The 223,839-nt window shown below is 49.5% G+C and overlaps 3 protein-coding genes, 1 non-coding gene and 1 pseudogene across 13 annotated transcripts; 3 read left to right on the forward strand and 2 right to left on the reverse strand.

The window, feature by feature from the left end:
- Window positions 1-61,538: 61,538 nt before the first annotated feature.
- On the reverse strand, window positions 61,539-139,069 carry PTPRU (protein tyrosine phosphatase receptor type U). 7 transcript variants are annotated; one of them, XM_036448008.2, is made up of 32 exons: window positions 138,876-139,069; window positions 121,177-121,308; window positions 117,918-118,189; window positions 117,405-117,486; window positions 117,181-117,296; window positions 116,691-116,865; window positions 115,841-116,134; window positions 106,137-106,445; window positions 102,132-102,241; window positions 101,586-101,787; window positions 100,956-101,058; window positions 97,670-97,943; window positions 96,655-96,691; window positions 95,776-95,914; window positions 91,459-91,488; window positions 89,551-89,708; window positions 80,049-80,239; window positions 79,267-79,342; window positions 78,663-78,739; window positions 77,005-77,022; window positions 72,745-72,781; window positions 72,024-72,121; window positions 71,825-71,941; window positions 70,702-70,856; window positions 68,512-68,647; window positions 67,894-68,043; window positions 67,223-67,396; window positions 65,843-65,983; window positions 64,374-64,499; window positions 64,085-64,242; window positions 62,916-63,051; window positions 61,539-62,717 (listed from the first exon to the last, which is right to left on the reverse strand). In XM_036448008.2, exons 1-32 carry the CDS (start codon window positions 138,946-138,948, stop codon window positions 62,655-62,657), a joined length of 4,359 nt encoding a protein of 1,452 aa, XP_036303901.1. In that variant the 5' UTR covers window positions 138,949-139,069; the 3' UTR covers window positions 61,539-62,654. The 7 variants fall into 7 exon arrangements, with proteins under 7 accessions (XP_036303901.1, XP_036303907.1, XP_036303905.1 ...); XM_036448014.2 differs by having other exon boundaries at window positions 138,805-138,926; XM_036448012.2 differs by lacking the exon at window positions 91,459-91,488 and having other exon boundaries at window positions 64,085-64,236.
- Window positions 139,070-146,864: 7,795 nt separating this feature from the next.
- Window positions 146,865-176,063, forward strand: MECR (mitochondrial trans-2-enoyl-CoA reductase). Of its 3 annotated transcripts, XM_036448020.1 has the most exons (11): window positions 146,949-147,090; window positions 157,565-157,613; window positions 160,761-160,858; window positions 161,349-161,480; window positions 167,393-167,536; window positions 169,715-169,817; window positions 171,065-171,167; window positions 172,271-172,344; window positions 174,128-174,188; window positions 174,302-174,374; window positions 175,673-176,063. In XM_036448020.1, the coding sequence occupies exons 3-11, from the start codon at window positions 160,813-160,815 to the stop codon at window positions 175,876-175,878; spliced, it is 942 nt and encodes a 313-aa protein (XP_036303913.1). In that variant the 5' UTR covers window positions 146,949-147,090; window positions 157,565-157,613; window positions 160,761-160,812; the 3' UTR covers window positions 175,879-176,063. The 3 variants fall into 3 exon arrangements, with proteins under 3 accessions (XP_036303911.1, XP_036303912.1, XP_036303913.1); XM_036448018.2 differs by lacking the exon at window positions 157,565-157,613 and having other exon boundaries at window positions 146,865-147,090; XM_036448019.2 differs by lacking the exon at window positions 157,565-157,613 and having other exon boundaries at window positions 146,867-147,090; window positions 175,721-176,063.
- On the forward strand, window positions 148,375-148,481 carry LOC118725007. Its single transcript, XR_004989774.1, has one exon. It is a non-coding gene; the product is annotated as a U6 spliceosomal RNA (small nuclear RNA).
- Window positions 176,064-182,591: 6,528 nt separating the features above from the next.
- SRSF4 (serine and arginine rich splicing factor 4) lies at window positions 182,592-209,216 on the forward strand. 2 transcript variants are annotated; one of them, XM_036448016.2, is made up of 6 exons: window positions 182,601-182,916; window positions 199,752-199,894; window positions 200,773-200,885; window positions 204,001-204,215; window positions 207,417-207,506; window positions 207,754-209,216. In XM_036448016.2, the coding sequence occupies exons 1-6, from the start codon at window positions 182,810-182,812 to the stop codon at window positions 208,562-208,564; spliced, it is 1,479 nt and encodes a 492-aa protein (XP_036303909.1). In that variant the 5' UTR covers window positions 182,601-182,809; the 3' UTR covers window positions 208,565-209,216. The 2 variants fall into 2 exon arrangements, with proteins under 2 accessions (XP_036303910.1, XP_036303909.1); XM_036448017.2 differs by lacking the exon at window positions 207,417-207,506 and having other exon boundaries at window positions 182,592-182,916.
- An 11,374-nt stretch (window positions 209,217-220,590) lies between these two features.
- On the reverse strand, window positions 220,591-222,587 carry LOC123652629 (annotated as a pseudogene).
- Between the last annotated feature and the right edge of the window lie 1,252 nt (window positions 222,588-223,839).

The raw sequence follows: 223,839 nt of genomic DNA on the forward strand, positions 1-223,839 counted from the left end.
CGGGGTTCTGAGGAACCTGAGGGCCTGGCAAAGCTCAGAGCTTCCAGAGGCAGGAGCAGATCTTGCTCAGCCCGCAGGGAGGACGGCACACAGTGGGAGGGATATTGATAAAGACAACTCAGTCATAGTCTTCACCTGCTCGCCTGCTGGGGGCTTTGGCTCAGGAAAAGCAGCGCTGGGGGAGGAAAGAGGAGCTTCTCGCTGTGCCCTGGGATTGTTCGAGCACAGAAAGGTGCCCGCGGTGACACTGATACCCACAGGCTCTCATTAATCCCTCTCGGCTCTCAGGTTTGTAAAGTGTGTTCTTTTTCTTTTTTTTCTTTAATATATTTTATTGATTTTTTACAGAGAGGAAGGGAGAGAGATAGAGAGCTAGAAACGTCGATGAGAGAGAAACATCGACCAGCTGCCTCTTGCACACCCCCTATTGGGGATGTGCCCGCAACCAACGGACATGTCCCTGACCGGAATCGAACCCGGGACCTTTCAGTCCGCAGACCGACGCTCTACCACTGAGCCAAACCGGTTTCGGCTGTAAAGTGTGTTCTTATCCATTTGAATTTCTCTCTCACACCAGGCAGGACGCAAAGCCCAGGGAGAAAGGACAACCCGGAGAGGTGAACTGGCTGGCCCAAGGTCACACAGCCCGCACAGGGTTAAGCTGTGGCTTGAACCCACCTCCAAATGCTCTATCTTCAATCTTTCCGGACAGCTCTGCTGCCCCCGACTCGAGGCGTCCAGTGTGGCTAAGCTAATGGTGGATGCTTATTGGTGACCATGCACAGCTGCTGGATGGAATCTTCCTGCTGTCACTACATGACCTATCAGGGCCTGGATGGTAGGAGGAGAGTGGGCAGAGGTTGAGAGGGGGTGGCTAAAAATGCAGGTGATAGAGCTTCACAGCCTGGTCTAGTCCTGGCTCTACCATTCAGAACGGTGGGACCTGAGACCAGTGACTCAGCCTCTCTGTACCTCAGTCTCTCGCCTGTAAGTGGACATTTTAGTAAGAGTCCCTACCTCATGGGTCTGATGGGAGGCTGTCCAAACACTAGCTTTGAGTTCGCTGAGCCAGACACAATCTGAGATCTGACTGATGCCACCAAAATTATTATAATATATTTTTGTTCTGTTAAAATAGCAAATGTAGCCCTGACTGGGTTGTTCAGTGGTTAGAGCATCGGCCCTCAGACTAATTGTAGGTTTGATCCTCAGCCCAGTCAGGGCATGTTGAGAGGTGGCCAGTTTATGTCTCTCTCCCTCTCTCTCTCCTTCTTTCTTCCTTCCTCTTCTCTCCCTTCCACTCTCTCTCTTAAAATCAATGAAAAATATATTTGAGAGGATTTTTTTTTTAATTAAGGACAAATGTATAGTGTAAAAAAGCCAAACAATACTAAATATTACCAAAAATAATAATATTAATAAGTTCAATATTTGGTGAATCTGATTCTAAGTATTTCTCTATGCACATATTTGGATAGAAGGAAAGATAGATGAAGAAAAAATATATACATCCTATTTTTCATAAAAGCATATTAAATATAATTTAACTTAAATTTAACAGAAAAAAACTAATTGAAGTTAAACTGAATAAATATTAACTTTAGATAAATGTTGTTTCACAAGAGATTTTTTTTCTACAACACTTTTATAGTTAAGAAGAAAAGCTTGTAAAATTTTAAGATATTGTGGTCATGCTTTAAAATAAAACACTTTATGTTTTGATTCTAGACTGAATGTATTGACTCGCAGGTAATAAAGTTTAGGAAATTAGCACATTTACACTGTTCCTTAAAACATTATTATTACCTTGTCAGGGTTTATCACATTTCATGCTGGTTTGGAAGCACAATTCTCCTGGCAATTTAGAGTGAGCTTTGCATTTAAATAGTCTGTTCTCAGCCCCAGTCCCTCCTGCCTACCTGCCTGCCTTTCTCCTGTTTTATTTTAACTTTTAACCACATCTTTGCTTTTTCTTTGTTCTTTTTTCATTTCAAATTTTTTAACAGAATAATTTTTCCAGAAAGAATCAGAATGTTGTTTTCTAAGTTCTGCACACTGGAGAATGTGTTGCACCAGGCAGGAAGCAACAGCTCTCACAAGGATAAGCCAAAAGACAACTTAGTTGGGTATAAAATTTGCAGAGTATATTTTCTTTCCCTCAGAACTTTATAGACATCATCGTCCCACTCTGTTTTGCAGCATTATTACAGAAATATTCATGCAAACCTGATTTCTTTCTCCATTGTAATTTGACCTTTTTACCAGATAAATCTTTCCTTTTTGGAGTGCAGTCATTTCATTCAGATTGCCTTAGAGCTGATATTTCTTCAGCAATTTTTCCTGGGTGGTCGTGTGCAATTTGGATCAGCATATTCATGACATTTAGACTTTTATTTTTGTGTAATTTAATATTTTATACCATTTGTTCCATACAAGGTTGATTTGTTGAATAACCTCTGTATGTCTTTTAAGACTCTTATCACTCTAACCTTTGACCCCCCCCCAAAAAAGGCTCTTCTTCTCTATTTAATGTTGTATCACTTTCTATAGCTTATTCACAATGTTCCTTATTGTACAGTAGCTTAGCACACGCATTTTATTCATTGGTATTTCTAATGTGGTTTTAATCTCTTCCGTTTCTTTCTCTCTCTTTCATTCCTGAGAACAGCCAGCTTGATTTTCATCACAGGCTGTTACTTTATAATCAGTTCTTTCAATTCTCATATTTCTTACTTAAGTCTCTTTAAAGAAACATTGTGTCACTTGAAATTGATGGTGACTGGGACCAACAACTGTTTTCCCCCTTTTCTTTGGGCAATTCCTCTGGTGTATATGTCTCATCTGCCTTTGTTTATGTTTTCTTTCTCCTTTTTCTGCAGCATCTAGGCACAGTTCCTGTGTTGGTTTCTTTTTAACTCTTGTTTGAAGGGGGCCAGCTGTTTGTGGGAGGGCAGTGTGGGAAGGAGTAGGAGGAATGGCCCTGGGCAGATGACAGCTTCCATTGGGGTTTATCCTCTCAGCCTCTCTCGCCACATCAATGGTTTCCTTTGCTGTGGGAGCACAGCTCAGTGTTTGACACTCAGCGGTCAGTGTGGCCCCAGCCAAGACTCCAGGGAGACTGTGTCTGGGTCTCAGTGCTCTAAGCCAAGGATTTTTAGACAAAGTGTTCAGATTCGGGGCATATCCCACACAGCTTCAGGTTTCCTATCCACAAAGCATACTCAGAACGTTGGATGTAGCCAGTTTCTTCTGTGTCCTGGTCTAGATGTAACAGTATTGGGGCAGAAAGATTTCAGAGTTTGTGGTTTGAGTCTTTGGTCATTTCTTTCTTTTTTTTTTTTTTAATAAATCTTTATTGTTCAGATTATTACAAATGTGTTCCTCTTCTCCCCCTCAATTGTTCCCCTCCACCAGGTTCCCACCTCACCCTCTGCCCTTTCCCCACTCCCCATTGTCCTCATCCATAGGTACACAGTTTATGTTCAGTCTCTTCCCGCACCCCCCTCTCCTCTTTTCCCCGAGAATCGTCAGTCCACTCCCCTTCCATACCTCTGATTCTATTATATTCACCAGTTAATACTGTTCATCAGATTTTTTAATTCCCTTGGTTTTTAGATTCACTTGTTGATAGTTACATATTTGTTGTTCATAATTTTTATCTTTATCTTCTTCCTCTTCCTAAATAACCCCCTTCAGCAATTCATATAATTCTCGTTTGGCAGTGATGAACTCTTTTTAGCTTTTTTTTATTTGTGAAGCTCTTTATCTGTCCTTCCATTCTGAGTGATAGCTTTGCTGGGTAGAGTATTTTTGGCTGTAAGTTCTTGCTATTCATCACCTTGAATACTTCTTGCCATTCCCGTCTGGCCTGCATGGTTTCTGTTGAGAAATCAGCTGACAATCGTATGGGTGCTCCTTTATAGGTAAATACCTGCTTTTCTCTTGCTGCTTTTAATATTCTCTCTTTGTCTTTTGCTCTTGGAATTTTAATTATGATGTGTCTTGCTGTGTTCCTCCTTGGATTCCTTTTGTTTGGGGTTCTTTGGGCTTCCTGGACTTGTAAGTCTATTTCTTTCCCCAGGTGGGGGAAGTTTTCTGTCACTATTTCTTCCAGTATTCTTTCAGTATCTTGTTCTCTTTCTTCTTCTGGAATCCCCATAATTCTGATGTTGGTTCGCTTGAAATTGTCCCAGAGGTTTCTTACACTATCTTCAACTTTCTGGATTCTCTTATCTTCTCCCTTCTGCAGAGGAATGTCCTCTGGCTCTGTGTGTTCTAAATCTTTGTCTTGATTCTTGCAATCTTCCAGTCTGTTTTTAGGACTTTGTATAATATTTTTTATTTCAAATAATGTTTTCTTCATTTCTAGTTGCTCCCTTTTCATATCCTCATAGGTCTCATTTATTTTATCGGCCTTTTTAGGATATTATTGAATAACCTTATAACTTTAGTTTTGAACTCAATGTCCAATCTTTTCTTTTCCTCCATTTCCTTCCTTTGTGTCCTTCCTCTTATCTGCATTTTAGTTGTTTCCCTGATTTGATGGAATAGCTTTGTGTGCTAGGTGTTCTGGTAGAGCCCAGTAGCACAGCCTTCCCAGTTACCTGTGGTGGACAGTCCTGGTGTAGCCCTTTGTGGGCTGTGTGTGCAGTCTTGTTGATAAGTCTTGCTTATTGTTGGTATCACTGGGAAGCGTTGATCTCCAAGCCAATTGGCTATGAGGATCAGCAGTGTCTCAGCTAGGAGGGCTTCTGTACTCCACTTGGATAGGGCAGAGTCTTGGGGTGGCGCAGACAATCTTTGGTTCCCTGTCAGTCTCACCTTAGAAAAGTCTTGTTCGCAGAGAGTTTTGGAAGATTGGTTACAGGCACGCGCACCTCTTTGGTAAAGGTACAGACAAGCTTTGGATTCAGGCCAGTCCCTCCTTAGAGAAAGCCAGCCTCTGGGAGAGCTTCTGTGCTCAGCCACAGATGGGGCGGAGTCTCAGGTTGGTGCAGACAAACTTTGTTTTCCCTTCGGCTCCTCCTCAAGTCTCACAGTAATGGCCTCTGGCTTCACACACCTCAGATAGATCTCTGACTACTGTCTGACAGTCTGGTCTCTCCCTGTCTGGGGCCGTCTAGCGCCAGGAATAAGCCAGCAGCAATCTCGATCCGGCCCTTCCTCTCCTCGCTCCGGGAGTAAGCCAGCACCTTTTCGCGCACACAGTTCTCCATACCTTCACAGTTCCTGAGGTTCAGCGTGCCTTCTCTCTCCTTCCCAAATGGCAGAGCCTCCTCTCAGTTAGCCGTCTGGTGTTTCAGGGCAATGCCTCCCCTGTTTTCCAGTTCTAAATTCAAATTTGTTGTGGTAGGCTGCATTCGGGTGTCTACCGTATGCCACCATCTTGGTTTCTCTTTTGAGTCTTTGGTCATTTCTGAATTCAATAAAAACTCAGGGATGAGGCGGGGAGGTGAACAATTTCTCCTACATTCCATTTTTTATTGTTACTGTCCTTAGTTGATTTGGGAATAGGAGTGGGATTCAAATGTCCTTATGTCATCATTTTCACCTGGAAATTAAATGCTTTAATTTATCGCCCATTATCTCTTAATCCTAACACCAACCCTAAGAGGTGAACAATGCTATGTCACCTTGAACCAGACAGCAGAGGCAGCAAGGCTGACAACTATAGGACCCAGCATCTGTACGTGAAGCAAGAGCATATGGTCATCTTAGGAAGAGCAGGTAGCACTCACAAACACCCTCCTCTGCCTCAGTGATAAATCCTGATACGTCCGCCAAAATTCACTCATACTTTGGGTTTGGGTATCCACAAAACTTCCAGGGCAAATGTACGGCACTCACCCTGCTGCTTCTGCGTTCACCACCCCTGGCAGACATCACTAATCAACCACAGGCCTCTTATTTTCCCGGCATCTTTTCAACACTACATCACAGGCAGTCATTACTAATTAACTGACATCGGCAAATGAAATAAAACCCGCTTGCCGCTTCAGTATTAGAGACTCTTCAGCTACATCAAACACTGACAAAGGAGTCAGAAAAACCTGGGTTGGATTTTTGCTCTGTGATTACTATCAGGATGACCTCAAACAAGTCTTCACTTCTCGGAGCCTCAACTTTCCCATCTGTAAAATGAGGGTCATTGTTATCACATACAATTATTGAAGGAAATCCATGAGGTAGTGCATGTTAGTTTTGGCTGCATTAGAAAGGAATTCAAAACCTATTGTCTTAAAACAACGAGCATTTGTATAGTTCCTTGAGTGTGCAGTGTAGCTGGGGGATACTTTTGTATGGGCAGGATTGGCTGACTCCACTTGCACCTACTTACCTGTCTGCGGTAGGCTGTCCGGTCAGGGGGAGCCGGTTGGTCTTTGGTAGCCTTACTCAAATGGTTGACAGCTCTCTGGCTGTCATTTGAGGTAATGGGGATGATTAAGCCATGGGGTCTCTCATCTTCCATCAAGCTAACCCAGGCTTGTTCCCTTGAGAGCAGTAGGATTCCAAGATATTGGGTGGCAGAATGCAGAGTCTCTTGGGGCCCAGGCTCTGAACCGTCTATACCATAATTTCCATTCTATTCTATCAAGCAAAGGGAGGCCCAAGGCCATCCCAAGTACAAGAAGCAGGAAAATCAACTCCTGTATCTGGCTGAAGAAGCTGCGAAGTTGTATCGCAAAAGGCTTCATTACAGGGAGGAATGGGGAACCAGGGCCATTCTCGCAATCATTCTACCCTAGCATTTCACACAGTTATGGCCATGGTTGATGCTCAATAGTGGGTTTTAGGGTGGAAATAGAAAGTCACAAATTGTGCACTTTTTCTCTTGGTTGATGGAGCTTATAAAGACCGAGTAGAGCAAACAGCTTTCATTTCATGAGTTAACGCCAGTTATTGGAAAAGACTGCAAGGTCCACACTTAGTGGGGGCGGTGCTGACATTAATCTACACCGCCTGCCGTAAGTGTGCAATGGGAGGCGGCGGTGAGGGTGCCAGTGTGTGTGCCAGGCAGTGAGACCAGGGCTTAGAGGAGCCAGGCCCTGCTCCATCCTGCCCTCCCCATGGTTGCTTATGGATCACACGGGGGCATGAACAGCAAAATCTTCTTTTGACAACATGGTATTTTCTACTGACCTGAAGACAGCCTGGTAGCACAGACATTTTTCACCAAAGCGGACAGGGACCAGGACTAATGGGGAGGTCACTGGACGTAGCAAAGCCTGTATTTTGGTCCAGGTCCCCATGGGCCAGCTGTGTAATGGCAGGCAAGTCTCTTCTGGGGATGGACAGTAGTAAAGAAGGGATTGTGGAAGAATGCTCTCTGGCCTAGAAAATGGGGTTAGCCCAGATGAAAATTGAGATGCAGAATGAGTCCATTTATTAAAGACCAGATGCCTGAAGCATGCAATTCATGCAAGGTCATGGCAGCCTTGGCCCTCGCAGCCCCGGTTGTGTCCAAAGGTCCTCTGGATGGTCGTTCTGCTGTTTGGTCTAATTAGCATATTAGCTCTTTATTATATAGGATAAGATACTATCAAATCACTACAGTCTACCCCTACCCCAACTCCTCCCCCACTTCCCTGAGCAAACCCTACAAGGTCTGCGTTGGTCCCCATGGAGTTAATGGGCTCGGACCAGCCTCCTAATTGAATGCAAATCCCAGCCTGCCTTAGCGCCTTAGCCTGCGGAAGTTCCGCTCATCAGTACTTTCTTGGTGACACAATCTGTCCCCGTCTCCAGTGGAGTCTCTAATCCCTGCAATTTCCATGGTGCTAGTAATTACGGAGAAGCGTCTGAGGCACAGCAGTGCTGCACCCCGTCTATGAGACCGCACGCTCTGGTGGAATCTAGTGAGTTTATTTTGCTGTTACTGTGGAGATTAAACTCACGGAGCGGCTCCAGGGGCAACACAAGGCGCAGTGCGAAGCTCCAGGAGGCAGGCTAGAGCTCAGGGGGAAGGAGCACTTCCTGAGGGAGGGAGCTGGCTTCTGAGGGTGGGAGCCGGTTGCTGAGGGCGAGACCAGCAGGTGCAAGCCTGGTGCGGTCACTGTGGAGGCGGCGAAGGGCAGGAGCATGGGTGACACCTGGGCCCATTTCCTGAGCCGCACTGCCCCGGGGGCTGGATGAGGGGGTGGGTTTTTTTAAGCCTCTGATGCTTGGGCACAGAGCGGTGCTCAGAGAGTCCTCACGCTATTATTTGTTAGTTCAAGTTGGGGGAGGCTTCCTTCAACTGCTCGTGTCCCCGGGAAGGGGTATTCCAAGACACCGGGGCCTCCCCCTCCCACAGAGCTGGGTGGGTGTGAGGAGGAGAAGCAGGACCTGGGCCCCGGCCTTTTCACACTCTCCTGGGGTGGCTGCCCTACTCTCCCGCATGCCAGGGGGATATACCAACCACCTGAGCACCTGGCCTTGGGGAGGCCTGTGGGAGGCCAGTGCTGCCCCTGAGGCTGGAATTGCCGATCTAATCCTGAAGTGTGCAGTGGGGGCCACAGGCCCGCAGGTGTGAGCCCCGCCTCCAGCAGCTTCATTGGGGATAACAGGCAGGCACCTTCTCTCTCCGCCACATCCTGGAGCCTCTGGTTGGTTCAGAAGCATTATTATCCGCGAGCTCAGGGCGTCACCAGCCAAGCAGCAGACTTGAGACTCTTCAGCTACATCTGTGTCTGGATCCATGACACACATCTTCACCGCTGTAACTCTGGCCCCAGCACATAGTAGATGCTCAGTAAATAACGATGAGCAAGTTTGTTTTACCACCGAGCCTGGAACGTGAAAAGGGCCCTGGGAACACAGAGAAGAGGCACATAACTCATAAATGGGGACGGGGGAGGTCTGGGACGGTTCCCAGGGAGGCCAGCTCCTGAGCAGAATCGTCAAAGAGATTCAGGAAAAGTTGGTCCAGTCAGAGGTGACAGTGAGACCAGGTGTTTCGGGAACCAGAGGGCGGCTTCAAGGTCAAGTGTAACTTCAGAAGTAAGAGGAATGAATGAAGCTGGAGAGTCTGCAGGAGCCACGTGATGAGGAACCAGGAAAGAGTCTGGCATGTTCCTGAGGCCAACAGAGAATATCCCCCTAATGTTTCTGGGACATCTACTCTGCACCAGGCACAGTCCCGGCACTGGCCTACCGGAATTCACTCAACAAGAAGCCGTGCTACTATCCAGCCCTGGGCTTCAGGGTCCTGCCCATCCACGCCCTATTGGTGGGTGCCACTGGTCTACTAGTTGTTAAATATTTTCAATCTGACCCCTGCCCAGGTGGCTATTTTCACCTAATTGAAACCTATTCCCTGTTTCTCTAGAATACTGTCTCCTCTAGTTTCCTTTAGGGACCACTATCACCACCCAATGTGCTTGGGTTCCTGGGTGTGGGCACATAACCTCAGCCTGGCCAATTAGTAATTGGAAATATTGCACATAACCTCTGGCCATAGCCATTGGCTTAGGGATGTATACATACCTCAGGACTGACCAATGAAATTCTACCCTGAGACTTTTTCTGGAATTATTGGGCAAGTGAAGATCTCCCTTCTGCTGGAACTTCTGGGAGCCCCCGGGAAGAGGGGGGTTGTGAAAAGGTATAGAAGCGAAAAGGAGAAAAACAACAGCCGAGTTACAGTGAGAAATGGATTCTTGGAGACTTCATCTGATCATCTGGATCCAGCCATACTCGAAATTATCCTGGACCTCTAATTTAATAAGCCTATAGTTTCTCTTTTTCATTTCTTCCCCTCACAATAAAAAGCATCTTGACTGACATAGTTATTATTCCCATGAAATATTGTCCCCATGAAGTAATTTATCTACAGTCACACACCTGATCACACACAACGATTCAAGCCCAAATCCAGCTGTCTCTAGCAATGGTGGTCTTTGAGGGAAGCTATGAGAGTTAGGGCCAAGGGAAGCAAAGTAGCCTACTTGCAATTTGCAGCATCCGCAATCCTTCAGCAGGGGAGTCTAATTTAAGGTGGCCCAAATTGCAGGCAATCTCCACAATTTCCTAGAATCCTCTGCTCAACTCCCAGGGCCAGATTGTCCACAGATCCTGACAGTTCTGTTATCAGGCTTGGCGGGACATAAGCTGTTGCTGCAACTGCCAAGCCAAACAGGTGGTAGAGTATAAGGTAATTTTCCTCCCTCTCACTTCCTGGGAAGAGCTCCTCAGCCACTATCAAGACTGTCTGGTGGAGGAAGGCGGGAGACTAAGGACTCAGGTGAGCCTTGACAGATAATGCCTTTTCAGAGTAATAGGTGAGAGTGGTGATCAATGCTCCTCCCCTGCTAGAGGAGGAAGTGGCCTTGTGTCCACCATCCCCAAACAACTTCAGCCTGGAAGTTGTTTGAACCAGCACAGGTGAAGTGACACCTCTAGGTGCTATGAGATTTTCCTGTTACAGTCCAGGATCCACCACAAAAAGTCCCTTCCGGGTTGGTCTCTGCTCATGAATTGAGGGTTAAAGGTCAAAGTGAAGCTGAGACCAAGATCTCTGAACAGTTCCATTATGTGTCTCTCCTTCTATGGGGTGATCCTCTTAAAGATGGGAAGTATCTCATTCCAGTGTTGGCTCTTCATGGCCTAGACAGTGCTGGAATCTAGGAGTGTTTTGTTATATATCCGGTGGATGATTGAATAAGTGGGGAGTGAGGGGAGACTGAACTTCCAGAGAATTCAGCTTTTTATTGTGAAGGGGGGGGGGGGGGGAGAAATACAAAAGAAAGTAAGGCCTAAAGAGCATTCATAGATTATTTGAATCCACCACCAGCTATACAACAAATGGATAGAGAAACATATGTCTCACTTTGCCCAAGACAGTTCAGTTTAAATTGCCTACTGCTTTGGCATAATCATTAATATCACTTCCTCTCACTCTCAAAAGTTTCCTCATTTTAATATTTTTTTCAAGGTCCCTGAGGGGGTGGTCTCAGGAGGAGCGAACCACCATTGACTGCTCACCAACAAATACCTCTGGTGCATCTTCCTTCATTTAGTCAGGATGACCACCTTTGATTCTCTATGGCTCTCTCACACATTGGCCTTTCAAGTATTACTTGATGCTCCATGACAAAGATGTTCCATGGCCAAGTAAGTTTTAGAAAGACTGAGTTAAACAGCAATAAACTGGGTTCCTCACCACCAAGTTTCTCAGAGCTCTCACCATACTAATATGAATGGCAGGAAGGAAAAGAAGACACTCCCCCAACACTGTAACTCTATAAAAGAATTGGTATGAGATAAATCTTTGTACTATTTTCCTTAAGTTTATTCCATTACCCAGACAGGTAGTTTACTGTTCCTCAGAACGTTGTTGAGTAAACAGAAAGAAAAAAGACACAAGCATTTTATTTTTTTTTTTAATATATTTTATTGACTTTTTACAGAGAGGAAGGGAGAGGGGTAGAGAGTTAGAAACATTGATGAGAGAGAAACATCAATCAGCTGCATCCTGCACACCCCCTAACTGGGGATGTGCCCACAACCAAAGCACGTGCCCTTGACCAGAATTGAACCTAGGACTCCTCAGTCCACAGGCTGACGCTCTATCCACTGACCCAATGCACATTAGGGCCGAATACACATTTTATGATGCTAAAAAGCTCAGAATAGATGGCTTTTTACTCAGTCAAGCAAAGCAAAGGTTTTGGATTATGCAAACATAAGACAGAAGTTTGGTGTGAGGTAGAAGTGGAAAACAGACACAGGAAGGAAATGGGTAAGATTTAGAAAAGAAAACCAGAGGAAGCCGTAACCAGGAGACCCTAAGCCCCAAGGAATCTGTAAACCTCTTAGGGAGTCCCCTGGACATGCACAGAATATGAGATGGGGCTCAAGTGTTACAATGATTGGTTAGATTTTTGTTTCCAACCCTTCACTCCCTTCCTGCCTTTGCCAGGTAACCTTGCAGAGCACTGAAACAAGCAATGTATGGCTGCCTGACTCACTGATCTTGGACTTGGCCATATGATTTGCTTTGGCCAATAGAATGTGAGTGCATTTAAATTGCCAGTGTATGGGCTCAACAGAGTAATGAGTATAACAGCGGAATGAATCGGTTAACCTCAGGAGAGATCAGTAGAAGTTGTCTGGTCTGATCAACATAAATGAAAGCAGAGACTTCACTATTAGACCCCCAAACATCAACATGAGAATAAACAGATACTATGCAACAATTCTATGCCCATATCTCCGAGGACTTCGATAAAATGGACCAATCCCTTATACCAACTACCAAAGCTCACTCAAGAAGAAATTGACAACCTGAGTGGACCTATATCCATTAAGAAATTAAATTTGTAGTTAGAAAATCTTCCAAAAAAGAAAATTCCAGGAACATATGGTTTCAATGGCAAATTCTACCAACATTTAAGATACATAAGTCTACAAAATCTCTTTGGGAATGTAGATAAGAAGGGAACATTCCACAACACACTTTATGAGGTCAGCATTGCCATGATAGCAAAACCAGTCAAAAACCATGTAAGAAAACTAAAGATTATGTTTCTTATGAACATAGATGCAAAAATCCTTCAACAAAATATTAGCAAATCAAATCCAAGAATATATAATAAGTATAATACATCATGGCCAATCTTGTTTATTCCAGGGATGTAAGACTGATTGAAATTAGAGAAACAATCATTATAATCCATCGTATCAACAAAGAAGAAAAATGCATCATATCAGTTGAAGCAGAAAAGGCATTAGACAAAAATTAATACCTTCTTTGGTTAAAAAAAAAAAGAAATACTCTCAACAAACTAGGAATAGAAAGGCAACTTTTGAGCTTTAGTGGAATTTGCCTCCAAGTCTTGGCCTTTCAATTAGAAACCCAACCAGGACTCTCTTCACTCGCCCAGAGATTGCTAATCAACAGCCTCGAGCAGAATCGTGCTCTCAGATGGAATCTGTTTGGCACCAACCTATCTATATATACAAAAAGCCAGCATCTAGAAGGATCAGAGACCAGAACACCAAGGCCTCTGGCCCAGGCTGGCCCTGCCCCACAGGAAGCAGTTGGGGGGGGGGGGGGGGAGGGGGCCCTAGGAAAAGCGATAGGGTGCGAGTTTGATGAGGGAAAGTCGAAGAAATAGGGGGGAAGGTCTTAAGGGTCTGCAGGGTTGGGGTGACATGAGTGCGCTTGGGACCCGCAAGTTCATGGCAGCAGCAGTCCTCCCGAAACTTCACTGATTCCAAATAGCTATCAACGTCAAAGAACAGACAATCCTCTCCCACTAGAGACCCTGGACTTGTCAGCACAATGGAAGAAAACACCAGTTAAGGAGGAGCTTGAAAAGCCGAAAGTGTGGGACCAGAGGATTGTGGGATTGTAGAGGAGCCTGTTATTGCGCATGTGCAGAGTCAGCCTACAGTCCTCAGTCTCGCGGTATTTGGAGGTGATTTCTGGCGGGAAATTGTTTCCATTAAGGTTCGCTATTCCCTTTTGACGAGGAAGATTAGAATCAAAGGTTTCGTTTGTTACTTTGGTTTGAAGCGGAGGAAAATGGGATAGTGATGAATAAAAAACTTGGGAGATAGTGAAGCTCTCAGACTGAGAGCTCAGAATTAGAGTTTAATTGGAATAGAAATCTAATAGCTCCTGATGCCTGAAATCTGAACACTCGACTTTTAGCTGTTCCAGTTCAAGTTTTTGGAGACTGCCTATGAAAACATTCCTGGTAGGAAAATATTTATAGAAGCCCATAGTATTAAGTACTTGCTGTGTTTACCATGCTTAGCTCTCTGGAAGGAATATGGAATAATGTTAAATGCCTCATGTTCTCAAGAAGTTTGAATTTTAAAATAAAAAATGAAGAAGAAATATAAATATTAAAATTTTTAAAAAGAAGAAGCTTAAGTTTTAGGGGCGAAATCAGGCTGGCAGGCAGGTGAGCCCTTAAGAGCCAGTGGTCCTGGATTGTGAGAGGGATGTCTGAAAGGTCCCGGATTGCAAGAGGGTGTAGGCCGGGTTGAGGGATCCCCCAACACACCTGTGCACAAATTTTGTGCACCAGGCCTCTAGTAATGTAATAAAAATCTGCAAATTTCACAGGGGGAAAAAAACCACATAGGATCTCTGATTCCTCTTGAAACGGTAAGGAAATAAGGACACTGCATTCTAAAAGTCCCATATGGCAACCATTATCCAGAGCCAAGCTCATCTTCAAGAGCAGCACAGGCTTTGGGGTCAGATGCCTGGGTGACCTTGGACAAATGACATACCCCTTAAGCCCCAGTTACAGCATCTGTATGATGGGTTATCTCTAGCTCCTACCTTGCAGGTCCTCAAGAGCAATAAATGAACTTAACATATGTAAACACAGGTAGATTTACAGTAAGAACTATTGCTGTGTTCACTCTGGTCCTCCTCTGATGGGACCTGCCCTCTCCTGCTGCCCACAGCTCCCTCCTCTGCCTACTATCCCCACTGTCTTCACCCCAACACTAATTAACATGACTGACCTGTCCACCTTCCCCCAATCATTAGAGCTGGTGACCTCTGCACTCCAAGTTTTGGACTGAAAAGGTACAGGACTCAGATATGGATCAGAAGTATCCGGGACAGAAAGTTCTCAATGTGAGTTCAAACTGGATTCTACCCTTGGTCTGTGCCTGCCTGCCTCCAGGGCACCTTCACCAGCCCACACACGTATCCACAGGTGGCATGGGGGCCCCTAGGGCCCTGGGATAGAGAGAATGGGCTGAAAGTGAGAAAGGCCCTGGAGGACCCGTCAGTATCTTGGGGTGACATGACATGACCATGAGGATATCATCTTTCTGGTCCTCAGACCCAGGGCCTCTCGGGCTCCTGGATGCTCCCCCTATGTATGCCAGGCCATCTCTGGTCTCCCACCAGGATCTCCAGGCCAGGAGGAGAAGAGGATCCACTATCTTAGAAACATCTGTCACCACCAACAGAACGGTGTGAAAGGTACATCAGTTCCTATGGATGGTCAATGGAGCCAAGCAAGGGGCCTGGGTGAACTTGGAGAAAGATTGATTTTCAGGTTATTTCCCAATCCATAGCTGTCAAGGAAGAAAAAAGACCTAAACAATCGTGAAATTAAATCAAATGAGTTTCTGGATGCAGAATTGTTTCTTTCCATCTACTCATCCCTGGGGAGGGAATGATGAAGAGGCCTGCCATGTGTTTGTTCCCCCACTGGTCCCTCTGGCCATCCATGCATCTCCACAGTCACCAAGGATTTATTGTGCTCCTACTGTGTGCCTGGCTCAGAGCTTGGTGTCAAAAGTCTGGCAACAAATGGTCAGGCGCCACCTCATAATCCTCTGACCAAAGGCTGCTCAGACCTTCAGCAGCTACCACCCAGGACTAAGTGCCATGCTGGGGTGGCGAGGAGAGTACTGGGCTCTATCCGACGGAACATCCCAAAAAGGCAGGGGTAGGGGTGGGCAGAGAGGCAAGAAGGACTTCCTGGAAGAGCTTTACTCAGCATTTTGAGCAGCAGTGAGCTGGGCTGCGGCTGGGCCAGGCAATGGGGGAGCTCTGAGTAGCAAGTTATCAAAACTTTGGACTTTTTTCTGGAACTTAATGGAGAATTATGGTAGATTTTAATCAGTAAAGTGGTTGGATTCCTGTGGAATCTGCACTCTAGCTCCTGGAGGGAGAATGGATTGGAGGGGAGGAAAGAGGGGGTGGGTAGGACAGACAGGAGCTGAGAGGAGAGGGAGGCCTGAATTCAGATGCATGAAACTTCCAGCACAGTGTGCATGTGCTGAGCTAGCATCACAGCAAACACCTGCCACACAGCCAGGACAGCTCCCTGCCTCCTGCAAGTCTTCCCTCAGTCTCCTCAATAAGCCACCCTATATATCAATAGTCCCCTTAAAATGCAGCCCTTCCCCAGCTCTTCCAATCCCCCTCATCCTGCTCTCATCATGTTTGGAAGTATGTATAATTTACTTTTTGTGTTTATTGTTTGATGTCTGTAACACACACACACACACACACACACACACACACACGAATGGAAGTCCCACGGCTGCAATGATACTTCAAGAATCATTGATCTGCTGTATCATAAGGCCAAAGGGGTAGAGCAGTTTGCCTGTTAGCCTGGACTTACTGCCAAGACCTCCTAGGTTCCCACTCAAAACCAGCAGCTTTCTGGAGGATTCTGCTGTTGGGTGGAAGTGGACCAGTGTGGCATGTCGTGGAATATCAAGATATCCAACACTCATCATGGACAATAGCAGGAGTCTTGCCATAAACCCTAGGCATGATTCATACAGGGCACTGTTGGCCCTGCCAAGTCAAAGAAAACTGCCTCTTGTGGTCCCTTCAAAACTGGTATAGAGGAAAAGGCATAAGCCAGGTCTGTAATTGCACTTCAATTCCAGGGGCCATGTTGATTTGCTTCAGCAAAAATAGTACATCTGGGAAAACAGCTGCAATTGGAGTAGCCACCTAACTGTGCTTACGATAACCCTCAGCCATATGTGAAGACCCATTGAACTTCTGAATGATTTCATCAGATTAGGTAACAGGCCTATTTAGAAGCACCCCTGCTTCCTTCAAGTTGTGAAGGTGGCATGAATCTTTGCAAGCTGCTCCTCCGGGCCCTGAAAGCATAATCACCAAGGGTTTACTATCTTCCTAGGAAGAGGAAGTTCTGGGACTCCTACTAAAGCCTTTCCTGGCCAGAGGGCCAAAGTGGGGATTCTTCCAATTGCTTTGTATGTCTACTTCTTTCCTTTTTTTAATATATATTTATTTCAGAGAGGAAAGGAGGAGGAGAGAGAAAGAGAGAGAGAGAAACATCAATGATGACAGAGACCCATTGATCACCCGCCTCCTTCATGCCCCCCACTGGAGATCAAGCCTGACACCTGGGCATGTGCCCCAACTGGGAATCGAACTGTGACCTCCTGCTTCGTAGGTCAATGCTCAGCCACTGAGCCAAGCTGGCGGGCTGTATGTCTATTTCAATGACACTTTCAGAAATTAGGGAAATAACTGGCTCGGCCCATTGTGAAACGAACTTGAAATAAGACACCTTGGATGGTGGCCCATGGTGGCATGTTGGGACCCAGAATGTAGCATCACCTTATAGTCAGTCCCTAGAAATCCCTGAAAGGTCTGGGTCTTTCCTACCCTTCAGTGGGCAGTCTCTCCAGTTCAGGGATTGACAAACCCTGCCTGTGTGCAAGTCTAATCCGTGCTCTATCTTTGTCTGGCCCGTGACCTAAAAATCGGTTTTACATTTTTACAGGGGAATATGTACATATTTATGTCATATATATGTCATCTTTGCTGATCTATATACTGGGACCAGTTCCAGTACCAATTCTATATCAGTCAGGATATATAGTCAGTAACGATTTCATCAGGGCAAGTTTAACATAAAGAATTATCAGCTAGTAATGGGATTAACTACAGAGAAGCAAGTAGAACTCTAAACTCAATAGAAATGATCAGTACATGGAGTGTACTTGAGGAGGAAACAAAATTGCCGGAACCTCTCCCCGAAATACTGGGATTCAGTCCTCATTGGAGAGGGTGTGGCTGGAGCCACGGAGGACCAGACTGCTGAGGCCCCAGAGGCTCAGGCTGAGAACACTGTGGGGCCAACAAACCTGCCAAGAGTCTGTTGTCTGAGGGCCACGGGAGCTCGCTGGGAGCCCTCCTCCCCCCGGAAGAGGGAGGAGGTGACAGAACCCACAATGCTGTTGCGAGGATTCAACAATTCAGTGCATGTGAAAGGCTAGAGCAGATGGTGTTTTTCTAGTGCGCTGAAGTGTAGGTAAACCCTCAATGAACATTAGCTGTCACCGTTATTCTTATCATCATCATCATCCTTGTCGTCGTCACCTCTCTCACTAGCATCCTCGTGGGGAGAAAACCGGGGCTTAGCAAAGTGACCTTCCTATGGCCCCAGCAACGCTGGATCCCCAGCCCAGTCCACCTGCCAAAAACAATGTTCTTTTCACCTGGATCAAGCAAGAAGCCCCGAGCCCAGTCTCTGCATTAGATAAATGAGGAAATTGAGGTTCGGAGCATGGCTGAGACTGGACTTACACAGTGAGAGGGGCCAGGCCCCCCTCAGCCTTCCTGGGCAGAGGCCTAGAGACAACAGTGATCTGGTCGCCTCTGCAAATGCGAGCCCACTCAGCTAACGTTTCCCCGAAGCTCCTGTCCTGTCTCCCCCTCCTTCTCCTGATCTAGTGTTGATTTAACCTGTGGTTTTTATGGTTAATCATCTTGTAGTAAATCTCTGCTTTAATCTCCCCTGGGCCACCCGGGCTGTCTTTTTATTAGAAATAAATAGCGTGGGCACTTTGTGCCTCGCTGCAGCCGGCACGGGAGCTTGCAGTGGGGGGAGAGGCTGCAGAGGCTGGAGGAGCCTGGCGGCCCTGGAGACAAAGTGCGTTGAGAATATCTCAAGGTGATGGCTGTAGGGGCAAGGATTGTGCAGGACACAAAAAAATTGTAATAAAATCGGCTTTTGTTCCAAAGCTCTGGGTGAGATTTTAAATGAAAATATCAGATCAGGGTACAGGCTGGGCTTGGGAACAAGAGCCCTTGACTTGCGTCCCTGCACTGTGGCTTACAGGCTGTGCCCCCCCCACACCCTTACCCCCGAGGCCAGCCACCTGTCACTCAGGGGTGACCCGCCCACCAGCTGTGATGAGAGCTGAGGAGGTCCAGCTCAGCAGGAAACTCTACCCATAGACCCCTTGGCCAATGGCCTTTGAGGGGCTCTGGGGGTCAGCCCTGCCCTGCTCAGCTTCCTCTCCTCTCTCCCTGCTTCTCTGAAGGGCAAGAGCACTGGACAGGGAGTCAGGAAACCTGGGACCTCCACCCAGCCTGGACAGCAATTTGCTGTGTGACCTTGGGCAATGGTCTCCCTCTCTTGGGGCCTGAGATATTGTGATTTATAACATAGATTTGGTCTTCCTCCACTGTTTTTGGCACAGAGCTCCTAAAACCCTTGGAATTTCCTAAGTGTTGAGTGGTGTCTTGTGTGATATTAATGAGGTGACTTTTGGTAAGCTCCTAGGTTAGCCTAAGGGTGGGGGCTGGTTGCCAGGAGAACCAACCATGTGATAGGAGGGTTAGAATTTTCAGCCCCTTGACCTTCATTCAAAGAGAGATAAGGGGCTGGAAAGTCAGTTCAATTGCCAATAGCCAATGATTTAATCAACCATGCTTATGTAATGAAGGGCCCTAGTGTGAACATCTCACACACACACACACACACACACACACACACACACGGCAGGGGTTCTGGGAGCTGCTGGATTGGTCAACATGTGGAGACTTGGCGAGGCGTGGTGTGCTCACAGAGGGCACAGTAGCCCCTCCCCAGACCTGCCCTGTGTGTCTCTCTCGCCTGGCTATTCCTGAGTTCTAGTCCTTTATCATAAATCAGTAAGCTATACGTATTTCCCTGAGCTCTGTGAGCTGCCCTAGCAAGTGAACCGCATGCAAGGGGGGAGGTCATGGGGGCCTCTGATCTATAGCTGGTCAGTAAGAAACACGGTGGCAGCCTGGACTTGGAATTGGTATCTGAACTGAACTTCAGTCTTGCAGACCGAGTCCCTAACCTATGGGATCTGACACCATCTCCAGGTAAATAGTGTCCAAACTGAGTTCATTGCTTGGTGGTGTGGGAAGCCCATACATCAGAGGGCCTTGCATGGAGAGAGATATACACTGGACACCAATGCTTTTTTCTGAGTCCTGGGTTCTGGCATCTGCCACAAGTGCTCCATTGGATGGGAGGAAGGTGTGGAGGCCTGGATCGGGGGGCCTCTCCGCCCAGCCACCTGCCACCTCACCCTTGCACCTCCTTCCCTGTCTCTAGGCCCTCAGATGGCACCGTCCTCTTTCCTGCTCTCCAGATGCCAATAGAAATATTTCGGTGCATCACAGTCAGATCCAGAGAGCAGAGACTGTCCCTCCAGATGGCGAGTCCCCTCCTGTTCCAGGCCCTGAGATTCAATGTGTTCAAGGTGAAAACCGGAAGCTCTAACTTCTCCTTCCCGTAGCTGTCACCCTGCAGCCTGTGCCTCTAAGGCGGTGCCACAGAAGAACTGCGAGCAAAGTCTGGGTGAGATCTCTGCACACGCAAGTTCCCAGCAGCATTGTGCATGAGTGCCAAAACATGGAAGCAACCCATGTGTCCATCAAGGGGTGATGGACAAGCAAAACGAGATCTGTACATGCAGAGGAGCCCTCGGCACTGGCGAGTCTGGTGGATGCTGGGCTCATCCACGCGTGTGAAAGTAGGCTCCACAGCAGGTGGGGCTGGACCAGGAGCAGCCTGGCCCTGAGAAGGGAAGTCACTGAGAGGTCCAGAGAGTTCCTGCTGGTGGGACAGGGAGCTGCCAAGCTCTCTGGACAAGAGGAAGTTCCAGGGTATATCACCCTCCGGAAGCTGCAGACAGCTCTAGCTGCACCCAGGGAAGTTAGATGTCAACTTCTTATCTTGCCTCTCATTTTCAGGGGGGGTCATCAACCCAATGCTGGTCACCACCACGTTCAGGAAGTGATGACAGCGGGGACTGGCTTCCTTCCCTTTACCTGCTCATTCCCCTGGGACCTTCTCAACTTCCTCAAAGATAATGACTGTCTTTCAAAAAAATAAAAAATAAATTAAAAACAGTTGATTTCAGAGTTGTCATGGGCTGGAGGGGGAAGAAGGGGGGCTGGGGTCAGGCAAGTCCAGGTCTCTGTCTTGGGAATGTACTTGTGGCCTCAAACAATTCACATCCACCTCTGAGCCTTGGTTGTCTTGGCTGTTGATGGGAACAATGACCAGCGTCACAGGCCGTGGGAGGATTAAGCGTGATCACGTAGGTGGGGTTTGACACTTACAACCACTCAGTCACCTCTTTGCTCCTGATGGAATGTCTTTTTTTTCTCTTGATGGAATGTCCTTTCCTGAGCTGGGAAGGGAGGGAGGTACCAGCCAGTGAGAAGGAACAAGAAAACATTTAAAAGGAAAACATTCAGCCTGCCTAAGCTTTGAAACCCAAACCTTCCCCTCTAGGTTCAGGCCGGGATCCTTCTGCGGGGTCCTGGCTCTCTGCCCGGTCCTCCCCACCACTCAGGGGCTCCTGCCTCACTCTGTGCTGGGGCCAAGCGAAACAGACACCTGGAGCCCGGCCAGCACAGAGCTGCTGCCCGGAGCCTGGCTGCCGTCCCAGGCAGCGGGAAGGAGCCGGGAGAGGGGCCAGAGCCAGCGCAGCGGGGAAGATAGTGTACCTGAGAGGGTGTGTGTGTGTGTGTGTGTGTGTGTGTGTGTGTGTGTGTGAGAGAGAGAGAGAGAGAGAGAGAGAAAGAGAGAGAGAGAGAGAGAGAGAGAGAGAGAGAGAGAGAGAGAGAGAGTTTGAAAGAGAGTTTGAGAGGGGGGGGGGGGCACTTAACTGTGAATCATCCCTGGTCTTTTGCCTGGGTCCTTCCTCCTCCCCATCCCCTTTCTGTCCTCATTCCACCCCCTCACCTCACCCCGGCTCCTGGCCAGTAGGTGTTCCCTGCTCTCTGTCTGTGACCTGAAGGATTGTGCCCAGAGGGCCTGAGAGAAACAACCAGAGAAATCTGTTTGATACTTCTGTCACCTCATCCAGAAAACCAGGACTGCCTTCGGTGCTGGGTCTCTTGTAAACATTGTGATGTTTCACTCATGAAATGCAGTTTTCCTGAGGATGTCCTGGAAGGGCACTAAGGATGCTGCTCCCAGAGCAGGACTCCCTATGTCCCGGCCCTTCAGGTCACAGACAGGGAGGCAAGGACAGACCTCGCTGTGGCGAGGGAGCAGCAGTCATGGACCCCTTGTACAGGGAGGCAACGTGGAGTCACCTCAACATATATAAACACGCCACAGCTGGATGGGGATGACAGCTCAGACTTTCAAAGGACAGAGAAGGTGCACAATGAAGATTTATCGAATGGATGAAAGACATCCTATTTGTAAATATGACTTTGTTCCCAGAATGCCCCTGTGAATTGGGGAGGATAGGTGCCATGATCTCATCTTTTTAGACAAAGAAGCAAAGACTCGGAAAGTTTAAGGAATAAGCCTAAGGACACACAGCGGGAGCTGCTACTCCCGACTCCTGGGAAGCACTGAGCCCAACTCCCCTTGGACTGACAACAGAGCTCAGGCTCAGGGAGTGGCAGTGATGAGCCCAAGGGCACCAGCCAGGGTGTTTCAGGACTCACACCCAGGACTTCTCTGACTCAGCACAGGTCTGGATCCCTGGATGCAGACCTTCTCTCAAACCCCTCTGCCCTCCCTCCAGGTTCCTATTCCACCCCAGAGGCTGTGATGGCCCTTGTCACAACTCCATCCTGACCTCAGCCTTGGGAGGTCAAATGCCCAGAGATCTCCAGGCCAATAGAACTGTGTGATCCCTTCAGCTCTCTGCACCCTCCAGCGAGATGTCCTCCTGTGCCCTGCCCCCATCAGAGAGTCGGGGGAACATGGACCCCCTCCCACGATATTCTTTATCATCCCGCCTGAAACCAAGACTCCAGATTGCCAAGCCCAGGTCTGATACACCTCCTGGGCAGTCACAGGCCTCACTACCAGGCTTACACACATCTTGTGATAGGGCGCTTACTTCCCCAAATTATCCAACACACCAAGACAGCCCTGACTGGCCCCACCAACTGAAGGGTCTAGGGTCTGATTCGTGGTAAAGGGAACATACCTGGGTTGCAGGTTCTGCGTGCAGGAGGCAGGCAATTGATGTATCTCTCTATATGAATATTTTTCTCTCTCTTTCTCACTGTCTCCCCTCTCTCCCTCTCTTTCACTCTCTCTAAACATCAGTGGAAAAATAGCCTTAAGTAAGGATTAACAAAAGACAAACAAACCAAGCCAAAAAACGACATCCCTGTTAGAAAGGCTTTCCTTAGACCATCGGTCGCCAACCGGTGGTCCGCTTTGCCTTAGACTAAACTAAAAGCTGTCCATGTGGCCTTACTGTTCTGTCCTAGACACAACTCCTGGGGCACGCAAGCTGAATCGCTTTTTCCCATGGCAGCTCTTTAAACATGGGAAGGAATGATCTTAGCCACTCATTCATTCATAAAATATTTACTTAAAGGCAGCCATTGTAACTTTTTCATCCATTCGTTCATTCCCTCTCTTACTGAGCGGCAGGCACTGCCAGCTTTCCCCGGGATCCTTAAGGAACTGTCCTCACACCATTCTGCCAGACGGAACCATTATTCGCCTGATGGGGGAGCTCGTGTGGCACGTTCAGTCACATTCAGGCACTTTCAGGCAATCCTGTGGGGAGGGGACTCCTGGCCCTGTGTGGGCACTCAGTGGCTTGTCCAGCTCACACAGGTCTCTGACCTCAGAGCTCATCACTGTTTGGGCCTCCACTGGGGCAGTGCACCAGAAGCTAAGACAGGAGTGACTAGATGACCCAGACCAGCAGAAGGCTCTGGTGGGCCAGACAAGGGCCCCCTTTGGCTCAGCCTTGGGCTCAGATTCTGGCCCTGCCTGGCCCTACCCTGCCCTTGCTCCCAAAGGGGTCACTGGGGTTAAGGGTTCAGCCCAGGTCAGACAGGCCCAGGTTCCAGTCTTGCCTCCAGGACTCACTGGTTGCTCTCTACCAGCCTGTGGTCACCTGGGGGCTGGGGTGGGCGGGGTTATTGCTGAAGGCGTGGAGGCATTGGAGGGCACTGGGATCAAGATGCCCTTCAAATATTGACTCTGGCCCTGAGCAGCTGTGCCCTGGGCAAGCCATGTAAGCTCTTGAGCCTCATCTGCAAGTGGAATAATAACAGCACCCACCAGAGGAGGGTTGTGAGGGGCAGTGACCCAGGGAGCAGGCACGGCAGAGCATTCAGCATGGAGCCTGAGCCCCATCAACATCAGAGGTCATTCCCGGGCGGCATGAGGATGTTGTCCGTGAAGAGAGCCCTGCGGTGATGAACGTAGGTCCCAAGCTCGGCAATCACTCTCCTCCACACTGATTCCCCCTGAACCTCTCACTCTTTATCTGGGTGATACCCATGTCACGGGACCCCATGAGGGATAAATGACAACGTGAGCACCCCTCCCCTCCTGGAACCAATCAGGACCCCGTGAATGTGGTTCCCGCCCCTAACTTATTGGACTCACCCCAGGCTCTGCACCACAGGGGTTTCTGGTCCCTCTTCGCTGTGGGGGGCCTGGAGCCAGGCCCAGTTGGAAGGCATTGGTGGTTGGGCTGGTTAATAACCCTCTGAGCTCATACTTGTTATGTGTACGGTGATGAACAAAGCACTTTACATAACTATTATCTCCCTGGATCCTTCCAATGGCACCAACCAGGCAGGTACAGACTCCACCGGCCCCGTTTTACAGGTTGGATGTAAGCAGGGACTTGCCCACGGCCTCACAGGTGGCAAATTGTGGAGCCCAATTAGAACCCAGCCAGCCTTCCCCAGGAGCCCGCTCTCGCAGCGCTCACCTGCCCTGCCAGCAGGAACTGTGACGAAGAATAGCCAGGAGGTGGGAGGCCCTGCTGGGAGGACAGTGCAGAACCCTCTGCTTCCCTTTCAGGAAGTGCAGTGACTCAGCAGGACGGGGCTGGCTCTCTGGCCCCTCTCACTGTCACACTTTCTAGGGCAGATCTGTCCACGACACCACAGCATCCCACTGTTTTATTTTCTCTGTGGAGCTCAGCAAGCCTGCAGGACAGAGGTAAGCTTAGCTGTGACCTTGCTAACATTCCTGTGAGATGGGGTGAGGAGGATGGAGAGGAACCTACTCCTCCACAGTCAACGCGGGACCCTTCCACACCCTCCTCCTCTAGTGACCTCCCCACTCCTTGGCAACTAGTGACCTACTCTGCACCCAGGACTGGGTCCACCCTCAGCCTGAATGTGAACAGAGGAAAGAGGGCCATTGTGAGGGGACACAGAAGGTTCCTGTACCTCATAAGAAGGGGCTGGCGGTGAGAAAGGGGACAAGCTTTGGGGTGTTTTGGTGTCAAGACACTTAACCTATCTGGGGTCAGTTTTTTCATCTATAAAATGGGGTGGTAAGGCATGCCTTGGGAGGAAGAAGTGGATAATAATGTGTGTGGAGAGCTTGGTGCAGGGCAAGCCTACAGCAAATGTTCAGTAAGTGCCAGCTGTTACTGGTGTTTTGAAAATAAAGACCAGAAGGAAGGCCAGGTCCTGGATTCCTGGCCTGGGTGCTCTCAGCCCCACTGGGGATCCTCTGGGCATCCTCAGAAGAACCAGCTTAAAGGGTAATTTTCTAAGAGTGGAAACACTCCTTGTCTTTTGTGTTAGACCCAAACCATGTCAGTGCCTTAAAGGGGCCTGTGGGATGGGAAGGGGTCCAGGGAGAGAGCCCAGAGCCCCATTGCTCAATAGGAGCTTTGCAGACATCCAGTTAGGGGCCCAAACCCCCCACTTAGCACCCACTGCATGCCAGGCATGATGTTAGTCACTTTAAGTTGGACAAGGTCAGATCCCAGCTCTGCTGCTGACTTGCTATGGCCTTGGCTCTCAGTTTTCTCGTCTGTGAAATGGGAATATAATATCCCCATTATGGCAGGGCTGTGAGGGATAAATGTAATCATTTATATGGGGTGTCTGGTATATAATGGGAGCCCACACACTCTAGTTCTCTTCCCCTCAGTCTTGACTAGCCTGGTAACCTGGACGAACCCTCTCTCCCTGGCTCCATCTCCTTCTCCGAGGAAACTGGCCTCAGGTCTTCCACTCTCCTCCTTTGCCCAGCAGCTTGGAGTCCAAAACTTTACATTTTCTCTGTCTGATCCTTATAGATCAACAAAGGCTCATCCTGAGGGCCAGGCTAAGGGTATGGTATGTGTGGGTGGGTACCACAGTAAGGAAGAGAGAGGGGTTGCTCTTTGAGAAACAGGCAGAGGAGGGGTGACAAATGGGGAATGGGGACAAAGAGAACCTACCCTTCCCTGATTCAACACAGGATGATGGTGGTGATGACAGTGGTGAGAATGATGATGGTAATAGTGGTGTGGTGGTGAGGAGGACATGGATGGTAAGATGATGATGGTGAAAATGATGATGAGGTGATTACTGTGGTAAAGATAATGGTGAGGGTGACTGTATTAGGCAATTGGATGTGTCAGGCAGTGTTTCAAGCGCTTTATACATTTTAGTGCGTTTATTCTTCCCAATGTCTCTAAAAAGTTGGTATCAATAGTATACCCATTTTGTAGGCGAGAAACAGATATGGAGAGGCTAAGTAACTTGCCCAGTGTCATGCAGTTGTTAAATGACAGTGCTGGGATTCAAACCATTTGGTTCCAGAGTCTGCATGTTTAACCATAATCCTATGATAATAGTGACAGTAAAATAATGTTTTTTTTAAGTTCTGGCATTTAGTAGATAACCAATCGACACTGGCTTTCTCTCATTGAGAAATTCTGGAAAATATAGAGAGAAAAGCAGAAAGTTAGGCAGAGCCAACAAGAGTTAGGGGATTCTAGGAAGGGAAAGGTCATTCTATTGATAGTTGGCTCAGGGAAGACTTTGGTGGCATTTGAACCAGGCCTTGCTTTATAGAGAATATTTAAAAGTAAGACAGATATGGGTGATGGGGCATCCTTGGCAGAAGGAATGGCATGAGCAAAGGTAGGGAGGCAGGGATTCTTTCCAGAGTAGAGGCCCACCCAGTTTGGCTTGAGTGCAGGACATATGCGGGGCAGGATAGGTACCACCTAGTATAGGGGTGTCGAACTCAATCAGAGAAGGGGCCAAAATCTAAAATCCAGCCTAAATCGCGGGCCGAATGGTTTACTGAACAGTCATAAACTGTCATTGTGATGGAAACGCAGCGGAGTGCAGTGATGACAGCTTGGTGCGGGCCACATTGCAAGGCCTGGCGGGACGGATTTGGCCCGCGGGCCTTGTGTTTGACACATGTGACCTAGTACAATACTCACATTTCATGGGGAAAGTGAGGCCTATCGATGTGTGACTTGTCCAGGCTGACACAGCTGGCCAGTGGCAGACCTAGCATTTGACTTCAGGGCTGGGAGGCTTGGGGATTCTCTCCTTTGGCATCTGCAGGTCAGATCCTTGCAGGAGAAAGCAGAGACTCAAGCTGAAGGAAGCTCAGGTCTTCAGTGTGGAGAGCAGCTACCGTGTTTGGAAAGGTTCAAGCCTCGGAACTAATGAAAGGACACTATCCTCTCCTAGCAAAGCCACATGTAAGTTCCAGCATAATTATAGCCAAACTTGTCCTTATGGTTCGAACCTGTGGTCCCACGTGGCTGAGTGACATGGGCTGCAGGAGGTGCAGCAAGTAAACAAAGCTTGATCAGGTGCATGTAGTTGAGTAGATCCAAAACCCGTGAGAACATTGTAAACATCTTGACCAGGCCCTTAACTCTGCCTCGAGGAATCTGGCTATTAAAAAAAAAGACTTGCAGGCCGTGGCGCTGTCTCTCCATCAGAAAGCAGCATCCCACCTAGCCCCAGCTTTGTTCTCTTGTCTGTCTTTTCTAATCCTTCATCACACCCTCCTCCCCCACCTCACGTTCACCTATGGCTGTGCTGGCACGGCACACTTCAGAAACCTGGTGTTCTTCTAACAGCTAAAGTCCCAGAAACCCAGCATCAGGTAGGGGCCACAAGCATCAATGTCTGCGGGAGAAGCATGTAGAGGGCCATCTAGCCAAGCTGACACTTGTGCTCCAGATGCCACTGGAGTGGGTAAGAGGGTCCCATGAGGCCACTCTTCAAAGGTGAGGCTCAGCCTCTGATTGTGACATCCTCACAGTGACCCACATAAGACACATGTGAAGTCCTGAAGAATTTCCCATGAGCCACTGGGAATAGTCTGGCCTTAAGAGAGACCTGGGATATTAATCTGAGTTTTTGAATGAGAGGATGAGATTCAAGGAGAACAAGGTCCCCTGATATTTGATCAAGTTTAAGAGCAAATAAATACACATACAATTCCTAATTATTTAACTTTATGCTCCCGTACACGTTCTAAGGAGGATGAGTGTGGGCGATAAACAAGGCCCTTGATTCTCCCGACTGCCAGGATGGGTGTGGACCTACACAGGCAGAGTAGAAGCAGAGAACTGGATTGCCCTGTATGAGTAAGAGAGAAGGACTTGAAGCTCCCAAAGGTCATCAATGAAGGGGAGCAGGAAAGAGAGCAGTAATAGGAAGGGAATGCCATCATTGTCACAAATCAGAGAGTATAAAATGGGCAGTAATTTAAGGCTGTAATTCTTAGAGCTGAGGTAAATGAAGGGATCCCAGGAAGATACCCCAAAATTTATGGTTATATACAAGTGCACATTTTCCTAGGGAGAAGACCCATAGTTTTTACCAGATTAGTCAAAACAGGCTAGCATGATGCTTAGTGACAAATAGCCCCAAATGTCACTGGCTAAGAGTTTACTTCTTATCTCTAATCAACTCTACTGTGGGCCAGGTGACCCTTCAGGCCTGCTGTCCTCTGCGTGCTGACCCAGCAATCCAGGCTGTGCTGATGTCTCACCATCTCCTCATGCTGCCTCCAGGAAGAGCTGGAACGTCCTGCAAGGGCTTTTCGCTGCCCAGTAGTGACACATATCACTTCCACTCACTACTCATTAGCCTAGCTAGTCATAGAGCTCATCAGGGGAAGCTGGACTCCATGCACACCAGAAGGGGAGAATAATAGGATATTGATAATAGGGTACTGATGATGTCTGGAACACCCTCCCAACATTTATGAACATTAGAAATAGAGCAGTGAGTCCCAAACTGTGATTTAGAGACTACCTTTATCAGATCGGATCCTGAAAGCTTTGGGGAAAAGCAGATCCCAGGCTATATAGTCTTGGAGAGTTATATTCCAAGGTCCAGGAGTCTGTATTTTTAACAAGTTCACATGTAAATCTGCAGGATAAGTTTGTCAACCCCCAGAGTGGTGAGTCCTCTGCCTGTGAAGCTGGCAGTTGTCCCGTGTTGATGGGATAACTGAGGCACAGAATGTTGAACTGGGCCTGGGACTGCTGACCCCTGTCAATGTCTAACATTAGAAAAAGCCAAATGTCCCACCCCCCAAATGACCCAACTCCATCCCCAGTAGCTCTGGTTGTCCAGTATTTTCCAGGGCAGTGGGCCCTTAAGACACAGAGTGGTTGAAAGTACGCAAACACCACTATTGGGTCTAGTAATAATTAATGTCGTTTTCTAATACTTTTTTTAAATTGAATTTGTTTAAACAATACAACAAAATTTAATCAACAATATAGTTGCCGTTGTTTTCTACTACTTGTGCCCAACGCTCTGGAAGCATTTTAATCCCTCTGTTGTAAAATTCTTGTGATTTTGATGCAAAAAATTCGGTCAATGCATTTTTGAGGCATTCTTCATTATTAAATTTTTTTCCAAGAAGAAAGTTTTGCAAAGAACGAAACAAATGGTAATCAGAAGGGGCAATATCAGGAGAATATGCAGGTTGAGGGAGAACTTCCCATTCCAACTGGCGCAGTTTTTCAGCAGTGATTCTTGCAGTATGCGGTCGTGCGTTATCGTGGTGAAGAATTACGCCCTTCCGATTAATCAGCGCGGGTTCTTTTTCTCTTAAAGCTTGGGCTAACCTTTCCAATTGGGCACTATACACTGCACTTGTAATGGTTTGGTTAGATGGTAAAAGTTCATAATGAAGAATTCCTTTAAAATTCCACCAAACACACAACATCACTTTTTTCACATGCAAGTCAGGTTTTGGCGTGGGCTGCGGAGCCTCATTTTTGTCCAACCATTGAGGCCGCCTTTTCAAATTAACATCCAGCACCCATTCTTCACCTCCGGTAACAATTTGCTCTAAAAACGGCAAACGGTTTTGACGAGAGAGGAGCGAACTGCAAATTGTGACTCTTTGATTACGGTTGTTGTCGGTCAACTCATGAGGAACCCATTTTCCAAACTTTTGGACTTTGCCAAGTGCACGCAATTGGTTGGAAATTGTTTTTTGTGAACAATTTAAAGTTGTCGCAAGCTCTTGTTGGGTAATTTGAGGATTTTGCACCAAAAGAGCTTGAAGAGCTTCTTGATCAAAATTGGACACACGGCCTCGACCACTCTTGTCATCTAACGAAAAATTTCCCTCGCGAAATTTCTCAAACCAACGCTGGCATTTTCTGGCGCTAACTGCATCTTGACCAAGAGCACTACTGATGTTTTTTGCAGCCTCACTTGCTTTTCTTCCTAATTGGAACTCGTAAAGCATGCAGTGACGAATATGCTCTTCATCCGCCATCTTCTTAGCCCTAGTTTTGCAACAAAAACCAAACCAAACACAAACTTTTTCAAGCAAAACTTGTTAATTGCACTTCACACGTTCTGTAGATACCACGTGTTTGAAGGTTATGTCAATACAAGTCAACGCCAAGCAAGATTTTAAACGAATGTTTGAAAACGACATTAATTATTACTAGACCCGATATTATGGCCAGTTCTCTCCTTGCCACTGTGGTTAAATTCCTCCTGGAGAACAAGATTGGAAAGACAGTGCTAATTTAATTTGCCAGAATGAATAAAGATAAGACAGTAATAGTGGGTGATGAAGTGCTGGGAACACATAATTCACATCCCCGATAGCCAGCTCCTTCCATCACCACAGCCTTCCCCACGCTGGGGCTGATTAAGCCAGAACGATTGCAGTTAATTATCTTCCTCTGTCGCTGGGCCCGGCTGCGGGCGTGAGGGGGTTGTCAATGGGCAAATGGTATTAAAGAGAGGAAGGAGGGAACAAGGACTTGTGGGCCTCTCTGGGGCTCGCAGGTCACCTTTGGGGGCAGAAGGGGGCACTTAGAAAAAATGTTCATGAGTTAGACGTTCATGAATAACCCCCCCAGGGCTTGGAGTCCAGGACTTCTGGAAGCTGTTGATGGATCTGCCTACAAGTGGGTTCATCACTGATCCCAGCAACAAGCAGTTGGGCCCAGCCAGACCCAGACTGGCAGCAGCAGCCCCTGTGTTCACAGGGCAGCATCGCCAGAGCACACAGGGGCATTCACTGCCCCCCACACAGGAGGCTTTTCATCAGCATTGCCCACCAGCAAGGCAACCAGCATTTTCAGGGTAGGAGTTTGGTTACGCATTAATGTGAGGGCACGTGAGTGTCCTTGGGGGCTGGCCCAGTACTGACCACTTGGGTGGGATGTAGTTAGAAGCACCTGTATTCAGACAGCCTGGGGAAATGGGGTCATTTCCCTGCCCTACTGCTAACTCATTGCATGACCTCAGCTCAGTTTCTTCTCTAGGCCTCAGTGACTTCCTATGAGGAACAGGGACAGTAAGAGCACCCACTTTACAGAGTTCCGGTGAGGGCTGAGAGGTAGTGCCTGGAAGGAGCCCGGCTTAGTGCCCAGCCCCAGGAAGGGCTCCGTGATCATGGTTACCGTCCATGTCATTACTGTGAGGACCGCATGGCTCCATCCTGGGTGAACGTGGGAAGTAGGCCCACTGCACGGGTTCATGCATTTCCTGGGCAGTGGCACTGATGGCCATAGGAGAGACCTTTCTGTCACCTCCAGGTGCCATTCCACCTTCAACAGTGGCTCAGACACAAGGATGTGGTGCCTGGCTGGGCGGGAGGGAAAGCAGGTGGAGAGCCATCCTCCAGGCCATAGTTTGGACTTTACTGGAGAAAGCTGGAGACCACTTTGCTGGAACTGAAAACAATTTCAGCAGCACAAAAGGAGACATTAGAGAGAGAGCCAGGGACCTCAGCAACAAAACGGGGAGCTGACTGTGGAAGAGCAATTTCTGAGCAACTTGAGCCTGAGCACATCCGCTGGGGCCCAAGGTTCTGTTCACGTGAATGAAGGGTCCACTGGCAGGTGTTTGCCCGCTGGTGGGAGGGGGAAGCAAACCCCCTACAGTTGTGAAGACTCATGGGCTGGGTTTTAATACGTCCTTTTGTATGGAGTCTGACATGAAGACAGCTGGTATGGGGGCTTGGGCTAGGAAGACTCTGGGGTCCAGGTCAGAATGGGCTGAAATTTTTCTGAGTGTGATGGAGAAGGTGGAGTCACATCAAAGATGAGAGGGATTTGGAGCTGGGGAGGCTGTAAAAGGCACAGGCTCAGGGAGTGAATGTGGCTGTGAGTGAGACATGTCAGGGAGCAGGAGCAGGTGGGATTGAGGGGAGAGGGTGGGTCAGAGCAAAAGGCTCCGGATAAGGGGAGGAGCATGGGGACTGGCACCCGGAGTGAGGGGCCCAGCAGCTTAAAGGAACAGGAGCCTGGTCCTTAGCCCCCACCCTCCCCAGCTCACTGTTGGGCCTTATGACTCCTCAGGATGTAATGAAACCCCATTGTCTCAGGGTCAGAGAATCATAGAGAGGGGGTGGGGAAGCTCTTGAAATAAGAACATAAGGAATTACACGGTCTAGAAATAGGGTGTGAATTACCCAAAGTATCTGAAATAGTTTGGAGTCTTTTAAGCAAATACTCACGGCCCTCCTCGAAACAGTGTATTCCTCCACCCTAGAGATGTAGAGCTTGACCAGGGGACTCGGTGTGGCCTAGAGAAATGGTCGGCAAACTCATTAGTCCACAGAGCCAAATATCAACAGAACAACGACTGAAATTTCTTTTGAGAGCCAAGTTTTTTAAACTTAAACTCCTTCTAACGCCATTTCTTCAAAATAGACTCGCCCAGGCCGTGGTATTTTGTGGAAGAGCCACACTCAAGGGGCCAAAGAGCCGCATGTGGCTCGCGGGCCACAGTTTGCCGACCACTGGCCTAGAGGCTGTGAATGGATAACAGTTGCCAATTCTGAGCCAAGTCCTTAAGAAGCATCTTGCATCTCTGCTCACCCTCTTGTAACATTTTTGATGAGCAGAACCTGTCACCAGGATCCACAGAGGATGAGACTACGTGGAGCACACCAAAACGCAAGCCAAACCCTGGGGCCAACCCCACCCCACCCATATCCTGGACGGACTGCCCCCGGCAGTCCACAGGCCCAAAATAGATGGCCACTTTAGGTGGCTTTTGTACAGCATCATGATGGCAACAGCTGTGTGGCATTGTGATTTATGAGGGACATGCAGAAGGCACCCAATCAATGATTCTCTCTCATCATTTATGTTTCTATCTCTCTCTCTCTCTCCCTCTCCCTTCCTTTTTGAAATCAATAAAAAATATTTTTAAAAAATGTATATTTAGTCTTCCTTCTATTCCTAGCACAGAGCTCCTAAAACTCCTTGATAGGAGTCATAAAGGGGTCTTCTGAAAATAAGGTAACTTTTGGACCCCACCTGAGGATGGAGCCTTTTGCCAAGAGAACTAACCATGTGATTAGAGGGACTTTCAGTTCCATACCCCTGACCTTTGGGCAGGGGAGAGGAGTTGAATCAATAACCAGGACCATTATGTTAAAAGCAGTTTTCTCTCCACTAGCTGTTACCTTTTTGTCTTTCTTTTTTAAATGAGATCAACCCTGTTCATTGCCAAAGACTGAATAATAGACCCTCAAAATCCATATGTTGAAGTTTAATTCCCAAAGTGATGGTATTTGGAGATGGGGCCTTTGGAGGATAATTAAAATTAGATGAGGGTGGGGGTCCCAGGATGAGGGTAGACCCCCATGATGAGGTTAGTGCCTTTATAATGAGACATCAGAAACTGATATCTCTCTCTCTCTCTCTCTCTCTCTCTCTCTCTCTCTCTCTCTCTCTCTCTCTCTCTCTCTCTCTCTCATTTACACAGTGAGTAGGTGTTTGTTTGCAAACCAGGAAGTGATTTCTCACTAGAACCCAATCATGCTGGCATGCCAATCTCAGACTTCCAGCCTCCAGAACTGTGAGAAAATAAATTTCTGTTGTTTGAGTCACCCAGTCTACGGTATTAGCCTGAGTTGACTAAGACATTCTTTCTTGTGAATGATCTGTTAAGGGAGATGAGTCTAGGAAATTCATGGACTCCTGCAAAGGCATTGCTCTTTTAAAAGGCATTCATTTGTGGCATAAAATGCAGCTGAGTGAGAGTGTGTAAACCACGCAAGGTCAATGGGATGCTGCCATGCAGGCTGAATGGTTTTGCTGTGGAGCTCTCTGTAATTGCCTGCTTCTAACGGGTGCTCACGGCTTTTGTTTCCAGTCGTGACCTGCAAGGAAACAGTAGAGGTTGGATCAGTCAGCCCTGCCACAGTCCTATAAAGCCCACCTGCACCCTCTCATCTGTATGCTCCCTGGGTCCCAGACCCCTTCTCTAAGCCCTAAGTCTGGTCCTGCCTCTGGACCTTTGTCCATAGCCTTGGCCTTGGCATGGATCTGTGACTTTCCCTAAAGGCTTGCTCCAGCCTCTTAGGTCCTTCTCTCTGCAGAACCAGGCAGATGGCCTAGCAAATGAACTGGGGCTGGATCTGATACCATCCTCAGACCTGGGCAAGAGCCCCCCCTAGACCCCTGCCCTGTCCCTCCTCTAGTCATGCTTCTTCTCATGGTGTGGCCAAAGCGATGTGCCCACTGGAAACTAGCCCACAACTTAGACAATGGTTTAGATACCTGGGACCCCAAAACTCCCCACCCAACTGTCCCAAGGCCCACTTCCTGAGCTGAGTGGGCCTCTTCCCTGGGCCTAGTCTCCCGACGATGGAGTGAGCATGCGCATTGGGCGTCCACATGCAGGTGAGGCCTTGGTGATGTCAGACAAGCCTGGGAATGGGAAGCGAAGGGGTTGGCCCAGGAGGGACCAAGGCAGGTTTTCCCCACACCTCCATATCTTGGGTGGAACCCCGAGGGCCTGAGAACATTCAAATCAAACCTGGTCTCCCAGATTGTTATAAAGTTGCATTTGTCGAGGTAGCAAAAAGATATATACACTGAGTGGCCAGATTATTATGATCTCTGAATGCATAATAATCTGGCCACTCAGTATATATATTCTGAGGCCCAGTGCATGAATTTGTGGATGGGTGGGGTCCAGCCAGCCTGGCCAGGAGGAGGGGACATAGGTGGTTGGTGGGCCTGCCTGCTGGTTAAACTCCTGGCAGAGAGGACAATTTGCATATTAGCCTTTTATTATATAGGATATACACTTAGTGGCCAGATTATTATGCATTCAGAGATCATAATAATCTGACCACTCAGTGTATATATTAATCATTTACCAGTTAGCTAGTTTATCATTTTAAATATTTAGGAAAGTGGGCATCCATTAGCGTGGCCTCCCTCCTGGGGCCCCTCAAATATCAGGGACAGCCTAGAGCGCCTACTATGAGTGGACAATGTGCTCGCTCATCCCTGGAGTCAGCAATGAAGGAACCAATCTCCAGTAGGGAGCATGGGCCACTCCTCCTTGAAGTGTCCGGAGCGGAGGAGTCAGAGAGGCCTCGCTGATCTGATCTAGAGGCAAACGGAGTCCTCAGGAGATGCCAGCTTTGCCACGGGACCAGCATGGCTGAGGGATCAGCATGGTGCCTGTGGAGATTGCTCCATCTGTGGAGATCGCTCACTCCCGCTGTGAGGGAACAGGCCCCACCTCTGTATGCCCTCAGTGCTGTTCTGAAGCAAAGTGGGGCCCTGTAAGGAGCTGTGGCTGCAGAAGGTGGCAGGAGCTCATCCGCTTCCCACACTCTCTCATTTATTCCTCACAAGCACCCTGTGAGGGCGATGCTACCATCCTCCCCATTTTCAGGTGAAGGCATTATCTCAGGCCACCTGTTGGGTATATGCACCCCCATCTTCCGGTGCACATGCCCAATGGGGGCATGCAGGAGGGCCCCTTCAGGTGTCAAGAGCAAGGGCCAACCAAGAGTGCAGTCAGAGGCTGGGGGTGGGGAGAACTGAGAGAGGTCTCAGTCACCTGTCTACACCCCAGGATCTTCAGTGCCCAGCACAGGGTGTGGCACAGAGAACATCCCTTGAACACGTGGTTGGTGAAGGGATGACACAGCTGCAGGAACAGGGTGGACTCCTCTGGAGCCCCCAAAGCCTGTCCCTCCTGTGTCCCAGGCTTCCTTCAGTCACTGGCTATTCTATTCTCTTCCCTCTGCCTTCCGGCATCCAGGGCCTTCTCTCAATCTCCCAGAATGCCCCAGGCTCCCACCCACTGCAGGGCCTTCACCTGCTCTTATCACTGCCTAGATCACCCTCCTGGTCCCTGTGGCTCTCCTTGGCCTCGGGCTGGTCTAACCTACATACGGCGTGTGTTTCCGAGCCTGAAAGCCGCCTCCCAGGAGGCACTGCCCCGGGAGTGATGGATTTCTCCTGTGGCAGTGATTGGTTTGGCAGCTCCTCCACTGGCTGCCAACTCCATGGGGGCAGCCACCAGGTCCCAGTCACCTGTCTCTCCAGCATCACAATCAGTGTGCAAGAGATATGGTGTGGGTGCTGAACAGATGAACAAATGATGGGGTGAGATCCGACTGCAGCTTGGAACTTCCTCCAACACCCCCTGCCCCCGCCCCCCACCAACCATCTCTGATCCCCAGACTCAACCTGGCATCGGCTCCCAGGCTCCTTTGTTCACCACCTCACTGAGCCTTTGTCCTTCTGCTTTGTAGGTGGTCTGTGTCTCCACCTGCCTCCCTGTCCAGACCAGGAACTCTGAAGGAGGGGTTCCTCTAGGCCCCAGGGCCCACCCCAGGGCAGGACCAGGGCAGGGACATGGAGGGTTTGTTGAATTAATGACATTCAAGATCAGCATTCAAGAGAAGGAAAGCACCTGGCTCTCCTCGGGGGTAAAGGTGATGGCCTTTTGCTCTCTAGGCAGGGCCCTGATTACCCTACACACACACACACACACACACACACACACACACCACGGCCCACAGCACATCCTGTGCTGGATATGGCTGTGGCCCCCGGGGGTCCTGTGGGTGATACAGAAAACAAGCGGGGCCCCTGGAGCTGAGAGTCTGGGAGTGGGGCTTTTGGGACAAGAGCCTCAGTCTCTCCTCTGAGACTGCAGTCCAGAGTTGGGCTCCTCTCATGGCTCTGGAGTTGGTGAGTATGTGAGAGGCGCACTGGTCGGGGGAGGGCTTTAGCTCATCCGCTTCCCCTCGAGGCCTGACATCTTAAAATTCATGGAATCGCAGCATCTCCGCCTGCAGGGACGTCCCCAGGCACTTAGTGATAACCTGCACGGCGGGAATGGGATTTACTATCGTGTGGGTGTTTGCAACCATTTACACACACACACACACACACACACACACACACACACGGGAATTTTATCTCCACCCACCCAGCGGCTCCCCTTCCCCTGCCCTCTAAAGGAAAATATTATCTTTGCAAGATGTTTTCTAATGTGTGTGTACCCGCACGTGATGCCGAGCCAGGAGGACCCGCAATGGAGGGGGAAACAAAGGAGAAACCAGAAGACTAGGATGGCCGTTCTGTATATAATGAAACGGGGAGGCAAGGACCAGGGAGGCAGAGAGGACAGCTCTGTGAACGTGTGATCAGGGAGACTTCGGAGTGTGGGCTGTGAGAGGCTCTGGGTTCCCCACGCCAGGAATGGGCTTGACAACATGTTCTGGGTGTAGAAATTATATCCCTTTCATTTCCTTCAGGAAGTGGAAATAGGAATATTATTGATTTCAGAGAGGAAGGAGAGGGAGAGAAATTGAAACAACAACAATGAAGGAGAATCATTGATTGGCAACCTCCTTCATGCCCCCCATTGGGGATCAGGCCCACAACCTGGGCATATGCCCTCAAACCTAGGACCTTGCCGAGACCGGTTTGGCTCAATGGATAGAGCGTCGGCTTGGGGACTGAAGGGTCCCGGGTTCGATTCCGGTCAAGGGCATGTACCTTGGTTGCGGGCATATCCCCAGTAGGGGGTGTGCAAGAGGCAGCTGATCGATGACACTCTCTCATCGATGTTTCTAACTCTCTATCTTTCTCCCTTCCTCTCTGTACAAAATCAATAAAGTATATTTTTTAATAAAAATAAATAAATAAATAAATAAATAAATAAATAAATAAAAGCCTGGGACCTTTAGGTGTGAAGGCTGGTACTCTAACCACTGAGCCAAACCAGCTAGGGTAGGAATTCCCAGAAGAAGGGGTGTGCCATACTCTTACAAGCCAGGGTCAGAAGGATGAGTGGGGGCAGCCAGGCCACGGGAGGGGAAGAGGCTCCTGGTGGGGCCACCAGCCGTGCAAAGGCTGGGAGGACAGAGGAGGTGAGAGGGTCCAGCAGAGTCAGAGTCAAAGAAAATGCCAGGAATGGAGCTGCCAGGGGCAGGGAACAGCCAGAGCTGTTTTTCCCAGAAGGAAGCCAAGGCTCAAAGAGGTTCCCAGCCTGCCCGAGTCACGGGAGCCAGAGATGGGGTGGCTGGGCGGGAAGCCCATTGCCCAGGCCCTGACCGGCCTCCCTGATCGCGCGTTTCTCTTTGCCTCCAGTCAGCCCCAGCCTCTGTCCAGCCGATCACTCTCCCTCTTCCCCAGCAATTCCTCTTTCACCTTCCACCTTGGTGGCTGAGACCATTTCTCAATGTCCAGCCTAAGGGGTAATACTTACTGGATGTGATTTAAGTAATAAAACACTTGCTGGTTGAGCCGGTCGGGTCAGGGGGAGCTGGGAACAGCAGGGCCCGGCTGCAGACACGGGCATCAATCTCGCTGCCTTCCCGAAATGAGACCTCAGACGGGCTGACTGGGGGCTGCGGGGCCGGGCGGCCCTGGGCACGGATCTGCCGTTTCCGATCTGTGGGAGCTGAGAGCGTCACCTCACCGCTGGGAGCCTCAGTGTGCTCCCCGGTAAAGCGGGGCACCACGGTGTACCCCGCAGGGGTCGTTGTGAGGAGTGAAGATGCTGGGTGCAAACTGGCGTGACTCAAGATGGTTCTGTGTGAAGTCAGCACACCTGCCCAAGTCTCCAGACCCTGGACAGGCCCTGCCCATCCCCTGAACCCTGAACCTGCACGTGGGGACGGGAAGGGACCGGGGGTGCTAGGTGGAGGCTCAGGTTCAAGTCCTGGCCCTGCATTCCTTTGGAGCTGCTTCCACCTCAGGTCTCTCATCTCGTCTGAGCAATGGAGTCATTGTCCCAGTGTCCCAGGCATGGTAGGGACTCAGACACATCAAGGATAGCTGAGCTCTTCCTAAGCCCCAACACTGTGGCCCCCATGCTTCTGTGACTGCTGTTATCCTGCTCATCTTCCCTCCGTCTCCTCTGCGGGTACTCTCGGATCAGGAGCTCATCCTCAGGGAGCTGGTCCCTGCTCCATATCCTCCCTCTTCTGGACCTTGAGTCCCCAAAACGAGGCTCAAACCACCTTTTCCAGTCTGAGGTCATTCTTTTCTATTGGTTAGTCAACCTGGAGCAGCATTTACCTTAGTGGTCATCTGGTCCAACCCCTCCATGGTCAGATGGAGAAACAGAGTCCAGGAGGTCACCAGAATTTGGGCCTGGCTAATGCCTGTGCCTCTGGAGCCTGGGAAGGTTTCCAGCAAGGAGAGATCCTGGCAGCTCTGAGCTGCTGAGGGCAGCTCTGAGACTCAGTGGAGGGTGGGCTGCAGGGCAGAGAAGCTGTCAGTGCATGGCGCTGGGGCTCAGTGGAGGGTGGGCTCTAGGACCAGAGAGAGACCAGTGCTGAGGACAGGCCCCAGGAAGAAGCATGCAGCCCGAAGGGCTAGCCATGGAAATGTCTGAACTGCAGAGTGAGTCTCCCCACCAGGCAGAGCTGGGCTGGCAGGTAGGGTTTGGAGACTGTGGGGTCGGAGAGCTGAAGAGGGTCAATCAGGGCATCATCCTCACAGAACCCAGGGGTGTCAGGAAGGAACACACTGTCAACCAGAACCAGCCCCGGGAAAACAGGACAGGCCAGACGAAAACACATTTGTTTTCTTGGCACATCTGTGTTTTTCCTGAGACCGGGTGATTGCTTTGCACTGGAAAGCCCGCGTGGAAAATTCCACCTGCCTCCTCCAGACACGAAAGGATAGAGGCAGCTCTGTCCCCAGGTTCCCGATGCTTCGTTCCTATGGCTTGAAGTTTTATTCTTTGTTCAAATACAAACATCTTCACCGAAGCAGTGTTTTCCGCGAAGACTTATTTTCATTGTCAACAAACATGTATTGACTTCTCTGTAACAGACAGTGCTTAGATGCTGGGAATAAAGAGATTAATTAAGACTTGTCCAGGCTCATATCTTTGTTTTTAAAATGATGAAAGAAGACAATTTAGGTGATACAAGCGGGCCTACTTAACACTTTGTGAAGCAGGGACTTCCCAAGGATTCTGGGAGTCGCAAAATGGGGCAGAAGTCAGGAAGCTTTTATGGGCAGAAGAATGCGGAACAAGAAAGGCAAAAACAGAAAGTGAATAAGGAACCAGGAAAAACAGAAACTAAATAGGAAGACGGAAGTCAGCCTGGAGCCCGGAGTCGGCAGGACATTGGGGGCTGGCTGGTTAGACACCTTGCATTTCTGGTCAAGGAGAGCATTGACAAAGGCGTGAAAGTTGTCTGAGTTTGGGTTTGCCAATGTGGCCCCCTGGGCAGGAGTAGCTCCATCTTGGGCCTAGAAATGTATTTCAACCCCTTCAGGAAGCTGGCAAGCTGTGTGTGTGTGTGTGGGTGCACGGCAGGGGGACTATCTGAACTCTGACCGTTATGGTGCAGCAGATGGTGGTGGGAGAAGGTGCTGTGGGGGGGTGGTCCAGCAAAAGTTTCGTAGCTGCAAAAGGTGAAGTTGGAGCTACAGCCCAAATGGTACAAGGGAGTAGGGGGAGGGGTGGTAGAGAATGCAGATGGAGGGCACAGCCTGGGCAAGTGAATGGAGCTAGTATGGTGGGGCACAGGGGACTTCATGCCACTCAGAAGAAGACTAGGGCATAAGGCAGGACATGGGAGGTGGGGCCAGAGCTGCAGGGAAGATTTATAACTAATGGTTGTGAATCACCTCAGGTGATGGCATCTTTCATAGTTCTTTGCTGTCTCTCCCCAGCTCCCATCCCACCTCCTACCACCAAGCCCAATGAACTCTCCTTTAGAGGACTGTTCTGTGCCCCCTCTCTGTCACATGGTCTGAATGGCCCACCCTCAGCTCCAGATTGGCTTAAGCTGGCAGCCTACCTCATCCTGTTATTGGTTCAGGGAAGAGCACATGACCCAGCTCAAGACAATGAAAGGCAAGATGTCTGCTAGGGTTTCTGGGAAAGAAGACCCATCCCCTTTTTCCCAGGAAACTTCCAGGAGGGAGCCACACTTTTCTTCCAGCTCCTTGGAGTGAGGATATGGAGGCTAGAGAAGAAGATAACACTAGGGGAGAGCAGAGAGGAGAGGAGGTCAGAGAGATGCAGCCTAGCTAGACCTGCCTCTGCAGTTCTCAGCTGAGCCAGCAGATTCCCATGTTTATCTAGCCTGTTTGCTGTTGTTTTCAAGGAAAAAGTTCTCAACTGACGCAGCGCATTTCTAGAGGACAGAACCTCATAGAGCTTCTAAAGTAGCAGCCAGTGAGTGCCTGGGCCTAGCATGGGGTGGGGTATACAGTTCTTAGGAGAAGATCTTTCCCCATAAAACATCCCCTTACCCCTTACACTGCCCTGGCACCTGAATGGCAAGTCCTGGTTGGGCAGCCTGTGATTCAGAAGGTCTGGGTTTTATCCTAACCCAACTCTTTGCCTGATTGTGGGACCCAATGGAGTCCCACACCCTCTATGGTGGTGTGGTTCATCCACCAGCCCCCAGAATGAGCTCCCCAAGGGCAAGGTTGATGCCCAAGCTACCCCTGCAGTCACAGAGCCCAGGACAGACTGGCCCAGAGCAGGTAGCTGTGGGGCTGTTGCTCAATCCGTGCAGGTGCTTCCCCTTCACCTCCCAGGTTCAGGGCCATGTGTGATGTGGGGGTACTGGCTGCTGATTTTCTGTCCATCCTGAGAGCCTCCTGGAGACCCAGCCCATGTGAGAGCAACAGGAAGAAATTTCCCTGGAAGAGTTTTAGCATGCAGGCTGTGTGGAGGAAGCCTCAGCCCCCACAGAACTTGTAATGCTGTGGACGTCTCCCTGAGTCACAATTAAACTATAGCAGGGAGGGGGGACTCAAACCTCAGGCATTTCCTTTCCAGCTGCAGCTGATCTGGACAGTCGAGTTACTGGAACCTCTCCTCAGTCTGCTCATTGTGGGCAATGTGGAACAGCCCTTGCCAGGGGACAAGCCTCAAAGAGTGAAAGTAATCTGTGGCGGGCCGCCCAGGCTTATTCCTTAAAAACAGCAGAGCCACTGCCTTGCCCTGCTGGGCTGCATCTCAGGACACATGTCTATATTCACGGGCAGGAGCAGAGACGGTAAGGGGGGAGGAACCCACCTTCTCCCATAGAGAAAGGGTAAAACCTAAAAAACACTACCGGTGAGTCTGGACTCAAAGGGATCTATGGGGGTGGGGGCTGTAGTTGTTGTGTGAGATGTGAAGGTGGGACAGAGGTGAAAGTGGGGGAGGAATAGAAGGGAGTGGTTGGTGATGATATGAATTCCAAGCTAAGGATGTTGAATTTTGTCCTGTATGCAGTGTCTCCCACCACACACACACACACACACACACACACACACACACACACTGGAGGAAGTCATAGGATAAGCATAGAGCATCCTCCCTCTGTGTCAGTTTTAATATAAAAATTTTATATTAAAACTAGAGGCCCAGCCCTAACTGGTTTGGCTCAGTTGATAGAGCTTCGGCCTGTGGACTGAAGGGTCCCAGATTCGATTCCAGACAAGGGTATATACCTTGGTTGCAGGCACATCCCCAGTAGGGGGTGTGCAGGAGGCAGCTGATAGATGTTTCTCTCTCTCATCGATGTTTCTAACTCTCTAACCCTCTCCTTTCCTCTATGTAAAAAAAAAAAAAAATCAATAAAATATATTTTTAAAATTAAAAAATAATAAAATTTGAGGCCCAGTGCATGAAATTCAGGCATGGTGGGAACAGTCCCCTCAGCCTAGCCTGCACCCTCTCCAATCCAGGGATAAGGCCTAAACTAGCAATTTGGACATTCCTCTCACAATCCTGGACTGCTGGCTCCTAACCGCTCATCTGTCTGCTGGCCTGGTTGTCCCCAACCACCTCTGCCTGCCAGCCTAATCACCCATAACTGCTTCTGCCTGCCTGCCTGATCACCCCTAACTGCCCCCCCTGCTGGCCTGGTTACCCCTAACTTCCTCCCCCCCTGCCCCCGCCAGCCTGGTCACCCCCAACTGGCCCCCTGCCAGGCTGGTCACCCCCAACTGGCCTCCTTGCTGGCCTGGTTGCCCCTCACTCCCCTCCCCCGCCACCACCAGCCTGGTCACTCACATGGCCTGCTATTCAGTCAACTGATTGTTTCAGTCATTATGGTCACTGCATTTTTATATATATAGACAATTGTGGATATATCAGAGAGGGCAAAATTTGCAGGCATTTGAAATATTAAATTGGAGACTTAAAAGAGCTGTGAGCTTTGTGGCTGGGGTCTCAGTGAAGCATTGTCTTCAGACTTTTTGGTAACCTGGTTGTCCCCATGTCCTGACACCATAGCAAGAAGCTCCCAGTTTCTCCTTCCTAAATTTAGTTTGTCAAAATCCAACCTCTCAGCTTCCTCCTAGTGAATGAAGTTGTCTGTGGTTCTGAAACAGGTTTGAACCATTTTAACAGGTGAGTTTAGACCTAAGAATTTCTACTCTGTGTCCATCTCTTGGGGAGGCTCACAGAAGATCCCACAAGGTTGAGCAACTCTGATGGCCAGGAATTGAATATTCCTTAGTTCAGGGGAGAGAATCCTCAGGGCAAGGTAGAGCTGGAGGGTAATCCTCAGGGCAAGGTAGAGCTGGAAGGTAAGAAGGGGAGCTACTAGTAGATTATGAAAATTATTACATGTGGCATTCACCAGGAAAAAATATTTTCTTGAGTTTGGATACTTTTTTATGCTTCCAAAGAACCATTCAACATTCTTGAAGATAGAAAATTGTGTGTATGTGTGTGTGTGTGTGTGTGTGTGTGTGCGCGCACTTACATCTCACTGACAATGCATGTAATAAATTATCTATGGGATGATATGTCTCTTACATTTAAACAACTATCATCTCATAATTCAATTATTCAAGAGGGAAAATTAGTGAAAAATACTAAGCTGGCATTTCAGCACAATTCAAAGGTGTGCATTCTGGATGTTTTCATCTCCACCATAGCTTCGTTGTGCTCATGGCTACCCAAGAGAGTTGCTAAGAAGAGAGAGTTTGGCACCATGGTGGGGTATGTGCCTCTCTTAGATGCTGAAAGGAAAATCCTGCAAGGATTTCATAATCCCAAGAGCTGGAAAGCCCTCAGCTTGGCACATCCATCCTTCTGGACTTGCAGATATGGTCTTTGCTAGATCCACACCATCAGGACTGTAGGGAAGGTCTCCTCACACTATCTGTCCAGACCCCACAGTCTCTGATGCTCTGTCCCCCTATCTTGCTGGGCCTGGCATACCTGAAAGTCCAGCCTGAATGCATGTGTTGGCCAATCTGATGAGCAGTCAGACCCTCAGCGTCAGTTGGCTGGGTCGGAGTCCAGGCTCCACTGGTCCACTGTGGGATTTGGGAGATGTTGTTTCACTTGCTGTGCCTCATTGATATCAAATGCTGACTCAGTGAGTGCCCAGTCACTCCCTCTCCTGTCTCTCTAACATCAGGCCCACTGTTTATACGTGTAACAGTCATTTGGTCATGGTTTTCATTGATATGTCTCCATGATTGATCTAATGACATGAAATTAGCTTTCTTATTTTTTAAATCAATTTAACCGCCATTAGTACATGAATTATCCTCGCTAATACAATTTCTGCTAGCCAGATAAGAATAATTCCTGCTGTAATCAATACAATAAAAATGTGTTAATTGTATTTCGTGGCAAGTGTGATCTGGGTTTCTGCACCTCCTCAAGCTTCTCTCAACTTAAACAAACCTACCTGTTCCTCTTGTCGGTGGATGCATTCTGACCACCGCCTGCCCAGAGCACACTAGTTTGTAGACCTATGTTGACTTTTCATGCTTCTTTTGCCACGCTAGCTAATATGTATTGAGAACTTCCTCTGGCCCAGGTATGGTGCTAAGCACTTTGACAAGATTATCCCTAAAAAAAGGGCACTCTTCTTATCCCTATTTTATAGATGTGGAAACTGAGGCTGACTGATTAACCCAAAGTCCCCCACAGGCTGAGAAGTGGAGCAGCCTTTGATCTCAGGTCTTTCTAATCTTAGAGCCTACACTTCCTGCTTGCATACTTCACCAGAGGGTGAAGATCGTCATCCCTCTCCAGATGTTCCCTCTCTTCTTTGTCCTCCTTGTTCTTCTCCTCTTCTTCCTCTCACCTCCTTTTCTTCTCCCCACCCCTCTGTGAATCACCCTTTTCCTTTCCCTTCCTCAGCTCTTGCCCACAGCTTGGCACTTCCAAGAATCCTTGGGAAAGGCAGCCTGAGATAAGGCATTCCATGTCACCTGCTGGTGCAGCAAGAGAGATAGGACTTCAGAGACCATGGCCTTATGGGGAGGATGTCCAGGGCTTCCAACTTACCCTACAGCTCTTCCCTTGGTTCCAGAGCCACTTGGATGGGCAATGACATATTGGAGTTCCCTTCACTCCAGAAGCTCAGATATGGACCTAGCTCTACCCTCAGTGTCCCCTTGCTTTCACACACTTGTGCCACGGAGCTTCTTCTGGACCTCAGGTGATCCTCCCAGCATCCCAGAAAGTAAAGCAGTGTGCCCCTTGAATGGAGAAACTGGGGCTCACTGTGTGTGACCTTGGGCAGCCACTCCTTCGCCTCTACAGGCCTCGGTTTCTCGCATGTAAACTCATCTTTCACAAGACCAGGGCACTGAGTTTGGAGTCCCTGGCATCCTGGGTGTGCTCAAAGCACCGCCCCCTCCGAGGGTCTCAAGGCTGGATGTGGTCTACATGATGGTTCCTCTTGGCAGCAGCTGCTTCATATTCCCAGCAACAATTCCACTTCCTCCTGCCGGAAACTCAGCTCCGTGTATTTGGGCTGAATAAGTTGATTTGTAGATATTACCATTTCCTGGGGCTGCTCACATCAGAAGCAGCAGGAGTTGTTCCGAGTGCTTCTGAATGAGCCCAGAGTCCAGCTGGGACAAATCCATCCCTCCAAAACATCTGCCGGAAGGTGGCATTGAATTATGTCATATTAGAAGAACATTTTATTTGGTTCCTGTAACCTATATTTAGTCAGAGTCGAATGACCCACTTCCCTGACTGGGGACTTTTCCTATCAAGAGGAGTCCTAGGCACTGACGGAGTTATAGAGGGAAGAATGAAGGGTGCCAATGACAGAGGGAGGGGTATCTGGGCCTGGGTGGGGGCAGGAGAGGAGAATCTGGGGTTGAGAGGGTCACACCAATGGGATAATTGGATTCATGGGGTCTGTCACCTGGCATAGGTGCCCCAAAGATTCATTTCATCACTCATCCATCCACCTCTCACTCACTCAGCCAACACTCCTTGGCCATTGGTGTGCAGGGGCAAGGTGCCAGGCAAAAGGGACACAGGGGGATTAACAGGTTGCCTTTACCCTTAAGAGACTCAGAGTCTGGCACAAGAGACAGAAACTCTGCCCCTAAGAAGAGCAAAAATAGACACCAGGGCCTTGGCTGGTTTGGCTCAGTGGACAGAGCATCAATCTGTGGACTAAAGGGTCCTGGGTTTGACGGTCCAGGGCACATGCCTGGATTGTGGCCTTGACCCCCAGTAGGGAGCATTTAGGAGGCAGCCAATCAATGGTTCTCTCTCATCATTGATGTTTCTATATCTCTCTCTCCTTCTCCCTTCCTCTCTGAAGTCAATAAAAATATATATATTTTTTTTAAATAGACACCAAGGAGAAGAAAAAGGGAACATAAATTACCTCATGAATTACCTCAAGGGGAAGATTGGGCAAGTGTAGGTCTGAGGGTGGGTGCCCCAAAAGCAGATGGTGAGACAGGGTTCTGATGCCAGTGGTTTATGTGGGAGGTGACTCCATGTGAGGACATGGAGAGACTGAGCAGGGAAAGGGTAAGCCAACAGAGCATGTACGAACGATGGGTTACAGCGGTGGGCAAGCTCAGTCCTGCTGGGAACCTCTAAGGACCAGGAGAAGCGATCTCAGGGCCATCCTCCTGGTGGACACTCTGCCCACTGACTCTCAGAACATCAATGCCTCCTGCCCCTGTACTTCCAGTTGGCACCTGCCACACACAACTGCCTCAAAGACAAGCAAGTTCTCCAGGTGCCAGAGAGAACAGGGGGAAATACATGCATTTAGGGTGGAAGCTGTCAGCATGCCCAGAACTGTCTACAGTTTCAGGAGCTCAGAAAGCCAAGGGGAGATGAGGCGGGACATCCACAGCACCTGCTACAGCTTCTTTGGAGATCTGATGTCTGAGCTGAGTTTGGGGCGTGAGTATGAGTTTTACCACTGTGATGGTCATGGAGGTGGCTAATCCAGGCAGCTGGAATAGTGTGTGGATGGGAGGGGAAGAAATGGAACTGGCTCCAAAAGCCAGAGGCTTTCAAGAAAATAACTTATGCCCTGACCTGTTTGGCTCAGTGGATAGAGCATCGGCCTGCAGACTCAAGGGTCCCAGGTTCAATTCCAGTCAAGGGCATGTACCTCGGTTGCAGGCACATCCCCAGTGGGGGATATGCAGGAGGCAGCTGATCGATGTTTCTAACTCTCTATCCCTCTCCCTTCCTCTCTGTAAAATATCAATAAAATTTATTTTTTAAAGAATTCCACAAAGGTGGAATTGGAGAGAGAGAGAGAGAGAGAGAGAGAGAGAGAGAGAGAGAGAGAGAGAGAGAGAGAGGGGGGGGGGGGGAACTTTATATGGACAGCCCCCTCCAAAGATAGAAAGGAATGGACCCAGAGGATGGGAAGAGGCTTGCCTTCTACCAGGAGGGGGATTCTGTCCCTGAGAATGGGTAAGAACTGTCCTAAGCTGGCTGAGTGTGGGTTAGCTGTCAGACAGAAGGGGGTGCTTGGAGGAGTCCGTAACCTATTGGGAGCGAGGAGTTGATGGTTGGGGAAGGGAGAGAGCTTGAGAAGGATGGAGGACTTGAACTGTGAAGGTTGCCTGTCCTTGAAGGTAAGGGGACTGGGAGCAGACTGCGGGAAGGTCAGAGGAAGGCTGGGCGATGCTGGAGGCAGCTGACATTGGCACGCACGCCTTGGCAATGTTGCCAGGACTCACCAAATGCATTTTTCTCGTGGCTTCCCGGCATCTCAGAACAGGACTTGAAGAGCAGATGGTTGCCTTGAGAAATGGCTAGGTTTGGCAGGGCAGGGAAGCGAGAGAGAATGCCAGCCTGCAGGAACCATATTCCCGGAGGCAGGCCTCACTGGCTTCCTATCTCCTTCCCAATCCTTGTTTCAGGGAGAAGAACGGGTGAGGGTGAGAGCTGAAGAGACTCCCACGGGGAGTTAGGGGGCCTGGCTGCCATCCAGATCCTGCTGCCCACTTTGTGTGTGACCCTGGACAAGTCCCTTCCCCTCCTTTCTACTCCTGTTAATTCAGAACTTCTCCGACTCGGCACTGAGGACACTTTGGGCCGGGTAACTCCTTGTTGTGGGCACTGTCCTGTGCCATGTAGGACTTTTAGCAGCATCCCTGGTTACTGGCCAGTAAATGCGACAGCATACACACACCTCCATTGTGAGCCTCCTGTTGAAAATAGTACTCTTTTGAAGACCACTGTATAAGAGAGGAGGAGGAGGAGGAGGAGGAGGAGGAGGAGGAGGAGGAGGAGGAAGAGGAGGAGGAGGAAGAAAAGGAGAAAGAGGAGGAGGAGGAAGAAGAGGAGGAGAAAGGAAACAGAAGGAGGGGGAGAAGGAGGAAGGGGAGAAGGAGTAAGAGGAGGCGGGAAGGAGGAGCAGGAGGAGGGGAAGGAAGAGCAGGAGGTGGGGGAAGGGGAGGAGGAGGAGGGGGGAGGAGGAAGAGAATACTAGCTATCCAGCCAACCCATGCACAAAAGGGTTCTCGTGAGGACCACATTTTAAAAATGGGCACTGAACTGGTGGGGGGAGCCTCTGGCAGCTGATTAGAGCAACTTGGCTCTGAGCAGGTGTTTATCACAACTTCCCCATCTCCCCACCTGTGAAATACATGGGTCAGAGGTAGAGCTGGGTCTAGAATCCAGGCTTCCAGGGTCCAGGCTCTTCCCACACTACCAGCTTTGTGAAAGCCCGCCTTTCTGCAAAGCATTCTGGGACGATGCCACATCCTTGTCTTTGCACAGTCTCTGGATGCTCCCAAGTTGGATCTTAAAGAGCAGAGTGGGGCGAAAGGCCAAGATAAAAGAACAGGAGGGAGCCCAGGAGGGAGATGGAGGCAGCAAAGGAGACCAGATGCTGGGATGGGGACTGTTTGAGTCAGGGTCCATTCAGGAGGCAGAGAGCATGCCAGGCATTTGAATAGGGAAAATTAAATGTAAAAGTGTTATCTAGTAAAAGGGTTAAAAGAAGACCCTGGCCTAGCTGGTTTGGCTCAGTGGTGAGAGTACCAAAGGTCAAGGGTTCAATTTCTGGTCAAGGGCACGTATCTCGGTGGCAGGCTCAATCCCCAGCTGGGGATAGAGTGCATGTTGGAGGCAACCAATCAATGTGTCTCTCTCACATCAATGTTCCTCCCTCTCTCCTTCCTCCCTTCTACTCTCTCTAAAAATCAATGGGAAAATATCGTTGGGTGAGCATTTAAAAAAGAGAGAGAGAGGACTCTGAGAGACACAGGAATATTAAATGTAGGAAAATGTACTGCCTCTAGCGATGACTACGGGTGTGACTGAAGCCAGCCTGTACCAGTGGCTGCCAAGTTAGGAGAGCACAGCTCAAGGGTGCAATGGAGGTGGGCCCTGGTGGCTGCTGAGCTGGCCACTGAAGAGCCCCACACCGAATGAAAGGAAACGAGATCCCACACGAGAAACGAGGTGCCTTCTGATGTAATCATCTTGCGATGTCCCTCTCTGCCCTGGGTGACAGACGTTAACATTGCACCAGCTGGCAGAGAGGACATGTTTCCGGGGTCCAACCTCAGCATCACAAAGCAGGGCCACAAGGGGTAGACTGGAACTGAGGGACAATGAAGTGACAACGGCCACAGTCCTTGCCTTTGGCTAATCAGCTCCCACTTACACCTTCCACATGCTTTCCAACTCCCTTCACAACAAAGCAACTAACTCTGCTTCCACCTAATAAGGCAGCTATCCTCTGTACAAATACAACTCAGACTCTTGCCTCAAAATGAGGAGTTGATAGTTCCAGTGTCACTGGGTCCATCCCTGGCTGTGTGAATGACTCCTCAAATTCAGTACAGTCATGCTGGCTATTCTGTTTCCTAAAAACGGAATGATAAAATTAACCTCTAGTAACCTATATGTACATATTAATAGGAATGAGGAAATAAAACAAAATGGCTACCATCTTGCTATAATTACAAGCATAACAAGCAAAGCTACTATGGCCCTCCTTTCTGTAATGGATCATAAAGCCATAACTTACATCTATCACTCCCTTCTTCCACTACCCATCCCACTTTCCCTCCATCCTCCACCAGAACTTCAGCTACTTGTGGTTTTTACCAGGAAAAATGAGCCAAAACATCATTCCTGACTGGTGAGAGCCCTCAGTTATCCTGCTTTGGGGGTTGACAAGGTTTTCTATTAGCCTTTACAATTGGACAAGGAAGTACTCAGAGATGCTCCAGAGAAGCCCTCAGTTCCAGACATAGTCCTCTGTGCCCCCATATGTAGCAGCAGCTCCATTTCACCTCAGTAATCAGGCTCAATCCATCATTCCATCCAGTAGAGGAACCCTTTTATGTGGTTAAGCAAAAAAAAAAACAAAACAAAAAAACTTTTTGCTTCAGTGTTTATTCAGTGACAAGGATCTCAAATGGCAGTCTCATCCTCCCATTAATTAAGACCATCATTGTATCCTCCCATGTGGTCTCTTGGGAACAAAGATCTCCAAGCCAGCACAGCTCAGTTTTTCTGAGAAGCAAAAATTCTGCAAGTGGTCCTAACCGGTTTGGCTTAGTGAATAGTGTCAGCCTGCGGACTCAAGGGTCCCAGATTCTATTCCAGTCAAGGCCATGTACCTTGGTTGCAGGCACATACCCAGTAGAGAGTGTGCAAGAGACAGCTGATCCAGGTTTCTCTCTCTCATCAATGTTTCTAACTCTCTATCTCTCTCCCTTCCTCTCTATAAAAAAAAATCAATAAAATATATATATTTTTTTTAATTTTGCAAGTATGATAGTGAGAGGGGGCTGTGTCCCTTGTCATGTTGCTTCTCAGTTTCAGACCCCCCTGGTGGGCCTGCTTGTGGGACTAGGACGTCCTCCCTTGCAGGCATGGTGTTAATTTTTGTCAATAGACGGCAAGGGCAGGACATGGGACTCTGTCTGAGTCCAGGTACTTTGCTTCTTCTCAGTGTGCAGGACACGATCCCAGCGGTATCAGCAGCACCCCTGCAGCTGGCTTCCCAAAGGCAAGATGGATGGAGCTCCAGCTCACTTCCCAGCATCTTCCCAATGGTGGCTCCTATTCCCTGCCAGTATGCCTCCTCCCCCCTCCCCCACCCCCACGTCCCCCCATCCCACTCTGTGGGAAACTTCTGGCAGCCATTGCCCCAGCTGGCTTTCCTGCACATTCAACAGCAACCCCACAGCAGCTTCCCGATTTCATCAGCACCCCAGCAAGTAGTCCTCTGCCCACTCACCTCGGCCCACCACAGACCACCTCCCGCCCGGACAATCCAGTGAATTTTCCCACCATCCCTCAGGCTGCAACCCCAGCCTCTCCAGTGATCTGAATCCCAGCCACAAGGAGGATCCTTGCTCCCTTCCAAGTCTTTTTTTTTTAATTCTTTATTGTTGAAAGTATTATATGAGTCTCCTTTTTTCCCCATTGATCTCTCCCCGCCCACTCCCACCTGCCAGCACATGCCCTCACCCCCCTACTGTCTGTCCATGGCTATGCTTGTATGTGTGCATACAAGTCCTTTGGTTGATCTCTTACCCTCCCACTCCCCTCCCCTGCCTTTCCTCTGAGGTTTGATGGTCTGTTCGATGCTTCCATGTCTCTGTATCTATTTTTGTTCATTGGTTTATATTCCTTATATTCCACAAATGAGTGAGGATATGTGATATTTATCTTTCTCCAACTGGCTTATTTCACTTAGCATAATACTCTCCAGGTCCATCCCCCTTCCAAGTTTTATTCCTTGAACTCTTTCCTCCCATTTCCATGGTATTCTTTAGAGTTCCCTTATTCATCTTTGGTTCATTCGATGTGGTTTCTGTCCCCTGATTGAACCTTGACTGACCAGAACCACTTGCACTTCCACACCTTGATTGATGGACCCCTTTGTCTCAGTGATGAGGGAGAGACAGCACTACACAATGCTGTCGGAATCAAAGCATATATTACCTCCTTTCAAGGTTTGTGTCCCAGCTGGCACCATACTTGAGCCTTCAGTAAGCCATTCTACCTTCAATTAAGCCATCTACTTTCAGGTGATGAGTTATATGGTAAGACCAGTTAATTCCATGGGAATGAGCCTACTGCAGCTCTTCCTTTATAATGAAATGAGTTCCTTGAGAAGAGGCAATTCTAGGTAGAATACCATGATGGTGGCTGAGGCATTCTGTAAATCATGGGGGTGATATAGACAAAAGCATTACAGGCAGGGACAACAAATCTTATCCAGAAAATTGTTCTATTCCAGGAAAGAAGAATCGCTTCCCCCTGCATGATGGAAGGGGTACAATGAAATCCACCTGCCACCAGGTGGATGGTTGGTCCATCCAGGGATTGGTACCATCTTGTAGGCTCATGTTGGTGCCATATGGCAAGTTTATGAGCACCCAGCAGGGATGGTATCCAAGGCAGCCCTTAGTAAGGGGACGTACAGGCTTTCAGGCCTGTGCATATCCCCTATCCCTGCCGCTACAGCAACTTTATTCAGGGGCCAATTAGACAAGCGCGGGGACTGCTGGGTAAAGAGGCTGATAACCACGACACGTCATAATGTTCACCTGATTACCAGAAGCCTCCCTTGTAGTGGATTCCCTTTATAAACATTCAGGTAGGACACAAATCGGTCTATGCCTACTCTGAAGAGTCCATCCACATACCTCTTCCCCAGAAGTCTTTGCCACCAATTTTTCAATCCTGTTCCTCTGATCACCAAGCCAAACTATACCATCAACAACTGCTCATAAGTCACTGGACACCCATACTTCCGGCCAGCTCTAATTCCAAGATGGCAATCAAATATACTAGTTAAGGTTCTACCCACTGGGGGGAAAAAAAACAAACAAACAGTTCTTTAGCACTGTCCCCCAGGGCCACTCCTCATGGGGTGGCAGTCTTCTGTTTTGGATGGGAGTAGCCTATTGTATAACACCAGCTGTAAACCAGACCTGAGTTTTTATTCCTCAGTCAACTGGTCATAAGGAACTCCCCCAGGAAGCCATAGGTATGTTTGAGAAATAGGAAGCAATGAAGCAGGAGTCAGAATCATTGGCTCATATAACTTCATAACTTCCGGAGTTGCCCACGTGTAGTCTCTTTCTCATCACTCCCGTCTGATGGTAGATTGCTGCTTCACAAAGCTCCACGTATAGCTAGTTGTGTCATGAGGATCCTAAATGGGAATCTCAGGCTGAGGACCCCTGATGTCCCACAGTTAGGCACCCAGTCTCTGCCACTGTCCAGGAGCAAGCTAGAAGCTATTTCTCAGAAGAATGAATGTTAGCTACAGAAGAAGGAACGGATACTCAAATCCTAGAGGTCTGTTTTGTCATCTCTCTTTGGGGACTTGCCTGAGACTCCATATAGCATCCATACTTACTATAAAATTTCCGAAAATCACTGGGTCTCCTGGATTGCAGCATGAGCTGGTAGAACGACTTTTATGGAAGCCTTTACTTGCTACAGAGCCTTCGAAGTTGGCAGTTCACTGAGGATTTTTATCAATGGGTCAGAGCAGCTCACCCAAATGTGATATATGTTTCTTCTAAAATCCAAAAGCCTGCCAAGCCCACCCTCATTTTTTAAGGTTGGTAGTATAAGGTGCAGCAATTTGACTTTCACCTTGGAGGGAATGTCTCAACATGTTTCATACCATTGAACCCTCAGAAACCTCACTAAGATAACAAACCTCTGAAATGTTGTGGTCCTTCCCTCCATATGGTACTTCCTGTTCATCAGATGCAATCAGCTTGTCATCAATGTAGTGCAATGTTTTTGCATAATGTCAAGATGGCCACATTATGCCAAAACCGGTTTGGCTCAGTGGATAGAGCATCGGTCTGCGGACTGAAAGGTCCCAGGTTCGATTCTGGTCAAGAGCATGTACCTTGGTTGTGGACATATCCCCAGTAGGGGTTGTGTGGAGGCAGCTGGTCAATGTTTCTCTCTCATCAATGTATCTAACTCTCTATCTCTCTCCCTTCCTCTCTGTAAAAAATCAATAAAAATAAATTTAAATAAAAAAGACTGTGAGGGTGTACTGTTGGCCCCTTCAGGTAAAAGCAAACTGTTTTTGGTAGTCCTCACAAATTCATATGGCAGTAGCTATGTCAGTGGTTATATACCAAGTGTTATACTGAGTGGCTCCAGGAAAGACCATTTCTGGGACAGAAGCTGCAGTTGGAGTCACCACCTGATGAAGGACACAAATCTCTATATTCTAGTCATTTTCCAAAACCTATCCAACCTCTGCACAGGCCAGCAGGCAAGTTAAATGGTGACAAAATAGGAATGATCACCTCTGTATAGTCTAGGCTTCACCAATCCCTAAAATTTCTCCCGGGATAGAGAAAGTGCTCCCAGTGACCTATCATGGTAGAGAAAGGAAGTTTCAGAAACTTGCTTTTTTTTTTTTTTTCCAGAATTCCTTTCGTAATTGCCCTCACCTCCTGAGTCAGAGGCCCAATACAGGAGTTCTTTCCTAAGTTATACCCAATCTCTCATGTGAACGACTTGGCAGTGCTGTAAATGTAACTGGTGCTTTCCTCCTGTGACCCACACAAGTAAATACCTTATTTTCATCAATATCAGCTCCATTGCTACAGGAAATAAGAGATTTTTTTTTTTTTTCATGGAAGCTCTGTGGTTTTTCAAACCAGGATTTGAGCTAATTAGCCTGAACTCCTTTTGTTTTTTCTTGAGTGCTTCAGTGCGTTCAAGAATCAGTCCCACATCACAGTTCTTGCCGTCGTAATCACTAATGTGATGGTCAGGTGGAGTGGTCATTTTGGCTCCCAAGACACTGTCTTCAGCGGGCATCACATCAAAATCCATCGCCGATGATAGCATAGTTACGATGCTACTGTGCTGTGGATTGCTAGCATCCCAGGCCCCACTGGCAGGGAGCTCGGCACTGCGCTCGAGTCCACGGGCAACAAAACCAATCAAAATTGCACTTTCGAGGGTCTGTTTCCTGGGACCACCCCTGCTCCTGACTCCATACCAATCCAATCCAGACAGGAGACAGAGCTCATAGCCCGTCATTTTAATATGAAAATTGTGATATAAAGAATTAACTAGCAAAGGGTAGTTAATTACTAACGGAGGTAAAAGAGGATGCTAAGAGACCCAGAAGTAGCAGGAAAAAAGCATCCAGAAGAAAAGGTGTTCTGCAAATAAAAAATAAAAGAAATTACTATGTCCATGCTGAGGGAGAGTGAATAGTGAAGGAGCTAAGGACTGAGGAGAAGGTCCTCCCTGAGGACTGATTCAGACCTCCTCAATGAGGGTGGGATGGCCACAAGAACATGCAGCCCCCAGTGGCTAAGAAACTTGCCCGGGAGTGTGGGCTAGCACTGGTCTGTAGAAGGGGCCTTCAGGAAAGTGAGGCCTGATGGTACATCTGGAGCTGGTTTACAAGAGTCACTGAGGTTTTGGCTCCTGTACAGGGTTGTTTTTGATTCAATCGAGGGAGGACCAGAATCTGGAAAATTGCCTTCCTGCTGCTATCACCTTACAGTGTCTCTCTTGCGCCCTCTACTGGCAAAGCCTATCATTGCTCCAGCAGGCAAAAGAACTCTTACAGGGTCCGGCTCCAGTATCACCAAGCAGGGCAAAGAAGGGTGTGTTTGGAGCTCAGAGACAATAAATCAATAACCGGCATTGGGGAGAGGCAGGTATGGAAAGAGCGAAGGGCTCACTAGGGAAAGAAGCTCTGCCTTTTGGGGCGAGGGGCAGGCATGGGCTGGAGCCCCGGGGAGAGAACTGTTTCCCAGCCCTCTCCAAAAAGAGAATGCAGTCACATAATAAGCATGGCTCAAGAAAGCCACATTGTTCTGCTTTCAAAAGAACATAAAATAAAACTCCTGGGCAGGCTCCCGCTCCCACCCCTGGGAGCCAGTAGGAAGTGAGTTGAGATGCATTTTATTTTTCTTGAAGCGGCTTTCTCAGTTCCTTGGCTCCTGCTCACTCACCACCCCACCCCCCTCGCCCCACACCCCACCATCTGCAGTTTCACCTGATATTCAGACACTCATTCAACAGCATTTCCGGCAGGGCTTCTAGACCGGGTCTGGGAAGCTGCCTGCCTGTGGGCCTCCGCTAAGTCTGTCTCCGCTGCCTGTGCTGAGCCTGGCGGAGCCGGTGTTGAGAGGGCAGACTGAGTCACGGACAAGAAAGATTGCAAGAAGTTAACGGGTTCAGGTTCAGACGTCTCAGCACGTCTGTGATGACTCCAAGAGCAAAGGCTTTGGAGCCAAGGGACATGGCTTCTAATCCTGCTTTGGTTCTTTTCTCGCTGTAGAACCTTAAGTAATTAGCCTCGCCTCCCTGAACCTGTTTCCTTGTCTATCAAGTGGTTTTGGTAATACGTACCTCTCAGGATTTCTGGACAATTAGGGACAATGACTGCATTAAGTATGATGTAGGGACCTACCAGGGTGAGTGCCCAGGCCCATCAGACCACAGCCCAGGCCACACCCACGGTCTCACCAGACTCAGGAAGCAGATCTCAGGCCAGTGGCCTGCCACCACTGAGCCACATCAGCCCTGTTAATGTGGGCTTATTATATATTTGTTTGTTTGTTCATTCTTTTTTCCAATTACAGTTGACATACAATATTCTATTGGTTTCAAGTATTAGACATTAAATAACTTATAAAGCAATCACCCCCAGTAAGTCTAGTACCCAGCTGGCACCATATATAGTTATGATTATGACAATATTATTGTCATCACAATAGTTGCATGATATTGTCAAAATTATAGTTATGACAATATTATTGATTACATTCCCTGCCAGTGTCACTGATGTTGAACCAGTGGCACCTCCTTGGAACGGGCTCCTAAAGAGCACCTCGTCCCACCTCCTCCCTGGGCAGAGCGGGAGACTGAGCTCCAAAGACAGCAGATGTTTGCTCAAGGCCACCCAGCATGGTGGTGGCTGCGCCAGCCCTGGAACCCAGCTCATGGCATCCAGCCATGGGACCATCTGGAAGACCAAAAATAATGCGCTTAAAGGTGGGCTTTAAGGAAGGCAGACGGTTTGGATTCTGGCCTTGCACCTTTCATTCACTCAACAAATATTCACTGAGTCTGTGCTAGGCACCATGCTCAGTGCAGGGGGCACAGAGGGCCAGGCCCACAGGGCCCAGCTCTCTCACCGTCTGGTGGGAGAGGCAGGGAACAGCCAACCAATGAATAGCAAGCTGAGTGCCCACTGTGAGAAGGCAGCTAGGGTCAGAGGGGGCAGGGCCCTGAGAGGGACAGGGACAGTGGGGCAGGGAGGCACTTCGGGCCATCAGAAAGGACCTCTGAAGGAGGGGCCATCTGAACTGAGGCCTGGATCCTAAGAAGGAGACTAGTGAAGGGCATCCAGGCAAGGAGTGTGAAGTGAAGAGAAGAAATGTGGCCAGGGGGGCACGGTCAGAGAAAGGGCAAAGGTAGCCCAGCTAGTGTGGCTCAGTGAGTGAGCGTCAACCTAGGCACCAGGAGGTCATGGTTCGATTCCTAGTCAGGGCACATGCCCGGGCTGAATAACCCCCGTAGGAGGCGTGCAGGAGGCAGCCAACCAATGATTCTCATCGCTGATGTTTTATCTCCCTCTCCCTTCCTTTTTGAAATCAACAAAAATGAAAAAGACAGAGAGAGGTAAAGAGAGAAAGAGAGAGAGAGAGAGAGAGAGAGAGAGAGAGAGAGAGAGCGAGCCGTATCAGACAAGGCCTCCAAAGTCAGGGCCAGGAGCTCAGCTTTTACTCAGAGCAGTAGGAGGTCACTGGAGGGTGAGAGCAGGCAAGTGATGTGACCTGGCTTATTTTTTATTTTTTTTCAAAATATCACTGGCTGCTGCCGTGTGTTGGACATTTGGTGGTTGTGTGACCTTGGGCAAGATGCTTACAGCCTCTGAGCCTATCTCCTCTCTAAAATGGGGGTAACCGACCCTCCCTCCCAGGTTTCACTGGAAGCTGGCATGACAACACACACAGAGCACTTACCACCACGCCCCATGCGTTGTCCGCACCAAGTAATGCTTTGCTGTTTTACATCACTGTGTCCAAAGCCCTCGTCCTGCACCAGCGCGGCCTGCACCTGCTGAAACCATAGGTCCTTCCAATCCAATCCACACAGCCCAGCCTCCCACTGCCTCAGGGCACCTCAGCCTGTGGTTTCTTCTTCTTTCATTTCTCGGAGGAGGCACCGAGGCCCACTGAGAGTCGGAACCTGCCTCAGTGTTCCCCTGGAAAGGAGGCCCTCAGACTAAGGGCCCCAGACACAGGGTCCCTGCTCTCTCCACACATGGCAAGGTAGGTTCTTGTTGGTTCTGGAGCCCATGCGATGACACCCTTATTTCTGCACAGCCCTCAGCCATGGGGCTGTCCATTAAACCCTTGTCCATCAGGAGACAGCCATGGGTGGTCAGCAGGATCCCAGAGACAGGGGGGCCGCCAGGGCCTGCTCTCAATTAAGGCCTTGCAAATGGCCTGAGCATCTATCAAAGTCACGGCTCCACCTCCTGGGTGCCCAGGATATATAACATGTCCCCATCGGAGGCCAGCAGAGAGGCCATGAGAAGTAATAATTGCCTTGGCAGGTTCCTACAGGAGATTTATTATGACATAAAGAAACAAATTTAGCTGCTGGCAGCGCCAGGCAGCTGGCCCATCCACACTTAGAGGAATCCTATTTGCCGGGGTTGGGTGGGTAGGGCTTCTACCCCACGCTGGCTGGGCCCGTGGACCATTCGTCTTCTTGTGCTCTAGGCCGCCTTGTCCAAGAGGCCACCACCGCTGACACATTTCACAGCCTCTGGGAATCAGTGCCCAGTTCACACATGACTCATGTGGTGTCGCACCAAGTGATCCCCTGGCTTTTGACACCACCCAGATCGTCCGTGGAGCAAGGTGATTGAAGGCCCAGGCTGTAGTCAGCTTCAATGTGGGTTCAAGTTCAACTCCGGACTCTGTCATGGACTGACTGTGACTCTGGGTGAGTAAACTGCCTCTCTGAGACTCCATTCCCTCGTCTTTCAAAGAAAGGAGAGGGATGCCTACTCCAAAGAGCTGTTGTATGAATTAAGAGAAAAAGGCACAAGGCATCTAACATCTAACAGTGCTAAACAGAAAGTGATGGTGGCCATCTTTATTAGCCAAGGCCTTCAACAGTATCATATGAAATGGCATTTATGGAGGGGCAGTAACTTGGCTAGTTTTAGGGTGCTTATTTTTATTTTATTTTATTTTATTTTATTTTATTTTATTTTATTTTACTATGCTAGCTCTTTTTAAGCATTTTATCTCTACACTCCACTACCAATCCTGCAAGTAGGGATTGTTATGTTGATTTTCTAGATTAGGAAGCAGAGTGGTTAAGGCATTTGATCAAGGTCACCAGCTGGAGGAATGCGGAGCTAGTGTGTTGGTTCTGGAGCTAGTGCTCCTCCTAACACACAGCCTACCTTCCCAGCTCCTCTGAAAGGCCATGGAAGGCCACTAGTCATACAGATTGGCACAACCACATTTCTGCCTTCCTTCCCTCCCTCCTGTTCTCCCTCATGCCATCATTTCTCGAGCAACCAGCTCCAAGATCAGCCCTTTGCTGGCCAATGAGCACAATAAAATGAACAAAGAAATACTCCTTGCCCTTGAGAAGGTCAATACCTGATGGGCAAAGGGTAAAGCTGTATCCACATTGCCTGGAACGCATGTATCAGTTAGCTTTTGCTGCATAACAAACAATCCCAAAAATGTATATTGTTTTAAAAGAAAGAACAATTTATTACCTCTCCCAGTTCTGTCTGATTAGACAGTTTTTGCTAAGTTTAATCACGCAGCTACGACTCACCTGACAGGCCGGCGAGTCTAGAAGTTCCAAGATGGTCTCATTCGCAGGTCTGACAGCTGGTGTCTGCCACTCATAGGTTGCATCAGTGCTTCTCCATGTGCCCTCAGTCTTCAGGTGGGCTGTCCAGGCTTCCTTACCGAGCAGAGTTCCAGAAGGGCATGACAAAAGCTGCAGTGCCCCTGGAGGTTTAGGATCCAGAATCTGACGCCACTTACGCCACATTCTATCGGTCAGAGCACGTCACGTTCTGTTGCTTAGCAAGTATCGGACACATACATTTGTGACCTACCACGTAAGGCTCAGCAGTCAGTGCAGAATGAGTGTGAGCAGGCCAGTCTAGCTAAGCGAGACCCTAACTAATGCATTTTTAATTCAGATTAAAGGAGGTTGAATTGTGTGGCTAGAATAGGCCCTTCCCTTTAACCAATAGAAAAACTGAGGCACAGAGAGGCAGCCAGAATCAGTACATCAGAGAGCCAGTCTCCACATGAAGAAACTAAGGCCCAGAAACAAGGGGGGGGGGGGGGGGGAGATGGGATCTTGCCCAAGGTCATATAGCAAGTTTGTGAGAACCAGGAGCAACTCGGGTCCCTACCAGCCAATCCATGCCTTCTCCCCTCCAGCCCCTGAGGAAGCCTCGGGCTGGGCCTGGGCTGACCGTGGGCAGTAGGACAACCATCCCCAGATGGGTGACTCCTCTGTCTCCTCTTGTCTCCTCTCTCTTTTCTCCTCTCTGCTGAGTGCGCACAAGTAGCCCTTTCCGCCCATCTGGCACCGGGCAAGAACCTCAACCACGATGTCTTCTGCTCCTAACAGGACTGTCCCCATTTCACAGGTGGGAAAGCAAGGCCTGGGGAGGACAGCTGACTTGCCACCCAGAGCCTCACAGCTGGCGAGGCCCGTCTGCCTGACACCAAAGCCTGAGCCTCCCAAACTGTCCCCTAAAAGAGCTCAACCAGGCCCAGGCCCCAGCGGGAGAGGCAGCTCTGGGCCCCTCAGAGGTCTCAGGATAGAGCCCACTCCCTGCCTGGTGAAGAGGCCTGGGAGGAGGCAGCAATGAGCCAGAGGCCCTTGGAACCGCCTCTGCAAATGCAAGGACCCTGAGGGATGCTCTGGTCCACACCTCCACCATTTTACAGGAAAACGGATGCCAGACCAGCACGCAGGCCCCTGACCCCCAGTCCAGGGCCCTCCCTCTGCGCTGGGAAGCGGGGGGCCGGCGAGCAAGCCCCGGGCGGGCCAGTCAGACACACACAAGGCCGCTCGGTGGCATTCAGAGAGCACGTTTATTTACAAAGCACTTTACAAACATCAGCATTTGCCTCCCCACAGCCCCCTGCGAGGTAGGTCAGTAGTCATATCTACAGTTTCCAGGTGGGGAATCTGAGGCACGGAATGGGGGTGTGGCCTGCCCCGTCTGAGAGAGATCCTCCCACCCACCCATCAAAAAACAGACAGAAAAGCACTGATCCTCCTCCCCGAACACCCCTCCTTCTTCCTCCGAACCTCCCTCCGGCGGGGAGCACCCCTCGTCTAACAGCGCTCTCTCCCCAGCTGGCATCCTGATCGGGAGCCACAGGCACCTCAACCCCATGGGCTGCTGTCCGGCCTTCCCGTTCAGACTGCCACCGGCCAGGCCGAGCAGGACCCGGCCAGGGAGGCCGGAGGTATGGGCAGAGGAGCCTGAGTTGTCTCATTCTGCAGACATTGGGTCAGGCAGGGGAGGGGCTTCACATCGGCAGGGGAGGGGCGGGCAGATCCTGGATCGGGAAACTCAGAGCACAAGTCAGGGAAGCAAAAGTGGGAAGGATCATGAGCAACATTTCCCAGCGGTGGAGGAGGGGCTGCGGTTCCCCCTGGGGGACCTCCGTCGGATGTGCCCACTGGCGAATCGGGGCAGAGCCCAGTCTCCCCAGGGCCGCAGGGACTCGGCCAGATGGCTTTCTAGATGCCAAAGCCCAATGCACTCACTGCCCGTGTGGAGCCATGCTGGGTGAGACCTGGGCCTGGCACACGTTCGTTCCACCAAGGGCTGGGGTACAGTCAAGGGCTTGAGCCTGGTCCCCCAGAGCAAGCAGTTCTGAGCTCCTGCCACTCTGCCAGGCGGTGCCAGGCCTCTCTGCGCAGGCCAGCAGGACCCCCTGCGCAGGTGGGCGGGGCTGCAGCCTGGCTCAGCTCCTCCCTGGCCCCCCGGCTGCCCACGGGACATCTGGCGAAAGGCCCTGCCCACAGTGAAGGCAGCACCAAGAAGGCCCATCGCCGACTCCGGTGCCTTCCCCGGGGGTTGTGGTGGAGCAGGGTTGGGGACACAGCTCTTCCTCTCGGTCGGGACGGCGGGCCTGGCCCTGAGTGCGCAGTGGGTGCTCCAGACCAGGGGCCCCCGCTATCTGGACTCCAGCCCCTCCAGGTACTCCAGGGCCATATCATAGCAAAAGTGGTACTGATCCTGGGGAGAGGAGAGAAGGAGCCATGAGCCCAGGGTGGAGAGGGCAAGCATGAGACCCGGCCCGTCTTGGAAAGAAGGGGAAATGGGGACCCCTTTTAAGACTAGTTGTGGGGGACCCAAGGCCCAATTGTGGGGACTGGTGTTGAGGGGGCTGGCTGGGCATGGAACTGGCTGGGCACAGGGGACATGGCACCTCACCAGGGTCTCCACCATATTGGGCTTGTAGTTCCTAAGCGTTTTGGCAGCAAAGAAAACGTCCACCAGGTTATGGCAGCGAATCATCTCCAGGACCGTGGCGCAGGCGCAGAAGGTGCCGCTGCGGCCACCCCCATTTCTAAAGGAGACACAAAAGGTTTGGGGTAAGGCTTTGGGGAGCCGGGTAAACTCCAAGGTAAAGAGCAGGGCCAGGGTCTGGGAACCCAGAGGGGAGGGGCTGGGAGCCCAGAGGTGAGAGGAGGAGAAGGGAAAGGAGGGGAGGGGAGGGGAGGGGAGGGGAGGGGAGGGGAGGGGAGGGGAGGGGAGGGGAGGGGGAAGGAAATCCCAGAGGTGAGCAGGAGGTTAAGGGGCGGAGTCTGGGTTAAGAGGGACATCCAAAGCTGAAGGTATCTAGGAAGACAGCCCCCAGGAGACACAGCTGATTCTGACAAAGGAGAGAGGCACATGACCAGAGAACAAATGAGACAGCCACAGAGGAGGGCAACGGAGCAGCAAGCAAAGCCAGTGAGCAGGATGGGAAATGACTACCGAGAATGCCGGTCACCCCAGCAATGCAGACATGGCTACAAACGCAAAGTCCTCTCGGGAGATGAGGGGCTGGGCAGGCCTCAGCCCCATCTCTAGAGCCTCTCCCACTAGAACTAAAAGCCCCTGAGAGGCAGGCCTGGCCCAACCCGGCTCCGTCCCTGCATCCAGCACACCCAGCCCGGTGCCGGGAAGGGCTGGCAAGTCTGAAAGCAGCGAAGGAGTGGCTGCGGCAAAAAAGAGTGCACCAATGAACCGTGGATGGGAGCATGAGTTAATTAGTTAGCTAATTAACTAATTAACGAATGAAAAGGTGGAAAAAGTTTTATGTGAGCATTCATGAACAAAAGACCAGAAACCCATTGGCTTAAAAAGTGTACTCCAGGATCCCAGGGCACCGGCGGGGCCCTAATTACATGGGCAAAGGCCAGCATCTCACACGGAGAGCTGGGCAGTTCTGCAGGGTCAGAGCTGGCCGGGATCCTCCAGGGAAGGCAGGGCCAGGCGACCGGGAGCCAGGAGCTCTGGTGCCAGCTTGAGGCCGGCCTCTCACGCTGGATCTTTCCCTCCCGCCCCCTCCCACCCCGTCCCATCACCCCCCTCCCCCCAGGCAGGCCCGCACTCACAGGCAGTGCACGACGGTGCGCCCGTCCCCGCTCTCCGCCTGCCACCTGTCCACCTCGGCCAGCAGGCGCAGGAAGGCCTTCTTGGAGTCCGGCGTGTCCCGGTAGGCGGACCAGCGCAGGAACTGGAAGTGCCGCACCAGCAGGTGCCCCTCCTGCAGCTGGGGGTGTGGGCAGCCAGCCAGGGGGACGTGAGCCCCGGGGTTACGGGCCCCGGTGACCTCCAGGAGGTCCTTACAGGCCACACCTCCCGCCACCCCCGTTCTCACCCTGGGGCTCCCGGATCACTCACCCTGGAGATGTTCTGCACCCGGAAGACACGGGCCACCAGGTCTTCGTCCGCCGTGCCCGACACGAACTCCACCTCCATGAGGCCGTACTGCTGCCGGCCCGGCTCCGGCCAGTACTGCAGGCACGGCTGGCGGCACGGGCAGAGACGGGCGCTGAGCAGAGCCTCCGGGCAGCTGCCACTCACCCTCCCCAACCTCCACACTGGCGCTGGGACTCCCAGGCACCCTGGCCCACCCACTCACCCCAGACTCGTCTTCAGAGTCCATCCACCCTCCACCACTCACCACAGACGGCAGTGCACACCTGCCGGTGTGTTTGCAGACACCCCCGGGACAACAGAGACAAACCCTTCCAAGGGGGTGCCCTGGTGCTCCACAGCCACCCCTCAGGCACCGACACAGGCTGCCTCTCCCCGGGGCAGCCTCGTCAGCCCTCCCATCCCCCACCCCCCCTTCTCTCTCACTGCTCTGCCCTCCAGCATCAGCTCAGAGGTAGGGTGTCCTTGATGCTGGGACACCACTCAGCACCTGCCCAAGACACACCATGGAGTCAGGGACCTAAATGTCCCCCCTCCAGGCCACAGGCTGGGGACAGCAGGGGGACAGAGGCGGCAGGGCCCCCACAACAGACGCACAAGTGCTCTGGGCTAGATGGTCCCAGGCCCCAGCTTCTAATCTCAGCTCCTCCTTATTCTGGGCCCATTTTTCCGCCAGTGAGATGGCCCCATGCTCCTCCCTTTCCGACTATACCCAGGCTCCCCTGCTCCCCTCTCCGACCACACCCAGAAGGAGAGGGCACTGCCTTCCTCTTTCAGCTGGGGGGGGGGGGGGGGTCCCCGGCAAGTCCTCGCCCTCAGGCCTGTGCACATGCCGCTCCCTCCATGGGTCACTCATCCTCCAACTCTCACCCTCACCTTCATCCCTGCCACGTACGGAGAGCCTCCCGGGCACTAGACATGGCCCATGCTAAGCATCCTACCTCTGTCTGACATGGTCCTGACAATAACCCCATGATCCCGGGCGCTCTGAGGGTGCCCATTTCACGAGAAGGAAACTAAGGCCCAAACTATGTCCTAGACTGAACAGTCAGAAAGTAAGGAGTCTGGAACTTTTTCTGCCTCAAACCCCCATGATGGGCGGTTTAGTTCAGCAACTAATCGGCTCTGGAAGGCGGCAACACAGAGTAGGGGCACAGCTCCGTGCTTCCCAGCTGTGACCTTGGGTCTTCACCTTCTCACCTGAAGCCCAAGAATGCAAAGCAGAGTCCCTGGCACAGCAGGGACTTAATAAAAAGCAGCTCTTTTCCTCCAGTCTGACAATCTCATTTACAGACAAGGAAAAGGAGGCCCCAGAAGGGAGCATGACCTGTCTAAGGCCACTCAGCCAATAGGTGGCAGAGCTGGGATCCAACCCCTGACTTCCGGGATGTGCCCCTGAGCGCACAGCAGAGGCGTGGGTAGCAGGCCCTCACCCAGGCGGAGTTGGACTGGTGCAGCTGGTTGAGCATGACGATGGAGGTGCAGCCGTAGTCGTAGACCAGCCTCCAGAAGTCGGGCGTGGTGCTCTGCAGCGGGTGCAGGGTCACGATGAAGGCTGCGCTCCGCGTGTAGCTCTGCAGGGAAGCCGGGACTCAGCAGGGCCGCTCACGGCCATGGCACAGCCGATCCTCTGCCGAAGGCTCTCCCTCTCCAGCCTCTCCCTCAGTGGCTGGGGCTACTCCTCCCCTTGCCTTCAGCTCACACCAAGAAGCCCTTGGGAAGCAAGCAGGGGGGGAGAGGGGGGCTTTCCCTCTTTAGAGAAACTCCCCTGTCCCCTGCTCTTCCCTGCCAAGGCCCTCTGCCAGGAGCCAGGCCCTCTCGCTCATGCCTGCTCTGAAAAAGCCTCCCTCTCCACGTCCCTCATCTTCACACGGAGGGACAGCAGTAGTCGGCAAGCCTGTCACGGGCCCACCTTCCTGCACGCCTCCCATGGCAAGTCTGGGACAAGGACTGAGCACGCTCAGCTCAGCCCCCTCCTCCCTTTTCCCAGGCCCGCCCGTCCTCAGAGTGTGCGATCAACTGCTCCTGCTCCTGCTCCTGCTCCTGCCACATGTAAAGGCCAGTCCCTGGTGGCAGGGGTGGCCTGAGGCTGCGCCGCTGTCTCCAGGACAAATCTGCCTGACTCGGGAGCGAAGGAGGGCCAGTCCTCAGCCACATGTCGGAAGTCACATTCTCCGGGTTGATCCAGTCTGTCTCCTGCACCCACCTCTCCACTGGTTCCATTTGGGGGAGGAAAGAGGCGATGCTCACAGACTCTTCCCCCCTCAGACGGCAGCATCTCGGGGTTACTCCTTGGGGACTAAAGCCCCCGTTCTCCTTGCAATGCGGGAGGTGGCGCCCCCGAGCTGGAGCAGGGGATGAGGCTTCTAAATGGCTCCTAAGCCCTCAGACCAAGCAAGTCACAGCCTGGGCCATGTCCTGAGACCGGCTCCCCCTCGATCACCCCAGCACAAGCTCTTCTGGCTCCAATTCCAGGTCTCAAACCCCAACCCCAAACCCTCCTGTCCTCCCAGCCAGAGCCCCCAAATCACTCCTACCCTGGGCTCTGCTTGGTCCAAACCTGCAGCCCTCCCTGGACTCAGCCACCCAACCCCGACTCAGGCCAAGGGTATACTGAGGGGGAGACTGCCTGGGGTGTCCTGAACAGAGCTCACTGGGGACAGGAGAGTCACTCCTGAAGGGACAAAGGGTCCCATAACCAGAGCCCTCAGTGCTACTCTCTGGCTCCTGGCCATGCAGGGGTAGGGGGACACACACACACACACACACACACACACGCAGTCCCAGAGCCCACCCCACGCCCGGGCCCTCACGTCGGTCAGGGCCGCGTTGATGTAGTTGTTGGGGTCCCCGTCGGTGGAGATGAGGAAGGGCAGGCAGCGGTCGGGCGGCAGGACGTCCATGCTGCGGTTCTTGTCTCGGTTGCGGGGCAGCAGGGCGATGCTGCACTCCTCCACGTCCAGCGTCGGCGTGACCGAGTTCAGCGTCTACAGGAAGTGGGAAGAGGAACGGCGGTGGCATCCGGCACTTCCTGGGCCTACTCACAGCCCCGGGAGGGAAACTGAGTTATTCATCCCATCTCTGACTCCTACGGCACTGAGGACCTCCAACACACACACACACACACACACACACACACACACGCACACTCACACTCACACACACATACACACACACTCACACTCACACACACACATACACACTCACACACTCACGCACACACTCACACACTCTCACACACACACTCACATACACTCACATACACACACACACTCATGTACACTCACGCACACTCACACACTCACACACACTCACACACACACACTCACACACACTCACATACACACACACATACACACACACTCACACTCTCACACACACACACACACACTCACACACACTCACATACACTCACACACTCACACACACACACTCACACACCTACATACCTACAGACACCCATACGTACACATTCCTGCCCCACCTGGAACTCTTCCCGCAGCTGGGAGGAATTACTCTGAGGGTCAATACGGATCATCTCCTTGTAGGTAGCCTTGAATTCACTGACCGGGATGGTGGTCTCCCCACACAGGCAGGCCTCCAGGATTGCATCATGGATGAAGATGTACTGCTCCTAGCACAGGAGAAAAAGACTATGAAGAACCAGGAGGGGAAGAGAAATGTGGGGTGGATGCAGGAGGAAGCAAGCTCAGGATTGAGGCACGGGTGTGCTGATGTGGAGTCCAGCCACGTGTTACTACAGCTTGGACCTACCCTACTTAAAACAACCTTCATGGGCACACTCCCTTATATGTCATCCCCATAACAACCCGGTGAGCAGCTCTGATGGTACAGGGACAGCCCAGAGTCACAGCTAGCCAGGGTACAGACAGGTCAGATCTTAACTGTGGAACCTATGACCTTGGCCCCTGCTACTTGACCTCACCCAGCAACACACAGTGGAGCTGAGTTTGGGAGACCCCGAGAGGTTGGCAGGGATTGGAAAGAACAAAGGGGCACCTAGGAAGGGGGAGAGTGTGAGGACACCCTCTGATGCCAGCACCCAGGACTCGAATCCCGGAGAGGGGGCCGCATCCCCTACCTCCGTCTGGATCATGTTGACGCGCCGGGAGCAGAGGGTCTTCACGCAGTTGTAAATGTCCACGACGCCCTCACACTCGGCCATGTCCAGCATCACATCCAGGACGATGTAGCAGCCTGTGCGGCCGGTGCCGGCACTGGGAGAGAACGGCCCGGGCCGGGTCAGGGCCTTGGGAAGGGAGCCCAGGTCCAGGGGGCAGAAAAGAGAGGTCCCGGACACCTGGCCATGTCTCCACCACCCAGGGGATGGGGACACAGAGAGACCCCCTCCCTGGGCAAGGACGAGGCAGGGAGAAAACCTCTGAAAGAGTTCTGATGAGCGGAGGTAAGGACAGAGCTGGGGATGGGCCTTGGGGAAAGAGAGAGGGAAAAGGGTAGGGAGAAGGCAACTTCGATCGGAGGGAGAAACAAAGGTGATGCTCAGAGCTTATCCAAGGCTGTTCTTGCTCCTGGACAGGCCTCCAATCTCCTGCACATCCCTCAAAGCCCCACCACTCACAGCCCTCCAGCACCCTTCCTGCTATGTGGTCATTGGTTTTGACTGTCTCCCTAACCTGACTGGGAGCTCACCGGGAGCTCAGCTGAGTCTCATCTGTCCCTGGAATCTTCGTGCTGAGCACCAGGTTAGAGCAAAGTTAAGGACAGAAAGGGAGTAAAGGGCAGGGCGGGGGGGGGAGAGACTAAACAAAGATGACAACAAGATTTCAAGCTTGAAAATAGTAGTATCCAAGTGTTGTCGAGGACATATAGCAACTGGGTCCCCCGTACACTGCTGGTGGGAGCTTAAATTAGAACCACCACTTCAGAAAACCAGAGGGATCTACGAAAGCTGAGTGTTTGCAGACAGCGATTCCACTCCTACGCACATAACCCACAGAAACGCGTATGTATGTTGGCCACAAAACTTGCAATAGAATGTCCTTAGCAGCACTATTCCTATAGCTCAAAACTGGAAACCCCCCGAACGCCTATCAGCTGCAGAACCGATAAACACATTGTGGTTTATTCATCCAGGCGAGTAACATACCACCTTGGGGAACATAAGGTTGAGAGAAAGAATTCAGACACCAAAGCGTACGATTCCATTCACACCAAGTTCAAAAACACCGCACCACCAACCTATGGTTCGGAAGTCAGGGCGGTGATTGGTCAGGACGGTGATTGGTCAGGATGGTGATTGGTCAGGACAGTGACTGGTCACAACAGTGATTGCTCAGAGAGGGAGGAGGGGGCTCAGGGGCCTTCTAGGTGCTGGTAATGTTGTTTCTTGATCTGAGTAGTGCTGGTTATTTCATGGGTGTGTGCAACTTATGAAAATTCATAATGCCATATATACGCTTATTTGTGCATGTTGTTTCAAGTATATTATTCATGGATGAAGTTTTATTCTAAGAAGACGGTACCAAAGAGAAGCTGGTGTGCGGTGGCAGCGCAGGCAGTGGCATGAGCCTGCTTTGTGGCCTGCGGGGAGCGGATAAGAAGCCAAGGAGAGGAGCCAGGACAAGACACAGAGGCCCGGGGCCTCGGGCCAGCGGCGAAGCTCTCCAATGGGGAGGTGGGGGAGGGAACAGTTGGGCGAGGGACAGGCCTGGGCGCTGGGCTTCCGCTTAAGAGGAAGAAGGAAGATGAGCAGAGGAGGAAGCAGAGCAGAGAGAGAAAGGGCAGTAGGGGTCACAGGACCCAACCAAGGCAGGAGTCAGGAGAGCTGCGGAAGGTGAGAGGGCCAAGGGGTGAGGAAAGTCCCTGGGTTTGGAGAAAAAAGAGAGAAGGCAACGTCCTTCCCAGCACCTGGGCCACACCTAGCACGCAGGCGTAGGTGACACCTGCTGGACGGAAGCCAACAGAACTTGGTCGTGCCTGGTGCCGCCAAGCTCAACAACTCCTCTCTGTCTCTGGTGTCTCCTTGGTGACTGGGCCAAGGGCCTCTCGGGTTTGGGGAAGGACATGAGGGTGCCAACCTTGGAGCCAGAGTTCAAAGAGCGCTCGCGCTCTCTCTCTCTCTCTCTCTCTCTCTCTCTCTCTCTTTCTCTTTCTCTCTCTCTCTCTCTCTCCTTCTCTCTTCTCTCTCTCTCTCTCTCTCTCTCCTCTCTCTCTCTCTCTCTCTCTCTCTCTCTCGTTAGGAAGAACGCCCAGGGTCCTGAGGGACCTGGAACCAGCCCGCTCCGGGCCTCTCCGCCTGACCCGCGCCCACCTGCAGTGGATGACGATGGGCCCGGCGTCGGGCGGGGTGGAGGCCTTCACGCGTCGGATGAAGGCCAGCAGCCCGGTGGCGTGGTAGGGGACGCCGTGCTCCGGCCACGCCGTGAAGTGGAACTGGCGGACCTCGTGCCGGGCGGAGTAGCCTCTCTGCGGAGACAGCAGGAACTGCAGTTAGTCCCGGCGGGCCGCTATTGGACGCTTGCTGTATGCCAGGCCCTGCGGCGAGCAGGATCTCAGTTATCCCCAATAATACACGTAGGGCAGGGGAGGGGGCGTGCTGACGTCCCTTGTACAAGCGGGAAAACCTGGGCTCAGGGAGGAGAAAGCCGTTGCCCCAGACTAGCTACCCAGGACTGGGGCAGAGCCTGCCTGATGCCTGCCCTGCACCGCTGAGCACCCACCGCCCACACCAGGCTGTTGTTCTGACTCTGCTCTCAGCCTAAGACAGTGGTCAGCAAACTCATAGTCCACAGAGCCAAATATCAACAGTACGATTGAAATTTCTTCTGAGAGCCAAATTTTTTAAACGTAAACTTCTTCTAACGCCACTACTTCAAAACAGACTCGCCCAGGCCGTGGTATTTTGTGGAAGAGCCACGCTCAAGGGGCCCAAGAGCTGCATGTGGCTCGCGAGCCACCGTTTGCCGACCACGGGTCTAAGACTAAGAACAGAGGGGCTTACAGAGGATCCAAAGGGATCATGTGTGGGAGGACTCGTCCACTGGCCCTGTGGCCTCTCATGGGTGATGTAACCACCCTGAGCCTCACTTTCCTTGTCTGTGACAAGGGGCTGATGGGAAACGCCAAGCCTAGAGAGCCTCCGGGGCTGGAACAGCACAGGTAACACGCTCGGCCGCGTCCAGCACAGAGCAAGACCAACTACCAGCAGCCATCACGTCATCTTCAGCACCTCGGCTTCCTTTTGGAGTCGCCAGCAAAGACAGCTTCGCACCCAGTCTCGGTGCTCCCAGCAGGTACCAAGCAGCTGAGGGTGGTGACGCCCTCCTCCCCCCTCCTGCTCCTGGGATGGGGAAGATGGGGAGGTGGGCTCTGCCCTCCCCCCTCCCCCCTCCCCCCGTCAGGCACCCCAAGTCCCCAGGCGACAGGAGACTCACCCGCTCCAGGGCAAAGGTGCGCACAACATACTCTGCGAGCGTCTCCGTCTTCACCAGCGTGATCTTGATGTCCCCGTACATGTCCGAGTCTTCCGGCCAGTACCGCGAGCACTTCACCTGGAGTCCCCACGGGGCAGGCTCAGCGGGCTCCCCGCTGCCCCCGGGCCTGCCAGGCCCCCTCGCCCCACAGCCCGCTTACCCGGCCCACTTCCACCAGCTTGGTGATCATGACGATGCTCGAACAGTGCTCCTGCCACACCAGGCGCCAGAAGTCGTAGACCATCTCGGGCTTCGGCCCTGGAGGCACAGAGGGTGCTTGTCCCCGAGGCAAGGTCTCCGTCCAGGGTCAGCACCCCCTCAGCCCGGCATCAGCATTCCCGGCCAGGAGGCTCCCGAGTCCCCAGGGGGGCTTCATGCACACACTACCCACACCCCCACCAGCTGCCAGCTCAGGCCTGGAGGGCCCTGGGGCCGCGCAGAATCAGGGAGGGCCTGGCTGGGGACCTCGGACATCTTGAATGGAACCCAGCAAGCAGAGCCATGGCCCCAGTCTTCAGAAAGGATGGACAAATGGACACTCGGAAGGAAAAGACACAGCCAGAGGGACCCAGGCGGCCCCAGACTGAGACACAACCCACAGCTCGGAAGACTGAGTCTGGCTAGCCCCTTTGCATGCACCGCCTTGGGGACAGACGGAGGGACAGGGAGCTACAGATGGACTGGGCATATCAGGGAGACACAGGCACAGGCAGGTACAGACTGACAGCCAGATTCCAGAAGCTACAGCCAGATTGGGGCTTGGACAGACAGGCACAGAAGAGAGACAGAGTCAAGCAGCTTGGTAGGGAAGCAGAGAGGTGGCTGAAGGCGTTCCGCATACGCGGGGCACACGGGGGCACAAGGGCAGACGTGCCGGGTACCTTGAGTGGCTATGAAGTGGTTTGACCTGTGGTAACCCTGGAACGAAGAAGAGGGAGCAGTGAGACCTCGGGGTCTCCTCCTCCCTTCTCTCCACAACAAGCACACCCCACGCCCAGCACGGCCCCACCCTTTCCCCAGGACTTCCTGGCCCTCCGGTCCCCAAGCAAGAAGGGAAAAGAAGCAGAAACCGGTTTGGCTCAGTGGGTAGAGCATCGGCCTGTGGACTGAAAGGTCCTGGGTTCAATTCCGGTGAAGGGCATGTACATTGGTTGCGGGCACCCAGGAGGGGGTATGCAGGAGGCAGCTGGTTGATGTTTCTCTCTCATTGATGTTTCTAGGTCTCTATCCCTCTCTCTTCCTCTGTTAAAAATCAATAAAATATATTTTTTTAGAAGAAGAAGAAGAGGAGGAGGAGGAGGAGGAGGAGGAGGAGGAGGAGAAGGAGGGGGGGGGAGAAAAACAGCTGAGATACCAGTGTCTTAGGTCTAGACCCATCTTTGCTGTGTGATCCCAGGGAGGACACACTCCTTTTATGGGCCTAGAGGGTCTCCCCATCCATAAATTGGGAACAGTTACCCACAATCTGCTGACAACCCAGCTGTTGTTTGGAGAAAAATAAAACCCAGGGTGATCCTGCCCTGTCCCCCAAAGCCCCAGAGGCCCTCAGCAACCCCAGACCCGGGGCTGGGTCTTGTCAGCTCTCCCAGCGCATGTGAGGCAGCCAGAAGGGACAGCCCCCCATCTGCTTCAGTCCCCCAGAGCCTGGGGCCCAGAGGAGGGCTTCAGGTTGGGAGCAAATAAACACGGTTACTCATGGGTCTTGGATAAATATTTTTAAATCCTTAAAGTCAATAATAAATGTTGAGACCCTACTAAGGCCACAGACTGTGCTAAGCACTTTACCTGAATTACCTCCCACTGAAGAGATGCCAAGAGCTACTTCATCCTCCACGCCCAGGGCCCTTGGGCAGCGAAGAGGCACTGGCCAGACCCCACCCCTGCCTCGCCCCTGCCTAATCCCTGCTCCAGGGCCACAGCTGCCCAGGAGGCCCTGCCCAATGAGATACCTAGGGTATCACAAGGGCATGGGGGTTACATATAAGAAGTACTGAAGGGCTGGAGCAAGAGCAAACAAGGTCACCTGTCTCAAGTTCATGTCCTCCCTGAACTCCTCCACCCCAGACCCAAGGAGCCCTGGAGTCAGACCACCGGGGGTTCAAACCCCAGCTCTGCGGAGCCCTTGCTAACAGGTGTGCCCTTAGGCAAATCGCTTCCCCTCTCTGTGCCTCCAAGTTCCCGTCTATACCACGGGAAAGACTCCACTAGGACTTCCTCGGGCTGTTGTGAAGAGTGAAGTAATATATGCCAAGAGGTTGGCACCAAGGCAAGCTCAGTGCCAGCACTTCATCAGCCTAACTATTATTATTACCACTACTTCAAAGGTCAAAGAGTATCTTTCAAGATCCAAATAGTGTGGATGTCAAGAATTTCCAGGGCAAAAGGTGGTTTGCAGTGAGCTTAACCATCTGATCCTTGGAGTCAAGTTGACCTGGTTCATGTCACAGCTCTGCCAAGTGGTAGCTGTGTGGCCCTGAGACCAAAGGGCACTTCTCAGCATCTCGTGTGCACCCGAATCTCCTGCCGCAGAAGGTCTGGTGTGGGGTATTTCCAGCCACCTCCCAGGTGGTGCTGGTGCTGGGCCTCTAAACCCTTTGTGTAGTCAGACTCTCAGCCTCTCTAGGCCTCTGTTCTCCTCTGTTCTCCTCGGCATAACAGGAGACATGCACCCTGAGTCCATACCTTAGTCAAAGATGCCAATAATGAGAAGCTGCCCAGACTCGCTCAGCCCTCACTACTGGAATCCTCCCGGTCTAGCTTAATTCCCTGCTGGGGTCTCCCAAGCCACTGCCTCTGTCTGAGGCCTCAACAGAGTAACTGGGGTAATAGGGGAGGGCCCAGTAAGGGTGCCCCAGTGCTGCCTCCTCCCCAGTGCAGGTCAAGCTGGGAAAAGGCTACTCCACCTAAAAGAAAATCCACTTGCATGAGAGCAAGAGCCTCTTCAGATTCATCCGTGTCTCTCTCCTCTCTCTCTCTCTCTCTCTCTCTCTCTCTCTCTCTCTCTCTGTAGGACCCAGCCCTCCCCTCCCCACCACCAACACACACACACATACTAGTCAGCAAATTCAAGTTTTTAAACAGACAACCCTCAATATGTGCACATTACCTTTTTAATTGTATACATGCAATATTGCATAATTTTATTACATAGAGGACCGTGAAGCAGAAAGTTTAAAACAATCAGATTTAAAGGAAGAGAAGGGATCCATCTTGAGCAAACCCACTTTAGAGATAAGCACGAGAGAGCTCTGGTCCTCACACTCTAGGGCCGTGGTCAGCAAACTCATCAGTCAACAGAGCCAAATATCAGCAGTACAACGATTGAAATTTCTTCTGAGAGCCAAGTTTTTTAAATTGAAACTTCTTCTAACGCCACTTCTTCAAAAGAAACTCGCCCAGGCCGTGGTATTTTGTGGAAGAGTCACACTCAGGGGCCAAAGAGCCTTACGTGGCTCGCGAGCCATGGTTTGCTGACCACTGCTCTAGGGCATTAGCGTGTCCTAGGAGCCTGACCCCATCCCCACCCCTCCCTGCCCCTCCCTGCAGCCTCCAAGTGGGTGGACTGGGAGACTGACCACTTGCATCGTGGGTGAGACCCCAGGGCATCCTGGTGCTCCCCAAAGGGAAAGAACCAGCGTCCAGTGTGAGGACTGAGGTCAGGCTGGGGTGGAGACCCAGCTCCATGCAGTGTGAACAAGTCACCTAACTTTCCTAAGTCTCTAACGTGGGTCCCCAGCTCGCAGAGTGCAGTAAGGATGACGGGACAGCACAGGACAGCAGCACTCAGGCGGACTGCTGTGTGAACACTCTAAGCCACGGCTTCGGAGGGTGTCTCTTAAAGGTCTGACAACCGAGAGCCGAGAGGGCGGGGCTGTGTGCTGTGTGGAAACGGGGCATACAGAGTATAACCATCAGCATTCACCACCACCTAGTGGAGGCGCAAGGGCCAAGTGCAGCCACTGCATTTCGTGGGTCTAACACCCCGTTTAAATTCGGGGAGCTCGGAGAATGAGCACGCCCGAAATAAGGGGGTATCTGGGAGCACCTCTGCAGCCACCGGGCACCTCCAGCTGATGCGACTGCAGGAGACTTTCACTTTACATTAGGCGTGTCCGTGTTGTATGATAATGAACCATGTCTTTGCAAAAGCAAGAAGAATATTTTTTAAAGAAATGAGGAAATTAAAATAGAAAAGGTGGCCCTGGGTGATTTGGTTCAGTGGCTAGAGTGTCAGCCTGTGGACTAAAGGGTCCCAGGTTTGATTCCAGCCAAGGACACAAGTCAGGGTTGCAGGCTCGATCTCTACCACCACCCCCAGTGGGGGGATGGACAGGAGGCAGCCAATCAATGATTCTCCCTCATCATTGATGTTTCTATCTCTCTATTCCTCTCCCTTACTCCCTGAAATCAATAAAAATACTTTTAAAAAAAATAGAAAAGGTATACACAAAATAGCAAACAATCCCATCAAGCATCCAGTATTATGAACATTATATATCTATAAATCCAATCAGAGGACCGCTAGATGAATTTGGGGTCTTTTATGGTCCTAAAAGACCCAAAGATGACACAGTTTCTTAAAAATAGAATAGCCAAACTGCTCCCCCAAAATAAAACATTCAAATTAGGGCTAAACTGAGGGCAAAGTGGTTGGGGTTGAGTTCAAGCAAACTCATCACTAAGGGAACACCAGGGAAACAAGTTTTAAGGGGACTGGCCGTGGCTGTCCTTCCTTCCTTGAAAAACGATCCTGACCCACAAGCAGCAGAGACAGGGCACCCAGGCAGTGCCCCCTGCCCATCCTTCCCAGAGCCCCCCAAGGTGTGGCTAGTGAGAGGACGTGGAGCACAGAACGGGCTGGAGGACAAAGATGACAGAAGGCGGCAGCTGGTGCCTAACGGGCCCGGGGAGCACCCAGCCCTGCTGCCCACCGCAGGGCAGTGAGGGTGGCAGGGGCTGCTTACAACAGGGACGGTGTGACATCAGCAGCCCTGGCGGCCCCCCGCCGGGCTGCTGAAATGGACGGTTGGCGTGGGGCACACAAGTGACAGGAAAGAGGACAGAGACCGAGAGAGAATCTGAGATACAGCTGGTCGGACAGACAGGAGGAAGAGGAAGCGGGGAGGGGGAGATATACTTACTTCACGGTTTATCCGAATCTTAATGATTCCAGTGAGGGAACAGTACAAAGCAAAAGAGACAGATGTTAGGCCAGAGGCAGATGGAGGTGGACGGAGCACAGAAGTGGCCAGAATGGGCGATGCGAGCAGGGGAAGCAGAGCAGGGGGGAGGGGAGTTTGCGGGACAGGGAGGGTAGTGGCAGGGGCCCAAGAAGAAGCCAAACTGGGACGTTGAGGAGACCAAGGAGAGGCCTCAGTCATCAAAGGTGCTTCAGTCTGAGAAGCCAGGCCCCGCCCATGTCCCAGCCAGGAGAGAGGATGGGAGGTGGGGGAGAAGGCAAGGCATTCTGGGAAATAGAGCTTAGCGTGCCCGGCCCCCAGGAGGGGGTGAAGAACAGGGAGAAGAAGGTCATCCCCAGAATCACCAACGACCCCACTTCCCCGATGCACCCCTCCCTCCTCCTTCACACCTCAGGCCTTCGCTCACGCCCCTCCCTCCCTGGGGCGCCCTTCCCTCCCCTCTCCCTCCCTGGGGCGCCCTTCCCTCTCCAAAGCCAGCGCAAGCCCTCCTCCTCCAGGCAGCCTCCCGGGGCTGACCGTGGCCCTGCCGCTAACCTGCTGAGCGGGCCTGGGAAAGGCCTTCCATTTTCCGGCCTTTGCTTTCCCCGCTGACCTGACATTTAACTTGTGTCTATAGTTTTGTGTCTCCCCAGCTAGGATGTACATGCTTCAGGAAAGCAGGCCCCGTGTCTGTCTTGTTCACCGCCAATCCCTGGTGCCCGGCACAAAGCCTGGTACATGGTAGGTGCTCAGATTATATCTGCCAAATGAATCAGTGATGCTCCCCCAAACCTGGCGGCATCCTCCATGTGGGAGCAGACTCACCACCCCTTCTTCACACCCACCCCCAGCCCTGTCTCTGGCCCCTCCCTCCCATCCAGCCAGACCCAGCTGCCATAGTGAAGGCAGGAGGGCCTCCCGGTCTGCGGCCAAGGCTTTGGAGACACAGACTGAGATCTGAGTCCCTTCTCGGCCGAGGCACTGGCTGTGTGACCCGGGAGGAGGAGCCTCACCTCCCTGGGCCCCGGATTCCGCTCCTGCTGACTACGCCCAGGGTGGCAGCAGGGATTATGTAAAGTTACATATTTGGTGTAAAGTGCTTAGCACAGCGCTTGGCATCCTGTACGTGCTGAGTAAACACAGATTATTATCCTGAAGTTCCACTCTGATCACCGTCAAAACCCTTAACAGCTCCCTGGTGCCCCTGGGGGAAGCCCCAGTTCCTTCGCCTGTCATTGGAGGCCTTCCCACTCCAGCCCCTGCCTCCCTGCAGCCTCACTGGGTCTCATGGCAACCCCAGCTCCAAGCCTCTTGGCCCCTCGCCGCGGAGAGCGGATCCTTCCTCACAGCTGGGCCTCGCGGTCTGCCCTCTTCCCTCTACTCTGCGTCTCCGACCCGTCCGCTCTCAGGCCGAGCCCCAGGTGCAGGAAGCCATCCTGATGCCTGCACCTGCTCTGTCCCCGCTGCGGAGCTCCCGGGCACTGATGTAGGAGACGGGGCCCTCAGAACCCAGCCATCTGCATCCCCACACAGCCCCTGACAGGTCGTGCCCTGTGGGGACGGGGAGCCCGGAGCAGGCAGGGCGCGGTCGGCAGAGGTGGCTGGGGAGAGGCACTCACGTCTATATAGTTGGCGTTAATGTAGTCGGCATCGGGGTCTCCCAGCATCGGGTGGAGCTTCACACGGTGCCGGTCATCTGGAAGCACAGAGCGGGGCCGGGGGTGGGCGGGGGCTGACCTGGGAGCCGGGGGTGGGCGGGGGCTGACCTGGGAGCCGGGGGTGGGCGGGGGCTGACCTGGGAGCCGGGGAAAGGCTGAGGGGAAAGGCTTCCTGGAAGCCACCTGTGGGGCACAGGCAGGGCGGCCAGGAAACGGACCAATAGGCTCTGTAGGCCACAAGGGGCAGGGCAGGCCAGTGGTTAGCGTCTGGGCTACCGCACCATGGGGGCCAGAGATCCTGTGCTACCCAGACAAGGGTTAGCTTTGTTGGCCTTGGGCAAGGACCTTAACTTCCCAAGCCTCGGTTTTCTTACCTGTAAAGCGGGGTTATAATATGTCCCCCTTGTCAGAGTTATTGAGAAGGATGAGTGAGATAATGGGTGTGATGCTGAGCACCCGGCTGGGCACATGGTAGACACCCAATACAAGGCTCGCTCTGGCTGTCCTCCCCTCCCGACCCCCTCCACCCACCGCCCCAGACCCCAGGCCCCTCCCCAGGACTCACAGGCAGGCAAGGGCTCCTGCCGGCTGCCCTTGACCTTGTCTTTCTTCTTTGTGGCATCCCAGCCTTCAAAGAAGCTCTGCCGGAAGGGAAAGTGGAAGTCAGTGGGGAGAGAAACCCTCCACTCCTAAGAACTCTATCCGACCGAGATAAGGGCCAGGTTCGTGGTTAAACTTGGAGCCTAAGATAAAGTCGCTGCAAATCCCTTTATCAGCTTGGTTCCAGACCAAGCAGTGGTGGGAGAGGAGAGAGTGAGAAAAGGGGAGGGGGGGGGGGGGAGAATTCAGAGACATTTGAAGATTAGAATCAAATTTAGGTTAAATCCAGGTGTGAGTTGGGAAATGAGGTCAACGTGAGGGTCAAATTAAGATTAGGATAAGGGTGGTGTCAGAGTCTAGGAGGATGGGATTCAAATTAGAGTTAAATGGAGCTCAGGATGACAGTCAGGGTCCAAGGCAGATGGGGAGGGAGAGGGGGTAGGTTTGAGGCCAGGGTCAGGGTTGGTGGTCAGGTTAATGTTAGGATTAGGATGAGGGGCTCGATCAGAATCCAGATGGAAATGAAGATAAGACTTAAGGTCAGATCTCCAGTCAGGGTTAGGATACAAGTGAGAAATCAGATTAATTCTGAAATTAGGATCAGGGTCAAGTAAATGACATTAAATGAAGTTGGGGACTGAGAGAGAATCCCTTGGGAGGGGGCTGAGGTTCGGCAAGGGCGGGGTGCACAGGGAGGAAGCAGGCGAGGCCCTGGTGAGGGGCCCTGGCTGGCCTGGGGCCCTGCACCTCGTACTCCTGCTTGAAGCCATAGCCCTCGGCCGTCTTCATCTGGTTGATGTGCTGCAGGAGGTCGGCCACACGCACCGCAGGGTGCAGCTGCCCCGTGTGATACGGGGAGCCCTTCCGGCCGCACGGACGCCTCGGGGAGCCCCCCAGAAGGCTGCTGGCCTCAGTGACGCCATTGCCACGCTGGTCCCCTGCAGTTGGAGAAAGGGAAAGGGGTTCCTCACACACACAGGCCCAGCCTGGGGAGCCCCGGATGGATAGAGGAGCCAGGGAAGGAGGAGGAGCATGGGCAACGTGGAGGAAGGCTGGGTGGCTCACTGGAGCCAGCGGCCTAGCTGGGCCCTCCCAGGTGACCCTGGGCAAGTGCCTTCCCTATTGCATCTGGGGTTTCCCATCTGTAAAATGAGCAGGTCAGGTCACGTGACCTTGGAGGGCCCTTCCGGCCCAGCCCTGTCTGCTGCGATCCTGTGGTCCCCTCACTGCATCCCTCCGCTCCCTCCCAGGACCAGAGCTCTGTGGCTTCTCCAGGCTCCCCGAAGGGGACAGCACTCAGCAGAGCCTGTGACAGCCTCCTCATCCCTCCCTCTTCCAGGGGACAAATGTGGAACACTGGCAACTCCCAGCAATTACCCCCATTCAAAGGCAAGCAAATCCCAAAACTCAAAGATAAGCAAATCCCAAAATTAGCGGCTGAGGCCACCCCCTCTGCAGATTAACGCAAGGCACCTGAATAGAGACGTTTTCCCTGTGCCAGCATTTCCATTGTCAGTCTGTGCAGCAGCCTCAGCCAATCAGGGAGCAGGAGGAGAGGTTCACCGTGCACCCCAATAAAATGGTACCCTCCCCCCTGACCAGCCTACTCGCTGGCTCCTCCAGTGAGTCCCTCCAAGGATGTCCCACCTGGCCCCTGAGAGCAGGTCCTGGGATTGAGAGAACAGCCCACTCAGTCCTCCCACCTTCAGACACTCCCGCACACTTACTTAACACTCCTTCCCCTCCTGGCCTGGGTAAGGGGTGGGGGACTCTAGGGCAGCGCCCCGAATTTCTCACAGCTGCTCTCTGCCCAGGTCTGAGCCGGCAGGGGAGAGTGAGGAACTCTCAGTGGGGCCTACGTGCCAGCCCCCACCCCTCACTCTGCCTTCACACATGCTGTCCCCTCTGCCTCCGCCACCCTTCCCCTCCTGTCTTTGCCCAGCAAACTCACACTCCTCCTTCAGACCTCAGCCACATGGTGCCTGGCCTCTAAGTTAAGGTGACCAGATGTCCCGCTTTTGGTGGGATAGTCCCGATTTTTACCAATTTGTCCCACCAAAAGCGGGACGTCTGGTCACCTTACTCGTCTAAGTCCTACTCAGGACTCACTGATAGAATGAATGAATGGCCACCAGACACACCCTGCACATCTCGACTTTCCCAAACACTAGGCCCTGTCCCTTCAAACCCAAAGACCGCCGGGCCCTGCTGGGGCCCCCCTTCCTGTGCTGGGTTTGAAGACTGGCTTTAGGGGCTCCCAGCAGAAAGGCCATTCCAAGACACGGGTCTCTTCTCTCACGAATCAAAGTCCTGAGCGGCTGTCATTCAATGTCTGAAAATAATTACTTCACATCTTTCGTCCAGATTTCTATCGATAGTTGCTTACAGCTGGAGGGCACGTCGAGTGTCAGTAAAGCCTTCGCGGCCAGATGCCCCAAACCCTTAATTTTACAGATGAGGAAACTAGAGTCCAAAGATGAGAGACTTGCCTAACGCAGCAGTTGCCAAAGTATGTTCCGGAAAATACTAGTCATGTCACATGACTAAGTGGTATTTATTCCATTAGAAGGTATTCCAAGAGAAGGAGGTATTCCAAGAGAAGGAGGAGGAGGAGGACAAAGACGGGTTCTATGTTTTTAGGAAATCTTTGAAATTCTGGTTTAAAAATAATAAGCAGGCCCTAACCAGACTGGCTCAGTGGATAGAGGGTCAGCCTTCAGACTGAAGGGTCCCAGGTTCGATTCCAGTCAAGGGCATGTACCTTGGTTGTGGGCACATCCCCAATAGGGGATGTGCAGGAGGCAGCTGGTCGATATTTCTAACTCTCTATCACTCTCCTTTCCTCTATGAAAAAAAAATTGATGAAATATATTTTTAAATATTGAATAATAAGCAGGGTTTTTTTCCTGTAAGACCTGTTAGGGCTTCCAACATGGTAGTGTGCATTTAAATCTCCAAGAGATGGCAGAAATAGCATGGTGAGAGCTTTTTTGTTTGTTTCAGGAAACACAGCGTAATGTGGCGATTAAGAGACAGGCTCTGGAGTCAGGCCCCAGATGGAACCCCAGCTCTGCAGCTGACCTTGGGGATGTTGCTTACTCTCTCTCTAAATGGTCATTTTCATGTGTCAAATGAAAAACAGAACCCTGCTCCTCTCCAGCCTGAGGGTGTAAATATTAAATAAGAGAATGTGCACAAAGCACACGGCCCCGTGCCGGGCACACAGTGAGCACCTGCTGGTGGCAGCCATTGACACAGGAGTCGTTTCCAGAAAAGGGAGGGACCCTTGAGTCTCCGGGAGCCGCAGCAGCTGGCGGACAAGAGGAGGTCTTCCTGTCTTAGTCCCTCTCCACTGCGGCATCTCCGTCCAGGACCTGACAATTCTAAACTGCGCTACAGCAGACACACAATGCAAAGCTTTCCAAACACAGGGTTTCTGCTGGCTCGAAGAACTCCAAGATGGGGCGGGTGGGGGGTGCGGGGGGGCGGGGGGTGGGGGGGAGAAGGAGAGGGGAGTGGTTCCTAGTGCTCTTTGTGAAAACCATGCCCACAGCTCTATGGAGGGCCCTCCAGGTAGAGAAAGGGGTAACGGAGGTGATGGGGAATCCAGCAGCTCATCCCAGAGACCCTGAAAGTCTGGCAGCCTGACGCAGCCTCACAAGGAGCATGGAGGAGGAGTGCGGATGGCCAGGGCCCAGAGGCTCTGAGGGGTTTCACAGGCGGATTTCAGAGACCACAGGGACACATCCCAATACTCTGGGAACATTCACAGCCAGGACAAAATGGGGGGATGAGGACAAATATGTGATACCTTAATCAATAAAGAAATTTAAAAAAAAAATTCACAGCCAGCCTGCCACTATTTGCTCAGAACGTTAAATCCCGATTTTAAAATGTGCATACTAAGGTTGCATCCAAATCAACATGGCTTTCTGTTCTAAACCCCCCCCCAAAAAAAATAAATAAATAAATAAATAAATAAATAAAAATCTGGCCTATACCGTGTGGGAGAGAAAAGAAGAAAGCAGAGGGAAGAGAGTGTGGGGCCGGGAGAAACAGAGAAGGCACTGAGACTCAACTCCGGTCTCCAGAAAACTCACTGAGTTCCCCTGCTGTCACCTCTTCACCCAGGTCCTGCATCCCACCATCAGTCCAATCTTACCCATCTCAACCGAAAACCTGGCCACCCCTGCCCAAAGGTGCATCTTCCCAAAACCCTGGCAGCACCCATAGTCCCCACCACCCACCTGGCGACTAGCCTGGTGCTGACTTCCCTGGCTCGATCCTGTCTCCCCAGCCCATCAATGAGTTTCCAGGGAGCAGAGCCCGGGTTTCCTACCTCTGTGGCTCTCAGCAGGACACAGCAGCAAGATGGGCACCCTATTACCCTACCCTTCCACTCTCCCCAATACCCACTGGAGTTTTCAGCCCGATCACACCTCTTGTGTTTTCCATAAAGATCATATGCCCGCCCCTGGGCATTTGCACATGCTGTTTCTCATCCACAAACACCCTTTCTTTCCCCTCTCTGCCTGGCTGAATCATACCCATTGCTCAAGGCCTAGCATGATACAGTAGAAACAGCAATTTGCAACTCAGAGAGACCTGCACTTAAATCCTGGCTAAGCCACTTCCTGGCTCTTTGGCCTGGACGAGTGACTGTGTCTCTTTGAGCTTCTGTTTCCTTGTTTGTAACACGAAGGGTTGATAACAGCTACCACGCACTGCGGTGGAAATGTAAGGAGGGAGACCACTAAGAGAACATGATGAAGAACTACATGTCAATGAATCTGAAAACCTGAATAAAATGGACAAATTGCCAGAAAAAATTTAACTTACTAAAAGTGGCTCGAAAAAGAAATAGAGAGCTTCAATAATACATTACTCCTTTAACTATGTTGAATTAAAAGTTTGTATTTTTCATAGAGAAAAGAACAGAAAGAGATTGTTTTACAGATGAATTCCATCAGACTTTCAAGGAGACCGTTATTCCGTTCTTCCATGAAAAGGAAAAAAGAAAAGAAACTTCAATGCATTTTATAAGACTAACAGAATTTTGATATCAGAAACCAAACAAAGGTAGTGTAATCCCATTCGGGAATACAGCTTTAAAATCCTGAATGCATTATAATGATACTGAGTCCAACAATACATACAGAATCTAATGCAGCATAGCCAGGTTGAACTTATCTCAAGACTCGAAGGTTACCTTAACGCTAGAAAAACTAAATGTCACTTGCCTCATTAACAATGTAAGGGGAAAAAATATGACAATAAGGCAGAAAAAGGATTTGGTTAGGTTTAATGCCCATTTAAAATAAAATGTCCTAGCAAACTAAAACTGAAGGAACTTTGTTAATCTGACACAACATTTCTACCAAAACCTATGGTCAGCGTCATTCTCGGTGTTTAATGTTAAAAGCACTCCTTTTAAAATCAGGAAAATGTGACAAGAATTCCAACTATTACTACTTCCATTTAACACAGTACGAGAGTTAAATGCCATTCAGAAAGACAAGGGGGAAAGGGGTGAGAAATAAAGAACAAATAGAACTGTCAATATTTACAGTTCTTATGATTGTACTCAGAAAAATCTTAGAATTAATGAAAAATTTTATCAAAAAATATGCATATAAGCCCTATTTATATACAGAAATCAACTACATTATCTATACAAGCAACAATCAGACATGCAATATTTTAAAAGTATACCGTTTGTACCGGGAAAACTGGGTAACCACAAACATAAGAATGAAGTTGGATCCTTATCTAACACCATATACAAAACTTCAGTCAAAATGGATCAAAGAACTAAATGTAAGACCTAAAACTTTATTATAAAACTCTTAAAAGAAAATATAGGGTGGTAATGATTTCTTGGCTGTGACACCAAAAAGCACAGGCAACAAAAGAAAAAGAAAAAAAAAAGGCAAATTGCACTTCATGAGAATTTAAAATGTTTGTGCATCAAAAGATACTATTCACAAAATAAAAAGGCAGCCCACAGAATGGGAGAAAACATATGCAAATCAGATATCTGGGAAGGAATTAATATCCAGACTATAGAGAGAGAATGTCTAAAACTCAACAACAACAACAAAACCTGATTCAAAATGGGCAAAGGGCTTGAACAGTCATTTCTCCAAAGAAGACGTACAAACGGCACATGCGCAACATCCGACATTAGGGACATGCAAATCAAAAGTGTGCAATCCTACACACTCTCCTTAGATGGTATTTATCTTTAAAAAAAAAAAAAAAAAAAAAAAAAAAAAAAGGAGAAAATACAAGTGCTGGTGAGAATGTGGAGAAACTAGAACCCTTGTACACTGTTAGTGGGAATATAAAATGGTACAGCCGCGTGGAAAATATGGCGGTTTCTCAAAAAAAAATTTAAACATAGAATTACTTTATGATCCAGCAATTCCACTTCTGGGTATAGATTTAAACAAACACACACACACACACACACACACACACACACACACACACACAAACTGAAAGCAAGGTCTCACAGATATCAATGTTCATAACAGTATTATTCACAATAGTTCAAATATGGAGGCAACCCAAGTGTCTACTGACTGAAAAATGGATTTTTAAAATGTGATTTCTATATACAATAGAATATTATTCAGCCTTTAAAAAGGGGGGTGGATTTTGAAAGATGCTACATGATGGAGAAACCTTGAGGACATTATGCTAAGTGAAAGAAGCCAGTCACAAAAACACAAACACTTATATGAGATAATAGAATAGTCAAAATCATAGAAAGAGGGTAGAATGGTGGCTGCTAGGGGCTGAGAAGAGAGGAGAAGGAGGAGTTATTATTGAAGGAGCACAGAATTTCAGTCTATAAGTGAAGAGAGCTATGAAGATGGATCATGGGATATTGCACAATACTGTGAATGAATTTAATACACTGCACTGTATACTTAAAAATGGCTAAGATGGTAAATTCAATGTTATGTGTGTTTTACTACACATGCACACAAAAAATGTATCATTTAAAATATAAAAAATATACGGGGTCTGGGGGTATACCTAACAAAAATGTATAAGATTTTATGGAGATAATATTGAAAGACATTCAGGACCTAAATAAATAGGGTGATATCCTATATAATAAAAGCCTAATATGCTAAGTGTCCAGTCGTCTGGTTGGCCATTCAACCAATCAAAATAAATATGCTAAGGCCACTCAACCACTCACTATGATGTGCACCAACCCCAGGGGGCAGACAGCTGACCTGTAAACCAGTCACTATGACATGCATTGACTACCCGGGGACAGACAGTTGACCTGTAGACCAGTCTCTATGACCTGCACTGACCACCAAGGGACAGATGCTTCAACCGGTAGGTTAGCTTGCTGCCGGGGTCTGGTGGATCAGGACTGAGCAAGATGGGCTGGTCACACTCTGGAGCCCTCCTGGGTCCCTCCCCAGCTGGCCAACCTCCTGCCTCCCTCCCAGGCCCCAATCGTGCACTGGTGGGGTCCCTCAGACTGGCCTGCATCCTCTCTGAAATCTGGCCTGAGAGACCCCCTGAGTGTATGAATTTTGTGCACCAGGCCTCTAGTATATCATATTCATAAATGAAAAGAATGTCATGTCAGTTTCCCCACACATTTATCTATAGATTCCATATAAATTCATCTAACAAAGTTTTCCAAAGAACTTGAAAAGATAATTATAAAATTTATAAGACAGAACGAGCACAAATATAGCCAAGACATTCCTGCTGAAGAACAAAGTCAGGAGGGCTTGATGTTTCAGATATCAAGATATATAACTACAGAAGTTAGAAAATGTGGTATTGGCACAGGAATCACCAAATTGGCCAATGGAAGAGAATAGGGAGCCAAAAAACAATCCACATATATATGGAAACGTGATATATGATAAGGGTGACATTGCAAATCAGTAGTGAAAGTATGAACTATAATACCTGATGCTGCAACAGTTGGTTCTCACCAATTAAAAAAAAAATCCATATTGCACACAAAAATCAATCACAAATAGATAAAGCTTTAAATGTGAAATGCAAATTATTAAATGTTTTAGCCTTGGTCAGTTTGGCTCAGTGGATGGAGTGTCAGCCCATGGACCAAAGGGTCTCGGGTTCAATTCTGGTCAAGGGCACATGGCTCCACTGCAAGCTCAATCCCCGGATCTCTGGGGCATGGGCAGGAGGCATCCAATCCATCTCTCTCTCACATCGATGTTCCTATCTCTCTGTCTCTCCCCATCCCTTCCACTCTCTCTAAAAATCAATGGGAAAATATATTTAAGTGAGGATTAACAACAATGAAAAAAAGTTATAGAAATAGTAAAAAAAAAAAAAAAAAAAAAAAAAAAAATGTCATGACCCTACATAAGGAAGAAATCTTTAAGATCTCCAAAAAGTAGAACTCTAAAAAGATGGATGAACTTGACTAAACTGAAATAAAAAGCTATTCATCCCAAGATACTATAAATAACCTGCAAAGATGAGTCACAGATTTAGAGAAGATATTTGCAATTCATAAGTCACAAATGATTATCATCCCAAATATATAAAGAACTTTTAAAAACCACTAAGAAAGTGACAGCAAATTAGGTAAAAGACATGAACAGGCATTTCATGGCATAAGGAACCTGAATGGCCAGTAATGATGTGAAAATATCTTCAACCTCATTAGTAATCAGAGAAATGCAAATTAAGCCTATAGAGAATCACCATGTTATAAGAGCCAGTTTGGCAAAAGTGAAGAAGGCTGGCAAATGTTGATCTTGATGTAAAAGCAAAGCAAACTCTCATGCACTGCTGCTGCCGGGAGCGAACACAGGCAGAGCCACTTTGGAAAACAATTTGGCGCTGTCTTATCGAGTGGAACGAGCACACACTCCATAACCCAGCAGTTCCAGCATCTCCCGTGCAGGTGCATCTGCAGATTCATCTCCGAGTGCTCACAGCAGCCTCGTTTGTAATAACAGGAAACTGGGAACAAAGCAAATGTCCACGGATGGCAGAATAGAGAAATAAATTGCAGTAGACTCAAACAATAGAAAACTACACATCAGAGAAAATAAATGAACGATAGCGAAACTTCCATCTGGGTCAATGTTAGAAACATGATGTGAAGTTGAAAAATAGAATGTATTTTTACGAAGCTCCAAAACAAGCATAATTCTACCATGCTCTGCTTGGGGATGCTTGCACATGAGATAAAACTACCCCCCAAATGGCAAGAAAGCTGTAAACACAAATTTCAAGGGAATAGTTACATGGAAGAGGGAGGTATGGGATGGGGGAGGGGCACCTATCTGATATTCTAATTCACCAGTGGTGTTCACTGGTGTTTGTCGTACTGTTATGACTTTAGGATCTTCATAAACATCACATATTTTCACATATTTCCTTTTGTACAGATCAGCACTGAACAGAATAAAGAGGTGTGCGATGAAGTGAGTTATGACAAGCCCCTAAGACAGTCTACTTGCATGCCAGGTGCAGCACTAATGATGTAAACACATCATCTCCTTTACAGCCCTACCAGCAGAGCATATGGGGAAGCAGACACCCAGAGAGGTTAAGCAAGTTGCCCAAGATCACACAGCTTCTGGGATCTGAGATGCAAACCCAGGTCTGTCTGACTTCAGAGTAATCCCTCTTCGCCACTGGTCTCCAGCTGCTCACACGGCAGGTGCTCCATGACACCAGGAGCCTGCTCTGGTCCTCTCTGGTCACACAGCTTCACTCACTCACTCACTCCTGAGTCCCTGAGGCACGTCCCACGATTAACCCATGACCTCACATTCCTCCTCTATGAGTCTGTGTATAAGACCATTTTCCCACCGAAACCAGTTTGGCTCAGTGGATAGAGCGTCGGTCTGCGGACTGGAAGGTCCCAGGTTCGATTCCGGTCAGGGGCATGTACATTGGTTGCGAACACATCCCCAGTGGGGAGTGTGCAGGAGGCAGCTGGTCGATGATTCTCACTCATCGATGTTTCTAACTCTCTATCCCTCTCCCTTCCTCTCTGTAAAAAGTCAATAAAATATATTTTATTTTAAAAAAAAAGACCATTTTTCCTAAAGCTCTTCCAGTGCAAAGGTCACACCTGTGCCTTCTCTGCATTTCCAGGGCCAGTGCGGGTACACAGCAGGAGCACAATAAATGCTTCAAGTCTGGTGGGGGGTATTACAGAAGTTGTCTGACGTGAGGAGCCCCAGAGCCACAGGAAGGGCCGGGAACGGGCACTCACCCCGGGGGCTGTAGCCGTGGGCGTCCATAAAGGAGAGGCCCAGCCGCTCGTCCTCCTGCAGGGTGCTCTGGTCCGTGAAGCTCCGGTCCACGGCGCCCATCATGTGCGTCTTCTCCTGGCGGTAGTTGACGGTGGCCTTGGTCATGTTCACCGGCTTCCTGCAGAGCGAGGTTGACGGGAGCCATGGGTGCTGAGCAGGACAGGACTGTGCCCAGAAGAGGACGAGGAGCCCAGCACTCACAGACCTTGAAGCCAGAGGCCATTCTAGAAGCATCTCTGGATGCTGAGGGGACTCTGCCTCCATCCTTCACTCAACAGAACCAGAGAGCTGCTGCCTCCCCCCAAAAAGGGACCGAGCAGGGACCCTCTCCTGGGGAGCTTTGCTGAGCGCAAGGGACAGAGCAGCCCTGGGAACCTGGCCCCAAGACCTAGGAAATGGGAGAAAAACTCACTCTGGGCTCATGTGGGTGATGCAGCAGACAGTCACCCCACCCCAAACTAGGAAGATGGCGGTTCCCACTCCAGCCCAGCATGCCCTTCTCTACCCACCTTCCACCTGCCCTGGGAGCTCCTTTCTCTCGTGTGAGGGGATGGACCATACCCCTCCTTCCTGGCAGAGGATCTGATTAGTGCTCAGCCCGAGTTCAGGAGTCCTCCCCTGGGCCCAGGATGGACTCCAACCAGGCTGCTTCTTACCCCCGAACTTCCGGGATGGGCACACCACCGGCCATCGAGACTTATAAAGAGACCCACATAGGGTCCATGTTCCCACCACTACCCACCAGTCCATCCAACTGCCAGAAGCAGCACAGGAGAAAGGCAAGAGGCCCCGTCCCTCCCGGAGGGCAGAGCTTCTGGAGAGGGCCCTGGGCAAGTGGCCCACCCTGTCCAGGCCTCCAGCCAGATGAGAAGGCAGTCTGGGTCTCAGGGAAGTCGGAGGAGAGTGGGGGTGGGCGGGGGGGAGGCAGGGGGCACAACTCCATGAACAAGGGGCCCAGCAACAGGCAATGGGGAAAGGACCTGGGACCCACGTGAGAAGAAGGGTGGAGGCCCAATCACAGGGGAGGCTCAAGACAAGAGAACCATTCACCTGCTCTGCCCTACAGCACACAGGATGTGGGGCAGAATTAAGAATGGATTTCAGGTAATGAAGGCTCGGGGACACTGGTTACTGTGGAGATGAAGAGGCCAATGAAGGGTCATCCCAGCAGGACAAATTCCAATCAGCCTGTCCTGGTTCAAGAGCTCCCAGGGCAGAGGGAGGACACAAGGACCTCTGGATGCCTCTTCTGCCAGGCGCCCGTCCTGTGCTAAGAAGATGGCTCTGTGTACACGCTGGGGACCAATGCTGCTGTGACTGAGGTAGGCACGGCCTGCTCAGCCTGGACCAGAGACGACTCTGTGGGCCAGCCCTCCTACTCCCCACCCGCAGGCTCTGGGCATCTGGCCACCCGGCAAAGAAGGGGCTCCTGGTGACCTGAGTGCCCTCTGCACCGTGTGGAGAGCTGCCAGTGTGGCACAGGCCTGCCCCCCACAGGCACACATGCTGTGGACCCAGGGCGGCCTGGGTGAGGACCTTCCTGACACAGACGGGGTGTGAGCAGCAGGAATGGCTCACAGACACAAGGGGCTGCCTCAGGGTGAAAGGTCACAGAGGCTCAGGGGGCATAAGTGACTAGCCAGGTGAGCCAGCAGAGCCAGGTCTGAACCTGAGACTCTGACTACAAAGCCAGTGCATGTGACCTCCACGTGAGGAGGTCAACACAGAGAAGAGAGTCAGACAGAGGAGGGAAGCTCAGCGGCAGAGGTGGCCGTGGAAAAGGGTGTGGGAGCCCAAGCCCCAGCTGAAGGGGATGGGGCAGGGGACCCCACGGTGGGGCCAGGGCCCAGGCCAGTGGAGCTACTTACGGGTAGTAGGAGTAGGCATAGTGGTCTCTCCTGGCAGCGTGCAAAGAGAAAAGCACAGTTGGGCCCAGGGTCCTTCCACAGGGCAGCGCCCAGCCAGCAGGGAGGAGCTGGGTGCTTTCCGGACTGTGGAGGGGGCTGGCCAGGCTCAATTATTTAGGACCAAAACCCAAGTCCCTTCCCTGGGCCTGCTACTCAGGTGTGAAGGGCTGGGGGAAGCGCCTGGGGGAAGCAGTGCTCTCGGTCACTCACACATGCGTACACAGAGAGAGATGTGCATACGTGCACACTCACACAGAGGCCTACACACTCAGGTGGATACACACTCACTGTACACACATAGAAACCCACAGACATACATGCACTCACAAATGCAGGCGTGGACTCATATGCACAGACACACATATTTAAACACACGACTGAGATATAGACACAGACACACTTTCACAAATACACACACATATGTGTACACGCACACACATGACATCCCCCACTCACACACTCAAGGTAACTATACTCACTTCTGCTGACAGCCCCCACCCTCAGTCCTAATCCCCCTCACACCTGCAGGCTCCCTGCCCTGAGGTGATGACAGTCCTTTGCATACACCTGTGACTCAGGGGGGAAGGTGGCTGGGGCAGGTGGAGAGGGGTCATGGGCAAACCCTGGGGGCCCCTTCACCCACTCAGGCTGCCCTGGGTGTGGGGTCCGTTAAAGGAACGAGGCCACCCTTCACAGGCACCCCAAGTACAGCTTGGGCCAAGAGCCCTGACATGACCACAGAGCACAGAGAGGAGGCAGAGCAGGTCTGATTCACAGCTGAGGAAGCTCAGTCTCAGACAGCCATGGACTTCCCAAGACTCTCTGGGGGTCTCTAGTGGAGTCCGGAGCGCGGTCAGGACCCTGGCCCCAGAGCTAGCTCTCCCCTGAGCCCATATCCAAGGGCCTCCATTCACCTGCCTCCACATCACCCCATCAGCAGAAACCCTTTCACAAGGAAATCCTGCAGAAGAGGGGAAGGGAAGGAGAGAGGAGGGTGGGAGCCTGAGGGCCAGCGAGGGCAGGAGCTTGGCTCCAGGTCACCGGGCATGTGTCATCCATCCTAGCAACAGAGGGGGAGGGTCCGTGGCCCTGTGGCTGGTGACAGAGGCCCTGAAGAAGGGGTTGGTAGAATAGCATTCTTCTGGTCTTCCTAAAAGGTCATTCCTTTGAAAGGGCCTTCCCTGACCACTCCCCCACAATCCCTCTCTGTGCCCCCAACCCTAAGGTTAAAAACTGGGACTGTCCCGCCAAAAGCGGGACGTCTGGTCACCTTACCCAACCCAGGCACCCCGTTCGTTTCACAATTACAATTTCCTCATTATTGTAATTATCCATGTGTGCTTCTTCTAATTTAATGCAAGGCTCCCCACGAACTGCAAAGCAGAGGAGGATCCTGCCCACAGCTGGATCCCCGCGGCCCAGAACAGTGTCCAGCACATTACAACCCCTCGATAAATAACTCATTGAATGAGAAATCAATAAATAAGGGAAACTACAGCATTTCCACCTCCAGGAGCTACCATTCCTCCTCTAAACAAGTCATGGCTATAATCCCCCCACCCCACCTTCCACCCCTGGGGCTGTTGTGAGATTTAGGCATCAGGAAGCACGTCCTTGGCTCTTCCCTGGGGATGCACAGCCCACCTGCCAGAACTTTCTCTGACCTCACAGAGCGCTCCATCGGCGGGGAAGATGAACATGGAGTAAAACAATGCAAGTAAATAAATGAAAATGTGCAAGGAAAGTGCTGCAAAGGGAAGGGGGAGCGGCTCTAGAGGCAGAGCAAGGGGATCTGACGCAGCCTGAGCTCTGGGGTCTGGGGTCTGGGGTCTGGGGTCTGGGGTCTGGGGTAGGCACTGGAGTCCCGGGGCAGATTCCGCCAGTCTCACTGTCCACACAGGCAGGACAGGCTGGAGCATCTGACACTTCTTCCCAGCTGGTCCTGACTGTCCCCCATAATCCCCTGCCCCCAATGACCTCCTTCTTCCAACAAGAGTACACACAGGGCAATAACTGAGTAACTGCCCTCCCACAGCAACCTCCTAATCTGTCCGTGGCATTTGTACCCCAAGTTGATCTGAATACCCCCATCCCTGACAAAATTGCTCTGACACTTGACACCCCACAGTACAGACTGGAGGACCCCTGAGGAGCACAGTGCACCCTGAAGGCCAGGTAGAATTGGGGGAGGGGTGTTGGGGGGTGGGGTAATGACATGCTATAGAATGGGACTGAATGGCTTTTAGAGGAAAGGAGGATCCTGGCAGCTTCTGGGGTTGCCTTAAGGGCTTATGGGGTGGCAGCTGCACAAACTGAGGGTTTCCTAGTGAGGCCTGGCAGCATCTCTGGCTCACTGTCTCCTGGACCCAGTGACATCCCCACTTTGCCCATCCTCCCTCCTTGAAGGTAGATGTTTTAGGGCTTCAAATACCACATGCAACCCCCTAATATCTGACCCCTCCTTTACACCCCTCTCTCCATCTGTCCCACTCCCCAGCCCCCCAGAGTGAACTCCCAAGCCCCCTGCTGGGGAGAAGCATAGAGACTTGCCACTTACTGCATGGACTGTGCCAGTGTGGTGAGACCTTCACATCCCTGCCCATGAGCTGGGGCTCAGGCTTTGTAGTCGGGCCTGTGTTCAAATCAGACCCTGCCGCGTATCAGTCAAGTGACATGGGCGGGTCACTCAGTTACAATCTCCTCATCATGAAAAGGGAGTGAGACCCTCTTCATAAGTCTGGATCCAAGAAGGAAATGTTCTCTAATGCATCCGGAACCAGAGCGGGCCTGGCACACAGTAGGTACTCAATAACTAACGTGATATTTGAGATGCTCCTGGCACACAGTAACTACTAAACAAATGATGCTTTAAAAATGTTTTGTATCTCGAAGCTATGTGGATAGCAGGCCCCGGAAAACCAGGCCTAATGCCCTGCCCAGGCCACCCCAGACCCTAACGCCAACACCCCACTGCTGGCATGTCCTACCCCAGACTCTCTGGAAGAATCTCTCTAGGCTGGTGCCTGGGCCTCAGGCAAGGGGACCCTGGCCAATTCCCCCTCATCTCCCTGGATCCCGCTTATCGGCTTCTGGCAGCCCAGAGACCCGGCGCCAACTCACCCATGTGTGCCCAGCCTGGCAGCAGCTAGGGCTGCAGGAGCCAGAGTCCCGGTGGAGAGCCGGTGGAGTGGGCTCTGCCTCTGGTTCCCCGGATGACCTTGGGCAGGTTCATGACCCCTCTGGGCCTGAGCACCTCTATTTCTCAATTAAGACGCATGCATAACAGTGTCCTGGGGCTGCCCGGTGGGGGCTGAGGGAGGAGGGGAGCAGTCTCAGAAGCCCCCATCTGGCTCCAGAGAGAGACTCGGCTTCAGCGGCTCCTCGGACTGGGCTCCCAGGGGAGGTTTATTTGATGTTCTGAAAACAGGTTCTGTTGTTTTAAAAAGATTTAAGACCCACTCGACTGGATGTCCTTGAACTGCCCGGCATCTCACTTTCTAGGCTCCGAGCCTCTGCAATTCTAAATCCTGAGATTCTCAGAACCCTAAATCCTGGGTGGTGAAACTCTCAAACTCCATGTTTCTAAGTTCTGAATTCTAAGATGTGCTGGGATTCATGCTGCTCCCTGCCAAGCGCACCGGACACACAGCCCTCACAAATAAGAGGCTGCACCTCGGAGGCCTGTAGAAGGGTAGGGGCCATGGGGAGATCTTCTCTGAGTCACAGGCCCAAGCAGATTCCTTGGGGAGCAATATAGCAGGGTCCAAGGCAAGCTGAGCCCAAGGAGAGTGAGGCTCGGGGTCCTTGGACTGAAGGGGAATGAGCACCACCCCCACTGCTCAAGGTCAATACCACGACCCTGTAGTCAGGGCAGACAAGTCGGCAGAAGGTCTGCAGGGGGCTGGGGATTCAAAATCATGTCATCCCCACACTTTCCGCACTTGAACAGCCCGGCAGGCACAGGGGGACGGTGCCCGCTTCCAGCGCAGCTCCTTGGCAGCAGGCACTGCTTTCCTGGAGAGTGGCACCTGGCACCAGCCAGACCCAGGCTCCAGCCAAGCTGCTTAGGGGCAGCTCCGTTTGCAGAGTCTCTGACTTCCCACCACCTGGCATGGTCCATCCACAGGCCTGATGCCTAGGCTGGCAGCCCTCCACACACCCGCCAGGCGGCTGCCCTGCCAGCTCCAGCCCTACCAGTCTCCAGCCATGCCTCCTCTGTGCCCTCCAGGCCTCAGAGGGGAAGGAGCCACGGGTGGGCCAGGGCGCAGCCTCACTCACCCCTTGCGGATGATGATGATGATGGCCCCCAAGAGGAGGATGAGGACGGCAAGTCCCCCAGCACAGATGCCCAAGATGAGCCCCATCTCCTCTGACCTCTGGGACACCTCCAGGGGGCGCTTGCTTTCCTTGCAGGCAGCTGGGGAGAGCAAAGCAGGACAAAAGGATCAGAGGGGACACAGGGACCACCTACCCCTTGGTCTGAGCCACAAGGAATGCACCGGGCTGCACACACACACATGCACAGAGACAAGTGCCTCTCCTCCATGGGTCTCCTCACCGCCCCTCACACCTTCTGCATCCCCGTGTCAGAGGCTTTACCCGCACTGCTCCCCTATCAGGAATAGCTCCCATCTCCTCTCTGCCTTCTCCAGTCCCCCCATCCTTCAGGGAATGGGGGTTGGAGGATGCCTGGGACCCTCAGACCCACCTTCTGGCCCTCCTGGGAGGTGATGGGAGGAGATAATTATGTACCTACAGTGTGATTAGGGCATCTCAGGATGGGGAATCAACCACACTTCCGGTTTGGGAGCAGAGACAGTCCCTACACAGGAGGGCCCACCCTGTCCCCACCACAGGAAAAGGAGTTCTTATTTGCCCTGGCACAGCTAGTGCCCAGCACCCATCACTCCCATGGCCCAACCATAATAGGTGCCCATCCTCAGGCCTGTCCCAAGCCCTTACCAAGGCCCCTTCTGTGACCATGAGGAGAGAGGGGAGGGAGGGGGTTATCTCTGCTGCCCTTGGGCCAAGAAGGAAAATGTTTCCTGACCCCAGAGAGGCAGGCCGAACCACCCCCCTTTGCTCCCACAGCCCTGGTGCTCAGGGTCCAGCACCCAAAGGCCAGCAAGTGAGGAACCCGCCAGCAGGAGGACTCACCTTTCCTGGCGATGCGGATGCAGTTCAGCCGGGTCTCCTGGAGGCACAGATGGGGGTCTCAGCACTTCGGAAGCCCAGGCCTGACCCTCCCCAGGAAGAAGCCTCGGACACGTGTCCTGGGCCTGGTCAGGGCTTGTCTGGTGTGGACTGTAACTAAAGACCCCCATCGGGCAGGAGGGCCTGCGGGAACTAGGAGGGAAGAGGCCTGCACATGGGGCGATGCCTTAAGGAAGGCACTGGGCACAGGGAAAGAAAGGGGGCGGAGCCTCCAGAATTGGGCGGGGGCCTAGGTCCAGGGATCTGGTTGGAAGGGCTAGGCCTGGGAAGGAGAGGTCAGGGAGGGAGGGGCCTGGAGAAGAGCAGGGCTTCAAAGAGGAGGCGGGTTCTAGGCCTCAAGGTCTGGTGAAAGCAGGAACCCGAGAAGGACCCCTCTGGGGAGAGAGGCGCCCAGATTGAAGACCAGGGCTCAGGGAGGGGACAGGAACCAGTCTGGGGCTTAGAAAAAAAGGAGTATGGTGCCAAAACCGGTTTGGCTCAGTGGATAGAGCGTCGGCCTGCGGACTGAAAGGTCCCAGGTTCGATTCCTGTCATAGTTGCGGCTACATCCCTGGTAGGGGGTGTGCGAGAGGCAGCTGATCGATGTTTCTCTCTCATCGATGTTTCTCTCTATCCCTTTCTCTTCCGCTCTGTAAAAAAATCAATAAAATATATATATTTTTTTTTAAAGGAGTATGGTGTGAGGGAAAGGCTCTGAAGAAGGTAGTGCTGGAGTTGCAGAGCCTGGGGTCAGAAGGGTGGGCGGGGCTCGAGGAAGGGCGGGCTTATGAGGAGGGCGGGCACCGGGAGGAGGGGTTTGGGAGAGGGCGGGGCTCAGAGGAGGGCAGGGGCCAATAGAGGGGCGGGGATCAGGAGAAGGGGCGGGGCCCGGAGGGGTCTCCGGCCTCGGTGGCCACCTGCTCTTAGGTGTTCCCAGTCTGCCCCCCAACGACCCCACCCGGACCCGGACTGCCCTCACCCCCTTCAGGTGGCTCGCTGCCTGGAAGTAGATGAGGTAAGCCTTCCTGGGCTCCAGCGGCGGGTTCCAGAAGCCGCGGTAGGTCTGGTTGTCGCCCACGGTGAAGGGCATGGCCTCGGGCAGGCTGCTGGCCGCCAGCTCGGCCCCGAAGTAGTGCACCAGGCCGCGGGCCAGCGCCGCGTCGAAGGTCAGCGGCACCGGGAAGCAGTCCTGGCCGCCCGGCTCCCGCCGCAGCCTCCGCGGCCGCTCCTCCTGCACGATCACCTGGTACACGCTGGAGGGAGAGGGGAGAGCAAGGTGATGGGGCTAGGTCGGGGGGGAGAGAGCCATCTGTGGCCCAATGGCATTGGCTTTGGGGTCAGGCCCAGCTTGGAGCTAATCTCGGCTCTGCCTCTTGCTACCCAGGCAAATCATTTTTAAAAAATATATATTCTTGATTTTTTTTTTTTTTTTACAGAGAGGGACAGAGAGTTAAAAACATCGATAAGAGAGAATCATCGATCTGCTGCCTCCTGCATAGCCCCTACTGGGGATGTGCCCGCAACCAAGGTACATGCCCTTGACCGGAATCAAACCTGGGACCTTTCAGTCTGCAGACTGACTCTCTAGCCACTGAGCCAAACCGGTTTCGGCTGGGCAAATTGTTTAAACCCCCACCCCCGCTTCAATGTCATCCTCTGTAGAATGGGAGTTATCACAGGCCTGTTCCATGAGGAAGATGTGAGGAAGGAGGCAAGTCTAGCAAGCAGCCCAACGCCTGTCAGCTGTCATTACTGTGATGAAGGCTGAACGTGGGCTCTGCTCAGGTAAGCCAAGCCCGAAAGCCCCAGCCAGAGTCCTCAAAGAGTCTTCCAGAGCCTGCCACAGATCGGGGGAAACCGGAACCATGGCCTCAGCCTCCACAGGCATCACCATGAGCTCCCTTCTGAGCCTCTGAAACTAGAGATGCATTCATTCATTCAGGAAATGTTCACTGAGCTCAGACAATGGGCCCTGGGCTAGGCACTTGGGGAGCTAATCTTCCTGGAAGTGAGTTCCTGTTGGGGAGACTGTCCCTGAGCAAGCAAGCAAGGACACACTAACCCTACGTCCCAAATACCCTCCCCACCAGAGGCCGCCCGGCATTTATAGCTCTGAGCCTGACGCCTCACGGTCCTAATGGCTGGTAATGCTCCCTGGTCTGTATTCCCTCTGACTTGTGTCTCCTGGTTCCGGCTTGTGTGTTTCTTTTTGTTTATATCGCTTCACTGAATGGCCTTTTGCTGTGAGCTCCTCCACATCCGCTGTGGAACAAAGCCCAGAGCAACTAAATGAATGCTGACAAATTTAAATATTTCCAGTCACAGCCTTGATCACGTCTTGGCATGTGACACCCCGTCCTGACAGCCTGCGCCCCGGGGAGGAGAAACGCCTTTGCCTTGCTCTCCAGCTGTTTCTTCTGAGCCTCCAAGTTGTGGGGGGAATCACCCCAACATCCTGGGATTTGGGCCACACAGGGTCACTCCCTGTCGCTAGCGCGTTGCAAATACCAGCCCAGGCCCCTCTCGACCCCCATCGCCAGGCTGAATTCAGGCCTCGCCTCGCCCTGAGTCCCACCAGGAGACGATGATAATCGGCGTTAGCCATGAAAAAGTACAGCTTGACCTGGCATGATCCCAATTATGCAGATAAGGAAAGGGAGCGTAGAGAGGTGAAGGGACATACCCAATGTTGCACAGCCATCGTACCTCTCCCTTCTCCACCACCATCCCCCCCTCTGCCCAGCCTCTTCATCAGCTCCCAGAGGGATGCTGAGCAGGCAGCTCCCAGGAGCCCTCCAAGGACAAGGAAAATAGGAGGTTTCCCAATTCCTCTGAGACTCCTGTAAAGTGCAAAATGCCCCTCAGATGCCCTGACGTTTCTCTGGGTCTCCCCCGAAGGTCTGGGAATCAACCTCTGACAGGCTTTGCCGTGGCCAATATGGGGGAGGCAAAGCAGGAGAAAAGAGCGGAGGGTAGAGTGGAAGAGTGAGGGGTGTCACGGGTACCTGAGCAACTCACTGCCTTCTTGACAGGGCTCGCCATGCCCCACCCCTGCCCGAAGACACGCTGTCACCCTGTCCACGTGCATGGACCTTTGTGGAAGGAGGAGATGGACCAGAGGGGTGGGGAGGCGCTGTGACTTCAAGGAAAGGTACCGGCTTTGCAGACAGTCCTGGGGTAGAACCCCAGCTCGCTCTCTCACCAGCTGTGTGGCTTTGGGGGCAAGTCCTTTAGGCTCTGAGCCTGTCTCCTAAGGTGTAATATAAGATACTAGTACTCCTTCACAGAATGCCATGAGGATATACATAGACACGGAGTGGCCAGATTATTATGATCTCTGAACACTTAATAATCTGGCCACTCAGAGAAAGAAAGAGAAAGAGAAAGAGAGAGAGAGAGAGAGAGAGAGAGAGAGAGAGAGACCCTGTGCATGAATTTGTGCATGGGTGGGGTCCAGCCAGCCTGCCAGGGGGAGGAGACAAGGGTGGTTGGCCAGCCTGCCTGCTGGTTGAACTCCTGGTCAAGGGGACAATTTGCATATTAGCCTTTTATTATATAGGCTATACACTGAGTGGCCAGATTATTATGCGTTCAGAGATCACAATAATCTGGCCACTCAGTGTATGTCCGTGCAAGTAAAGTCCCTAGCATGGTGTCTGGCTGGCAGTGAGTATGTGCACATAACCCCACAAAACCCTCAACCTCTCACCTACACACACTCTCTCACATCCACACCATGCATCGCATATACACATGTCTTTCTCTCACACGCCTTCTCCCCAGCAAAGGCAGCCACCATGGCACCAGCAGCCCAGCCTCTTCTGGGGGAAGGAAATGGAGAAGCCACTCCAGAGAGATGGCGCTATCCAGCTGGCTGCCCAGCCTCCTAGAAAGCCCATCCCTGCGTCTCCCTGGGAAGAACCCTCCAGGAAATAAGCCGAGAAGAAAGAAGGCCCCAGAGTTCACTGCTCCAAGGTGTCTGAGGGGAGGCCTTCTGGAGAAGCCTGGACAGTCACCTCTCCAGGCTGGACACTGTCCAGAGAGCTCATGACAATGACCGCCAGACTCCCATGGCCTCAGAGGGGCGTGGCAACAGGCATTCTGCCTGCCCGTGACCACAGAACATCCTCTTCCAGACGCACTGAACTAGGAGTGGGAGATTGAGGAGGCCCAGGGTGAGCTGGCCTGTGTGGGGGCTCTGGGCCAGAGCAGGGGCCTCCTCCCTCCGGCCCTGACCTCCCACCCCTCCGTCCAGGCTCTCCCACCTGATGGGCGCACCGCGGCCCTGGGCAGGCCTCAGCAGCACGGTGATGGTGTTCTCAGACTCCCCCAGGGGCGACGGCATGTCGGCATAGTCAAAGCTGGGAGCTGGGGAAGGGGACAGGAACGTAAGCACCACCTTCCTGGACCCCTGTCCTTAGATCTCTTCCCCCTCAGCCTTGGGCTCCTGGTTCTCTCTCACTTGAGCTTCCTTGACCCCTGACCTCAGCCCTCTGATTCCACTAACCACTGTCTCCTAAGCCCTCTGACTTCATTCTCCCTGACCTCAAACCCTAAATCACATGTGTCAAACACAAGGCCCTCGGGCCAAATCCGTCCCGCCAGGCCTTGCAATGTGGCCCGCACCGCGCTGTCATCACTGCACTCCGCTGCGTTTCCATCACAATGACAGTTTATGACTGTTCAGTAAACCATTCGGCCCGCGATTTAGGCTGGATTTTAGATTTTGGCCCCTTCTCTGATTGAGTTCGACACCCCTACCCTAAATGGTTCATTTCTCTCAGCAGGAGCCCACTCTAACCACCTCCAGGAGGTCCCCCGCACCCCTCGGGGCCCACGGAACCCCAGAATTCTGAGTCCCCTCCAAAGGGGCCAGGCCACGGGCCGGAGCTGACCTGAGATGTTGGTGGTGATCTCGGTCAGCGCCGCCTGACCGAAGCCTTTGCCGGTGCGGGCTCGCACGGAGAAGAGGTAGGTGGTGCCCGGGTGCAGGTTGGAGAAGACGTGGTAGGTTTCATTGCGGAGTTTGGAGATGGTACGTCGTGGGCCTGGCACGTTCACCACCGGGTCTGACGACTCGATGCTCTGGTAGCTGATCTGGGGCAGGATGGGCAGGTGGGCAGGTGGGCAGGTGGGCAGGCACAGGAATAGGGAAGGGCATCACTGGCCCCACAGCCTCGCACCCTTCCTGGTTCAGGTGAGCTCGGGATAAGGCTGGGCCAAGGGAGAGGCTCAGTGGGACTGTGCCTGCCCCTTCGCCCAGGCCTCTGGGCACCTTCTCCTCTCCTGTCTTCCGGTCCCTTGTCTCTGTAACCCACAAGCTCTGATCACAGCTGAAGGAACCTCAATGATTACTTTCATCCCCCCACCCTGCACTTCCCTCTCCAAGCTGGATGCCGCCTTCCACCAGGGGCCCTCACTATAATGGGGTCCAAACTCACCTCATACTGAGTGATGAGGCCATTGGGTTCCTGCGGCTCCTCCCACTTGAGGAAGATCATGTCCTCCAGTGGAGTGAAGGTCAGGGACTCGGCTGCAATCCCACCAGGCACTGCGAGGGAAAGAGCATGGGCAGGGGGAAGCTGACTGCATAGCCAGATACCTGAACTCATCCAGCCTTACCATTTCCCCTAACTGGTATGCTCGGATTACTCAGCCTCTCTGGGTCCTCGGTTTCCTCATCAGTGAAATGGGGTGATGATAACTCCTCTTTCACCAAAATTAAATGATGCGACATACCTACTGCAATTTCCTATGGTTCACCCCATTCCTGAGTACTCAAAAAGGGGTAGCTGGCATTGTCATAACTGTGCAGGTTGCATTCAGCTGAGAAGAATGTTTGAATGGTCCTATTTGGACCCAGTTAAGTGGCTTTCAGAAAACACAAACATTTGCCAGAGAAATGAAAGCAACTGCATTAGTGGCGGAATTGTGGATAGAGATATATTCTTGTCTGAAATTTTCTAATTACACAAACAATACGTTCAATGTAGAAAATCAAAAGGAGCATGAAGAAAATTAATGGCACCTACAGTCCCATTAGCCAAAGAATAATACAGTTAGCATTTCAGCATAAACCCTTTGGGGCACGGTTTTGTTTTGTTTTGTCTGCTCTTGTTCACATGTATCATCTTAACAGCAGTCACAGGAATTTCTCCTAGGAAGAGGATGGTCTTTGTTTGGAAAAACACCTGAACAAACCACTGTGGGGAAGCTGGGTCCAAGGGCAGGGGAAGCAGAAACCAGGACAACAATCAATGAGAGCCACAGTGCTGTGTGTGAAAATGAGCGGTTGCCAAGGCAACACCCCCCCCCCCCCGCCAAAAGGATACAACGGCAAAAGACAATTCCAAGTGTTGGTGAGGATGCAGAGCAACGGGAATTTTCACACAACTGCTTGTGCGAGTGTACACTGATGCAAGCACTTGGGGAAGCTGGATCTAGCTACCTATGATGGACACAGCCATCAGAAATGTGTAAATCTACTCCGAAAAAAATCTACAAGAATTTTCCTTTACAGCACAATTTAAAATAGCTGAACCCTGGAAACAACTGAGGCGCCCAACAAGAGTAAATAGGATAAGTAAAGGTGGTATCTGCACAGAACCGTCTATTCAACGATGAGAATAAGTTCAATAGAACTGTACGTGCAACATGGCTGAATCTCTCAAGCAAAAGGTTGAGAGAAAGAAGCCAGTCTTTTTACAGCGTATAAAACGAATACACACTGTATGATTCCATTGATATGAAATTCCAGAACCAAGCAGACTTTAATCAATGGCATTACAGGTCAGGTTGATGGTTACTCTTGGGAGGTTGTGGTGGGGAGGGGCTCCCAGGAGCCGGGGATGCTATTTCTTGGTCTGGGTGTGTGTTATCCTGATGTGTCCAGTCTGTGAGAACTCACTGAGCTGACCTCTTGATAGAGGCATACGTCCTAGAAGTATTATAGTAATACTTACATGAAAAGCATAAAATGTTAAATATCAAGCAGTTACTGGAGGGAGGGGAAGGAGAGGGGCAGAGAAAGAAGGAAGAAGGCCGAGCAGCCCCACTGAGGCCTGGTCAGAATGGGGTGATGCCACAACAATATACTTTGGGCGAGAGAGAAGAGCAGAGGTCAAAAGATTTTAAGAACAGAGTAATCTGATGTTGAACTTGAGAGGTTTTGCAGGGTAGCAGAGTATGGCACCCCGAAATAGGCCACTTTGGCATAAAGATTATTTGGAGCTGAGTTGAGAGGGGACTTGAGGAGAAACAGATACAGCAGGTCCTTGAATAATGTCTTTTCATTCAATATGGTTCATTATAATGCTGATCAGAAAAAAATGATCGATTCCTGGCCGGGTCACTGTCTTTGTGGAGTTTGTTCTCCCCACGTCCTTGTGGGTTTTCTCTGGGTAGTCCAGTGTCTTCCCATGTCCCCAAGATGTGTGTGTGTGAGGTGAGTGCTGTGTCTGAATGATCCCAGTGAGTGCATGTGATATGCCTTGTGATGGAAGGGCGTCCTGTCCAGGATGGGGTCCTGACTTGGGCTCTGAGTTCCAGCTCCCTCAATCGTGAACTGGAATAAGTGGGTTGAAAAATAATTATCTTACTTGTTTTTAACCATTTTTTTAATGTGTGTATAGCTGACATTTACTTGAATGTTTAACATTAGTAGTGTTTGAGGTCATTAACCAGAAATATGCCACAGAAATTTAAACTTGGTTTATATCAATTAAGCCTCTGGTAAAATTGATTGTGTTATAGGTAGTTTCACTTAAAGTCACAGTTTCCAAGAACTTATCAACGATGTTAAGTAAGGACTCTACAAGGAAAGTTCTCCACCCTCCCCTATTTGCCTAAAATCGTGGTCGGCAAGCAACATGCGGCTCTTTGGCCCCTTGAGTCTGGCTCTTCCACAAAATACCATGGCCTGGGCGAGTCTATTTTGAAGAAGTGGCGTTAGAAGAAGTTTAAGTTTAAAAAATGTGGCTCTCAAAAGAAATTTCAATCGTTGTACTGCTGATATTTGGCTCTGTGGACTAATGAGTTTGCCGGCCACTGGCCTAAAAGAAGGACATAAATTTGTAAAGCTTCCCTTTACAAATTTATGTAAAGGGAATTATTCCTCTTCCCCTCTCTTCCCAGAAGGAAAGCAGTTAATCAGTGGACAACTCTAGACTAGAAGAATCTACACTAACTTTACTAACTAGCTCTTATCTAGCCTCCCTGTATTTTTGCCTTCGCATAATTTGCTGGTCCTAAAAAGGTCCTTTGTCTTGTCACTTCTCTAAAAATTCATTGCTCTTTTGTTAAGATGCCATATAAGCCCAAGTTCTAACCACCCCTTTGAGTTACTCATCACTGAGCACTCACTCCCACATGTATGTGCAAGGCACATGGTAATAAACTCCAGTGTTCCCTTGTTAATCTGTCTTTTCTCAGTCCAATTTAGAGGGCCCCAGCCAATGAAACTATGTGGGAAGAAAAAAAAAGTTCAGTTTTTCCTTCTCTACATTTGCTGGAAACACTGGCTGAGTCAATTCACCTCTCTGAGCCTTAGTGTCCTCAGCTTCAAAATGAGATAATGATAGACCCTCCTCCTAGGATGGTTGTGAAATTTAAGATAATGTGTGCATAGTACGTGAGACAGCAGCTAATAGGAAATAGGCCCTACAAAATATTAGGTATGATTTTGTTTTAATAATACAGTTCACCTCCTAAGAGAGAAGACACATTACCAATATCAGGAATGAAAAGGGAGATATCACATAGACCTTGCAGACATCAAATAAATGTAATAAGAGAATATAATAATCAACGTATAACATAAATTTGACAATTTAGGTAAAATGAACAAATACTTTAAAACATAGTACACCAAAACTAATATTAAAAAAAATATCTGAATATTCCAAAATCTATTTTTAAAATTAAAACTGTGTCCCTGGCCAGTTTGGCTCAGTGGATAGAGCGTCTGCCCATGGACTGAAGGGTCCCATGCTCCATTCTGGTCAAGAGCATGTGCCTCAGTTGCAGGCTCAGTCCCCTGCCCTGGTTGGGGCTGGTGTGGGAAGCAACCAATCAAGGTGTCTCTCTCTCACACCCGTATTTCTGTCTGTCTCTACCCCTCCCTTCCATTCTCTCTAAAAATCAATGGAAAAATATCCTCGGGTGAGGATTAACAAACAAATAAACTAACAAAAAACTGTTATGTGGAAACACGGCCACAAAGAAAACTCCAGTGGCTTCGGTGATGAATTCTTCCAAACATTTAAGAAAGAAATTATACCAGCTAACCCAAAGGCTTCCAGAGAATAAATATTAACTATTGTGACTTTGTTGTTATAGAGTTGGTTTAATCCTAAACCAAAAAAAATGTCCTATATGCATTCCAGCCTCAGACAGGGGGTGTCTGTAGGAGGCACTGGGGGCCCGGGGACCGGGGCCGGGGTTCTTACCGTCCTCGTCCGTCTGGAAGGTGACCTCCTTGCCCTCTTTGCGCCCCTCAGGGTTCGTGAGCACGAGGCGCACGTGAACATCCCGGTAGGGCAGCAGGTTCTTGATGGTGTAGCGGCTGGCGCCCCGCTCCATCCGCACGCACTCCCGCACCGTCTGGTTGTGGCTGCTGCCCAGGATGTAGTGGTAGCACAGGGACACGGTGTAGGTGTGGCAGCGCGTGACATTGTAGCCCAGTGGCTCCCACTGCAGGGTCAGCTGACGGGCCTGGATCTCCGCGAACGCCAGGCCTTTGGGGGCCCGCATGGGCTCTGGAACCCCAGGAAAGAGAGAAGGCAGAGGCAATGGGGAGAGAAGAGGAAGATAAGTCAGAGAGAAAACATCTCAGTCGGCTGACTGAAATCATCTCTCCTTTGTCCCCTAGAGATCCAGGGACCCCCAGGAAGTAGGAGTGTGTGTTCCGGAGTCAGGTGGGGCCACAGCCACAGCCTGGCTCTGCCTCTTGCAGCTGGCAACCACTGGCTGAGACGCCCCACCTCTCTGAGCCTTAGTTTCCTCAGCTTCAAAATGAGATAATAATAAGCCCTCCCTCTTAGCATGGTTGTGGAGTTTAGGGTCCTGCATGCCAAGTACATGCAACAAAAGCTGATACACAATAGGCCCTATCAACGATTAGCTATACTTTTATTTTAATGACACAGTTCACCTCCTCATTCCTGGACTCCATTAGGCCAATCTGAATCAGCCTATTGCTATATTTTTCTTACGTGATTAAATTCCAAGTTGTTTTGAAACATATGATGCAATACTATTTAGAAATCAGGATGAGAAAGGAAATTAGAGTCAAACAGTTAAATAATGCCAGAGAATGTTGGGGAAACAGAAATGCATGCCATTAAGTCCTGAGAAAGGGGGAGTGGGAGAGGGAGAGATCCTAAATGTAAGATTCAAATTGGGTGGTGAGTTCCCTGGCTGCCAAAGCAAAAAGGGAAATATACGTTATGTAAGGATAATAATAATAATAATGGCAGTTAACATGTACTGGAGGCTTTGTATATGCCAGGCATTGTTTGAGAGCCTTTAAAATGCTTTATTTTGTTTAATCTTCACTTTAACCCAATAGGGAGGTGCTATTATTAGCCCTGTCCTAAAGACATGGAAATGGAGGCAGAGAGATTAAGCAGCTTTCCCACAGTTACATACACAGTAAGTGGTAAAGCTGAGATCTAAACCAGGACAAGCTGGCTCCAGAATCCATTATCTCAAACCACTACCCAGCTCCCTTTTAGGAATTCACCGTCAAAAAAAAAAAAAAAAATTACACCAGGAGAGACAGCTACCCAAACAAGAGGGAGGAATGTGTTACAGCTTCTTGATGATTCTGTGGGACCAGAAAGTTGTCCCCATTTTATAAATTAAAGTCCTGAGGCTTCTCGCCCTGGCTGGCGTGGCTCAGCTGGTTGAGTGTTGTCCCATTGCAGCAAAGGGTTGCTGGTTCACTTCCCAGTCAGACACATGCCAGGCTGTGGGCTCAGTCGCTGATGGGGGTTGTGCAGGAGGCACCCAATCGATGTTCTGCTCTCCCATCAATGTTTTCTCCCCTCTCTCGCTCTCTCCCTCTCCCTTCCTGTCTCTCTAAAAATCTATTTTAAAATCTTTTTATTTTTTTATATATTTTATTGATTTTTTATAGAGAGGAAGGGAGGATAGAGAGTTAGAAACATTGATGAGAGAGAAACATCGATCGGCTGCCTCTTGCACACTCCCTACTGGGGATGTGCCCACAACCAATGTACATGCCCTTGACCGGAATCGAACCTGGGACCCTTCAGTCTGCAGACCGACGCTCCATCCATCGAGCCAAACTGGTTTCGGCTTAAAATCTTTTTAAAAAAAACAAAATAAAAGCAACAATTGAAGCTTCTGAAGTGAAGCCAGGATGGAATCCAGGGGCTCAGCGCCAGGCCTGCGTCGGCATTAACCAGCTGTATGACCTCAGGCAAACCTCGGGGCCTCCGTTTCCTCGCCTGGAAAACGAGCGAAGAGGCCAAGATTGATGACTTGTAAGGATCCTTTTCTCTCTGGCACCCTGGTTCTGTGAAATGTGGTCTCAATACCTCCAAAGTGAGCTTCTGCGAGTACCTGCAAAGTGTCCCGGGTAGAGGACCTCCGGACACGCCTTAGGTAACAGGTGAGGGTACTGCTGCCTGGCCTCTTACAAGGATTCAGTGTGTCCCTGTCATCATTTGTGACATGACTAATGAGCTCGGGATGTCCTTGACAAAGAAGATGCAAAGGGAAACATCACCCCAGGTTGCTCTTGACTCAGACACACGGGGAGGACAGCGTTCGAGGCTGGCCCCAAGGACAGCACCGTAACACTTTCTGTTTCCTCCCTGCACTCTCTTCCTTCCCTGAGCCACAGGCAAACCGCATGTCTTCAGTCATAGACCAGGCCTCCAAAGAGACAGGTCAGCACCTGCCAGGAGCAAGGCCCACCTCTGACTTCTTACAGTCTGGCTCCCTATCCCCGTCCGTCAAGGACATGAAAGAGCTGGCTCCCACTGCTCGCTGCAACCTGCAGGCTGCTGGCTGCAAGCCCACGTCCTGCACTTATATTTTCTTCCCCGTTCCTGGCCCACATAGATTTTCCTAATGTTTTCCTAGGCGGTTTTGTTTGAACCCACCATTCTTACATGTCTGGGGTGGAGGGGGCGGACTCTGTGTATACTCACTCTGCTCTCTTGATCAGAGGTCGTAGCTGTATTCCCTGACTTTCGGGCTCTGGTCCTGGCTGTCCCAAGGCGTCTATGGGAGCCAAAGCACCACGGCTTTATGTGCACTAATGAGAGCAGGTCTTGGTCCCTGCAGCTCAATTCACACCATCCCTACCCCTGGAAGTACCTGCCCCACATTCCTTTCCATCCTCCCTGCTGCCTTTGCCCTCCTGCAGATTCAGAGAAGAGCGTAGGACACTCTGTAAACTGGAGACATGGACTGGGCCGGGACTATGACAAACAGGGCGATGAGCATCCCATCCTAAAAGGGCAGCTGCCGCCCAGCTCCAGGCGGTGTTGCCAGGCAGGACCACAGGCTCAGGGTTGCCAGATCCTCCTTTTTTTTTTTTTTAAAGAGAAGCCAGAAGTTTAGGTTTGTATGTGAAACCTCCAGATTTTTAAGCACTGGCGGCCTGCTCAGGTTCTTTAAGACCACTCTGCAGGGCACAAAATAGCAACCTCTAACTGGAGGATGAAACGTCCACCCTCCCCCAGGGGCGGCTCACTCCGCATCAGCTGTGTCAGCCCCCGCCTACCTCGCCGGACTGAGGGGTCTTTGAAAAGAAAGCTCACTTTTCCCAGCACACACACCCCCCTCTGGGCAGATCCAGAGGCTCAAATAGTTTGTTGACTAGAGACTGATATGTTGATTGAGGGGTGTGAATTCATGAGTCTCTCTGTGTTTCCAAAAACCATCTGGCACCCAGACACACTCTCTTCAGCTGCCAGCACACGTTGGCAAAACAGAGCATGGGGTCCTCAAAGCCCCATCCCGCTGAATTCCACAGGGCTGCAGGCCACTCGGAGATCAAGGGTCAAAATGCACATTAAAACAACGAGGCTAACGGCTCACATCTGTTAAATTAATCCGAATGCGTTTATTTTAATAATGCTAATGCGGGTACAATAACCCTGAGCCATTCAGCTGTTTCTGGTGGAAGGGACTCTGGAATGGGGTCCAGGGCTCCAAATTTCAAACCCTAATCTAACCCTTATTAGTTCTGTAGCTTCAGGCAAGTGACTCAACTCTTTGCATATGGTCCTTGACTGGAAAAAAAAAGAAAAATGAAGATAACACCTACTTTGTGGAGAGCAAGTGTGAGAATTACATAAAATGGGTCAAACTGCCCAGCTCATATTCGAGAACGAATATGTGTGCACTAAGGTGAGGTACTAGTAGCAGTATAAATTAGCACCACCATTTTGTAAAGTGATATATGTTGCCTGGCCATCGTGGCTCAGTGGTTGAGCATCGACCTGTGAGCCAGGAGGTCACGGTTCAATTCCCAGTCAGGGCACATGCCTGGGTTATGGGCTCCGTCCCCAGTGTGGGGTGTGCAGGAAGCAGCTGGTCAATGATTCTCTCTCATCATTGTTATTGAAATCAATAACAATATATTTGCCGAAACCGGTTTGGCTCAGTGGTAGAGCATCGGTCTGCGGACTGAAAGGTCCCAGGTTCAATTCCGGTCAGGGGCATGTACGTTGGTTGCGGGCACATCCCCAGTAGGGGGTGTGCAAGAGGCAGCTGGTTGATGTTTCTCTCTCATCGACGTTTCTAGCTTTCTATCTCTCTCCCTTCCTCTCTGTAAAAAATCAATAAAATATATATTAAAAAAATAATAACAATATATTTCTTAAATTAAAATAAAGCATTATAAGCCAAAGCCCTTTCTTAGACCACTCCTATCTATTTATCCTAAAGGAAACTGGGGAAGGAAATAAAGCATGCTAAGCCCTGTTTCAATGTAGTATTATTTATAATCATAGGAGTCTAGAAACAAATAGTCCAGCAATATGGAGACACTCAACAGAGTTCTACAGCCAATAAACATAATTATAAACAACATAACCCATATAACAACATCAAGCAAAGGAAGCAGAACACAAACGCTTTCTACATCCCAATGACAAGGGTATAAAAATGTGTGCTGTAGACATATGGGCAGAGATTTGAAGAAGGCAGGAAAACTAAAACAGCTGTTGGGCTAGGATGCTGAGATTTAGAGCGATTTTTAAAGATGCCTTCTACTGACATTATATTATTGTTTTTATGGCCAATAATACTGTGGGAGGGGAGTGTCAGGGGGATAGAGGAGATGACAACACAGCTGGCCAACAACAAAGCAACCCCTGGCCCAGGCACCTAAGCAAGAAGGGGGCGGTTATGTCAACAACAAGAAGCATGTAATTTAAAGGGACAGGATGAGCCATATAATTTAAAGGGGCAGGGTGAGCCGTTGGGGTCCTGCCCGAGCTTCCATCCTGGCCAGCCTGTGGGAAGAAGTGTTTAGCAGTACCTGGCACAAAGCGGGCACTCAGCCCACGACGGCAGCTGCTTTGTTGTTGTTTCCAACAGTGGATTGGAAGTCAGTGCGTTCCAACTTTGGTCCTAACTCTACTGTGGACTCACTGTGTAGCTTTGGGTAAGTGACTATATCTCCAAATCTCAATTTACTCGTCTGTAAAATGGGATTAACAGCCGTCACCAGGGAACCTGGTTTCTTTTATATTTTTTATTTCTGAGAGGAAGGGAGAGGGAAAAATAGAAACATCAATGATGAGAAAGAATCACTGATCGGCTGCCTCCTGCACGCCCCCTCACTGGGGATCGAACCCGCAACCCGTGCACGTGCCCTGCCCGGGAATCAAACCACGACCTCCTGGTTCACATCAAAAGTCGATGCTCAACCTCTGAGCCATGCCAGCGGGCGGAAACCTGGTTTGCTAACCCCCCGTGTGATCACCAGCGAGTGCCTGCCCCATCTGTGCACAGAGGGGAGATTCTCCATGGACCCCTAGCTCTGGCTTCGTTTGTTCTGAGTAACTGGCCAGAACTGGCTCTGGCGAGTTCAAAACGCCATAAAATGACTGAGTGCCTCCTGTGAGGTAGGCACTACACCCGGATTTCCCAAGCATTTGCTGCATTTGTGTGCAATTGCCTGCATTGCATTCAACACACTGGAGGGCCCGGGCTCAGGCTTCACAAGTCCTCCCTTCCATCTCCACTTATTTCCTAAAAACCCAAGGACTAAGTCTGGTGTTCTCAGCCTCGGCATTGTCGGCATTATGGACTAGGTAATTCTTTGCTGTGAGGAGCTGTTTGTGCATCGCAGGATGTTTAGCAGCCTCTCTGCTTCCTCCCCGCTTTCATGCCATCAGCACCTCAACCCCAGGTGTGACAACCAATATGTCTCCAGACACTGCCAATGTCTCCTGGGAGACAAATCACCCCTGGCTGGGAACCACCAGCATAGATGACCTCACCCAGTCGCATGGCTTTAAATGCCACCTATGCCACGTCTATACCGACGAAATCCACGTTCGTATCTGCGACCCAAACCACTTCTCTGAATTCCACACTCATAAATCCATCGGCCGGATGGTATCTCCACTGGCCGACTAAATCAACAGCTCCGACACAGGACTCCTGATCTCCGAACCCCCGTCACAGCTGCTACTCCCCAAGTCTGCTCCTTCACAGGAAATGACAACTCCATCCTTCCAGCTGCTCAAACAAAACACCTGGGAGCCACCCCTGACTTCTCTCCCTTCCCTTCTCTCTCGATGCATTTCCAATCCGTCAGCAAGCGCAGTTAGCTCTACCTTCAGCACAAACCCAAACTCTAACCATTTTTCACCACCTCCCCCCTTCCTCCGCCATCTCTCCGTAGCCTCCTCACTGGCCCCTCCTCGGTCCCCTTCCTCTCCCAGAGTCTCTGCTCCAGGAAAGGGCCAGAATCATCCCTTTAAACAAAGCAGGTAAGGGCACTGCTGCTCTCCAGACCCCACAGTGGCTCCCCAGCTCACTCCAAGTGAAATGGCCCTGAGTCCCACATCCCCAATGTGGTCATGACCTTCTCTCCTGCGCTCTCCCCCCACTCACTAGCCTGCAGCCACACTGGTCTCCTTGCCTCTCCTCACACATGCCAAGCATGCTCCAGCCTAGACTGAGCTTACTATTCTCAGTCAGCCTGGAATGCTCCTCCCCCCACCACCACCGGACCACCCTCCCCCCCACCCCACCCCCCACCCCCCACAATGCCTCCAGCTTCCTGCATGGCCCAGTCCTCACCTCCTTCCGGTCTCTGCTAAAATGTCACCTTCTCAGTAAACTAGACTCTTGAGCCTTTTTAAAATAACAGTCCTACCACCACACACACCCCACCCTAGCACTTACTATCATTTGACAAACTATGTATTTCATTGTTTCCTGTCTCCTCCCACCAAAATGTGAGTTCCCCACGCAGAACTCTCATGCTAGTAACCTTTGTCTGTCTCCGTCCCAGTCCTATACCCCTCACAGCTATAATAGTCCTGACACATCATAGGCACTCAATAGCCATTTTCTGAAAGGATCTTCACTCTCTGTATGGTAAAATGATTCCTGTTTTATAAAACAAGGGGACTAAAGTTCCAAGTGGCTAAATAACCTGTCCCAGATCCCTCAGCTAGAAACTAATTCCCACTGGGATACTCCGGCCCACCACCCAAGGATTTCCTCAAATGTAGCATTAAACTGGATTTTAGGTGATTCCCAGATCAGCTTTTAAAAACACAAGAATACGGCCGAAACCGGTTTGGCTCAGTGGTAGAGCGTCGGTCTGCAGACTGAAAGGTCCCAGGTTCCATTCCGATCAAGGGCATGTACCTTGGTTGCAGGAACATCCCCGGTAGGGGGTGTGCAAGAGGCAGCTGGTCAATGTTACTCTCTCGGTAGGGGGTGTGCAAGAGGCAGCTGGTCAATGTTACTCTCTCATTGACATTTCTAGCTCTCTATCTCTCTCCCTTTCTCTCTGTAAAAAAAAAATCAATAAAATATATTAAAAAAAAAAAAAAAAAAACAAGAATACGAATGGCAAAAAAATAAATAAACCTCAACCTAAACCTTGTCCAAAGATTAATTCAAAATGGATCGTGGACTTACCATAAGTGTAAAAAGTAAAATTATTTTAGCCCTAGCCAATTTGTCTCAGGGGATAAAGGATCAGCTTGTGGACCGAAGGGTCTTAGGTTCAATTCCAATCAAGGATTGTGGGCTCTATCCCAGTAGGGGTGTGCAGGAGGCAGCCAATCAGTGATTCTCATCATTGATATTTCTATCTCTCTCTCCCTCTCCCTTCCTCTCTGAAATCAATAAAAATATATTTTTTTTAAAAACCACTATTTTTACACTTTTAAGAGGGAAAAACACCTTGGAGAAAATCTTTGAAATCTAGGGTTAGGCAAGGAGTTCTTAAACTTGACATCAAAAGCACAATTAATAAAAGAAATTTTTCATAAATTGGCCTCATCAAAATGAAAAGTGGTTGTTCTGTGACAAACCAGGTAAAGAGGCTAAACAGACAAGTTAAAAGCTGGGAGAAAAGTATTTCCAAACTACATATCCAACAAAAGGACTAATAAGTGGAATTTGTAAATACTTATCAAAACTCAACAGTAAAATATGAATAATCCACTCGGAAAACGGGCAAAGACATAAACAATCCACGGAAGAGAAATGCAGATGGCAAACAGCACATGAAAAGATGTTCAACATCACCAGGCATCAAGGAAATGCAAATTGAGACCAGGATGGCATATTACTACGCACCTCTCAAAATGGCTAAAATAACAAAAACTATGACACCACCAAATTTTGGCAAGGATGCAGAAAATTGAATCACTCATACATTGCTGGTGAAAATGTAAAATATACAGGCATCCTGGCAGTTTCTGATAAAACTAAATATGCCCTTACCATATGACCCAGCAGTGGAGTCATATGGCATTTATCCCAGAAATAATGAAAGTTTATGTTCATGAAAAACCTATACACAAATGCTCATAGTAGCTTTACTTGTAATAGCCAAAAAGTTGTACCAGTCCAGATGTCCTTCAACCCGTGAAAGGTTAAACAAAATCTGGTATATCCATACCACAGAATACTACTCAGCAATAAAAAAGAATAAACTATTGACATACACAACAACTCAGATGAATCTCCAGGAATTATATTGAACAAAATATACACACACACACACACACAAATGGCAACTAAATACACACACACATACACAAATGGCAACACGTGAAACTGGAGAAGTCTGAATAAGATCTGTGGGTTGTATCCCCGTCAGAATCTTGATTGTGATATTATTCTGCAGTTTGGGGAAATGTTACCATTGCAGGAAATGGGTAGAGTGGATAGGGAATTCTCTCTTTTGTCTGACAACTGCATATAAATCTATAATTATTATAATAAAAAATCCAATTAAAAACAAACGCTTAAATCACAGCGTGAGAAAATTGTTCTGTTCTCAAGTTCTCTTCGGATTAAAAAAGGCTCCTCTGGTGCAGGTGTGCCATCACTCCTAGCAGATGCTGCAGCCTTCAACATGCAAGAACCAGCCTCAGGCTCCAGAGCCCAGACCAGAGACTCCAGCGACAATGTAATAACTCACTTTCATTTGGTGTGAAGCTGTTTATTTTATCTGGGCAACATAATGTCGAATTATGGCCACAGTCTGGAGCCACCAGGCAAGGGTTCCAAAGCAAGTCCCGCCACTTGCTAGCTCTGGGCCAGATACCTAACATCTTTGCACCTCACTGACTTTTCACTCTCTCCCTCTCCCTTCCTCTCTCTCTAAAATTTTTCACTCTCTCTAATTTTTCATCTATAAAACGGATATGAACAGTATTGCTATGAATATTCATTTACAGGTTTTTGGGTGTTGTGAGTTTTAAATCAGTAACAGAGAGAGCGAGCGTGCAATGTGCACGCACATGTGTGTTATGTGTCTGGCACAAAGTGTTAGCTATTATTATCTTTTCCATAACAAGGACTGGGGAGAAATCACGTTTTAGCAGGTTTTAGAAGCACAGATGCAGGCCATACTACCTCTCAGAGTGCGGCCCCCGGCCCTTGCATGCTCGGAGCCCACACTCACCCGCGCACTTGGTGCGGCTGACCAGGGGCGGCCCGGGGCGGCCGGTGCCGCCGTCCCCGGGGCGCGTGAGGAGCACGCTGATCTCGTACTCGGTGTCGGGGTCCAGGTGCCACAGCTTGTAGGTCTGCAGGTTGACAGCGTGCACCTCGGCCCACGGGCCGCGCGCCATGCGGTACTCGATCTCCTTGCGCACGATGGGCCCGTCGCCGATGATGGAGTGGGTGTTGAGCTGGATGATGAGGTAGGTGGGGCCTGCGCGCAGCAGCTGCGGAGGCGCGATGGGCGTGGGGGGCTCTAGAGGACATAGGGTAAAGGATGCTGCTGTGAGGTCCCGGACCCCAGCTCCACGTCCCATCACACCCAGATCCCAAGCGCCCTCTTGCCTCCCCCGCCCCCATTCAATGCCCGGGACCATAAAGGGCACCCCACCCCAAAGTCTGACCCCAGCCTCACCTCTCAGCCCACACCCTCTCCCTCACTCCCCTCGGATGCCCAAGTCCTCGCCTCCAGGAGCGGATCGCAAGCCTATTCGGGTTAACCGTCGGTCCCTATGGCCTGACCCCGTCTTACCGGTTCACACCTTGACCCTATCCCCCCCACACACACCTAAACCCTCCCCTCCTACCCCAGGCCCCGTCCCTCAATCAGACAGACCCCTGCCCGCCCCCTCAATCAGACCCCGCCCCCTCGATCAGACCTTTTCTCTGGAGAGACCCTGCCCCCTCTGCAGGCCCCTTTCCGGTCAGAGCCCGCCCCTGGAGATTCTGTTACCCCGCCCCCCAAACCCTGCCCCACCCCTTACCCCCTCCCCCCTCCCCCTCGGCCCCGCCCTCCGGAGCCGCGCGCTCACCCTTGACGATGAGCTCGGCGAAGTTGGAGACGCCGGCGCCGCGCGGGGCCTGGGACACGCAGCGGTACAGGTCCTGCTCCCCGCGGCCCACGGCGGCCAGCGGGAAGGTGGCCAGGAAGCGCCGGTGGCTGATGTGCCGCACGCCGGCCGCGGGCACCAGCGCCCCGCTCTGCCGCTGCGGAGGGGGGGGGGGGGCCGGGTCAGGGGCGCCGGGGAGGGCGTCCCCATCCCGCTCTGACCCGAAGCGAGGAGAAGTGACTGTCCTGGCCCCACGGGGCCGTCCCCTTCCCTGGGGGCCACGGGGCTGCTGCACCCGGCTCTGCCCAGGCAGGTGCGGGGTGAGGAGAGTTGGCGGTCGCTCTGCCTTTGATGGGCCATGTGCTTGGGAGATCCCGGAGCCGCGCTCTGTCCTGGGGGTGGAGGCACCCGAGGGGGCGGAGAGAGCCAGTGCCCAGAAGTAGTCCCACTGGCCAAGGCCCACCGTCCTCACCTGCAGGAGGAAGTGCTCCGCCTCCGCCGCCCTGCCCGCCGCCATGCACTGGAAGGAGGCGTTCTGGCCGGCGTTGACCTCCACGTCGCCCAGGCGGAAGAAGTGAGGGGCCTTGGCTGCGGGGATATGACACCCGCGGGGTGAGCGGGGCCTGCGCCCCCCTGCAGGCAGGAGCCGAGGCCGCCCGCACCCCTCCCCTGGCGCCCCAGCCGGCTGGGACTCACCGCAGGGATAGCTGAGAAGCAGGATGTCGTCAAGGCCCATGTAGCCCCTGCGGTCCGGAGAGATGAGGGCCTCGAACAGCACCTGAGGGAGGCGGGAGGGTCCCTGTCACACGGACAGGCCGCAGAGCCCCCTTCCAGCTCTGCTCCAGCCCCGGCCTCAAACCTGCAGAGCCAGCTCGTTGTGGGAGGGGGTGTCAGCACTCAGCTAACAAGGCCAAGGCCAGAGGACAGTTACTTTCCAGTAGCAGAACTCTTCCCTGCCAGACGGATTCCCAGTCGGCACAGTTCCAGCTCACTCTTGACCCCAGCTCTGATGTTGAACCCAGACTGAACTGTCACTGAAGAACCCAATGCTGACCATAGACTGACACCTGACCTTGGCCACAGATTGACTCCTGAGGCTGAACACAAACTAATTCCATCCTCGGCCACTCACTTACTCTGGCCTCAAGCTGAGGCCACCTCGCTACCCCCACCCCCAGGCATACGCTGACCACAGACAGCTCAGCCCACCTGATATTCGTTGGGCCAAAAGGTGCTGACAGCCATTTCAGCCTGGTGCCACTGGCGGCCATGGGAGCCAGTCATGTTCCAGACAGCGCTGCCCAGGGGGCCGCCATTGACCCGCACGTAGATACCCAGGGTGCCCGGGCTGTGCCCATCCCGGCTGTACAGGAAGTAGCTGAACTGCACACAGTGGGTGTCATTCTCGCTCAGGCTCTGGAAGATGACATGGGCCCGCTGGCCTGGGGCATGCTGGGAAGCATTGACCATCAAGTAGGAGCCTGGAAAGAGAGGGGGAAGGGTTAGGTGCCGAGGAGACCTGGTGGACCAGGGTCAGGTGGGCACAGAGGAGAAGGCAGGGACAAAGGACCCCAGGAATTTGGACCCACCATGAATCCGGACTTCCGAGTTCTGGATGCAGTCCTGACTCACTGGGTAAGTCCTTTCACCTTCCTACATCTATTTCCCAAAGGAGAGACTTGGAGCAAAAAAAAAAAAAAAAACAACACAGAAACCGGACTTTAACACAGCCCTCTCTCACTCCTCACCACCTGCGATCACAATCCAGGCTCATGCTGATCCAAGGCTTCTGAGCTGTCCTTGGAGGCAGGGCCTATGTCATTCATCTCAGCAGTCAAGAGTCTGGCGCGACAAGCCCTCAAAGGCCACCTCTTCTGAAGTCTGCCCCCGCCCCTACTCCCTCTGTGGGCTTCTCTCGGGCCTTTAGATCATTAATAAAGGTGTGTGTGTTTCCCACCAGCCTATGATGCCTCAGGGTTCCACAGTGTTCCCAGCCCAGGCTCTGAACCCAAGCAGAATGGATGCATAGAACAGATCGAATGAAAAGACTCGAACTTCCCTCCCAGCCCCCACCTCCTGAGTCTAAATTCCTGGGTTGCATTTCTCTTGGTTTGCAGAGAAATGCTGGCTGTCTGCTGGCCCGAATGTAGGGTGAGGGAGTGGGCTGACTCCTCAGGCCCTGGCGGAGAGCTGATGGCTTCCTTTCTGTGGGGAGGAGGCCCCAGCAGCTGCCAACGGGGTGCCCGCAGCCACAGCCACCCAGCGCTGCCTCTTCCTGGGCTTGGCTGCCAGCCAACACAAACTCATTCAGCTCCCATCTCTGGGAAGACTCCCCAGGGACTCCGAGGAGGAGATCTCATTCATCTCTGGGAGCCAGAAGCCTGGGGAGGCTGCTCGGGTTCGGTCCTGGTGGGTAGTAAACAAAACCCCGGGTCCCTACCCCCCCCTCAGGAAGGGGCAGGTCCCAGTCCCCACCAGTCTGTCTTGGCCCACACCCTGGCCTCCAGCTCCTCTCCCTGTGAGCAGCTGTGGGTGTCTTTCTCCCCCTTTCAATCTGACACTTTGTTCTTGTCTCTTCCTTCTGCTAGCTCTTCCTCTCTCTGCCTCCCCCCAGCCTTCTCCCTTACTCCCTTCAGTCCTGTGGCTCTGCTTTCTCTCGCCTGCTCTCTGTCTTTGAATGCAAGTCCTCCTCCTTTCCTTCTCTCTCCCCCTAATACCCTCCCCTCAAAGGAGAGCACGGAGGGAGCAGAGGCCGTGCCCATCTTGCTGACCACTGCATCCCCAGGACACAGCACAAGGCCCATGCCACTTGCTACATTTCTCTTTCTCCTCTCCCACTGGATATATCTGTGTGGGGGAAGGGGAAGGGGAGAAAAGAGGGAGCCCACACAGAGTGGCCAGGACTGTTGAAGGTGAATTCGAATCACCTTGAACCTGAGTGCCAACCATGTACCAGCCTGAGAGTGCGGCCCTGGGGACATGGAGGCAGCCCACACAGTGCCCTTGGGCCCCTTGACGGATCATCGTCACCCAGACCAGACTCTGATACCTGACAGTACAGAGATCACACAGGGACTGAGAGCCCTACAGAGGCAGAGACGAAAGCCCCACGGAGGGCACAGGGGCACAGACGGGGAGGCAGGGAGGCCTCCAGGAGGCAACGCCAATGATAAGAGATGAGGATTTGGAGGCTGCCCATGCCAGGTGGTGGCGGGCCTGGTTCCTATTGGCTTCAATCCCTGGCCTCACCACTGAGAATCTTCACCGCCCTTCCCTGCACCCTGACAGCAGTTGCTGAGAGCTGAGCCCCCAGCCCACTACTATGACAGGCAGAGGAAGGGGTCCGCAGACTGTCCAATTCTGAGGCTCCCTCCGCAAGCCCATGTGGTTCTCACACTATGCTCTCTCCTCCCACCCAGCTTTTGTCGGTAATACGGCTGATATGTTGGCCTCTACCTGTCTTACCCTTTTCTTCACTCCCAGTTGATTCTGCACCAGTGAAGAGGGGTGCTAATAATTGGGTTCCCTCAAATACCTCCAACAATAGCAACAAAACATCCATTGAACCCCTACATGTCACTCATGTTATGTACTTTATATAGACCTTATCCAATAACCATTTTCTCCCCATTTTATAGTTAAGAAAACGGGAGCTCAGAGAAATAAAGTGAGTCTCCCAGGTCACATAGCTGGTAAAGTGCAAACGCCAGGATTTGCAGCTCAGTCTTTGTGATTCTGGAACCAGTGTTCCAGGGGCCATCCTCAGAGCAGGAGGCCAGGACCAGAATCCATGGCATTAGTCTTCCGAATCCAGGACTCCCAATGCCACGGGGCCCCAGTCTGAAACAGGGCAGGGCACTGTGGAGTGGGAGGGGCCCGGGACTTGCAGGAACCGGGGGCAGAGGAAGGAAGGTTTTATGCATGTTCAGCCCCAATGTTACTGCTCTGTCAGCATCCTCAAGTCCTGGGAACCCAGGATCCAGAGGCTCTCAGTGAATAAAGAGAATCTTTTCTCTTTTTTTTTTTTTTTAACCTATTTTTATTTATTTCAAAGAGGAAGGGAGAGGGAAAGAGAGAAACATCAATGATGAGAGAGAATCATTGATTGGCTGCCTTCTGAAAGCCCCCCATTGGGGATTGAGCCCACATCCCGGCATGTGCCCTAGTCAGGAATCGAACCGTGATCTCCTGGTTCATAGGTGGATGCTCATCCACTGAGCCCCGCCAGCCAGGTGAGAAAAAGAGGGTCTTTGACTACTTGAACCCGCACCCATTTTACAGGGGAACTCCCTGATGTACATAGCTGGGCAGGGTCCAGAGAGCTTCACCTTCACAGTGTCATGTATGTCATTGCAGATGCCAAAGCAGATAAGGCCCAGAGAGGTTAAGTAATGTAGCCAAGGTCACACAGCAGAGGGGCAGGATGCCCCCAGGAGACAAGTGGGGAATGGTGACAGAGTAGACTCACCGTGGGGCAGGTCCGCAGGAGCCCGGGTGCCAGGCTGGATCCGCACCTGTTCCCACTGGAAGTCATCGTACTGGGCCTGGCTGTACTCGCAGGGCACAGCTGAGTCACTGGCCTCCTCGAAGGTGCAGCCAGCTGTGAGGGCAGGGCCTGGTTAGCCACGGCGAGGGCTGGGCTGCTAGCCAGCAGGGCTCCTGGACTACCTCCAGGTGCCCCACACTTCCTTCCTACCCAGCCAGACCCCTCCATCTCCTCAGGCCCTCCCCTCACCGCTCCCTCCAACAAAACTCTCCCTCCTCCTCCCTCTCTCTCTACCAAGGCCCTCTTTTCATTGTCTCCTCCCAATTCCAGACCTCCCCACATTGCCTCCTCCCCACACTTCCCAGGACACCCCACACACACACTGCTCAACCGCCCATCAAAGACCCCACTCAACAAAACTAGTTATCATTACTGCTATATCATTAGAACCTCACAATCACTCATGAGATCCAGACTAGAATCACCTCCATTTTACAGATGAGGAAACCGAGGCCCAAAGAAGCTGAATGAGTTCCTTAAGGTCACACAGCTGGTTAGTGACAGAGGTGGGGTTTGAACTGAGATCTCCTGGCTGCTGGTCAGGGCCCATCACCTGCCCCTCACCTATAGAGGATAGACAGTAGGCCCCGGGACCTAAGCCAGTGCTGACAGCATCTGCTTAAAAATAACAGTGGCAACAGATCATCTCAGGCTGACAACAAGTCCTGAACAGTGCAAAACCCTTTCTAGGTGCAGACTGGCAGTTAGGCCTGGCCTTCTGAGTGGGTACTACTATTATTCATCCTTGACAGAAGAGCTTAGGACAGTGGTTGGCAAACTCATATCCACAGAGCCAAATATCAAGAGAACAACGATTGAAATTTCTTTTGAGAGCCAAATTTTTTAAACTTAAACTTCTTCTAATGCCACTTCTTCAAAATAGACTCACCCAGGCTGTGGTATTTTGTGGAAGAGCCACACTCAAGGGGCCAAAGAGCCGCATGTGGCTCGCGAGCCTCAGTGTGCCGACCCCTGACTTAGGAGATTCAGTCATTGCCCAAAGTCACCCAACTTAGGTGTCTGCCTGCAGGAATATGACACACAATGGCACCGTCATATATGGATTGGGCACACACATGAGGAAAGGAAGTGGAACTCTCATGATTTGGAACCAATGTTTACAGTTTAAACGAGAAGAGGAGGAAGGAAGAGGGAATTGAAATAGATGTGAGTGAGGCCTCTGGTTGGGAATGAGGCCCATAAACCTTAGCTCATTCACCAAAGCCCTGAGTTGGGCATCTCATAAAAACACCGCTGGTTCAGAAAGTACCTGCACCCGATCCCTGCACTCACTCCCAAACCTCGGTGCTCGGAGTCCCCTCAGGGACTGTGTGAAGCATCTGAGACCTGGGAAATGCCTGAGCAAGTGGCAAGGGAGCAGGCACAAATCATGCCAGCCCTGTCCTGGGTACCTGCCCTTGACAGACGCAGTGACTGAGGCTCCGAGGGGTGAAGGCTTTGTCCACAGTAAAACGTGGCGGATAAGTGAGTGGCTTTGGCATCAGGCAGACTTAGGAGTTCTGACTCTACGTTTCTTGACTCAGAAGTTTGCCAGCTCTTCTGACTGTGGGCAAGTCACTTCTCCCTTCTGAGCCTCAGTTTCCCCATCCACACGTGGTTTTTTGGGGTTTCATTGTGGAGCCCACTTAGCACCGTGCCTAGCGCATGCAAGCACTCAGGGAACACCAGTTCCTCACACGTGCCGCTTGAGCTTGCTACAATGAGTAGCAAGCAGGATTTGAACCCACGCTGGATCAGCTGCTCAAGTCGACATCTCCCACCAGAAAAGCCCTCACTATGAGAACCTGAGCTGCTTCCCAGGCTCCAGAAGAGGAGGGAGAGAGACAGTAACTGGAGAGTGGGTGCCGCGTGCCAGGAGCAGCGGGGACTTTGCACGCACGGCCAGTGACCACTCTGGAGGCTCTGGTTTCACCTGCCGGGGGACTTCTCTAGGTCGCTATGAGCATCACGTAAAGTAGCACATGGAGACATCCAGCACAGCCAGGCACAGAGAGGCTCCCCATGGTTGGGGGATTCCCTTTCCTCTTCTTGGACCTAAAATGATGAGCTGTGGGCATAGGGATGGCACCAAGTGGATGCAAGGAAATAACAGAAGTCTCTCTCCAGAGCTGGGGTAAGACCTGGGCTGAGCATTTTGCCCCTTTGTGTAAAAAGCCCTGGTCTGTACTGTGTCCCGTGGCCTGTGGGAGGTGGGTTTTAACCTCCTCGATGCTGGGAAGATCTTAGCTTTCCCCGTAGAAAATGATTCACAGCGCAGCACAGCGAGGACATAGCCAGTAGGGATGGTCAGGGAGGGCTTCCTGGAGGAGGGAACACGTGACTTCATTCAGCCTGAGCTGAGTCAGCTCCTGAGGGTCTTAGCCAATGCCTCCCTGGGGCAGAGAGGTTGCCAGAAAGAGAAGCCAGGGTTCAGAGCCCTGCGAGGGTGCAGGCCCTTCCTGCTGCTTCACAGAAAACAAGGCAGCTGCCCCAGAGGTCTCGCCCCTGGTCCTGGGGTGAGCCTGAGCGTGCCAGCTCTTTCCTTCATGAGCTGCCAGGACTCCCCAGCTGACTGACCTGGTCAAAGGGGCACCCAGACCATCTGATCTTAACCAGAATAGCCCCCAGACTGACTAACCCAGCTCAGTGACACCACACAGGCAGACCTGACTGCCAGACCATCTGACTTCAGCCAGAATCACCACCAGTCTGCTGACTGATCCCTGACCTCTACCAAATAACTCTTATAAGTGACCCAAGCCGGGGTGACCTCCCCAGCTGTCTGACTCTAGGCAGAATGACCCCCTGGTCCATGTCCATCCCCAGTCCTGTATCTCTGAGCCAGGCCCATTCCAGCCACAGCCTTAGCGGGTAATATCTCTGAGGCCAGGCTCCCCAAGGAGAACCGCACCCCCACCTAGTCCCCAGCTCACCCTGGGATGGGAACAATCAGCCCTCCTGGGCCTGGGGGAATCCCCATCACCTCCTGTCCGGGTGACCCAAAGCCAAGTCCCAGCTCCTGCTGGAGACCCAACTCCTGCCAGGAGCCACCAGCCCCGGAGGTAAACACTAGACTTTGGGTTCAGCACAGGAATGGTAGCCGGAAATCCCCTTCAGCTCCATCGACACAGACATGGGCACAGACATGGACACATCCGTCATCACCACCACGAGGGGGCTGCCACCTACACCAGGACCACCTATGCTGGTGAGCCCTCACAGCAACTCAGAAGGTAAATGCTCCTGATGGCGTCGTCATTTAACTAGTTATGAATGACTGCAAAGGAGCAGAGGAGCCAAAGAGCATGCCATCTGTGCAGCTTTGCCAGAAGCTTCCATTTAACACTCCCCCAGAAGCCACCAGTCTACTCCTCGCAGATCTGGACACGGGGAGAATGGACGCAGGCCCCAATGAAGTCTGGGCAACATAGGGAGGTACCTGTCTGTCAGTCACACCTGGGAACAGATCAGTGGACAGACTAGGTACGGCCACTGTGAGTGCAGGAAGACTTGAGATATTTAATCCCCAAGGCTTTCACTCTCTTGCGTTTTCAGGACTCTTGGCTGAAGGGGGTGCACTCTCCTGGCTCCCCTGCATTCACCTGTGAGCCCTGTGGACCCCAGGCAATGGAGTAATGGACTGCAACGAGCCTGCTGCTGCACCGGACCCCATTCCGGCATGGCGCAGAAACTCTGGCCCCGGCTTTGTTTATAGCTCTGCTGAATCCCCAGCTGCACATCTTTCAGGACTGGATTAAGGGAAATGGGAGTTTGGAAACCCAAGGATGTAATTTCACTCAAATAAAAATCACTCATCCTCCCCTGCAAGTCTCAGAAAATTATTTTTTTCTCAAAATATTGTAAGGACTCTGCCCCCAGCACCCAGTGGGGAAAGGGATACTTCACGTTCACTGATAGCACTGATGTTACTCCTGTTTAACAGATGGAAACTGAGGCACAGAGAGATGAGGTGGCTTGCCCGAGGCCACACCTGAAGTCCCACATACTGGGTCTTAAGCCACCTACGTTACTCAAGAAGGTGAGGCCCAGACAAAATCAGACTCTGGCCACGTGTGTTAATTCAATGTTCACGGAGAGAAGAAAGCAGGTCCCAGGCTGGCACGATCGAGGCACAAGAGTGTTAATACCCAGCCCTCAGACCTCCCAGTATGCATGGGGGAAGGAGAGGGACAAATGACAAATGACTGGGCACCTAAGAGAGGTGCAGAGGAAAGGTTGTTGGAGGTGGGTACACGGAGCAGGACCTGGAAGGATGGGCATCATTCTGGCCAGCAGAGCTGGGTGGAAGGGCATTGGAGGCAAAGGGACCAGCAATGGCAAAGGAAGGCAGTGAGTAAACACACAGCTCTTCCGGGGCACAGAGAGGATCCTAGATTGCCCGAATAACGGGAGGTGAGACTGGAGGAAGGGGGATTAACGCTACATCTGGGAGGCCTGGAGTGCAGGGGGAGAAGTCTGGCCTCCTTTGGAGTTGGGAAGCCACAGTCGGGGTTTGAGCAGGGCGCGCCTGGATGCAGGTGAGAGAAGGGATGTATTCTAGAAGCCAGGAGGGCAGGTGGCTTCTCCAGAGGGCACTACAGGATCAGGAGTGGGACAAGCCACCAACGAGTTGGGAGTCAGATGTCAGGGACCCGTCCTAGATGCAAACAAAACATACTCCACTCTTACTCAGACACACACACACACACACACACACACACACACACAGCCCCGCACTTGAAAGATCAGACAGAGGCCGAAAACCAGGACTACAGGCTTTATTAGAGAAGGACCTGCCAGGCTGTCTCACAGGGGAAAACAGCAACACGTGCAGAGGTGAACAAGCCCTTTGAGGGGAGGGATGGGAAGGGATGGGGCGTAGGGTACTTGGCACTCGCTGATTAGTGGCTTAATGTATGGTCCATATAAGGTACATAGTTAGTTACCCAGGTACTTAGGGACAAGGGCTAAGGGTATTTGGCAGGTGCTGATTGGTGGTTCAATGTACAGTCCATATAAGGTGCCTGGTTAGGTACCCAGGTATGTCCAGGCTGCAGGTGCAGGCTACGTCATACTCTGCTCACCAGTTGGGAGAAGGGAGGATCTATCAGCACTCAAATGTACACACACACACACACACACAGCCCTGCACTCGAATGTTTTCTCTCTCTTCCTCTCTTTCTCTCTCTCTTACACACACACACACACACACAGCCCACACTCAAATGCTCACACACACACATAGCTCTGCACTCAAATGTTCACTCACACACATAAACACACAGAGCTTTGCACTCAAATGTTCACACACACACAGCCCCATACTCAAATGTTCTCTCTCTCTCTCTCCCCCCCTCTCTCTCACACACACACACACATACACACACACACAGCTCCACACTCAAATGTTCTCCCTCTCTCTCTCTCTCTCTCTCTCTCTCTCTCTCTCTCTCTCTCTCTCTCTCACACACACACACACACACACACACACACACACATACACACATACACACACACACAGCTCCACACTCAAATGTTCACTCACAAACACAGCCCCACACGCAAATGTTCACTCATACACAACATACCCTCCACACTCAAATGTTCACACACATTCATATCCCCACACTCAAAGGTTCACTCACACACACTCATATCCCCACACTCAAATGTTCATTCTCACACACAGCCCCACACGTAAATGTTCACACACATACAGCCCCACACTCACATGTACACACACACACACACTCCCTTACTCCAGACTAGTCCAAGCCTTAGGGACACAGTCTCAACTGGCCTGGAGACAGGGAGAGAACCAGCCCCTCCTTGGGTGTCCATCTCTGCCAGGACCTCCCAGAGAGGGGGGGCTTAACCAAAGCAGGACCACTGGGAGCTCCCAGCATCAGTTCAAACTGGCCCAGCTACATTCCTCAGCTAATCTCCCCAATCTGGCAGGCGGTTGCCTGAGCAACCGTCAGCCACAATTTGGGAAGGCAGGAGGATGGTCTATCCACATCCCGCTGGGCTCTGGATGGGGTGGTGTAAGGGGCAAAGCAACCTCTGCCAAAGGAGCCAGAGTGTGGGAGGGAGTGTCCCTGGTTTAAGCCTGGTGTGGGGATCTCCACCAGTCCATTGCATGTGTTTCCACAAGGGGTGTGTGTGTGTGTGTGTGTGTGTGTGTGTACATGGCTGTGAGGCTGGCAGCCTGGTACCAACTTACAAGTTCTCAAGTGGAAGCAGGAGACCTGGCTCTAGTTGCTGCTGAGACCATGGGCAGGTGGTTTGCCCTCTCTGAACCCCTGCTTCCTCACTTATGAATTGCAAATGGGGAACCAGGTGACCTCAGATTCCACCTCCAGAATTCTGATTCCATTTGTGTGAGCACAAATTACTTGAGGGCAGAGATAGATACTATGGGGGGGAGGGGAGAGAGAGCATGGATGTCTCTGCCCCCAGGCAGTGTGTGTGGAGCTGTGGGTGTGTGGGTGTGTGTTGCTGTGCAGGGGTAATGAGCATATTCAGTGATAAGCATGTGCCCAAGGGGAGGGGAGTTACTTGGCAGGGTGGAGGGGATTGTGCAAGCATATGTGTGTGCATAATGAGTGTGACCACAAGCATGTGAGCACCAGACTCCTCCCCACCAGACAGGGGACGGTGCTCTGTGCCAGCTGTGGCTGCCAGCGCCACCCGTGTTTTCTGATGGCCCTTGGTAAACAGAGTTTGTGTGCAATGAGGGCTGTGTTCCCCTCAGTTTGTCAACAGAGCATCCAGTTCCCACGGGTGGCCCTAGGAAAAACAAAACTTTTCCCAAAAGATTATACATGTAAAGGCTGGGTCACACCCAACCGCAGGCACAGCCCCAAACCAGACCTGAGAAACCCAAATAAATACCCAATGACAACACAGGTCTATTTGATCATCTGAAGACACACCCCTATTCTAGGTACCCCAGCCAAGCCCTGGAACCAACACTGGCCTCCCCGCTGGACATTCTTGCCCAGCCAAGTCCTATCCCAGGTTCTTCACACCAACTAAGCCCCATCTCAGGCCCGTCCAACCCCACCTCCTCCCATCCTGAGGTTAAGGACTGTCTCTTAGACCTTTCAACCTCATCCTCTAATCCTGTGTCCTTAGTAGCTGGACTTACCATCCCTGAGAGTCTGACCCCAACCAGCCCACCTAAGGTCAAGGACCATGACTCCAGCCCAAAGACCTGACCCAGCCCACTCCACTGCTCTCCTTGCCCAGATAAACATATCCAAACCTCAGCCAGGTCTCTCTGGAACTGCCCTCCAGAGCCCTGAATAATTGATGAGCAATTAATTAAGGGCAGGGCTGGCAGCAATATATCCATCTTCTAATGACAGCGGCTTGAGCACAGCTGCAACCAGGAAGATCACCCAGGGCCGGCCACGGGGAGAGTAAGCTGAGCTGGTCCCCCTACAGGAAACATGTCAAACATGCAGCCCGCCAGCAGTGAGTTTGACATGCTTGCCCTATAGCAGCCAACACAGAGGCCAGCCACAACATCCTTCATCTCCACCGAGGACAGAAGGAAGCCAACTACAGCAAGGGAAACAGGCCAGACCCATTCCCCAACTCCCTGATCAATACGTATCCCAAATCCCAAGGTTAACAGCAGGGCTGCCATATTGGCAGTATAAGGGAAAGGCGCAGGATGGGGCAGGACTCCATAGGGAGGCAAAGGGCTGAATGAAGGACTGTGCTGTGCAGAGGTATTATACAATGGGCAAAGAGTACACAGACCCCTGCATGCAGGCACCCTGTATCATGTACACTGAGTGGCCAGATTATTATGATCTCTGAGTGCATAATAATCTGGCCATTCAGTGTATATCCTATATAATAAAAGGCTAGTATGCAAATTGTCCTCTTGGCCAGGAGTTCAACCAGCAGGCAGGCCAGCCAACCGCCCATGTCTCCTCCCCCTGGCCAGACTGACCAGACCTCACCCTTGCACGAATTCATGCACTGGGCCTCTAATATATACATACTGAATGGCCAGATTGTTATGTCAGTGTAAACCACAGTGCACAGTAGAGGGCCGCAGAGAGCTGCGCACAAACCATGTAGCACAAAGATCTGTGCTTTCTAACAGTCCCGTAGCAGGAGAGGGCTCTGTAACACCAAGTGTGGTGTTGCTGTGGCTATGAGGCAGTGGCTCCGCACAATACAGAGGCACAATGCAGTTACTCAGCGCAGGGGAGCAGAGCACAAGGCGTGCACAGAGCCCAGTACAGACTCCTGGAATGGCACCGCCCAACCGGTCAGCAGCATGATCCAGCGTAGAGAGGCCTCGCCCATCGTGGACATGACCCAGAACTTCACAGAGGCACAGGCACCATGCAGTGTGACAGGTGTATGGCGAATGCCCAGGTGCTAAGGGAAAGCCTTGCTAATTCTTCCCCTCCAGACGCTGGCTCAGGGCCAGGCACACACCTGGTGCTCTATGAATCCTCCCAGAAAGAAGGTGTCCGGTGCAGGCACAGAGACACAGGGAAGAGAAGGACACGTGTGATGCCAAAGGAACTGCTGGATGTGGAATATAAGCTCAACACGGTCCCAAGGAGCAGAGTATGTGTAGTCACAAGGGCGGGAGTAGAAACATGCTCCAACAAAGGGAGAGAGCAACCAAAGGACTTACGTGCATACATATGAGCCTAACCAGAGGTCGAGGACAATACGGGGGTGGGGGTATGAGTGAGGGGTGGGGGAGTGGAATGGGGGGTTGAGGACAAATATGTGATACCTTAATCAATAACAAAATTTAAATTAAAAAAAAGACAAAAACATAAAATGAATTTGTCTAGCTGCAAAAAAAAAAAGAAAGAAAAACATGCTCCAACATGGAGTGCAGTGAAGGTGCGTGTGGAACAGTGAGTTCAGTGCAAAGGCCCTGATATCCAGTAGAGTGTGCATGACCCAACTGGCAGCAGGGACAGCACAGGGTGGAGTCCGGGCAGCAGCCCAGTGCAGTGCGCACATGCAGAGCTGGGGACTGTGAATGGGTGCTGTCCACAAACACCCAGGCCAGGCCCCAAGCCCGACGAAGCGGCCCCCAGCTGCCAAATACATACAGGCCCCCTGAGCAGCGTGCAAGGAGGGTCCGCGCGGAGGTGCGTGCAGGGTTGGGGTCCACTGGGGCTGCCCACACGAACGTGGGAGACATCACCAGCAGGCCCCTCGGCGGTGAGACCAAGAAAGGGCGGGATCCCATAGGGGCAGCGTTACCAGGCAGCGGTGCAGTGCGAAGGGCTAGGCCAGGCGCAGGCACACATCCAGGGCAGTCCAGGGCACACACGCCGTGTGACGCAGAGATGCAGTGCTGTGGTGGCATGCCATCTGTTAGCATGGCACAGTGGTGCATCGCTAGGAGCCATGCCCAGATCCTAGGAGAGTCCACAAGCCCAACGCAACAGGGAGGTCCGAGAGAGTAACACGGCACCAAGGACAGGTGCGAAGACATGAGTGGCAGTACAACTGCAGGCTGGAGGTGCAGTGCAAGGAGACAATGCGAAGATGGTGTCTGTGACACACAGCCAGTGCAATGCAGGATCCTGGCACGGCCATGCTGGGGAGGGCTGAGGCGCAGGGCAGTGTGGTCCAGTCCTGAGGGGCTGGGCCCAGGAACCCCAGAGAGCACACACTCCGAGCAGACCAGGGCCATGATGCAGCGAATTTATTAGTGTAAGGCCATGGTGGGCAAACTGCAGCTCACAAGCCACATGTGGAACCTTGGCCCCTTGAGTGTGGCTCTTCCACAAAAAAAAAACTGGGCGAATCTATTTTGGAGAAGTGGCGTTAGAAGACATTTAAGTTTAAAATTTTTGGCTCTCGCCAAAATCAGTTTGGCTCAGTGTCAGCCTGCGGACTGAAAGGTCCCAGGTTCGATTCCGGTCAAGGGCAGGTACTCTCTCATCGATGTTTCTAACTCTCTATCCTTCTTCCTTCCTCTCTGTAAAAAATCAATAAAATATATATTTTTTTAAATTTGGCTCTCAAAAGAAATTTCAATCATTGTACAGTTGATATTTGGCTCTGTTGACTAACGATTTTGCCGACCACTGGCATAAGGCAAAGACGAGACACGTTGCAAACGTGCTATGGAGAAGGTTGCACGTGCTTCCCGGTGCTGCCCCGGAGAGCAGGGAGCCAGAGCCCTGGGGAATGCTGGGCCTGAAGCTCTGTCAGGGGGAACTGGCTGCCCCCTGGGTTAGGAGCCCTGTGTGCTCTGTGGATCCCCTGGGCTCCTGCCCCCCACCTCGGCCACCTCAGTGACTCTCCAAGGGCACAGGATGAAGCCGCCGCTGCCCAGGGGCCAGGCAGCCAGAGCTGAGCACGTTGTCCAGGTCTTTATCTCTGAGGAGGGCCCGGCGCACTGGCAGGCAAACAATGAATCCAGATTCTGCTCAAAAGCCTTTGGACAATTAGAGCACGGCAGAGTAGGGCAGAGCAGGAGAGAGACGGGGAGGGAGACCTATTGGATTGGGTCCCGGTGCAGAGTGGGCGGCACGTTGGCATAAACAGTGAGGTGGAAGTGAGAGGCGAGCCAGACCCAACCAATCTGGCTGATCACGCTGTACCCCTCCCGGGCCTGGACTTTGCCAGAAGCCAAGAACGCACACGTCCTAGTAATAACAGCTGGTACTTACAGTGCTTACGACAGGCCAGGACCTGCTGTAAACTCTGTACGTATGTAAATGAAACATGCCCTCATGGCAACCCCACACAGCGTGTTCTGGAATTGCCCCCATCTCACAGACGTGAACACTAAAGGCCCAGGGAGGTCAAGTGACTTGCCCAAGTGCTGAACGGCTAGCAGTGGTGGAGCCAGGATTAGGACCCAGATGATCTGGCTCCAGAGGCCAGGATCTTAACCACCACACTCGAGGTAAAACACATATTTACATACATGCACTACCACAAAGGTGCACGTGCACTCACACGCAAACACACACACACACACACATACGTACATACATTCTGAGCAGTGCACTTCCCACTCTCTCAGAGGAGGCCCACCTCTCCCGTCCAGATAAGCTTCTGACACCTCCCAGTTGTCTCCTCTCGTCCCCCAACTGTTCCACATGCCCCTTCTCTCTATCCTCATATCCCCCCAACCCTTAGCTGCTCGCCTAATTCCTTGTCTCTTCATTCCCAGCTGTGCCCAACCCCCAGATATATTTCCTCACTAGTGATCTCTCATCTCCCCGTCGTCCCATCACTCCACCACCACCGTTGTGATCCTGACCATCAGATATGTCCTGTGCCCCAACAAGACCCAATTTCCCCACCCACTCCTTCCTCCCGCACACACTTCTGCCATCAAATCCAAAACCTCGCTGACCTCTCTAAGCCCCCTTTCTCCTCGTCCCTTCCGATTCACCACTAGGTCCTGGGCTCTGCACCCGGGAAATCTGCCCAAGACCTCCTATCATGGCATCCTCTTCTGAGGTGTCCACCCAGCGCCCTCCCCTAGCCATTCTGCGGGCAACGGCAGCCCTGCCCAGAGCCAGCCAAGGGGGCATCCCAGCCCCCAGCCGGACTGCCCTCCTGAGCTCCAGCTCCACCTGCCACCCCACCAAGCCTTCCCTGCGCGCCCAGAGGCTCACATCAATGCAAACACGGAGTGGCACCTGCCATGTACAAGGCCCCGGGGACAGGAGATGGCAGAGGCTCAGCCCAGCCCTCAGGAGCTCCCAGCCCAGGTTAGCGGAGAAGGAGGCAGAAAACCAGTGTCAGACACTGTCGCATGGCATCTGGGAGACCTGACCACTGTGCTGTGCCGGGAGGGCAGGGAAGTGACACCACAGCTCAAGGAAGACTGCGTGAGTACCCAGGCCCACAGGAGGGGGAAGGGAGAGGACGGGGAGGGGGGGGGGGGGAGGCGGAGCCTATGCAAAGATAGAGACATGTGCAAGGGCCTCGGAGTAGCTCTGGCCTGGTGAGCCTGGGAGACAAGGAACGGAAAGGGAGGAGGAAGCAGGAAGCTGTCATGGAAAGCAGGGGCTGGTCATGCAGGGCCTCACCTGCCACGTTAGGGTTTCGGTTTTGTCCCCTGGGAGCTGGACGGCCTTGAGGCCACGGCGTGGCAGCATTCTCTGTCTGCCTGAGAGAAGGCATGCAGGTCTCAGGGCAATGGGAGCATTGGGAGGCTGGTAGCAGAATGAAAACCAACGAGGGGACTACTGCAATATCCGGGCACGTCATGACAGAGCTGGCATCACAGAGTCAACCGAAGCATCTTTGTCAGCTGCTGAGTGGTGGGCAGCAGACCCAGCCCCCTCCCTGGGTGTCCAGGCCTCAGGAAGATGCTGCAGGCCTCGCCCTGGAGCTTTCTGCTTGTAGGCACGTTCTCTCCCCCGCGCTGACCAATAGGGTCGCCACTCGCAACACGCGACTCTTGAGGACTTGCAATCTGGCTGGTGAGACTAAGGGACTGAATTTTATTTTAATGAATTTTTAGGAATGTAAATTGAATAACCACATGTGACTCAGTGGCCATCATATTAGAGCGTGCAGGGAGAGACATTCCCGTCACTGCAAGAAAGTTCTGTTGGAATGTGCAGCTCTAAGCTGAGTCACCACTGGGCCTCCTCCAGAGGCTCCTGGCCTCGGGGTCCAAAGGAAAGTCTGGAGGCAAGACCCAGGGAGGGGGGTGTCAGAAGCTGGTCCCAGTTCCTTGTCCACATAGGGCACCGGACATTTCCCGCCCAACACATGCACACCCCTTTCCTGGAGACACACACACCTACACCGGCAAAGAGACACACCGACCACAGGGCACCCCATGGCCAGACTCACAAACACCGGGTAGTCCGATGCATGTGTAGCCCATTGCTGGACACAGAGGCACCCCGACCTCAGGTATCCAGACACTTTCGTACCCGCCACCCAGACATGCAAGCACCTGGACAGCCCACAGCTGGACACAACACAAACACTCTCCTGCACTTGGACACCCATTAATCTGAGGGCTCCCAGACACCTGGATACCCCCACCTCCGGTGACAGAGACGGGAGGATATCCTTCTGTCGGCACACCCTGATCCTCCACATCCTGGCACACGGAGACCCACACTTACATCCTGAAACACAACCCACCCAAACAGCTCTGCACCCAAACTCCAAGAATTTAACACTTAGATACTCGGATACCCTAGCTTCAGGCTCCCCCAGGTCCAGAGCAGCTGGTCGCCTCCCTACTCCAAACTCAGAGCCTGCCACACAGAGTGACCAGATGGCTACATACCCTGACAGGCCACACATGTCCTGTGCCCTGGGATACCACCATACAACCACAACCATATACACACACATCCATACTCCCCACTCCGACTGTCCGGATTTCAGAATCGCACCTGCACACACCTCAGCAGGCCTCACCCCACCTGCAGGGGTCACCACAGGGAGCAGCTCCCCCCGCCCCCCCTCAGGCTCACAAGGTTCCAGGACAGAAGCTGGGACCTGAGGAAGAGTCTCCCCTTCCTGAGGCAGGGCCCTCCCCCCTCCTCCCCAGACAGTCTCACTCACTGACGGTTGGAACTCAATGCCTCTCACCAACTGCCAGGCCTCCAGCACAAAGGCCTGTCCAGGGACAGGCCTGGCCAGCTGCTGGGGGTGGGGTGGGAGGGAGGTGGGGGCAAAACTTGGAGGAGGGGCTGGCAGGCAGAAACCTGCTCCTTTTCTCTCTCCCGTAGACTTAGGCCCCCCAACTCACAACTCCCAGATGGCACTCTCTACCTGGCCTTTTCACGCACACTATCTTCCCCCCCGACAGAATTTTCTAGATTCTTGGAGGGAAACCTCGTTCTTTAATCCCTACTTTCAGTGGAATCACTGCGCCCCCATCTGGCACCTCCAGCTCAGAACTTGACCTACTGGACTTCACTCATTCTTTCATGCCATGTCCTAGTGTATGTTACTCAGCACCAGCAGCCCAGGCCTTGTGCCTGGCACTAAGGACTCGGAGGTGAACTAAATTCACAGAGCTCCCTGTCTGAAAGGGAGGGTGGACCAAAAAGTAGTCATTACAATAATTACAGGTGGTGTGGAAAAAATCCAACCAATCCGCACCTTCCCTTCCTAGAACAGGGATAACCAAGGAAGACTTCAAGGGGCGGCGCGATGGCTATGCTGAGACCTGAAGGAGGAGCAGGGATTCCCCAGAGAAAGAGATGGAGTTAGAAAGTAGAGGCCCAGAGGGGAGAGGGAGGGAAAGGGCGTTGAGAGGGCACTGATAAGTGGGTCAGACTGGCCAGAGCAGAGGGCGGAGCAACAGGGGGCACAAGATGAGAGGAGGCTGGACAGGCGAGCGAGGCCAGAGCAGGCAGGGAGGCCAAGGGAAAGGCACTTCACCCTGAAGGCAGTGGCGAGCCTCAAGGTGGTTTCAAACCAAGGTTCCAAACACGCAGTTTTCATGTTAGGGAGATGCCTGGCACCACGGAGGGAGCGGGGGGAGGGAAGAGACTGGAGCCTTTTTGCAGTTGAGAGGTGGCTGAGGATGGAGGCCAGGGGACAGATGAGAGAGATCCTGGTCTTGGGTAAGGGCAGGATGCATCAGGATACAGGAAGAGGGCTTGGAGGAAGGAAGGAGGCCGGGGGGAGGGGCACAACGCAATCCCTGCAAGTCTGGAGCAAGCAGGGTGCCCGCCCTGGATTTTCCCTGACACCTGAGCAGGGCAGGAGGCTGCCCATGAGCTCAGTACCCCCATCTCTCCCCCTCCCCCCCACCTCTGGCCACGCTAGGCTTCCTGCAGAATCCCCTCCCCCAGGCCCGGGGAGAAGGACCAGCTGCCCAGACAAGATTTTATTGCCCAACCTGAAACCACTGGGCAGCCTCTCCCTCATTCCTGCTGTCCACAACCCTAGCAACCAAAAGGACAAAGTGAGCTCGCACGCATTGGAATAAATTACTGCCAGATTTACATGGCTGAGACATTGCCCGCCCTGCCTTAGGAGGGAGGAATCGGAAGGCACTCCGGGAGCCGGGCTGAGACTGTACATAGATCGGGGGCCAGGGCTGACCTCACGCCTTCTACCAAGAGCTTCTGAATTAGGCTCAGCCGGTAAGTAATACCTACAAGGATGCCAGAAACTTAAGAAGTGAAGTGACCTGCCCAAGGTCACAAAAACAGCAAGTGGTGGAGGCAGAATATGAACAATGCCCCCATCTTACCACCTCCTACCCCAATCCCCTCCCCACCCCCTAGTTTCAATTCACAGCCCCTGGGACGGCTGTGTCAGTTCTCAGAACCATCTTTTGTTCCCTGGCATTCACAGATAGAGCCTTCCTTGACAATCTACCGAGTGCCATACACCATTATGATGATGTCCACGAGGCACATGAGGAAACTGAGGCCTGAAGAATGGGGAGTCGTTTGCTCAAGGTCTCACTCCCAAAACCTCAACGCTTGGCAACCCTCCAGGATTGTGGGCAGGACAATCAGTTGGGGCACCTGAGGCTTCTTGGAATCAAGGTATTGCACCCCTTGGGATTACTCTCGGGGCAGGGGAGGGGGACAAAGTTGCTATGGCTGATGGGGGATGAGGGGAGGAAGGGCTCCAAGAGGAGGGCAAAGCTAATGCTGTGACAGACGCCCGGGCCTCAGGGCTAGTTCCCAGGTCTGAGCCCGGGGGAAGGGCAGGATGCATTGGAAAGGCCTGAGAGGACACGGCCAGGGAAGCCTGTTCTCAGAGCAGAGGCGGCTCAGCACATGTTGATCTGGCACGAGCACCGTGCTAACCCCTGCTGGGGCGGCTCCCTGTCAATCCGCCCCCCTCCCCCCCCCCCCCCCCGGCAGGGGGGGCAGCGAACCAGGCTGGAGCCGCCCAATCGGTGGGCATGGGGGAGGCTGAGGCCCCAGAGGAGGGTCGCCTCCCCGCGCCCCAGGGAAAGGGTCAGGAGCCACTCCGCTGGAGGGGGACACAGGCCTCAGGGAGGGATGTGGGGGTTTGGGGAGGTTGAGGACGCACTGTTCACAGCACACACGGACCCACAAGCACAAGCTCCAGATATGCACGTTGATATCGGATCTCTGTCTCTCTCTCCTCTCTCTCTCTCTCTCTCTCTCTCTCTCTCTCTCTCTCTCTCTCTCTCTCTCTCTCTCTCTCTCACACACACACACACACACACACACACACACACACACACACACCAAAAGACCCAGACTCCGAAACACGCCCGGAGACAGGCGATCGCTCCGCACAGAGACACAGGGACACACTCCACACACGGCGGTCCTGGCCGGCGGGAGGCCGCACAAAGTTGCGGAGTCCACCGAGGGGGTGTCCCCGGAGACCCCGTCCGCGGCGCCGCGGGCGAGCAACGGAGGGGGCGCCGGGGGGCCGGCCGGGGCCCAGAGCCAGGCCCGGCTCCCGCCCGGACGCCGCAGCCCCGCCCGCGCCCGGCCCCCCCAGAAGCGCCCGCCGCTCCGCCCGCCCCCCTCTCTGCCCTCCCGCCGCCGCCGGCGTCCCGCAGCCCCGGCGCCGCCGCCGCCCAGCCCGCGCCGCGCGGAACTTGCGAAACAACAAGCGGCCCGACATGCCGGAGTCCGCGGCCGCGGGGCCGTCCTCCCTCCCGAGCCTCCGGAGCTCCGGCCGCGCGGCGGGGAGGGCGCTGGAGGCGCGGACAACTTGTTCCAGGCCCGCGCCACACACGGGGAGCACACACACGGGGAGCACACACACGCACACACATGCACACGCACACACACATGCACACGCGCGCGCACACACTCGCACATCCCGCCGCTGCCCCCTCGGCGGCCTGGGCCCTGGGCACACACCCAGCCACGGCCCAGCGCGCACCCCGCTCCCCACATTCTCAGACGCGCAGCCAGCACACACGGGCACACACACACACACCCGCTCCAGACACGCTCCTGCACACGCATCCCGGCACACTCGGCATCCACTCGGACCCACCACCAGCCCCAGACACTCCCACACGTACACAGGGCGCGCGGACACACATGCTCGGGACCCGTTCCCACGCCTTCACACGCGTTCACGGATCTCACACGCACACACACACCCCGCACACTCGTTCCCCGACCCACTCGCCGGCGGAATCCACAGAGCACACTCCTGGCCACAAGCTTAGCGCAAACACACAACACATTCTCAGGCACACAACCAACAGCACTCCCTACCGCGGCACACAGCATGCAAACAGATGCAACACCTAGCAAATACAACTCGGGCCACACAACCCAACTCAGAGGCACACACAACAGACACACAACCTACTTGGCTGCACAAACACTGAACACTGGCGGACACACACACACACACTCGGCGCATACCCAGTGCCTCCAAGCACTCACCGTTCATCCCCAGGAACTCGTGGAGAAACAACACACACGCACCTTTTCTTGCACACCCATCTCATGGATACACAACAGTCGCAGGAGACACAGGAGACCGTGAGCACAGGATCGCACATCCAACACACACACACACACACACACACACACACACACACACGGGGAGCAGGCTCCTAACGCCCGGTCGCCCAAAACTCACACTTTCTTCCGAGCTGCGCCACGGCCCGCGGACTCCGCAGAGCCAGCTCCGGGCGACCGACGCGCACTTACCTGCCGGAGTCTCGGTCTCGGGCGCGCAGAGCTGGAAGGTGAGCGCCAGCACCAGAGCCTGGGCGCGGGCCATGGTGCGCCCGCCGCCTTCCGCCCCGGGCCCGGCGCGGGGGGCGCCCCCGGAGCCCGAGCCGAGCCCGAGCCTAGCGAGAGCCGGAGCGAAGCGGCGCGGCGCGGAGCGGGACTGGCGCCGAGTCCAGAGCAGGAGCCCGAGCGAGCGGGGCGCTGACGTCAGGCCCGGCCGCGGGTTCCGCGGTCTCGGGGCGCCCCCTGCTGGTCGCCTCGCGTGCTGCCGCCGCCGGATCGGGTCTCCAACTGCCCCGGCGGCTCGCCCCTCCCCCACCCTGCACCCCGCGCCTGGAGATCGGAGGCTGGGCCTGGGCACCACCCGAGCTGCCCTGAGCTGGCACCCACATTCCCAAATGAGCTCGCTCGCTCGGTGCCCACGCCTACCTCTCACACAGCGCCCTCAGGGACAGAGACCCAAAGACACCCCGGGTCCCGTCTGATGTCTGTTGCTTTCAACCCCTCTATCGAGGCCCCTCCAAATGCGCGTTAGTACGTACCTTTCAGGACAGGAAGCTCATCACCTTATTTGAGTGAGTGGCTTGGTCTTTGCAATGCTAATTGTTCGAGTTGGTCATAGTATTCATTATCCTCTGAGCGTCCACGGGCTCTGTAGTGATGTCCCCCTCTCATTTCTGATCTTCGTCATTCGCGTCCTCCTTTTCTTAGCCTGGCTAGAGGCTTGCAAAGTTATTTACCTTTTCCAAGAACCAGCTTTTGGTTTGGTTGGTTTTTCTCTATTGATTTCCTGCTTTCCCTTTCACTGATTTCTGCTCTAATTTTTTTTTTATTTTTCTTCTACTTCCTGATTGAATTGAATTTTCTCTTTTTTTTTTTTTAGTTTCCTAAAGCAGACACTTAGATGGTTGATTTTAGATCTTTCTTCTTTGCTCATATATACATTCGGTGCTATAAATTTCCCTCTAAGCACTGCTTTCATGGAATCTCACAAATTTTGATGCCTTGTGTTTTCATTTTCATTTATTTTCTTTTAGTTCAAAGTAGTGGGGTTTTGTTTTTCTAATCCTCACCTGAGCACATGCTTAGAGAAAGGGAGGAAGAGGGAAACATTGATTGTTCAACCGGGAATTGAACCAGCAACCTTTTAGCGCGCAGGAGGACCCAATTTAGCCACTCTGGGTGGCTAAATTTCAAAATAGTTTTACATTTCTCTTGAGATTTCTCCTCTGTCCCATGGGCTGTTTAAAAGTATATTATTTAACCTCCAAGAAATTGGGGATTTTATAGCTCTTTCTGTTATTGATTCTAGTTTAATTCCATTGTGATCTGAGAGCAATCATTGAATGAGTTCTATTTTTCCGAATTTGCTGATGTGTGTTTTATGGCCCAGAATGTGGTCTATCTTGAATATTCCACATGAGCTTGAGGAGGATGGGAGTTCTGCTGTTGTTGGGTGGAGCAGTCTGTAAATGTCCTCTATGTCCAGTTTACTGGCGATGTGGCGTTCAACTATGTCCTTACTGCTTTTCTGCCTGCTGAAAATGTTCATTTCTGACAGAGGGATGCTGAGGTCTTCAGCCATAAAATAGTGGATTCAGCTATTTCTCCTTGCAATGCTGGCTTTTAGAAGCTTCTTTTTCTTTCTGCAAAGCCCATCTCCCTTACTAATTCTCGTTGGTTCTAGCCTACACTCTGGCTACCCCGGTTAAGTATCATTTAGGCTTCTATGCAGCATAGGCAGGTAGAAACCCTAGTACAATGATCACAAACTAGTTGTCCATGACTTTGTAAGACCAGACACCTTCTATGTGCATAACCCCCGTGGATTAATTTAATCTTCACTTCTATTATTCCAACTAAACAGTTGAGAACATCGAGATACAGAGAGAGATGGGACTTTTCAAAGGTTCTGCATTAGTATGCAGCAGCACCAACATTTGAATCAAGGTCATCTGGCCTGAATTGAATTGGGGCCGAGACCTGCCTTCCATCTGGAACAAATCAGCAAATACTGGGTACTGATCCACTTATTCAACAATTGCTGTGAGTCAACGTGGAGATATACAACAGACAAAAGTCCCTGCCCTCATGGAGCTTATATTCCAATGAAAAAAGCAATAAAAATAAACAGCCAAAACCAGCAAATTTCCTGGTATATGAGACAGTGATATACCAGAGAAATGGGAGCGAGTCTGACAGTGAGGGGGAAGCAGGTTACTGCGGTTTTAAACAGAGCACCTGCTCTATGGCGTATTCATTATTTGTCTCCATCCCTAGAACATCAGCTCCCTGAGGGCCGGGACTCTGCCACGGACCCAGTGCCTGGTATCCGATATGTAGTTAGTGCTCAATAAATATTAAATTCAATAGTTAACATAGACATTGTCCTTGCCCTGGCAAAGCTTACATTTTAGAGCGAGAGACCAATAGCAAACATGGAAATAAATATATACTTACCATCTGAGGTGTGTACTCCAAAGGAAATGAATGGAGTGTTGTGATACATAATTGGATGGGGTGGAGGGATCTACTTTACTTAAGATAATCGCAGGGATCCCCCGAGCAAGTGATGTAGTGACATCTGAGCTGAAGCCTGATGTATGAGAAGGAGCTGGCCTCACGCAGTCACTGGACAAAGGCAGAAGCTGGTGGGTTTGGGCAGCAGAGAGGCCACGGGGGCTGGAATGAGTGGGAGGAGAGGGGCCAGGTGCAGCTGTGGAGGCTGGCAGGGCTGCAGGTCATGCAAGACACTATGAGGCTTTGGGCTAAACCCTGAGAGCAGTGAGAAGTCTTTGAAGCAGAAGAGTAAAACGTTCTTATGTCTCTTTAAATAATAATAATAATAATAGCCCTAGCCAGTTTGGCTCCGTGGGTGGAGCAGACAGAAGGGTCCCAGGTTCAATTCCAGTCAAGGGCACATATCCAGGTTGTGGGCTTGGTCCCCAGTAGGGGGCGTGCAGGAGGCAGCTGATCAATGATTCTCATCACTGGTTCTTCTATCTCTCCCTCTCCCTTCCTCTCTGAAATCAATAATAATATCTTAAAATAATAATTATTAATAATAAGCCAAATGGAGAGCAGACTGAGAAAGCAGAGACCCCTGGGTCTGGGCAGATGGGTCTAACTAGTGGCAGTGACATTGAAAGAGCCTAGGTGTATCCAGGCCTTCCTGTGCACTGCCTCTGCTCCCTGCTGGCTCCACACTCATGTTGGCACAACTGAGGTTGCCATGGCCTGGAGGAGGCAGGGCTGAGGACTCCTGGGCTCTTGGTCTCTTCCCTTATGGGCCAGGAGGTGGCCAAAAAGACAACAGGCAAGGACCAGAGACAGAGAGTTAACCAGCTAGAGAGTCACCGGGAGTGAGATAGAAGCAAGAAAAGGGAGATGAGGAAGAAATGGAGAGAGAGAGAGAGAGAGAGAGAGAGAGAGAGAGAGAGAGAGAGAGAAGACGGAAAGTACTACCCAGAAAATGAAACTCAAGGAAAGAAATCTGATGAACAGCAGTAACAACCAAGGATGGTGGTGTTTGCAGAGGACTCTTACAGGAGTCTCTAACAGGTGTACACCATTGATTCCACTTTTTTAGAGGTGGAAACCAAGGCTCAGAGAGCATAAGGTACTCGCCAAAGGTCACATGGCCAGTCAATAGTGGGCCCAGGATTCAAACCGAGGCCTGACTGATGACACATCCCTCCACTCTTGGTGCAGGGGGAAGCCTACAGGGCAGAGACTGTGATGGAAGGAGAAGGAACACAAGCAACAGGTGGACAACTGAAAGGAGAATATTCTGCTTCACTTGAAAAAGAACACACACTTCTATAATCCTAGAGAGAAGAGAGAAGAACCAGGAGAGTCCTGCCCCGGAGTGACCCAAATCTAAGGGAAAGGAGACGGCACCACAGGCAAGGCCAGGCCATGAGGAGATTCAATTACTTTCAACTCATGGAATATGCATGACACCTGCCCCGTGCCAGGCCCCATATTGGGTGCTGGCAACAAGGAGATACACAAAACAGAGTCCCATGCTTGCGTGGAGGGGAACATGGGCACATGCATAAACAAGAGACCAAAGGCTGTAACACCTGTCCAGAGAAAACACAAAGGCAGCGGGAGTTGACTCAAGCTACGGTTTTGGAAAATAACATCAAAGAAATTATACGTGAACCTGGTGTTTCCCGGGTAGGCAAGGCAGGGAAGAGCATATTAAGCAGGAGGAGCAGGTTGAATAAAGGCATGAGACATGGAAGTTCTGGGAAAGGTGGGTATCAGGTACGGTTGGATCATGGGCTGTGCGTGGTCCAATAGCAGGAGATAAGACAGTCTGGGAGACAGAGGGCAAAAGTCTTAAATGTGAGGCCAGAACAATTGGACTTGAACTCCTAGAGCAATGGTTTTCAAACTTGCCCCTTGAGGAACCCAGGTGTTCCTCAAGTCAAGTTGGGGGCGGGGGGGGGGGGGGGGGGGGAGAAGAGGAATTACCACTGGATTAAAACCAGTTATATTTTTCTAATTTGCAAGAAGGTAGATTAATTACAATGAATATAATTTTTTCTGTGTTTTCCCACATACATTTTTCTGAAGACTTTAGTATGTGTCAGTAGTGTGAGAGAATCCTAGAATTAGCATAGAATCATAGCTTTGTTTACCATTTAAAGTTTAATGCATCAATAGTTCATGGTGTTTTACAAAGAACTGTAGCTTCTGGTTCCCCCTAAAAGAATTGGGGAGGCAGAAAGAGGAGAGGGGATCCCCATTAGAAAGAAGGCTGCCGACACAGTTCAAACAAGAGCCGATGGCCTGAACCAAAAGTGATGACTATCAGGATGGATTGGGCCTGAGTTCAGCCCCAAGGAGAGAGGCCTGCTGGTGATTTCCAGGCTTCCTGGCTGGGCTGTCCATAATTCAGAGGAACTCATTTGGTTCCTGAAGATAATGTCAACAGCTCAAAGTCACCTAGGGAGCATTACCACAACATCAACCTGTGTGAAAGCAGATGAGTGAGACTGGGTAGTGTGTGTGTGTGTGTGTGTGTGTGTGTGTGAGAGAGAGAGAGAGAGAGAGAGAGAGAGAGAGAGAGAGAGACAGAGAGAGAGAGAGACAGAGAGACAGAGAGAGATAGAACGTGCTGTGTAGGACCAAGTGTTTCCCCCATGATGAGACACCAACTTTCTCTATAATAAAAGAAAGTACAGCCCTGACCCGTTTGGCTCAGTGGATGGAGTGTCGGCTTGTGGACTGAGGGTCCCAGGTTCAATTCCGGTCAAGGGCATGTACCTCGGTTGAGGGCACATCCCCAGTGGGGGTTGTGCAAGAGGCAGCTAATCCATGTTTCTCTCTGATCGATGTTTCTAACTCTCTATCCCTCTCCCTTTCTCTCTGTAAAAAAAATCAATAATATATATATTTTTTAAAGTACAATCATTTTGTGAACACGACCTATGAGCCAGACCCTAGTCTGTGTGTTTTACATGTGATATTTATCATTTAATCTTCACAAGAACCCCCCAATAACATTCATCAAATGCTTTCATGTGCCAAGCATTCTTGTACTAAGTGCCTCAAGTGAAGTGAATAATATCTCACTTGATCCTCACAACAGCCTTGACACAGACTCTATTATTTCCTTCTTTTTAAGGATAGGGAAATGGAGACACGGGGAGGCCAGGTGAGTTGTCCAAAATCACTTTGAAGTGGTTTTAGAAAGTGGCCGAGCCAGGACTCAAGTCCAGATTTGCCAGAATCCAGCACCTACACCCATCATCACAGCACTTAGCTTTCCTCTCTTCCTTGGAGGAAAAACTCTGAGTTAAAAAGCTTTGGGTCAATAAAACCCAGAGAAATGAACTCTTCCTTATCTTTCACAGACCTGCCTCAGTGTTTCTCAAAACCTGTTTCCTGGACCACCTGCATCCAGATATTCTTTTTTTTTTTTTTAATATATTTTATTAATTTTTACAGAGAGGAAGGGAGAGGAAGAGAGAGTCAGAAACAGATGAGAGAGAAACATCAATCAACCTCCTCCAGCACACCCCCCCACAGGGGATGTGCCCGCAACCAAGTACATGCCCTTTGACCAGAATCGAACCCGGGACCCTTCAGTCCCCAGGCCGACGCTTTATCCACTGAGCCAAACTGGCCAGGGCTGCACCCTAATAATCTTAAGAGCTTGTAAGAAATGTACATTCCTGGACCCCTCCCCAAGATTCTAATTCAGTGGGTCTAAAATGAAACCTCAGATGGTTGTGATGCATATTGAAGATTTGGAGTCACAGGATTGGCTTCCTCAGCACCTTCTCCAAGATGCCCCCACCCTACCCCTATCCAAAACATGTCTCTTTGACTCCCACCTGTGCCTCTCTCATGTTCTTAACATTCAACTGGGTTTTAGGTATGCTTATGTCTCCACTCTGCCAGAAACGTGAAAAATAGGATCCAGTGTCTTTATTGGGCTACATCTTTTTACAAAGAACTTAGATTGTCCCGCTTAATTCCTTTCTACACTGAGCTTTTTTAGAGGGGAGGCCCTCCTGCTTGGGATCCCTCCCTTATACCTGAACACACTCAGCATTTTACAGGGTGCTCTCCTGTCCATATAACAGTATTCTGTTGTTTCACCCAAGCCTCAAACAATCTTTTGTAAAATACTTTTATTATTTTTTTAAATATATATTTTATTGATTCTTCATAGAGAGGAATTGAGAGGGACAGAGAGTTAGAAACATCAATGAGAGAGAAACCTCGATCAGCTGCCTCCTGCACACCTCCCACCAGGGATGTGCCCACAACCAAGGTACGTGCCCCTGACGGGAATTGAACCTGGGACCTTTCAGTCCGCAGGCTGACACTCTGCCCACTGAGCCAAACCAGTTTCGGCCTTTTGTTGATTTTTAGAGAGAGAATGAGAGGGAGACAGAGAGAAACATCTATGTGAGAGCAAAACATTGATCAGCTGCCTCCTGCATTGCCAGAATCAAGCCCTGCCACCCAGACATGTGCCCTGATAGGGAATCAAACCAGAAACCTTTTGGTGCGCAGGAGGATGCCTAACTAACTGAGCCACAATGGCCAGGGCCCTCACAGCAATCTTAAAGGAGGAGTATTCTCCCCCTTGTACCTATGAGGAAAGTCTCCAAGTTTCAGGCACTTGCTTAAGGTAGGAAGAGGCAAGGCTGGGATTTGAACCTAAATCTTCTAACTCCAAACCCAGTATTCTTGCCTCCACAGCAGCTTACATGTACTCTGCTTAAGGGAAGTAAGTTTTGCCTTCCTATGCTATTAGGAGATAGTGGGAATTTGAGATAATGCCTTAAATGGCCTGGCACAATAGCAAATGGTGGGGCCCAGCCCACATGGCTCAGTGATAGAGCATGGACCTATGAACCAGGAGGTCAGGTTCCATTCCCAGTCAGGGCATATGCCCACAGTTACCGGCTGGCTCCCCAGTGTGAGGCATGAAAGAGGCAGTCGATCAATGATTCATTCTCTCTCATCATTGATGTTTCTAGCTCTCCCTCTTCTTTCCTCTCTGAAATCAATAAAAATGTTTTTAAATGAATGAATGAATGAATGAGTAAATACATAAATGAATAATGAATGAATGAATGAATGAATGAATGAATGGTGGGGAAAAGGAAAAACTGAGGTCAGAGGAGGGGAAATGCCTTCCCCAAAATCAAACAACAGATTGCAGACTGCAGACATAGCTTTAGGCCAGTCTCGGACGCTCCTTGGGAGATCAACGTTGGCAGGCTCCAAATCCCCGCGATTCCCGCTTTTCCCCCCACTGCGCGTCTCTGGCTCCCCCCCCGCAATCCCTCTAGGCGCCACCGAGCAGCGAAAAGAAGAGCTGGTCCTTTAAAAGGAGCGAGGGGCGTGGTTACGAGACTGGAGGGGCGTGGTTACGAGGCGGAAGAGTCGTGGTTACCAGGCGGGGCGGGGCGGGGCCGGGGCGGCGCGCAGTCGCGGGAAGTTGACGTCTCCGGGGTGCCGGGCTGTGAGATCCTGGGGAGAACATGTGGGTCTGCGCGCTGTGGGAGGCGCGGGCCCCGGCCCTGCTGCGGCGGCGGCGGCTGCTCCCGGCCCGGGGCCTCCGCCCGCCTGCCGCCGCCTCCTTCTCCGCGTCCGCCGAGGGCTCCCGGGTCCGGGCGCTGGTCTATGGCCACCACGGGCACCCGACCAAGGTCGTCGAGTAAGAGACCGCGCCGCAACGGGGCTTCTTGCAGGGCTTTCAGACGGGCTGTGGGGAAGGGAGACGGGGCAGGGAGAGACTGGGTCCGAGGAAGAAGGTGGAGAATAATAGGACGGAGACTGAAGCCCAGGGTATGTTTGGTAGCTCAGGAAGTCCATGATTCGAAGAAGTTGAAGATCCGAGAGGCACAAGTGTAACTGTCATAGTTTAGGACTATATGTTTATTGGAGGACTGTATGTGTGGGGCAATCCCTCTAGGTAGGAACTTGATTTACCCCCACTTTTCAGATGAGAACACTGAGGCATCAGAGAGATGAAATCACTTGCTCAGTCACACATCATCCAAAAGGCGGCAGAGTTGACATTGGAATCCTTTCTGACTGACGGATCCGCCCAAGTTCTTACCTTCCCTTACTTTTTGGAGGCGGTGTTCAGAATACTTTCACACCTATTTGGATCTTCATTTCTCGGTCAAGTAGGTCAGAGATCAGTGTTTCCATTTTACAAAGGACAAGGGACCAGAGTGCCCAAAGGACAGGTTGGAACAGGGGCAGGAATCCATGGCTTCTGCCACCTGGTCTCCTGTGATTTCCTGTCCACTGTGCTATGTGCCTTTAGTTACAAAGGGCTCCTATTTTGGAGCCAATCCAAGGCCTGTTTGGCCTTAGGCAAGTCACTCTGCCCTGCTGAGCCCTCATTGCCTTTATAATTATGTCCTCCTAAAATTCTGTTAGATCTTAATGATTTTTGCATGTGACTTATAAAAACAGTGTATGAATGTTCAACCATTATAAGTGGCCCATAAGTAACTAGAGGTATACCTCGTTTTTTGGTGCTTCGCTTTATTGCGCTTTGCGTTTTGGGAATTAGGCAAGATCCTATTACCAGCAATAAGGTTATGACTCGCTTCATTGCTATACTATTGTACTTTTGTTGCATGATCTGGAATGGAACCTAAAATATCTTCTGTTTGGCTATCCAAAAGGGCTAAATGGGGTCACGGTAGTGGGGCTAACAGTGAAAGCATTGATCTGTAAAACGTGTTTGGCAAGTTACTGAGGTTCTCTGAGCCTTAGTTTCATCCTCTTTAAAAATGAAGACAATACAATCATAGCTCATAGCGCCAATCAGCTGAGCTCAATCAATCTAACACTTTCCACCAAAAAGCACCTACATCCTCTCCTGCAGTCCCTTGTTTACAACTCTGATTATCAGCAAATGGCTTGCCTGTTTGCCAGAGGATAGGCAAACGGAATTATTTTCATGATTAAAATACAGACTAGAGTGCTCACTTCAGCAGCACATGCACTACACCTGGAATAGTACAGAGAAGATTAGCATGGTCTCTGCACCAGGATGGCACACACATTCATGAAGCATCCCACATTTTTACTTAAAAAAAAAAAAAACCCGAGAGATGTTTTGACAGCCCAAGGGGATAAGCCTCAGAGAATTTCAAGGTCATTCCCTCAGCCTTGCCACATCCACCATTAGAATATTGAGACCAAAAGAATTTTGAAAGGACTCATCAGTCAATAAACACCAAACTGTATGTCCCTCATGAGTAATAAGTCACCAATAAACCCCAAATTGTACGTTGATCATGAGTAATATATTTCCATGAGGACTGTGCTGTAATGAGCTGGTAAAACTCTGGCGAACACTCCTTTTCCAGGATTGCACCCCAAATAGGAACAATGCTGTGCCTCTCTTGCAGGCTTGTGATTTATGGGTCTGGTATAGGGCCCGCCACAAAACAGGTGCTCCAGACACGTTGTTAAGTCTGTATCTGATTTCAGTGAGAAGTGCACCTTTTATTGAGTTCTGAGGCGATGAAGAAGGCATCTCCAATGCTCAGGGACCTGCGGAAAGGCCCTGAAGGTTAGGCAGCTGAGTGCGGTTGTCTCCTGGTTGATCACCTCTGTTCCAGGGAAGCTGGAACAGACTTGTTGCTGATGCCACTGAGGGAAAAGGGATCGCTGTCTTGTCTCCTTGTATGGAACCCTAGTAATTTCCCAGAAGTTCAAAGCATGATACTTACGTAAAGCATTGCATTGGGCCTTGGCTTCCCATCTCAGTCACCTATGACACTTTTACATATCCCCACGCGTGACCCCTGAAGTACTTAGGAAGTCCAGGGAGGCCCTGGAATCTGTTTTCCCAGCTCTCAGTGGCTCTGATGTGCAGGCCTGGGCTGAGAACCTTTGTCCTGTGGACGTGGACTGGCAGGCAGGCGGGCGGTTCTCACTCTGCCTGAGAATGGCAGCTTTGCTTTCTGACCCAGATTCAGGCAATTTGACGTGTTCCTGTATGGCCTGGAGCCAGAGACTGGGATTCTCTTCTTTGTAGTCATGTCTTGGGAGGTTTAAGGTAACTGCGGTGTCACAGAAAGAATCAGGTGTCCTTTAAATACCCTAGTAACTGAGTATGTGGGTCAGGTTACACCAGGAAGGGTCATGGAAGTACTCGGAGTCCAAGCAGACTATTTCCCAAACTCGCGTGGTTTGTGATGTTTGCTCTGTGGGCCGGGCTCTGGGAGCAGCAGGGAGGGAATGAGGAACAGTCTGCTCGGGTCCGAGGCGTGGTGGGACTTCTCAAAACGGGCCTCCAGGGAGCTCCTGTTCTCATTTCACCATTCTGAATGTCCTTCTCTTCCATCCTGGTGGCCCCCAAACTAAGCTCTTCCCTCCTCCACTAAGCCTTTCTCTGACATTTTATAGTTTCTTCTTTTTTCCCAAAAAAATATTCTTTCCTATATTCTTGGGCCTTTTTCATTTAAAGAATTGAACAGCTGATCTAAATGAAGTAAGAATGTGCAAGAGAGCCCAGCAGGGAGGCTCGGTTGGTTGGAGTGTTGTCCCATTCACCAAAAAGGTAACAGTACGATTCCAGGTCCGGGTACATACCTAGGTTGCAGGTTTGATCCCAGGTTGGGGTACACATAGGAGGCAACCAGTTAATGTTTCTGTCTGCCCTCTCTCCCTCTCTCTAATACCAATTAAAAATATATATCCTCAGGTGAGGATTTTTGAAAAGGTGCAGGAGAAAATTACAACATAAGGGAGTAGCAAACATTCTAGACATTTCAGAGGTCCCCAGGCAGTTACCCCTCGTGAAGAGTTCCGGATTCTCTATCACAATGATTTTCAACTGGTGTGCTGCAAAATGTTTTAAAACATGCAAAACCTGACTATTTAGTCAGGGGCACTGACCTCTTCTCCCTTAGATTATCAAATTAAAAAGAAAAAAAAATGACAATCACCAACACAACTAATAGCTGTCTGGTGTGAATAAATCAAAATTGTACCTATATTTTTGGTCAAATTGGCAAAAAATAATTTTTTTGTGTGCTGCAGAATTTTAGTAATTGGTTTACATGTGCTGTGAGATGATAAAGGTTGACAATTGCTGCCCTATCAGATAGTTCCCACGTACTCCGTTCCTTTTGTTCCTGAAAGTCCCCTTTCCGAATTTTGCATCCTCTTACGATAGAAGCTGCTCTCATTCATTCTATACCTACTATGTGGCAGGCATTGAGCTAAGCTCTCCAGATATATGATGGAATTTTAAACTCAATTGGGGTTTGGTCATTGTTATCCCCATTTTACAGACAAGATAACTGAGACTCAAGAAACTGGAAAGACACTTGTCTAAGATCAGACCACTAGGATGTGGCTTTATTAATAGTCCTCGATATAGACATAGACCTGGAGAAGCAATGATGATCATCCCAAGCAAATAACATTGGGAATAAGACAGGTCAGAAGAGAAGAGGAGATTGCAGGTCATTCAGGTGACCCCAAGTCTACCCTTCATGAGATCGGCAGCCCTTGTCGGAGGTTCCGGTGGCTCCCTGGCCTCAGACCCCGGCGTCCCATGCTCATTCCAGCCAAGTCCGTGCTTCTCTGACACTCTTGGTCCCATTAGGACATTTCGGTGTAGAAGACACTGCGATGTGAATGCCCAAGAGAAAAGCCATCAAATGTGCGCCGGCCAGAGGACCAGTGGTACCACTTTTTAAAATAAACTGTCCTGCCCTTCAAAAAAAGTAAATAAGTAAGATCGGCAGCCCCACCCTGGGGAAGACAATAAGAATGTCCTCTGTCTCCTCCATTTTCCTGATCCTGGTCGTCACAGCTTTCTCACCTGCCTGCTGCTGGCATACAATGCGAAACCCTTGGACACGTACCCAGTCTGTTAACCAGATGGAATTTGGGGAGCAGGTGGTGGGCAGCCAGGCTGTGTAGGTAGTGAGTTCTCACTGTAGGGCACGGTTTGCTCTCAGGGGATCTCTTCTTTTTGCAGTTGATGTTAGCGTTGAAAACCCAAACTATGCTGGTGACTTGGTTTTTTAAAACAGAATTCTAGTACTTTGAAAGATATTTAGCATTTTGGTTTGGCACTCTGTCGAAAACTGGGATTTTGTTTGTTTTTGTCTTGTCTCCTGGAGCTCTTTATTGTGGTCATGTATGAAGGAGGGGGGAACAAAACTCATTATATTATTTATTCTTTAAAAAAATCACAAGTGAGTTCTGGGCACTGAGAATCATCTATGGTCTTTGTCCTCGGGGAACTCACATTCTAGTCCAGGAGGAAAAGTGTAGGAATGTTTCTGCATGTGGTGTGTCTGATCAACAGATACTTAGGAAATGCCTGCGTGTAGTCCTTTGAGGGAGGTACCTGCTGAAACAGGCTCCGAGGGCGCTAGCCTGAGCTCACGGGATTCTAACTCAAGCAGATTCCACGCGAACATTACCTTCCCTCTGGACTTCCCACTAGGCTGTGGGGTTTAGGGCCAAGCCCGTTTAACCCCAGTTCCCCATTCTTCCATCTGAGGTGAAACTTGGCAGGCGCAGCCCGGAGGAGCTGCACGAAGGAGGGGTTTCAGTGTCTGGGAGAAGAGCTGCCACCCAGTGCAACCCCCCCCCACCTTACTGTGATCGCCTGGCCCTCTCCTAGCAGCTCCTGCCACTCTCTGATACAGTTCCAGGCCTTTCCCACCCTGAAGTGTGGGGTGGGGGTAGGGGTCCTCATTTTAGAGAAGGAAAAGCAAAGCTGACACCAGGTTAGTCAGGATGTCACTGGGGCCTGGCCAGGGTTTTAGTCCCAATTGCGCCACTCATTACAGTGAGGAAATCACTCCAGTCTCCTTTTTATAAAGGAGTCAACCAAGGTCGGCAATGGTAAATACAAGCGCTCATGCTGTCCCCACACTCCTATCTTCTAATATGCTGATGATAAACCTTCACAGCTTCCACTTCTATCTACCTCAAACCTGCATGCCTCTTTACTCCCATCCTCTCCTGCCAAGACGAGATGAGACCTCAGCTTTCTTTTCAACCCAGTTCTGCAGCCATGGGGGTTGTTAAGAGGCATGAATCCTCTTTGATCCAATAGTTGTCCAGGTCCAATATGTCTATGAAACTGAAGCAAGCGTGGGACTGCCCACTTGCCAGTGGTTGCCCTAGCAACCTCCAGGGAGCAGTGCTGTGGCTAGAAATCCGGGTCTTGGGCACAAGATTTCATCAAGAGCTCCCTTTGCCCTTGGTTCGGTACATACTCAGCAGCCTGCAGCGGGGCCTGCATGGTACCTGTCAGAGACGAAAGGAGCTGCCAGCAGCGACTCTGCCTCCTGCTGTGGTTCAGGCTTGCTCTCTGGAGCCACAAGGAGAGTTAGGCCTCGGCAAACTAAGCAACAGAGACTCTGCAGCTCCCTTCAAGCAAGTGTCCTGATGTCAGCAGACGTAGAACATTTACGGGGCTTGCAAGCTTTGTGATCATCTTAATTAAGGGAGCGTAGGGGATTGAGAAAGAAGGGTGACATTTTCTTTGCCAACCTCGGGTAGAAACTTCCAGAAGTTGCCCTCAGTCTCTGATTCCCTTCCGTTCAAAATGATTGTGCAGAAAGTCCTGGATGGTAGGAGGGCAAGATTGCTTTGAGTCAGGGAAGCCAGCAGAGGCACAGAGAGGCAAACAGGAACAAGGAGCTCTGCTCAGGGACAGCAGCTCCCTGAGGACTCCTTGAGAGGGCCCCCACCTCCAATCCAGGCCGCCAGCATCCCCCACTGGGGGTGAGCTGTTACAAGCTGTGAGCTGAAAAACCTCATTCCTCCGCGATGTCCCAGTTGTGCTTTGCTTATTGATTATTAATCAGATCTCAGAACAACGTATCCAGCACTCAGGCATTTCACCAAGTCCCAGAAGAAGGCTTGTTTGTGACCGCGGAGGCTGCAGGCAGATTGGGGAGAGCCACGGGAGGTGTCCGTTACCTACACCCAGCGTGGCCCTGCGGTGGGACACACATTCTTGGCTCTGAGTAGTGAACAGATGACAAAGTCTCAGTGTTCAATGGCTGTCTCCCTGCCTGTTCTTTCTGCTCAGAATCATACTGACCAGTTTAAGGTAACTGCGTGGAAGATGCGAGATAGCACAAATGGTTGCTAATTAAATGCAGAAGGCGGGAAAGATATCCCCACGGCGCTGGCTAGTGCTCGCCTTACACAGCAAATATAACCGAGGCCGTCCCCAGAGCGCTGGCCTCTTTTTTCCCCCTTCTCAAAAGGCTCTTTCTTCTGCCTGCTTTTTGTCTCCCTTGTCGTTCAGATGGCATCACAGGTGTACAGCCTCGGCCTCAAAGGGGCCATTGTGACCTTATCCGGTCTGGGATCTGCTGAGTGGAGACAGGGGCATCCCGCTGAGCCGCATGGCGCCATTCCTCGCAGGGGAAGACCCTGGCCGTCCCAGGGAAGTGACTGGAGATGTAGCCAGGCTGTGTTTGGGTGCCTCATTTGCTCTCCGCAACACAGCCACCAGTTCCTTTGGGGAGTTAAAAAATAAATAAATAAAGGGAAGAAATTACTGTCATTATATCAGCAATCCAACCCCTGGAATTCAGACTCGCCCCATTTTCCTTCCTGTCTCTGCAGAATGGTATCCTTGACGACCTGTTAGAACTCTGCAGGAACAGCTGTGTCTGGTATTGATGGCATTCCATGGGGCAGGCTGGGGCTGGTGCCCGCCGCCGCCCCCCCCCCCCCCCCCTCCCCCCGTGAGAGGCAGCTGGACCAACACACCTTCCCCCAGGCGGGCAGCAGGTGCCGGGTCTGCCTGCCGCCCTCCCCCACCTGTGTTTGCAGTTTCAACTTTCCGTCTCCTAGGTCCTCCTCCATCACACTCTCCTTCCCCCCACGTCGGTGAACTTCACCTGGCAGAGCAGCTAGGCTGCCCAGAAGACAAAGAAGAGAACAGGGATCAAGGGGTGGCCCAGTACAGCACTCGTCAAGCTGCCGTCTGGAGGCAGGTCATTATTCGCTGTGAAAATGGCCTTCCCAGCTCAGCTAACTGGAGCTCTGATTGTTCCGAGCCGCATGGGTTTCTTTTCCGGAGGACTTCTCAGAGCCTGTATGACCGGAATGTGCAGTCTGAAAGGGCTTTAGGAGGCAGCGTTTCCCAAACGTATGGGACCCCAGGGATTACCTAATAATATCTCTCAGGACAAGAATTCCACAAACACAGCGGAGGGATGCCGGCTTAGTGTTCAGCAGGCTGAGCTTTGGAATCAAGCTTCAGATCAAGTCTAGCCATTTAACCTCGGGCTTCTCAGTTTCCTATATGTAAATTAGGTTGATGGCATCCTCCAGATAGGTGTTTTGAGGACAAGACAGCATTGGGTACATAAAATGTTAAGCACAATGCCTGGAGTCCAGTAAACTGTCAACATTAGTTGTCGTTTAATGGTCCAGCCATCGCCCAAAATATGTTTACCTGCTCCCCTAGGCGCTCCCTACAAAGCCAGCTGGCTCCGCTCTGTGTCTAGCCCAGGTGCCGTCTGCTCCGTACCAGCCTGCTTCGAGCTTCCTCCCCGCTCCAAACCACTCTTTCTTCCTCCTCCTGTCACCATCCAGTTACCCAAGCCACAAGCCCAGGAGCTCCCAGACTTCCCACAACTCCCATGTGGAGTTGGACACCAAGTGACATCAATGCCACTTCCTGTTGGAGAGATTCCAGGTGGTCCACTTCTGCCCATTCCCAGGGCTCCGATCCAGACTGCAGCCCGAGCTAGCCTCCTGTCAGGTCCGATTCTTGGCCATTCTCTCTGGATTGCCATTCCTCTAGATCCACCCAGTTAACTCCTGTTTATCACTTCCTCCAAAGCCCCTCTGCTCACCTTTGTTTTCCTCCCCCAGGCGGTTAAACTCGGTCAGCTCTAGCACAAGCCTGCCCCTGAGGAAGCACTTCTCCCAGGTGTGAGCCCCTCCCTACACCATCAAGCTCCAGGCCAGATGTTACTTTTTCATATTTAAACCCCTTGGTACCATATCTGACACTTAGTAGGACTGTCAGTATACACTGAGTGGCCAGATTATTGTGATCTCTGAATGCAAGATCTGGCCACTCTGTGTGTGTGTGTGTGTGTGTGTGTGTGTGTGTGTGTGTGTGTATTAGAGGCCTGGTGCATGAATTTGTGCATGTATGGGGTCCAGCCAGCCTGGCCATGGGGAGGGGACATGGGCAGTTGGCCAGCCTGCCTGCTGGCCAAACTCCTAGTCAAGGGAACAATTTGCATATTAGCCTTTTATTATATAGGATATACACTGAGTGCCCAGATTGTTATGTGTTCAGAGATCATCATAATCTGGTCACTCAGTGTATATCTGTTGAATTAAATTTACTTGAGTTTTCAAAAAAATGTGTCTTCCTTTCAGTGATTCAGTGATTCTTTCCAGAGGTATAACTAATTGTTTCAGAGGCTTCCTTGGACTAATAGCAGTTGCCCTTTCTTCTGCATCTAGTGTATCAGGTACTCTAGCAAATGCTTTATGTACATTAACTCATTTAACCCTATGAGGGAGGTTCTACTGTTCTCCCCATTTCACAGACAGGTACTTTGAGGTTGAAAGAGCTGGTAACTGACCAAGGCAGGATTCCAACCTGGACTGCATATTTCGATCCAAATCCATGCTCTACCCTTTGTCTATGAACTGAGGTCTCCCTGTCTTCTCATCTTGACCCTGGTCAGCTAGGCTTTTAAGAAGTACAATTTTATTGCAGATGCAAGCTGAACTTTCCCGTGAGGAAAACAGTCGAGGGTTTTTGCTTAGACCGGACTCTCTTAAGGATCATCTCCATTGTTTATCTGCACCCATCCTTTAGGTGCGTTGTCATAAACAGCCCAAAACCAGGAAGAGAAATACAAGCCTCAATAGCTAAGTCCCTGTGGGTTTGAGTCTCTCCCCTGAATGACTGGCACTTCTATGCCACATTTTCTCTCTAGAAGAGAAACGTGGATCATTTCTTTAGGAAGCATTGAGCACTGTTTTGGCCGCAGTCACTGTGCTAAGACTGGAAGTTCATGGCCCTTCGTGAGATCACAATCTAATAGGGAGACAACACACATACACATTCTGACTGTAAAACTGGGTCAGTAAAAAGGGCACTGAACTGAGTCTGGAAGACCTGGATCCAATTCAGAGTTCATATCTGCAACTCCAAAATCCAAAAAGCTCTGAAAACTGACCCTTGTTTTGTTTTGTTTTAATTTGTTTTTGTTTTTCATAACTCCTTTGGAGGTAAAACCTGATCTCTCACATGAAGTTTTATATGGTCATTATTCATCCTCTTAGTGTGATGATTCATTCGTTTTGCTGGAAAACAGTGTATCTGATCATAGAATGCTGCCCCAGCCCCCACAGGGGGTATAGATAATATATGACTCGGAACCCTGAAGTACCTACGTCTCACCCCAAGAGTTTCGGAAAAGGAATGTGAACTTAATACCTTATGATCAATTGAAAAAAATCTGTGAAAAGACTTCATAAACTAAAAAGCCATGAATTCGGGTAAGATGGTCTCATGGTATGATCCCTGTGATTGGGAGCATGCGGGATAGAACACGTGATACTTTCCAGGGCCAAGAAGAGTGAAAAAAGATGTCTTAGGGGCAGTAAAATGTAAGTTGGGATTTAAAGGGCGAATGGAATTTTTCACTTCATAGAGAAGCTGTGGAAATGAAATTCTGGGCTGAGGCAAGAACATATAGAAAATGCAGAAAAAAAATATGTCCTTAAGTAGCTTGAGTGCATGGACTTTTCAGCTTACAGAGGAACGGATTGTCTGTGAAAATGCAAGAGAAGCAGTACTGATAACACAGAGGGGCCCTCGTCCCCAGTCCATGTGCTCTGGGCAGGGTTTTCCTTTGCAGTGCAGACTTAGACATACATTCACGGAGAAACACTGTGGTCTGACCAGCTGAGGCTGCTGACCTCTCCGCCTTCCCAGGTCAGTCCAGCAAGGATCAAGTCGGCACATCACTCCTGACTGGTATTCACCTGGCTGCCCTCTGCTTGGTCCGGGGAAGCCACTAACCATCTGGCTTCTGTAGCATCAGACTGCCAGGTTCACATCAGATCAGCCACTTACTACTACTGGTGGCCTTGAGCAAGTCATTTACCTCTTTTGTGCCTTTGTTCCTCAGGCATAAAATCAGAATAATAGTGGAAAGCACTTAGAAGAATGACTCACTGGTAAGCACTCAAACAGTAGTTATTATTGTTCTTACTGTTACAACGGTGCCCCTCCTCCAGCTGTATAAATATATGCATTCCTTAGTATTTACCTAAAAAGGAGGGGAAGTCCCTTTCTTAATTCTCTCTGCCCTGGTCATCAACTTCTTCCTAGTTAACCACTTCCTGTAGGGACTATTTGTTTTGGGGTGCGTTTTTTTTTTTTTTTTTTTTTTTTTTTTTTTTTTTTTTTTTATAGCTAGCTGTTTCTCAATCATAGTGAGGAATGGCCTCCCTTAATTTGGTTATAATCTGGCCCTAGTCGGTTTGGCTCAGTGGATAGAGCATCGACCTGCAGACCGAAGGATCCCAGGTTTGATCTGGTCAAGGGTATATACCTCGGTTTCAGGCTCCTCTCTGACCCAGGCCCTTGTCAGGACTCATGCAGGAGGCAACCAATTGATGTTTCTCTCACATCGATATTTCTGTCTTTCCCTCTCTATAAAAATTAATTTAAAAAAATATTCTCAGATGAGGATTAAAAGAAAAATTGGTCATAATCTGGTACAGGGATTTCCAGATTGGGATCCTTAGATCTCCAGGGGCCCTGTGGGCAGTCATGTGGATTCCCACACTAATTTCAGGATAGTGATACAGAGGAAGGTAAATAAGAGTGCCGGCTTTGAAGAGAAGCCTTGCTATGAACCAGTTATCTTACCCTGTGTCAATTCCATAATCTCTGGCAGCCTTCATTACTTGATAGAATAGAAATATATCTCTGGCTGAGTGGCTCAGTTGGTTGGGGCGTCTGGTACACCAAAAGGTTGCAGGTTTGATTCCTGGTCATGGCACATGCCTAGGTTGCAGGTTTAAACCCCAGTCAGGGTATGTTCAGGAGTGCTGGAAACCAGTTCCAGCATGTCATAATTGCAAGTTTCATCAAAAGGTTGATAGAACTTGGGGACTCAACAAGGACTGAGTCACATATGTTACAACTTGTTGGAATGGCTGAAGGCATTTCCCCAAACCTGAAAAGGATGCAGTAAATTGATTGTTTGCTGCCAGACAGCTCAGGGCATTTTAATTTACATGTTATTGCCTCCTATTGGCCAAACACCTGAATAGCCATAGGCTATTCCCAATTCTGACAATGGACTCTGTAGACAAACCCAACCCTTGAAGTATGTATCTCCACCTTGCCTTAGGACAGTTTATGTTAATAAAAAGCAAGGGGCCCTGAGACAAGGAGAACATAGTTTCTTTAGCTAGGCTCCTCTGACCCCCAAAGCCTTTCTAAATTCTCTTTCATTTCTGGACTCTTAAGTTACACACAGCCTTTCTTCAGATTGCCTAACCCTTCTTAATGCCAGAACAAGAACCCCACACAGGAGGCAACTGATATTTCTCTCTAACATTGATCTTTCTCTTTCCTTCTCTCTCTCTCTCTCTCTCTCTCTCTCTCTCTCTCTCTCTCTCTCTCTCTCCTTTTCTTTCTCTAAAATCAATAAAACATACCTCAGGTGAGGGTAAAAAAAGTATCTATATATAAAAAATGGAAATATTAATACTGTCCTCACAGGAGCATTACATCTTACATCAGATCGTGTATTTGACACCTTCAGCACAGGACATTGTGTAATAAATACCTGCCACCATTAATTTACTATTAGTATAAGACATTTCTTGAAAATCACACTTTACCCAGTGTGATTGGAGCCTCAGATATAATTAAAAGGTCAGATTTTACAAGAAGTAGATAGAGTCACATCCATTTAGTGTGGTGGCATTGTTGCCCAATGCTAAAGTCCCTGGTTGGCAGTTCTATGTGCTTTTAATAAGTAAAAATGAAGAGAAATATTGCTTAACAAGTACATTTGGGCAGAGAAAGCGTTGCAAACATGAAGTCTGAGATGGGGTGGGGAGGGGAGAAGGACAAGGAGTACGGTGGTAAAAGTCACAAGGACCCACCAGTTTAGTACACTGATCAGTGCTTTCTGTTTGTAAGGTCTCCTTTTTTAAAAAAAAGTAACACATGGACATTGTGGCCTGGCCTTCCTCGAAAGCCTGTTGGCATTTTACCCATGAACCAAAGTCCCAGGGTGTCTAGGGCCCACTGAGACCAAAGGGAGTTGTTATCACATAGAGTTCAAGTGGGAGGTGATATTGGAAGTGATGGAGTGCAAACCACCAGCACCTCCCCCCCTTTTACAAATGGAGACAAGAGGCCTCAAGCAGGAAAGAGACTTGCTGGGTGACAGCTGTGCATGGCAGGGCTTCACACGTAGGATGCTCAGCTCTGTTCAGCAGCCTTTCTGATAGGCCAGGATCCTCTTCCAGAAGAAGCACCACTCCAGATGGTGAGCCAGAGTCACCCAGGCAGTCCTTTCTGACCCACACAGGCCATCTCTCTACTTCCCCCACCCTCCCCTCTCCCCTGTGTGTTTCATGGGGGAAGAGAAAGTGGAGAACAAAGGACAAGCCCAGGGTGTCCCAGTTGTGCTGGTCCCTAAGAACTAGTCGAAGTGCCCTCATCTGGAGGTTCTAGTTCAGCGGGTCAGAGCTGGGCCTGAGAACCTGTATTACTAAGGACACCAGGTGATCAATAAGCAAGTTTGAGAGACAGAGATTTTTATTATTTTCTGTCCTAGAGTGGACAGTGGGATTGAAAGGTCACTAGGATTTCCCCCATGCAGTGCTGATAGACTTACCCTGCATCCTGTGCTAATTCCTTACAGCACCTTTCTCTTTTCTCACGGAACCGGAATTCCTGGGCACACAATGGCAGCTCAGAAAATGTTGCAGAATGACCTACTCTGGGGAGATGATTTGAGCAAAAGATGCCCCATCTAGCCCTGACCAGTTGCTCAGTGGTTCAAGCATCGGCCTATCCACCAAAGGGTCTTGGGTTCGATTCCTGGGCAAAGGCATGTAGGTACCTAGGTTGCAGGTTCCATCCCCGGCCCCAATCAGGTCGCATGCAAGAGGCAACCAATCGATGTTTCTCTCTCCCCGCCCTCCTCCTTCCCTTCCATACTGTCTGAAAATCAATGGGAAAAAAAATATCCTTGGGTGAGGATTTAATTAGTTAATTGATTAATTAAAAATTTTAAAAAATATGCCCGGTCTAGCCTGGGTGGCATTAACATCTCTCTCTGACTTTGTGCTTAGACTGAAGAACCTGGAGCTAGCTGCTGTGGGCGGATCAGACGTCCATGTGAAGATGCTGGCGGCCCCTATCAATCCATCTGACATTAATATGATCCAAGGTAACCTTGGTTTCTGTGGCTTCTGTTAATTGGCTTTTTCTTTTCTTTTGCTTTTGCTTTTGCGTAGCCACCACCTCATTTTCATTCCTCCTCAGGTGTGAGTGTGAAATTCCTGTGATTAGGAGCAGCTGTCCTCCAGATGTGCCATCTACAGACGGTGGAGCCCCCCCCCACCCACCCACCACCCCATCCCCGCCTCCCCTCTCTGGGTGTGAGGCTTTGCAAGCCTTAGGGAGATTGTAGGAGGCATAAAGCAACCACCATGACGAGCCTGTAAAATGCTGGGCTCATTGCACAATTATCTTATCCAGTCTCCCATCTAGTCAGTCTTCCCTGTAACCACAAAAACAAAGGAGCATTATCCCTTTACGGGTGTAGAAGCTAAGGCTCAGAGCTGGTCCAAGGCAGAACCCAGACTGGTCTCACTCCAAAGGCCATGATCCCACCGCCCGCACCTTGTTGGATGACCCTCTGTGGTCTTGTCCCTTAGGTAATTACGGCCTCCTTCCGCCGCTGCCTGCTGTCGGAGGGAACGAAGGTGTCGGACAGGTGGTGGCCGTGGGCAGCAACGTGACTGGGGTGAAGCCAGGAGACTGGGTGATTCCAGCAACTGCTGGTTTGGGTGAGTTTCCCCACGTATCAGCAGCCTTTCGTTCCAGATCTTATTTTGCCCACACTATAGAGATTTGCTCATCGGCTCTGCGTAACTAAGAGATGCAGGGCTTATTATTAAGTCCCTAACCCTACCCTCCCTCCAGAGGGGTGGGAGCTGAACAAAGAGAGCAGGAGGTGATGTACCTGCTCTCCCATCTCCCTGGGCCAGTGCTGATGGGAGCTGTGATTGTCTGAATCCCTACATCCTTAAATCCCTGCGGAAAGGTACAATGAGGAAGCAAGACAGCATCTGCCCTGCAGGAGGTTGAGGACTCATTGAAGAAATCTTCAAACCAATAAGCTCAGTAAAGGGAGTGCTCCAAGTTCCCAAGAAACAGAAGACACTGCTGGCTATGCTATGCTCCTGCGTGTGGGAGAGAAAGAAGTCGTGGGGAGGGACCAGGGCTTCCTGGAGGAGGAGCATTGGAACAGACCTTCGGTAGATTAATGCTGTTAGATGGACATGAGCCACAGTGGTTGCATGTGGAGGAAGCAAATCAGCAAAAGCACAAAGCTGAGTTTGGGAAATGGCGGGCAGTCCCGTGTGGCCTCAGCAGAGGATGTGCACCTGGGAGAGGGTAGCATAAGTGAGACAGAGGGTCACAAAGTAGTGGGGCCACATAAGGGAGGCCCTGAAAAAGCCACGTTGAGAGTTGGGGTCTTCTTTTACATATAGTAAGGAGTCATTGCCGAGCTATTCAACACTTGATGGTTTTTGAGGCACAAACAATAGACAAATGGACCCTGACCAGCCACGGGAGGGAAGCAGGACCGACATCATCCATCCAAGGGAACACATGAGGACCTGAAGCTTGAGAAGAAGCTCTGGCCCAAACTCAAACATCAAACTGAAGGAGAGCTCCCCAGGCTCTTGTCTCCTCTGGTAGGACTCTATGGGTATAACTTACAGAGAGTCAACCCACGCTTGCTGTACAGAAAAAAGTTAATCGGTGTGTGGAACTAGGGAGAACAAGAGATGGAAAGCGTCAGGCAGAGCTGGATCCCGGAACCCCAATGATATCAGAGCTCTGACTTCTTCTTGTTCTTCTTAGTTCTCAGGTGGGATCTCCCCACACAGTGATGTGGTAATAGCAGCAAATAGTTATTGACCACTCCCTTTCCACCAGGCACTTTACATATAGTAAGTCATCATTCCCCATTTTGCAGGGGAGACATTAGTAAATGTACAGAATGAAGCAACTTGCCCAGGGTCATCCAGCCGGTAAGTGGTGGGCCGAGACTCTAACCCACTCTGCCAGGTCCCTTGCATAGATGGCCTCCAGCTGCCGAGGTTTAGAGAACAAACAGAGAGCACGTCCTCCACAGTCCATTCAGCACAACCATATCCATCCCCCAGAAGGGCTCTCACCAGCTCTGCCTGCATCCCTGCCCATCCATGAACCCATCCCAAGGTCATGGGCTGGGCCACTCCGGTTGCTTAGTGGAGTCTCTTGCCCACCTCTGTGGTACAGAGGTTAGGAAGGAGTAGTTCTGGAAAGAAAAAGGTACCTGGCAGGGGAAAAAACCAAAAAAACAGTAACAGAAGTCTATTAAGAAGCTGTTTGCTTCCCTGATGTCAGGAAAGCTGCCAAGACTGCTGCACCCTCTTCGACAGCCCTGACAGTGAAAGCCTAGCAGTGTGAGCAAATTGAGGGCTGCGAGGATTCACCGGATATTGACTGGTGCCTTGGGCCAGCCCGCGTGCTGAGGGAAGGGCACACGTGGTGGGTCAGACAGTCTCTGCCTGCGAAGTGCTCGTGGCTGGGAACAGAAAAACAGCTCTAATACAATGCAGTGTGATAAGCGCCATAATCACGGGAGGACGCAAAGGCGGGAGTCCCCTGGGGCGAGCAGCTTTAGGGAAGGCTTCCCAGGGGAGTGCTGCTGGAACTGGGTCTGGAAGACTGAGCGGAAGTGCAGTCAGCGGGCCAGCGAGGAGGGGCGTCCCAGGAAGGGAGTACAGCACCTGCAAAGGTCTGCAAAACCACAGGGAGCTCAGTTTGGCTGGGTCTGGGGAGGGATGGTAGAGAAGCAAGATGAGGCTGCAGAGGTGGGCTGGAGCCCGGTGGTGGAGGGCTCACATCCACGGTCAGGAGGGGCCTGACGAAGAGTTAAAGGAGGACTGGTTTGATCAGATCTGTGCAGTGCAGAGAGTGATCAGGAAGGGCAGGGGCCCGGTGGAGGCAGGAAGCAGTAAGGAAGGGGCTGAACATTCAGGCTGCAGATGAGGAGTGTCTGCAAAGACAGTTCCACGGGACTGGAGAAGCGGTGGATTTGAGAGCTCGGTAATTATGTTTGGAGAGAAGAACAAAGGACATCTGCCAGGTGTGCGGGTAATTTCATGGGTGGTGGCGGTGGTAGCCAGAACAGGGCTTTCTCCCTGGGGAAAAGGCGTGTCTTTCAAACCAGGTGCCAGTCAGAGAGGATGAGTATTTTATAATTATCAGGACTATAATTAGCTCGTTTATTCAGTAAACATTTTATGAACATCTGTAGTGGGCTGGGCTCTAGCATACAGCAGTGAACAGACATGGTCTCTCTTCTAGTTGAGATTCAGTTTACTAAGAGTGGCAATCAGTAGGCAGATAAGTCCCCAGCGGGCTGAATCTTGGTCATCTTTTCATGGTATGGAGCTGCCTAGCTGTTGCTGTGGCCATGACCAGATTTTTCCCACATACAACCCAACTAGTCTCCAGGGAGACTGGGCCAGAGAATATGCGAACTGACTTTCTCACTGGAAAGACTGAAAACCCTGCCGAGGGAGCATGGGGCAGGAGAAGGAGCCCTGGCCTGGGAATCAGATGCAGGTGCTCCTTCCACCTGTCCTGTCTGATCTTAAGTCACAACTACTTTGAGCCTCAGTTTCCTCATCTCTAAAATGGAGCTAGTAGCCGTTGCCTTGCATATCTCAGCTAACTCTTACGCAGCTCAACTGAGGCAATACATGCAGTGACCTTTGCAAACATTCAATTTCTCTATGCATTAGATCAGGGATTGGCAACCTTTTCTTAAATGGCAAGTTAGTAAATATTTTAGGCTTTGCAACCATCTACCTCTACTCGTCTGTCATTCTAAGTGGCCATAAACAAGACAAAAGAAGTGTGTCTGGCTGTGTTCCAATAAAGCTTTATTTACAAAAACAGGCGGTGAGCCAATTTTGGCCCGTGGGCCATAGTTTGCCAACCTGCACTAGATGATGGAGATGGTTAAAGGTCCATTGCACATGTGTGAGGAATGGCTGTCCTCAGAGCAAGGGCATGGGACTTAGGAACCAAGGGATGTTACGCACCTTCTACATGCTAGGCACAGGGATAGTCTGTACAGATGCCATCACATTTCATCTTCACTCTACAATGTGAATGTAATTCTCTGCACTTCATAGCTCAGGAAAGGTGGAACTCAAAGCAAGTGAAATGAGAAATTTAAATCACACCACTAGTGGGTGGCAGAGCTGGGCTTTTAAGCAGGTCTCTCCAACTCCAAAGCCTAAGGATTTCACCTTTAAGACCCTGACAGCCCCATCCCAGGTCCTCTTGAGAAGACAATTGGGACAGCCAGGCCCCAGAGGCTGACTTCCCATTGTCGTACCATGAAGGAGAATTAGGAGATACCATGCACTAAATGTTTGGCACAGAGCACAGTAAGTGATGGCTATGAAGGGGGTGATGATGATGAAGAGGACAAAGAAAATTTTAAAACCAGGCTGTGTGAAGCCCAGAGAATGCCAAGGCACCTCCTGGATCCCAAGGGAACCATTCAGATTTTTAGTCTCTTATTTTCTCAACCACAGACCTACTCTGGGATTGACTCAGCCTTTAATAGTGTTGCTGCCTCCCATCCCCAATTCCTGTTTCCTAGAGCTCACGCTGTTTCTCCCCTCCTGCAGCACAGTTAGTAATCGCCTGGGCTGCCCCCTACTCCCCGTACCTGGGACATGTGGTACCAGGATACTGTTTGAATGTCAGCAACTGGATGAGCGCACTCAATCAAGAGCTTTGGAAATGTAGGCCAAGGGCCCTGAGACAGCGCAGCCATCAGACACCGAGCCAGCAGGCTCCCAGTGGTTTCCCGAGGTCACCTAGCGAGCACTCGGCAGAGCCAGGGCTTCCATCTGCATCTGTCTGACTCCAGGGCCTGTCCTCTTCACCTCCGCTGTCCATGGGGTCCGGCTGCATCCTGAGCTCCAGTCACCCTCACCCAGTGCCCGTTCAACCCCTGTTGACTGATCTTCCACAGATAATTCGAATCTATCTACTTCCCTCATCCTCATGGCCAAAGTCTTGGCCTAGGAATCATCATCTCACATCTCAACTCCTGCAAAAGCCTCCTGATTGGGCCTCCGCATTTCACTCTGTCCCTCGCCACCCCACTGTCTTTTCCTCACAGCAACACCATGACTTAAAGCATAAATTCAATGGCCTCAGGGTTCTCTCAAAGCTCTTTAGAAACTTCCCATTCACCAAAATGAAATCCGTTCTCCATGCCATGACCCTGAGAGCTGTGGTTTTCACACTGCAGGTTCACTCATTAGCCAAATCAATCGTGTCAGTGGCAAACAGAATTTTTTTTTTTTTTTTTACTAAAATCAAGTAGAATAGAATAAAGAATACGCCAGTAGAATAAATATTGTTCCATGAAAACATTTAGCTTCTGAGTTAGATATACACACACAGAAACGGATGATAGGTCGATAGATATTCGTATATGGATATGTACCAAGTTACAACATAACTCATGGTTCCTATGGGTCCAGATCATAAAATTCTAAAAAAACACTCCTTTACCCATGACACCTCAACCATTCTCAACCACTCTTCCCATCACTGTCCTCCAATTCCACTCTTTTACCTGCTCTGCCCCAAAGTCTGCATGGGCTTTCTCCTCTGCCTGGGATGTTGTTGAGTGGCTAACATCCCTGTCCTTTAGCCCTTAGCATGTCACTTCCTCAGAGAAGCTGTCCCTCCCTGGCTGCTCTCTGAAGCAATCTCACCGCTGTAACTGTCTCTATAATTTATAATTATTGCATTTTCTTGTTTGTTTCCCACTTGTTCTACTCCACTAGAAGGAAGGAGGCTCCTTGGTGAAGGAATGTGTCTGTTGTGCACGTGTCTGGCTCTAGCAGGTGTGGGGCAGGTATCTGTGGCTGGAAGGGGGCAAGTCACTCCCTCCATCCTCCCCCCTTCCCCACTGATGAGGAGGTTAAACTCGATTCTCTGAAGGGTCTTCTCAGTACTGACATTTTCCAGTTCTTTTGTCTGGAACTGAAATGTGGGCTGGGATTCTGATTAGTCATTTCTCTCCAGTGTACAGGATTTTTTCATTACCCTTAAAGCATTTTTGATTTGAGCAACAGCTCCCGGAGGAGGCCTGTCAGGCTCTTTTTGCCAGTGTCATTTATATATTAGAGTAACCGAAACTCAAGTGACTTAGGGATTTGCTCAAGCTCACAGACTAACAAAACCTGGTCCCAAATCTAGGCCTTTGACTTTTGACTTTCATGCTGTTTCCCATAATCCCATCCCAAGACAGGCCTGCGCTAGGTGAGAAGGAGAGAACCGAGGAGGAAAATGAGGGCTTCTTTTTCTCATCTTCCTGGTATTGATGATACTATCTTACCCTCAGAGTCCAGTAGTTTGAGATCCTTAGTCACCTGCTGGGTGACATTAGCTAAATCTAATGGTAACTACCATGGGAATAACAAAATCTACACCTTAATTATCCTGAGGATTCAGAGACATTCCAAAGGACTTAGAGATTTCCTTTGTCCGCTAAGCATTCTTTGAAGTCCGTTATCCTAGGTGCCCATTTACTGAGGAGGGCGGGCTGGGGTTGAGTGTGGAGAGGGATTCCTCACTGCCCTGAACTCATCTCTTGACTCAGGAACCTGGCGGACCGAGGCTGTGTTCAGCGAGGAAGCTCTGATCAGTGTTCCGAGTAACATCCCTCTTCAGAGTGCTGCCACCCTGGGTGTCAATCCCTGCACGGCCTACAGGATGCTGAAGGACTTTGAGCAGCTGCAGCCTGGTTAGAACCTGCAGGGGGGAGGGGCAGGCCAGGATCTCCAGACTGGGACCCCAATCCTGACCCGAAGGCCACGGGAACTTCCGGGAGAGGAAGAGGGGGCCCCTAACCTGGAGATGTGTTGCTGCTTTTGCTTAGAAAGATGTTAGCTTGGTTCCTAGAAAAGATTCTGAAACCTCATGAGGAATACATTCTGGAAAACCACTGAAGGATCACATTCCCAGAGCTTGGGATGGAATTCTGTCATTCAGCGAAAATGTATCGAGCTGTGCTAAGCTCTGGGGATACAAAGCCAGACAAGATAGACAGTCCCTGTGTTTTCAGTAAAATGCTGAAGTAGTAATTCCTCTCAGTGTTCCTATAGCACTTTCCAGTTCACATGAGTGCCTTTACAGGCGTTGCCACATTGAATGCCTCAAATCGTCAAAGCAGTGCAGGAAGGCTGGTACCATTGGTTAAAAGCTGACCTCTCAAATCACTAGGGTTTGTTTTTTTTTAATCTGTAAAACAGAGAATAGGAATTCTGAGGGTTAGCTGAAACATTGCAATGTGACACTTAGCACAGGGCGTATAGTGCAGTAACCACACTGCTTTTCTTTCTTCCTTCCTTTTCTTTTCTTTTTTTTTTTTTTTTAATATATCTTATTGATTTTTTACAGAGAGGAAGGGAGAGGGATAGAGTTAGAAACATCGAAGAGAGAGAAACATCAATCAGCAGCCTCCTGCACACCCCTACTGGGATGTACCCACAACCAAGATACATGCCCTGGACTGGAATCTAACCTGGGACCTTTCAGTCCGCAGGCTGACGCTCTATCTACTGAGCCAAACTGGTTTCGGCATCACACTGCTTTTCTTACCCTTTCTTTTATAAATGAAACTGGGGTCCAAAGAGGTAAATTATTTGTGTGAGATCATTTAGCAAGGAAGTGACAAAACTAGGTGCTTTATTTGGGGTCCCCTGGGAGCAGAGTCTGAGACAAGGACAGGGGCATGCAGTTCACTGAGGGGGTGGTTGCAGGAAGCGGGAGTGAGGGAGTGGAGAGCGAGTCAGGGAGGAAGCCAGTGAAAGCTGTTTGCTGCTGTGGGCGAAATGGGAGTCCTGCTGGGAGCCCTCTAACGACCCTCATAGAACCCATGTCAGAACTAACCTCAGCGACAGCAGGTTACCCACCAGCTCTCATGGCCCATTGCACACTATGCATACCCCTCCTCCCCCCATTGACTAGCTCCAAATTCAGGCCTGGGCTTCGGCTCCTGTTTCAGGGGCTGCTAGCTCCTCCAGTGTGGCTCTAATCCCATTTCAAGGCAATGCGCCTTGATTGAGCAGTACAGAGAGGGGAATATGGCATGGCCTTCCCCTCCAGCTCCAAGCTCTTGATACACTCAGACCCGTATACAGCCAAGCATGCGATGAGGCAGCCCATGTTGTTCATACAGATGCCTGCAGAGTGCTGCGGGAGCAGTGCGAAGAGTCTGGAAAGGCTTCGTGAAGGAAGCCACACTTAAGCTGCGCTTCAAAGGGTTTCAGTAGGATTTCACAACGAAGGGAGAAAGGAAGAGGCAATTGCCGAGACAGGTTTGGCTCAATGGCTAGAGCGTTGGCTTGGGGACTGAAGGGTCCCAGGTTCGATTCTGGTCAAGGGCATGTACCTTGGTTGCGGGCATATCCCCAGTAGGGGGTGTGCCAGAGGCAGCTGATCGGTGACTCTCTCTCATCGATGTTTCTAACTCTCTATCTCTCTCCCTTCCTCTCTGTACAAAATCAATAAAAATATATTTTTAAAAAAAAAGTAAAAAGAAAGAAAGGAAGAGGGAAGCATTGCACACCAAGGAAATAACCTAAGCAGAGACTTGAGGACATAAAAATTGGAGGATGAAGGACAGGAACTCATTTACATAGCAGGGTTTTTCTACTGTATATTATGTCTACTGTAGACACTGAGTGGCCAAGTCTTAGGAGGGAGTGTGGGTGTTGTGAAAGTTGGGGTGGGGGAGAAGGGGGTATTGGGAGAAGATTGAGCAACACTCCAAGGTCTGAGAAAGCCCAGCAGCCAAGCCCCAGGTCCTCTGGGAGCCTAAGCACGCCATCTCTTGCCTTATATAATAGGGTCTCAGGCTGGAAGCCTGACCTATTACAGGTCTCCAGGACTTGACTTGAGTCTCTTCCTGGCTCCACAGGAGACTCTGTCATCCAGAATGCATCCAACAGTGGCGTGGGGCAAGCAGTCATCCAGATCGCCGCAGCCCTGGGCCTGAGGACCATCAATGTGGTCCGAGACAGGTGCGTGGGGAGCCAGTATCCCAGATCCTGACTGCGTGTCGCATCCCTGCGTGTCCACCAGATGGCGCCCTTGCATAAGCGGGCCTTCTCTCTGGGCAGGACCCAGCTCGCTCACAGACAGGTGTCAGCCTTGAGAAATGAAGTCCAGGTGGCTTTTGACTACTGCAGTGTTTCCCAAACTTTTGACATATGTGTACCCCTTCTATAATTTTCGTACCCCTCGTACTCATGAGAACGTAGAATTAGGCGCAGCTAAGCACGGTGCATTGCATATCCCCACCAAACTCCGGTGCAACGCGTACCCCCACCAAACTCTTCCCGTACCCCTGGGGGTACGCGTACCACACTTTGGGAAACGCTGGATAGGATGAGTGAGTCTTTGAAATATAAAGGGAAAATGGAAGGAGGTGGAGACGGCAACTAGAAGTATTTGAAACTGGGCTTGTGATAACGTGTGGTTTTTTTTCAAAACCAGCGTTCATATTTGGGAATGTTTTAAGCTATGGTATTGTTTTTGTGAACCGCCTAACCCAGGGCCCTTTTCCCCCCTGTATTTGTGTGGTACTTGGAAGGAATTGAGCAGGTTTGCCCTCTCTGTTTCACAGATGAGGAAACTGAAGTTTCAGAGAGAGGAGGCAACTTGCTCAGGGAGTCACAGCAAGTCGGTAGCAGACTTCATGTCCCGACTTGTTCTCTTTCCCTCACAGCATCGTTTCCTCGAGCCTCACTGTCCACGAGCGTGGCCATGTCTGTCGGAAGTCCAGTCTTATTAGGATACTCGATTCTCCCTTCAGTTCTCTGTCCCCTCGGTTGTACTAACAAAAATCATTGTTTGCCTTGGCCAAGGAGTCCCGGAGCCACTCCTGGGCTGGCGTGTGTTTGCACAACTCTCTGAAGAGCCCCTTGAAAAGGCGGAGGGAGGGGGACGGGCAGAAAGGAAGTGGGGTTTGTCGTGTCAGTAGAAGAAATCAGGAAGTGAACTGCCTTTTCCCAAGGTACAGATGGTTCCCAGCATCCCTGAGCTGGCAGGAGCTGTACAAACCACCCAGCCCAGCTCTCTCATGCCAGGGAGGAAACTGAGGCCCAGATATGCTGGAGTATGATGAAACTGCATGGTCAGGCCCTGCTCGACCATGGATCCCAGCTTCCCACAAAGAAACACTTTGTCACAGCTGTGGCCGAGCAGTCCCAGGGCCTTTGGTGGAGAAAGTGAGCCGATGTGACCGAGGCTCGTGTTTGGTTTCCAGACCTGATCTCCAGAAGCTGACTGACAGACTGAAGAAGCTGGGGGCCGAGCAGGTGGTCACAGAAGAGGAGCTGAGGACGCACGAGATGAAAAACGTCTTTAAGGTACCTAGGATGAGGGGCGCTGCGCCCCCATTCCTGCTCACCCCCCTCAAGAAAGATGACTTGAACTAGAAAAGCTGGGGACTGGCTCCATTTCCCCTCTTCACATCTTCTCTTGTCTCTTTGTGGGGGATAAAGGCCACCCCTCAACCAGGGGCAGCGTGCAGTGAGCGCCCAGGAGCTGCGAGGGAGGCGGGAGGCCTGCGGCTTGCAGTTTTGAGTGTTTGTGATGGGCCACATCAGTCCACACAGCTGATGTGAATCTCAGCTCTGGGGGGGGGGGGGGGGGGGGGGGGGAGCTGAGGAAACTGAGGTACAGAGAGGAGAGAAAAAAGAAGCAACATTTCCTGGGTACCTACCTTCCATTTTATCAGAGAATCCCACAAAAGCTCTACAGAGTAGGTGCTATCTATTTTGTAGATGAAGAAACCCAGACTCAGGAAAGATAAAGAATTTGACCAAGACCACACAGTCTCCCCCCCTCCCCCATTTTTTTATTAAGGTATTCTATGTATGCATATCTTACCATTGCCCCCGCCCCCACTCCCGTACGTGCCCTCACCCTCCAGAGTTTTGCTTCCATTGGTTAGGCTTATACGCATGCATCCAAGTCCTTCGGTTGGTCTCTAAGACCACAAAGTCTTAAGTGGTGGAGTCAGGGCTGGCCCCAATCTCTCTGAACTCCTAGCCCCAGAACCTTCCAGAACCTCCACTCCCAGCACACCTAGTAAGTGACCGCACCACATCTCAGCCTCTTTTCACTGAACTCTGGGGCGTCCAAACACACACACTCCCTCAAGAACACATCCTCTTGAGAACATTTCGGAAGCAGTAGGTCTAATGTAAACTGAGCTCAAAGTCCCAGATGGGAAAGGAAGGCCTTGGAAAAGGGACCCTCAGTGCATTCTTCCCCAGAGGTGAGTTCTGAATGAAATCCTCCAACAGAGACCAGGACGAGGCTGGTAAAGGCCATTCCAGGCAGGGAAGAACATCCCATCTTCTTCACCCCCTCCTTCTGACACGTGGGCCTGGGAGATGCTGGCCGTAGCAGCTTCAAACCCCTCCTTAGAGTGGGAGCCCCCTCACTGCAGCTCTTTGTCTTCCAGGACATGCCTCAGCCACGACTCGCTCTCAACGGTGTCGGCGGGAAAAGCTCCACGGAGCTGCTGCGGCACTTAGCGTAAGTCCCTCTCCGGGCCCTGAGCTGGGAGGACCCTCAGGTGAACAGTCCCAGAGGCCAGTGCAAGCCGAGCTGAGGCAGGTCAGCAGGAGCCTGCGTGCGAAACTGGGGCCAAAGTCAAGTCCTGCCTAGCTCTCTGGGCACTTCCTTTCCCAGCCACCTTCACCACAGGAGAGCTCATCCAGCTGTGTTTTCCCAAGGGACCAGCTCTGTTTGTCTCTGTGATGGGGGATGGGTAAGGATTCACAACCTACGGGCATCTTAAAAAGTCACTTAGTCCTAGCTTATTTGCTATTACATTTTTTATTAGCTTTGAAAAATAGATTCTAATTTTAGAGGTAGCATGATGTATGTTATAAAACATTTGAAAGCCTATAAAAGTACAAGGGAAGCCGAGACCAGTTTAGCTCAGTGGATAGAGCATCAGCCTGCGGACTGAAAGGTCCCTGGTTCGATTCCGGTCAAGGGCATGTACCTTGGTTGCGCGCACATCCCCAGTGGGTTTCTAACTCTCTATCCTTCTCTCTTCCTCTCTGTAAAAAATCAATAAAATATATATATATATTATTGATTTTATTGAATATATATATATTTTTGAATTTTTGAAATTTTATTGAAATTTCAATATATATATATATTTGAATTTTTGAAATTTCAATAAAATTTTTGATTTTATTGAATATATATATATATATATATATATATATATATATATTTTTTTTTTTTTTTTTTTTTTTTTTTTTTTTTAAAGTACAAGGGAAAACTGAAAGAACATAGGTTGCTTATCATCCCACTGCTGAGGGGGATACGCACCGAGGACAGTTAACAGTGCGTGTCCTCCCATTCTTTTCCCCTTTCACAGGAACTCCTCTGAATCCCCTAAGCCACATGTGTCAAACACAAGGCCCGCAGGCCAAATCCGTCCCGCCAGGCCTTGCAATGTGGCCCGCACCGCGCTGTCATCACTGCACTCCACTGCGTTTCCATCACAATGACAGTTTATGACTGTTCAGTAAACCATTCGGCCCGCGATTTAGGCTGGATTTTAGATTTTGGCCCCTTCTCTGATTGAGTTCGACACCCCTACCCTAAGCTATTAGTTAACACGTATTTGCTAGCCCTCACTAGCGCGGGGATATAGAGATGGCTAGAACGCACGAGCTAGATGGGAAGGTGGGTCATGTGATCAAAGAGCTGTGAAAACAATGGGAGTTCACCATGCACTGAACTCTGTGCAGAGAGCTTGAGGGACCCCTCCCACAGCCTCCTAGGCCAGGGGTACTAATCCATCCCCATTTGTACAAGGCTCAGAAGGGGTACCCTCCCACCTACCCAAGGTCTAGGAAGGAGGAAAGCTGGGCTCAGCCCTACTCTGAGCACCCTCCAAGGCAAACTGCAATCCCATGCCACTCATTGTCGGAGGAAGTTGGCGATCTGGACCAATGTCAATGCCGTGCCCACAGTCGCATACCTGTAAGTGGAGTGGAGCCAGACTGAACTCAGGCCTTGAGCTCTTCTCAGGAGAGCACACTTCTTTGCAGCAGCTCATCAGACCCTGCCTGGGTGGCTGTATCAGCGGGTTCCCATCTCTGCCTAAACATCCAGGTCATCTGGAGGGGGATAGGTCATTGGTTCTGGGGTTGGGCCTAGGAACCTGTATTTTGGACCTTCCCAGGGATTCTGAAAGCAAGGTTTAGGCCTTAGGGTTGCAATAGAATCACTGTGGCAGGTTCCGGAAGGACTCCGGATCTGCCTGCACCCATTCCGTTCTCTGACTTTGCAGACCTGGAGGAACCATGGTGACCTATGGAGGGATGGCCAAGCAGCCTGTCATCGCGTCTGTGGTAAGCTGGTGGTGGGAGAGGGGGCGGCCTGGAGATGGCCCAGACCCCACAGTTGTGTAAACTCGGGCAGTTCCCCTGCCCTCAGAGCCCCAACATGCCCTCTGTGTCCACAGAGCCAGCTCATTTTTAAGGATCTCAAACTTCGGGGCTTTTGGTTGTCCCAGTGGAAGAAAGACCATAGTCCAGGTGAGTGCATGATGACCCTTTGCCAGGAGTCACACAAGAGGGCAGTGCCTCTGCAGAAGTGACCAGCCTCTCTGAGCCCTGATGGGTGATTAGACCCCAACAGGACAAAGGAGAACAGCCTCTAAGCTACAGTGAGCAAAGTTATTGGACCGAAGTGGGCTAGTTCTTGGAGCATAACATTGAGCAAGGCACACACACCGCCCTCTCCCTTGAAGAGCTGGCCGTGGGGAAGACCACCACGGGAGACGACCAAGTGAAGGAAACCAGAGCCGCAGCCAGCCTGGCTGGTCCTGCCATTGCTGCCTGTAGGCTGTGCCTCGCCTCGCTGTGGGACCTGCACACGCTACTTAGCCTCTGCCTCAGTTTAAATGTCACAATAGTTTCATTTGGCAAAAGAGGAAACTGAGGTTCAGAGTGGTTAAGTCGCTTTCCCAAAGTTACCCCAGCTAGGGAGTGTGCAGCCAGGATGTGATCAGCTCGTCTCTCTGACTCCAGAACCCGACTCTTCCTCTCCTGGAGGCCTGGTCCCCAGACAGGACCTCCAGCTGAGACTGAAGAATGCGGGGTTACCCACGTGAAGGAGAGGAAAGTGGTGGCGTGAATGGGGCGTTCCAGGTAGAGAAGCCAGCATGTGCAAAGCCCATGAGAAAGAGTGGGGAGGCAGACAGATTGGTTGTAACCACGTTATAAAAGGCCGTATGTCTTTTTAAGGAATTCAGACTCTATCATAAGGCAATTATGGAGCCGTTGAAGTGTTCTAAGCAGGGTAGATATGATGGGATGTGAATGTTGAGTGAATTGACATGTTGAGAGAAGAAAAAACACTTCTCAGACAAGGCCTTCATTTCTTATCTTCCTATACCGTAGTGGGCCCTTGGTTGGGGGTGGGGGGAAGAAATAGAGGATGTTGGTAGCCTCAGCTCAAAGGGTTCTAAGGGAGTCCTGGGCTCCTTTTCCTGAGCAAAGCTCATCTACTCCACATCAGTTGTGCCAGGCACACCCAGCTCCCTCCCTGCACCCCTTCTGGCTTCCCTGCCTGGAGCAATCCTGCCCCTCCCACCATTCAGACTCCAGGTTACACCGAGTCAGGTTCTGTGGGTCTGAGCCACCACGCTGCCTGCCCATCAGTTCCTGGGGCCACTCCCCATGTCCCTCTGTCCCCACCCGGGCTCTCCCTGACATGAAAATAGGTGGGGACCAAGCAGCCTCCACAGCCGGCCTCTCTGTGGCCAATCCCTGGGCTCTCAAAGACTTCCCTGGGGCTCAGCACCAGCGGAGGTGACGTGCCATCTCACCAGGCCCTGCTGCTGCTGCACCCCTGTCTGACTTCCTCCACCCTCCCACAGACCAGTTCAAGGAGCTGATCCTCACTCTGTGCGACCTCATCCACCGAGGCCAGCTCACGGCTCCCGCCTGCTCCGAGGTCCCCCTGCAGGACTACCAGTGTGCCTTGGAGGCCTCCATGCAGCCCTTCCTGTCTGCAAAACAGATTCTCAACATGTGATAATCCCCGAGGAGCCAGGGCGGAGTGGGAAGGGATGTCCATCCACAGGTCTGGTTTGGGCCCCTTAGTCTGGGCCCTCAACCTTCCCAGGCTGCTCCTCTCCTCGCTGTCACTTCCCACTAGGCTTTCCACAGGGCTGGCCTCTGGGTATCTAATAAAGTCTGAACTTCCTGAAAACTAACAAACAAAACCCATAGAGGTCATCCCTGTTGAGAAGGACCATCCTGCGCCTGCCACTTCCCAGGACTTAGCAGCTCCTGCTGCCTCGCCTCCATTTGTGCCCCAGCGGTCATTTCCTGACGTCCTGAAAGCAATGCCAGGGTGGGCCTGGCAGATACAAAAGCCAGTGAAATGCAATCTCTGCCCTCAAACTGTCTAAGCCCACAGAGGAGAATCTTCTAAAAGGGAAGGTCAGCCGGGACCGGTTTGGCTCAGTGGATAGAGCGTCGGCCTGCGGACTGAGAAGTCCCGGGTTCGATTCCAGGCAAGGGCATGTACCTTGGTTGCGGGCACATTCCCAGTAGAGGGTGTGCAAGAGGCAGCTGATCAATGATTCTCTCTCATCGATGTTTCTAACTCTCTATCTCTCTCTTCCTCTCTGTGAAAAATCAATAAAATATATTTTTTAAAAAATAAAGGGAAGGCCACCTCATCCTCAGTGGTGCCCGCTCAGTCTGGGCAGGGGGAGTGAATGCCAGCCTGAGGAACTGAGGAGATGTGGGCTTAAGTAGCTGGCCCACCCCCACGGAATGTCCATTCTAACTGGGGAACTAGGAACTAGCCTCCAGGGGACATTTGATAATTATCTGGAGGCATTGTCATAATTGAGAGGGCGCTGCCTGCATCTAGTGAGGAGTCAGTGATGCTGCAGTGCACAGAGCGGCCTCCCTCAACAAAAATTATCCAGTCCAGTCCTAGCCGGTTTGGCTCAGTAGATAGAGCTTCGGCCTGTGGACTGAAAGGTCGCAGATTCGATTCCCTTACAGGCTCCGCCCTGGCCCAGGCCCTGGACGGGGCTCGTGCGGGAGGCAACCAATCAATGTGTTCGATGTTTCTCACATTGATGTTTCTTGCTATCTTTCTCTCTCCCACTCTCTCTAAAATGCAATGGGAAAATATCCTCAGTGGTTGAGCACTGACCTATGAACCAGGAGGTCGCGGGCCTGGTCAGGGCCTATGCTCAGATTGCAGGCTGAATGCCCGATCGTGCAGGAGGCAGCCAATCAGTGATTCTCTCTCATCACTGATGTTTCTATCTCCCTCTCCCTTCCTTTCTGAAATATATATATAAAGAATGGAACAGCAGTGAAATCATCAGAGCCTGGCTCCATAACACCCAGCAGCCCTGACTGCCCACTCAGAACTTGAGAAATAAGTTTTACTTAAGAAATAAGCTTCTAGGCCTTGGGTAGGTAGCTCAGTTAGATAGAATATCGTCCTGACACCAAGGTTGTGGGTTTGCTTTCTTGTCAGGGCACATACAAGAATCAACCAATGAATGCCTAACCAGTTGTGGAACAACAAATTGATGTTCCTCTCTCTCCCCCGCTCCCCTTCCTCTCTAAAAACCAATTTTTTAAAAAAGAAAGAAGCACTAAACTTCTATGTTATTTAATCCCTTACTGTTTGGGCTTTCTCTGAACCTAATCATAACTGCTACATATTCTATGATTCAACTTATATTGGAATGAAGTCAATCAATCTGAAGCTGAAAATGAGACTTGTGGCAGCTTGTAATTCCCAACTAAGGAAGGTGGACTTTATCCCATTGGCAGGAAAAAAAAAAAAAAAAAAAGATTTCTGAGCCAGAAGGTCAAACTGTACTTCAAAAAATTCCCTCTGGCAGCAGGTTGGGGGAGAATTTGGGGACAGGAGACACTAAAGAAAAAATCAGAAATTCCCATGCTTCTGAATTTTAGATAAGTAAAATCTTCCTAAATTTTTGAAGACCAGCATAGAGATTACCATCAGACCAGCAGAGGGAAGGAGGCTAAGACAAAACAATGTCAAAAGAGAATCTGAGTTTATTTTTTTTATTTCTTTATTGATTAAGGTATCACATATTTGTCCTCAACCCCCCATTCCAATCCCCCCCACACTCATGCCCCCACCCCCCTATTGTCCTTGACCACTGGTTAGGTTCATGTGTGTGCACATAAGTCCTTTGGTTGATCTCTCCCTTTTATCCCCACCCTCCCTTTGAGGTCCAACAATCTGACCCATGGTTCCTTATCTCTGGGTCTGTTCTTGTTCATCAGTCTGTGTTGTTCACCATTTCCCCTAGATGAATGAGATCATGTCCTACTGGAAAAAAATCTGACTTTAAATGGGTCATTTCTCCCATACTTTGCAAGAGCAGGAAGTCATTATTAATTTTCGGGCTGAATAATCTCTGTGGGGTGGGACAGCTCTTCTGGCTCACCACGTCAACAATACCATTTTTAATCTGAAGGAGGAACTTTGGCTCCAGGAGACAAAGAAGACAGACCGGCCCTAGCTCCTAAAGCAGAGCGTGGGCACACCTGAAGCCCCGAGGCTCGGTGACTCCGCTCTCTGTGGTGGTTTCCGGGAGCATCGACCCCGTGACCATCGATAGCCGCTGCTGTAAAGTTGATGACAGCCTTGTGTCTTGGGAGATGAGATAATTAAGCCTGCTTTCCTCAGGGAAAGACTGAGGCCCAGAAGAAAAAGGTTTTTGCATCCACCTGTGTATTCCACGTGTCCCTATCCCTGTGCCTGGAAGGTGTCAGCAGTACCCACCAGCCACACGCTCATTGGCAAGTGCCACGTCCTGGGTAGGACACTGGGCCCAGCCAGAGCAGCTGGAGATGGTAGAAAAGAGAGACTCGATCCTGGCCAAGTATCTGCCTTCATCCGATGGCAGGAAACTGCTGGGAAGGTAAGTGGGGAGGAGACACTGCCACCCCCGAAAGGGAAGAAAGTTTCCCCTATGTCCCTGGCCCTCTGCAGTGTACAAGCAAGTTGAAGTGCTTCATTTGATTTTTACACTCCCCTCTATCATGGAGATGTTAATGTCACCACTTTACAGAGAGGAGGATGCTGAGAGAGGTGAGGTGAGTTGCTCAAGGTCACAGCAGACACCAGGTCCTCTGGCCCTGTCTGGTCACCATATCAGTCAGTACTGATAGGAGGGCCTTGAGCTCCCTCTTTTCTCAGAATTCCTTGATTTTGTTCAATGATAATATTTTGATCAGAAGAATTCAAATTTCTCTGAGTCTATGTCTCATGGGGAGGTATGGGGGGAGGAAAGGGAGCAGGAGGAGAATCAGGCGGTCAATGAAGTAGTCAAGAATCTGCCCACTGGTGGTCCATGAGGTCCGAAAGGTTGGCGACCACTGGTTTAAGGAAACCTTTGGAGCAGCGGTCGCCAACCGGTGGTCCACAGACCACTGTGGTCCAGAAGGTTGGTGACCACTGGTTCAGATCATTCATGAATCTATTCAGGTCTCTCCACTCCCACTTATTAAGGTGGTTCACACACCAATAATGGCCTGGCTCTTTATTCAGGCTTCCGACTTTCCTTGCCCACCTTATCCCAAGTACAGGCGCCCCTCCCTCCACGCATGTGCAAACACACACACACACACACACACACACACACACACACACGGATAACCATTCAGTAAATATTCATTCTGAACACCCATTATGTGGGGGGGGGGGAAACAAAACCTGTTATAGGTGCTAGAGATAAAGCAGGAGATACAAAAACATAGCTCCTGATACCAGGGAACTTACAATCATATATATATCTGTGAGAGAGAGAGATAGAAACAACAACGAGAGAGAGAGTAATTAACCGACTGCCTCCTACTTGCCCATTCTGAGGATTGAGCCTGCAACCAGGCATGAGCCCTGATCAAGAATCAAACTCTGGCACTCAACCAGTAAGCCATACCAGCCTGACAGAGCTTACATCCTAGTGGAGGAGAAAGTGAACAAGCGAATAAAAGTAATTAGAGTATGATAAATGCTGTGGAGAAAAAAAGTGATATCTTATTGTTGGGGGGGGGGGGGTGTCTGGGGAGGAGGGCTGTTCTTGGGATAAGGTGGGCAGGGAAAGCCTGAGGCCTGAATAAGCCAGGCCATATTCCAGACAGAGGGCGCAGCATTTCAGAACTTATTGAAAAGCCTTGGTGTGTGAACTAGCTTACTGAATGGAAGTGGAGACACATGAATAGATTCGTGAATATGTAGAAGAAAAAATCGAAAGGACAAACAGAAGGTACTGTTTGAAGGTTGAATTCTGGCACTTTGCTGGTTACAGGAGCCTCTCCTGGAGTTGGGGAACTCAAGAGGAGAACAGATTTTGAAGACAGGCCTTTCCCCTGCGGGGCTGTTTCCCAGTGTACAATAGGCTGAGCAGATTACATGGCAACCAAGGTTAGTTCTTTTTATTATTGATTTTTTTACAGAAAGGAAGGGAGAGGGATAGAGTTAGAAACATGAGAGAAACATTGATCAGCTGCCTCCTGCACATCCCCTATGGGGGATGTGCCTGCAACCAAGGTACTTGCCCTTCACCGGAATCGAACCTGGAACCTTTCAGTCCGCAGGCTGACGCTCTATCCACTGAGCCAAACTGGTTTCGGCTCAAGATTAATTCTTAATATGATCCTCACACTTTATTAAACTCCAAATGGATAAAAGATTGCAATACAAAAATAAGCCCTCAAAGTAACAGAATAAGCCAAAACCAGTTTGGCTCAGTAGATAGAGAGTCAGCCTGCAGACTGAAAGGTCCTAGGTTCGATTCCGGTCAAGGGCATGTACCTTGGTTGTGGGCACATCCCCAGTAGGGGGTGTACAAGAGGCAGCTGATTGATGTTTCTCATCAATGTTATATTTTTTTTTAATTGATTTTTTACAAAGAGGAAGGGAGAGAGATATAAACATCAATGAGAGAGTCATCAGTCAGCTGCCTTTTGCACACCCCCTACTGGGGACGTGCCCGCAACCAAGGTACATGCCCTTGCCTGGAATCGAACCTGGCACCCTTCAGTCCATAGGCCGACGCTCTATCCACTGAGCCAAACCGGTTTCAGCTCTCATCGATGTTTCTAACTCTCTATCCCTCTCTCTTCCTCTCTATAAAAAATCACTAAAATACATAGATATATATTAAAAAGTAACAGAATAAACCATGGAGGGCGGTTAAAAAATTAAAAATGTAAGACTCAGAGTGAGGAAGGCCTTTCAAACTACAGCACAAAATTCAGAATCAAAGGAAAATAAATGGATAAGTTTGAACCCATGTTTTTGCATGACAAAATAACACTAGGCAAAAAAAAGTCAACAAGCTAGGGAAAAAATATTTGCAACTCATTTGACAAAGACCTGATTTCCCTATTATATTGTGAGCTCCTATGAAAAAAATAAGAAAAATGGTCAAAAGATAAATATGTTTCTCTAAAACATGAAATAAGGCTTACTCCACTCAAAATAAGATTTCAATTTACACTACCCAAGCTACCATTTTTCAGTCATCAGGTTGACAAAGATCATAAAGTTTGATAACTGTTGATAAGGAGATGAAGAATTGAGCAATAGCTATCAAAACTACATTTCCTCACACCCTTTGAATACTTCTAGGAATAGATTCTACATATATGTATATACCAAGTTATACTGCAACCGTCATAACAAAATGTTATCTCAATGCCCTTCACTCGGGCACTGATTAATAAGTTACTGTGTACAAATACCATGAACCATAAAAATAGTCCTGGAGAAGCTCCTTTTGTTCTCTGACAGCGTGATTTTAAAGACATATTAAGCGCAGAACTATCTGTACAACACCATTTGGTTTATGTGTGTAAAATGCCCCAACGCACATTTAAGAAACTGACCATCTGGATTATCTCTGGAGAGGGAAACTAGGCAACCAGAGGAGAGATGGGAAGACTTTTCATTGTATATCGCTTGAATCAGTTCATGAATTACAGTTGCAAAATATTTTTAAAAAAATAAATACAAACAGGAGGAAAAAACGGGGTTCTAGGTAAACTGGGTTAGTGAGAAGGGGACCAATGTTTACTGAGCTACCAGTTCCAGATTCTGTTCCAAGCTCTTCCGCATACACCACCCCATTTAGTTATGCTGGTATTCCACTGAGGTGGGATAATTATCCTAATTTTACAAGTTATAAAGTAGGTTAAATTGGCCAGGTTATGTAGTCAATGTCAAGCCTAATCTGGCTCCAAAGCCACACAGCTCCTATTGAAGCAAACTGTCCTCTTTTAAATCATATTGGTGCTATTTACTTGGCACTGATGACGTGCCGGGGCCAGTACACAGTGCTTTACGTAACAATTCTCAAGACAACTCGGGAAGGCTGGCATTCCTATCCCCTTTTACAGAGAAGACAAGTGGCCACGGGGAGCCAAGGTCACAGATACAAGCGGTTCTAACCCAAAGCTCCAGCTCTAACTGACACCATTCCCGGCTCCAATGACAAAAATGTGGGTGCCCGACGGGCGGGTGAGGGAGCGCGGGCACTTCCGCCGAAAGGGCAAAACTGGCGGCGGTAGGCGCCGCAGGCCTCGCGCCGGCGAGCTCGCGAGAGGACGTGCCGGGGCGCGAGGCCTCCGCACCGCCTGTGCGCCGATCCATCACCTGGCCCCGCCCCACGCCTGCGCGACCCCAGGCAAGCCCCGCCCTCCCCGCGGCTGGGCGGGAAGCGGACGCGCGTTCCCTCCCGTTACACCCCCCCCCGCCTGCGGGGAGGGCGGGGGAGACGGGAAGCGCGCGCCCGTGAGGTGCGTGCTCGCGTACGTCGCTCGGGTTCGGCTGCGTCGGTCTCGCCGCCCGCCCGTTGCCGCCGTCGCCGCTGCCGCCGTCGCCGCGATCTCGTTTCGCCGGCCGCCGCCTCAGGGGGCTGGGGCCGGGCCCAGCTGCCGCCGCTGCCGGGATGCCGCGGGTCTACATTGGCCGCCTGAGCTACCAGGCCCGGGAGCGCGATGTGGAGCGCTTCTTTAAGGGCTACGGGAAGATTCTGGAGGTGGACCTGAAGAACGGGTGAGGAGGGCGCAAGCGGGGGCCGCCCGGGTGGGGGCAGGGCCCCGGCTGTTGGGGGATGGGGGGAGCGGCGGGGACGGGAGAGGGACGCCAGCCGGGGCAAAGCCGCTGCCGGCCCGCTCCGGCTCCGCCATAGTCGCGGCGCCTCGGGGGCACGGGTAGGCCCGGGCTCCCACTGCGCCTGCGCGGGTGGGGGTGGTGGAGGGAAATGGGAGCAATGGTGAGGCTGCGAGTGGGACGGGGGGAAGGAAAACGCGAGTGAGGTTGGGCTCCAGGCGGGAGGGAGTGCACAGCTTCAGGGCGCCGAAGAGGCCTGGGGTTTTCCTTCCGGGAAAAAAACTGGAGCCCGGTTTTGCTCCGGCGGAGACCGACCTTCCCCGCTCTCTGGCTGCTGGACACAGACAGGATTTCCTGCCCCCTTCCCACTCACCTCTTCCCTGTCCAACGAGTCCCACGGTCACGGCGCATCTTCCCCGGCGCCGGACGCTCCGGAGAGGCCTTGTTTAGCCTCGCCATGTGCCGCACTCTTTTTGGGCGGGAGACTCCGGGTTGAGTAGTCTAGTGACAGTTTCCAAAGTATCGTCTTACCGCTCCCTCCGCAGGGGTAAATTAACGTCTTAACTCGTTATCTGTAAGACTCCGTACGGTTTCCAGGCTGTGGTTTCTGTTCTCCAGCTTGCCAAAAAACGGCTTTGTCGTTTGTAGAATTTGTTGGAGAAAGTGGCCCCCCAGGCCAGTATGTGCGCCAACCAGCTGATGTAGACGGAGACCACAGCTCACTGCCCCCGGGGTGTGTGGTCTCTTACTTGTATTCCTTGTCTATATTGGCCGAGAAAGGCCCGCAGGGTCTACACGTTTCAGGGAAAACAGCTGAGAAGTAGGGTCTGGAGAATATATTCAACAGAAAAAAAACGATCAGAGCCAGGAAATTTAGGTAGGACTTCAAAGAAATTAGGAGTAAGGGAAACATTTGAGAGCCCTGAATCTTGGTGTTAAGAAGGACTTTTGGCTTGCTTTTTTTTTTTTTTTTTTTAATAAGACTTGCTTTGCAACAGGTCTGATGAGGCCATAGTTTACTCCCCAGTATAATACTAGTAGCTGACACTTGAGAAGTTATGAAAGATACCTAAATATAAATTGCATATTTGAGAAAATTGGTAGCTATCATATACTCAATTTGTTGGCTGGGTTTTAAAGTCATTTCAAATTGATCGTTAGGAAGAATCACCTTCTTACGAAGGAAATGTCCTCAATAAATTGTTTAGTATGAATACTGATCTCTTTGAGAGTAAAGGACTTAGAAGAGTACTCATTTTTGTACAACAGGGCTTTCGGTTCTTAAGGAATCTTAGATAAGGGGAGGAAGGTTATTACTGTGATACATATATACCTGAGAGTTCAAGTTAAAATTCCAAGTTTTCTTCAGAACCCAAATAAGTTGACAGAATAAATTTTATGGGAAAGCATGGGTTTTGAAACTAGCCCAAACCTAGGTCAAATCTTAGCTTCACTACTTACTATCTGTGGCAAGTTACTTCCCATATTCTAAGTTTCCTCATCCAGGAAAATTAGAGATAATAATTATAAAGCATTTGGCTCATAGCTATAGATGGTAACCATAATCACAGGGATTTGACTGATCCTTAGGAGACGTCTTAGTTTGAAGCATGTTTGGTGAAGTCTCTTTAAGGTTATTCAAGTGACTGAGCAGGAAGGACATAATGTTGATATTAATGGGAAAACTTGCTAATTGAACAAATATGTTGATAATCCACCAACAGGATGCCTGCTACTGTGCTAAATGAATTGGGGAGGCGGCAGAAGAGAATTCTATTCTTAAAGTGTTCATGGTTATAAAATGTATACTTTGAATTAAGAAATGTTTGCTCTCAGTTTAAACTCAGACATGTAAAATTTGGAATGGTTGTTTGAAATGTGCTTTAAAGAATGGATTGGCCAGAGTTTGAAATGGAGAAAGAGAAGTGTCTGGGAATAGTGTATGTCATAACAGATAATGAGGAGGTGGTCCAGTAAGGAATAATTTTGAGAATAAACAATCTAGCTTGGATTGAATCCCATGAAGGATCTAGAAATTTAACAACATAAAACAGAAACAACTATAAGACTTTACACTTAAAGTTCAAAATTATAGATTAGGAATGCAAAGGCTCTGGAGGGGAAAATTGAGCAATCCTGGAAATCTTGGAATAAGAGGAAAGGCAGATTCTTCCAGAACCCTGAATATCTAGATCTCTCTGGGGAAACTGATGTGCATGAACTCTGTGATTGAAAGTGAAGGTTGAAATGATGAATAGGAAGTCATTACAGGGATTTGAAGATTGGTGTGACCATCACCAAGCAAGTACACCTGGCAGCATTCAGGAGTCATTACCGAGGAGAATGACTGAGCTGAGGACCAATGGCATAGATGTATTTTAAGCAAGAATTATCTGGACAAGATGGCAAAAGTGCAGAGGAGTCTGAAAGGGAGAAGTGGGTACAAAAGGAAAAGAGGGCATAATATAGTACCTTATAGTCCTAAGTCCTACCTATAGAAACTAAGAAGGAGAGTAGATCTATTTCCCTCAGAAGTATTCCTGAACATATCTGGATTATGATTATTAGTAATTGAAACTCAGGCAGATTTTGGGTGGATAGTGTTTTTAAGAATTGCTGGAGTTCAAACTTGTAGAAGGGAGATATGTCAGTTGACAGAAAAGTTAAGCTGAATGATTGCGGGTAAAGTTCAGAATTAATTACTCAGCCATAAAGTACTGCTTTAATAGAAAGTTGACTAAATGAGGAAGCAAATGAGCTCTTCAAGTGAGATTATAGTGTCCAGGAGAGGCTTTTGTGGGCCCTCTTGGGATTTGGAGAAGAGTATGTGTGCAGTAGTTCATTGTACCAGGCCACCTTAATCTAGATTGCCTTTGTTTAAGAGAACTCCTAGGAGGTTAGGACCACAAACATGAGGTAGATCTCCCAGGACCATAGAGACACTCCAGATCTCCTTGGGTGGATCCTACTTTCACACCTGCCACTAACTCCAGCAGTAGTCACCCTGGAGCCGAGGAAGCAACAATATTAGCAGCACCTGTTTAAAGTATAGCCTTCAAGCTCTGTGGTAACTTTCACTGTCCTTGATTATTTGTGAGTCCTGTGGGCTTTCTTTATCCTCCTATCTAATAAAAGAGTAATATGCAAATTGACCATCACTCCAACGCACAAGATGGCCAGCAGGAGAGGCAATTGGGAAGGACCAGGCCTGCAAGGGAGGGCAGTTAGGGGTGGCCAGGCGGACAGGAGGGAGAAGGGCAGAGGAGAGAGAAGTTGGGGGCAACTGAGCCTACAGGGGAGGGGACCCAGGCCTGCAGGGGAGGGCAGTTGTTAGGGGGTGATCAGGCTGGCAGGCAGAAGCAGTTGGGAGCCAGCAGTCCTGGATTGTGAAAAGGATGTCCCAGATTAGAGAGGGTCCAGCAGGTTGGGTTGAGGGACACACACACCCATGAATTTTGTGCACCACACCTCTAGTTAATAAAATCACCGTCTCCATGTCAAGTGTTTTTGATACAATAGTTTCTATTGCCACAAAATCTTGTGGTTTTAATCATAGATCTTTTAATTTTTCCATATCTTAGTTAATGAATAAAATTTATCACATTCTGAGATTATTTTACTTGCCTAGTAGCTGGACCAGTATCATTGAAGTTTTGTGTTTTATCTTGTTGTTTGTTTTTGTTGTTGTTTGTTTAAGTTTGTTAAAGGCATGAATTAAAACTCTCCAAGAAAGTTTGGCTATAAATTCAGAACCTGTGTTTCATATGACAGTGAAATTATAAATAGCCAGAATTTTTAGGAGATGTCCTGTTCTGTGTAATTGAATTTTCACAATAGCTAAATATTACCAGAAATTTTTTGTTTACACCCTTTTTAAAAATTCCTCCAAGTAGAAGGTACCTTATTTAATTTTTTAAATATGTTCAGACTTTTTCAATGAGTCTCTCATCACTGTGGGTATTGTTAGGCCTCAGATACTAAAATGAATCTTCAACCTCAGGACATAAGATAGAATTACTGTCTTATGGTTATCCTACTCCAAGAAGGATTTTTATCTTTTTAAAAATATATATTTTTAGCCAAGTCCAGTTTGGCTCAGTGGATAGAGCGTCGGCCTGAGGACTGAAGGGTCCCAGGTTCAATTCCAGTCAAGGGTGTGTACCTTGGTTGCAGGCACATCCCCGGTAGGGGGTGTGCAGGAGGCAGTTGATCGATGTTTCTAGTTCTCTATCCTTCTCCCTCCCTCTTTGTAAAAAATCAATAAAATATATTTTTTAAAAATAAAAATATTTTTATTGATTTCAGAGAGGAAGGGCGAGGGGGAGATGAAACATAAATGATGAAAGAGAATCATTGGCTATCTCCTGCACGCGCCCCCCCCCCCCAATTGGGGATCGAGCCCCCAACTGAGGCATGTGCCCTTGATCAGAATCGAACCCAGGATCCTTCAGTCCACAGCCAGATGCTCTATCCACTAAACCATATCGGCTAAGGTAATGTTTTATCTTTTGATAGAATTGATGGGAGATTGTGTTTTCTCATCTTTTCTTTTAAAAGGGTGATAAAGGGCCATAATTAATTAGTTTAATGTTCCAAGAATTGGTTTCAGGTTGTTAGTTTATTAATCATATGAGAGATTACTTTCATCCATCACCAAAAAGCAGATAAGTGTTTTATTTTTTTATGGTAATGATACAATTAATGGATGACAGGAATGACAAAAGAAAAACACTCTCCCTTTAAGGACCCCACCACTTTATTTATTTATTTATTTATTTATTTATTCATTTATTTATTATTTTTATTGATGAACAAGTACAGACTCCTAGGTAAGGAAGGGGATAAGAGTCCCCCACCACCACCACTTTTTTGTTCTTGGGCAGTACTGCCCTCAAAATGTCACATTTGAACCCACACAGTCCCAGTCTTTGAATCTCTGCTAAGAAAAGTAAGGAATTTGGTTCTGTATTAATTTTATGATTATCTAAGGTTTAAAACAGATTCCTTTAAAGGAGGATTTGAACAACTGTTTATGCATAAAGTTAACACTTCAAAATACCACACTTATTTCTTATTATAAAACTTTTGACTGATTAGAAAATAAGTTTGTGGTAGATAATTTAAACAATACCAAAAACACAAAGAAAAGAAATATTAAATATCCTTTTAACATAGGCATAGTCTTGTGTGCAATTTTATGTACCATTTTTTCTACTTAATTTTTCTCATATATTTTTCTATTATTATACATTAAAATCTTCCTTATGCATATCATTTTAATGACTGCATAAAACCAATTGTATGGCTGTATCATAATTTACCCAGCCACTACTCCAAGTTGTCTCTAAATTCTTGCTGTTAAAAATAGTAACCTGTGGTGGATATGGACATAAAACTTTGTTTGCATTTTTGTCACTCCTTAGGACAGATTTTATGAAGTAAAATCATGTATCACAGCAAGAATAAACATTTTCCAGGCTATCAATGCATACAGCCAAGTAACTTTTCCTCCTGGCAGCTCACCAGCATTGAGCATCCATGCCGTTTAAAATCTTGACTGATTAAACAGGTGAAAGGGTCTTGTGTGTTTTAACCAAGAACTTTTTCTTAAGCAAATAAGACATAATGAAAAATAGGACTATGGATTAAATAGCAGTCTATGGTTTTATTGGTAGTGTGACCAATACAAATGTGACCAAGTTGTGTTTGTACTGAAGTCTCTTGTTGAAGTCATCCTACTTCCAAAAAATTAAGTGTTACTTTATTTTTCCAAAGACATGGGTAATTTTTTTAATTTGTTGCTTTGATAAATCACTGCCAGGAGACAATACCATACTGCAATTTTAACCAAATGTGTTACTACCATAAATTGACCTGGCTCAACATTTCCACTCCATGGTCCTGGTTCCCCAGTTTGTGATCTGAATGAACATTATCTTTATTTGGCCAAGTTATTTTTTAAACCCCTATTCCTTGGTTTAATATCTTGTTCCTCTCTTCCTCGTTGAGGTAGCATATGAATAAAAGGGCCATGTGAAGTATTGTCTACAATATGCAGACTAGATAAATATGCTTTGGGTTACCAGTATTTTGGGGTGCTTCCAAATAACCTAAATAGAAAACTGTCCTTTGAGCTCCTTAGACAAAAGGTACTCCAAGCATCTAACAAAATACTGTTAAATGTGGTATTTAGAAATCTGTAAGTAACACTAGAATTTTAAAACTAGAATATATTAACAGTGTATGTTTGTATTATTTATTTTTTTCAACTGATTATATCAAAGTACTTTACAAACGAGTTTTGTCTCTAGTTTGTACTGTTGTGGAAACTGAGGCATTGGGGAGATTTAGTGACTGGCCCATGGTTGCAGAATGAGTTATGGATAATTCTGGAAACTGAAGATCTTCCCTACTCATCAGACTAGATATAGCATGGAAGAGTCAGTCAAAGCTTTGCTGTTTGTTTCCAGATGCTTCTGTCCTGTCCTTTTGGGACTTGTCTCCAAGGGTGAGAAGGTGGTTCAGGTTCCACAACTTGTTCAGCCTTTAGTCTCTTGGCAGAGGCTTCCAATAAGCTGACAAGTAACTGCCAAAAATATGACAGGTGGTACTTTTTATGATGTTGGCTCTGGACAGAGACTGCTAGTGATTCTCCACCTCAGGCTACACTTTGAAGGCTATACAGTCAGCATTGTTATGGCCAACCTGGGTAGGATTTGTGCCAGTAAATGCTGTAAATGACCTCTGGCCTGTTAGCATTGCTAGGGCTGTCTAGTCTTGGAGTATCCTAAGGGGAGGGATCAGAATTTACATGCCCATATTTGAAGAAATGCCCTCCATGACCTTTTTCTTTGTATTGAGATGAAAGTCTAGAGGTCTCGCTGAAACTGGTTTGGCTCAGTGGATAGAGCGTCAGCCTGTGGACCGAAAAGTCCCGGGTTCAATTCTGGTCAGGGGCACATACCTTGGTTGGGGCACATCCCTATTAGGGGGTGTGCAAGAGGCAGCTGATCGATGATTCTCTCTTATTGATGTTTCTAACTCTCTATCCCTCTCTCTTCCTCTTTGTAAAAAATCAATAAAATATATATTTTTTTAGAAAAGAAAGTCTAGAGGTCTCTGAATTGCAAATGATGATACCTGAAGAAGCACTTTAAGGATACTTGTTGTCCCTCATCCGAGTCACTAACCATGTCTTTAGCTCTGGATGCCAGAATTAGAGGATGGGGCAAAGACCTCTAAGACTTAGAAAAAGGGCAGAGAAAAGGAGGGAGTTTGAGTCAATGTTCAGGAATGAATCAAGCAGGAGTCTCAGGTTAAAAGCACTAATTTAGCCGGGACCGGTTTGGCTCAAGTGGATAGAGCGTCGGCCTGGGGACTGAAAGGTCCTGGGTTCGATTCCGGTCAAGGGCATGTACCTTAGTTGCGGGCGCATCCCCAGTAGGGGGTGTGCAAGAGGCAGCTGATCGATGATTCTCTCTCATCCATGTTTCTAACTCTCTATCCCTCTCTCTTCCTCTCTGTGAAAAATCAATAAAATATATTTATAAAATAAAAGCACTAATTTAGAGAAACGTTACTTCATGTGGATAAAATGAAGCTGTCCATTATTGTTAAAATAATTTCATTAAAATATTAAATGGCCAATTTCCGGGGAAGGGCATCCCCAAGAAATAACATAGGGAATGTCATCTTTAACCAAAAATAAAAATGCAAAAGCAACTGACTACAGCCCAGGGATTGGGGCGGTTGAGGGATATGAGAACAGCCAAGATGGTCCCAGAGGCATAACCTATTATAAGAGGCTTTAACACCTGCCACCCCACTCATAGTGTCTTTAGAAGTAGGAACTGGTTTTCTTTGTATCTTTGGTGTGGAATCAGCTTGTGCTGTCTGTTGAATGTAAAACTTTATTTTTCATTACGTACAAGTAACAGTAATTCTATCTTATGTCCTATGGCTTTCATCTCTTGAGGGTTTTTTTAATTGTTTATAATTGTGATTGAGTCTTCATGAACTTTAGTGTGTCAGCAGGAAATAATTAACCCCCTTTTCTTATAGACTTTCTAATTTCACTTACACTTAATGTTGATAAGTGTCTGAAAATGGAAATGGAAACAAGTGTGATTGTGTTTGCATTCCCTCTTAAACCCCCCATGAAAGGAAAGCAGCCATGTTGACTTAAAATGTCAAAATAATAACATTTAGTTATGACAGAAGTTCTGGTTGTGATCATTTGATTTACACATTATTTGTAGGTCTGTTGCTTTATGAGCTTAGTCCCATTTTGTAAGATAGAAATATAACTGTAACCTAGTAAACGTGAAATCGTTTGGCAACCTTAGTTAATTTTTTAAAACAGTTTTGGATAGTTGAAACAAATTGGCAGATAGGTGCATAAGGCAGTTAAAGTAAAAATAAATTTGAATTTGATACATATTCCTCTACCTTTTATTCTGGAAGAACTATAAAATACAGGCTGGAGGAACTGGATTTTTATTGCGTAGTTTTTAGGACAGTGATTGTTTCTATCCTATTTTCCTCACCCCGGTATGTTAATAATCCTTTAGAAATGGACTGGTATTTTCTTTATGGTATGATACCTTTTTCTGTTTCCCTATACTGGTGTTAACATTTTACTAGTTAATTTATAGGTTTGATTCTACTAAAGAATAATTGTTTCATCTTACTAGTAGTAGTACACAACAGATGCAGAAACGATTTGTTTGTTTTTAATTTGTTTTTTGTTGATTTCAGCAAGAGGAAGGGAGAGAGAAAAATAGATACATCAGTGATGAGAGAGAATCATGGATCAGCTGCCTCCTACTGTGGATTGATGTGCAGCTCGGGCATGTGCCCTGACTGGGAATCAAACCATGACCTCCTCCTGCCTGATTCATGGGTCAACGCTCAACCAGCTGAGCCAAACCACTGGGCCAGATACGGTATTTTTTGTCAATTAATTTTTCTTATTAGATGCTAATATTCATGTGGGCATTTGTCACCCACAGCACATAATTTGATGAAACTGATTTCTGTGTTCTAGAACTTGTATTTTTCAAATTGTGTTTGTTCCTATGGACCACTTCTTTCTCTTGGTGTATAGGAGATAGTAGAACATGGTGATAGAGTGTTAGACCAAGATTACTTAACTGCTGTAAGTCTTCGTTTCTTCATCTGTGAGATTACTGTAAGCATCAAAGCTGTGAAAGTTATTAAAAAGAAATTTGGGCTAGTAGTCATGTTAATCGTAGTTGAAATTCAATCAGATCTTAAATGCTTATTTACAAAGTTTTCTGGTTACTATAATTCCTGTATAGTTGGAGATCTGTAAACCTTATAATATTCTTTTTATTTCTGGTCCATTTCCCCCCATTATTTATTTATTTATTTATTTATTGGTCCCAGTTATCAGCCCTTACAAAACTAATTAAATGCATTCTTAGATACATAATATTGTTAATATCCACTCACATCTATCACCTCAAGGCCCAACTCTCCAATGTCTCTATGCTAGTCTAATTTTTGCTGAGCCTAAAATCAAAGACAGATTCTGGGGGTTGATATGGGACCTCCAGAATGGGTATGGCACAGAATAATCTTATTTTTCCTCTATTCTTCTAGTCTGTTATATTCTGAACCCACACATGTTTTCGGAAGGACCAGATGGCTGACACTGGCTAATGGGAACCAAAAGACAAGAGTGAAAGTAACCTGGTTGTTATATTCCTCAAGCTTAGAGGTGTTTCACCCTGCCTGGGATAAATTTATTTTTTTACTCTGGAGACTTTACCCAGTCTGGCGAAAAACTTTAATACAGCCTAGCTTATCTGAAGTTCGATTGCAATTCAAGCAGCAGCATTTGTTGAATGGAAAGGTTTATACTCAGGACTATGGGAGAGAAGCATCTGCCTTTATGAAGGCGATGTAACCTTGGGTTTTAGAGTCAGATGGATCTGGGTTCAAATTTAGCTATACCACATATGAGCTCCTTGACAATGAGCAAGTTGCTTAGCCTCTTCATGCCTCAGTCTTCTCATTTGTAAAATGGGAGAAGTAGTAGTAGTATACTCTGCATCTATGATATGGGGAATTAATGAAACATGAATAATTATTTACAGTGTGCCAGTCACTATGCTAAATATTAACTTTGCTATTTTTATTAAAGAGCTCATAATCAAATGAGAGGATAAGAACAAGGCTTGAAAGGCCGCAAAAACGTTGTGTGAAACATAAAACTCAATAGACATGTTAAAACTTTAAAGAAAGTGCTAAAATAATTGGAATCTGGCAAGTTTCTGAGACTCATGAGAAAGTATATGGAAGAAGATTGATATTATTTACCTTGTGTAATCAAGGCATTCCAAGTTTAGAGAGTGACATAAACAGATATTTAGGAGTCATTATAGACCTCTGAGCAAAAGAATGATAAAATAGCTAACTTTCCCTCCTACATGCAAAGAGACAAGCTGACTAAGAAAAAAATAGCCATAGCTTAGAATTAAGTAAGTTGATCAAAACAGGAAGAGTCCTTAGGACCCAACAAGTAAGAAAATTATAGAACTGGGCAATAGATTGATTGGGCAACCAGAGAGGAATAGTCAAAGGTAGATTACAAGGTTTGGGGAGTGAATTAATGGTCAGGGATCCAGAAGAGAAATCATGAGGTAGGTTTTCTTCTTTGAAGGTGGGGAAAAATCAAGTGCAGACTGAGCTGTGGCCAACGTTTGCAGACCAGGAATCCACACTAGCTCTAATCAGAGAGCTCTTGGTGTGCAGGAACTGCCAGTTTGCCGACGTGAAAAGAGCCCCAGACTGGGTATTGGTGAGCCCTGAAGTCGCACCCCAGCTCTGCCACTCAGTGAGCACGGGTAAGTCATCCACCTTCTCCAGGTGGCCTTGATGGCCCTCCCTCCTCTGAGGCTAAAGAAAGGAAGGCCAGAATGCCCAGAGAAGCCTCCTTCCTGTCTCAAATTAGGAAAAGATCTCAGGAACCACTTCATGTAGTAGCAGCTCATCATTGTGGGTTATAACGAACCCTCTCACCAGAAAAGTCAAATTGCAACCATAGTCAGTGAGCCAAATTAGTGAATGTGACACTGGTTCTACTTTGAGGGCCTGACCACTGCGTCCCTGGAATGCAGCAGACCTCTGGGATCTGGAGATGTTACAGTTTTCACTCACAAATTTTAGTCCCAGTTTGGCCTCACCTGAGCACTAGAGAGTTGGTTGCAGAAGTATCTCTGCAGTTTCCTAAGCAGGCCGCAAGAATTACTGTGTTTTTAATTATTATCACTCTCCTATCAGTGTATCCTAACTTTTTTCATCTCAAACACCAAGTTGGCTGAAGCATAGATCCAACACTGAGTGCTTTTAAAGAAAGCTGTTTAATTCCTGTTCACTAAATGCCTTTCTTTCAGGATAGATTTAAGGGCTCTGCCCTTAATGTACAGTGCTATTGACCCTAGTTTAAGGGTTCAAGGCAACCCATGGGTTAACTTCAACAGATGAAAATTTTTCCTTGGCTACAGCAACATCCCTAATCCTGACCAGCCATGGAGAGGTTCGGTTCTTACAAGGAAAATGAGTGAATGTGGGAATGGCTCACCACATTGGGAAACAAAACTCACATCCTGCTGATGGTTGGCTGAGGACTGTCATGTCCACATACAAAGAAAAGCATGTGGCACAGTTTTAGGACAAAGGTGAGCAGAGATCCACTGTGAAAAGGGGCACATTTTTCTTATAGCGAGAACATCCAAGGCAGGCCCCTTGGTGTGAGCAGTGTTGGTGGGTGATCTCAGGCACACGCATGGAGGCTTGCTTTCCCTTGCTCCCATATCCACTCCCTATCAGTTAGCTGGTATCAAGTGTCCCCTTAGTCAATCCCTGACCAGTTAACTACTGATCAGCCTAACTCTAGAGCGAGTCATGCTCATAATTTTTCAGACAGGACTTTTCTCCAGTTTCCGTTTTCAGAGATGATGTTTGGAAGACAGATGACCCTAAGCTGTTCCAAAAGGGGTGAGATCTACTCCACGTTCTCTTCGGTGGAACATGCAGAATGGTATTTGGGACTATTGGTATAGGTTATTAGGATCACAGAAAGCCTATTTAGTAATAACACAAGCTCAGATGATAACTCTTCTTCAGTGAATTCTTCTAAAATTGAAGTCTTGGAGTACTTTAGTTTGAAAAACATGTCATTCCAGTTCTAGCACTTAACGTTCTGACTGATAGCCTGAGCAGTACATTAGGTGTTGAATGAGAAGACCATAGCATTGTTAACTAGAAGAATGGACTAAAGTTTAGAACAGCCCACATCATTCTGTGTGCCATTTGTTTGTGGTTTCCAGATACCTGTCTATACTTGCTAAGAATCATGGTGTCCACTCTTTTTAAGGGAGAAAATAACAGGAACTTCCCTCCCATCATTTTTTACTCCATTTGTCTGGACAAAATATGATCCCGAGAAAAAGAGTTTGGGAAAAGGCAATAGCAGAGAAATGTTGAAGAAAGTAGTTTTTCTTTTAATTGTTATCTAGAATATGCTTAATAATTAGGCCATGCTGTTTGCTCTTTCACACAGGCATGGGGGAGAAAGGTTGAGAGATGTGACATCTGGGAGTCCAGCAGGAGGAGGAATGTTGAGGGCTTTTGTTTTTATCAATCTCTGCCATAGAGGGATTTTTAAATTTGTTTTGGATTCAGTCTCCAGAATTCCTTCAACTTCTTTATTCTCATACTAGAATTATTGAAAGATGGTCTTTATTTTAGATAGAGCAGAAGAGGAAAGGTGTCTGCAGCAAGAATTCAGAAATGTATCATCTGTTGGACTGTGTTCTTGTGAGGCTTAGTCTCAGGTCACACCAGAGATATGTACATGTGTGTAATATCACTCCTTCCTCTGACAAAGATATCAAAAGGAGAATAACTTTGGGGGAGCAGAGATTAATTTCATGTTATTTTATGCAAAGCACAAAGGGATAGTAAGGTGGACTTAGAGTTCTTTACTTTCTAGAAGGCACTAAATTTTCAGAGACAGTTAAAATATTTAAATAAATAAATAGCTTTAAAAGGTATTTTAGATGGTAAACATTAAATTTATCCCTGTCCATCTGTCACTCTTGTATACCTCTGGTGCTCCTTGACAACGAGGTATCCCATCATTCCATCATTAGGCCAGAGGAAGACTAACTTGTATCTGTCATACTTCTGATGTTAGAAGAAACGTTAGACATATGTAGTACAGCTCCCTCTTTTCACAGATAAATTAGACCAAGAGAAATAAAATTATTTAAATGTGCCTTTTAGAGTTGGTTTATAGCTGAAACCGGTTTGGCTCAATGGATAGAGCGTCGGCTTGGGGACTGCGAGGTCCCGGGCTCGATTCCGGTCAAGGGCATGTACCTTGGTTGCGGGCACATCCCCAGTAGGGGGTGTGCAAGAGGCAGCTGATCAGTGACTCTCTCTCATTGATGTTTCTAACTCTCTATCTCTCTCCCTTCCTTTGTGTACAAAATCAATAAAATATATTTAAAAAAAAAAAAAAAAGTTGGTTTATAGCAGAACTAGGACTAGAACCTAGGCCAGTTGTTGCTTCTGCAGTCTTAATAGTTACAGTATGTCTCAGTTTCCTCATCTATAAAACAGGGATAATAGACCTGACTCTAGGTATTATGAATAATAAATAATATTGCACAGCATATGGTAATTAAGTGTTAAGTAACATTTTATTGTTAATATGTAGTCTTCTTGCTTTATTTGGGAACCCTTTCACTTTATTGAATGAAAAGTCATTCTCTGAGTAAAGCAGATCTAAACAAACAGTAATATGTTAGAAGCAACCATACTGCCCTGGCCTTTGCTCTTAGCACAGGAGTCCCTTTGAGGTATGGTTTGTGTTATAGAAAGATACTTGATTTAAGCTTCCAAACCGCCCAGTATGTCAGTGGCAGAGAGAAGTGACAGTGCCTCATTTACCTTAAATTGGACTTTGACATTAAAATGTTCCAAATAGGTTTGTGGCTTTTCATAGAGTAGTAACCACAATTTTTCTGTGAAGTAAATTTTGTCATAAATCAGCTATTTTACTAAGTAACTTGGATAGCCCATAAAAATATGGCTACTATGTGACCCACCTGTTGAGACTTTTTAGAAGTAAATATTAAGGAAGGACTATAAGGGCCATTATCCTCTAAAAACACAAATGAATCCCTACAACTCAGGAAAGAATTTTATTGACAAGGTATGCCTTCCTTAAGTCACAGCTGCAAAAAAAAATTTTTTTTTTTAAATTTAAAAATTTTTTTAAAAATAGGCCTGTCTCTGAGTGTTGACTTTTGTTTGTACAATAGATCATTGTGCCTCCACTTAACAGGTTGTCCTCACTTTCCCTCCAGCGTTAGATGAGTTCTGCATGTAAGCCTTGGAACAGAATGGGCATCACAGGATGATCTCTGAGGCCGGGAGAATGCGTTGCAAACAACAGTTTGGCTTTTTATTTTGGAAGATTTGAAGAGCATAGGGTCTTGCCTTCTCTGATCCCAAGTAGTTGTAAATCCTTATTATTTTGAACAGAACGGCTTAGATGTTCCTCATTTATTTATCTTTAGAAGTCATTGTTTTCCTTCTGGCATCACATTAATGAGTTGGGGTCATTGAATGGTGCTGAGCCAGAGGGGGGTGAGGCCATTTCATGCCCATGTTGAGTGTTTTCTCCCACTCTCTGTACTTAGCATCAGGCTCTCACATGATGCCGAGAGCAGTGATGCTGTGGGCAAAGCAGCCCTATGACAAGTCTTGACAGCTAAATTAAGGAAGGTTCTTTTGAGGAGAGGGGGGTACTTTATTATCTATTTAGAAATAAACCAAAGAGAAAATAGTTAGATTTGATTCTTTATTTGCTTTTCAAACTTGTTTCTCTAAAAATGATATTATAACTTCCCTCATGACCCACTTGACTTTGGGGAAGTATATGATCTAGAGGTTTTTAGTGACTAAAGCACTTTTTTTATTGATTTTTTTTTTTTTTTTTTTTACAGAGAGGAAGAAAGAGGGATAGAGAGCTAGAAACATCCATGAGAGAAAAACATTGACCAGCTGCCTCCTGCACACCCCCTACCGGGGATGTGCCCTCAACCAATGTACATGCCCTTGACTGGAATTGAACCTGGAACCCTTCAGTCCACAGACCGATGCTCTATCCATCGAGCCAAACCGGTTTCAGCTAAAGCACTTTTTAACATAGAAAGTCACTGATTTGGAAAGATTTTACCTGCTCTGTCAAATATTAGCTCAAGTTCAATGTCATTCTTATTAAGCTGCTCAGAAATTCTAGCTCATGGAATTATGAAACCATGTTTTACAAGACTTCATAGCCCATGAAGGGAGCCAGGTGGTTTCTAAGTTGTATTACTACAAAACATTTTCCATTAAACAGCTGGGTGTGTCTATGTTACGTTTTTTAAGGGAGTTGAGATTTAGTGATTTTATGCCATCTCAGCATAAAGAACCCTCCAAAGTTGTGCATTGTCACCTTGAGAGACTCTTATGGGAAAGGAACTCTTTAGTAAAGAAAGAATTCTGCAAAACTGAGTTCTCTTACCTAAAGTGTTGCCAAATACATATAGCATCACATGTTAAAGAAGCTGGAGTCCTTTTGGTCAGGCTGGATGAACTTGTAGCAAATCTTGTAATCCAGGATGTTTAAACCAGAGAAACCCTACTACCCTGTTTCCCCAAAAATAGGACAGTGTCTTATATTAATTTTTTCTCCCAAAGTTTGCGGCTAGGTCTTATTTTCGGAGGATGTCTTATTTTCGGGGAAACACGGTAGTAAGTTTGCCTATGTACCCAACTTCATTAGAGTTTAACGACTGCTGGTAACTTTTCTTTGTGATCAGATATGATCATCAAGATTGTTTGGGTTTTTAGATGTAAGCTGTGGTCACAAAGCTAGCCTTTTCACAGCTGTTATAGACCAAACTACAAGATTATTGATAAGTTTGTTTAATCTTGCTTATAAATATCTTACAGATTTTATGCTTTCGTTTTATAAGTTGTATTCTCTAACAGGCATTATTAGAATTTGGGGGGGGTAGTTTGTTTTCTTTCTGGTATGTGCTAAACCACCAAACCTATTTGCTGGCAAATTCCTAGCAACAGTTTGTATAGAAGTGTGCACAGCTGTAGATAGGTTTTAGAGAATTCCAGCCTACCTAAAACCTCATGAAAATGAATTTGGAATATTGCAAGGAAGTGAGGAGCTCAGAATATTTCTCACTGATAATTTCTAGAACATTTATTCATTTGTGACTAATTCCTTTAGGTAGCGGAAAAGAAACATTTTAAGTAATTTTTTCATCAAAGAGGTTTGAGATTATTTTTTAACCTGATGTTATTCCAAACATGATTCAACAGTTAAGATACAGTGTCTGAATGTAGATCTAATCGAAGAGTTTTATGCGATATTTTGATACGTTATATCAAGCATCCCTGTGGAGGTATTTGTAATTGCCACCAACTACTGGAGAACTAAAGAAGTGGTCTCTCTAGTCAGTCTCCTACTAGAAAGACAGGTGTCTACCTTGAGAAGTTTTCCTTAACCTGTTGGCACAAAGCAAATAGGTTTCTGCCGAAGGGAAGAGAGGAAGTTGATCTTTAATTTGCAAACCCCACCTAACCTTTGCTAAGCATGAACTCATGGCTTTCTCTTCAGTGTAATGAAGCTGGGTGTCAAGATGGTGCCAACCAGGATTTTGTTTGCTCTCTTCTAGATATGGGTTTGTGGAGTTTGATGATCTGCGAGATGCAGATGATGCTGTTTATGAATTGAATGGCAAAGACCTTTGTGGTGAGCGAGTAATAGTTGAGCATGCCCGCGGCCCACGTCGAGACGGCAGTTACGGTTCTGGACGCAGTAAGCATTTAAAGGGCATTTGTATCAATGACATGCCTTTGTTACTGAATGTTAATTTTTAAAAGTAATTAATGAAAGTTACATGGAAATGTATTAATATTTAAGCCATTTGTTTTTAAAATCTGTATCTTTTAAAATGTAAAATTGCAAATAAATATATTTGATGTTTAATTTTAATTAATGGCATAAATTTCTTGTTTTAATACTTTATAAATATGTTTAATGATGTGTGTTTGTGTTGTTTTGTTTTTCTCTGTAATGCAATTGTTTAACATAGATTTAACAAAGACCTCAATGTTTTAATTAAAAGAATCCTTTGAGGCTAAGATGACTGCCTGTTCCATTTGCTGACCTTGGGTTACCTTTCCATGCGTGGCTCTTTGAACCATTGTGGCCCTTGGCTGACCAAAAACAGGAAGCCATGTGACGACCGCAACCTTTCCCCATTAGACCTGGGTGGTGAGGATCCCAAGGGTTAGACACAGATGAGATTAAACTGAAATAGGTGCCTGAAAATCTTTTTTTTTTTTTTATCATATAAAATATTCACAAAAATTTTAATCACTGTGAGTAACACCAGTAACTGATTTAGTAATTTGGTTACTTACTTCTAAATTGTTAATAGTTTTTAATTTATGCATGATCTTTTAAATATAAATATTAATGAGTATATATACTTACAACTTTGTAAATTAAATTTTCATGTTTAGTTGATTGCTTTTTTTAAAAATCTAGTTTGGATTTGAGGGTGGGGATATAGTTAAAATATATGTGCTATTTGGGATGGGGGTGAATGGAATATTTAAGGGAAATATATGCTATGGCATTTTTTCCTTTTCCTCCACTGAAGTAATCTTATCTATTTGAACCTTCCAAAGGTGGATATGGTTATAGAAGAAGTGGCCGAGATAAATATGGCCCTCCTACTCGCACAGAATATAGACTTATTGTGGAAAATTTGTCAAGTCGATGCAGCTGGCAAGACCTAAAGGTTTGGACCCTATTAACCTTTTGGGATAGGTTGGGCAGGAGTTAATGTTGGGACAGAGGTAACTTTATGCAGACCCAGGCATACACAGAATGCAGTGTTTGAAAGTTTTCCCAAAGCGTTTGGAAATTCTCCAATTAAAGCAGGCATCTTCAAACTACGGCCCGCGGGCCACATGCGGCCCTCAGAGGAGTCTGATCCGGCCCGCCAGGTTTTTTGGGCAGTGAGCGCAGCCGAGGTGTTACAGTAGGAATTAGTAGTTCATATAGTCTGGCCCTCCAGCTCTCTGAGGGACCGTGATCTGGCCCCCACTTTAAAAAGTTTGAGGACGCCTGAATTAAAGGTTCCATAAGAGTACAGAAGACATAAGAATCTCACTACCACTATATGTTATGGGACCATCACTCTAAAAACAATCTGTTATATGAAATTTTTCTTCACAGAGAATGTTATAGAACAGTGACTTTCAATCTTTTACATCTCATGCACACATAAACTATGTATTTGCAGATCTGGGGAAAAAAATAGGTATAACTTTGATTCATCCTTATCTAATGGCTATTGTTGAGTTGGTTGTCATTTATTCATTTATTTATTTGACAATCTAAGGGAAAAAAGGTCAGTGCCCCTGATTAAATAGTCAGGTATTGCATGTTTTAAGAATTCTTGTGGCATATCAGTTGAAAATTCCTATTTTAGAGAGATACCAATGTAGTTCTTTTCAATTAAAGAAAAAGTTGAAACCACCAGTGTTTTCTGCAACATTAAATAAAACTTGGCTCAATGGATAGAGCGTCTGTCTGCGAACTGAAAGGTCCCAGGTTCAATTCCCGTCAAGGGCATGTACTTTGGTTGTGGGCACATCTTCGGTGGGGGGTGTGCAGGAGGCAGCTGGTTGATGTATCTCTCTCATCGATGTTTCTAGCTCCCTATTCTTCTCCCTCCCTCTCTGTAAAAAAAAAAAAATCAATAATGTGTGTGTGTGTGTGTGTGTGTGTGTGTGTGTATGTGTGTGTGTGTGTATATATATATATATATATATATTTTTTTTTTTTTTTTTAAGAAAATCTTGCAGTGTAGATCCTCTTTGGTAAATATGACTCCCTGACCAATATTTTTTTTTTAAAATATATTTTATTGATTTTTTACAGAGAGGAAGGGAGAAGGATAGAGAGCTAGAAACATCGATGAGAGAGAAAATGAATCAGCTGCCTCTTGCATATCCCCTACTGGGGATGTGCCGCAACCATTTACGTGCCCTTGACCAGAATAAAACCTGGGACCTTTCAGTCTGCAGACCGACACTCTATCCACTGAGCCAAACCGGTTTCGGCTGGCCCATATTTTTTCATAAGGTTTACTTATTTTTCATGGATTATTCATCTGAAAAAATTTTAATGTCAGAAAGTTAAGATCCGGTGTACTGATCCCAGCTCATTCTTTGAGAACAGTGTTCCTTTTTAATCTTCATAGGGAAGGAAAGCTTAATGTTAGTCTCTTAATCTGGATGGTCTTTAGAACTAAGGTAAAGGGTATTCAAAGTTTTCTATCTTGTTTCTCATCTTTAGTCCACCATTAAACAAGTCATCTCTAGCAAAGTGAGTTGTGTATATTTAGACTCCCCAGTCTTTAATAACCTATATAATAAAGAGGTGATATGCAAATTAACCCTCACGCCCTCGCAGGGGGGTTAGTGAGGGACCACTAAAAGACTGAACAAGCAGGCTGTGGGGGGGTGACAAGGCAGGCAGGCAGGTGAGCGATTAGGAGCCAGTGATCCAGGATTGTGAGAGGGATGTCCAACTGCTGGTTTAGACCTGATCTCTGGATTGGAGAGGGTGCAGGCAGGGCTGAGGTGAGATACTCCCCGAACCCCTAATTCCTTTCCCCCCACCCCCACTCATGCACAAATTTCGTGCACTGGGCCTATATATTTTATTATAGAGAGGTAGAAACATCAATGATGAGAGAGGGAGAGAGAGCGAGAGAGAATATCATCAGTTGGCTGCCTTCTGCACACCCCACACTGGGGATCAAGCCGACAACTTGGGCATGTGCCCTGACCAGGTACTAAACAGTGACTTCCTGATTCATAGGTCAACGCTCAACCACTGAACCATGCCAGCCAGGCTGCAATCTTTTAAAAAAATAATTTCCCCCAACATGTTTTCAAACAAGAATTTATAATGAAATGTAAGAGTCCTAACTTAAATGTAATTATATGAGCTTCTAAAGTGTATATAAACAAAGAACATGCCCATATAAAATGTAGGAAGTGGTAGTTAAAAATTTTTTGTATTTACATATAATCTATATATGAAAGCCTAAGCAACCATTCACTATGACGTGCACTGACCACCAGGGGGCAGACGCTCAACGCACAGGCATGGAAACATCAAACAGACTGATGGATCTCAGAGGGGAGACGGGGGGGGGGGGGGGGGGGGGGGGGAGTAGAAGAGATTAACCAAAGACCTTATATGCATATTAAAGGCCCAGTGCACGCATTCATGAACCAGTGAGGTCCCTAGGCCTAGCCTGCAAGGATCAGGCTGAAACCAGCTCTCTGACATCCCCCAAGGGGTTCTGGATTGTGAGAGGGTGCAGGCCAGGCTGGGGGACCCCACTGGTGCATGAATTCGTGCACTGGGCCTATAAAAGAACAGTTAAATATTCATTATCTCTACCATCTACTTAATGCCCGATGCTTTAAAGAACCTCAGTAAATGGTCGGTGTGCAGATGTAAATATTTTATTTATTATTTTTTAATCCTTGCCCAAGGATATTTTATTCCATAGATCTTTAGAGAGAAGATGGAAACGGGGGGAGTAAAAGGGTAAGAGAGACATCAACTGGTAGCCTCCTGTATGTACCCTGATGGGGGCCATGGATCAAACTTGCAACCTAGATACCTGCCCTTCTGTTCGTGGGCTGACACTCTAACCACTGAGAAAACTTGCCAGGGCTGTGGATGTAACTCTTTTTAAGAATAAACTTTATTCTGAGGAAAGCTAGCATTTCTTCCTAAAAGAAAGGGAAAACTTTCATTACTGATATTGCATTAGCTGCCTTAACAAAATGTGTCTTTACCTAATCAGTTATTTTCTTTATCTTTAGGATTATATGCGTCAGGCAGGAGAAGTGACATATGCAGATGCTCACAAGGGACGCAAAAATGAAGGGGTGATTGAATTTGTGTCTTACTCCGATATGAAAAGAGCTTTGGAAAAGTTAGACGGAACTGAAGTCAATGGCAGGAAAATCAGATTAGTGGAAGACAAGCCTGGTTCTAGACGGCGCCGGTCCTACTCCAGGAGCCGGAGTCACTCCAGGTACTGTTGATGTCATGTGTTGGAGCTCGCTATTAATTCATTAATGAGAGAGTAAATAATCCATTTTCTTTCTCCTGTTGAATTCTCAGGAATAGAGATCTTCAGTAACTCAGAACTTTGAACTACATATTTATTTGTAAAGCTCTTGAACTCTTATGTCATGATTACAAATAGAAGTCAAGTTCTTTCTCTGAGGCAGGAATCAGTGACCTTCTTTCTCATTTCTTCTTGGGTCCCTCATATCATACCCTCACTGAGGGCAGATGGGGCCACTAACTGGTCCCATGGTTACTCTCCCAGATGTTCTAGCTATTTGAGTGGAGACTTTGTCTTATTTGGCAGCTGCTCTGCCCATGGGCCAGGCACTTGTGCACAAGGCACATATAGTCCATGCCTCATGAAGCTCAGTCTAGTGGGGAAGACGGGCATTGAGCATTGTGCCAAGTGTGCCCAAGGAAATGTACAGCACAACCAGTCTGGAGAACAGGCAGAGGCTTCCCTAACGACCATCATAGAAACAGCTCGAAGGGATAAATTGGAGATAATGGGCAGAGACTAGGTGCACCCCTTACAATCATGTCTCTTAATTCTCTTTTTTTCTTTAATTTTTTTTCCCCAGAGAGGAAGAGAAAGGAGAGAGAGAGAAACATCAGTAATGAGAGAGAATCGTTGATCTGCTGCCTCCTGCATGCCCCTTACAGGGAATCAAGCCTGCAACCTTGGCATGTGCCCTGACCGGAATCAAACCCAGGACCCTTCAGGCCATAGGCCGACACTCTATCCATTGGCCAAACCGGCTCTTAATTCTCCTTTATGTCCTCCTTTACTTTTTTTATTTTCCATGCATTTAGTTGTTGAAGAAATGGTTATTTGCTTTGAAGATATTCCCATAGTTGAGATTTTTGCTAATTGTGTCCTTGTGCTGTTAATACATTTCTTTATCTTATTCCCCATGTTTCCTGTAACCTGTTAGATGTTGAGGCATTTAGAGTAAATCCAGTAGTGCTTTGTACTTGTTGCCTCACTTATGTGGCGTTTGACTGTCCCACTTTGAAAGATGGTTCCATTATCACCTTGAACCATCCATTATCAAGTTCTGCATCAACATTTCACATAATAATTTTAGCATCTATTGATATTATTACCTAGAGCTATTCGTTGGTGGTTACAAAATGATTAATTTTATCATTCTTTCTGTATTTAAAGGCTATGCTTCTGTAAAGGACAATTTCTGTCATCCATACTTTTGTTACCCTCAAGTAGTTTTTGTAGGAAATGCAAACTGAAAATTTGATACATTTATTTACTATCTTTCAGAATACTAAATGTGCCCTAGTAACTCCTAAAGATGATAAAGGTGGTCATTTAGTATCATTTTGAATGAATTCTTGTTAATGTTTTGTCTATTGCGGCCATAATTTTTTATGCTCAGAATGTTATATTATGTCTTTGGTCATTGAGAGCTCTTCAAGTTGGCTCCTGTTTCAGTATCTTTTTGTTTGGTTTGGATTTTGTGTGAATATGCTTTACTAAATATTTCTCAAAACTTTTTTCAAGTATATTTTTATTGATTTCAGAAAAGGGAAGAGATAAAAACATAAACAATTAAAATCATTGATCAGCTGCCTCCTGCATGCTCCACACTGTGGATTGAGCTCACAACCTAGGCATGTGCCCTGACCAGGAATCAAACCTGGGACTTACTTCCTAGTTCAGAGGTGGATTCTCAACCACCGAGCCACAATGGCTGGATCCCAAAAACTTTTTATTGCGATCATTTTCAAACATAAAGTTGAAAGAGTAGTTCACAAACACCATATACCTTCCAGCTTCAACAGTCATTATTATTATTTTTTAATCTTCATCCCAGGATATTTTCCCCCCATTAATTTCTAGGGAGGCTGGGGGATGAGTGGAGCATTGATATGAAAGGGAGACGTCATTGGTTGCCTACCGGGGCTGGTAAATCTGAAACTGGGGTGTGTGCCCTTGACCGGGAATCGAATTAGGGGCCTTCAGTCCTGGGAACAATGCTCTAACCACTGAGCAATCGGCCAGGGCAACAGTCATTAGCATTTTGCCCTCTGTCTTTTTTGCTCTGTGTCTGTGTATTTATATACACTCTACCTTTATTTTGTCATAGTGTTTGAAAGGAAATTGTAGAAATTATGGCACTTGGCCCCTAAATACTTAGCATGTGTCTCCAAGAAATGAGGATAACCACACTTCTATTTTCTAATCTAAGAATGATAGTGACTATAAAGTTGTCTAATGTCCAGGCCATATTACAGTATTCCCAGCTGTTCTATGGATGTCTTCAGAGCTGCGTTTTTTTCCTGACCAGGATCTAGTCTTACTGTCATGCATTGCAAGGGATGGTTAGGTCTCTTTTGTCTGAAGTTTTCCTACCTTCTTGTCCCTATGACATTTACTTTTCTTGATTTTTAATACTATCCTACATTCTGAATTTATTTGCCTATTTCCTCTTAGTATCGTTGAATTTGAACGTATCCCTTAAGTTTTTTGTAATCTGGAAGTAAATATACAAGATGAGTCAATGAGATGAGATACAGGTAAACATTTTTGGCAAGAATCCTTTCATGGATGTTGGTGCTCGGGAATCTCTGAGTTTGCCTCTTTCTATCATGAACGTTCTGGGCCCATTTTCTTATTCATTTTCTGCCCTGCTCCTGGAATCTGTTGTTTCCCCCCACTGAACCTAAAAGGCAACAATAAGGAGAGTCCACGTGAGGTGAACAGATTAGATGGTAAAGGGCAAAGGTGTGCCAGGAGGCATGTCAGGAAGCAGTTGTGGGACCAAGTGAAGAGGGCAGAGGCAGAGGTGAATAGACAGGAGAAGAGGCTGATTACCATGTGTAAGAGGCTGAAGGAGTGAGAAGAATCACAGGTTGCTGTGGTTTCTAGCATGAGGGCATGGCATCTGTGGGAATGAGGACGGAACCCAGCAGAGTGAGTTCAAAGTTCGAGTTGCTCAGTTTCAGGTAAGCCATCCAGATGGGATATTTGTGAGCAACTTGATCTGTGGGCCTAGAGCACAGGACGAGTTCTCTCTCAGCGTTGTGCCTGGACAGTCAGTGCCAAACATAATTTTTTATTGAAAAAATACCTTAGTTGACTGTTCCTCTCTAGACTTTGTCAGCAAGTATTATTAACATATTTTTTAATGTTTTCTCTCTGTAGGTCTCGCTCTCGAAGCAGACATTCTCGTAAGAGCAGAAGCCGAAGTGGCAGCAGCAAAAGCAGTCATTCTAAGAGTAGATCTCGGTCTAGGTAGGTCTTCCTTGGTATGAGTGGAGGGGTTGGACAGGAAATGCCCAGACCATTTGCCACATTGATTACAGCCATGTTACCAGTCTTACGCCAGTTTCTCCAGATCTGGACTGGAATCACGGGGGTTCAGCAGTCATTGGCCAGGCATTATATTGTGGGCAAAGCTCCATGTCCCTTTGGCTTTTCCATCTGATGATTAGCATCAGGTATGGAGTTGTATGTGACTTTCGCATCACTGTCTTCTCAGGTCTGGCTCCCATTCCCGGAGCAAGAGCCGTAGCCGCAGTAAGAGCCGCAGCCGCAGCAAAAAGGAAAAGAGCCGCAGCCGCAGCCGCAGTGCGGACAAGCGCCGCAGCAAGAGTAAAGACCAAGCTGAAGAGAAGATTCAGAACAACGACAACACTGGGAAGTCCAAGAGCAGGAGTCCCAGTCGGCATAAAAGCAAAAGTAAAAGCCGAAGCAGGAGCCAGGAGAGGAGAGTGGAGGAGGAGAAGCGCAGGAGCAGGAGCAAGGAGAAGAGCCGGAGTCAGGAGAAAGGCCTCCGCAGGAGCAGGAGCAAGGGAGGCAGCAGGAGCCGCAGCAGGAGTCGCAGCAAAAGCAAGGACAAGAGGAAGGGAAGGAAGAGAAGCCGGGAGGAGAGTCGGAGCCGCAGCCGCAGCCGCAGTCGGAGCCGCAGCCGGAGCCGCAGCAAGAGCAAGAGGAGCAGAAAGCATGGCAGCAAGCGAGACAGCAAGTCAAGCAGCAGCAGCGAGAAGAAAAAGAAGGAAGAAGCTGACCACTCCCAGTCCAGATCACGGTCCCGCTCAGCGTCAAAGGAGCGGGAACGTGCCAAGTCTGAGTCTGGCCAGCGGGAAGGTGGAGGGGAGAGCAAGGATGCTAGCACCAATCAGGAGCCCCGGTCCCGGTCAAGGTCCAATTCTAAATCCAAACCAAACCCCTCAGAATCACGCTCCAGATCAAAGTCCGCTTCAAAAACCCGATCTCGGTCCAAGTCTAGATCCAGGTCTGCATCCAGATCGCCTTCCCGGTCTAGATCTAGATCCCACTCAAGATCCTAACTGGCTACTACCACAGCTGGAACTACCCGAGAAGTTTTGTACATGTTTGGTAGCCGTAGCACAAGTGATTGAAGTAGAACCTATGTCACTGCTGTACATTTTTAACTCCCCTAATGGTGTGTCTACAATTGTTAAATCTAAGTGCTTCCTCTCCGTAAAGCCTCCTGGCGCCAGGCCTTCCTGCTCGACTGAAAACAATCCTCTGAAAACCCCCTTTCCTCATGGTCCACAGTAGAATATCCAAAATGCCTTGGCGTTCAGGCCTGGCATTTCTCACAGGGAGCTCTGTACCTGGACGGGTCTAAGGCTGGAATGATGACATAGGTAGGTATGGTGAGTTCAACCATTTTTGCCCTTGAATTGATGCCCTTTGATGTATGCCATTTAGTGAAAGTGCTAAGTCTTAAGTTTCCTACCACTTGGTTTCATATTTTTGGACTTACAAAGTTGTGAATAGCACAGTCAAGGAAAATGGATATCTGCAGTAACCCATAGGAAACAAACTCTAGAGTTCCATATTCTGGTATTGTGATTATATTGTTTTATATATTAAGAAAAGAAAATAATTTTTTTTAATTTTATTTTTCCCCGTCTTGCAAAGTATAGTGACCCCTGTTTCCATTAAATTTGAATAAAGACTATTTTTGCTTGACAAAAATTTCATGGTGCTTAAATCAAAGTTGTATTTTCTGATCTCTCTTGATACCACTTTTCTTAGCATAAAAAGTTCAGTGTATAATGGCTCTTTTGGTTTCTTAGGATCACGGGTAGGAAGCCAATACTTTTTCCTAAAGGATTTTTCTCACCCAACAGAATAAAAGAATTTAGTTTCTTAGAAATTTATAGTCCTTTCTCTCTTGAGAAGCACATGATCAAGCTGATAAGAAATGAATCAGTTTGGGAACTTGGAGAATCACCAGCTGAGTTCTTCATGAACATAACTTTCTTCTGAGTTGTTTGAACTAATGGCCATGAATCTGAAGTTGCACGCCTCATCACCTTAGATTTGGATCAAGAAACCAGGAAGAAAAACTGCTGGATTAGCTTCATCTCTCATTCTCCATTACTTGTCTGGCCCAGTTCTGTATGAGGTACCAGCGGTTCAGTGATTCCAATCTGGTCTACATCCTTGAGAAACTGTTGAGAAGCCAGAGGACCATCAGCACCAGTTTTAGGGGGGAGAGCGCCACTTTTTAGACCGCTGCCAGTGTACAAGAGGCTAGATTTACAATTCTGTCCTGTTGCCTTAGCATACCCTGTTGGACACACTCAAAAGGCAAATCCTAGAGGGTTTCTTGTTCTCCTGGAGTTTGCGATCTGGTTGCATATGATAACCACCACCAGGATAAAGCAAAAATTCAGAAAAGGGAGTTATAACCTCATCTGAATTCGGTGATGTCTTTTAGACTGAACCTTAGGAAACGTGAGGGTGTAAGGCATTCCTGTGGAAAGAAACTTCTGTGAGCAGTACCAGGTAATTGGGAAAGCGTAGGACGGTGCCCTGTGAACCTGAAGTTAAGAAAAGCGAGTTTGACAAGATGGATTGGGTAACAGAGGGCTTAATATACTAGATGGGGGCGGGAGGGGAGTTGGCCTTTGACCTGCCAGTGTTGGGGAAAATAGATTTGGACATGAGGGTGCGGGTTGAGCTGTGCTGCAGGAAGATCTGAGCCATCAGTTGCAGGAAACCCAGCATTTGGGGGGATGCAGCAATTGCAGATTGTTTGGGACCTGAACAAAGGCAGTGACCACAGAGAACAGAAGAGAAGAGCCATTGACCTGAGAAAGGAGGTGTCCAAGGTCACTTTGTGAGGAATGGGAAAGATGGTGAATGAGTTCCATTTGGAAACATGGAATTTCTAAGAACAAAGGTGAACTGTTTTTGCCCAATGTAACGGTAGTGACAAAGCTAAGATTACTTTCTATAACAGACTGCAGCCAAACCTAGGAACCTCAATCTCCCTAGTGCTTTCCCTCCATTCTTGGTCATTATGACAACCAGTACAATTCCCACTGCCTTGGATCGTGTGTGGTCTCCAGTAGGTAACAAGAATTCTATATTCCCTGATTGGATCCCTGGAAGGTGGGGCCATACTTTGGGCATTTTTTTCTTTCACAAGTTCAAACTAAAGATTCACCTTAATTTCACTGGCATAGCAAAAACTAACTTTCCAAATTCTCTTACAAGCTCTGTTCATATTCATAGTTAATGCCATTTTTCATAAAACTTAATAGTCATTTAATGCCATAAGCATTGGAAAGTTCTCCCTTAGATATTTATAGCACATTAATTCTAACCAATGAATTTATTAGCACGTGATCCTTCAATAAAACTATCTGGAAATTCCATGTATACATAGAAGAGATCTGAAGCCCTTTCTCTAGCAATTTTTAATTCCATTTATATTAGATTCTGAAAAGGAAGAGGTAAAAATGAAATTAAGGAAAGATTTGGAAACTTGTGTTGAGTTCCAAACGTGCACCAGAGATGAGTATTTTGCATGCACATTTTCCACCTGGTTCTCACACTGCCCTGGGATCAGAATTGGGTTCAATTGAAGCTGGAAAGGCTGCAGAACAGTGTCCCTCCACCCCCCACAGTGTTAATTTCATATGAATGCATCTATAGGCCCAGCTCTGTTCCACGCGCTGGAATTAGCATACGTGCTTTAGTGATAATTCCAGTGTGGTCCTGGAGAGGGTCCAAGTAGCTTCCCCTTACCCTGCCACCGTTTGGAATCAAACATGAAGGAGACCCACAAGGCCCCTCTCGTGGAACTACTAAGACGAGTTGCTTGGCCCCTGATGGTATCAGTGGTGAGTGCCTCCTGTAAGCCAGACAGCGGGCCAATCTGTTCACTGGCTGGCAAGTCACTGTAAGGAATTGCCTGCCACCCTTAGGTTCTAAATGCAGTGCTTGTTCTAACTGCATTGTCGTCCCTTGACAATAAATGGAGCCAGAGATGGCAATAACATTTGAGGCTGCAGTTGGGTAATGCTCAGCCCACCCACAGTCCAATGGAACAAAGACAGGAAGCTGAAGGAAGAAGGGCCTATGTTTTATTTGCCTAATACAGTATCTACTATATAAACAAGATGCTTTTATGTACATTATTATTTTTTAAAGTGAAGACAAACTCAGGTGAATTGTTTTTGCCCAATGTAACAGCTAGTGACTAAGATTTCTCTGGTTCTCCCTTGTAGAATTTCATCATTTATGATAGTTATAGGAAGACATTTACTTGAAGTCACATAGGATTTGAACTCCAGTTTACGTCAAGCAGAGTTTCCACAAGAATGAACCTGCTTTCCTTAAGCAAAAATTTCAGTGGCTGCAGGACAGCCATCAGCCCTCTGCTGGGAATAAATTTTAGTTGCTCTGTCATTTGGTGAAGACTTAAAGGCCTGCTTGGGAGGCCCATTTGTCCAAGCCCAGGTTATCACTCCACATTCTGAGTGCCAAGGTGAAGGGATGAAAGATGGTTTATTTTAGCTTCTAGAGCGGGAAACAGTATATTAATGCCCACAAAAACTCATGGGGAATTTTCCAAAAAGGAGCAGCCAAAGGTCCAGCCGAAACCGATTTGGCTCAGTGGATAGAGCGTTGGCCTGCGAACTGAAAGATCCCAGGTTCAATTCTGGTCAAGGGCAAGTACCTTGGTTGTGGGCACATCCCCAAGTAGGGGGTGTATAAGAGGCAGCTGGTTGATGATTCTCTCTCATCAATGTTTCTGACTCTCTATCCCTCTCTCTTCCTCTCTGTGAAAAATCAATAAAATAGATATATATTTTAAAAAATGGAAAGGTCCACTACCATTCACCTCTGGATGCTCAGAATCCATACCCTTCTTTTCTGTACTTCACCTTCCTCCCCTATTCCTACCGGAAAAGAGTGGGAGGCATAAGACCAAAGAATAAGGATAGTGATAGAAAACAGAAACAAATGTGGTAGATACTAAACTATATCAGTAATCACTTAAAATGTCAGTTTTGTAGATGAAAGTCTATTGGGATTAAAAAGAAAAAAGAAAGGACCCAGCTATATGTTGTCTAAAACCAATTTTAAATACAGACACACTCCCTGGCCAGCATGGCTCAGTGCCAGGAGGTCATGATTCGATTCCCAGTCAGGGCACGTGGGGGTTGTAGAGGGGCATGTGGGAGGTAGTGGATCAATTCTCATTGATATCTCTATCTCCCTTTCCCTTCCTCTTTGAAATCAGTGACAATACACTTTAGAGAGAGACATATTAAAAAAGGGATAGAGCCCTGGCCAGTGTGCTCAATGGTTAGAGCGTTGGCCCACTCACTGAAGGGGCTTGGGTTCAATTACCCACACACACACACTAAAAATCTGGAACAAATGTCCTCACTCCTTGGGTGAGGATTAGAGGGAGGAGGGGGTGTCATGGAAACACTAATCACAATAAAGCTATATTAGCTATATTTCAGACAGCAGACCAAAGCAAGAAATAAAGGGAGGCATTACATGATAAAGAGGCAAATTCTACAAGGAGATATAAAAAACCCTAAATGTATACACTAAACAACAAAGCATCAAATATACAAGGCCAAAAAATGATAAAACTGCAAGGAGAAAGTCAAATCTACATTTGGAGATTTCAAATTACAGTTGGAGACTTCAACTTTCAGTAATTGACAGAGTAGGCTGGCAGAAAGTCAGTATGGACAGTTGAACTGAAGAGCACCGTCAATGAACATCTAATTGACATTTATAAAATAACAGCAGAATGTACATTCTCAGACCACATCCCAGGCCATAAAACAGGTTAACATTTAAAAGAACAGAAATCATGGCAAGTATGCTCTCAGACCACAGAATTAAATTAGAAATTAATAGATATATGGGAAATCCCAAGATACCTGGAGATTAAATAATACCTTTCTAAATAAATAACATGGGTCAAAGAAGTCTTGAGAAATATTTTGAGCAAAGTGAAAATACAGCTTATAACTTCTAGCTAGGCTAATCAATAAAAAAAAACCACAATTACTAATATGAGAAATGGAAGAGACCATAGTATTGATTCTGTGAACATTAAAAGGATAAAAAATATGAACAACTTTAATTCCCACAAATTTTATAATCTAAATGAAGCAGAGTGATTCCTTGAAAAACAATCTACCAAAAGTAATAGAGAAAATCTGAAAAGGCCTAAATCTGCCTTTAAAAAGTTTATCAATAATAACTAAAACAGAAAGCATCAGACCAGCATTCACTGGTAAATCCTACCAAATATTTAAGGAAGAAAATATACCAATTTTCAATCTCTCTTCAAAAAATAAAGTCAGGGCCGAAACCGATTTGGCTCAGTGGATAGAGCATCGGTCTGCAGACTGAAAGGTCCCAGGTTCGATTCCGGTCAAGGGCATGTACCTTGGTTGTGGGCACATCCCCAGTGGGGGGTGTGCAAGAGGCAGCTGGTCGATGTTTCTAGCTCTCTATCTCTCTCCCTTCCTCTCTGTAAAAAATCAATAAAAATATTTAAAAATAAATAAATAAATAAATAAATAAAGTCAGGAATACATATTTTGTTAGATTTATACCTAAGTATTGCATTTTTAAGGGGTGTTAATGTAAATGGTATTTTAAATTCTGAATTCCAATTGTTCATTGCTATATATATTAAAGCAATTGACTTGTATATTAATCCTCACTCATTTTATGAGACCAACATTACCCCAATACCAAGACCAGACAGACATAAGAAAGGAAAAGTACAGACCAATATTCATGAGCAAAGATTTAAAAATCAACAAAATGTTAGCAAGTAGAATGACATATAAAAATAATTATATATATATATCATTTGTGACCAATTGCAGTTTATCCCAGGTATGCAAGATTAGTTCAATATTCAAACACTAATTAATGTAATCCATCACAAGAACAGGGTAAAGAAGAAAATTACATAAGTCTATCAATAGATGCAGAAAAAATATTTTTAAAGAGTCAACGCTCATTCATGATAAAAAGCAAACTAGTAAGTTTTCCTCAGCTTTCTTTTTTTAAAATATATTTTATTGATTTTTTGCAGGGAGGAAGAGAGATGGATGGAGAGTTAGAAACATCTATGAGAGAGAATCATCAATCAGCTGCCTCTTGCACACCCCCTACTGGGGATATGCCCACAACCAAGGTACATGCCCTTGACCAGAATCAAACCCGGGACCTTTCAGTTCACAGGCTGACGATCTATCCACTGAGCCAAACTGGTTTGGGCAGTTTTCCTCAGCTTAAATCTACGAAAGACCTATAGCTAAAAACATACATAATAATGAGAATAGATGTTTTTTCCCCTAAAGTCAACAAGGCAAGGATGTGCCCTCTCACTATTCAACATTGTTTTGAAAATCTTAATGCAATAAAACAAGAAAAGGAAATAAAAAGTACACAGATTAATTAGAAAGAAATGAAACTTTGTAAATGACATAATCAATTGTAGAAAATCCCAAAGAATCTAGAGAAAAACTCCCAAAACTAAAGCAATTACAACAAATTTTCAGAATATTAGACTAATAAAGTTAATGTTTTCTATGTACAGCAATGAAATTAGAATTTGAAGTAGAAAACTACATTTGCATTAGTATTCCCCTCCCCAATGCAATACTTAGGTATAACTAACAAAATATGTACCAGATCTCTGGTGAAATAAGTCAGAGATCTAAATAAATGGAGAGAGAGTCCATGTTGATGGATAGAAAGACTCGGTATTGTTAAAATGTCACTTCTTTTCAACTTGAGCCATAGATTCAATGCAATCCCAATCAAAATCCCAGCATCTTATTTTGTGGCTATCAACAAACTGATTTTAAAAGTTTATATGGAAAGGCAAAAAAACAGCCAACACAGTACTGAAGGAGAACAAAGTCAGAGGGCTGATACTACGCAACTTCAAGGCTTACCATAAACTTCAGTAATCAGACAGTTTGGTGTTGGCTAAAGAATATACAAGGTAGATTAATGGAACAGAACAGAGCGCCCAGAACTAGACCCACCCATAAAGGTGACTGACCTTGGGCAAAGAGCAGGGGCAAGTAGGGGTGTCGAACTCAATCAGAGAAGGGGCCAAAATCTAAAATCCAGCCTAAATCGCGGGCCGAATGGTTTACTGAACAGTCATAAACTGTCATTGTGATGGAAACGCAGCGGAGTGCAGTGATGACAGCGCGGTGCGGGCCACATTGCAAGGCCTGGCGGGACGGATTTGGCCCGCGGGCCTTGTGTTTGACACATGTGCTCTACAGAAAGGTAGTCTTTTCAACAAACGGTGCCAGAACAACTGATCACCTCCACAGAGGAAGCTGAATCTAGACACCTATTGTACATCTTTCATAAAATTCAAGAGCCCTAGCCAGTTTGGCTCAGTGGACAGAGCATTGGCCTGCGGACTGAAAGGTTCTGGGTTCAATTCCGGTCAGGGTTGCAGGCTCCATCCCCAGTAGGGGGCGTGCAGGAGGCAGCCAATCAATGATTCTCATCATTGATGTTTCTATCTTTCCCTTTCCCTCTCTGAAATAAAGATATATTTCCTTTAAAAAGAGTAAAAGAGGAGTGACAGACTGGGGAGAAAATGTTTGCAAAACATGTATACAGCAGAACTATCCCAAATACACAAAGAACGCTTACAATTCAACAATAATAAAAAGCCCAGTTTTAAAATAGGCAAAAAATCTGAACAGACACCTCACCCAAGAAGATATACACATGGCAAGTAAGTATATGAAAATATGCTCAATATCGTATGTCATTAGAGAATTACAAATTTTAAGAAGAAAACCATGAGATAATTAGAATGGCCCAAACACTGACAACACCTAATGCTGGTGAGGATGTGGAACAACAGGAATCGCTAAAGGGAATGTAAAATGGCTCAGCCACTTTGGAGGGCACTTTGGCAGCTTCTTACAAAACGAAGCATAATCTTACCACCCAGAAATCATGCTCCTTGGTATTTTCCCGAGTCAGTTGTGTTCACACAAAAACCTGCGCACAGCCCTGGCCCTGGTGGCTCATTTGATTGAGTGTCGTCCCACGCACCGAAAGGCGGTGGGTTTGATCCCAGCCGGGGCACACACACAATTTGCAGGTTTGGTCCCTGACTCGGGAGGCATCCGATCAATGTTTCTCTCTCTCTCTCCCTCTTCCCCTCTCTAAAATCAATTTTTTAAAAGAAAGGATGAGCCAGACATGGAACTTGTCTTTAAGAAAAACAGGGGGTTTTATTTTTAATGCTAAAATTAAAATTAAAAAAACACAACTTAATTCATGCTCGTTACAGCCGTACAGGGCGAAAATCCCAGGATTTGAAATGCAGATGCTTCGTTTCACCACCATCATGCCAGGCAAGTCAGAGAGACAAACCCAGCGCTGGCACTCTGCGTGTAGCCGGTCGGATGAAGTGCGCAGGCCATGCTGGGCACCAAACCCAAAGCCATGCTCACGGACGTCTTTAGCGGCCTTATTTATTTACAACAGCCCCAAACTAGAATCAAACCACACGTTTTTAACGTAGCGTGAATGAACTGTGGCACGTTTCTGTAACAGAGCACTACACAGTGACATGAACAAACGACAGCCACATGCGTGACTCGCACAAACAAAGAAGCCAGGCACAAAGGAGCGCCAACTTAAAGTCCACACATATGACTTAAAGCACGCCTCACTGAAATGTCCTGTTTATTTTTTTTAATATATTTTATTGATTTTGTACAGAGAGGAAGGGAGATAGAGAGTTAGAAACATCGATGAGAGAGAGTCATCGATCAGTTGCCTCTTGCACACCCCCTACTGGGGATATGCCCACAACCAAGGTACATGCCCCTGACCGGAATCGAACCCGGGACCCTTCAGTCCCCAAGCCGATGCTCTATCCATTGAGCTAAACCAGTCCCGGCTGAAATGTCCTGTTTAAAAAACTAAACTACAGAACAGGCCCAGGGACGCCCCTTCCAGCCTCCGACCGCCCTCCAACACCTTTCCCAGCCACCACCTTTGGGACCGCCTCAGCCGTCCCCAGCCCGGACCAGCCAACGCTGTTTTGTGGCTGCCGCTGTTGTTTTTCCTTAACACCTTATTGCCCAACAACCAGGAGCTCCAAATTCCTCGGAATTCCTCTTCCTCCACCGAGGGAGTGGCGGCTGCCGTCCACCGCCTGGCCAGCCTGCACTGGCGGGCCCCCACACCTACCTCTCTCTGGGTCTCTGTTCCAACTGGGCCACTTCTTCCCAGAGCTGGAGGAGAAACGCCAGGGCGCTGAGCAGCTTAGATGAACCAGCGCGGTGGCCGCATCTCCAGGACGTGCTGAAGCCTCCCTAGACGAGTGGGCACAACTCAGGAGCCGAGGCAGCCGCCCTGGCCTTGGAGAGGAGCCTGGCCCAGGCCCGGGGAGCAGCCGCCCTGGGCTCTGCCGCAGGCTCCCATCCCAGCACCTTCCCGGAGAACCACTTCCGGGCGAGGAGGTGAAACCCATGGTGAAGGTGGGCGACACCTGACTCCCCTCCGCAGGCTGGCCGGCCCCCAGCTGGGCTGGGCGAGCGTCTCTTCTGGAAGCTTCCCCCTCAAGCACCACTAGGAGGGGCCCCTCTGCTTCCCCGGGTGTCTGAGCTTCTCCCCGAAAGCATTAGCCATTCCTTTCACCACCCTGGAGCCCTCTCCCGTGCATGGGACCAAATGAAACAGTAAAGCTTTTTGCAGCAAAACACACACACACACACACACCTACGTTGCAGTATTAGAGGTCAGAAAAGCATGTTGTTTTGAAGGGAGGGAGGAGGTAGTAGTTGAAGGAACCATGCAGGGCCTTCTGGGGTCTGTCCTGTTTCTGGCCCCGAGGGGCCTCATGGGAGTCTGCTTCACGAAAGTGGACTGAGCTGGACATTCAGGCTTCATGCACTTTCCTGGAGGCATATTATATTCATAATAGGCGAGTGGAGTTTAATCAGATCCATCAATCAAATTCCTTTTTCCATAAGATAGAATATTTATCCTTAAGTCACACTTTCCCTGGAGTTTTTGAGTCTATTAAGAATCTCAGGATTCGCCGGAACCGGTTTGGCTCAGTGGATAGAGCGTCGGCCTGCAGACTGAAAGGTCCCAGGTTCGATTCCGGTCAAGGGCACGTACCTGGTTGCGGGCACATCCCCAGTAAGGGGTGTGCAAGAGGCAGCTGATCGATGGTTCTCTCGCATCAATGTTTCTAACTCTCTATCCCTCTCTCTTCCTCTCTGTGAATAAATCAATAAAATATATTAAAAAAAAAAAGAAGAAGAAGAATCTCGGGATTGTCCTAAAGAAATGCAAATTGGAACAGCCATAAGGAATTCCTTACACCTGGCATCTATTATGAATCTCCCTCCCCACTGATTCTGGCCATAAATCACCCAGATGAGAGAAATCTGGAGGAAGCAGCGAACTCCTGCTCTCAGGCATTCACCCTGAGTGGACGACTCACACAAAGAGAAGAGCACAAAGTACAAAAGTCTTTCTTTCTTTTTTAATATATTTTATTGATTTTGTACAGAGAGGAAGGGAGAGAGATAGAGAGCTAGAAACATCGATGAGAGAGAGTCATCGACCAGCTGCCTCTTGCACACCCCCTACTGGGGATATGCCCGCAACCAAGGTACATGCCCTTGACCGGAATCGAACCCGGGTCCCTTCAGTCCCCAAGCCGGTTTTGGCCAAAGGTCTTTCTTTATATTAAAAAATAATAATAAAAATTGTTAATTCTCACCTGAGGATATTTTCCCACTGATTTTTAGGGAGAGTGCAAGAGAGAGGGAAAGACAGCGAGAAACATCCATGTGAGAGAAACACATTGACTGGGTGCCCCTGCATGTGCCCTGACCAAGGCCCAGGCCCGGGAGGAGCCCGCGACCAAAGTCCATGCCCTTGGCCGAATCGAACCCGGACCCTGTGGCCCGCAGGCCGACACTCTCCACTGAGCCAAACCAGCGGGGGAAGGTCTTTCTGTCTATGTGCCGTCATTTATAACCAACACGGAAGCCATCCAAGTCAAGAGGACACTCACCAAACCCAGCCTCCCGAGTCCTCGAGGGGCCATTTGGCACCCACCGGACTGACGCCCCCCTTCCTGCATTTATTTCTATGAAAAGCCTGACAAAGGTTTAGATATTCAATATCACTGAGTGCATCATCTTAATTGGGAAGACTCAGATTGCTGGAAAAGCAGTGGAAACTTCCCGACCACGCACACAATGGGCTGTGGTGGTGCTGTCCCGGAGCTGCCAGAAGTGGACGGAAGGCCCGTCAATGATCTGAGTCACCTTAACGCTTTCCCAGAGCATCTCCTGGCAAGAGGTTCGAAAGTCTCCTGGAACATCATCAGCGGCTCCTCCAAACCAGAATCTGTGCCGGACCCAGTAACGTCCCTGACTCGAGGCCAGGACTCCCAGGCAGGTCTCTTAGCTTAATTACTGGAGGTGCCGGTGTCCCGTGAAGAAACTCTGCCAGCCCCTTCGACTGCCTGGGGACACCCTGTCACCCTCTGGCTGCCTCTTCTTACTGGAAGGTGGCGAGGCCCCTGAGGTTCCTGGAAGATGCGAGGAGGAGGCCGGTGAGGGAGGTGACTGCAGGGCCCGGTGGAGGGGGTTTACAGGCCACATTACCTGGTCCCCACGACACCCCGGGAAGGTCAGTGTGTCCCCCAACTTTTCCCGGTGAGGAGACGAGAGGTCCCAGGAAGGGCGTGACTCTCACGACCGTCTTGCTGTGTGACCTTTGGACAAGTTACTTAACACCGCTGGGCCACAGTTTCCTCCTCTGTGAAGCTCACACCTTTAACTCCCAGCTCTGCAGAGAAGGGTTGGAGTCAGAGAAGCCTGGTCTGGAGCCATCTCACCCCTGAAGAAGGAAGAGGAAATAGCTCAGTCCTCGTTTCCGGCCAGAGATGAGGCCTCACACCCACCTGGCTTAGAGTGAATGCTCTGAGTGGTGTTCCTCCCCTCACACCAGCCCCAGGGCTGCCTCCTCCGTACCCCCTCCTGGCTCGCAGCTTTGACACTGGAGAAGGAGACACCCCACTGCGGATGCCCGCTGCCGCCTGCCATGTCCTGGGTCTCCTCCTTCGGAAATGAGCCAGAAAGCTGCGCTGATGTCCAAGTCCCTGGGTCCAGCATCTGAAGGAAGGAGGGGGGGTGCTTGTGAGGGCTCCCTGGGCCTCCTTTCCCCTTCCCAACGGTGCTAGTCCCCGCAAACATCAAAGGACACGTGGCTTCTGATAAAAAAGCGAATGTCTACAGCCTGGGCCAAATGCCCAAAGTAGGGATCGGGCCAGGCGAGCTTGGAGGTAGGGATGGCCCAGTAGAGGCCAGGGCAAGACTCCCAAGACTCAAGTTTGGGCTTAGATCAGGCAGTTCTGGGGCCCAGCCCCCTCTGGCAGTTACCATTTGTGTCTCGGAAAATCCGTGTCCTGCGGGTAGGGCAGGGATGGAGGAAGTGCTGCCCTCTCGCGGCCGTCAGGAGGATTACAGAGGACCTGCTCTACCAGCGCCTCGCAGGGGCGCCCACGCCGGGCCAATCTGACTCCACCTCCCACCCCCACGCGCTCACTCGGCTTTGCCCCATACGGCTCAGCCACCCAGTTTCGTCCCCTTTGGCTCAGCCCCCACCCCGACCTCCCAAGCAGAATCCTCTCTGCGGTGTGCCAGGCCCAAGATGCCCGCGTGGGGAGTCAGCGGAGGTGGAATTGGATGCCCCCTTCTCTGCTGCAAATGCTGCGGCCTCTGGGCCCAGAATGGAGGACGGACAGGCGGGGGCTCCAGGGGTAACGCGGGCCTCCGCGCGGGAGGATGGAGCCCGCGGGTGCAGGTGAGGGATCTCGCCGCCAGGTGGCGCCAGGCAGGCTCCGACAGCGACTCCCGCTGCCTGTGGCGTCCAGGCTCCTCTGAGCCCAAGGGCTCTGCGTCTCCATCCCTGTGTCTCTGGCATTCTTCCTGCTGCCCGCTGGCTGCCCGGGGCCTGGGTACTAAGCTCCTGGCACAGCTCGGAGGCAGGGGCTAGCCCCTGGCACTGGAGGCCTGCCTCACTGATACGGGGAAGGGCGAACTGGGCTGACAACCCATCATCAGACTGTGACTTCAGCCATGCCACTCACCCTCTCTGGGCCTCCTCGCGTTGTCTTTGTTTACAAAGAACTTTATTCAGGTCTCCGGAAGCTGGCATTCCCCCCCCCCCCCCCCCCTGTATCACAGACAGAACCGGGACCAGCACAGGGTGGAGGAGAAGCTGGACCCTGTGCTCCGAGAGCCTGAGACTTGCTCTCTGCGGGAGGTGACTGATAGGACGGTGGACAGAGTCACGGGCAGAGTGGCCTTGCACACTCAGGAAGGTGCCGGGTACGAAGGGCCTGGTAGCCGGCAGAGTTTGGCCAGACGGTGACGGTCCTATGTTGTCCCTCAGCCTAGGGGTTAGGGCGGGGGGCTGGCTTTGCCCTGTCCCCCAGGAGGGTCCCATCCCCGTGACTTTCCCAGTGTCACCCAGACTCCGCCTCCTTCTCTCTTCTGGGCTTGAGAGAGCAAGGGGATGGGACTCATTCTCCCTAAGGGCTCTGCCCACGGCCCAGACAGCAGGAGAGAAGCCCAGCTCAGAGCTCCCATGGAGTGGGAGATGGATTTGGGGCTCACATCCCAGTACCCTCTGAGGGACTGTGGGAAACTCTTCGGACCTGAGACCCAGGGGGAATGTCCCCGTCGGGCCCTGGTTTCTGCCCCTCTACCACGGAGTGCCAGAGCTGGGCTTCTGGTCCTACTTGCCAATCACTTGTCAGTGGTCCACAGAGACAAAAAGCAACAGTACGACGATTGAGATTTCTTTGGAGAGCCAAATTTTCTAAACTTAAACTTCTTCTAACGCCACTTCTTCAACATAGACTCGCCCCAGGCCGTGGCATTTTGTGGAAGAGCCACCCTCGAGGGGCCAAAGGGCAGCATGAGGCTCAGAGCCCCGGTTTGCGGACCACAGACTTACTGCGTCGGCCATCGGCACACCAGCCCGGGAGAGGGGCGGGCGGCAGAGGCGGGAGCTGGGAGGAGCGCCTGGCCCCCGGCACCCAGGGCCTGAGAGCTTTGTGGGCAAGTGGCTGTTTCTCTCCCCTCTCTCAAAAAAAACAACAATAAATTAAAAACAAAACAGAACAGGCTCCAGGGACCCCAGCGGCTCCCGCGGCGGAGAGGCGCGGGGATGGATGTCCAGGCCCAGCCGCTCTGCAGCCCCGGAGTTAGGGGCCGGGGACATCCCAGGGGGCTTCTGGCGAGGACACAGGGCCTCAGGCAGGCAGGGACCGAAGGGTCACTTTGTCCAGTTCCGGCCTTCACACAGCAGCCTGGGGGAGGAAATGCTGACCCCTGCGTCCCTGAGGGGCGAGACAGACAGCCCCTGCTCAAAAGTGAGAGTCCGGTCACACTGAGGCCAGCCCAGATTCAGGAGGTCACTGTCCAGCAGTGAGGTCGGTGAGGTCAGTGTCCCAGCAGTGAGGTCAGTGTCCCAGCAGTGAGGTCGGTGAGGTCAGTGTCCAGCAGTGAGGTCAGTGTCCAGCAGTGAGGTCAGTGTCCAGCAGTGAGGTCAGTGAGGTCAGTGTCCAGCAGTGAGGTCAGTGAGGTCAGTGGTGTCCCAGCAGTGAGGTCAGTGAGGTCAGTGTCCCAGCAGTGAGGTCAGTGAGGTCGGTGAGGTCAGTGAGGTCAGTGAGGTCGGTGAGGTCAGTGAGGTCAGTGTCCCAGCAGTGAGGTCAGTGAGGTCGGTGAGGTCAGTGTCCAGCAGTGAGGTCAGTGAGGTCAGTGTCCCAGCAGTGAGGTCAGTGAGGTTGGTGAGGTCAGTGTCCCAGCAGTGAGGTTGGTGAGGTCAGTGTCCCAGCAGTGAGGTTGGTGAGGTCAGCGGTGTCCCAGCAGTGAGGTCAGTGAGGTCAGTGTCCCAGCAGTGAGGTTGGTGAGGTCAGTGTCCCAGCAGTGAGGTCAGTGTCCTGCAGGCCCGGTGGACAGCGGGGGCGATCTGGCTGGCTGTCTGGGGCAGGCTGGGCTGCCTCTCTGAGCTAGTTTGCGCATCTGTAAACCAGGCCTCACAGTGACTTCCTGGAACTCTCCAGAGGATTAAAAGAGGTTATATGCAGAGATATAAAGAGAAAGGGGTCGATTCTCACCCGCACCGCCCCAAAATGGCCAGGGAAGGCTCCCACAGCCCCGAGCCGAGCCCCGAGCCTGAAACCCCAGTCAGAGGAGCGGCCGGGCGGTGGGCACTC

This window comes from Pipistrellus kuhlii, unplaced genomic scaffold (assembly GCF_014108245.1).
Source record: "Pipistrellus kuhlii isolate mPipKuh1 unplaced genomic scaffold, mPipKuh1.p scaffold_m20_p_2, whole genome shotgun sequence".
NCBI classification, from domain to species: domain Eukaryota; kingdom Metazoa; phylum Chordata; class Mammalia; order Chiroptera; family Vespertilionidae; genus Pipistrellus; species Pipistrellus kuhlii.

Excerpts from the sequence above, each read along its gene's own strand:
- PTPRU (XM_045584942.1), bottom strand. The coding sequence starts at position 133,488 with ATGACGTGCCCGGATATTGCAGTAGTCCCCTCGTTGGTTTTCATTCTG. Across the intron at positions 102,242-106,136 it reads CTTCCAGACGGACGAGGACG|TGCCTGGTGGGATTGCAGCC; the intron begins GTAAGAACCCCG and ends TTTCCCTCGCAG. Across the intron at positions 79,343-80,048 it reads GCTTCAAGCAGGAGTACGAG|AGCTTCTTTGAAGGCTGGGA; the intron begins GTGCAGGGCCCC and ends CCCTTCCGGCAG.
- MECR (XM_036448018.2), top strand. The coding sequence starts at position 146,915 with ATGTGGGTCTGCGCGCTGTGGGAGGCGCGGGCCCCGGCCCTGCTGCGG. Across the intron at positions 161,481-167,392 it reads TCCAGCAACTGCTGGTTTGG|GAACCTGGCGGACCGAGGCT; the intron begins GTGAGTTTCCCC and ends CTCTTGACTCAG. Across the intron at positions 172,345-174,127 it reads GAGCTGCTGCGGCACTTAGC|ACCTGGAGGAACCATGGTGA; the intron begins GTAAGTCCCTCT and ends CTGACTTTGCAG.
- SRSF4 (XM_036448016.2), top strand. The coding sequence starts at position 182,810 with ATGCCGCGGGTCTACATTGGCCGCCTGAGCTACCAGGCCCGGGAGCGC. Across the intron at positions 204,216-207,416 it reads AGGAGCCGGAGTCACTCCAG|GTCTCGCTCTCGAAGCAGAC; the intron begins GTACTGTTGATG and ends TTCTCTCTGTAG. Across the intron at positions 207,507-207,753 it reads AAGAGTAGATCTCGGTCTAG|GTCTGGCTCCCATTCCCGGA; the intron begins GTAGGTCTTCCT and ends CTGTCTTCTCAG.